The 288358-nt window shown below is 35.3% G+C and overlaps 1 protein-coding gene across 1 annotated transcript; it reads left to right on the forward strand.

The window, feature by feature from the left end:
• The first annotated feature begins 78584 nt into the window (after positions 1-78584).
• On the forward strand, positions 78585-240026 carry LOC149569565 (GTP-binding family protein). The gene is made up of 8 exons (XM_089822237.1): positions 78585-80290; positions 105307-105396; positions 136344-136489; positions 172728-172886; positions 173011-173077; positions 189096-189203; positions 189322-189461; positions 239458-240026. The coding sequence occupies exons 1-8, from the start codon at positions 78722-78724 to the stop codon at positions 239543-239545; spliced, it is 2367 nt and encodes a 788-aa protein (XP_089678363.1). The 5' UTR covers positions 78585-78721; the 3' UTR covers positions 239546-240026.
• The last annotated feature ends 48332 nt before the right edge of the window (positions 240027-288358 follow it).

The following is a 288358-nucleotide window of genomic DNA, read 5'->3' on the forward strand; positions in this document are numbered from 1 at the left end:
ACACACACACACATATAAAAATAACATTTTATAAAACAAAATATAATAATCAAATTACAAATTGCTTCATAACTTTTGAAGTCGATTACATATATTTGTATGACAAAACGTCACCGCACAAAGGAGGTACCATGCGGGCCTGCTGTCGCAGGCCTGTGACAGTGTCGCAGAGCCCGCCGGCCTCTGCCATTTATACATAGTGGGGTGGGGGTACGGGCTCGTCCCTCCCTGCCCACCTTAATTTGCATTCAATTTTTAAAAAAAAACAAAACAATCGTATCATATACGATTCGGTTTTTGATTCGGTTTTAATTAAAACATTTTGCGAAAAACGCAAATCGCAAAGCGATATGACATTCGATTCTTCAATAAGATATATTTATATATATATATATATACATACATATGTATGTATGTATATATACATACATATGTATGTATGTATATATACATACATATGTATGTATGTATATATACATACATACATATGTATGTATATATATATATATGTATGTATGTATGTATACACATATATGTATATATATATAATTACATATATATATGTATGTATGTATGTATATATACATATATGTATGTAGATATACATACATACATACATATATATATACATATATACATATATATATATACATACATATATGTATGTATGTATGTATATCTACATACATATATGTATATATACATACATACATACATACATATATATATATATATATATGCAGATCTGAATTAACATGTCCATAGCAACACAATTCTCAATAAATTTTCTAATGGATTTGGCTATAATTTAAACCCTAGTCCCGTGTTCTCTTCAAATCTATGCATATAAAATTTTCTCAATTAAATATTAACTACCCGTATTGAGAAAGCATACAACCAAAATAGGGAAAACTCTCAGAAAACATATGGAAGACACGATGAAGAAAGGAAGTGCAAGATGCAGAAATAGCATAAGCAAAATCACAAGAGTCTACCTGAATTCTGATGTTAATTCGCTTTTCCTTAGAAGACCCGCAGAGCAAGCTCCTCCCTTCTCCAAAGTTCTCAAGTCCTCCAATGCTCCAAAACACTCTCCAACTGCTGTGTCTAAGCTTCTAGGAATGCCTGAATATAAAGAACTCTCAGGAAGCACCTAGAATATCTCTAGAAACAACTAGAAAGTGTAGACAACTAAGCATAAGTCTATTCCAACCTTCTAGATGAGTCATAAGGTTGTAGACACCATGTGCTTAATTGGTGCACTAACCCCCGTGTTGTTGACATATGAGAAATAAAAAGGTGTGTTTACCCCTAGGCAAGCTTATAACTCTAATTTAATTTTTATATAACTTTCATTATTATTTTTATAACTTTTATTATTATTATTTATTTATTACTTTATTATTATTTTATAATTATTATTAATTTTTAATTTCTAATTTTCTTTTATTTAATTCTTTTTCTCAATTAATTCTCATTTAATTAATTATAATCAAAATATCAAAGATCATGATATTATATTAATTTTCTCCAAATAATTAATTTATTAATTAAATCTATTTATTAGGACTTAATTAATAGAAAATTCACCATAGACCTCCAAGATAAAATATGAAAACCCATCATAGAACAATTTACACAAAATCAGTCTAAAGGGTTAAAAATCATGAAATATGTCATCTGACACATTCGGTGGGTAAAATATCTAGATACTTGTCCTACCTCACTAGGACAAATAGTTTAAGGGTTTGGGATTTGGACTTGAGAATTTATCTCCCTTCTCTTATTATTGAGATAGTATAATAGAGCACGCTCATCCTCGCAATTCAGGGAAGTCGATATCCAGTACCTGCAACCTACATAAAAATCATGCATGTACATACAATATATATAATGCTACACTAAACAAGCAATGGCAGGAAGTGGTGCATTGTGTAGATCCCGACTAGCAAGTGACTACGACTGCCTTCCTTAACCATATCAAAAATGACATACAATAAGAGCAAACACACACACCATACACATGCAAGTATGGGGTAAGTATCCATAATAAAACACATGAGATAATAAACCATCTAACTAATCATCATCAATAACTGAAAGCAATGTAATGATCATCATGCATACATGAAATGTAAAGTCTAAATGATCTCGTCATATATCCACTGAATCCATAACATAATGTTTGATAGTCTCAAAACAATACCACTAATCCATAAAACTAGTCTAACATAGTCTGATAATAATAACAACAATGTGTCCAGAAAGATGTGAATGAGGGTAGGCACTACACATAGTTTGAAATTGATCAACTGAGTTTGAATCCTTCATAAACAAATTTTCAAAATCACGCCTTAAAGTTTTCAATTTAGCAATCTTAACTTTTGATGTCCCTTCATATGTTGTTTCTAAAATATCCCATGCAATTTTAGACTTTTTAGCTATAGAAACCTTAGGGAAAATTGATTCATCTAAAGATTGTTGAATTAGAAACAGCACTTTAGCATCCTTTTTCCTATTATCTTATCTTGTAATTTATCTTTTTCATCTTGTGATAATGTAGACTCATCTTGTGGTTCAATAAAACCCTTTTCAATAGGATCCCATATACCTTAAGAACAAAATAATGTTTTCATTTTTATAGCCCAAAATTCATAATTTTTACCAGAAAATATTGGAATTTGTGGTTGAGCTATACTACTTCCTAAAGCCATATTAGTACACACAGTTACAACTGCACTTGACAGTTTTTAAACTTTGCTTTACAAAGAAAATGATCAAACAAGTCTAGGCCAATGATATATAACTTAAACAAACAACAACACAATACTTATTTTGCCATTTTAACAATTTTTTGTTCATTACACTTCACTCCATGAAATCAGCTCATACCTTCTCTCAAACATTAAACTGACATCTTTTCTTCTCTAGATCTTTGGAACCACTAATCTCCAAATTTAAAAGCTTATGATCTACAATAAAGAAAATGTTAGAAGCTTCATTCACTGCTATAGTAGCTATATATATCAACAAATATTTCTTCTTTTCCTAAGCCTGGCTCTTCATGCTATGATACAAATTTGAAGGCAAAGATAAACAAATACACAGAAATAAAACTTGTTATATTACCTTACTAACTTGCTGAAATACATTACATAAGCCTCTATTTATAGAGGTCTTAGAACACTCTAGAAGAGACAATACAATTATTACATATCTTTAGGTTGTAAATATTGAATATTGTTATTGACTGCCACAGTTGGATGGCTTTCGGTAGACGGTTGATGGATGGCTACTTGTCTGTTGTTTACGGCATTGGACGGCTAAGTTGGGCTGCCGATAGTGGGTTGTTGGATAGAAATTAATTCTTCAAACATATATGATATTTTTCTATATATTATTTTATTGGCTGCTTATCAATGTGACATGCTCATGAATTGTTGTACATTAAATTTTTGTACATTGTTTGGTCTATGCTCTAAGTTTTATTTCTCATTTCTTAGCAAAATTTTGCATGCCTATTCTCAATCTCAATTTTGGGTATGAGTATTCCAAGCTAGGTTTGTATATATTATTCATTTCTCTCTAATCTTACCTTCATATTGTTTGGCACAGACCTTTATATTTACCCTGTTGATTAATCTCCATCATACATTAGTGTATGATAGGAAGAGAATTAGATAATTACAAGGAGAATCAGATAATTACAGAGGCTATCCTCTTTAATTCTCCCTTATCTTCATTACCTCTTCCAGCTCTCAAATTGTTCTTTAGTGGAAACAACCCCATTACTTCGTGCCACACGATCCCAATTCATGGAGATGTAAGAATATAGGGTTCACAAAATTTTGGGTCTCCTTTATAGTTATTGTTAATTATTATAAGTCCCTGCAGTTAGGTTGGTGACTAATATTCTGTAAATTGTTCAAATGAATATTATTAGATAATCTTTGCAAACTTTCTTATTAAAATAAATTTTAGTTTTTAATTTTTTTCCTATTAATTTCTCATAGTCTATTTTCTTTCACATGCATTTCACTCTCTATAGATGACTCTTATCTTCATGAAAGTGTAATATTATTTCGTTCACCATATGCATTTTATACAACATATTAACTTTTTTTCTCAACTTATACCTATTTGTTTCCTCTTCTTGTGTTTCCTATTTTATTTTCTAATGTTCATGAACTTAATGAATTCTAATTCAATTTTGGAGAAACTATTGGTTTCCATAAATGATTTTATTCATAATCCAATTCTTTGTAGAATGTTTTAGCTTCTACTTCTATAAGTAATTACAAATCCCACTCAATGTTTTGGACTTCTATTTCAATAAATAAATAGACATAAACTTTTTTCCATTGATTTTGCCTTCCATTTAATGTACTTTAGAATTCATTGTTGTTTTATATAATCTCGAATATTGAATTTTAATTTTGTTGGCTTCAAGCCTATGACTAAATTTAATGTGCTGAATTATATAAAAAGCTTAAATTTAAGGGCATTAATGTGTGAATTATACTAAAAATTAAGCTTAATGACTAACCCAATGCTTTTATAAGCTTTTTAGTATTGTTTGTAACAAAAATTAAGTGGAAAACTCTGGAGTAATTTGAGGCACCACACAGATTAAGTTTGAGTTCATTACAACTTTAGAACTATCAAGAGTATTCTTAGATGATATATTGTTATATAAGAAATGGGTTCCTTTAATGAATGTGATGATTAAATGGCTGAAATATGATGTATATTTGGTATTCTAAATTTCATCAAAATTTGGTTTCATTAGTTCTCAATACGTCGAATTAAGTAACGTCTCTATAGGTAGCTACTTAGGGGATCCATGGTCTAATTTGATAAAAGAAACCTTTGACTATGATGAAATGACAGAGTATATAATGAAAAATATATATTTTTTTATATAAACAAGAAATTCTTATTCATATCAAATATTTATATTATAAAAAGACTACATAGATCTACATGTTTTTTTCCTCTATCTCATATTGTTTCCATTTCCATACAATTTTAGTACTGATAACTAAAAGGACACAATTGTGGTGACACATCTTACACTTTAGAGCTGGTAGTAACCAAGGTACTCTTTTCATTTTATTATCCTTTTAATAAATGTTGAAAATTTTAACTTTAACATACATGACATATAGAAATGGTAGTGATCAAGGTACTCTTTTCATTTCATTATCCCTTTTTAATAAATGTTTGAAAATTTAACCTAACCTACATGACATGTCATGATATGGCTCATTTATTATTTTGGAATTAATATTTCTCATTTTTTTGATTATGTAGCTCTGATATAATGATTAATTTTATTTATTTTGCATGAAATTTTTCATGTTTATTATTGACTTCATACTCTCTCTTTGATTTCAATTTTTACCAACATTATTTGGAACAAATGAATGCAGTCTAATGTAGTTTGCAATAGCAAAGTTCTTATTCAAATCCTCCAGACCTCTCACCTCTCATTGTTGGCTAAGTGATATTCAACTTCTATTCATAACTGAAATACAACATAGATATGCACAATTTGCATAAGCAATACAATATTATTTAAATGCTAATGTACTTAGTTGAATGCCAACTCTTATTCAACCCTTAAGCAAAAGGCAAGGACTCCAGTTGCAAGGTAGCTCTTGTTTATTAATATTTAGTCATTAAAAGGTAATTTTATTTATGAATTTTTCACATATTGTAGATTAAGGAAGACATTTAATTAGTTCAAAATTGTTCCACTCATAGAATTAGCCATTATATTTTTCATAAGATTGATGGTCAAAAAATTGGGAATATGATTTTAAATAGTTTTTCATTGATAATTTTTTCATATGCAATCCTATAATTATGTTTTGGACTTTTATTGTAATGGAGAAAGTGACATTTATCTAGACAAATTGTCATACGTGCTTTAGAAATCCAAATCTAAGAGAGCTCTACCTTTTTTTAAAGATTTTTTTGTGAAAAAATATACTTTCATACTTGGTTTAATGTTGGGGTTAACAACTAATAATGACAAATAAATAGGTAAATATTTTTTCATGAAATTGGAAAAATTAACGAGTAGACAACCACCACCAATCTTTTGAGAAATTGTATTTCAAAGGTGTACAAGTTTTCATGGTATGATCAGTAGGGATAAGACATTTCATAAATATTTTGAAACTATTATTTAAACAAACAAAAAATGTTTAGCTGCATGTGAACCAAGTTTCTCACCAAAGATAATTGAAGTCCTAAAAATCTCTATGCTGGCACACTCATTTCTTTAAGAGATAATGAACCTATCTTTGCAGAGAAGCAACAAAAGCCTAATCATGATATTGGATTAACTTGTTCGATCAAATTTAGGAATCACCAAAGCTAAAGCTACATGAAAAGACAATAATTCTCTAGATTAAATATTTACAAACATGTTGCTAGACCTTCAAAAGAGACCACAAGGGAAAAAATATCTTGATATGAAAATAAGGTTCCATTAAAATTTCATACACCTTTGCAACAATTTCTCAATTACTATATTTTTAGTCCTGGGTGATGACAAATCAAACCAAAAAATTTTGAGGCTCGTCTCCCATTATTTCTTTAGCTATCCATTTAGTTTTTACACCCACCCCTTCATTTGGAAACCCAAAATATCTAATCCATCTTTATATTTATGTTCGATACAATGAATGCATGATATATATTTGATCCTATTCATACCTAATCAATTAGACCATATAAAATTCCAAATAAGTTTGATATGGTTATGATAACTCTTCTTAGCCTTCAGTAACACATAAGAATGGTAGTAAATAATTAAAACTAGAAAATTATGATTCACCGTTTATATCTTATTAGTAGAAATAAATATTGCTTTTTCCAAGTGTATAATGTTATTTTGAATTTGACTAGAAACCACTCCCACATTTCAAAAATATAAATTTGCAAACTAGAGAAATTCATGTGGAAAGATATCTAACAAGGTTTGGTTTACTTTCATTCCTTACAAATCCAACAAGTAACAAGATGGGACCACTTAATGAGAGATTTAATTTTATAATGTGAAAGCTTTGATCCATAAATACAACAATATTAAATGTTGAGGTCATATATCCCATTATGGTCTCCTCTTAGTAAAAATTAAGAATGAACTTACTATCATGAACAAAATCATAACTTGTACGAATTGATATTTTAGAGGTGGAAATGGTGTAGGAGCACCTAGTGAGAAACTAGAGCAATGAGGTTAGGATTGTGAATGTTTGTAATAAGTCCCTTTGAGGCAACAAATCTTGTATAGGTGAGCCTAAGGAGGCACTAGAATAAGGTTGAAACATTAGGAGATTTCCCAAATAGTCTATTTTACCTTCAAGGGCTAGTTAGCTAGAAGGGTCAATGCTTGGTCAAAGGGTTGACCAAGGACTTGGAACACCATTTCTGATCAAAATTCACCCATTTTTTTATTTGGATTCATTAGGTGAAGATTTGAAGGAATTTGTGAAAAAGATGTAAAAGTTGCACAAAATGCAAGAAAAGTTGCAACTTTTACACAAAAGTTGTCAACTTTGTAAGACGAGAATGTAATTGGTTATGGAGGAGCCAACTTATCAAAGAGGGCCTATAAAACATGTAATCAACCATTTTTGGCAGGTTCACTCAGTTTTAGCAAGATTTGGCACTTTATGGATTGGGCAATTTTGTTGTTCTATACAGCCACATCTAGCAATTTGAGTAGACTAGAGTGGCATGGAGTATATTTGTCCTCTCAAGGAATTTTACATGATTACTTGATTGTTGTTATCATTGTAGAATAGTGGTAGATCATTTTGTATATTGTTAAAGAGTTTTTGGGGCCTTCTTTACAACTAGGGTTGTGAAGTAATAATGAACGAGTCCTATCAAACCACAACCTAAAACACTCATGTCTCGGTGGGATGATTAGGACTTGTATATTGGAAGAGGGTTTTGTGCAATTTAGTGACCTTGTGGGCATGGATACAAGGTAGGATTGCTTAAATGACTAGACGGGGTGTAGTTGAAGGTGATGTGGCAATTTGGAGTCACCATTTAAATTTTTCACCATTGGACTAAGTGCATTTTCCCTAAAACCTAAGAAACCCTAGTTTACTTGAGGGTTATTAGGTGTCAGCCTTTAGAGGAAGAACCCACTTGAGAAAATTTGATATTGTGTGATACATCCAAATGGGTATCTAAAAGTGTAATGACATTGGGGCTTGTTCAAACCAAATTCAAATGAGGGACCAAAAACTAGTTAAGGAGGCCTAATTCTACTAGGCCTAGTTGCCTAGTTCACCAATCTAGAAGCCAAGGATCATAGAATGGTTGAAAACCATTGAAGGGGTGAAGAGATGTTGTGATGAAAGACTCCTCGTTTAAAAAATATCATGTAGTAATGGAAGTAAGGATGCCTAAAGTGAGAAGGTTTCTTGGAGGAAACCTAAGGGATTAAGAGAGTTGTTAAGGAATTAAGTTGTCCTAGACCTAGGAGGGAAGGAACTCATTCTTAGGAGCCTTGGGAAGGCCCTACTAACTTTACACTTTGGAAAGTTAAGACAACCCCTAAAGAGTCCATTTGGGACTACATAGATCAAGGTACAAACCCCACTTGCATCAAAAAATATCCTTGATATTGTTTAATTGATTATATTTATGTAATAGACAACTAAAAATATTTGAGCATTCAGTTCAACTTCTTATTTGACCCAATTATTTCATATCTATATGTACTCATCCTTTTCAGTTTAATGCATATCAACTTTGGGCTCCACTTTGTGTTATTGTGCTTTATTTATCTTTTTCTCTTATAGACCTTGGTTGCACAATTCCAAAAAAATAGATATCTTTTAATAATTCACATAAATCATAACCCTTAATCCTTCCCCCTCAACTAAAAAAATCAATAACATCAAAAATCAAGCAAAATTATATTAACATGGTCTCTTGTTTCTAATATCATTAAAACTCCCCAAAAAAATTAAATAATTGATTAATATTTAACTCTCAAAAATGACCTTGAATTATAAAACAGAAAGATCAAAAGATCACTGACTAACTTTAAAAGAAATTTTTCAAAAAAAACAAATTCCCATACATTTTCCAACGTGAGAAGCACGATGCGATGAACCTGAAAGTGGATCTTACGAACGTGGAAGAAAGACAATTGCCTTGATTCTGAGAACAATTCCTCTTTGGAAATCTAGTTGGAACACTTATCTTAGAGTGCATGATAATTAAAAAATGAATTCCTTTTCATTTCATGGAAACCAGCGCGAAGACTGTGAGAGATGTCTAATTGCTCTGTAAAAGAAAGCCATGTCCTTTTCTTTTCATTTCAACCTAGTAATAAGTTTTCTGGTTATTTTTAGCAGGTATGTGTACTGCAATTACATTTGTTTCAGTCACTTAGTCTATCTACAGAAAATAAAAATTCAGAGTACGTTAATCTAGATATAAATATTTTAGGTATAGGGTATTGGACAAATTTGATACATGTACCTTTATTGACGAGAAACATTTGAAGTGGCATAAGAAATGGAAGGCATCTGAAACATCAGCCACATTGTAAAAGAGTAGAGAGCATAACTTTTTCAACCATATGGGTAAAGCATATGTGTAGGTAAAGCTTTCAACTAAAATAGGTAAAGAGAATGTTGCATCAATGGTAACCATAGCCACTCGACCGCATGATTGAAGAAGAGTAACGGATTAAAAAAGATGTAGCTTTAATTCAAATTTTACAGTTGACCAATTTTTAAAAAATTGAAAACACAATTTCAGATGTTTTTAGTGAATCTGAAAAAAAAAAAAATGATTTTGTTTTGTCGTTAATGCATTTTGAATGGAGATTAGCCTGTCCTTTTAAAAAAGACCTAATAATCAATTACAAATAAGTGTGACTCACAATTAGATAAATACATAAAAATATTTTTTTTAAATGTACTTATAATAAGCAATGAAATTGTTAAGTTGTATCAATTTATTAACCATCTTTATATATGTTTTAATATGGATTTTTTAAATGAATTAATTATATCATTTATAAAGTTAAAATACATATTTTAATCTACAATTTTATATGGCAAATCAAAATATTAAATAAATTTTAATAATACAAATATGAAATCACAAATAGTAAGTAGAAAAAAATGTCTATATACTACAAGTTGTATATCACCTTATTTGTGTTCTATGAATAAGTATGTATATTAAAATATAAAAAGCTTGTTAGAAAGCTCGGTAGGGAAAGAACTAGCAAGAAAACCATACATCATTGCATAATTACATTAGCAAGAAAACCCAATCTCGGAGATGCTATGGGTCATAGCTAAGTCTAATCATCTTCTCCATGGTCCCCTCTGATCATCAACCCCTATTTCCTAATAACAACGACTGATTCCAAGAACCCTTCCTCAACTTCTTTCTACTAACAACCGAAGAAGCTAGATTGAACACCACTTCTACATGCATACCCATCAACAAGTCCATCAAATTTATGACTCGGGATTAACCAACGTACGATAATTTTTATATCACCTTGTTAAATGTCAATTATTTTATCATTTTTGATGATTGAGTTAGAGACTTCCTTAATTGTGAAATGTCAGTATAGCTCTTAAAAAAAAGAACCGACCTAGAAACAAATCTAAGAGATATAGATAGCATATTTGTCATGTTGATATAATCCTTATGAACATATTCCCCTTGGAGATAAGGAAATGAATAATGATGTTTGTTTAGGAGTTGATGAAGGTAGTAGAAAAATAACATAAAAATTCATGTATACTGACTCTAGAGATGGTACATCGTGATGGGAGAGAGAGAAAATTTAAGTTCTAGAGGAGAAAGAAATAGAGTCACTATTGTTATAGAGGAATTTGGATGTTCTATAGATGGATAGAAGGAATCTTCTAGGGATTCTGATTGTAGTCTAGATTCTACTTAGTTAGATTTAGTAGAAAGTAACTCCAAGATTATTGATGTGGGGGTTGGTGGTGTGGGGTTGGATCTTTCTACTATGTTTACTATAGATCCCCATTCGGGTTGGTCTATTTCATTGGCAAGCAAATCCAAAATTATTGATGTGGGGATAATTGGTATGGGGTCGGTTCATTCTATTATGTCTTGTAGGGAACCTATCATGAAAATAGACCCTACCAGACCTTTTAGCTCCAAATCAAAAATAAAACTTGGAAGGCCATTTCCCTCAAGTGTTGCATTCAATGGATTCTTTTGTGGCCTATCCAGTGATAATTTCATACCTAATGTTGATTAAGTTCATCTATGGAATTCTTGAAAATGGAAGGGTATAGGAAGTTGACATATTTGATTTTATTAAAGGTTTATTTTCTTTTGTATTCACTTGCAAAAAAAATCTATTGGAAGTCTTAGCTGGAGGACCCTATACATTTGGCAAGGTTTCCTTGGCTCTTAGACATTAGGAGCCTAGTATTTCTCCTTTATCTTGGGCTTCTAATGTCATGTATTTGGGTTTGATAGCCTAGGTGACCTCTAGAATTTTGATTGAAGGTATTTGTAAAGGCATTGTAACTTGTTTTGGAAAACTAGTAATAATGAATTCCTTATCTCATATAGAGAAGAATGGTATATGGTGTTAGGATTAGAGAGACAAAAATAACAATTGCATGCATATATAACTAGTATCAAAAAGGAATAGAGTGGACATAAGAAAATAGAGGACACAATGTTTAACATGATTCACCCAATCCTTGGGCTACATCTACCAAACAATGAGTCCAATATCAATATCTAGTGGTTTTTAACTCAATTACAATCTACAATCACTTTCAAATCAATATAGCCGCAAGAAGCTACTAAATCATGCCATACATTATAAAATCCTTAACCCTAGCCATTTTATATAAGACTTATGTTGCTTACAAAATTAGGGCTATAATATGTTGTTTGATAGAAAAATAACTCCTAATATCATTTATAATAATAAAGTTATTTTTGGCTTTGCGGGGAGTTACCCCTTGACCCCACCCTATATTGTGAAAGGAAGCATGCCTGGGGCTCTGCCCCAAGACATTGCAAGGGGCAGTGCCCTTGACCTTGTAAGGGGCATTGCCCCTTGACCCCATCAAGGGGGTGAAACCCCCAAACCCTTGTAGAAATATCTGGGGAGGAAACTACACTGAAGGAGGTGGGAAAAATCAACCTCATATTCCTTATTAGGTTCCACATAACATCATATGGTAGGTTGTGCATTAATATAATATATCTCAATCTTTCAATCTCATAGATGATGTTACTCTCAAATCCAAGTTAGGAGATTGGCTACAAGTTATGGAGTTTAAATATAATCCTTTTGCCTATTTTGATTTTTTTTTAGTTGGTCTAAATCTTTCCTTGCAATGGCTAATCCCAAAGCAAAGAAACCTATGAAAAATGTGTGGAGACCTAAGACTAGGTTGAGGCAAGGAATAATGGGTAAGATGCTAATAAAATTATTTATGTCCCTTGGGATGTCTAGGTGGATGAGATGGAGTAGGTTGTGGCTCCTTCTCCAAGTTCACCTCAACCTTTGATTATTGATCATTGGGTATTGATGGACAAGCCTTGTGATAGGTAGGTTAAAGCATTGATACGTGATGGAGCTTTCTCTCACATTGTTCCTCTTCCTTAGTAGGTGTTTTAAATATTCTAGTGGATGGGTGATCTCTCGGTGATGATGATATCTTGACCCTAAGATGGTTGTTTTTTATTCTCCAACAGATATGTTTAGGGGTATACACAATGATGTGCACCAAAAATATAAATGTAGGTACCACTTTTTTTAAAATCAACAAACTCTAAACTTTGACAAGAAATTGACGATAGTCTCAAAATTTAGAGATACAACAAGAAGAAGAGTTGTATTTCTTTGAATTTAGTTTCTAAAGAACTATTTTTTTTAATGGTTAAAATTAATGTGCGAGCAAAAAGGGGAAGCACAAAAAATGGTCTTGTTTTTATGTGGAAAAAATAACATAGTATTTGTTATGCTCCCCTAAACTGTTAAATTTTCAAATCACTTCACTGAGAATTGATCTAACACCACATAGTTTATCATGTGTTTTTCTGATAATTTGTTTATGTATCTATGACTTTTTATGAAGTTTCTAAGTGGAAACATCTTAAAAATATGAAATTTATGTGTGCTACCCCTAGAAATAATTGTAATCTGATTTAAAAAAACCAATGTGTATGGAATACTCAAAAGCCTAACATAATCACAATTCAAAATAAAATATATTGTTATAGATATAATATAGTGATCTAGGTCTAATTATTTGAATGTCATCAATTCGTCAATAAAGTGTAATTAGCTATTACCAAGATAAATTTAGAAACTTTTCAACCATATTCTTTTTTAATGTTAGACTAAATAGAATTGTAAGGATGTTGTCATTCTCTCATATCTGTGTGTGTGTGTGTGTGTGTGTGTGTGTGTGTGTGTGTGTGTGTGTGTGTGTGTGTGTGTGTGTGTGTGTGTACATACATACATATATATACATACATATAGATATAGATATATATATGTATGTATGTATGTATGTATGTATGTATGTATGTATGTATGTATGTATATTTAATATTCTTATTATTTAAAAAAAATCTTGATTAAAATTAGTTTTCATTGGCGAAAATAATCTATCATTTATTTATTTAAATTATATTCAATATTTATATCATATATGGTTATAGAAATTAAATTAAGATTTGAAATTAAAACACTACATAGTTTATCATGCATTTTTCTGATATTTTGTTTATGTATATAGGACTTTTTATGAAGCTTCTAAGTGGAAACATCTTAAAAACATGAAATTTATGTGTGCTACCCCTAGAAACAATTGTAATCTAATTTAGAAAAACTAATGTGTATAGAATACTTGAAAGCCTAACATAATCACAATTCAAAATAAAATATATTGTTATAGAGATAATAGAGTGATCTAGATCTAATTATTTGAATGCCATCAATTCGTCAATAAAGTGTAATTAGCTATTACCAATATGCTTCATGCTATTCTAATTAATATTAACAAGTAGAAACTTTAATTTAAAAAATCAAACAATATCATAAAAAGACATTCTTCTAGTGTGAAAAAACTATATCATCATTAATTTAATATTTTTTATTAACCAAATTTATTTAAGTGACAATATTATAGTGATATTTATTTGAGCTTTTCTAATATAATATAGAATAGATACTTTTAAAGTGATAAAATATTATATCATTATAAAATTTCTTATCAATGGGTAAAAAGAATCTACAAATTTATTTCACATCAGTATGTACATGATCACGAGGGGCCAAAAAGTGGTGATATGAAAAAAAAAAAAAAACATTTTTCATCCAAATTTGATGAAATAATAAGGGTTTATTAAGTATGTACTCATCTTGCCATTAATATAATTGCTATCGCATTATGAGTTCAGTATGTATTTATTACTTATTTTCTAACAAATTTATTTATAAAGTGTTGATTGACATACTAATTGGGAAAAAAATTATATCTTTCAAAAGGTATAATCATTTTGAGATATGAACGATGCATCACATTCTATGATTTTCCTACTATGAGGAAAGAATAAATAAATTTTAATTTTTTAAAGTTTTGAATGAGTTAAGGTGGTCATACATGGGAGTTTTTTTATTCAAAAATTATTGTAGTAGAAAATTCATAATTAATTATTTATTTTGAATAAAATTACAAAAAAATATGCATCATATCTTGGCATCTTGGCATGGGTCTACTTCTTATATCTAGAATCTTATACAAAAATATTATCATTTGATTATGATTAAGATGGTCAAACACAAACCTACTTTTTATTTTTCTAAATTTTAGTACTACTTCAAATTCAATCCAAAATTGTGAGGAATCAAATTAATTTATTTCAGAAAAGGTCTAGTAGTTTAGAAACAACATTCAGTTTTCTATAGATTATATTCTAACAACTTTGATATAATCTTTATAACTAGTTCAAAATTTCACGTCAATTTCACTGACACTAATGTGCTAATATTTTTATTGTCACTTAAGGCCATAGTTTTCCCTTATGATCCTACACATACCCTAAAATTATTAAAAATGAAACTAAATACACGATTACAATGAAAAAGCTTGACTTTTAAATGAAAAATTTTAATTATAGGTTTAATCATAGTGTTTCTTGTTATTTGAGAGATAAATAATTGAATATAAAAAATATACCATTTGAATGTAAGAAAACTAAAATTGAATTTATTTAATAGAAATGTTTTAGAAGAAAAATATCACACAACTTTTAAAATTTACCATATTTTGCCTATATCCTTTTACTACACCATTCTAATAGATTGTACAAAAAGATTTTTTGGCAATGTAAAGGGCACATATGTTTGTGCATCGAGAAAAAGTATAATACAATATCTATCAAGTAATAGAAGGCAACAAATTGAAATGGAATTTTAAGTATAGCCTTCATATGAAAGCACACACTAATTTAAATCTTAAATTGTATTGTTTAAGCTTTGCTTATGTTTTAATACATTATAAGAAACCTTGATATATATATAGATAGAGAGAGAGAGAGAGAGAGAGAGAGAGAGAGAGAGAGAGAGAGAGAGAGAGAGAGAGATTTAATTATTTTAGCATATAACATATTATGATTATATATATAATAATAAATATATTTGTACAATAATTTTATATTTTATTAATTTATATTTAATTAGTTTTTAATAATTTTATGTTATATTATATAGATATTAACAAGATAGTATAAATACATTTCCATCTTCTATACACTTACATGTTATTTAAGCATCTTATGAAAAAATAATGTTTAGTTAGCATAATAGGCTTTCTCACCAGGTGACGAGCTACCAAAATCATCTCACATACTCTGGAAATTTGTGGGATCATCAGTATTGGAAATTGGTTGCTCATTCATGGCAAATAATGTGTGCATTGGATGGTTGCATAACCTTGCACCTAATGAATGAGACTAACAAAGGCGACCCAAAGTCTCCATGAAGTATTAATGTCTTCATTCTATTCTAATGTTGCAAGCCAAAAACAAAGAAGGAAGTTAAAGCTTTGGATGGATGGATCCTTCATTTTGTAGATCAAAAGAAGGAACCATTTATGCTAGCTTACCTTCTCCTTACCAAGGCTGCTTCACAACATATATTAGGTGAGATGGATTTCTTAAAATCTTTATAGCAATTCTTGATTGGTTGGTGTTTAGCTTATTGTGACAGAGCATCAGTCGGAGGGCATCCACTCCTTTTTTGGTCATATCTATCTCTGTCATTGCTTATTTTACTAGTAATAGGATTACAAATGGTCTTCTATCACCTTTACATTATGTACTTCACTTTCTCCACACATCCTTTCATGCAATGTTTTTCCTCTTCAATGCCCATGTATCTTATAGAATTCCAAACAACAATAATGCACAAAAAACATAATAACAAAGTAATATACAAAACTAGATAAATTTGAACATTGAATAGAGGATACTATGTTATGAAGCTAGCAAAAATATTATTACTTTAGAACTTCTAAATTACTAATTCAAAAATACATAAGGTAGTGAATGTAAGGAAAAATACAAGTAAAAATTTTCATTGTTGAGAAAAATTTCCACTATTAAGAACTACTCAACATTCATTTGAATGCATAAAGAAACAAGTGTTGCGCGCAGCTGTCATGACTCATTATTTTGACATGTTTTTATTAGGACTTAGTATGTTGTTTGACTTTTTGACTAAGACTATGATTGACTATGTATGACTCGACTTGAGTCGAATACTTTATAGACTCTGATTAGACTTTACTGTCAATGTTATTAGATGGGTAATTTAACTCTTTTTTTTTATTATGATAAGTCATTATATGTTGATATTATGAGCTTTTGACATGATGGTTAAAATTATGGTTGTTTTTACATGTTTATATTTGATGATGTATGAATAATGTTTAAAAATTCATATTTAAGATGTTATTTATTTGTCATGATGATGGCATTATTGACTCAATGGATGATGTCGAGTTTGTGAGTGTGTAGGTATTGAAGGTGGAAGAGTGGTTGAGGTAGAGGAGTTTAGCTCCTCAGCAGGGTTGGCCCAAAATTTTCATGGTGTAAGCACACAGACACAGTTTTATTTGATTTCAAATCAAGTGCTTTGACTTTTAATCATCTAGATGGATTAAAACATTTTTTTTATATGTAGAATAAATGATTAAATGAAAAGATTTAAATATTATTCTTTTTTTTGAAATGTTATAAATTAATCTTATTAGTTTATTGAAGAGTTAAATAGATAATAAATAGTTTGTTTTATTTTCAAATTATGGAAAAAGGTTGAAGTGGTCATGTTTTAGATAGAGATGAGTTGATAGTCTTATATATTTTCTTCATGCCAAGTGGTAGTTGTAATCCAAAATGAGTGGAAAATAAAACAATTTGTAACAGTTAAAATTGATGATCACAATGGCTTTTTGAAAAAAAAAAACAAAGAGGGACTGTGTAAAGAAAGGTGATAACTCTGAGTATGATCCGGAAGGGAAAACGTTAAATTAAGAAGAAAGGCAGCAAGTGAGGGAAAAACATATTTTTTGAAAAGAGGTATTGATCTAGAGGGGAAAGACATTTTTCTTGGCAAGGAAACCTCTGATTTTCCAGTGGAAGAGAGGTGTTAAAGTTTTGGAACGAATGGGGGGGAGAAGACAGTAGGAAGGCAGCGGCTAGTGTGTGGGAATTAATTCTGGAAGAGAAGCTGAAGAGACCCAGTGTTCTAGGTTTCTTTATTTATTTATTGTTTATGTTTAAAAAGAAAGAGTTTATTTGATAGAACATACAGAGCATAAATGGATTAGCTGTTTGTTATGTTTACTATTTGATTTTTCTTGAAATATTTCATTCTAACAATAGATCTGAGATATAAGTTAACTCCAAGATGATTTCACTATTTTCTTTTCTTTCATCTCGATTTGCCATCTTCCATTACAAAGTTTTATTCTTCTATTCTTGGAAATCGATACCTATTTAGTTAAGATTTTTCTAGAGCTAAGAAAACTACACTCTTCTCAAATCAAAATCTAAGCCGTCACCAAGTCACCGTCTTAGATAGATAAACTGACATCGATTAGTAAAGGTCATATATTTGCAAAGTTTATTGCTCACCAACTGCACTTAGGATGGATAGAACACCAAATAGGAAATACTCCAACTTTTATTTTTATATCAGCGTTGAAGTATATAGCAATAGAAATCAAGTTAGAATCCATATTAGATTGTAGCGATTTGGGCAGTTGGATAAATTTGGAATATGGTTTTAAATGAAAAGAATTGTATTCCAATTAATATTTTTCTTTTCATATGATCTTCTTGTAAGAATTGTATTCCAGATAATGTTTTTATTTTTATATGATCTTTTTATAGAAGTCAAGTTAGAATCCATATTAGATTGTGGCAATTTGGGCAATCGGATAAATTTGGAATATGGTTTTGAATGAAAAGAATTGTATTCCAGTTAATGCTTTTCTTTTCATGTGATCTTCTTGAATATTTATTAGAACTGTTGAAAATTTAGAGGATATTTCAGATCGAGAGTTAGAAAATTTAGAGTTTTAATTTGAATTAAACGAACCAAAGTGACGTTGCAGGAGTCGTGTATGTTGTGGAATCAATACAATATATCCCAACAAACAAGTGAGAATTGTTGTGTGATAAATACAGTAAAAACAAACTTTAGATTTTATAAATCAAACCTTCACAATGTTTGAAAACGATATGATTCGAGTTTTATACAATAAGAATTATTCCATTAATGTAAGGATTTTGTTTTATAATTGATAATTCTATTTTGAATAAACTGTTTAGATCTACGAAATAGACTCAAATCTAAATTTCTTATCTAATGAACAACAAATGTCATTGTGTTTTTTTTAATGAATAAGAAAAGTAAAATTTCCCTTTAGAAGGTTGTGTAATTATATTTGGAAGTTTGATTGAAAATAGTGTAGTCGAAAAAAGGGAAAAACTATGAAAATGATTTAAACTTTTATAAAATTAGTTAACATCTAAGATACAAGATTATAGTCCAATTGAGACTATAATGAGAAAGAAATCTTGATGAATTGTGGTTAAATATCTTTTGAATGAAATCATAACTCTCTGAATGTAAAGAAGCATGGAAGTAGTGATGTTTTGTTCTTTACATCTTTTTTTTTTTAGATCATATTGATTAGGAGGGGTGTTGAATGTGGAAACCAAAGAGGAGGTTAATTATTTAGAAAACTTGTGTTTATTGTTCCTTAGATATTACTTGCTAGTCTTTTACATTATGTTGGTTCATAATGCTTGGCCAAACTCGATAAAATATTTATGCATATGATTGAGATTCATTGGTTATTTATATTTTCCCTCTTCCACATTGTTGTGTATGTTTCTACTAGACATATGTGTAAGTAGATTAGGCACAAGTGTTGCACTAGATCTTTTTGATATAATTGTACCAAGTTGTTAGCCTTATCATACCAGGGTCAGGTAGTTCTTATTAACCAGAGAACCTCAAGGAGCTAACCACTCCATGGTTGGGTGGTAAGAGCACCTAGACCACTCTTTTGTCTCATGATAGAGGATGGACATTATTCTGATGGCTTGAAGATGAGATTACATGCAAATGGACATTAAAGTTCAATGGCATGTTATTTTTATATGATTATGTTATATATGTTTTATATCATATAATGTGTTGATGTTATAATCATGTTTGATGTACAGGATTTACATAGTTTTGACAAAAGATGTCATGTTTGCCTAATTCATTTCTAGCATTTATGCTTTGATTTGTTTATGGTATCGGCATGTGGTCGACCTTGTATTATCAAGTGTATTTAGAGAATTTGGTGTTATGTAATAACAATTGTGATTCTAGTTTCTTCTCGACTAATTGTCGATGTGTATAGTTTTTCATCTAGAAATGAACAATGAATTAAATGGTTATGTGAATTAAATTGACATTTTACTTTTCAAATTATATATTTCCGCATCTTGAGGTTGTTTGCATATGTGGCATGTCTTGTGAATTTTTGGTTCTTACATGTGGTATCAAAGCTATGTTAAACATTAAGACCTAAGGTCCTACTGATGCTAATGTTGTGCAATTTGCTTTTGGAATAGGAATAATTTATCATCATGTATTCTCGTAGAGGCAATAGGGCTGGAAGTAACAATGGTTCTCAAGATAAGCCTAGAAACCAAAGGCTTGACCAAATTTTTTCACTCCTCACTCAGTAGGGACAGCACTTGGATGACATGGAAAATACCATAAAAGGAGGATAGGCTGAGGAGGATGAGTGTAGAGAAACTTTACGTCAACAAGAAGAAGCACGGAAGAAAAGAGAGGAGGACCAATTGCTTGAGGCTCAGAGGAAACAAGAGGAAGATCAAAGAGTTGAAGAGCAACATAAGGAAGAAGCTTACCAAAGAATGGCTAGATTAGTTCATATAATAGGGTCCAAATTGCAGAAGATTTCAGAAAGCACCTCAAAAAGATCACACCTCCTACCTTTAATAGTAATACTATAGGTGAAGAGGCAAAAGCTTGGATAGCCACCATGGAAAAGTATTTTCATGTTCATAATTTCACCAGGAAGTCTAGAGTAGTATGGGCTACCTTTCAATTGGTTGGTAAAGTGGCAACATGGTGGGAAAATGTTATGGCTAAGAAGAAGCTACAACACAATGAGATATCATGGGAAGACTTCCTACAGTGTTTCTAAAAATGATGGTTGCCTTAGTTGTTTTATGACAAGAAAGCATCAAAATTCTATAAGCCAATCTAGGGAGTCATGTCAATCATGCAGTATCATGAACAATTTTGCCATCTAGATAAATATGTTCCTCAATACTAGAATGATGACTTGTTTAGGACTCACATGTTTGTCATGGGGCTACACCTAGAAATGTATAATGAGGTGGAAATGCATGAGCCAGAGTCAATGGACTATGCACTAAGAAAGGCACTGAAATAGGAACAACGATTGAAAGATACAACTCTAGTAACAGCCTACAATAACTGATCTTTCAAGAGAAAAATTCAACATAATTATAAGCAACAGGGTGGTTGACAGCAAATGAATAACATAAAAGGGAAGGGACAAGAAGAATCACAAAAGGGAAATAACAAGAATTTCTAAGGTCAGAATAGGGGTAGAGGAGGTAACAACAACAGGATTAACAATGGTGACAATAATGGGAATTGGAACAGGAATGATAAATCAGCAACTCAAATAGGACCTCGTGATGGTTACTTTGTATGTGGAGGTAATCAGTATGCGGCTAGATGCCCTCAGAGGAGTGCACCTAGAAATGGACTAAATTTTCAGCACCAAATTCATGCAGCTATAGATTATAGGCAAGCAGAGTTTTAGGCAGCACTTTTGCAGTTGATGGGTAAGCTTTATGGTTGTGAAATTTCTATTTTGATTGATACTGGTGCTACAAAGTCTTTTGTAGATCCTAGCATAGTAGCTAAACTTCCAATTAAAGCTAGTTATATGGAGAAACACTGGATAGTTGAATATAGAAATTAGACAGAGCATTGAGTAGAGCAATGTCTATCCTACAGTGAGTTAGAACTTCCAACTTTTCACATGCAAGTAAATTTATATGTAGCTCCACTTGGGTCATACAATGTCATACTTGGTATAAATTGGCTTACTAAGCATAAGGCAATAGTAAATTTCAAAGATAAGCTAGTTGAATGCTTGGATGACTTTGGAAATCTAGTAATAGTGAACAGGATTAAGAGGCCAATAGTGCTTAGGCTTATTTCAGCTATGTAGATGAAGATGGCTAAGAGGAAGGTTGTCAACTTTTTTTTTCACATGTGAAAGATCTTGAAGATCCTATACCTTCCATAGATGATTACCCAATATTGTAGGAGTTTCAGGATGTTTTTCCTGAAGACTTACCCAAGTTACCTCCTAGGAGAGAGTTTGATTTCTCCATCGATATTAAGCCAAGAGCTAAGCGACAATCCAAGATGCCTTCTAGGATGACCACCACTAAGATGTATGAGCTAAAGGTTTAGTTGCAAGAATTGTTGGACAAAGGGTTTATTCATCCAAGCATGTCACCATGGGGAGCAGCAGTGATTTTTGTAAAGAAAAAGGATGAAACCTTGTGCCTATGCATTGATTGCAAGATGTTAAAAAAAGTTACCATAAAGAATAGATATCCACTTTCATGGATAGATGAGCTTTTTGATCAGATGAAGGGAGCTAAGGTATTTTCAAAGATAGATCTACGATCTGGGTATCATCAACTATGAATCAAGGATGAAGACATAGCTAAGATAGCTTTCAGAACATGGTATGGGCACTATGAATTTGTAGTTTTGCCTTTTGGTCTTACGAATGCACCTACAGCATTCATGAATCTAATGAACAGTGTGTTCTGAGATTGTTTGGATAAGTTTTTTGAAATCTTCATTGATGACATTCTAATTTATTCAAAGACTATGGCAGAGCATGAGGAACACTTGCGTATTGTCTTGCAGCACCTTCGTGATAGGAAGTTGTATGCAAAGCTTACCAAGTGCACATTTTATTAGAAACAAATTCACTACCTTGGGCATATCATCACTATTGATGGAGTTTCAATGGATCCTTCCAAGATTAGGGCTATTCTTGAGTGGTCAGATCCTTAGAATGTGAGTGAAATTTGGAGCTTCATGGGTTTGGCAGGCTATTATTAGAAATTCCTAGAGGGATTTTTGAAAATTGCAGCACCTATTACCTCACTACAATAGAAAGGGAAGAGATATATGTGGACTGATGAGTGTGAGAGGGTTTTTCAATTGTTGAAATAGAAGCTCACCTCTGCACCTATTCTTGTTTCTAATCCCAACAGGCATTTCACCATGATAACCGATGCTTTAGGCGATGGTTTAGGTGGAGTGTTGATGCAAGAAGGTAGAGTTGTAGCTTATGAGTCCCATAAGCTAAAGCAACATGAGGTTAACTATGTGCCTCATGATCTTGAGTTGGCTCTCATTGTCCATGCATTGTAGATGTGGAGACATTATCTTATTGGTAAATCGTTTGAGCTAAAAATGGACCACATGGGTTTCAGATACATCTTTACTCAACCAAATTTGAATGCCAGACAGAGGCATTGGCTCAAATTCCTCAGTGAGCATGATTTTGGTATTGAGTACATTAAGGGTAAAGAGAATAGGGTGTTTGATGCTCTCAATAGAAGAAGGCATATATCTACTATATCTACTACTAGAACATGACTAAAAGAGCATGTTATTGAAAACATCATAGGTGATGACCATTATGAGATGGTTAAAACTGCATTTCACACTGATCCATTTGATCATCATTTTGACAGATATAGTTTTGACATAGAGGGTCTTCTGAGATATCAGGGTCATATGTATATTCCCAACTGTGTAGGGTTGACGAAAATTGTGATGGAGGAAATGCATAGTACTCCTTATTTGGGTCACCCTGGAGTGACTAAGATGGTTGCAGATATGAGGCCACTTTATTTTTGGCCAGGGTTAAAGTGTGATGTGACCACTTTTGTTGCCTAGTGTTTAGAATGCCAGCAAGTTAAGGTTGAGCATATTCATCTAGCTAGATTGTTGTATCCTCATGACATCCCGAAATACAAATGGCGAGTGATTTCTATGGATTTTATACAAGGTTTGTTGATGACTAAGTGGAGGGATGATGTCATATTAGTTGTGGTCGATAAGTTGACCAAGGTTGCACATTTTTACCAGGAAGTTTGAAGAATGGATCATTGGTGTTGGCCAAGAATTTTGTGCAAGAGGTATTTAGGTTGCATGGTGTACCTGAGACTATCATCTCTGATAGGGACACAAGAATGACATCAAGGTTCTAGACAACCTTGAATGCTTCATTAGGGACTCAGTTAAATTTTAACATTTCTTATCATCCACAGATTGATGGTCAAACAAAGAGGGTAAATCAGGTTGTAGAGGATTTACTTCATATTTATTGCATGGATCGTTAGTATAAGTGGGAAGAATACCTACCTTTGGTTGAGTTTGCATATAATAATTCTTATCATGCATCTCTAGGAGTGGCTCCTTTTGAGGCATAATGTTGCACACCTATTAGTTGGGATAGAGTGGAGGATCGAATTGTGATTGTTCTTGAGATGCTCAAGGAGATGGAAGAATAGATGGTTATGATTCGTGCTTGCTTGAAGGAAGTTGTTGATAGGAAAAAGAGCTATGCAGATAGGAAGTGTACTTTTAGATAGTTTCAAGTTGGGGACAAGGTTTTCCTGTGTGTGTGTCCACATAAGAGTACAATCTCTTTTGGCAATTCTTCTAAGCTTGCGCCAAGATATGTTGGACCTTTTGATGTTTTGGAGGTCATAAATCATGTCGCTTATTGACTTGATCTACCGCTAGTTCTGGCCCATATCAATAATGTTTCTCATGTTTCATTGTTGAAGCCATATCATCCTAATGCATCTCATATTCTTCATTGGCGTGCCTTGCAGGTTCAAGATCCAAGGGTGGTGCAAGTGTTACCTACCCACCTCATGGATGAGCACACAATCTGAGTGCATGATAGAGACATCTTGTAGTTTAAGGTCCAATGGGACCAGTTCTCTATTGACAATGCTATGTGGGAGGATGTTGATGTTATGCATCAGTCCTTTCCACATCTTTTTACTTAGATTAGTGCTTTTATTCCTATTGTAGTTCCTTTATGTTATACTAATCTTTGGATATTGATGGACATCAGGTCAATGTCTCTTCCTAGTGGGGAGGGATGTCATGACTCATTATTTTGACATGTTTTTATTAGGACTTAGTATGTTGTTTGACTTTTTGACTAAGACTATGATTGACTATGTATGACTTGAGTTGAATACTTTATAGACTCTGATTAGACTTTTAATGTCAATGTTATTAGATGGGTAATTTAACTTATTTTTTTATTATGATAATTCATTATATGTTGATCTTATGAGTTTTCGACATGATGGTTAAAATTATGATTATTTTTACATATTTATATTTGATGATGTATGAATAATGTTTTAAAATTTGTATTTAAGATGTTATTTATTTGTCATGATGATGACATTACTGACTCAATGGATGATGCTGAGTTTGTGAGTGTGCAGGTATTGAAGGCGGAAGAGTGGTTGAGGTAGAGGAGTTTAGCTCCTCGGTAGGGTTGGCCTAGAGTTTTCATGGTGTAAGCACACACACACACACACACACACATAGTTTTGTTTGATTTTAAATCAAGTGTTTTGACTTTTAATTATCTAGATGGATTAAAACTTTGTTTTATATGTAGCATAAATGATTAAATGAAAAGATTTAAATATTATTCTTTTTTTTTAAAATGTTATAAGTTGATCTTAATAGTTCACTGAAAAGTTAAATAGATAATAAATAGTTTGTTTTATTTTCAAATTATGGAAAAAGGTTGAAGTGGTCATGTTTTAGATAGAGATGAATTTGCTTAGCTAATAGTCTTATATATTTTCTTCACGCCAAGTGGTAGTTGTAATCCAAAATGAGTGGAAAATAAACAATTTGTAACAGTTAAAATTGATGATCACGATGGCTTTTCGAAGAAAAAAAACAAAGAGGGACTGTATAAAGAAAGGTGATAACTCTGAGTATGATTCGAAAGGGAAAACATTAAACTAAGAAGAAAGGTGGTAGGTGAGGGGAAAAAATATTTTCTGAGAAGAGGTATTTAGAGAGTTTGGTGTTATGTAATAGCTATTGTGATTCTAGTTTCTTCTTGGCTAATTGTCGATATGTATAGTTTTTCATCTGGAAATGGACAATGAATCAAATGGTTATGTGAATTAAATTGGCATTTGACTTTTCAAATTATATATTTCTACATCTTGAGGTTGTTTGCATATGTGGCATGTCTTGTGAATTTTTGGTTCTTACAGCAGCACAAGTCTCTACTTAAAGTAGTCTAGGAGGAAGAAATGTGTGCAGCTGTGTAATTGCATTGTTGTAGCAGAGTTGGGATCTCTTACTAGCTAAAATTATGTGTTTATCAATTAGATTTGATATTTTACTATGTGGAGTATTGTAACAGTAAATTTAAGATAGACATACATTGAAACCAAATGTGGGGAGCTCGTGCTAAAGAAAGATGCAAAGTGAAGGGGCATTACTATAACAGAGCAATAAACCTGTAATCTTTAGCACACTCATCCTCTTTGAATTGAGATATATGGTGGAATTTAAATCATATCTTTCTCTACATCAACTATCAAATTCATTTTGATCAAAACTTAAGATGTGAATATCAAATTCAAAGTAAGGGAACAAAACACCCAACCATTAGTCACAAGGATGAAGTAAGGCCATTATTGGTGTTGGCTTAGACAGTATAAAGATTCTAGAAAAACATATAAAGGAAAAGTTGAAAAATTAAGGAAATTCCATGATTCTCTGAAAAACCAAATTTTTAAAGAGAGCTTATTAGAGCCCATCAGACGAAGTTACAAGAAGATTCCAGACATATATTTATTTGTATGTAGTGTCTTACTATCGATGGTCCCATAAAAATAATAAGAATACTTACAATTCATTTCCATTTCCTAATCATCCATTGTGTTATTGGGTTGAAAAGAGTGTCTTGAAGAAATATTAAAAATGTTTCTTAATTTACCACAGAAAACTACAAAACTACACATCAACAATACAAGGTAACCAAAATTGATTGAAAATGAAATAAGAGAGTAGAGAATTTTATTTAATTAGGTACATATATCTTAAAACCAAACCAAATTTAGCTAAAACTATGCCAAGCAGCTTGCCTCTAGATTTTGCATAGACTATCTTACAAAAAATATTATAGATAATTAAAAATGGCAATAAAAATGAAAATAATAAGTGGGAAGAAAAATCTAAATTTAACCAAAATGAAAAAGGAAAAAATCTCTATCTCTGCATCAATCTGGCATGATGTGGTCCCAACTCTAGAGAATTTTCTTATAACTAGTAATAGAGTCTACAGCAATGACTATTTGTTTCAAGCGTATAACTCAATGACAATTACCTCCAAATGAAGCGCATAAATGTTCATAAATATTGAGTTTCGAATTACTCTTAGATATACAATTGTGTTAAATCCATTAAAAAGAAAGCACAAAGTAGATACCATCTCCATTTAAAAGTTTAATATAAAAACTACAGTCAACCATTACGTACAACTTGGGATGCAATGTACAAAACTAATTAGTTCTTGAAACAATCAAAAGACAAAAATGTCTAATATAAATCCAATAATTTTTTATCAATGATGTAAAATTCCTTGAGTATTAATCAAATGTCAGCAAAATTGATTTCCTTACAAACTTAGACATGCACAAAGAATAAGCCCTTAGGTCAAAAATAAAATTTGATGAGTACTATTGGAGAAGAGTTGTCCATGAAAATACTTGCCAGAAGTCATTTTGTAATCCAGAGCTAAATTTCAAAAAGTCATTTTGTAATCCAGATACAAAATGTTTATGAAAAGCCCGCTTGACTTTAACCCCAATTTTTGGCAACAATAGATTTTTGTAATGAACAGAATGCAGGAAAAGAGAGAAATAAAATGGTCACATAAATAAGGATATGTTTAAATCAAAGCAAATAAGTCGATGCCCTTGATGTGAAGGAAACATGCAAAAGCCATGTCAAATAGCCTGCAGAGGAAACTTGGCTACATCATGTCCCTCCCTTGCCACTAGATGCCATGACCCGAGGTTCATATTTTCTTTGAAATTATCTCTGTGGAAAAGAAAAGAACACCCAGAATTAAGCCTCCCACCAATGAAAAAATGGGAATATTGAGTATGAAATTGATGGTAAATGAAAAATATTGTTTGGAAGGCTAATTTATGGGAAATTTTTTGAGTTCTCACAGTTTTTCAGACAAGATTTAATGTGAAAGTGAAGTGAAAACATAAGTCTCCACCTACAGGTGGCAGGAACTAATAAAAGAAGACTATGCTAAACAAATGGATAACTAGAGATTAATCTGACAATAAAAAATAGATAACAAATGACTGTAGGGTAGTATGGCTTATTAAATGAAAATAATACAAAAAAAATATTACATGAAATATGCAACTTATTAATTCTTAATTAATTGAGGGGTCTGATATATTATGGTGTACTTTAGCATGTAACAGTTGTTGGCTTCTAACACAACAAACTTTTAACTACCCAAAAATTTCAAAAAAAAATACATCTAAGGACTAGCTAAATCCTATTATCAACACATCTTATTAAACATGGAGAAAGTAACAAAGAAACACTTTCCTTCTACTCTTCACGCTCTCCAAAAACTAGGCAGGTGAACCCTGCATTCACACAAAATAACTAGTGTTGAACACATTCATGAATCCAATAAATATATATTACCGAGATAATATTTTGCACTTGTGCAAAAAAGTAGGGATGCAATAGCTACTTACACAACCTAACAACCCACAAGAAAAGTGAAGGTCTACATTCAGCTCTCAACACATGATAGGAAACATGATTGAAATTGAAATTGTAGCAAGATTAATACATGAGACAACAAAGAATGCACATCATCTATCTAAGATCAGTGCCTTATCAATTGGGTATTTGAGTTGCAAGACATAGAATAAAGTAACACAGACTTATGAAATAGCTTTAAATCTATGAAATATTGCCTTATAATATCTCACAACAACAATTTCAATCCAACCTACTTATCAGATTCACATATAATATCAAAAAAATTGTATTCTCTCACAAGCAACTTAGTTAATCCCTTGGATTGAAGTATGCAAGAAGAAATAGACATCCCACAACAAGAAGATGGAAGAACATTAAGCCTTATTTCATTTATATAAAAACTTTATTGATTTACACAATGGAAAGATATAGATGAAACCCTCATTCTCATTAATATTTCATACTATTTCTAATTTATATTAAAAAATGACTCAACAACTCAAATAGACTATAATATTTTTAAACCATATTCATTTATTTTCTCATAGGAACTATGCAATGTTTCTCAAACACAAGAAAAGGATAGAAATGTGGGATCACAAGCTAAGAACTTTCTCAAGCAACTAGAACCAACCTTATAAAATGAAAGAAGAGAAGAAGATATAAAAGAGGAAAGAGATTCGGGTCTGATCCTTATGTGTCATCTATCATCTGACATATCATAATCTCATAAATCAACCATAAGCATAATCAAAGCAATTGATATGGTAACATAAATCAAATCACCTCAAGGGTGTAGACCACTCATGGTCCCAATCATGATCACTCACAAAGCAAGATCATCAAGGTTGCATCCATTAGGAAGACTTATGTAAATCAAATGGGAGAGGCACTACACATTCTTTAAGGTTTTTTATGATCGTTTGACTTGAGAGAAAGTTAATCTCTCTTAGTTGGATTCTCTTATAGGCTTACAGACTTATGCATTGGTACCTCGGCCATCTTTTGGGATGAAGGAGAAGAAATAGAAATCTCATCCTATAGAGTTTCAAAATGATTCTAGCCCTCATAGTTCATCAAGGCCACCTCCTCCTAAGGGGGGTAAAAAACTAGAAATACCAAAGTGTGCTAATTGTAATAAGCCTAATCATGAGGAGTGACATTGCTATGAGATTAAGCTAGATGGCTATTGCAAACAGGTTTTAGATTTGATAGTTTTCCTTCAGAAGAGCAACATTGATATTCCTTCTACTTCTCATAGATCTTCTTCATCATCATCATTTTAGTAATATGGTAAGGTATAGGAAAGGGTCATGCACTATGTGCAACTACTTCTCCACCCTCTTCTATATGATTATTGGATTCAAGTGCTTTACACCATATGGCATCTTCTTAGGATTTGTTCTCTCCTTTTGAGGCTTCTCCTACTCCACACATTTTGATGGGGAACAACATTGTTATGATTGTATGTGGGAAAGATTCTACTAACATTGATTATAGTACATTTCATGATATGCTTTGTGTTCCATCTTTTTCCTCTAACCTTCTCTCTATCTATCAAATTACATACAATGGGACAAGAAAGATAGTTGATTTTGCACAAGATTTAATGCACATTAGAGATAGTGAGATAGAAAATATTATTGATATAGGGATTGTTGATCATTCTTTCCACCTACGCTCCTTCTCTCATTTTGGTCAACCATCTCTACTATCAAAGACTCACTCTCCTTCATGAGAGTCTACTAAGGTGAAGTCAAGTCACTTGAACTTATGTGTTATTCTTGAGACCAGTGTTGTGACTTCTACACCTCCACCTCTTATTCATATTCCATCTATCGCACAAGATTACTCTTTAGCATTTCCTACCATTTTAGCTCCATTCATAGAGCCACCTACTATAGTTGTTGAGGGTATATCAGAGGACACACATCTCCTCTCATATGATAGATTTATCACACCTATTATTCCACCTCTATTGGAGATTCCATTTCAAGATTCTCATGCTTTCTCCTTTGAACATTAGCTAGGACTTCTAGCTGCACATTATATACATGGGTTTTATCATCATGTCCATTGCCTTTGTTTTCTTTAGATTGGATCCACATTGGTATTTTTGTCAATATAGGAGTTCTACCATTTTGGGGGGCTATGGAATCTCAAGCTTGTATCATGGGGGATTTAATTGTACTTATGATCTTGAGAGATTCTCTTGAGATGTTTTATTTGTGCATCCTTTTCTATCTCTTTTTGGAGTAGGGTTTTTCCCACTAGGTTTTCTCTATTTCATAGATATTTGATTGTGATTGGGTACCTCATCAGGCCTTGTTGTCAGGACCCAAGTTTTCTTTCAACATTGCATTGTAGTTTTCTTGCTCTTTATGCATTGTTTGTAGTTGCATTGTTGCTCATCTTAAGAGGGGTGTTAGAGTAAAGTGTAAATTTAATTTCATTTATTAAATTAATTTTACTCCCTTCTTAAGATTTCACTTTATGCACCTTGAATTTCCATTTAATAATTAATTAGTAATTATTAAATGTCATTTACCTTTTAGAGTTTCAATCTTGTTCATAAGGATTGATCAGTTGTAAATTCATTTATTCTATTTTGCACAAGCAAATACAATTTTCTTGTTTGTTGAGAAAACCCTTCTCTCTCTCTACTTTTCTTTCTTCCTTGTAATAGGTTATTTACATGTAGGATATCCACGGTCTGTGGATTTGTTCGTCATCAAATCCTATAATAGAGACCAAAGAAAATGGTGCAAAACTTAATTAATAGGTAGCATTAGCTTATGTTCTTGTTGTCACTTAGGTTTGCACCCTTGTCCAAGGCCTATGCGCGAGGACAACCTAGTGAAACATGGAAACAACCTCCAAGCTATGGGACTTGAACTGCGAGGTTGAGTCTCCAGAGAAGGTCGGCTTCCTCTTACTGTCAGGGCGCACCTATCTATTCTCAGAAGGGAAAGGGAGAAAGAGAGCATTAAAGTAAATCTACCTAGTCTAATCTAAGGCGGTGATACACCAAAACAGAGTGTTCAGACTCATTCTTTACCCAAATATGCACTACGGAACTAGGGTAACATTCAAGGTCATACATTCATTCAGACTTATATCAACTAACAGCCACATACAGATCAGGAGACCAACTGAATAACACCAGGAACAGAAGATTTCACTTGTATATTATTCAATAGGCCAAAGATAGATACAGTATGCAGACCACTGATCTCAACAATGCATCAACGAGAGGCAAAACGATACACATACACGTTGATGGCTGAAAGAGATGATACAGGATGTTCATCTAGCTCAGAGACAAAGGGATTTTTACACTGCAAATCTGCAAGCAGCAGCAGAGAAATCAGGAAGAGTCGACCCTTACAAAATGTACAAAATCTGCCTTTATAGCTCCAGCGTAACTGAGATCCTTTACTGCTGAAATGACCCTACAACTACTTGCCATTAAGTCCTGTGGAAGACAATCATGGAAAAAATCTCAAGAAAATCTGATCTCTTTCGCCAATAATGTCCTGAGAAGACTGAAAATAGCACCATAACTGCGCTCTGACCTGGTAGATGGATCAATGGATGGATAGAGTGTCATTCTGTGTTTTACATTTACTCTGGTAGGTCGAGATTGATCATGGAGATCAGATCGCATGACAAAATCGATTATCTTCGCTTCCTGGTTCATGAATCCGTTGAAGTCAAAAAGGTCAACCAGGCTCCTTATGCATCAACTAGGCCGCACGGGCCAATTGCATTTCTTTATTTGCCACCTGGAGGTCCTCCCGTGGTTGACCACCCTTTATTGGACTAACCGCGCCACCTTGAATACTATCATGACTGTGACGGTTACACTAACCGCCAACCGCCATCCTCAACTGCGCCGATAGGACATGTGTCGACAAGGTGTTGTGTCGCCAACATAACCCTCGCACATCTTTGTCATAGTGCGATGGCGCCTACTGTCGATCGACTTCGATCCAACGATCGTGGAGACTCGTCATTCTGCAACCCCTTTCCCTTGTGAATCACTGGGCCTGCGGCACATGTGGCATTTCCCTATTGGCCCGACGATCGCTTAATCCTTACTGCGCCAGCTATATGAAACATGGTTCCACCAGGGCACGTGGTGCACGGGCGCTAACTCGCTATCATAAAATTCATGCAGTTCCTCCATGGCGAGATAGTGCCCGCCGCTAATCCCTGTAGATCTGACGGTGTAGAACCCACCTCTGCAACGTGCTAGTTGCGTCAAGAAACTGGTCCCACGACATGTCTGTGCCCTGACCTGGCATATGTGGCAATTCCTGATTCATCGTGGACCCTCCAATCTGCGACTGGGCCCATCCTGTTTGGCACCACCTCAGCGACGCATCCTAGCGAGACTTGACCCCATCGACACGTGGCGAAAGGGCACCAAGTCGCTATGCTAAAAAACCCGCAGCTTCGCCATGGCGAGATGGCACCTGCCGTCGATCCTTTCCAATCCGACAGTCACGAAACTCTCCCTCCTGTGACCCTCCTTTTCTCGTGATTCGCTGGGCCCGTTGATACGTGGCGTCTCCTCATTGGTCTGTTGGTCACTTAAATCTAACTGCACCGGCAGCATGGAATGTTGCCCCGCCAGGACACGTGGTGCACAAGCACTATGTCGCCATCGAGAATTTCCAACTAGAATGCAATAGCGACATAGCGGACAAGGCACCGTGGAACTTTTCCGACCTGCCAAACGCTGGACCCACCTCTGCAACGTGTCCTCAGGGTGTCATCGCGCTATCATAAATATCGTGCATTTTCTTTACAGCGTGATGGCGCCAACCATCAATACCGCTTAGATCTGACGGCCAAAAAACTCGCGGGTCGTAGCATTAAAATACCAACTCTGAGACTAACCGTTGAATAAGCCATGCGTTTGAATCTAAATCCTTGGCGGTAAAACTAGAGGTAACAGTTCTCTTGGAGGAAGGATCCAAAATAGGTCCTTAATAGGATAGTGACTACACACAATCTAAAAACAATAGTAGCAACAACTGCTTCATGAACAATAGACTAGTACACAAAATAAGCAATATTTTTGGTTGATGCAAAATATTTTAATGACCAAAGATGCGCATGCATCCAAAACCTGGGTTAAGTAAAGAACTAACACACTCATCAGGAAGCCCTAATGTTCTTACCTTAATCATAAAGATCCAACTTAGCTTGTGTTACTCATGAACTATCTATTGGAAACTTACAATTGGAACAATTATTGTTTTGTCATTGATGTCAAATCTAAGGATGAAACATATTGCTACCTAATCTAAATTTCATATCTATTTGATGATGAAGAAGATTTGAGAAGTTGCTCATAACTATAGCACCTAGAGGAAATTTTGAAGTTATGAAAAGTGAGTATAATGGACATTTGATTAGATAGACTTTGATAAAGCAAAGTAATTATTTATGTCAAGAATACTAAGACAAGCTGAGAAAAAGAGTAAAATACTAAGGAGTGTCGAGTAATTCTAGTGTCAACTGAGCTACTATTAGTGTCAAGAAAATCTAGTGTTGACCGAGCACTAGCATCGACTAAGCAAGTTAGTTGATGTCAAGCTAGAAATCTTTACAATGACTGAGTATTTTAGTGTTGATTGAGTATCATAATTTAGAGATTGTTGAGTGATAGTAAGAGAATAAATTCAAAGAAATTGTAAGATCAAGCCAAAGCAATTGATTCCTTGGGAGATTAAAATTTTTTGAAGATTAGATTGATGAGTTGTATCATTAAATTCAAGGAGAAGATTAGGCAAAGATCTAATAGACAGATTCTAGAGAAGTTTCTAGAGGATGATCAAGAAGATGGATAGATACATTGAATTGAGTTGAATCCGATCATAAACCCTAAGATCTATGGTGGATGTAGAAAATGGTAAAGCATGAATTGCCTATTTAAAGAGATATAGAGTCAAACAATTGTTGTCATGTTTGTGTATGTGCAAGCTTGTATGTGAAGAGATACATATAGAGTAAGGTTGATCAGAAACACACAAGTGAGTGAATGCAAAATTAAAGGAGAAAGATTGTAGATGTGATTTTGTTAATGATAAGTGAATTACAACAAAAGGCTTAAGGGTTGATGAGAAGACTGGACTAATTTCTTAAAGGGTGTTCAAGTAGATCAAGATCAGAGATGTCAAATGGAAGGCTTATCAGTAAACCAAAATAAGGACTGAATAGAGATCTGAACCTACAAAAGTGATTTGTAATCAAATAGATCAAACCCTATTGTTTTCTTTCTTATCATTGTAAATAGTGTGCATTGAAATCCTTTTAACAAAGGTTGACCTAACAGTCATTTAAAGACCTAATAGTCTATGTAAATCCTTTAACTGGGTGACATTGTAAATGGAATAATCAAAGTCCTCTTACAAGGTCACTCCTAATAGGGTGATGAAATCCTCTAACTAGGTTACATTTAGCAATGTATTTTGTAACCTTTAACATGGTTGGCTCCTAACAGAGCTCACTTTGAAAGAGTGAAAAAGAGTGACATGTTGCTGGTGGTTTTTCCCAAATTGGGTTTCCACATTATATCCTAGTGTCAAAACTGTGATGAATATTTTATGGATGTTTATATTTTATAATATTTTCATTATTCAATGCAAGTTAAAGTTTATGATAGTTTTATAGTAGATACTGGGAAACAACAAGATAAGAAGAATAGTTAAGTGTTTATTGTTTAATTGTTCAAGTGGTACATTATCTCTACCTTCTTTTTCCCAATCATCATGCACATCTTATGGTGAAAATTCAAGATTGAGACATTTTAAGTCAAAACCCTAATTAAGGAGAGGGTTTTGAACCCATTTTGAGAAATTTGTTTCTAAAACTCTTTAAATTCCACCAAAATTGATGCAAACAAATGTATTATGATCTAAATCACGCCCCTGTTCAATCATCTCAAGTTTGGACCAAAAAAATCAACTTAATTCAATGGCCATGCATGGAAAGTGAAAGTTAGCAGAAAAACTAGAAAAATATTTATTGCTTTCAACTCTAAATTGATCCAAAACATACATCTCTGTTGGGACTTCATCCAAAGGATTTTATGTAGATGTGTACCAACTACTTCAACCAAAATTTGAATTTTGTAGCCATTGGAGATAGGTAGTTGGTCACATTTTTAAAATTTGCATTTATTGAAAAAATGTTGTCAAGTAATATTTTGTCAAAAAAAAATTGTTCTTTCCTCTAGGAGCTATTTTGAACCAGTTATTATTAATATAAATATAATGTTTCACAAAAAAAAAATTGTCAATTTTTGCAACTTTTGGTATATTGCATCTAAATCATTTCTAAACACATCAAATAGGTGAATTGTGACTTCAAAAGACTCAAAACCTCTAAAAGCATCAAATCTTACTCTACCATAGACCCTCCGACTAGATTGACCATAAGGGCTTATATATGTTGCTCAAGTCAATGGTCTTCCATATTAGGCCATTATTACATTCCACTTAGTCCATTAGACCATAAACATCCTATTAACACCTAGTTACACCATTTAGATTCATGGAATCTCTTGAGTATTACCTTGTCTTCAAGTTTATGGTGTACCACAGTAATTGCATCTAGGTGATACTCATAGAGGTGGAGTATTGGGTCTTATTGGGAGATTACCTATCTTAGTATGGCTTCAACTCAACTACACTTGATCATGAAGGTTCATTCAAGGTTAATCCCACTTAGCTTTCTATTCAATTTTTATATAGCTAATTTTTGTAAGTGGATACATAATTGATTTCAAGCTACCACACCTTCATTGAACCTGACAAAAACAACATTTTTTGCTAAAAGTGCTAGCAAAGGACCTCAAATAACATATAAATATACACAAAATAAAAGATCTAAATTTTACCTAATGAACATTATAAAATAAAATAAACATTACACACAAAATATAATTCCTAGTTTAGTTTACAAACCTCCTACAGCAAAATAAGAAATTTATAGTTTAGGGTTTAATTGATTTAAATTAATCTAGTTAGTGTCAAATACATCTTCTAGCTCACATCTCCCTAATAATGGTTAAAGGGAAAAAAAATCTTGAAATAAATCTATAGTCCACTTAGGGTGGGGTCCCATGGAGGGGCATGCTAAAACTTTTCATTGCATGCTATAGAGAATTTTTCAAGAATATTTTAAACTAAGTGGTCACATGAATTTCTAGTGCAAATAAACTTAAAAATTTAAGCTCCAAATATTAAGGAACCTAGTGGTGAAAATGAACTATATAAATTGATTTTTGCTCTAAAATTTCATTTTGGTGGGAGTTTTCTCTTGCTAAGCAAAGAATTTTCCTCAATTGCTAAGGAAAATTTTAACCCCACCATTTTTTAATTCTTAACTATGCGACCTTAAAATGTATGGTTCATATTTTCTTGGACAAGATTGTAAATTAGGTGTCCCATAGAGGGGACTTGGGCTCTATTCTTGAGAGTGGAAAGTCCCATGATAAATTTTTTGAGGGGGCTAAAGGTTTATTTAGAATGTTATCCTACAAAATAGGAGCTCCTATTTTTTAGCCCTCTCAATTTGAGCAAGTGAAAATTGAGTACGACTAGAAATAGCCCCACTAGCTTAGGAGAAATTTGTGGAGAGTTGTTCCATATGTCAGCAATTAATGTGTTTCAAAATGAGCCACACCATAAATTATAACATTTTCTACAACACTCTATGTTGGTAAAGAAGTCAAAATTAGATCAAAGAATGAACAAGATGCCTAAGGAGAAGGAGAAGTGGGAGGAGGTGGAGGAAGAAAAGAAGAAGAACATAAGGAGGCATAGGAGGAGAAATAGAAATAAATACAGAAGAAGAAGAAGAAGAAGAAAGGGAAAAATTGGAGGAGGAGGAGAAGAAGGAGAAGAAGTAGGAGAAAGAGAAAAAGGGAGAGAAAAAAAAGGAGAAGAAGGACAAAGAGAAGGAGAAGATGCAAGAGGAGGAGAAGGAGGAAGAGGAGGAGGAGGAGGATAAGAAGGAGAAGGAGAATAGAATGAGGAGAAGGAAAGAGAAAACAAAAGGAGGAGTAGGAGTAGAAGGAGAAAGAGAAGTGAATAAGGACAAGAATGAGGAGGACATAGAGCTACATGAGGAGGAGGAGAAGAAGCAAAAGAAACATAACCAAAAATAAAAAGGAGATAATAGAAGAGGTGGAGGAGAAGATGGGGAGGAAGCGATAAAGGAGGAGAAGACCAAGAATGAAATAGGAAGGAGAGACAAAAGAATAAGGAGAAGAAGAAGATGATGTAAAATACAAAGAACAAGGTATACCTTCTATCAGTTCAAAACCATTACACTTGTATAGTAGAGGTACAAAAATGATTATACATGGGAAACAACTTGACGGTCAAGTATTAATTTTTCAAATTCAAAAGATCATGCTTAAAACAAACATCTGGACACAAGTAGGTCTTGTAAATAGAGCAAGAGTTAGGTAATAGACATTGTTTACAATATTGGATCAAAGCTACTATATGTACCACTATATATTGTAACACAAATAGATAATTACATGGCACAACCATGGAATGATGAAGCCTTAAAAATGGTACCAATAATACCAATATCCTTTGGCACCAGAAGATAAATGCCAATCATAATGGCATGAGCAATCATCATATACAAATATTAGGGGGTGACTCTTAAGCAATCAATGGTTGATTTTGACAACACTCAAAGGTGGGGGTTAAAATTCTCAACTTTGTCCATAGTGAAGACCAAGATTAGGTTGATTATGTCTCTAACCAACAGTCCCCTTTGAAAGATTCTCAAAAATGTGAAGCCACTCATATTTGAGCCTATGAAAAAATGAGGAAACAAGATTTAAAAATATGTCTTAAGGAAACGCATGAGGATGATGTGGAACTCTTATATTATTTTCATGAGTTCAAACTAATTTTTTTAGTTATAAATATATGAAAAAATAAAATATTTGTCTACTTCATTCTAATAAGTTTGCATCATATTAAAGACTATATTCAATGTGACTTTTTGATCAAATAAAATAATTTATAATTTAAATCGGCTAAAAACTTATACTAATTCATATAAGTGCTAGTTATTTCATTCACAACATGTAGTATTAGGCTCTTCAATCTATGAGGAAACATAACACCTATTATTTAAAAAAGGTGTTTAATATGCCAAAAGGTTTGCAGTCTTGAAAACATTTTTAAACCCATCTAAAACCCTATTGTTTATCTTCCATTTTAGAAATCACTAAATATCTAGTCAATTGTAACCTATTTATTTCTAGAAGAAGTTGCTAAATAAATACATGCCACAAATAGGATAGCAAGCATTACTCATCACTATAAAAGAACACTCACTTAAATGTCAATGTTTGTTGTTTGAAAATGCCATTCAATCATAGACATTTTCAAAGTGTGTTGAAAATTACTTACTATTGTTTGTGATTGGTATAACCCTTAACACTGTTAGCAGAGGCAAGAAACAACACTTCATTTGTGGGCTTTTCAATTCATCCATCACTAGTCCTCGAAATGATGATGACTACAATGCATACAGCTTAGTTAGAAGTTTGATTCATAGTGAGGAAGAGGGAATTGCATCAATCGTTGACCCTATTTGGAATGTTTCCTATAGAGATAAGGTTGATGAAGCTATCTTTGGAATCAAACAGAATGGACATGAAAATAATTCTTTAGGGAGTTTTTCAAGAGGCAGTTTGAAAAAGGTTGAAGGAGGTCAGGGGTTCCATGTCACTAAAGAAAAGCTCAAGAATGCTAAGGAGTTTCTAATAAAGAAATTCACAAAGGAGAAAAATAAATTGTTTCAATGAAGGTTGAAGGAGGTCCATGGATAGAGTAAGAGGAGACCGGGGTTGAACTTGCTGAGGAACAAGATAAAAATTTTAACGGAATGGGTCAATTTTCTAATGCAAGTGAAAAAAATGTTTCTAAGAAGGTTTATAATGGTCTATGGCTACACATAAGAAGATAAACCAATGATTTGTAAAGGAAAATGATAACTTTGCCAAGGAAGAGGGGAGTTTTGTTCTGAGAAAGCTCAAAATAGATCCACAAATAAAGCAAGAGAAGAGGATGGGGAGAACTACAAAGGGTGATGGAAAATTTTCCAACAAAAGTGAGATGATTGAATTGAAGAAGGTTAAGGGAGGTTTATATATTAAAGATGAGGAAGAGGGTAAATCTCTTAAGGAAAAGGATGAATTTGCAAGGATAAAGAAGACAAATTTGCAAAGAAAAAGGAGAACATTTGGAGGACAACAAATGAATTAGAGGAGGGTGAGGACGAATATGAAATAAAAGGTGGAATGTTATAGATCAATGAGGACATTGATGATTTGTTTCCTTAGCATTATTATGAAGAAAAATAATGGATGGCTTCAAAGTTGACCAATTCTATAAACTCATTCAAACTATCATATGAAAATAATGTTACAAACTATCCCACCAAAAAAGAGGTTCCATGAAGCTTGAAGAAGGATTGGCAAAGGAGTCTACTCTTGTGACAAGCAAGTAGAAAGAGAACATAAATGTTAGTATAGGAACTGATATATTTGTAAAGAGAGAGGAAAAAATTTCAAATGAATTAGAGGAGAAGGAAGATGACAATGACAAACAAGTTGGAGTATAGCAGACTAGAAACTCTTTTGAAGATTGGTCCCCACACCTGAATCCCATAGAAAAGGAGTGGAGATTTTCAAAGTTTCCAAGAGCTTTGTTTGAAGCTTCTTTGGCACAACCTGATGATGAATCAGATAAGGAAAAGGAAGGACAAGTTAGGGAAGAGAATCATAATTCATTTGTTATGTAGATTATTGGGTCATCCAATGCTAGAAAATTGACCTTGACAAATTTTGTGGTTTATCATTAACTTTTCCTTCCAAGTTTTGATTCACAAATGATAGTCTAAAGCATGATTGGCACAAATTTAGGTTGATAGCATTGATTGCATTTTTCAATTCATGTATGCTTGCATAATATTGTTGATATGAATCAAATCTATTCATGCATTTGTGACATTTTTTCTATTATTTTTGACAAGTACATTGATCACCACAATGCACCATCGATTTATATATTTCTAACCATACTTAAACATCTTGGGTGTGTTCATGTGTATATCAACATTTCTAAGTTGTGTTTCTCTCAAAGAGCATTATAATATATTTGGTGTATTTATCAACCAAATATTTTTCATTCAAATAAAAGTGGAAAAATATTCTCTAAGACCTCTTTCCCATGCGAGTACATCGTCAACTAGGTTAGGTCGAAGTGAAAATCATTGAAAATAGATTGACACAAATATGAGTATGTATTTTAATCATTATTTTGTCACTGATGTCAAACCCGCTAATTGTTGGTAAGACAATTGCTTATATGATTTAAGTACTATCATTTTTTTGATTGATGAAGAGGATTTGATCAAATGAGGTAACAATAACACCTAGAGGAAAGGTTGAGTTATGATATGAAAAAGAGTACAAGGATCAGTTAAGATAGTGATATTATAGTGCATTGATAATCTACTTAAGGTTGTAAAGGATGGTTACATTGATTAAGTACAAAAGAACAAGTTAAATGAAATTTCTCTACCAAGATTAACATTCTAGTAGGTGTCGAGAAAAGATAGTGTAAACCAAGTAGAAAATTAGTTGGAGCCAAGAAAAGTCAATTTCAATGTAAGCCAAGTGAAACAATGTAAGCCGAGTAAAGTTTAGTTGATGTCGAGAATCAGTAAACTTTAGTTCATGCTAAGTGTTTTGATAGTGGATGTTGAGAAACACAATTTGTACTGAGCTTCAGAAGCCAACTAATGTCTAGTGTCAACATTATGAGAAAGATCATGAATTCGATTAATCTGAGAGCTGACAAGTTTGATTTCTTGGATTGTGTGAACTATGTGGAAGATAAGCTTGATGAGCTTGTGACACAGAATTCAAGACGAACTGTTTTGAGGAAAATTCGAAGAGGATTGAAAGGAGAAGTTTCTAGAAGGGAAAGTAATGGAATGAGGGGTAGATTCATTGAATCCTACCTAATCCAACCTAACCCTAAAATGGACAATGGAGAATGAACAATAAAATCTCTTAATTCTCTATTTATATAGATGGTTGGTTAGAAGAAAGGGTTTTCATGTGTGAGAACCTAAGGAAGACAAGGAGTCTAGGGTATTTTCTTCATTTAGTGACCTAAGAGAAGAGACTGCATTGACAAGTAAAGCAAGAAGGCTTAAGGGTATGGATGCTTGAAGGGTGAACAAGCTATCCAAGCTAAAGAGTGTGAAAGCCAAGTATAATGGAGGAATGAAATGAAGATTTGTAATCTACAAATGAAGTTGTAAGTTGTTATTAGATCAAGCCTTATTGTTACCTTCTAATCATTGTATCAGTCTGGGGTAAATCCTTTGGAATAAGGTTGGCCTAACAGTCATTTGTAAATCCTTTAACTAGGTGACATTCCAAGTGAATGATCTAAATGTTAAATTTTATGGATCTCTAATAGATAAAATTGTTACAATAAATATGGAAGCAATATTAACTCTTACTTGTATCAATATAGTGCAGAGTTTCCCTTCAAATACTAATGATCTTTGAATTTGTATGTAGAATCTACTTCTTTGAATATTACTAATAATGTGAGAAGTATATTGTATGTGACAATGACCCTACAGATTTAGATCACAAAGAAAAGTATTGAAGGTTATTAGTAATGCAGATCATTGGGTCCAAGATGTTGTAGATTGATGTATTTCCCATCGATCTAAATTTGGTATATATACATGTGCAATAGCACCTTTATGGAGGCATAATTAAGGATTAGTCAACAGTAAATTAATATTGCTTAATGTAGTCAGTCGGTAATGACATTACAATGTTAATACAAGGTAGTCTCTGATTATCTAATATATCGACAATGATATCAATCACAAGTTCATAGTAATCATTAACAACTCACATATAAATATGCATGTGTGTGTGTGATAGAACTACAGTAATGATTATCAGATATGATACAAGTTTGCTCATGACAGATTACTTCTATAGATGCTATACATCAGCACTCCCTCTTAGCAAGGGAGAAGTAATATACCTTAGATTTCAAAATAGAATATCTAATTACTTTATCTGATATTAACATGAAAAACAGTGACTAGTCAGATAATAAAAATCACCAAGCTATGAACATTGTCATACATCATAATCTATAATGGTTCGAAACAATATCTAGAGTAATAATGAAAAATGTTATCTATGATCTCTAATTTCTCGAGGCAATCCTAGAGATGTCCATAGTAATAACATGAAAATTCGTTACTCATGATCTTTAATTGCCTAAAGCAATGTCTAGAGCTATCCATGATAATAACATGAGTTCATTATCTATGATCTCTAATTGCCTGAAGTAATGTCTAGAGATGTCCATGATAACAAGCCTATCATTTACAAGATCGTCACCTTGCAAACAATTACCTTTTGAATAAATATGTACATGAAAGTTCATCACCTTTCATTACAAATCTGATGCAACTAAACAACCAATAGAAGCATAAACTCACATGAATTTTTTTTTTTAAAAAGTAATATTCAATATTACAAATTAATCATACCAAGTTTTTATTTGAAGTATTTCAACTTCACTTTAGCAAGAGGCTTGGTAAAGATATCAATTGTTTGCTTATTAGTACAAATGTACTCCAGTTGAATGATTCGTCGATTCACCATATCTCAAATGTAGTGGTAAGGAATTTCAATATGTTTGGAGTGATTGTGGAAAACTGGATTGGTTGAAAGCTTGATGCAACTTTGATTATCAAAATGAATCATAGTGGGATTCAAAGGTCTTTTGAACAAATATGCTAACAACTTTTGTAGCCATACCGCTTCTCTAGCACCCAAAGATGATGCAATGTATTCTACTTCTATGGAACTTAATGCAACTAAAGTCTGTTTTCTACTGGACCAAGAAACCATATCAGATCCTAGACTGAAGCAATATCCAGAAGTACTCTTATGTTCAATGGGACTGCCTACCCAATCAAAATCTAAATATCCATGAAGTTCGATGTTGACTTTATCATAGTTGATTCACATTCCAATAGTACCCTTTAGATATCTCCAAATATATTTAGCTACATGTAGATGTATCTTCTTTGGTGCACACATAAACTGACTCAAGGTGTTAGTAGCATAGCATATGTCAGGACAAGTATTCACCAAATATATTAAAGATCCAATAATCTGCCTATAGTAAGTAGAAATTGTATGTTCTGATTTGATCATATCATCCTTCAACTTGTGTAGGTTTACTTCCATAGGAGTAGCCACTGGTTTACATTCCATCATTCCAAATTTTGTTAAAATGTCAACTATATATTTTCCTTGATTCATATGGCTATAGTTATCTAGTACCTAGACTTCTAATATAAGAAAGTAGTGAAGTAGGCTTAAGTCTTTCATTTCAAACTCTGTTGTGAGTTCTTGTTTACATTTCTTTATTAAATGTTCCTCACTTGTTATCAAAAAATCATCAACATATAACACAAGAATAATCATATCATCACCATCTATTTTTAAGTATAAGTTGGGATCAACTTCATTAGATAGTTGTCTATCCTTTCATACCACACTCTGGGAGCCTGTTTGAGACCATAAAGTGTTTTCTTTAATTTGCAAACATGAGACTTTTTGTCATGAGACTGAATCCTTCTAGTTGCTCGATATAGACTTCTTCTTCAATCTTGCCATTAAGGAATGTTGTTTTGACATCCATTTGATGAACCTTCCATCCCTTGGATGCTACAATAGCCAAGATGGTTTTGACTAAAGTATATCTAGCAACTGGAGTAGATGCTTTTTCATAATCAATGCCTTATTTTTGTGAAAAACCTCATGCTACAAATATGGCTTTGTACTTTTCAATGATGCCATCAGATGCATGCTTAATTTTAAAAAGCCATTTGGAAGAAACAACTGATTTGTTTTTAGGTCTTGGTACAACACCATACATCATTTTTTAGTATAGAGTTATATTCTTCAATAATTGCTTCTTTCCAAGACTGATTTGAAAGTGCTTCCTTAACGTTAGAAGGTTCAATTTTTATAAGTTCAGTTAATAATGCAACATAACATGTTTGATTTCTAGTTCTTTTGCTCTCTCGAATCACTTCATTAGGTTTAACCTGATTTTATTCTATCATTTTCCTAGCCCAAAGTGGTCTCTTTTTATTATTGACATTTTCAAAATCTTCATGATTGGACATAGTGGAAGAAGATGGTTCAATATCATTCTCCCTCTCAATTTTTGTTTGTTGACTTTCCTCTACTTCAGGAATAGATTTAGTAATAGATTCATTACTATTTCTAGAAATATTAAAGGCAATATCTTCTTCAAATTTCACATCTCTACTAATCTCAATTATTCTTTGACCTAGAATGAAGACCCTAAATCCTTTCGTTGTTTCACTATATCCAATAAATATCCCCTTCTTCCCAGAAGGTTCTAGTTTTTTTCTTTTCTCTTTAGGAATGTGGATATAAACTGGACATCCAAATATTCTTAGATGGCTTAGATTAGTTTTAATGCCTATGAATACTTCTTTTGGACTGGTGTTTTCTAATACTGAGTGTGGACATCTGTTTTGAATGTAAACTATAGTGTTAGATGCTTCAGCCCAAAAAAACATGTATTCACCTCCATTGTCTGACTTTAGTGTTTTAATTTTCTGTCTTGACTAATTTTCAACCAAGGCTTTGAAATCTTTTAATTTTGATAAAAATTTAGTTGATTCTTTCTATTTCAAAAAATAGATCCAAGTTCTTCTAGAGTAATCATCAATAAAAATTACATAGAAGAAGCACCCATTAAGAGAAGGTACAGATACAGGACAACAAAGATCAGTGTGGATCAATTCAAGAATGGATTTAGATTTGTGAACACTTTTAGGAAATGGTTGTTTAGTATTTTTATCTAAAGCACGTCCTTTGAAAATACTTAAATGATTAGTTTTGAGACTAGATAAACCTTTTACAATTTTTCCTATGGATGACAATGCATGATAGTGAAGATGACCTAGCCTCCTATGCCAAATTTTAGTGGAATTTAAAGTTTCATGACTAAGAGCTAAGTTTTGATTATTACAAAGTTTATAAAGACTACCATCTCTAAATCTGATGGAAATGGCTTTCTTGATATTAGAGTTCTTAGGCCAAGACAGAACTTTGTCCTCTTGAAATGTGATTCTGAAACCTTGATCAACAAGACCAAAAATAGAGACTAGGTTTCTCTTTATTCCTGGTACATATAAAACATTTTTGAGTTGTAGTGTAATTCTTGAATTTAGGTGAATTGAACAAGAACCAATTCCTTTAATAGGATGAGTAGAGTTATCTCCAATGGTAAATTCTTCTGAGGCTTGTTCAAAGAAGGTTGTTAGTTTGTGGCGATTGATCAGGGAAGTACTAGACATACTTCATAAATTCTTTGGGGTTTGGGTCAGTGCTTCAAAAAATTTTTTTGGGTCGTGGCTAACATATGGTTGACATATGGCTGACATGTTGTAACCCTAAAGTGGTATAAAATTACTTGTATAAAAGGGCTTAGGGTTAGGGATTGTTTCATAGTGGTGATGCGAAATTGGTTCTTGTGGCGTTATTAAGCTATAAGGGATTACAGATTGTAATCAGGTTGTAATCACTAGATCATAATAATATTGGACTTGTTGTTTGGTGGATGTAGCCTAGGGATTGGGTGAACCACATTAAATCTTGGTGTTTTGTGTTCTTTTCTGTGTGATCTATTATTTTCTGTTATTGGTTATCTTTGCATGTAATTGTTATTTCTACCTGTAGTTTAATCCTAACAAAGGTTTCAAATTTGTCTTTAAAACCGGTGATGTACCAAGATGCTCCACTGCCTATGATCCAAGTGTTGTGGTTAGAATTTAATTCACTCGAAAGGGATAAGTGAAAAAACATAGTTTTCTCATTCTTCTTTCTATACACCCTCTCCTTTGATTTCTACTAAGGTTGCTTGAATTTTCTTCTTTTTGGGGAAGAAGCTATGGGAGTGTCCAATTTTATCACATTTAAAACATCTAACTTTGGACCAATCATGTCTCTTATATGATTTGTTAGATTCCCTTTTGTTGTGTTTGAATTTTCTTTTCTTGTTTGATTTCACATGAAGTGCTTGAATTTCTCCCTCTTGATTTGTACTTAGTTCTCTTGAGACTAATCTAGATTCTTCTTGTGTGCATTCATTCTTTGATAAATCAAATTTAGGGAGTTCAGGTCGAGAGCTTAAACCTTGAATAAATGTTTCCCATGATAGAGGAAGACCTCTCAGAGCTATGATGCTGAGTTCTTTGTCATCAACTCAATTTTCCAAAGTTGCAAGTTGATCTTTTAGTTCAAAAATCCTTAGAAAGTATGAAGTTATAAATTCTCCATATTTCATCTTTATATATAGTAGATCTTGCTTTAGGGTTAATAATCTACTAGTATTGTTGATTTCAAATGTATCTCAAATAGCAGAGAACATCTCAAATGCAATATTGAGACTAGATATGGATAAAAGAATATGATCTTTTATAGAATCTATTATGATTTTCATTGCTTTATTATTATGTCTTTTCCATGTTACTTTCTCTGGTTCATTTTCAGGCATGGATATGTTTATTTGAATATATTCCTCTAATTCCATTTCCCTTAATATTATCATTACTCTAATTTTCCATGATGAGAAATTAGATGCACCCTCAAGCCTATCTTCTAGTCTCACATGATTCAACATTTTAATATAATTTTGCTTTTGAAAGAAAATCTAACATTTTAGATTTTAATTTTGTAATAGATTTTCTTATCAGAATGGCTCTAATACCATGTTAGGTTTTATGGATCTCTAATAGATAAAATTGTTACAATAAATATGGGAACAATAGTAACTCTTAGTTGTATCATAGTAGTGCAGAATTGCCCTTCAAATACTGATAATCTCTAAATCTGTATGCAGAATCTACTTCTTTGAATATTGCTGACAATGTGAGATGTAGATTGTATGTGACAATGACCCTACAGATTTAGATCACAAAGAAAATTATTGAAGGTTATTTTTAATGTAGATCATTAGATCCAAGATGTCATAGATTGATGTATTTCCCATCGATCTGCATTTGGTATATATAAATGTGCAACAATTATGACCCGTAGAATCATGACTCTATGCAGCCTTTGGCCATGTAGGGTCATGCCTCTATAGAGGCATAAACAAGGATTAGTTAATAGTAAATTAATACTACTTAATGCAATCACTCAGTAATGACATCACATTATTAATACAAGGCAGTCTCTAATTATCTAATCTGTCAACAATGATATCAATCGCAAGTTCATAGTAATCATTAACAACTCACATATACATATACATATATGTGTGTGTGTGATAGAAATACATTAATGATTATCAAATATGATATAGGTTTGCTCATGATAGATTACTTCTACACACATTATACATCAACACTAAAGTCCCCTAACAAGGCTCACTCCAAACAGGGTGATTGAAATCCTTTAATCAGGTCACATTTAATAGAGTGTATTGTGCCCTTTAACAGGGTTGGCCTTCACAAGGCATCGCTTTAGAAGAGTGATAATGAGTGGCATGTTACTTGTGGTTTTTCCCAAATTGGGTTTCCACGTTAAATCATTATGTCAAATGTTTTATTGAATATATTATATTTCATATTTACATTTTTGCAAATTGATTTGACAGTAACCTACAAGTTTAAGTGATTGCATAATCTAATGAATGCATGCATGATGAAAATGTTTTATGGATATAGGCTCACTAAGTTGTGAAAAAATTTAATTGTACATCTAGACCTTGGATAACTTATTCACCCTCCCCCCCCCAGTTATTCTAAAGAATTCCAACAATTGGTATTAGAGCCATCTACTTAAGAGGACTAGTTTGAAGGTACTAGAAGCACAAAGATCAAGATGTCGAAAAGAGAGGTACCCAAGCTTAATAGAGATAACTTTCCTATATGGAAAATTCTAATGAAGATAGACCTAGGAGTTCATGGAGATCATGCAAAAACTACCATTGATGTTGAGCATGTCAATCCTGTTGGACCTTAACTACTGAAGATTTGAAAAAGAAGAAAGAACACAACTAGGCGATGTTGGAGATTGCCTCTACCCTGATTTATGCCAAGTTTGATGATATAAGTTATTCTGATAGTGCAAAGAAAATGTGGGATGCTCTACACAACATCTATGGAGGTGACAAAAATGTTCTAAGAGCCAAAGCTGAAAGTCTCAAAGATAAGTTCGATGATATGAGAATGCAAGAAGGTGAGAATATTACTTAATATTGCTCTAGGATAAAAGATGTCGTTAATGTAATAAGAGGATCTACAGGTACAATAGATGATGACACTATACTAAGAAATTTTTTAAGAACATTATTGTCTATATATGCTATTAGAGTTTCTGTAATACAAGAACTAAGATGTATACTAGGGAATAATCTAAGTCTTGAAGGTCTAGTAGGTAGGCTCATTACTTTTGAGCTATCTAACTTTGATAATTACAAACCTGAAAATATTGAATCCACTTTCAAAGCTAAGTTGTCATTAAAGGAACCTCATGAGAAGAAGAAGAAAAAGGCAAAATATGTGTCCAGTGATGGTGATACAGATGAGGAAGATGTAGATCAACTTGAAGCACTATTAGCAAGGAGATTTCATAGAGGTAAAGGAAAATTTAAAGGTAAGTTACCTATCATGTGTTTCAATTGCAATGAGGTTGGTCATATTGTTATTAGATGTCCAAAGAAGAAGAATTATAGAGGTGGTGACAAGTACAAAAGTAGAAGAGATGAAGACGACAAAGACTACAAAGACAAAGGCAAGAAGTCTTGCTACATGGCTAAAGAGGAAACAAAAGGTGGATCTAATGATCATGATGATGAAGTGGTGTATATTGCAATGAAGGATGAATCTAACGAGGATGAGGCAATTGCACTAATGTCTTGTGTGAACAAGAATGATAGATGGATCATTAACAGTGGGTGTTCACATCACATGACTGGAGACAAAAGTAAGTTCACTATGTTAGGATTAACCTCAGATAGAAATAACAGTTACATGCAAATATAACCAATATCAAGAAATAATACATCGCATAAAAGAGAACACAAGACACCAAGATTTAACGTGGTTCACCCAATCCCTAGGCTATATCCACTAAAAAAAAGTCCAATATTATTATGATCCAGTGATTACAACCTGATTACAATCCATAATCCATTAAAACTCAATACCACCACAAGAACCAATTTTTTGCATCACACATTATGAAAATCCCTAACCTTAAGCCTTTTTATACAATATTTTTGCCGCTTACAAAATTAGGGCTAGAATAATAGAGAAATAGTAGTCAACACCTGTTACAATATAAGGTCATTTTTGGCTTTAGAGATGCTACCCCTAAAAACCCCATGGGGGCATTGCTCATCGACCCCACCTTGTATTGTGATAGGAAGTGCACTTGGGGCACTTCCCTAGAACCCTTTCTTCCCCCATAGAAATAATATTGGGAAAAAATCGCACTGAATAAACCTCTAAGTCTGATTAGACTCCACATCACAATAATCTCCCACTTGGAGACTAATCAAACTCCACAACAATAACCTCCCACTTTGAGACTAGTCATAGCACTGTTAAATCTGTAGCTCCCACTAGAATATCAAACCACCCTGGACTCTGTTATTCTTTTATTTTGTGTAGTCTAGAAGACAAATTGAAGCTAAAGAGGAGTTTAGTTTCTCCCTTATCACTACCTTGGTAAATATATCTATTAGATTATCATCTGTATGTATCTTCTCTAGCTTTAACTGTCCATCATCCAAAACTAATCGGATGAAACGATGCCACCACCAAATGTGTTTTGCCTTTGAATGTAGAGTTGAATTCTTTGCAAGATGAATGAAACTCTAGCTATCTATGAACAAATAGTTATCCCTCTGTAGATGTCCCAATTCTTCCAAGAAGACCTAAAGCCATATCATCTCCTTGGCTACCTCTGTAGCAGCAACATACTCTGCCTCTGTAGTGGATACAGTATTAACCTTCTGCAACCTAGAAACCTAGCTCACAGCTACCCCACCAACAGTAAATACATAACTTGTAGTACGCATAGTATCAATATCCCCTACCAAATCTGAGTCAACATAGCCCTGTAAATCAGTAGTAGAGCTCTCAAAGTGTAAACACTTACTGGATGTACCTCTCAAATATCTAAGAATCCATTTTATTGCATTCCAATGCTCAATTCCTGGATGACTCATATACCTGCTAACAACTCCCATAGCATACATCAAGCTTCCTACAGCTAAAGCATAAGGTACCTTGGACATATTTTTCTCCTCTTCTTGTGTCTTAGGACACATCTCCTTAGTCAACTTCAAATAACTAGGTAAAGGTGTGCTGACAACTTTAGCATTCTCCATAGAGAAACGTTGCAACACCTTCTCAACATAATTAGCTTGATTTTAAGTCAATTTTTTGTTTTTCCTATCTCTACAAATCTTCATAACTAGGATTTGTTTTGCTGCCCCCAAATGCATGTGCTAACTAATGTTTCAGCCCCTTAATATGATCCATGTTAGACCCAGCTACAAGTATATCATCAACATATAAACATAAAATAATGTAGCTATCATAATCCAACCTCTTAAAGTAAAAACAATGATCTAAATGACACCTATTATTTCCATGCTTATGCATATACCTATCAAATTTCAAATACCATTGTCGAGGTGCCTATTTCAAGCCATACACACTAAGTTCTCCTTACCTTTGACCTCAAATCCCTGTGGTTGAGCCATATATATCTCTTCATTTAAATCACCATGAAGGAAGGTTGTTTTAACATTAGGCTGCTCCAAATGCAAATTTTCAATAGCCACAATACTTAAAACAATGTGAATAGAAGTCATTTTAACAACAGGAGAAAATATCTCATCAAAATCAATGCCCTTTTTCTATGCAAATCTTTTTACCACTAACCTGGCTTTAAATATTTTCTTACCTCCATCCTCTTCTTTTGACCTATAAACCCATTTATTTTGTAAAGGCTTTTTACCTACAAGCAACTTGCATAAATTCCAAGTCTTATTTTTCAGCAAAGAGTCCATTTATTCTTTCATTGAAAACTCCCACTAAATCTTAGTATCCACCTACACAGCTTCACCATAACATTCAGGTGCACCAGCATCCATAAGAAAAATAGAATACAAAGAGGGAGAAAATATTTGTTGAGGTCTACTTAGCCTTGTTGATCGTCTAACATTCACTGGGGTGTGTGGTATTTTTTGTTGCAATTATTGCAGATCATGAGGAATTGTTGGAACATCAACTTTCAGAGTATCATCTAACACTACATAATCATTTTGTTTCTTCTCATGTTGTTGCAACAGATCTTTGTACAACACTTTCTCATTGAACACGACATCCCTACTTCTTACAATTTTAAGATTTTCAAAATCCCAAAGCTTATAACCAAATTCATTCATGCCATATCCAACAAATTCACATTTCTTTGACTTAACTTCCAACTTGGTTCTATTTTCAGAATCAATATGAGCAAATGCTTCACGACTGAAGGTCTTGAGAGAAGAATAACTCACCTTCTTACCAGTCCATGCTTCCTATGGAATACCACAACCCAAAGGAGTAGAGGGACCTCTATTAATTAAATATACAATAGTATTCATAGCCTCCATCCACATATTCAAGGGCAACCCTACATGCAACCTCATGCTTCTTGCATGCTCCATTATAGTCTTGTTCATGTGTTCAACCACTCTATTTTTATGTGGAGTCCTTGGAACAATTTTCTCTCTATGAATACCATTATCGGAGCAATTATCTTCAAATTCATGACTACAATACTCACCACCATTATTAGATCTAAGACATTCTAATTTATTTCTAGTATCATTTTCAACCAAGCATTTTCATTTCTTTAAAGTTTGAAATACATAAGATTTATGTCTAAGGAAATAAACCCACACTTTTCTATTTGCATCATCAATAAATGCAACATAATAATGAGAGCTACCAAGGGAAAATACCTAAGCTAGTCCACATACATCTATATCCACAAGCTCTAATTTCACACTTTTATTTTCCTTCCCAGTCTTCACGAAACTTACTCTCTTTTGTTTTCCATACACATAACTTTCACAAAAATCCATATTGACACATTTTACACCTGGTAAAACTTGCTTTGAATGAAGTAATTTCATACCTTTCTCACTCATGTGCCCAAGCATGTTGTGCCACAATATTGTATCAAAATCTACATCAACTATTTGTTCTCCCTGCTCAACTGCAACAACTATTTTTGAATATTCATTTTTCTTTGAAACAATCAAAGTTGAAGGAACAATATAACCTATAAAATGATATAAGGTGCCTACTTTCATACCTTTTTCTACTACAAGGGGACCTTTTGAACCCTTCCAATTTTTATCATTAAAAGTAACTACACAACCCTCATCACCAACTTACCCTACTGAAATTAAATTCCTACTTAGCCTTGGAACATGTCTTACCTCATGTGGTAGCTAATGATTCCCATTCTACAACTTAATCTTAACTTTTCCCTTTCCAACAATCTGACAAGGTTCATTATCCCCCAAATAAATAAGCTCAAAATCCCTTTGGACATAATCAATAAAATAAACTCTATGAGGTGTAGCATGAAATGAAGCACCAAAATTTAAAACCCATGAATCATCAACACTTTATAAAGATAGAAGCAAAGCATCCTCTTTGGATTTGTTACTTAGCACATTTGCCTCTTTTTTCCCTTCTGTTTTATCTCCTTCATTGTTCTTTTGAGTCCAATAATCTTTCTTCTTATGCCTTGTTTTACCATAGTACTAGCAATCTCCTAGTCCTCTAGATTGAGACCTCTTCCCCTTTGACTTTCTTCTTGATTTCCCATGATTTCCAAAATTGTTTCCTCTTTTAATTGTTCTACCTTTGCTTTGTGCATTCAAAGCACTTCCTAATGTAGATACACCTGAGGTTTTCTTACAAGTTTCCTTACTCAAAATAACACCAATCACATCATCATATTTTAGGGTATTAGATTTCGAAATAGAATTACTCACAACCATTACCAAGCCATTACATCTTTCAGACAAAGAACACAAAATCAAGAGAGCCTAATTTCCTCATCAAATTTAATACCCATAGAAGATAACTGACTAGTAACAATATTAAACTCACTTAAATGATCTATAATAGATCCATCTTCTTCCACTTTCATATTAAATAAATGCTTCATGAGAAATACCTTATTCAAAGTAGAGGGCTTTTCATAGAATTTTGCTAGGGTTTCTATCAACTCTTCCATCGTCTTCACTTTTGTAATGTTAAATGCCATCGATGGTGCCAAGAATAATCGAATGCTTCCAAGTGCATTTTTGTCTAAAATATCCTAGTCCTCATTTGTCATAGTTCCTTGATTTTTAGTTTTTCCTATCAATGGTTTCCATAAATCCTTCTGATAGAGATAGTCCTCCATTTGCATCTTCCATAACTAAATTTTTTTCCCATTAAACTTGTCAACCTTGAGCTTACCCTCGTCTGCCATCACTCTCACTCAACCATGAGATCTTCCTATAGAGAATTTCTATAAAAAAAAATGACGATAGTTTGGCTAAAAATAAAAATAAAATGATGACTATCTGGCTGACACCACTTGTTAGGATTAACCTTAGACAAAAATAATAGTTACATGCAAATATAACCAATATCAAAAAATAATAGATCGCATAAAAAAGAACACAAGACACCAATATTTAACATGGTTCACCTAATCCTTGGGCTATGTTCACCAACAACAAGTCCAATATTATTATGATCTAGTGATTACAACCTGATTACAATCTGTAATCCCTTACAACTCAATACCACTGCAAGAACCAATTTTTTACATCACGCATTATGAAAATCCCTAACCCTAAGCCTTTTTTTACAAGTGTTTTGTCACTTACAAAATTAGGGCTAGAATAATAGAAAAATAGTAGCTGACACCTTTTACAATATAAGGTCTTTTTTTGCTTCAAGGGCACTGCCCTTGAAAACCACCACAAGGGCGTTGCCCCTTGACCCCACCCTGTACTGCAACAAGGAGTGCACCGACCCCACAAGGGTGCTTCCCCTTAACCCCAGCTTGCCCCCAAACCCTTGTAGAAATAATATGGGGAAAAAATCACACTGAATAAACCTTTGGTCCTAATTAGACAACACATTACCTTGAATTATTATGATGGAAATAGTGTAAGGTTTGGTAATCATGCACCATGTCTAATAAGAGGAAAAGGTTCTATCAAACTCACAGAAAATACTTTATATGACAATTCTTATTATGTTGAAGGACTTAACTATAACTTGTTGAGTGTGTCACAACTAAATAATTTGGGTTGTAAGCTTGAGTTTGAGAACAAAATTACTAAGATATATGATACTGATGGAAAACTGATTGGAAAAGGTGATCAAACTAGAGGTAATCTATTCTACCTTGATATAGAAGATGCTACTTATTTAGTTGTGAAATTTGATGATGTGTGGCTATGGCACAAGAGGTTATGTCATGTTAATTTTGATAACTTGGTTAGTATCAGTAACATGAGAAGAGTTAGAGATTTGCCTAAGTTGAAGAAGCCTAACAATATAATTTACAAACAATGTCAGTTAGGCAAAATGAGAAAGCCAAGTTTTAAGAGTAAGAATCATACCTCTCAAGGAATATTAGAGATTGTTCATGCTGGCATGTGTGGACCAATTGAAGTGCAAAGCTACAAAGGAGATAACTACATTATGTTGCTTGTTGATTATTATTCTAGAATGATGATAGTTATATTTCTAAAATAGAAATCTAATGCTTTCCAAATGTTTAAGTGGTACTTAGCAAGAGCTGAGAAAGAAATAGGTAAAAGCTTGGAATGTTTGAGATCTAACAGAAGAGGAGAATTTACATCAAATGAGTTTGAGATGTTTTGTAATGATAGAGGAATCAAAAGACAAACATCTACTCCTAGAACCCCTCCACAAAATGGAATTAATGAAAGTAGGAACATGTATGTAATAGACTATGCTAGGACACTCATAATGGAGAAGAATGTTACTTTGAAATATTAGAGAGAGGCTATAAGTACAATTGTTTATACCTTGAACCATGTACAAGTCAAGAAAGGTACTCATTCAACACCTTTTGAACTATGGTATGGCTACTCACCCAATGTAAAATATTTTAAGGTATTTGGAAGCAAGTGTTATATCCTCAAAAATTTTAGGAATGGTAAGCTAGATGCAAAAAGTGAAGAAGGTGTATTTCTTGGTTATTCCACAAGAAGTAAAGCTTATAAGTGTTTAAATACTAACACTAACAAAGTTGTGGAAAGTGCAAATGTGAAATTTGATGAATATACAGAAGTATATAAGGTTGAACCTATGAAGGAACCAAAGGAATACAAATCATTCATATACTTTTATGAAGGTATGCCTATTGAAGAAGATGTTGTAAACCAAATTGCAACCCAACATCAAGTTTCAATGATTGTCGAGTCACATACTATGAATGTCGAGTTGCATTCAAGAACTGAGCTATATTCAGATGTCGAGTTATAGAATGAAGTTGAGGCACATTCTGATTCTAAGATTAGTTTACATGAAAGAGATGTTGAACTACTCAATGGAGATGTACATAGTGATTCAAAAGTTGAGAGACTAAATGAATAAAACATAGCAAATCATTGGTGATAAAGATGTTAGACCAATGGCAAGGAACAAGTTGAGAAATGATACATATTTGCTAAGCATACAAGAACCTAAAACAATGAAAGATGCCTTAAAAGATGTGGACTAGAGTAAAGCCATGAAAGAAGAGATTTAAAAAATTAAGAAAAATAAGGCATGGACTCTAGTTCCCAGACCAAAAGATAAAAATGTGATTGACACCAAGTGGGTATACAGAAACAAGTTAGATGAAAATGGTGAAGTCACAAGGCACAAGGCAAGATTATTTTGTAAAAGATATGCACAAGAAGAAGGGATAGACTATGGAGAGACATTCGCTGCTATTGCAAGGTCGAAAGGAGTAAGAATTGTGCTTGCTTACTCTGCATACAAAGGTTTCAAAGTTTATCAAATTGATGTTAAGTTTGCATTTTTGAATGGTATATTGGAGGAAGAGGTTTATATAGAACAATCAGAAGGATTTGTTGATGCGAACAATAAAAACATGGTATGTAGACTACACAAAGTGCTATATGGTTTGAAGCAAGCACAAGAGCATGGTATGAGAGGCTTCATAATTATCTTGTGAAGATTGGATTTGAGAGGACTAATGATAACATCAATCTGTACTTGAAGACAGAGGCAAAAGCATTTTTTTTATCTAATTTTTTTTTTTATGATATCATATTTGGAGGTCAAGATACTTTGTGTAAGGCTTTTGCAAATGAAATGAAGTAAGAATTTGAGATGTCTATGTTTGGAGAGATCAAGTTCTTTGTGGGTTCACAAGTACATCAAATAAAATATGGTATATACATCACTTGGTCAAAGTATGTTAAGGAAACATTGATTTTTTTAAGATTGGAAGATTCCAAGCCAGTAAGCACACCCATGATGACAAGACATAAATTGTCAAAGAATGACGATTCAGCTGAGGTGAATCAAACATTATACAGGTCTATGATTGACAAATTACAATATGTAGTACATAGCAGACCTAATATTGCATTATCTGTAGGGATAGTTGCAAGATTCTCTGCTAATCCCAGGGAGAATCAATTGATGGTAGTAAAGAGAATTGAGATATCTAAAAGGAACATAGGAGTACGGTCTATACTACAAGAAAAATGAGAAATTTGTATTGAAAGCCTACATTGATGTTGATTGGGCTAGAAATATTGATGACAAAAAGAGCACCAGTGGAGGAGCATTTTTCTTAGTCAAAAAAGGTTGGTTACTTGGACTAGCAAGAAACAAAACTTTATATCTCAATCTACTGATGAAGCTAAATATGTTGTTGTTGCAGTAAATTGTACAAACATTGTATGGATCAAACATCTACCCAAAGGTATGAAGGAAGAAATCACTGAACATGTGATACTTTATTATGATAATACAAGTGCTAAAAATATATCAAAGAATCTTGTGATGCATACAAATACTAAGCACATTGCAATCAAGTATCATTACTTGAGAGAATTAGTTCAAGATAAAGAGGCAAAGATGGAATATGTCAACACTAAAGAGAAAATTGTTGATATCTTTACAAAAGCATTACCTAAGGATGCTAATGAGTATCTAAGAGGTGAACTAGGGGTGATACCCCTATCAAAGGCTATTTGAGAAGCATGAAGAGTGCCCTACATCAAACAAGTTGATTAACATATGGTATATGTTGATGCAGTGGATCTTACTTTAGGAGCTACCTAAAGTAATCAAAGAGTTGGAACTATAAATTAGTCACAAGGTAGGTGATCGAAGGAGAAACTAAAAATGCTCATATCTGCATATTAAGATGACAAGTCTTTGGCATTGTTGTCAAAGAGGGAGATAAATGAATTGAACTAAGAGAATAAGAGGGAGATAAAGACATTAAAAATACAGAGAAATCTAGAGAAATCCTGATCTGCCTGATTCTACAGAGGGAGATGAAAGAAAACATAGAAGAAACATCTATCTAGTAAGAGGGAGATAATGTAGAGGGAGATATAAGAAGTGATCAAGAGGGATTCATGAGGATGAGTTGATTGTCTATTAATCAGAACATAATTTTGTAACTTATTCAGAATATGAAAGTTGCTGATAGAGGGAGAGATTTCAATACAAAAGAATTATTTTCTTTTTGGTATTCTGATTGATCATACTGATTAAGTTTGTTTTGCCATCAATTCCAAAGAGGAATATTGTTGAAAAGAGATTGACACAAGTATGAATATGTGTTTTAATCATTGTTTTTTCACTGATGTCAAACCCGCTACTTGCTGGTAAGACACTTGCTTATATGATTTAAGTACTATCATTTGTTTGATTGATGAAGAGGATTTGATCAAATGAGGTAACAATAGCACCTAGAGGAAAGGTTGAGTTATGATATGAAAAAGAGTACAAGGATTAGTAAAGACAGTGATATTATAGTGCATTAATAATCTACTTAAAGTTGTAAAGGATGGTTACACTAGTTAAGTTTAGAGAAATAGGTTAAATGATGTTTGTTTGCCAAGCTTAAGATTCTGCATAGTAGGTGCCAAGAAAATATAGTGTAAGCCAAGTAGAAAATTAGTTGGAGCCAAGCAAAGTCAATTTCAGTGTAACCCAAGTAAAGTTTAGTTGATGCTGAGCACTAATAAACTTTAGTTTAGGCTGAGTGTTTTGACAGTGGATGCCAAGCAACACAATTTGTGTCAAGCATCAGAAGATAGTTAATGTTGAGTGTCAACATTTTGGGAAAGATTGTGAATTTGATGATTTTGAGTTGACAAGTTTGATTTCTTGGATTGTGTGAACCATGTGGAATATAAGCTTGATGAGCTAGTGGCACAAAATTCAAGATGAACTATATTGAGGTGAATTCAAAGAGGATTGAAAGGAGAAGTTTCTAGAAGGGAATGTAATGAAATGAGGGGTAGATTCATTGAATCCTACCTAATCCAACCTAACCCTAAAATGGATGATGGAGAATGAATGATAAAATATCTTAATTCTCTATTTAAACAGATGGTTGGTCAAAAGTAAGGTTTGTCATGTGCAAGAACCTAAGGAAGACAAGGAGTCTATATAGGGTGTTTGCTTCATTCAGTGACCTAAGAGAAGAGACTGCATTGGCAAGTGAAGCAATAAGGCTTAAGGGTATGGATGCTTGAAGGGTGAATAAGCTATCAGAGTTGAAGAGTGTGAAAGCCAAGCATAATGAAGGATTGAAACAAAGATTTGTAATCTGCAAATGGAGTTGTAATTTGTTATCAAATCAAGCCTTACTATTACCTTCTAATCATTGTATTAGTTTAGGGTAAATCCTTTGGATTAAGGTTGACCTAACAGTCATTTGTAAATCCTTTAATCGAGTGACATTCTAAGTGAATGATTTAAAGTCCTCTAACAAGGCTCACTCCTAATAGGGTGATTGAAATCCTTTAACCAGGTCACATTTAACAATGTGTATTATAACCTTTAACAGGGTTGGCCTTTCACAAGGCATTACTTCAAAAGAGTGAGAATAAGTAGCATGGTATTGGTGTTTTTTTCCCAAATTGGCTAATAGGGTGATTGAAATCCTTTAACCAGGTCACATTTAACAATGTGTATTATAACCTTTAACAGGGTTGGCCTTTCACAAGGCATTACTTCAAAAGAGTGAGAATAAGTAGCATGGTATTGGTGTTTTTTTCCCAAATTGGGTTTCCATGTTAAATCATTGTGTCAAATGTGTTATTGAATTGGTTATGTTCCATGTTTCTATTTTTGCAAATTGATTTGATAGTAACCTACAAGTTTAAGTGATTGCATAATCTAATGGATGCATGCATGATGAAAATGTTTTATGGATATGGGTTCACTAAGTCGTGAAAAGTTTTAATTGTACATCTAGACCTTGGATAACTAATTCACCCACACCCTCTTAGTTATTCTTAAGAATTCCAACAAAAACTATACTTCTTTAATTAAATACATGCCAAATTTATATGATCCGAAATAGAAAAGGGGTCTACCTTTCAGTGATAAGTGACATTAACTTTAGAAAACTCATGACATTGTTAGTTAAATGCTACTTATGATATTGATTTCTTGTTGTGTTGTAGATGGTTATTTTTCAATGCTTCTTTTATTAACGCATATTTTTTATTGAATGGATACATACTTCATTTTCTTTCTCAAAGTTTCTTGTAAATATGGATCAACATTATGTAGTGATTAAACATTTTTCATTAACTATGATTATTAGTTGTTATCATAAAAAAGTTTTTATTTCTTCTTGAACCATTCCTTTAGAAGTAATACAAAATGTTACATTCTTTAATTACAACTTGTGTTGTACTTTAATTTTCAAATAAATTCTTCTAATATGATTTGAAGACATACAACTTTAGTCATACATTCTTTAAAATATGCTTGATAACATCCACCCATATAATAATGACAATAAGATAATGCAAAAGCTAAATCAAACCCAATACCGTTATTATTTGGAGGCCTCAATGCCCTAATATCCAATATATGTAGAAATAAAATACACTTTTGAGGTAGGGTAGCACCATTTAATAATCTTGTGGAAGCAACTTCCCATTCTATATCTCTAATAGATCCCTAACAAAATGTCACACTCTTCACATGTCTTACATATATCATTCATCTCCTCTATATAGACCTCCTCTTATTAACACAATAGAGAATCAAATCACTGAACCCACATAGGCCCTACTGATTACTAAATATAATTAATTACATAAGTTGTCCTAATGGCCTAGTGTAATTAAGCAAAGCATTTGTGCCACATGTTGGCATTTCCATTAACCTACATATGCTATAATATCATATTCCTAGACATATAATGTGCAATTCCACCTTTAATATTTTTATTTGTGAAAAATAAGAAGAAACCAGATGGTAATACTTCTAATTTTTTTACAAGAATGATACCATATATATCATCCAATCACTCATAAGTGATCTTCATTACCATTTTATCTTGATGTTACTTGGATCCCACACATGACACACATCTCATTCTGTTCAATTGTTCCCATTCTTAGCCATAGTACTAGCACCAAAGTTAGTACCTCTTAAAAAAATTCATTAGTATTCTAGTAAGTTATTATAGGGCTCCCTTTTGTCAAATTGCCAAATTGTCAAATGTCTACCTACTTATGTCATAACTTACAATGTGTGTAGGTTATTTGATGAATTAGAAATGATGAATAAAGTGCTCAAGAATTGCCAAGCATCATATAAGGATGGAAGAAATATGAAGATTTGGACCTAAATGCAAGATTAGTGACCATTAAAAAGATCCTTCTACTACTTATCCAACTGACATGTTAGAGGATGGTGAGGCAAGGAAGGATTAGCATAGAAACATCCAAAAAGAAGGATTGATTACTAAATCCAAATAATCAAATTAACTTGGAAAGCTATTATGCAAGAGTAATCATCAAGTCTAATTTGGTATGTCATGTATTTTAAATGGTTGAATGGAGGAAAAGTTGCACTCTAAATGACAATGGTAGCAAGAAGATAAATAGGGATAAATAGCAATTCGAGTGGCCATTGTAGTTAAAACATGCGATAACTAATAAGTATCAAAGAGTTCAAAATGTTAAGTCATTTCACACAAATTAGGTGCCTATGAAAAAAGAAAGAGTGACAAAAGTGGTTTTTAATAACCCTAGACTGGCTCTTAGCTGATATCTAATGGTTTTTCCTTTGTGTTGTTTCAATTTTGAATTGAAACATGCAATATGCAATTTTTTTGAATTTTTCCCCAAGGGATATGCAATTCCCAAAAGATAGAATATAACTAGCATACAAATTTGTTTATTAGCCGATAGGCTTTTACATTGGGTGAAGCCCACTGGAAAAGTCTCACACTGGTACTTGGGATGGCTTGTTGGATTTTTCCCACGCTCCTACTTAGGACAAAAATATTATATCAGAAAATTTAGACCGATCCCCAATAATAACACTGTTGTGTATTGTGTGAAAGGACCTCATGTGTGCCTCCTCACTTCCTTAATGGCACATATGATCATTAAAAAATATAGACCATTACCAATAAATATTAACAACATTAGGGATTTTTTTCCTCACCATCAACAAAGATGCAACAGCCTACATAGCTACTAAAACTGGCACAAATTTCTTGTCAAAACACATTGTAAGTGATGATTTACACACACTCCAAGCTCCCCATCATGTCAATCACATATTCTATCTACATCTTCTTCCTCCACAGGCTTCCCATCTCTAGACAAATTCTTCACCTCTGATATGATCTACATGCCTCTTTCAAGGCCTCATTTCATGAATTCTATTGGAGAAGGTTGTGAGAGATCATTGGAGTCGTCCTATCTAAAGAGGCCTAAATGATGGCCATGAAACTCTGCTCCATAAATATTTTGTCATGTTGAAGTCTTGGATCCATTCAATAGATCAAAGTAGCTCCCAAATGAGTCTACCCAAACTATGATAAAATATCTAATTTTTCCTAAAATGCCTGCTTTGGTTATTTGAAAAGATCAAATTGCACAACATGTTTCTTCACTGAAAATATACATCACATGAACCAAAGACTGAAGAGTTGCCTGAAATTAACCAATTAAAAAATACATTGGAAGGGTTGACTAATTAATATATCAAGCTTAATATATCATAACTAAAGCGATTAAGCAAAGTGTATTTATGATTTATTTTTAAAAATAAAATTAACTTTTCTTCTAGACATGTATTTTTTTTCAAGTTAATAAAATTGGTGATGATTATAGAAAAATAGGAATTTTTTTTTTTTAAACTTTTCTATTAGACATGTACTTGATCTTTTAAGTTAATAAAATTGGTGAGGTATTCTAATCACAAAAAATATTAAAATATTATTTTTACTAATGTACTACAATCTTTATATTGTCATAAAATAAGAAAAAGCAACATTGTATGTTGGATTTGGTACTCATTTTGACAATACAGTAATGGTGTTATTCAAGCATTCAATATTGTTGAGATTCAATTGAATAAATGTATGAACAGTAATATAAAATTCAAGATTTTGAAGACAAAATTAGTAACCATTAAATCATATATCATTCTAAATTTACTTTAATCATTTTATATTTATTAGAAAATATAGCTATATATTTCAATTTGGTTCCGACATTATATATGTTCTTAGTCATTTTATATTTACTAGAAAATATAGCAATATGTTTCAAATTGGTCACTTTTTATTAGAGATACAATAAGCTCAAAATATATATGTGTTATCGTTATTGTTACTTCAAAAAAATGTGTTATTGTACTTGTCATAGGCTAGTACTATTGCATTCAGTTTGCACAATTATGGAATTAGTTTGAAATCTATATGTATGCATGGAATGCGGCCTCTGTTAACACACACACTTCAACATGGTCCTTATTTGTAGGTTCATCCTAGAATGAACATGAGATTGTTCACCCAAGAATAGTCTGGCAAGGTGACCTATTGCCTTCTATCTAAAGGGATTTTTCTTATTAGATATCCTCAAATTCGAGGTGTAAGCAACCAAACCCTCTAGGAATGAAGGATTTAAATGCACTTAAGTCTATACGAGTATGCAAGTAATCTAAATGATATATGCAATTAATCTAAGAACATATAAAATAAACTAGATTATACGCATGCATATTAAATCTAAGTGATATTTAATCTAAGGAATGAAAGCTTATGAAATAATGAATTCAAAGTGAGGGCACGATTCAATAGAGATTCGATAGCAATTCAATTCAACCTCTGTAATGAGGAATTATGAGTGCCTTAAATAGAATTCCTGGAATCCATCAATGGGTGAGATCAACTTGGATCGACGGTCAGGATTGAAGCAAAGATTTAGTTAAGATGAAAACTTCCTTGTGTAGGTGAAGTGAATTGTTTCTAATCTGAGTGTGATGAGCAATCAACTGAACTTGCCATGAGTGAGAGAGTAAGTTAATTGGATTGATTCTAATTTTGAGAAGTAGTTCACTCGAAGTTTCCATTTAGAACTGAAGAGGAGATTTTAGGAAGAATATTTAATTTAATAAAATGAGATATGCTCTCATAAATACCTTTTCTATTTAATTAAATAATTTCATTTAATTAATTAAAATAAGCATATTTATTAAATTAAATAAATTTAACCTCGTAGTACATTAGCCTTAGGATATAATTTAATTTAATAAAGTATGAATACTTTTGATTAAATTAAATTTAAATCAAATAGGTTTAATTTGGCTAATATGAGTGAGTACTATAGGGATTAAATAGGAAATATGATGAACGCAGATTAGAGTTTTCTGCATCTGACAATTAAGTCAAGGAGCGACAATCATAATGAGAATTGCCTATTAGAATAGGTCTTAGGATTGATCAGAATAGACCAGAATTGGTATAATGGCAATGAGCCAATTTTGGGGTATTACATTTTGCCCCTCTTTGAATGAATTTGTGAGCAACACGTTCAATTCAAAGAAAAATTAGAAAGCATGATGCGAAGATGAGATTGGTTCCGAAGTTGATGATACGGAGACAAATTGATAAGCTTTTAAGAACCATCTCCAGAATGGAGCTTGATCCTAAGGAATCCAAGCAGAACACCTAGATACCTAAATTGATAAGCATTTTAAAGGTTTCCTTTAGAACAAAGTTTAACCTTTAAGGATCTAAACAAAATGTCTAGATACCCGAGATTGATAGCATTTAAAAGATCATCTCTAGAATAGAATTTAATCTTTAAGGATCCAGATAGAACACCTAGATACCTGAAATTGATAGCATTTAAAAGATTATCTCCAGAACGGAGCCTAACCTTTAAGGATCTAGATAGAACACCTAGATACCTGAAATTGATAGCATTTAAAAGATTATCTCCAGAACAGAGCTTAACCTTTAAGGATCCAGATAGAACGTCTAGATACTTGAAATTGATAGCATTTAAAAGATTATCTCTAGAATAGAGCCTAACCTTTAAGGATCCAGATAGAACACCTAAATACCTGAAATTGATAGCATTTAAAAGATTATCTCCATAACGGAGCTTAACCTTTAAGGATCTAGATAGAACACCTAGATACCTAAAATTGATAGCATTTAAAAGATCATCTCCAGAACGGACCCTAACCTTTAAGGATCCAGATAGAACACCTAGATACCTGAAATTGATAGCATTTAAAAGATTATCTCCAAAATGGAATTTAACCTTTAAGGATCCATATAGAACATCTAGATACCTGAAATTGATAGCATTTAAAAGATTATCTCCAGAATAGAGCCTAACCTTTAAGGATCCAAATAGAACACCTAGATACCTAAGATTGATAAAAGATAGCAAGATCGAATTATGAGACATAGAATCATCTCCAGAATGAGGCTTGATCCTTAGGAGTCGAGGTTTAGATTGTCCCAATACCTGTAATCAAATGATGACAAGATGAAAAAGATGCCAGAAAGAGGGAAACAAGATGCCCCTAGTGGTGAGATGCCCTGAATGATGAGGACATAAGATGAGAACGAGATGCCCCGAGCAATAAGTATTCAATGATGTAATCATCCTGGCCCCTTGGGAGCGAAATCGAAAGATGACACACCATAAATGTGACATAAAGTAGTAGAAGAAATATGAGATTCAATAGAATGTAGAAGAAATTAGAAGAAGATTTAGAGTTAATTTGCAATGATTTTGAGGTTTCGAAGACCAAGTTTTACCATAGTTGACTTTTTCGAAAATAAATTTTGAAAACATGAAGAATTTTGAGTTGAAAAGATTCCAAGAATAAAAAAGTATCAAAAAATTTGGACTGCACAAGCGTTCGATCGCATCGGTCCCAACATTAAAAAATGCATTTTTTAGGCATTAAGGTGTGTTAGATTTTGAATTCGATCCCGAAAATGGATTCAGAATGGTCAAATTAGCCATAGGGGTGATTTTTGCACAAATCAGAGCACTTTGAAAAATTAGGTCAACAGCTATATAAGGGCCCAAGAGGTCATTTTCAAATCATTTGTGCATTTTATCTTTTGTGAATAGTAGCTCTGAGAGGAAGATGGCAATGAATGTGAGAGATCATCGTTTCGAGCGCTCTCGACGACACAGTCAGCCAGCAGACTACGGACCTCTAGTAAGTCATCAATTTCCCACCTTTGTACTTTCATTTGCATGCATTATGATGTCATTTATTGCATTTTTAGCATGTTTTAGGACTTGGTCAATCGGTCTTAGCGCGAGACTATCCTTTTTCGCATGAAGACAATCTCTTCTCGCACGAAGAAACATGACTTGTTGTTTCTTTGCACACGGTGGTGGGTGTTCTCGTGTGGGAGATACCCACTTCTCGTGCAAAGAGCAAGAAGTCTCATTCAATCTTCGCGCGGGAGACTTTCATTCTTTGCATGACAAAGAGATTGCTCATGCAAAGAAATGAAACTTCGTGCGAGATCTTGAGATCTTCGCGCAAGATCTTGAGGTCTATGCGTGAAAATCTATGATAGCGAAGGTGAAATTTTCATTTTTGGGCATGAAATTTGCATTTTTGTCTACATTGTTCTGTCGTTTCGACCCGATATTGATCATTTGCTTGTCATTGTTCTTTGTGTGTGTGCAGGAGGTTTTCGATGATGTGTCATTTAGATCACACTATCCACCATATGGAGATTTGTTGCAGAGCCTCGATGATGCTAATAGGGCACATATCGCTCGATTGGGCTTATCTTCTCTATGCCGGATCTCAACAGTGCTAGTGAATCACGGCCTGCTCACAGCCTTGATGGAGCGTTTCCATTCGAAGACGAACACCTTTCACCTACCAGTGAGGGAGATGACCATCACCCCAGAGGACATATGAAGGATACTTAGGATCCCATTCCATGGAGCATGTGTGATTTACGATATGGTTCCTCGATCAAGTACAGAGGCATTGTCTATTGTGTTCGAGAGGGAGCTACCGAGGGGTCGAGCCATCAGTTGGGATGAGCTTGTGCACACCTATGGGCAGACACACAGATTGGCATCATTGCTGGCAATATTTCTGAGCTGCTTTTTAGTGCCAGACAAGGGGCAACATGGCTTAGAGTGTGGTTGGGGGGTCATGCTTCGACGGATGGTAGAGGCCCCTGAGATATTTGGGTGGGGTCAGTGCATGTTGACCCATATGTTCCAAGAGATGCATGAAATAGTCTTCCATGGGAAGAAGACTATGGCATCAGGAGCCTATGTTTTGCAGATCTAGGCATGGGAGCATCTTCCTATATGTAGGGCCATTCATGAGGATGCTCAAGAGCCTATGGATCTGTATATTTGTAGGTATCGGGGGCATATTACCCAAGTCTTCTTGGGTAAGACAGAGCACTAGTGGGCACGTCTCGATGACCTGGTCTCTGTCGTATGGTGACCCTGGCGAGAGACAGAGGATTGGGATGACACCTTGAGGGAGCTAGGCTAGATGTTTTGTTTGCGGCCATTGTTGGGTTGGACATCTCAAATCATTGAGAGGTTTGTGATTTCACGAGTGTGGCAGCAGTATGGCCCACCACAGGACAAATTATAGGAGTACTGCACCTACGCTAGACTGGCAAAGGATGTGGAGTGACGGTGGCCCCCACGACTAGACCCAAGCTAATCCATGATAGATGTGCGCAACTTGGTTGTGACATAGTGGGACTATCTCCCTGAGATTGCTGATGCAGGGATGATGCCTACATACAAGGTGTATTTGATCAATCATCCTTTCCCACGATTCACAGACCTAGTGGGGAGAGCAGGGCAAGGTCAGAGACAAGCACCTCCGTAGTAGGAGGTACCTCAGCAGTAGGAGCAGCCACATATAGAGGTCCGACATTGAGTACAGTAGGTAAAGATTCCCCCACGTCAGATGAGGTCAGAAATAGGTGCAGGCACATTGCAGGGTCGACGACGGAGGCCGAGGATAGAGGAGCAGGCACCATTACAAGAGGTACCACAGCAACAGTAGGCACCACCACAGTAGCAGGCACCGCCATAGCAGTAGGCACCTAAGATACTAGATGAGGATATGCCTGATCAACCTACTGCTGGGACATAGGACCTAGTGCAATGCTACCGAGAGCGGATTCGTCAGGCCTCTCGACAGTTGGGAGAGTTGTAGATACAGGTAGTTGTCCATGACGCAGAGCTGGTGGAGCGACAGCGAGAGATCGATCGATGGAGAGAGCATGTTGAGACTGCTAAGTGGAGAGTAGAGACATTGCAGGATGAGGTCCGCTTACAGTCAGCCTGGGCAGCGTACTATTTTGCTACATATTCGACAGTGGTGCTTGATGAGGCTCTACAAGTACATCAATTTTCTCAATATGCACGAGAGTCGAGAGGCGCACAACCTCCTACGAGACCTGACATGCCACCACCTCCTCTGCTTACTGCTCTTACTCCTGCTTCTCCTGGAGACGAGAGTACAGGATAGAGTTAGGTGTTGTGTGCCTAGCTCTTAATTTTTGATCTCTGGCTATGTATTGATTGGTGTGCCAACACCATTTTGTATCATTTTGATCGATAGCACTCGATTAGTGCCCATTTTTGTACTGACCCATTTTTTTGATATATATATATATATACACGAGATTTTGAGTCGAGTATCATCGTGTGCACGTCGTTGTCTGTGTCTGCTTCACTTTGATGTACATGAGATGTCAATATGATGATTATGAGATGTATGTTTTACTTTGATATGAATGCATATGTATTTTGATGTGATGTGATGTGATTATGAGCATGTAGAGTAGATATAATGAGTATATGGATGCAATGCATATGGAAATGGATTGACATCTCATGTGGTGTTGCGTGTTTTGCTTGACAGTGACAGGTATTCCATTGAGGAGCACAAATCGACGAACCAAATGCTCGTGTAGTCTTGGAGGATCAAGATATATTTGAAGAAACCCCTAATCCCTCATCATGAAGAATAGAGACAAAATCACAATTGAATCGCATACTTATGCAAGTGAATTATGTAATGCAAGACTATATTAAATGCAACCCTAGGTCTGGTTACCAAGCCTTCACAATTTATCATCACTGGATATAGAACAAAGCTCGTATGTTATACAATTTCCATTGACATTGCAATCATGGGAATATGAATAGACCATATGCTATAGGTTTTTTAGGATTAAATGTAAGCATTCGAGGCACAAGAAGCCAGAATGACCAGAACATTTGTCCCTTTTAATATAGCAACTTAACATAAGCATCAAAGCATAAATGCTAGGATGACCAGGATGTTGCTTGCATGATAGACACACCAAACACATGAGAGATCCATCTTATGCTAAGTATTCAGTATTTATTCTGTCCGCAATGACCCTTGCGTTCGTAACCTGAGATAGAAGTGTGCTAGATATACTCACAGTGACCCATACGTTCACTTAGCAGGATGAGTATCAATATTTACTGTAGCATGAAGAGTTCACTCCAACAAGCAATGAGAAGAACCAACATTATTGACATATTCGTATAAAAGGAGTCGAGGTACACACGACCATCCAATACGAGATGGAGGCTCTTATAGTGCACACCCCTTTTATAGGAATATATCAACTTATTGGAACTAAACCACAGACAGAAAGCAAAGAAAAGATCATGCCACTAGTGATTACTTCTCTAGTCAAAGATGACATCATCGAGTTGCTCGAGGAGATATGATAAAGCAAAACAAAGCAAACAAAGAAAATGCTCAGCATATCCAAACAAGTATATCATTTTTTAGTTCAATGTTTTTGGGATTGATGTCAAGTGTCAGTGTCCAGAACATGTTTGAAAGAAATATCTTCAGTAGGGTGACAACAGTAGGCAGACGCAGTCAGAATGACTGGTGACTGAGGTAAAGGGAAATCTTCACGATGAAGAACCTAAGAAGGACTGAGCGATAATAGACAGACATAGCTAGGACGACTAGTGACTGACGTAAGAGAGATCTTCCATAAAGGAATCTGGAGACGTGACCCAAGCAACAATAGGCAGAAACAGCTGAAACAACTGGTGACTATTGCGAGAGAGATTCTATGAAGAGAATCTTGAAAACGGTGACACTGGCAATAGTAGGTAGACCTAGTGAGGACTATTGGTGACTGTCACGAAGGAGATTCTATGAGGAAAATCTAAAAAAGAGTGACACTAAAGGGGAATGCCCCCGAGCTGTGAGAAGACTCAATCCATGGATACATGAGCAGAAAGCAGGAAAAGTAGTAAAACAACTATACAGAGAGCCAGAAGATGCGCTGCTAGATGGAGCATTGGGAACAAGAGGCACCTGTTTACTAGGTTTTCACCTTCTTGGCAGAAATTTCCTTTTTTTGCTACCATGATGCCTGCTTCCAGGTTTTCACTAATGACACTTTTTTTTGTTTGTTTTATTTTTTTTGTATTTTTGGATTTTTCAATTTTTTTTGTTATCACCAAGGTGCCTATTGCTAGGTTTTCACTAGGGTAACAATTTTTTCAGGACTTTTTCTGATTTTTAGATTTTTTTAGACATTACTAGCTCTTAAGAAGGATTACCTTGATTTTGTTCCAATGTCTAGCAAGGTGTAGGATGAGAAGTAGTAGCAAGTTGGTGGATAAGTGGAGATGGATAGGCAAGGAGTATGAAGCGGTGAATGTTACTCTCAAGGAAAGCCTTCACAAGATTACCCAAGCTAGGGAAAATTATAACAATATAAGCTCATGGTGTAATGAAGGGTGTCACGTAAGTAATCTAAGAAAGTGACCATGTCACTTGAGAGATTGCCAAGAACTGAGTTTTCTTCTTTCTTTTGTTGATCAAGACCAAACGGCTAACTGAATAGGATAGAAAAGTTTGTTATGGAGGTTATGAATGAATGACTTCAGGAATGAGGACATCTGAAGGATAAGCAAGATCATGATAGGATGTCATGGATGGAAGAATTACGCATGATGCCTGTTTACCAGGTTTTCATCATGGTACTTATCCAAGGTGCCACAAGAAGTGTTTTTCACCATAGGATGGATTTATTTATCTTTACTTTTGCTACCAAGGCACCTGTTTCCAAGCTTTCACTGAGGCACTTCTTTTTTTTGGATTTTTAGAGTTTTTGGAAAGAATTCAAGCCTTTCTCAAGTTATATAGCATTCCTATAAGAAAGATAAGTTATGATAAGCCAAAGCCATAGCAAGGTACACTCAAAGATGCTGATAAGGCAATGGAAGGGAGATAGTAGAAAATATATATGGAGGATAAGTTTTTAGGCTATGGATGAGATAAATGGGATGGAAGGATAAAAGGTGGAGAATAGAAGGTGGAGTGGATAGGGTAATGAAAGGGATGCGCAAGGGGAGAAGAAAAAGTGGGCAAGATCAACATTGACACACACCTTGAAGGGTAGTGGAAAAATGGGGAAATCATGGATGAAATAGATTGAGGCTTAGATATGTGAGGTAGCAGAGCCATTTTGGAGAGGGGTGGAGTAGAAGGTTTTGAAATCTTTTTAGGACGATGTTGGGAAAGAAATGGAGTGGAAACCTTTGGAAGATTGAATGTCAACTTTGATTTGTTTTCAATATTCAAGTCCTTCAAAAGAGACTTGAGAATCCATATAGCTTTTGATTTTTCATTAGATGCTTTGGAACACATTTCTTCAATAACAGATTTAAGAACCCGCACTTTCCTTGGTTAAGCTCTTTGAATAGTGAACCTTTGCAGTCTCTTTTGTGTATTTTCCTTCTTGACATTCACATGTCGATTAGAGGAGACATAGTGAACTTTTGAGGATGGATTCATGCACTTGTGTTTGAGTTGATCATCCAAATTGCTTCCAAAGGACTTGGGATTTGTGGATGAATGAGGCCAATATGACTGGTTCAGATGGAAAGGTGGATGTGAAGAGTTCAAGTGTGTGTATCTTTGTTGATCTTGGGGTAGGGTAGGAGGAACGTATAATGAACTAAGAGTGGAAGTAGGAGATAGAGGAACATAAGGTCCCAATATGGATGGAAGACTTGAAGGTTTTAGCTTAGATGGGTAGGGACCAAGGATAGATTTGGAAGATGTGAATGGACCATGAGTAGGGATATTAGCATCTTTAGAGTCAGCAACATGACCAATGCCATCAATAGTTTTATGAGTAACTGTTATAGGAGCAATACCTTTGACAAGAGTATTTAAAGCTTGAGCATAGTTTGGAAGTGAATGTAGCGAGGTAGAACAAGAGGGTGAGGGAACACTTTTATCTTCAAAATGAATTTTAGGTAGTATAGGAAAAGTATCCTTCTCTTGGTCTTTAATAGTCTTCTTAAGGATGGTGGAAGGAATATCTTGACCTTGCTTAGTAGAGGTGCATGATATAGGAGATGGAGGACTATGTGACTCTTGAGATGGAGGCACGAGATCTTGGATGATTTTAAAGGGGATGAATGAATCTTGGTCTTGATCAACACTTGTTTCTTCGTCATGTAAGTAGGCCTCTTGACATGAAACCAATTCCAAGGATGAGGGAGTATTTGAATCTATATTCGGATCTATTTCTAGAGTCTGCATAATAGGCTCTTGAAGTTTAGAAGGAAAATTACTTGGAGTGGACTTCATAGGCATAGCAGGGTATGAAGAAGTATGATCTGTAAAGGTGGTGGAAAGACTTGCAGCCCAGTATCTATTGGCTTGAGTTTCTTTCAAAGGCAGTCCTTGAGGGTACACATAGTCAACAAGGGGAGTAGCAAGTTCTTCTTTTGACAAATATGTATTGGAAAGATTGAACAATTTAAAAGGTGGTTGTATGTTGGAAGAAGTAGAATTTGCATTTGAACCATTACTAGACAGGGTTTCATGAGGTTGATCCTTCTTGAGAGTAGAATCTTTAGTAGCTAAGAGCTTAGATTTTTGAATTATGCCATTATCAAAGAGATCTTGGATCTTGTTTTTCTGCTCCTTACAATGTGAAGTTTTATGTAAATTATGTCTATGATAGGCACAATAGTTACTTATTAAGGAAACTCTCACAAAAGTGACCTTAGGTAAAATAATGAGTTTTTCTTCAAGAATTTCTTCCAAGGTTAATTCGTAAGATTTTCCCAAACATGTGAAATCACGCTTTAGTTTAGGTTCCCAAGGTTTTTCTTCAAAGATATTTCCAGATCTCTCGGGTGTTTGTGAAGTGTTCTTAGATATCTTAGATTCAAGATCATAAGAATTTGATTTTTGGTTGTCATAGGAGGAAGGGAAATTTTCTCTCAAGGAGAATTTTTTCAATGATGTTTCGTCTTCCTCCTTCAATCTTTGAAGTTGAGCGCTCATTGATTGGATTTGTTGCTTCATGTTTGTAATAAGTAGCTCTTCTTGCTCACTAGGAATATTGGATTTAGCACATTTATTGTTAATCATTTTGATGTACTATGTTTCAAGTAGTGACAACCAAGTTTTAGAACATAATTCAAGTTGCCACACTAGACAATGACAAAAAGAAAAAGCTTAGACAAGGACCACACTAGAATGTAGTCTCAGAAAAGCAAGATAAGAGTGTAGTATACTAAGGTACACATAATCTGATTTGAAGGCTAGAACAACCAAAGATTATGACTATCGTGACACGGAGTACAACAAGCACTAAAGGACAAGAGAAAAATTTACTAAGAGACAAGACTAGTTAAAGTATGGATTGCAAGTCATTAGCTAAGCGGGATGCCACTTTTTTGAGACTGTCTGCAAATAGAACAGAGCTAACTGAATGCAAGAAACAGACTAGAAACATAGCACAGATAGCTTGAACAAGTCAATTTGACCGTTTTGATAATTTTGAGGCAAAGATCTCATGCGAAAATTCTCAAAGAGTTGTGCGAGAAAGTGCTAAACTGACAAGATAGTAGGATTTTGACAGAAAAGGACAAGTTTTTGTGCGAAGTCTTGCGGGATCGCGTGAAGACTTGCGGTTTCACGTGAGGACTTTGACAGAGTCATGCAAGAAAGTGTGAGGTAAAAAGGATTTCGTACAAAATCTTGAAAATTGGGTGCGAAATCAGAGAGTAGACTGACAACTGAACTAGATTTTGAAGAGATTTTGAGAATTTCATATTGTTTTGGACAGATTGTTGGTTGTTTTAACAGATTTTAGACAAGTTGCAAGGTTGGTTTTCAAGTTGTAAAATAACATTTGGACAACATCATTGGTTTCAAAAGATAGTTTGTTTTCAGATAGACATGAGAATCAAGTAGTAATCGAATACAATCCAACCAAGGACAAAGCAACTCAGAGTGATGGGGAAGTCTTGACTTTTAGTTTGTTTAGACAGGTTTGGACATGTTTAAGACTCAATAACAAACACACTTTATCCCTAGAAACAAAAAATGGTAGAGAAGGCAAAACCTTTGTCCCACATCTTATGCGCATGCGTGTACCTCACACAACCGTGTCACCCCCTAGAGGGCACCCATGTTTTTGGTATATTCAAATAACTTAATAGTATACGCTGAATGAGCACCCTTGCGGCAAGGGACAAGCATGTATACCACCTTCAAATGTCTAGTAGCATGCCTATGGTGAGTTCTATAGGAGAGATTCTTCCCCCTCCTTGCACAAAGATTAAGCCTCCTTTCAGAGGTGAACCGGGTAGCTTCTAACTAAGAGGTTTTTACTTGGCTTATGTTCGAATTAATCCTCGGTGGCTTCGCAAGCGAAGTTGAGGCCAGCAGCCCACACCGGCATCTGAAAATGCACACTACTTGCTTAGCAAGCTAGGGGCTGGCGTCGACCAATGCACAGATAGAGCCTCTCCTTGATATGCGATATCAGGAATAAAGGAGAGGAAATTAATTCGGCTTTGGAGTCTTTCGCTCTACAAAGCTTCTTTATTATAGTGAGTTGGAATCTCTGGCAAAAGGAGTGTGCTCACTTGGGTCATTCTCGGAGGTTGGATCACTCTAGCAAGCCCTCTAAAGGATTAACTCGGACTAGTGGTTCGATCGCAAGGGTCAAAGTTTTTGATTTCCCTCAAGGGGAAAGAGCATACTCCTCTACCTTACTTTCTCACCCAAACACACAAAATAGGTTAATTACTGACTTAGTTTAATCAATCTAGACTCATTCTTCCTAAAGATTTTGATTCCCTCGAAAGGAAACCATCATCTCATCATAGAAAAGAATTAGCACTAGAGAACCACTAAGCTGCTTGCCTTCTTCAGAATGTCATCTTTTAGAAGCGTCTAGGTTTCTGATTCACCCTTGGTCATGACCTCCAAGTGGTGAAGATCATAATCCCCTATTCTTCTGTCATGCACCCTAGGAAGTTCACAAGCCCTAATTAGACTATGTTTTGAAAATAGGAAAGAAGACACATTATCTAGTGGGTTTTAATGTTGATCTTCGACAAACATATCTTTGATAATGTCCTACAAACACACAGTCAATTCATGTTTGGAGAGTTTTTATAAATGAGTCTTCGTCAAACGTCCTGCAGACAACTGTTAGGCTATAAAAAATCAAAAAAATTGAAATGAAGATGCTTCAGAGAAAGCACATTAGTGAAAACGGAAGCTTAACTATGGGAAAAAAAAATTTAACTTTTTTTATACTTTTTTATACCCATAAATTAGCTTAGAAAATGTTAAAACCTATGAAAACAGCAAAAGTCAAAATTTGTTTTATACTTTAAATTAAAAATAAAAATAAAAATAAAAATAAAAATTCAAAAAAGCTAAAATAAAGATGCTCCAGAGACCATAAGTTAATGAAATGAAATGATAAACAACATTAAAAATCTACATCCTAAAGTGTGTTGTTGAAAGATCTCGTGCGGAATCTTGTGCAGGGCCGCGCGAAATCTTTCATAGACCGGCACGAAATCTTGCATAGACTCGCGCAAAATCTTTTACTGTCTAGCGCGAAATCTTGCACTGTCTCGCGTGAAATCTTGCGCAGTGTCGCAGAAAATCTTTCTCCAAGTTGCACGAGAAAATAATGTGTTGTGCGAAGACTTGCACAATTAGGCACTTTTTTGCGCAATACGGTATAAAACTTCGCGCAAGAACTTAAAATCCTCTTGCGAAAATGGAAGATCTCGCGCGAAGATTCAAGTAATGGTACAGAACAGTACGGACAGAACACTAAAATAACATTAAAAAATGCAAATGAGGCTAGAGAAATTGATTTTCTCGGCCCCACAGTGGGCGCCAAAAATGTATGTGTGGAATGCGGCCTCTGTTAACACACACACTTCAACATGGTCCTTATTTGCGGGTTCATCTTGGAATGAACATGAGATTATTCACCCAAGAATAGTCCAGCAAGGCAACCTGTTGCCTTCTATCTAAAGGGATTTTGCTTATTAGATATCCTTAGATTCGAGATGTAAGCAACCAGACCCTTTAAGAACGAAGGATTTAAATGCACTTAAGTCTATACGAGTATGCAAGTAATCTAAATGATATATGCAATTAATCTAAGAACATATAAAATAAACTAGATTATATGCATGCATATTAAATCTAAATGATATTTAATCTAAGGAATGAAAGCTTATGAAATAATGAATTCAAAGTGAGAGCACGATTCAGCAGAGATTCGATAGCAATTCAATTCAACCTCTGTAATGAGGAATTATGAGTCCCTTAAATAGAATTCTTGGAATCCATCAATGGGTGAGATCAACTTGGATCGATGGTCAAGATTGAAGCAAAGATTCAGTTAAGATGGAAACTTCCTTGTGCAGGTGAAGTGAACTGTTTCTGATCTGAGTGTGATGAGCAGTCAACTAAACTTGCCATGAGTGAGAGAGTACGTTAACTGGATTGATTCTAATTTTGAGAAGTAGTTCACTCAAAGTTCCTATTTAGAACTGAAGAGGAGATTTTAGGAAGAATATTTAATTTAATAAAATGAGATATGCTCTCATAAATACCTTTTCTATTTAATTAAATAATTTTATTTAATTAATTAAAATAAGCATATTTATTAAATTAAATAAATTTAACCCTATAGTACATTAGCCTTAGGATATAATTTAATTTAATAAAGTATGAATACTTTTGATTAAATTAAATTTAAATCAAATAGGTTTAATGTGGCTAATACGAGTAAGTACTATATGGATTAAATAGGAAATATGATGAATGCAGATTAGAATTTTCTGCATCTAACAATTAAGTCAAGTAGCAACAATCAGAATGAGAATTGCCTATTAGAATAGGTCTTAGGATTGATCAAAATAGACCAGAATTAGTATAATGTCAATGAGCCAATTTTGGGGTATTACACTATCCACCAATCACAAGTAATGATTTGTGAATAATTAAAATATTTCTAAAGTTTTTTTTATTCTTTTATAAATTTTATATTTCGTACAAATTATATGATTGGCTCAACTCATTTTGTGTTATAGGAGCCCCTTTTCGGTAGTTCTCCATAATGCAATATTTTCGGCTAGATTGAAGGTAAAATAAGGTGTTATAGGAGCCCTTTTTTGGTAGTTCTCCATAATGCAATATTTTTGGCTAGATTGAAGGTAAAATAAGAGTCGCATGTTAATAGTTATGTTATGTTTCTCTGTATAAGTTTTGGTTAATCGAATTTACAAAAAATCAAATAAATCTTAATAAATATAATAATGACATGGTCAATTTTTTGTACTTTGTAAAGATTATTTTCATCAAAAGAATATGTAAGTGAAATTTTATTTATGAGAATCTATTTACAAGATGTATAAGCATTAAAGTAAAATTTATTTACAACTACCAATGAGGTAATAAGAATACAATAAGTTTTTATACTATCCTATTTATTCATTTTTAATTATGCTTAGAGAACTTATTAATTATATAATTTTTTTTGCATTTTTCACAATAATTATTTTTTGATTTTTTAATATTTGAATTGCATTAAATGTATTATAAATTTATTAAAAAATTACAATTTGTATTCAATAATTACAAATAAAATTACTAACAACAATACAAATACATATTACTATGTGACACTTGTTGTTATTGTTACATCATTATTGCTAGTAATATTGAATTGTCAATTCATTTCTATTCTTGATACACCACATTGTTATTCAAACCATGAAAACTAAAGCAAATTACAACATTCTCACTCGTTAATCATATCAACATGTTTAGAATGTCACTATCGGCTATTGCATGGCACGGTATCTGGTGCAAGCGCTAGTACTAAATTGATATTGAACTTCGAAAATATAATGATTTCTATTTAACCAGGGGTTTAATGTGATAAAACTGTCGCAGTTTGGATGTTTCTCTTAAACCCACCTAAACCCTAACGTCCATCTTTCATTTTTGAAATTGCTACCTTATTCGTTTTTAGCAGAAGCTGCGGATGAAATGCATGCCAGAAACACGATAGCGGGCGCTGCTCTTTGCTGTAGAAAACTCTCACTGAAACGTCAATGCACGTTGTTTGAAAACGCCCTTCAATCTGAGGCCTTTTCAAAGTGTGCTGAAAATTGCTTATCGTCGGCCATAATTGGTGTGACCCTTAACACCGTCGGCACAGGCGAGAAACAACACTTCATTCGCGGGTTCTCCAGCTCATCCAGCGCTAGTCCTCAAAACGATGATGACTACGATTCATACAGCTCGGCCACAAGTTCCATTCACAGGGAGGAAGAGGGCAAGGCCTCAACCGTTGAGCCTATTTGGAACGCTGCCTACAGGGCCAAGGTTGAGGAAGTGGTCTTTGGTATCAAACAGAATGGACATAAAAATAACGCTTCAGGGAGTTCTGCAAGATCCAGTCCGGAAAAGGCTGAAGGAGGTCGGGGGATCCATGCCGCTGAAGAAAAGCTCAAGAAGGCTAAGGAGATGATTATGAAGGAATTCGCAAAGGCGAAAGAGAAATTTGTTTCAAAGAAGGCTGAAGGAGGTCCATGGATAGAGCAGGAGACTATGGTTAAACTTTCTGAGGAACAAGATAAATTTATGAAGGGAAAGGGTCAATTTGCTAACGCAAGTGGAAAAAATGATTCTAAGAATGTTAAGAGAGGTCCAGTGGCTAAGCAGAAGGAGAGCAAACAGCGATTTGCGAAGGAAAAGGATAACTTTGCCAAGGAAGAGGGAAGTTTTGTTCTGAGAAAGCTCAAAAGAGGCCCGTGGACCGAGCAGGAGAACGGGATGGGGAAAATCGCAAAGGGTGATGTAAAATTTGCCCGGGAAAGTGAGACGGTTGAATTGAAGAAGGTCAAGGGAGAAGATGAGGCGAAGGGTACATTTGCGAGAGAGAAGGAAAGAGTTATTAAGGAAAAGGATGAATTTGCAAAGAGGAAAAAGGACAAATCTGCAAAGGAAAAGGAGAACATTGGGAAGACAGCAAATGAATTGGAGGAGGGTGAGGACGAAGATGAAATGCTACAGATCGATGAGGATATTGAAGATCTGTTTCCTCAGCATAGTTCCGAAGAAAAGGAACGGATGGCTTCGGAGTTGACTAAGGCTATAAACTCATTCAAACTATCATATGAAAATATTGTTACGAACTGTCCTTCCGAAAGAGGTTCCACGAAGCTTGAAGAAGGATTGCTGGAGGAGTCTACTCTCGTGACAGGCAAGCATAAAGAGAACATAACTGTTGGTAAGGGAACTGATATATTTGCAAAGCGAGAGACAACAATTGCAAATGCATTAGAGGAGGAGGAAGACGACAATAATAGACTAGTTGGAGTAGAGCAGACAGAAAACTCTACAGAAGATTGTTCCCCCCAATTGAATCCCGTAGAAAAGGAGGGGAGGTTTTCAAAGATGGCCAGAGCTTTATTCGAAGCTTCCTTGGCACAGCCTGATGATGAAATAGAGAAGGAAAATGAAGGGCAAGTTAGGGAGGAGGATCAGAAATCGCTGTCTGTTGGGATTATTGGGCCGCCCAATGCTGGAAAATCGACCTTGACAAATTTCGTGGTTTGTCATTGACTTTTCCTTCCAAGTTTTGATTCACGAATGACTGTCCTAAGCATATATGGCACAAATTTAGATTGATAACATTGATTGCATTTTTCAATTTATATATGCTTCCATAATCTTGTTGATGTGGATGCAATCTGTCAATGCACGTTTGCCTTTCTGTCTGATTTTTTAGCAAGTACATTGATCACCACAATGCACCGTTGATTTATTTATTTCTAATCATACTTAAAGATCCTGGCTGTGTTAATGTGTATTTGCATTCTGTCACCCATCGGGGTTCTCAAAGAGTATCATAATTCTTTCAGACTACGGTGTATTTATTAGCCAAATATTTATCGTTCAAATACAAGTGGCAGAATCTACTCTAAATCCTCTGTCGCATATGAGTCCATCGTCAATTGGGTCAGATCAGAGTTAAATGTACACTTCTTTAATTAAATACATGCCAAACTTATATGATACGAATCAGAAAAGGGGTCTACCTTTCAGTGATTAGTGACATTAACTTCAGCAAACTCATGACATTGCTTGCTAAATGCTACTAACATATTGATTTCTAGCGAGGTTGTAGATAGTTATTTTTCAATGCACTGCTTTTCTTACCATGTATTTTTGATTGAATGGATGAATACTTAAATTACTTTCTCAAAGTCTCTTGTAAATTTGGATCGACATTATGTAGTGATTAAACCTTTTTCATTAACTATAATAACTATAATTATCAGGTGCTCTCATAAAAAGCTTTCAGTATCTTCTTGAACCGTTCCTTTAGAAGCAATACAAAATGTTACATTCTTTAATTATAACTTGTGTTGTACTTCAATTTTCAAATAGGTTTGTCTAACATGATCTGAAGGCCTAAAACTTTAGTCATACATTCTTTAAAATAAGCTTGACAACATCCACACATATCTTAATGGCAATAAGATAAAGTAGAAGCTAAATCAAACCCAATATTGCTGTTGTTTGTAGGCCTCAATGCCCTAATATCCTATATATGTAGAAATAGAATAAACTTTTGAGGTAGGGTAGCACCATTTAATATTCCTCACGGAAACAGCGTCCCATTTTATATCTCCAACAGATCCCAAACACAATGTCACACTCTTCACATGTCTTCAATATAATGTTCATCTCCTTGATATAGACCTCCTCTTATTAACATAATGGAGAGGCAATTCATAACATAATTGACATCTCCATCAACCTACTTATGTTACAATATCATATCCCTAGGTATATAATGTGCAATTCCACCTTGATATTTTTATTTGTGAAACATGAGAAGAAACCAGATGGTAATACTTCTAAGGTCATTACAAGAATGACGCCATATACTCTAATTTAATCATCCACAAGTGATCTTCATGTCCATTTTATCTTGATGTTACTTGGATTGCATACATGACGCACATTTTATCATGTACAATTGTTCCCATTCGTAGCCATAGTACTAGTACCAAAGTTAGTATCTCTTTGAAAATTTCATTAGTATTGTAGTCAGTTATTATAGAGTTCCCTCATGTCAAATCGCTAAGTTGTCAAATGTCTGCCTATTTTTGTCATAACTTACAATGTGTGTAGGTTATTTGATGAATTGGAGATGATGAATAAATTGCCAGACATCAAATAAAGATGGAAGGAATCTGAAGATGTGGACCTGAATGCAAGATTTGTAAAGTTTCTGCAAAATTCTGTTATGAATCAGACTTAGATTGTACCTTTTCTATGCTTGCTGTAGATAATCTTCAATATACAGTCTTGAATGAATGGAAAAATATAATTCTAGAAATGCTTTTAACTTCTGCAAGTCATCTTAGGGCAGTATTGATTAAGGAGCAGACTTCTATTAATTGTGCATCCTTAACCTTCAACCACACCCTACATAAATAAGGTAACCAAAGGGCATGCCCCTCTAAGGGACATGACCCTATCTAGGTTGGCCTTTGCTTGACTTCTCATAATCGGCGCCAAAGGAAGATAATTATGTTTGTTACCAAACTAACTAACGTTTAGTTTAGTTTCATTCTTAAACATCATTACCCAAGGGAGACACCAATCATGCCTTTATACAAGGAGCAAGTATTAATAGGTCTTTCATGCAAGAACAGATCTGAATGATCTTGTGCAATCAGATCAGTATAATATCGAAGATACAGATCTAACACTTCCTCTTAACTTGATAATACTGAGAGATAACATATCCAGCATCATCAATTATGATGAATAAGCATAGAATGACACTCTATATCTATCTGAATCTTCTTAGCATGTGTTATCATCAAACACATGATACTATGTCATATAACTATACTTGTGATATGACATATTATTGACCCTAGTGATAACAGTATTGGAAATAATACAGTATAGAGGATAATCATCCATAGAATAATTCAATTCTTCATTTATCCAAGTTGTGATTCATAGGTACTGGCATTCCTATATCACAACATGATCCTAAGTTAAGATGTGCCAGAACACAGAATAAACTCCGGAGAATAATAAAATTCTTCCTTTATCCAAATTGTGACTCATAGGCATAACAATGTCTACACCACAATGTGATCTTGAACTCATCTAGATCTAACAGTAGATCTCTACTGTCTAGCACATTATCTAAGACATCATCATGTCTCATAATGTCTTTCATACAAGTGTTTATTATCTCAGAGATCGTCACCTCTAAAATAATGTATACAAATGGTGGAGCCCATAATAGTCAATAGCCCGACAATAAAATTATTTTATTAATAATTTAAAGAATACAAATGAATTACAATTCAACCATACCAAGTCTTTTTCTGAAGTGATCTTTCTTTACTCGAGAGAGAGGTTTGGTGAGAATATTTGGTGTCTGATCTGCAGTGCAAATGTATTCTAATTTTACAGTATTCTTGTCTACCATATCTCTTACATAATGGTAAGGAATTTCAATATGTTTAGGCCTGTCATGAAAAACTAGATTCACAGAAAGCTTGATTGAACTCTGATTATCACAATGAATAATCGAAGGATTCATGGCTTGACCAAATAATCCCACAAGTAACTTTCTAAGCCAAACCGCTTCCTGAGAGGCATTGTTGCTGCAATGTATTCGGCTTCTGTGGAACTTTGTGCTATTGAAGACTGCTTTCTGCATATCCATGATATCATTGCTAAGCCTAAATTGAAACAACATCCTGAAGCGCTTTTCCTATCAGTAACACTTCCAGTCCAATCTGAGTGTTTATCCATTTAGGTCTAATTCAACTTTCTCATACTTGAGCCCAAGGTTAAGAGTGCCTTGTAAGTATCTCATGATGTGTTTGATTGCAACTAGGTGAATCTCCTTTGGTTCGCACATAAATTGACTTAATGCATTGACAGCATAGCAAATGTCAGGTCTTGTATTTACCAAGTACATAAGGGACCTAATCATCTATTTGTAAAGAGTAGAATCTATGAAAGGTGATTTTGTTGTTGCTTTCTTAAGTTTATGTAAATTAGTCTCCATGGGAGAAGACATAGGTCTGCAGTTCCACATTCCAAATCTCTTCAAGATGTCTATTGTATACTTTCCTTGATTGAGTATGATGCTGTTAAAATTTTGCCATACTTCCAGTCCTAAGAAATAATGAAGTAGTCCTAAATCTTTCATCTCAAATTCTCTGATTAGATTTTTCTTGCATTGATCTATGATGATCATCACCTGTTATTAGTAAATCATCAACATACAATATCAAAATTACCATATCATCTTTATCCCTTTTATAATATAGATTTGGATCAGCTTCATTCTTAGTTAATCCTAAGTCGGTGAGATACTTATCAATTCTTTCATACCATGCCCGTGGAGCCTGTTTAAGCCCATAGAGAGCTTTTTTGAGCCTGCAAACAATTTTTTTAGGATTATGAGATACAAATCCTTCAGGTTGCTCCAAATATACCTCTTCTGTAATCTTTCCATGCAGAAATGTTGTTTTACATCCATCTGATGTACTTTCCATCCCTTCGATGCTGCAATAGCTAGGACTATTCTTACGGAGGTGTATCTGGCAACAAGAGCAAGGGTTTCTTCATAATCAATCCCTTCTTTCTGAGAGAATCCCTTGGCTACGAATTTGGCTTTATATTTTTCAATGCTACCATCAGCAACAGGCTTGATTTTAAATATCCACTTGGAAGAAACAACAGATTTTCCTTCAGGTCTTGGAACAATTTCCCAAACATCATTCTTCATAATGTATTGGTATTCTTCTATCATGGCATTCTTCCAAGCTACATTTTTAATAGCATCTGAAATATTAGTTGGTTTTGATTTAGATAAATCATTCATGTTTGTTGCATAACTAGAAAATCTTTTGGGTGTTTTGCTTTCTTTGAATGTTCCAGATGGTGTAGCGAAGTCTTGTGCTTCCTCTATTGTCTTAATGGGCTAAAGTGGTCTTTTCTTAGAATTTTTGGTTTAGTCAAGATTGAGGTTTTGAATTTCATCTTCAATTTCTTCAATGTTCTCCCTCTGAGACTCAGATTCAATATTTCCTTCAAAACTAGGTAAGGGAGTGGGTTCTTCAGAACTTAGAGCTCTTTTGAATGCTAAATCTTCTTCAAAAATTACATCCCTACTAAGTTCAATATTTTTTTGACTAGGTATGAAAATCATATATGCTTTAGAATGTTTCACTATACCCAACAAAAATACCTTTCCTCTTCTAACTTAGTTCTCTTTTCTTTTGGAACACACACACACACACACACACACACACACACACACACACACACATATATGTATTGGACACCCAAAAATCCTAAGATGACTTATATTAGGTTTAACCTTAGTAAAGACTTCTTCATGAGTTTTATCTCTAAGGTAGGAGTGAGTACTTCTATTTTGAATATAGACAACAATATAAGAGGCCTCTGCCCAAAGATAATATTCTAGATTTTGATCAAATATCATAGCTCTTGCAGCTTATATAATTGTCCTATTCTTCTTTTCTGCTATCTCGTTTTGTTGTGGGTTATAAGGAACGGTATACTCCTCTTAATTCCTGTTTGTTTACAAAACTCTTTAAAAAAATATGAGGTGTATTCCTCTCCATTATCAGTCCTAAGAGTTTTAATTTTATGTCCTGATAAGTTTTCAGTTAAGGTTTTAAACTCTTTAAATCTCTTAAGGATTTTTTTTGATTCTTTACATTTTAAGAAGTAAATCCAAGTTTTTCTAGAGAAGTCATCTATAAAAAGTATATAGTACTAGAATCTTCCAAAAGAAGGAACAAATGTAGGTCCACATAAATTTGAGTGGATTAATTCCAAAACATTTTTAGTTTTTCTAGTGCTATCATGAAATGGACTTTTAGTGTTCTTATCCAGAGCGCATCCTTTGCATATGTTTGAATGATCTTTATTTAACTTAGGTAAATCAGTAACCATCTTCTCCATAGTAGATAAGGTTTTGAAATTTAGATGTCCTAATTTTCTGTGCCATATTTCGTTTATATCAACACCTTCATGAATTAAGGCTTGAATGGGTCGACTAGGTTCTAAATTTAATTCATACAAGTACCGTTTTCTTTGACCAATCAATTCTACTTTCTTAAATGAGGAGTTCTTAGCCCAGGTTATTACTTTACCGTTCATAAATACAACATTATGTCCATCATCTTCAAGTGTTGTAACTGAGATTAGATTCCTTTTTATTCCTGGTACATAGAGTACTCCTTTGAGAAGAAGAGAACTACCGAACTTTAGTTTTAAGGTGCAATTTCCAATTCTTTTGACTGAATGTGCTGAATTATCACCGATGGTGACGTCGCCATTAATTTTTTCTGATATAGAGTTTAGTGTTTCTCTGTATCCTATGATATGTCTAGATGATCCACTATCAATCACCCATGCCTTACTTGAGACTTCATTTGATAGTGTTGAATACAATACACGTTTCTTAGGATCATAGTTATCTTCTTCCCTTATAATGTTTGTATAGTTCACTTGCTGTTTAGAATTCATAGGGCAATTAGATCTGTAGTGTCCAAACTTTTCGCATCTGAAGCATTTTATTTTGGATAGATCTTTCTTAAGTTTGTCATTCTTTTGATTACCCTTTTCTTCTTGAAGTGCTTCTTCTTGCCTTTATAGGAATTTGTGTTAAGAACATGAAGTTCATCTCTAGTTTTCAACTTCCCCCTTTCTTAAGTTTTCTGGATACTTCTTGAAGACAATCTCCCTTAAGTCTATTGAAGTCAAGAAGATTGTCTCTGGGACTAACTCCTTGTGCGAATGTTTCCCATGAACTTGGTAATCCATCTATGGTCATCAGTGTTAGTTCCGTGTCATTAATGATGGTTCCTATACTTGCAAGTTCATCTCTTAGACTAGCAACCCTTAGGAAGTAAAAATTCATTGATTCTCCCTTCTTTATTTGTATATGATTTAGTTGCCTTTTTAGTGCGAGAACTCTAGTTGCATTGTTAACCTTATATGCATTTAATAATACATTCATCATATCAAATGCTGTTTAATGTTTCGTTAGCATGGGTACTATTTCATTTTGAAGTCCATCTAATATGATCTATATGGCTTTTCTATTTCCTTTACTCTAGATAGTTTTATGAGATTCAACAACAGGTTGTTTGGATGCTGAATCAACAAATTGTTTTACATCATTTTCTTCAAGAATCATCATGATCCTGAATTTCCAAGCATCAAAGTGTTCTTTCCCATCAAACCTATCCTTGGGTCTGATTGTGTATGCCATTGAAGATAGGAGATTGATGCTAGATATACATCAAGTTTGATTATTTAATTTGCAGAGCCTAGGTTTGACTACCAGAGCTCTGATACCATGAAAAGTTTCTACAAAATTCTGTTATGAATTAGACTTAGATTGTACCTTTTCTGTGCTTACTGGAGACAATCTTCAATATACAGTCTTGAATGAATGGAGAAATATAATTCTAGAAATGCTTTTAACTTCTACAAGTCGTTTGAGGGCAGTATTGATTAAGGAGCAGACTTATATTAATTGTGTGGCCTTAACCTTCAACCACACCCTACATAAATAAGGTAACCAAAGGGCATGTCCCTCCAAGGGACATGACCCTATCTAGGTCGGCCTTTGTTTGACTTCTCATAATCGGTGCTAAAGGAAGATAATTATGTTTGTTATCAAACTAACTAATGTTTAGTTTAGTTTCATTCTTAAACATCATTACCCAAGGGAGATGCCGATCATGCCTTTATACAAGGAGCAAGTATTAATAGGCCTTTCATGCAAGAACAGATCTGAATGATCTTGTGCAGTCAGATCTGTATAGTATCGAAGTTACAGATTTAACAAGTTTAGTGAGCATTGAAAAGATCCTTCTACCACTTTATCCAAGTGACATTGTGATGTCTCCTCTTCTAGTTTGAGGAGTGAGTGCTGAAATCTGCAACCAATTGTTAGTAGAACATAGGAAATGTATATCAAAATCCAAAAACATGTTAAAGTGTTGAACTAATTACATACTTATCTTAATACTGGCCCGCTAACCCCTCCTAATCCTTCATAAAGAACTCTTCTCAAATCACCTAACCCTCTAATGAGAATTACTTCTCGATTAGGTGATCATCATATGAAGAGCTCCCTTCCTAAGGTCTCTTGGGATCTCTGAGTATGCTCTTATTAACACTACTTGGTAGAGATCCCACCTCTAACCAAGTCTCTTATATCTGATGTATGCATATGACTGACCACTACAATATATATATTGTCTCTAAGGGATTTTCTCTAAATCTCTCTCTAGGATCCTACTTGGAATCTTGACATTCCAATAAGAATACCCTCTAATCTCTGAGTTCTCTATACAATAGAAGCTTGACCCTCAAGTGAATGTCCTTTACGAAGTTCTTACTTGGTCTCCATAATTGTTTCAACTATGATTCTATTAGTTTAATATATCCATCTCTTATGGTGATAATTCTCATTCTCCATGGATCAAGTTAATCTTATCTTTGGTACCTCTATTATTTTCTGTAAGGTTATATACAGTAACTATGTTACAATATATTCTTGTAGTTGTTTGAAGTTGCACCAAATTAATAATGTAGGATTGCTGAAGTAATAATTCTTTGAGGCTAGACCCAATTATGTTGAGACTACTGTAGTTTCTTCATTATTTCCTCCAACCAGTCACGATGCTATTTTTGTTGACTAAATTGCTAGACTGGATACATCTAATTTATCTCTCCTAAATTTCCTTGGTGCCAACATGGAGTCTCTTATGTGGTTATTTCTGGTGTTGATGAGTGATTTCACATATCTTATTGCCAAGTTATGATTGTTTCCCCCCTACTCTCAATATCAATCCTGTTGCTCACTGCCAGAGATGATCGTATTTATTTGTCTAATCTATTGTAATATTATTTGTTTTATACAGCTCTCAATACTTGGTCTGCATACAAATGCCTCCTTATATTGTCGACGTCTTATGGATGTTACTTACTTTGCTTCTGCGCTGGTCAATTTCATTTCTGCTCCTGTTACATTGTGTATATGTCTTTACTTATTTCCTTTGTCTGAATCTGACATCTAACTCTGTATAATGTTATCTGATGTCTTTAAGGAAATATGTTTTCTATTTATTGTTCAGAATTATATCTACTCATACTTCGTTCTCTATCCACGCTGCCAGTATTTGTCAGATTATATTGTTTATTATCCTTCTATCATATTGTTCTTTTTTTGATCTCTTCTAACATGTTCTTCCCTTCGATGCCTATTGTCTTGGTGGTCTCATTTGCTGTTGGTATCTTGGTGTATTTTATTTGAATCCTTTACTTATATTCTGATTGAAAAATGAATTTTACTCCTTCGTTTGCAATTCTGCCTGTAGGTTCTCCTCTGCTAATGGTATTCTTTGCTTCTTTGTTTATTTCCCTGATTCTGAATACTCCTGTCTTTTTTTCTATTTACTTTTTTGTATTTCTGTCCGATGATTCTTCCCGACTCTTGCGATGGTTTTGCCTTGTCCCCTGATTATTGTTGTTGCCATTCTCACCATCATTGCTAGCAGGAGTTTTGCATTATTGTTATTTTGTGTTTCATCTATAGGCTTGCTATTTTCGTATTATTATCTTCCTTTCCCCCCCTCCCAATTAATATATTTTCTCCTTTCTTATATATTGTTGATTCTATAGATTCAACAGTCACGACCTTTAGTGACTAATTAATCAGGTTTGTATTTTCATTTTTAATATAATTCAATTTGTTATTAATATATATTCTAAATGTTAAGATTTATATAATTCCTTATACATACATACATACATACATACATACACACATACACACATACATACATACATACATACACACATACACACATACATACATACATACATACATACATACAATTTCAAAAAATATCAGGTATTATTAATACATAATTATCTTATAATTATCACAATCTCTTAATCAATCAATTTGTCATAAATATTGTTTCTTCTGATTTCAAAGTGTTTATAGATTTATATTCTGGTTATTAAATTTCATTATTAGGGGGATATTACAGACATGTTAGAGGACGGTGAGGCAAGGAAGGAGCAGCATAGAAACATCGAAAAAGAAGGATTGATCACTGAATCCAAAGAAGCAAATGATCTTGGAAAGCTATTACACGAGAGTAATCATCAAGTCTAATTTAGTATGTCATGTATTTTAAATAATTAAACGAAGGAAATGTTGCACTCTAAATGGCAATGATAGCAAGAAGATAAATAGGGATAAATAGCAATTTGAGTGGCCATTATAGTTAAAATATGTGACAAGTATCAAAGCATGCAAAGTGTTAAGTCATTTCACACAAATTGGGTGGGTTATGCAAGGGAGAAAGGGTAACGAAGGTGGTTGGAGTGGTTTCACAAGTCAGAGCAAATTTTATAACAGTAATAGCTAATAACGGTAACCAGCTGAAGAATTGATTCTATTAGTTAAATTTGCTTATTTTAAGTGGTATTACTCCTTAAGGGTGGTGATTCAAGTGGCAATAATGGTTAAAATGTGTGACTAGGCTCTTAGATCTCAATGACAAGTCATGTTGCTCCTTGCTTATGATTTTAATCATTGAGGCAGAAATAGGAATAATACCACATTAATTGCAAAATGGGAAAAATCTTGACTTTTTCTTTGAAAAGAACATTATGCAGAAAAATCATTGGCTGTCAAGTTTAACAACTATTCTCTATTTTTTGTGATTTTGTTTTGACTTAAGTTGTGGACAACATGTTGGTTTATGAATTTAAATGTATTTACACCTACCCATGTAATTTTATTGCCAATAGGGTTTATGCCCCTGCAGTTTTGATTGTTTTATGACTTTGCATGGCAATAGACGAGTTTTTTTGGCCCACACATTTGACATTAATATTTTCTAGTTTTTTGCGAGTCTGTGATAACTTTGTGTGATGAGACTAGGGCCTTTTTCAGTTCACAAGGAGTAGCGGCCAATGCATCGAAATTTCTGTAGCATGAAGGTTTAAGTGTTAACTGGTCAGCCAAGTTTAGACATAAACACCTAAAAAGATGCTTAGCACATTTTATGGGTGGTAAATTGATTTGCAGTGTTGTTGAATCTTCCAGACACGGACATATTCTCTACTTAATTTAGGTTTGTTTCGAAAGTTCTCATTCATTGAAATGCTGTTAATATCTCGAAAATTCTTCAATCTTCTTTGATTGTAATAGAACACAATTTGTTCAAATGCTCCATAATTGTTTGGCTATAATGCAGAATGTGTGCAGAAATAATCCCATTCTTTTATGCATATTGTTGATAAGCATTATTATATCACATCAATTATGTCAAAAATGATTGAATTTGATATTCAGTCTCATGATATTTGGTGATAAGAATTATTATATTTCATCAATGATGTGCTTAATGATTTAAGTTATGGGGCTACCTAGCTGTGAATCATGATAGGATTGGGAATTGGAATAGCTTTCTATGGGATTGTGTTCTTTGTGTTTGTGATCCATTAATGTCAAGTAAGAACAGTCCTTGTCCTGCTTATTGATTGAAAGTCTAAATGATATACACAAGTGTGATCGACTCTGAATTTTAAATTATAATATGTATATTAATGCTTGACTTTATAAATGCCAAATATACCATTGCAAAATCCTCCACAATTGCCTTGATTGTAATAACCTCCCATGCTTTCTTCCTAATTATTAAATGGAAGGAACAAGTTTCTATGCAATAATTTTCATTGCTATTTTCAATTGTATCTAGCAGTGCTTTAATCTTGATATGATCTTGTAAACCATATATGAAGTGTGATGGGTTTATAATTTCATGACCATTCTATATTTATCATGCTCTTTATCAAGCATTACAATGACTAGCTAATTGACCTTGACATTATTGATCCCGGTTCTGGGTGAATTGCAAATGATGATTTCTTTGATGATAAGGATATTGATATCCTATCAGAAACCAGCCTTCAGATTGATTGGTTGAATGATTTAGGAGAGGCTTTGATCTAGGAACTTTGTCATCAAGACCTGCAACCTTCTACTTTAGCTCTCTGTAGCAGCACGAGTCATTGGTTATGGTTGTTCTTTTAGAACTTTTTACGTAGTTCATAGGTTGACTTCATACAAAGTAGGTTGTAATTGAAAATTTGAAAACTATAAGCACCGAGTTATTATTTATTCACGATTGTAACTTATGCAATGTAATCAGCAATATGGACATTAATGACAAAAAATGTATATTCTAAATTGATGGACACACTGCTAATTTTATCTGCTGTCTATAGTAATGCTATTGAAGTTCCTTTAACTTGTAAACATAACAGATTTTTCCCCCTATTAAGTTTTTAACGCTTTTTCTTAAATACAATTTTTTCCCTTCTAAATTTTTGTATCTAGAAAAAAATCTTATATTTTGGTTTGATTTCTTTTCCAAAAGATTTTTGCTGCTATGGTACTTAAAAATGTGCAACAAGGGTGGTCATGACATGCAAAAATCATGGAAAGATAAAGTGAATGTGAAACATCTGCAAAAATGAACTTGCAACCCAATATACACAACCTAGCCACTAATGATGGATAGAAAGTGGTATAAGATAACTAAGTTGCCTAAGGCTATTATGGGTATCAAAATTGAGGACATGAAAGTAAAAAGTGACTAGTCATGAATAACCCTTGGCTTAGATGACATGCTCAATGGGAAAGTGTTTTGGAACAACAAAGCAGCACTTCCTGGTCATTCATTGATTTAGACACCCACATTGAAGAATGAAAGCAAAGTCTATAAAGGAGAAGCCTTGTATAGGTTATTACTAGTTTCTATCATCATGTTTCAGAAGGATAGGCATAAGGATGTTTTAAAAACTGTTTTTAAAGTATTGTATCATTATTGTTTTTCCTTGAAAGCATCTCTTAGAATGCTTATAAATAATTGCTTTTAGCACAATAAATATAACAAGTGTTCGTGTTATGCTTATGTCACTGAAAATTTTCATTCAAAATTTAGAGTTTTAGAATTTTGTGTTATAATTATGCAAGTTTGGCAAGTCAAGCAACATACAGTTCTTGTTTATCATTGTGTAGCACTGCTTTTCTATCTTGCATAGTAGCTTTGCATGCTTTGGAGTTGTTGCTTGCTATAAGTCTTGTTCTTTGTTAAATGTTGTTATTGTTTAGGGGGAAAATGACATCAATGATAATAATCCAAACATGAATAGGCAAGTTAGACACTTTCACCCTAAGAAATTCAATACAAGAGAAAGAGGGACTTCCAAGCATAACTCTCGATAAGTCCTAAATTTGATTAGCAAAACCCCAAAGAGGATAAAAGGATGCTAATGTGAAATCTAGAAACTCGTCAAGGAAGTACGCTAGCAAGTTCTCTTTCGTGCAATGTAAACAATAAATATGACAACTATAGATCTGAAATATACACAAATAGCCTAATAAAGGTCTGAAGGTAAATGTATGCTAAGAGGGAAAATAAAGGATGTAGAACTTATCTGGAAATGCATAGTGAAAGATATGATTTGGCTTTAGAACTCACAGATCTGAATTGTTTCTGAACTTCCAATTGTGGATCTCGGAATAAAATGACAAAAGGAACAAAACCTAGAAATCTCTCCAAAATCTGATATGGAAGGACTAGGTCGACTTGGAAGGACATCCTTCAACCAAGTTGACGTAGCCCACGACTCCGAAAGTGACGACTCCAAAAAATTTGCGAGCTGTAGGTTCTAGATTTGTAATTCTTTTTGCTCCCACTTGCAAATCTGTAACAATTTTGTGTGTGTGGGTGGCTATAAAGGGATTTGCCTTAGTCAACCCCCCGTTTTCGTGATTTCCACCTCCACGAATAGCCATTAGGAAAAATGTTGTGTGTATGTGCGTAACCCTAGATTTGTAGATCTAGAATGTAAAAATGCTAAGAATCTACATTATGAGTGAAACCCTAGCATGAAAGTGTGCATGTATGTAAATGTATGAAGGTGTAAAGGATCGGATCTGAAGAATGATGCAAAAATCATACCAAGCCCCCAAGGCTAAAGCGCTCTAACCATCTTCGAGATCCCTTTGCAACTCCATGATTGATATATTCGCCTTGAATGCTTGAATGAAGAATAAAAGCCTTGCTTAGAAATGAATAAGAAACTAGCCTTTGTTTCCATCTTGCAATTGCTCAAAATCAGATTGGGGTGTCCACGCTTGCTTGCTCCATGCTCCTCAAATCCTCTTGTTATCATGCTATGTGAAAATGAGGGATTGGATCCCTTTTTATGGTGAATTTTTGGAATAATCGCGAAATTACACCGCTAGAGCTGACTGCACAAGTGGGATTTTAACGGGAGTGTTAAACAACTACAAGCCCAAAATCACTGGAAGCACCAAGACTAGGTCGGCCTGGGTCAACCTAGTCTGGACCAGGTCGGCTTGGGTCGACCTAGTTTGGACCTAGTCCAGAAGGTTGACCTTTAGGGTCTCCCTGTCCAGATTTCAGACCAGCAGAGATTTAGTGATGAAATGTGTGTCCTGGACAGTCATCCAGAGATCCAATATAGGATTTTGGGGTCCTAGAGAGGGAGGATGCTTGCAGATTAGGTGATTCAGTGATTGTGTAAAGGATGAAGGGAAATCAAGGAGGATTGGTTAGGTTCTACCTCAGTTTCTCCTAAGAGAAAGAAAGAAAAGATGTGAGGTGTGTGCTAAAGGTGAGAACATGCAATACAAAGACACTAAAGAGGAGCTAAATTTGTTGTGCTTGTCAAATTGTTGATGCATATCCACTGATCTTTGTTCTAACTGTTGGAAAGCATTAGTGTTGAAATTAATGTCATAGTTTAGATGCAAAAAACCAAAAGCCTCATGATGAGATAAGTGTGTGTAGTCTTGTGATCCTACCTTTGTGATCAAAAGATAGCTCTGCATTGTTTCTCTCTACCATTTTGTCTTCATGCAAAACTCCTCAAAAAGTCATTTCGATGGTGCATATAATTTTGTTGTCTTTTTGTGTACTTGTTTGAGATTTTTTATGAATAAATTAAATTAGGGAGCTCCCATTGCCAACATGGAGAGTATATCCTCACATATTGTTCCATTTTGTGTAGTTATTGTTGAAGATTGTAGCTGTGATAGAGATTTTTATCTTGGCTTTGCTATACGTATTGAAATTGAGATAATATCTATGGATTGTGTTTACAACTTGAGAAGATATTTATTATAACGTTTGAGATAACATTATATGAAGAGACATGTGTCATGTGTTTGGGAACATGTAGTCTTGTATTTGGAAATTGAAGAAACCTTTGGGTGTAATATGACAAGTCTCTCATTTCAATTTTATATGTGATTACTTAGTGTAATGACACACGACATCAAGTGGAAAGCATTGTACTTGAACATTTTATTATCAATAAAAGATATATTTTTCTGGTGTAGCTGGGTTTTTCCCTTCAAGTTAAAGGGTTTTCCTTTGACAATTTCTTGTGTATCCTTTGTGCCTATTCTTTTTACTTTTACCTTATTGCTATTTATCATTATTTCTAGGCTAAACATTAACATGGTATCAGAGCCAAGTTAGATAACAATGAATATGAGAGGGTTGAATTTTGATGATGCAATGATTATTTGGTTCATTCTTTGTGTTGATTCTTTTTTAGCTTCGGTTACCTTTCTAGGAATAAACATGACCCGCGAACCCGCAGGAGTCAACTTGCGATCCTGCAAAGCGGGAATTCAATCAAACTTGCAAGATCGTTACCCAAAATCTGGTGAAGAAAAAGGAAAGTAAAAAAAATGTGGGCCGCGGACGAAATACTTACAGAGTAGCTTAAGAGCGATCTTGTGGCTGTGGTAATCATTCCCGTCGACAAGTTTAATTGCGGGTTTGAGGGTAGAAGTTCAGCAAGGTTTTCTGGTGACTAGACTTTTTGCAAAGCCATCCCGCATGTATTACAAGCGAACCCGCTAGCATGTACAAGCTTTCTCACAGAGAGGAAGGCGGGAATGAAGGGACTCAAATGACCACGTGGCAGGTAGGGTAGATGATTATATCGATCCCGCATTTGTGGGTTCGCGAAAAAAGGATGTTTTGCAGTTTAGCTGTGTGAAAACATATGAGGTGGTTGGGAATGCATTTCCTGTATTGACATTGATAAACCTGCAAATAGGGTTAAAAACCTAATACACAACAACAATAAGCACAATACACCAATTTTGTAGGTTAGCCAACGTAAGTGCAAATGATTTTGAATGACCGGAATGCAGGGTCCCACCAGGAGTGGCAAAATGTATGTAGTAAAATCCTAGAGTGTAAAGAACATTAAAATTAACTTAACATTCACAAACTGAAATAATATGACAATACGTATGAGAGGACAAAGGAGACACAGAAGAGGAATGCAAACCAAGTATGGTAAGCTCCCCAAGTTTGACCTTGACGCTTAGATATGTTCACAATGATGGTTGGATGTGTGCTCAAATATGCTTCAAGCTTCAAGATGGATAGGGACCTTCAAAAGGGTAAAAACATGGTGTGTAGGGTGAGTGAGAATTCCCATGGTAATGGTGTGAATTCAATGATGTGTTCTTCAAAGGGGCATTATGAGTTTGCATGAAAGTTATTATTTTGCGAGAGGGGAAGGGTCCAATTTATAGGCCAAGGATGTGAGGAGGGAGGGTTGGGATGTAAGGATAGATGAAGAGTGAGGAAAGGGTAGGATTGAAGGAGAGGGAAACACATGGATTGTGCTTCTTCAAATCCATAGCCTTGTGACAAGTGTCACAAGGGGATTGGATGAGAGAGGAGGGTCAAAATGGGTGGTCAAAGGGAGTTACGAGGGGGAAGGAGTGTGGAAGAGGGATGTAAGAGGCCTTTAAGAGCCATTTATGCTTTGGATAGGGATGTAAGAAGGATGGGATGGGAGTTTGACTTTGGTTTGGGTTAGGAAGTCTTAACCTTTGGTTAAAGTTGTGCACATGTTTAGGAAGGGGATTGGGCTTAGCTTAGGAGGGGATTAGGATGTAAACGAGTTAGCATTAATGAGATAGGTTAGTTAGTTGGATAAGTGAGGTTAGCATGGGTGAATGGGTTGGATTTGGATAATGATAGGGTTTAGAAATGGTTAAGGGTTGGGAATTGATTTATTAAATGATTTATTTAATAAAATGGGGTGTGAGATTAAATTAAATAGGTATAGTGCAATTATTTAATTTAATAGAAGAATAGGGATTTAATTGATAATTAGACTTTGGGTTTGTCACTTGATTTTATCAATTGGGCTATAGTTAATTAAATGAATTAATTAACTAGGGGATGGCGATTAATTAATTAAATATTAAATACTTAATCAATGATGCCTTAGGAGATGACTAAATAGGATTACTTGAATGTAATCAAATTTAGCTGTCTACACTATTAGGATTCAATGGTGTAGTTTCTAAGTCCTTGAGCCATGTGTCACAAGCAGTGTTTCGCAATAACACATCTCTCATGAGAATGAGTGAAACACTTATCACTCATTGCATCCAGGTGACACTCATAGGGGTGAAACATTGGGTCTTCTTGGGAGGTCACCTACCCTACTATGACTCCAACTCAAGTACACTTAATCATGAAGTTTCCTTCAAGGTTAAACCCACTTAGCTTACTACCCCACTTGCATATAGTTGATTTCTGTAAGTGGATATATAATCAATTTCAAGCTACCATTGCTTTGTTGGGACTTGACACAAACAACATGGTTTGCTAAAAGATCTATTGATCGACCGCATGTACCATATAAATATATGAAAAAAAGGACCCAAATTTTACCCAAATACCACACCAAAATACAATTACTAATTTAGTTTACAAACATCTTATCATAAAAATAAATAATTGATTTAAATCAATCTAACTGGGGTAAAATGCATCTTCTAACTCACATCCCACTAAAAATGATTGGAAGGGAAAAAAATCCTGAAAAAAAATCTATAGTTCACTTAGTAACAAATGTTAATTATTTCATTCACAACCTGTTGCATATAAATGGCGTTTGCAGTATTAGGCTCTTCAATCTACGGGGCAAGCAAAATGGTTTGTGTAGAACACCTTCTATTTAAATAGGGGTTTAATGTGATAAAACAATTGCAGTTTGGAAATCTCTTTTAAACCCACCTAAACCCTAACATCCATCTTGCATTTTTGAAATTGCTAAATGTCCAGTCAATCGCTACCTATTCATTTTTAGCAAACGTTGCTGATGAAATGCCTGTCAGAAACACGATAGCGGGTGCTGCTCATTGCTGTTAAAAACTCTCACTGAAATGTCAATGCACGTTGTTTGAAAACGCCCTTCAATCAGAGGCCTTTTCAAAGTGTGCTGAAAATTGCTTATTGTTGGCCATAATTGGTGTGACCCTTAACACCGTCTGCACAAGTGAGAAACAACACTTCATTTGCGGGTTCTCCAGCTCATCTAGTGCTAGTGTCCTCAAAACGATGATGATTACGAGGCATACAACTTAGCCACAAGTTCCATTCCCAGGGAGGAAGAGGGCAAGGCCTCAATCGTTGAGCCTATTTGGAACACTGCCTACGGAGCTAAGGTTGAGGAAGATGTCTTTGGTATCAAACATAATGGACATAAAAATAACGCTTCAGGGAGTGCTTCGAGAGCTAGTCTGGAAAAGGCTAAAGGAGGTCGAGGGTTCCATGCCATTGAAGAAAAGGCTAGGAAGGCTAAGGAAATGATTATGAAGGAATTCGCAAAGGTGAAAGAGAAATTTGTTTCAAAGAAGGCTGAAGGAGGTCCATGGATAGAGCAGGAGGAGACCATGGTTGAACTTTGTGAGGAACAAGATAAATTTATGAAGGGAAAGGGTCAATTTGCTAACGCAAGTGAAAAAAATGATTCTAAGAAGGTTGAGAGAGGTTCGGTGGCTAAGCAGAAGGAGGGCAAACGACGATTTGCAAAGGAAAAGGATAACTTTGCCAAGGAAGAGGGAAGTTTGTTCTGAGAAAGCTCAAAAGAGGCCTACAGACCGAGCAGGAGAAGGGGATGGGGAAAATTGCAAAGGTTGATGTAAAATTTGCCTAGGAAAGTGAGACGGTTGAATTGAAGAAGGTAAAGGGAGGTTTATATATTGAAGATGAGGCGAAGGGTACAATTGCGAGAGAGAAGGAAAGAGTTATTAAGGAAAAGGATGAATTTGCAAAGAAAAAAAGGATAAATCTGCAAAGGAAAAGGAGAACATTGGGAAGACAACAAATGAATTGGAGGAGGGTGAGGACGAAGATGAAATGCTACAGATCGACGAGGATATTGATGATTTGTTTCCTCAGCATAGTTTTGAAGAAAAGGAATGGAAGGCTTCGGAGTTGACTAAGGCTATAAACTCATTCAAACTATCATATGAAAATAATGTTAAGAAATGTCATTCCAACTATGCTGCAGAGTTGACTAAGGCTCCTTAGTTCGATTTCTTGTTTTCTTCTCTTTTTCAATTCCTACATGGCACTATATTTGTTGACGATGAACATGTTATTTGATTATCAATGATGTTTGGTGGTTTATTATTTTTACTTTGGTTCGTCTTCTGGTTGAATAGATGCCATCAACCCTTCATTTGGACTGCTTGCTATGTAGATGTGAACTGCAGGATATCTTGTTTCTCAGCGTCTCAGGTACATTGAATTATTGAAATATTTTGAAAGGATGGAAAAATCGAATAGTGTGGTAGCATTGTCCTTCGTGCAAGTATTATTGGTTGTTGTCAAGTCTTTGACAACGGTAAGGAAGAGGGTTCATCAATGTTTTGTAACACTTCCATTAGTTGCATGCTTTAATTTGAACAACCACTAAGAAACAACAAATTTTCCTTTAGGCCTAGGAATGACGTTCTTGATATTCTTCCATCATGTCATTTTTCCATGCTTGCTGTTTTGAAGCCTCCACAATACTTGAAGGCTTGGATTCAATAATATGATTCATGAAAGCAACATAATGTACAAGCTTATGAGGTCTCTTACTTGCTCTAAAATTGCCATGAGGGGCTGCATGTTTTTTTTAGCCTCTTGCATAGTATATCTGGTCCAAAAATGTTTCTTCTTGTCAAATGGAACATTACTTGGTCCAATAGTGGAATCTATAGGATTAACTGGATCAGTAGGATCTTCTAATTCAAGAGTCTCTCTCGGAGTCTTAGAAGGGGAATAAGGGGCAGCAATATCCATATCTTGAGAAGTTTCCTTATCTTCTCTATCGATTTCCATTATAGTCCCTTTAGATCTTTTGAAAGTTACATCTTCTTCAAATGAAACATCTCTGCTGATTTCAATCTGTTTTTGTCTTGGATGTAGACCTTGTAAGCTTTTGAGGATCATTGTAACCAACAAAAATTCCCTTCTTGCCTGAAGGTTGTAAGTTAGACCTTTTATCTTTAGGTACACGAATGTAAGTTGGACACCCAAGTTTTTCGAAATGACTTAAGTATGATACCCGTGAATGCTTCTTCAGGATTCATACTGTCTACAATTCGATGTGGAATACGATTCTGAACCTGAACAGTTGTATTGCAAGCTTCTACCCAAAGAAAGGTTTGCAGATCTTTATCATGGATCATAGCTTTTGTTGCCTGAACAATAGATCTGTTCTTTCTTTCTACAACTCCATTTTGTTGTGGATTATAAGGAACACAAAACTACCCCTTAATCCCTTCTTTAATACAATTTTTGAAAGACACTAGAATTATAATCCCCCAATTGGAAGACCTTAAAACTTTGGTCCTCTTGTCAAACAAATTCTCGACTTGAGCTTTGACCTCTTTAAGTCTAGACGGTTGTTCATTAGACTCTTAAGACTTCAAAAAATAAATCTAGGTCCTACGAGAAAAATCATCAATAAAAGTCACATAGTACCAGAAACCACTTAATGAAGAGCAAACATAAGTCCACATTAGTTAGAATGAATCAACTCTAAAATTTATTTTGCTCTACTTTCTCTAATGTGAAAAGGACTTTTAATGTTCTAATCTTGAGCACAACCTTTGTAGATACCATCATGTTCTTGATTAAGCTTTGAAAGACTAACAATCATTTCTCCACGGAGAAAAGAACTCTAAAATTTAGATGAGCGTATCTTTTATGCCATAGCTCACTAGTGCTCTTGCAATCATGTGCTCAGGACTCTTGGAATCATGTGCTAAGGCTTGAATAGGACGAGCAAAAAGTCTATATAGACTCTCATGACGAACACCAATTTCACGAGTTGTCTTAATGCTACTGTTTTTCTTCCATGGAAGAACTACAACAAATGCAACTTGGTATCATTTATCTTGCAACGCTGAAATAGAAATCAGATTTCTCTTGATTCCAGGAACGAATAGTACATCACTCAGATGAACAGGATTTCCTGAATCTTAATGAAGAGAGGTAGTTCCATCACCTTTCATAAAATAACAAGCATCATCACCTATAATAACTTGCAAATGAGTATCCTTTTCTATTAGGTTAGAAAGATGCTCTTGGTATCCAATAATATAATCAGGAGATCCATTGTCAATTAGCCAAGTATTACTATCAGTAAGAACGTTACTTGAAAGAGTTGATATATATAAGAAACACTCTGAATTCTCACTTGATTCTCTACAAGGTGAAGGATTCTCAAGATTTGTAACAACTGCTTGATGCTTAGGTCTAGTTGAACATTATGTAGCAAAGTGACCATACTTGTCACATCTGAAATACTGAATCCTAGAGGGATCCTTCTTCTTAGGTTCAGTGGCTGAATCAAAATTCCTATCTCTATATCTCTTGAAGTTTCCTTTGCTGCCTTTCTTTTTAGAGGTATGGGCAGCAAGGACATGATTTTCTTCATGGTGAGATTTTTTGCTCATTTCCTTTTGCCTCCAATTTGTATTCTTCTTGAATACAATAAACTCTCAAATGATCAAACTTGGGTAATTCATGTCTTCCACTAATCCCTTGAATGAAAGATTCCTAAGAATGAGGAAGGCCATTCATAGCCAACAAACATGATCTTTGTCCTCATTTGAATCTCCCATAGCATTTGGCCGATCCTTCAATTCTTTAATCTCGATGAAGAAAGAAACAACAAATTCTTCTCTATCCATTTTAATATGAAGGAGTTGACGTCTCAAGGTTAGAGCTCTATTAGTGTTGTTGAATTCATATAAGCTTTGAAGACTCTCAAACATCTCTTTAGCTGAATGCAACTTGGATATAATAGATACAAGATGATTCTTAACAAAATCAATTAATATCTTCATTGCCATGATATTGTTCTTCCTCTATTGAGCTTTCTTAGTGCCATCAAAAGGCTCAACTACATCAAACTGCACGTAATTAAGAAGATCATTTTCGTCGAGAGCAATGAGAACTGAATTTTCATGAAGTTGGATGCACCATCCAGTCTGTCTTCAAGTTTGAGCCCATTCACCATTGCTGAAAGCTGAAATAAATAAGCTAGGAGAGAAGCAAAAAATATTTCAAAGCTTAAAGAGTTTTGGTTCTAGATCTTTTCTTTAGGCCTGCTTTGATACAATGTTAAATTTAGAACCAGAAAAGCAGAGAAAGAACATTTTGAAACTCAAAAACACTCGAGAACAAATTGGACAATTATTTATTTTGAGAATACCCTCCTCTTAAGTTTGAAAAACCTAGCCACACCAAAATTGATCCTGTATTGAATACACAAAATCTGGATACAATGTTCTCAAGCTTAATCAAAAGATAATCTAATCGGTGACTGTTTACTCTTAACAATAAACTATAGTATGCCTTTAACAGTTCAAGCAAAACTTACTAAGCATGTACAATTCATATGATAGTTTATGTATCTCATAGATACTAAAAACAAAAATGATTGACGCACCAAGATAATCTCTAACAGATCATTCATAAACTGCTCTTAAGAAGAGACAGCTCACTGATGAAGATATGATAATTTCTCACAATCCACAGAATCACTGTTGCTCACATACATTGAAATCTCACTCTAGTACACTTGAATGAGCAACACACTAAAGAATCTCCCAATACTAGACACCGTGCTCATAGTCTATGTTGAGGATAACTCAAAAGGAAACACCTGTTGCATAAGGAAGCTGATGATGATTACGCATATGCTGTTACATATTCCAACAATGGCACAAACTTTATTATCATAAGCCTTCAATAATCAAGAACAAAAAATCAATAAATTCCATCGAACCTTCACAACAAACATGAGAGACCTGACCAATCATATTCCCAATCGATGCTTGCAATTGAGCTTCAATAGAATAGATGGCGATAGTTACAAATGAGAGACTATACATCTTCAACACAATCAATGCAATATACATAGTGACTGCCACAAAGAAAAGAAGAACACAAGGGCATATGGGTTGGCAACAATACTACTGGTTGAGTCATAAACACAAATTGATAAGCCGTTGCAGTATTAATGAAGGAATTTGAGAAAGATTGAATGACTAGCAACAATGACAAATGAAACAAGGAAAGATAACACTGTCCAGCTCAACGTATTCGTTCTGAGAGCTTGAGAACAACAGAATCATTAACAAAGGTGATACAATGCCCATCACAAGTACAATGCTACCAAAACATTAACATTTTTAACCCTAAATTGCTAGTAATTTTGTTTAGTAACTATATAAGTTATTGCTCCTTTGATTCCATGTTGATCAATAGTGTTTGGCTTGTTTATTACATGTATTATGCCTCCACGATTCTTGACTTTGCCAATGATCCATAACCATTAAATTTGAATGCAAAACATATTTTTCCATAGAAAAAGCTTTAAATCTTGAAGAAATTGAATATCCTTACCCTTTATTTGATTGTCGTTGATTTGCTTAATTTCTACCTATAGTGTCTTGACTAAGTGCATGCTAATGTTGCTAGAATTAACAGAAACAATACCTTCGGCTTTTGAATGCATCTAGGTTTTTTAAGGATTGAATCTTTTTTCTTTGGAGTGAAACTGCATATACTTTTATCCTACATTTTTCTCTTTCTCCTCATTTTCTTTCCACCTCTTCTTCACCTTCTTCCTCATTTTTCCTAGGTGCCAAATGAATGTTACAATTCATGTGAATTACATGGATCCTGAGATACTCTTTGTTTTGAGTATTTTGTCAATATCTTCTTCACCTTCTTCAACTTCTTCCTCATTTTTCCAAGGTGCCAAATGAATGTTACAATTCATGTGAACTACATGGCTCTGAAATACTCTTTGTTTGAGTATTTCATCAATATCTTCTTTCTTAAGCCACAACATGAAATTTGGTTTCAAAAAACAAACAAACTAAATCTATCATACATTTGCAAAAAAAAGAAAATGTAGAAAGGTAGATTTAAATATTTTTATCCACTTGCAAAAGAAATAAGAAGACAACTTCTTGAGCGGATCGGAAGACATTTTTTTCCGTAAAAATCTTGAGTAATTAAGGGGTAAGCGTTAGATCACCATATTTCCTTTGATATTAATCCAAATCTTCAATGACCACTTTCTTGAAAGTTCTCAAAGTCTTCTTTAAGAAGGTCTAGATTCACTTTTTGGAATGCTTGTGTGAAGCACAATCTTCTGTAAGCATTTTGTCTATTATAGAGGAAAAATATCAATAAAAGCTCCATGCTTTGCCTTGGCAAGAGCTCTAATAACATTCAATAAAATCTACACCTATGATGATGGCAATAAATAATGTAGAAGTTAGATCAATCACAATACAATAGAAGTTTGTGGGCCTAGATGCTTTAGTATCCAATATATGTATAAATAGATAAACCCTTGAGGTTGGATAACAACATATGACACTTCTTAAATTTAGAAGCCTTGCATGCTATATTTCGAAGAGGTCCCAAACACAATATCATGCACAACATATCTTTGCAATGATGGTCATATTATTTTATACAGACCTACTAAACCTCCTAGTAACATAATAGAGGTAAATTAATAAACCCATGTAGGCCCATTTACCCAATATAATTAATTATTCAAGCTGTCCACATGACTCAGTGTAATTAATAAAGGGATGTATGTTATATGCCATCATCCCCATCAAACTATATACATTATAGCATCATATACCTAGATACAAAAGAGAGAATCTTAGTCATCATATCACTGGGTTTCCCCTTTTAGAAAAAAATCAACCATTTCTGTTATCCTAAAGAGTTTTGCTAATATAAATTTGGAAAACATAGCTGATGGTATCAAAAACTACAAAAATGGTATGTCAAAAAGTTAAAACATTTGTTCTCAATTCCAGGTATTCAAGAACAAGATAAACATTTTATGGATTTGAAACATATTTGCAAGGTAAAGCCCTATAAATCTGTGTGTAAGAACTCCAAGCATAAGCAATGTATGAGATAAATTTCTTATATGTTTCTGTAGTGTTGCTAGTCAATACCCAACTGACAGGGTTTACTTATTCATGAATTGTTTGTGTAATTACAACTGTTCAGTAATATTAATTATCTAAATCATTTATGGTTCAGGTTGGAGGAAAGGTTGCTGCAGTTTCTCGAAAGACAAACACGACAACTCATGAGGTCCTTGGAGTGTTGACAAAAGGCGAAACCCAAATTGTATGCTAATTATAGTTCTTTTCTTGTTGATATTGAAAGTCTGAGGTTATGAGATTTTGAATCATCACATGTTGTGATGGGGAACAATACACAGTCTATGTCAAACATGTTGCATTTGATTTTTTTGGCTGTACTTGAAAAAACTTAGGACTATTCAATGGGACATAGAAAAATGATTTATGCAGCATTTATTTGGACTTCAACTTCCTATTTTGCGTACACACACAAGCAGGAATGGATGCCTACAGATTCTGTTAAGCAACATTGATTTTTACATTGCATTATCTACTTTTTATGTATTGATGTGCCTAGAGTGAACATAATTGCTAATCTAAATTTTTCTATTGTAAAGGCTAGAATAATGATGCCAGATCACTTGTAGGTTTTATACTAGCCAAAGCTTGGCATGGATTTTATTCTGGCTAGATCATTGAAGTCATTCATAGATTGTTTGTAATGGGACTGAAATCTGCTTATATCGACCAAACTACCGGTGAGCAGGTTGACAGTCATCTCAACTAGAGGCTTGTTTGACAACAAACATACCGATTGGTGAAAACCATCCAGGCACTTTTTTATTAGAGACCGGCCAAGGAATCATTGACAAAATAACATTCAACATTGATGTTGGCACACAGTTATAATCAGTATAATGTCAAACTTTTACTTCTTCAACTTTATTAATCACAATTACAACAATCATTAAAAAAGAATACGAGAGCACAATATTTATGTGGAAACTCTTACGGGAGAAATCCATGGAAAATTAATTTCTTTTACAAATCTAGAGGTACCAAGCCCTTATTCAATGTGTGAACACTTGCATACTTAGAGGTGCCAAACCCTCATTCGCTTTGTGAACACTTGCCTACTTAGAGGCACCAACCCTTCATTCACTTTAGAGGCACCAACTCCTCATCCACTTCAGCAGCTCGAACCCCTCATTCACTTTAGAGGCACCGACTCCATATTCATTTAAAGGCACAAACCCCTTATTTGAATTTCCATCTTTTAATGGAGGATGGACAATCCCATTCTTCAACTTGTTCTTCAAATCTGCTATGGAATTCTCACAAAATTCTCTTTACAATGGAGTTCTTAACACCACCTTTGAAACTGTTTAATGTCTGGCCACAAGTCTGCTACAAGAGTGCAGAATCTCTACTTCAAATCTGTGATTGAATTCTTCTTCAAATCTGCTATAGGTCTGCCACGATATCTTCTATGATGTCCTTATATCACCTTCAAATCTGCCAGTAGTTTGTTCACAATTTAATGATGAAACTTACACAAATTGTTCACTATGTGCTCTATCAAATCCTTATATATATATTCTTGATTTGTGGGTTGATCTTTCTTGTATACTATTCCGTCTTTATGTATGCTTCTTATTTATTTTCTTTGTTCACGCACCACACACACACACACACACACACACAATCCATCACTCAACTCTTGAAACATCTTTTATATCCTCATGAAAGACGCCAACTTCCGAAAAAACATTGTTGTTCACAAAGGTGGCAACTCTATCTATGTGCACACCCTTCGGAACCTAAATTCTTTGCACAAAATAGATCACATTTCTTGGAAAATAATCACTAACCAAACCGCTGCATATTAATCTCTGGTAGATGACATCTTCGTTAAGTTTGCTGTCTACAAAACATGCTAACTTCTTGTTCTTTATAATACAATCGTTACTCAATAGAATTGGTCATCATAAAGATCACATCGTTTCACTTAGTAGTTATAACTCTTGATCACTCTTTCAGCAAGGAAAACACACCAAGGTTACTAGGAGACAAGGATACTTAAAGACTGTAAAGATTGGTACTAGTACTGGTACCACTATTTTTCAAAAATAGGAGACGAGTGTACTTGGAGATGCCAGTTTTGTTTAATATACTAGAAAATATCATGATAGAGAGCTTTCAATTCAAGAATAGTGCAAAAGTTTTAATGTTAACTTTAAAGTTAATAGACAAAAGTGTCAAATATCATTGTGTTGGAGTCAAATAGTTCAAAACTCACCATACATTTATCATATTAGAGTATCATTACATATTGAAATTAAAAAATATTGATAGTTTGATGCTGATACACCTGCCAAAGAATATGAGATGTGTAGTTATGAGAAATTTTATACTGTTCTTCTTAGAGTGGGGAAGGTTTGCATAGATATGTGACTATAAGATATTTGGGAAGGCTGGAGGTACTCGGTGGCTTACAGTTCTGCGTACCTCTTTAAAAGAACAGCGGTTAGTAAATCACGACACTAGAAGAAAAGTGAATAATTCATTGATGAGTCTTTTGTGAGAGGTGCTTAAGTAGATTAATCAGAATACTATTATGGCTATTAATTATGCTTTTGCAGGTGATATAGAGGATAAGAATTATAGTTTTTTTATAACACCTTATGTCATGTTTTTTGGAGGGAAATGTCAATTTCTGGTCAGCGAGTTTGGAGAAACTACTAGAACAACCTTCTATGTTGGGATGTTTCCAACAAGAGCTTTGGTACCGAAGGTCTCCGAAACTCATCCCAGGGATAGGGGGCGACTCTCTTGGTAACTATGAATCGCATCGTTCCATTTCTTGGTTTTGACTCGTAATTAAGACAAACTAAAAAAAATCTTTGTAAATCACATGTTAACTTGCACTTTCTCTTTATTGATCTTTATCAAGCTATTAATGTCTGCATTATTTATGAGATGCACTTTAGTTGCTGAATTGTCTATTGACTAGACAAACCAATCGTTATTAAATAAGAAAGTTTCGAATCAAAGAAATCATTGGTGCTTCTTATAGTTGCTACCATTATAATATGGTCACTATTGTATTTGACTAAGCGTTGTCTTTCAATACATTGGAAATCTTGTCCATGGAATGCTTTATTGCTTTGCATATTATGGTGTTCGTTTAAGAGATTGTGGCATCACATAGATTACTGGTTTCGTTGAAAGTTCAACCTTTATTTCTTTACTCTCCACTAATAGTCTTGATGACATCCACTTCTTCTCTTTGGGAAGTAAGTGACCTCAATAGAAATGCTTATATGGTATACAATTCCTGCAAATAAATTAAAATTTTATATGAACCTTTGAATGTTAAGTTCGTTGTTAGCAAAATCATGTTTTGTCTAAATGTTGTTAATGTTACTTGTCGTTGGTAGTTTGCGTGGCCGAGGGGTAGGTAGCTGTGGTCGCGACGGTTCATGTTGCACCCCCTCGGACGTTATATGTACACTCCCTCAGACGGAAGAGGGCATCAATATTATTATCATTTATCATTTTGGCTAGTAACCTTGTTGATGTAATCTGTGGTTGATAGTGATGGTATACATTGTGGTTCTTTGATGTTGCTTTTGCATTTACTTGCATTTGTAATAACTTTCATATAGTAGCATGCATTAAACTACTTTTATTGTAGGTGATAAACATTTGGCATCGTTGCCTTTAAGATTCCGTGAAGCAACAATGTGTGGATTGCAAATGGAAAACGCTGGGGCAACAATTAGACTACTGGGAGAGTAGTTGTCAAGAGCACAAAGACGAGAACCCAAAATTATTCGTAGGTGTATGAGAGTTGATGACTGACTTCATCTCACTACTTTAGGCATTCATTGAGACACACGTGCGAAGGGAAGTTGCACAGGAAGAAATACTAGAGCATGTTGTGTGGAGTGTCCTCTATTACAAGGTAATTGGTAAATACTTGCTTATTAATAACAGAGACCGAAAGGTCAATTTATACAAAAGGAAGAGACGATGTTTCCTTAGGAAACGATCGTAAAGAATAGAAACATTCTATTCCAGAGAAAGCAAAAAACGAAAGCAAACTAAAGCTAAAGATATTTACAAGATAACCATTAACTAATAATAGACGTCTTATCTATTATTGTAATACCCTCCCTTAATGGTTAATCTATCTAACACACCAAGCTGTCCTCTAAATTTGACAAACTTATCAAGACCAAGAGGCTTGGTGAGAATGTCTGCAGTCTGATCTGAGGTAGGAACATACTGCAGATCTATAGTCCCGTCTTCAACCAGCTGTCGTATGTAATGACAATGAACATCCACATGCTTGGTTCGTTCATGGAAGACTGGATTCCGTGCTAACTTGATAACGCCTTCATTATCAACAAACAGAGTAGTCGGTCCTGCTGGTGACATCTGCATATCCCCAAGCATCTGACGAAGCCAGACAGCTTCACATCCTGCCTTAACAGTCCCTCTATATTCAGCCTTTGTAGAAGAGAGAGAAACTGCCTGCTGCTTCTTGCTGGTCCATGTGACTGCACCGGATCCCAAACTGAACACATATCCAGATGTTGACTTTTTATCATCAACAAAGCCTGCCCAATTTGAATCTGTGAACCCACTGAGTTTAGGATTAGAACTCCGAGAATACAGAAGTCCATAATCAGAAGTGCCCTTCACATAACGAAGCACACGCTTTGCTGCCATCCAATGATCAGCCTTAGGAGCTGTCATAAAGCGTGAAATATAGCTGACTGCGAAGCTGATATCAGGCCTAGTAGCAGATAGGTAGATGAGGCTGCCTACTAGTTGCCTATACGTAGTATCATCAACGGAAGGAGAATCAGACTTGGCTGATAACTTGAGACCTTTCTCCATAGGTGTAGATGCAGGTTTGCAATCCTGCATTCGGAATTTGTCTAACAAGGCTCTGGCATATTTGGACTGAGAGATGAATATACCAGAAGACTGTTGCCAAACTTCAACACCTAAGCAATAATGCATGAGCCCAAGGTCAGTCATATCAAAAGACTGGCATAAGTGTTGTTTGATTCCCTGAATCAAAGATGCCGAACTGCCAGTGATGATCAGATCATCCACATAGATAACCAGAAAGATGATGTCACTGTCAGTAGTCTTGATGTACAGATTTGAGTCTGAAGAACTCCTCTTGAAGCCTTGATCACTGAGGTACGTATCAATCTTGATGTACCATGCCCGAGGGGCCTGCTTCAAACCATAGAGAGCTTTTACCAATCTGAGAACCTGATGGTCTTTACCAGCAACCTTGAAACCAGGAGGCTGCGTCATGTAGACCTCTTCATGGAGATCACCATTCAGGAAAGCACTCTTTACGTCCATCTGATGGACCTTCCAGCCAAACTGTGCTGCCATAGCTAGGACTAATCTGATGGTGCTCATCTTTGCAGTAGGAGCAAAGGTCTCCTCATAATCAATGCCCTGAAGCTGAGAAAAGCCCTTTGCCACTAAACGAGCTTTGTACTTATCCAAAGTACCATCTGATTTGTATTTGATTTTGTAGACCCATTTGCAGCTAATGGGTTTCTTCCCTGGGGGAAGATCAAAAAGGACCCAAGTGTTGTTCTTCAGCAGGCTCTGGTGTTCAGATTGCATGGCCTGTTCCCACTCTGGAATTCCTTTAGCCTCGGAATATGTTTGAGGTTCAAACACACACTGTGAATGTTGGCCATAAGAGCAAAGTTGACAGAATCTATAGTTTTGCTCTTTTTTCGAGTAGTTCTCCCATCAATGAGTTCATCATCATGAAGATCAGCAAGTGTCTTAGCCCACCACTTAGGCCGGAGAGGAGAATGACCAACAGTAGTACTAGGAGATGCTTGATCAGCAGGATCCTGATCAGAAGAATTTGGATCAAACTCAGGTGAAGCATCTTCAAAACGAGGTGATCCTGCAGGAGAAGCCGGAGGTGGCTGTACAGGTATCACTGGCAGGACTGGAGCTGTAGGAGCTACTGGAGCCCTCCCATCAGGTGGACCTAATGGAAGCCGAACTCCCAAATCATGAACCTGCATAGGCTGGTCTGCTGGATCAGGAACAGGAGAAACAGGCATGAATGGTCCTCGCTGCTCATCAAAGACTACATCGCGGCTGTATATGAGACGAGATGTCTCAACATCAATAAGGCGGTAGGCTTTGTGAAGACTGCTATATCCAACAAGCATCAGTTTCTGACTCTTGGCATCCAACTTGGTGTGTGAAGCATCAGGGATCCAAACAAAAGCAAGAGAGCCAAAAACCTTCAGGTGACTGATTCTGGGCTTGCGACCTGACCAGGCCTCTTCCGGAGTTTTACCTTTGACCGCCACTGTGGGTGACCGGTTCAACAGATAAACTGCAGTGTTAACTGCTTCTGCCCAAAAATGCTTCGGAACATGTCTGTGTTCGAGCATGGAACGAGCCATCTCGGTGATTGTCCTGTTCCGACGTTCAACTACACTGTTCTGTTGTGGCGTGTGGGGTGTGGTGAACTGGCGTTGGATGCCATGTGTATCCAAGAAGCTGGAGAAAACATTAGAACAAAATTCCCCCCCATTGTCTGATCTAAGAGTAATAATAGATTTCCCAGACTCTTTTTCAACTAAGGGTTTAAACTTCTGAAATACAATAAATGCATCGGATTTCTTTTTAAGGAAATACACCCACATTTTTCTACTGAAATCATCTACAAACAACAGAAAATACCTGTATCCAAGAACAGAAGGAGTGGCCATAGGGCCGTAGATATCAGCATGAACAAGCTGAAGTACTTGAGAAGCTCGCCAAGAATCGCCACTGGGGAAAGGTGTGCGATGTTGCTTCCCAGCCTGACATGCGTCACAAACTCCAAGGTGTTGGGTTTGAATCTCTGGCAAACCAAGAACAAGCTCATCCCGAGCAAGTTGTGAGAGATAATGCACATTTAAGTGCCCATATCGCTGATGCCAAAGTGTGCTGATGGAAGATCGCCGAGCAGCCATAGCTAAGTCCTGAGAATCACCAGAATCAGTAAGTCTGAAAAGACCATGATCCTCAAGACCAACTGCAACAGTAGACTTAGTCGCCCGATCAGTGATGGTGCACTGATGTGAACTGAAGGTGACTGCCAAGTGTGGAGAATGTCGCAGCAACTGACTGACCGAGAGTAGATTTAGTTCCATCCCTGGAACGTAGTACACATCAAGGAATATGAGCTTCCTCCCAACAGACTGAATTTGAATGTTGCCTTTACCAACAATCGTGTACTCTTCTCCACCACCAAAGATAACAGAATCTGAATAAGGCTGGTAGTCAGTAAACCAGTCTCTGCGGTGAGTGAAATGTCGAGAGGCACCTGAATCAATGTACCAGGCAGATGACTGTACATGATCTGCGGGTCTTTTAGCCATGAAGGCATAAAAGGCAGATTCCACCTGCTCAGTGTGCTCTGCACTGTTCGCTTTGAGTTGCGAACCTGATTGCTTAGACTGGGCAGCTAAGCGTTTCCGACATGCAACCTTCATGTGACCATACTTGTGGCAATAGTTGTATTGAATGTTCTTCTTTTTGGTACCATCGGATGCTGGAGCAGAAGACTTCTGCTGAAACTTGCCCTTATCCTTCTGAAAGGATTTTGCAGCAAAGGCTTGCTCAGTGGAGGTGGAACTGGAGCTGCTACCAAACTGTTGTTTCCACCGATCTTGCTGAAGTAGCAGGGTGTAGAGATCAGTGAACTTTAGATCAACACCAGTAGATGTGATGTTGAGAGTCTCGATAAAATGCTCATAGGAATTTGGTAAACTTCGAAGAGTGATTACCACAATATCCTCTTCCTCCATCTTGCGACCGATGGCAAGTAACTGATCACGGATTTCCTGAATCCGATTCAGGTGTGCCTGGAGCGAGGTGCGCTCATCCATGACAATAGAAAACAGAGTATTTTTCAGAAAGAAGGCTTTGCTCTTGTCGGAAGTCTCATGAAGACCTTTTAGATGTGTCCAGATTTCGGCCGCTGTCTTGCCGGATGGAATCTGAGAAAGCTGGTCATCAGCTACGGAGAGTTTGAGAAGCATTACTGCCTCTCGATTGTTCAGATCCCATGTATCTTGATCAGGACCCGGAGAAGTCGGACGTTGCTTAACACCCAGAACAAGTTGATTGGTGTTTCGATATTCGAAGATTGCGATGATGCGTTGCTTCCAGGTTCCATAATTGTGACCATTGAATTTGGAATTATGCTCGAGCAGAATATTTGTCAGAGATGCCATGGCACGTTTTTCAATGAAAAACTGTGAAAATCTGTGAAGGCACGTTCTTCGAGGCAAAAATACGGAAGACCCAAAAAAATCAGAGAATGACCCAAAAGAGAGCTCGAAAAACCCAGAAGGAATCTGTTGTCGTTTTTTGAATCCGCTGGCTCGAAAATCGAGGCACAAAAATTGAGGCACCCAGAAAAAACGGACGACAACCCAGTTGAGCTCTCGAAAAACCCACCAAGAATCTGCAAACAAAAAATTTTTTTGACCCCAAAAATTAGGGTTTCGAAAAAAACGGCCCTAGCTGAAAAAAGCTTGAAAAAACTTAAGATTTCTTGATGAAAAAATGGTCGAATCTGCTTCCCAGAGCACGATAACAGACTGAGACGGCTAAGAGCATGAAGATTTGATACAGAAACATGCAGATTTTCACCCCAAAAACGCGAGTCTTCAAAAAATGACCACGATTTCCATGCGATTTGCAGACCCGTAATTCGAAAATTTCTCCAAGCAGAAAAACCCTAGGTGGGTTTTGGAGAAATTAGCTGAAATAATTTTGGAAAAATTTAAACAAATAATTTCAAGAAGAAATTATAAATTTTTCCGAAAAAATTTAAGTATTTAGCTCTGATACCATATTACAAGGGAATTGGTAAATACTTGCTTATTAATAACAGAGACCGAAAGGTCAATTTATACAAAAGGAAGAGACGATGTTTCCTTAGGAAACGATCGTAAAGAATAGAAACATTCTATTCCAGAGAAAGCAAAAAACGAAAGCAAACTAAAGCTAAAGATATTTACAAGATAACCATTAACTAATAATAGACGTCTTATCTATTATTGTAATATCCTCGGGGTAAGTCCAATAGTCGACCATTTGATGTGTCACCTTCCCCATTGTTGGCGTAGACATTCCTTGCACTTTAGAATTGATGGGAGGAAATAAATCGGGAGAACTGACAAGTTCTTCATGAGTACTACCACCAAAGGGAGGAATGCCAGAGGGAGGAAGAAGAGTGATGAAACCCGTTGGAAGGGAAATATGAAGTGAACCCTGAGAGGGAAATATGAATAAAGGAGAACACAATGTTATTATTATGTTCATAAAGTGACATATTGTATACAAACAATAAATGAATAAAAGTGTTCTTGTTAAGTCGCGTTGTTTCAATTCCATAAATGAGAAGTATACATGCCAAACTTATTAAATAAAGATAGAAGTAGAAAATAATGTGTAGACAAGAGTGAGGCTATTTAGAGGGCTTTATCACTACAACAACCTGTGGAAAGGAGATAGTTAAAGGCACCAACCAACCAAGGTGGTATTGCCGAAGGTGAAGAAGCCCAAGGAGAACCGTAAGATAGAGAAGACTACCGTGAGTATGATAGACAGTGCATGGTAGGTGACGATGACTTAATAAAGGATACAAGGAGCCAATTAGGGAGTTTAACCCTTACATCGCATAGTGAGGCAAGGGAATTCCAAAGGAAGGGGGATGAAGAGGTTGACAACAGGGCAGTGAGGAGTGTCAGAGAGACACCACATGGTGGTTAACAAGACCTGTCAAGATCCAACTCGACCAACTCGGGAGTACAACCCATTGGAGGTAGCAAAACCAAAAACATGTCATAAAAGCAAAAACTATCAAAATTTAATGGTGATGGGAATGAAGATTCCATAATGCACTACCGAACTTGCGAAACCATTTGGATGACAAACAAAGTCACAAAGAAAGATGAATGGGTCCAACAATTTCCAGTGATCCTACAAGGAGTTGTAATGACATGTACTTAGATATGGATAAAGCCAAAATAAACACATGGGGACCTCAGAAAGAAATTTCAAGTTGAGTTCCAATTGTTTCGGGGTGACAACAAAATAGTGGTTGAATGCCAAACAATGAAAGAAGGAAACAGTACAAGCATACAATTGAAGGTAGTAGAACCAAAACATATAAACTACCAAAACTTAATTGCGATGGGAAAGAAGATGCCGTAAGGCATTGCCAAACATGTAAAACCTTTTGGAAAATGAATGGAGTCAAACAACGATGAATGGGTCCAACAGTTTCCAATGACCCTACAAGGAGTTGCCATTGACTGGTACTTAGATATAGATAAAGCCAAAATAAACACATGGAAACCTCATAAAGGAATTGGAATTTCAAGTTGAGTTTCGATTGTGTCAAGACGACAACAGAATAGTGGCTGAAATATATAGTGCCAAACAAGGAAAGAATGAAATAGTACGAGCATACAATCGAAGGCTTAAAGAACTACTTGGGAAGATGGAGACCCAACCAATCGATGAATTGAAAAGAGATGGTCACACATCCATTAAGCGTACTCAATTGATATCTCTCTTTTTTTATTGACTGTATTGTTTAGTGCGATGGTCTTGGTGTATCACAAAACCTTCTACTTGAAGTACAATTTTAATATTTTCAAGAGATTTTTGTTATTGAGTCGACAAACTTTGATCTCACAACATATTTAGTGCCAAAGACTTACATATTTTTTTGTTGAAGTTGCATTTGTAAGAAAGTCTATTGTACTGATTCTGAGAATCATATATTATATGTTTTTGTGTCGTGTGTATGCTAACTGGGCATTGTTCAAGAGTCTGTGGTTAAACTGGTAGTTTATTCTGGCGTTTATTATTTTGGAAGATACTCATTTTAGTTATTAAAGTTGTCGGTTCTCATTTTTTTTATTGTTGCGGCATAGATGAGTAACATTCTTCATTTGCTCTTCTTGGCTCATTATATTTGTCCATTGAGGTCTGTTATTTGGAAGTGTATTCAGATGGCTACAATGACCATGCCAAAGATTGGACTTGAAGATTTAGTTGTTATGGCCACATTTAGTTTAGAAAGTTTTATGAATGCTAGTCTACGTTTATTGTTCAATTTTGTTAAAAGAAAGTATTGTGTATTGATGCATATTTATGTGTGCTGAGATTAGACTACTATGTAATGTCCCCATTTTTAGCAGGTTCTTGCAGTGGTCTTGGTAAGTTCATCATGGTGATCCTTGTGAGTTGACAATGCGTTTTGAGGGTCTTTGAGGAGGATTTTCTATTTATAGTAAGTCTATTTTGTGTAGTTACTATATTTGGCAGTAGTGGTGACATTGGTAGTTGCTTGTCATCTGCATATGTTTGAACTTATTATTTGATGGAGTGCATATTTATTAAATTAATAATGAGGCTTCATTAATATAAAAGCACTTTATGCTATTTCATGTTATAATTTGGTGTTGTGAAGTTGAAGCCCCTTAAGTGAAAAGCGTCTTCATGAAGCCATGTGCTAGAAAAGTTATTTATTTAAAAGAATTAAATATAAGCTTCTAAGTAATGGTGTGTTGGTGAAGCCAAGTAGCATTATAAAAAGATGGCTTCATGAAGCAAATAGATCATCCAATTGTCTATTGCTTTCGATTATATCTTGTGAGGGTTTGTCTTGAGTTTGTGAATTTCTATCCATTGCTGAAGTTTGATGGATTTGGACTGAGATTTTGGTGCTTTCTCTTACTGTGGCTGCTGTAACTGAGAAGCAATTGATTTTTGAGGAATTTGCTGTGAGAGTTTTAGAATTGAGAATTCTCTTGGTTGTGGTTCAGTTTGTTGCTGAGGTAAAACAAATTGGATTTATTCATCTTAGCTTGGAGTTGTCTTCAATTCAATGCTGTTGCAAATTGAACTGTTGTTGCCAAGGATGCATTTTATTGGAGGGAATTGGGAATTAAATCTTTGCTTTTCTTTATTGCAAGACATCTGCCATTGGACGCCTTGTATCTAATATTTAGGCATTTATTTTCCTGAGTTATTTCAAATGCCATTTCCTGCCTCTGGCCTGTTTCTTTTGGGATTTCTGGGCAGTATTTACACCCCTATTGTGGGTCTGATATATCACCAGGCTGGGCATTATGCTCTGTATTTGCAAATGCCATTATTTGGTGGCCATACTTTGCAATCTACGTGGACTTGTAGCAATCACATGGGAAATTCAGAGAGCAGATCGGGTGAACGAAAGATCATGTTCTTGCTGCAAATCGAGCACGAGGGTGTTCAGGTTTTTTAATGCCTCATTGTAGTTTCTTGTCTTAGTTGCCAAAGCAGTAAATAGTAATTGCAATAAATCACAGAATTCAGGGAGTTGGAATTGTAATGGACATTCTAGATTCACTCCATATTTAGTGTAATGTCCCCTTTCTAGCATTCATAGCATGATGTTGTTGTTAGCCTATTTCCCCACAGTCCCGTAGGCTAACTAGGACATTAAAGGGGCTTAGAGGCCATTTGGTCTAGACAGTTTCAGTTGCAGGTCTTTCTGAGGGGTTCTGAGGCAACTTTGGGCATACTTACTATTTATAGTAAGTCATCTTGGACATGGCCGGACATTCAGTCACAGTGGTATGTCGATGGTAATTGTTTAAAATCGACGGGAAAACTTATTTATCATTGATAAGATTTGTTATGCATTGATGAAGCCATTTTATAAAGTTAAATTTAAATATTTAACTTTATTAATGCATAGACTATAGTTTGTGGGAAATATTTAAATTAAAAGAGTTCCCTTTATTTTTATAACACATTGGAGACATAAGGTACATAAAGGGAGTTATGTTTTATCCCACATTGAGAAAACGAAGGATTGAGCTCTTGTGAGAACACTATAAAAGAAATGGAAGAGTTTTTTTTTTTGTATGCTTGGATGAAGATTAATGTTATGTTGTTGGATATCTGATTATCGGGCTTGGAGGACGGAATCCCTCTTTGCTAGCATTCTCTTCGCTGTTGGAAGACACAGTCAGGAGGATCAATGGTGTTTTCACTTCAGGAAACACACTGGGTTTCATTTGGGGCGTTCGCATAAAGAAATTTACAAGGGTTTGAGGTGCAGATCTGAAGTTAGTTATTGCTATAGTGCTGCATGAACAGTATTTTTGCTACAGTCGGCATGAACAGTATTTTGCTACAGTATGGCGTGAACAGTGTTGGTATCAAGTTTACTTGTTTTTCCGGCTGATTAGAAGTTTGGAAGGCTGCCGACTACATCTGCAAAATACTACGGCAACTAATTCCAGGTTTCTTCTGTCAAATTTTGATACTTTGCATAATAATTGTTGAATACAAGTCTGAATAGTTGTTGCAGCCTTTAAGGCAGCTGTAAGTGCACATCTACATTTAAAAATCACCCTTTATCAGCAGATTGAAAGAGTTTCCAGATTTTTCATATATTGTTGAATGTGTGCCAAGTGTTTGTGAAAATGTTATGATCGGTATTATGCATTTTAATGTCACTTCATAGTTGTTCGTAAATCTACTCATTGGAAAGCAATTTATTGAGGAAATCAGCTTTATGAGTTTACATACAAAGTGTTTGACAATATTCCTTAAGTTAAATTTCTACAAGTCAAATTTTCAAATCAGGGGAGGATATTACATTTAGTTGTAAATATCTCTTTGCAAGCAAATAATTTGCAAATCATTAACTACAAGTTAGATCATATAGTGATTGTTGGCATTATTGATGGTAGAAATTGTTCATTGTGATTTATCATTATACTGGTATTAGTGGAATGAATTGGGAAGAAATTTATTTGCAAGATTCTAATTGCCAGATTAATCTGAAATTCAGTAGTTGACATAGCTACTAGTTGTGAAAAGTTTATTTGTATATTTGGGTATTGTGTTCTAAATTTTTGAATTGGGCTCATTACATACAAAGAAATAAGTATTCTATGATTATATGTTTGAATATTGATCAAGAACTTTTGTTATATCACTGGGAATAGTGTATACTTTTACCATTGATCTCTGTATTTCTCTTCATGATAGGTTGATTTTGTGAATTATTTTTAATTTCTCTTGGTTGCTGGACGGATCAAGAAGCTATGGAATGATGAGAGATTATTTAGACTGTAGAAATGAGTATGGGGACACTACTTGCGGTCATGGGACTGAATTGATCATACATATCTTCATAAAAGAGGAAGATTAAATACAAGTTGTTATTATGATTAGTTTCCTTGAAGAGGAAGAAATGTTATTTAGAGGGAGACTATGCAGCTTTAGAGGGAGTTTGCGTGACAGAGGGAGAATGCTTAAGTTTTTGCTAGCTTGTGTGGCAGTGTGACTGCTAAAGCTCTTTGTTTGGTCAGCTTGTAATCAACGCTCTTATTGTGATAGTCAAAGTAGTGAGAATGCTGCCCTTAGTGAGAGGGAATCTCTATTGAGAGAAAATCTCAACCATTCTTATACATGTTGTTATGGAGTCCTTTGCTAGAGAAGTTAAAGGTGAAATCCCTTGTTCCAATCTCTGCAAGTAGGTATGGTAGATCCACCCTCCATGGGTAGGCATAGTGGAGATGCATTCTTCTCTGTGAGAAGTCGAAGGTGTAAGCCCTTGTTCCACCCTTTGTGAGTAGGTATGGTCAATCCACCACTTTGCAAGTAGGTGTGGTGGAAAAGTATTCTTCTTTGGGAGAAGTTTGAGGTGAAAGCCCTCGTTCCACCTTTTGCGAGTAGATGGTAGATCCACCCTCTGCAAATAGGCATGGTGGAAGCCATGTGTGTGACTCCATGACTTTATTCCTATGCTTTTATGGTTAGCCCTCTAGAAGTAGATATGGTGAATAGTGCTATATTAAGGTAACAATGTCTTATTGAGATGAGAATTTGTTATTGACATTTTTGGTTGCAACTACGTGTGCCTACCCTATAAAGATGTCTCTCTTACTAAGAGGGAGTGTTGGAGATTATAGCAGCGAAATAGATGTTCCATATGATCTGTTGAAATTGAGATAATACCTCTGTATTGCGTCAACAACTAGAGAGGAGTTTTTTGATGATATTTCCATCATATTCATTTGTATCTTTCTTATAACCAAGTGATCACGACATGGTATCCAAGGTGTGCTACGTATCGCAGCCTAAAATTTGAATTTTTATTATATGGAGACATGCGACTTGCATTTGGAAATATGAAGAGATTTGCATTTGGAAAATAAAGAGACTTTTGGTTATGATATGAAGATCTCTCAATTCAATATGTGTGTGTGTGTGTGTGTGTGTGTGTGTGTGTGTGTGTGTGTTACTTTGTGTGATAAGGATCGTATTCAGTTGCAAAGCATTGTACTTGAACCTCTATTATATAATAAAAGAGATTTTTTTGGTTCGGCTGTTTTTCCCCCTCAAGTTCAAGGGTTTTCCCAAGATAAATTGTTGTGTCTTTATGTGTCTTATTGTTCTTCTTTTGTTTATTGGTCTTTATTAAATAAATCCATTACAATCTAATTAGGGTAACCACAAATAGCCAATGGTACTGAAGCACCAAAAAATTAGCCAATGGGAAAATTCAATGGCTTGAACACCAATAAGAAATAAGGAAGCTACTCAATCATCGCACAACTCATCATCCAAAATATGGACTCCCTTTTCCTTCTCTCTCTTATTGAAATCAATAAACTTGGCCAAAATTACTCTTAAGTTGTTCCATGTCAATGCTAAGAAGGCTTCTATGTTGTAACTCATGATTCTAACTTCTCCATGCAAGTATCGAATGTGTAATCCAAATCTGAAATATGCCTCTGCAAATTATTAATGGAAAACATAGGTTAGAGTAATCCATTTATTTGAATCTTCTCAAGGGAGTCCATGTCTCTCAAATAGAGTGATTCCATCCTTTCTTTCAACCCTTCCAAATTTAACTCACTAGATGCATCAATGTCAAGACCAAGCAATTCTTTGATGGCAACAAGGACTCTCAAATGTATTTCCAGGATGGAACCCTCAATATTCATAATCATATGTAGTACTCCTCGTGACCAATGAAAGGTACCAGTGACTAAAGTCATATGCACTTCCCTTATCAATTACTTCTTGAGTTAGAACTGATGTAAGGACACCACTCAATATCTTAAGACAAGGAAGCATATCATTTTTAATGGGATGAAATTCCTTCCACGTCTCCTCTTATCCTTGTCCCTTATTTATAAATACTGTGGTCCTCTGATATGCTTGAACTATCCTTGTAAGAAAAATCTTTTGCTTGTTTCTGAATATCACTTGTCCATTTTTGTACCATGCCACAAGTACAATGTGTATCCTGACAAGTAGGAGCATATAAATGCTATTATCTCATGCCCTGATAGATTCAAATGTTCATTTACGAAATCCTTCATTATTATCTTTTCCAATTCTAGCTCATCTTTCTCCTTTTGTGTTCTAAGTGTTTTGAGTCTAGGTTCTAGAGTTGAATCTAGGTGCAGATAAGCATAATTTGTAAGACATTTGATAGAGCAAGAATATCAAAGTATTTTGTGTCTATTTCTTGCAGGTTTATAGTTCATGAATTGTTATTGTCATATGATAGAGCTTTTTATTGATGAATAAGCCTTCTCTATTAATGTATAATATAAAACTACATATTATACATTAATGATTCTTAACTTATCCATCCTTTCTTTAATGACATCTGTAATAGTCGTCAACTATTAAATTCTCGCTCCTTAGTTTTTGCCTCGATGTCAAATGAGGAGTTATGGTAATCATTAGGAGTTATTCCATGCCTAGTCTTGTCACAACTAGGAGAGTCAAATGCAAAGTACAAGATCTTGACTCATGTCTAGTAATCTTATGAATTTTCTTCACTGTTTTAGGTTCTTTGCTTTGCTAACCTTGCTTAAAAATGTATCAATGCCATCCATAGGGAGTATCTCCTTTACTCTTCATTTCTTTATACTCTCTCTCAATCACTTAGGAACCGTGGATAAATCCACACCATCTTCCATTTGTTCATCTTCATTAAGTCCCTTTAATGCTGAAATGACTTCATCATCCATTTCCTAAGTGTGGGGACTAGGTTTCCTCATATCATGTCCCAAATCAACAATCAACTGCACAATAGGGAATGATGACAATATCTTTATTTCTTGCTGCATTGATTGTGTGGATGAAGCTTCGTTTTGACTATCCTAAGGTAAAATATTTGTATCTCATTCGTTTGCTGAATTATGATCCATACTCTGTGCCTCTATTTCCTTAGTTGATGAAGAGCTAGCAATAGGAGTAGGTGTGGTGGACATTTGCCTTCTGCTTCCATGTTCTTAACTAATAGTCCTATCACTGATTGGTTTTGATGTTTTTGCCATATTAGCCCCTTTCCTTGAAGTTTTTCCTTCAGCCTCAATATGCAATCCTAAAGTGCCAATGGTCCTATCATCTCCTTTCAAAGAAGAGTCCTCTCTCTGCATTCTTGTGTGACCTAAGGTAGCACCTTGTTTCCTTATCTTGTTAATGCACTTATCAATCCATGCTTGTGACCTATTTGTTAGTACTCTCAACAAAATGCCCAAAACTACAAGCTCTTGCGTTTGTGACAAATTGGTTGGCTTGATTTTCTTGTTCTTTTCATATTCATAAGCAAGATGAATACAATTTCCATTATCCTTAACTTGATCAGGAATATGGAAAACACTACATTTTCTCATGAAATCAACTGACATCTTGGTCCAGATATATCTCTTTATAACTTGTTCATCTATTAGATGTGTACATTCGTCTTCAAAGTCAATCTTATGTCTATATCTTTTTCCTCTATGAGTGTGGATTCTGTGGAATGGATCAAATTTCTTTCTTGCCTTGTGCGTTCCAATTTGGTAAAATTGTAATTTTATACTTGCTATTTCTACCGCCTGCAATGAAAGACATCACTCAAACATCCTCCCCAATGTGATAGAGGAAGGCATTTCTTGTCAGTGGTTCTCCTTTTGCATAAAATCAGATTTTGATAGTTGCCTTACCGCTTTTAATGAAACCATCCTATTTGTAGGATAGTTAGGAAGTTTGTGAGGTTCTAAATACAATCCTTGGATCTTGATGTAAGTAAAAGTGGGGAATCAGATGTACCAATATCCATACTGCTCAGTCAATGCTATGGCCTCCTTGGATAATCTCTTATATAGTCCTGACTGAAGTGTGTGTGTGTGTGTGATATTCATGGTGAAGATGTCATTCATCCTTCTATAACTTGCCCTCTCATATAGTTGTTACTCAGGATAACAATCATATACCTTCAATTGCTCTTTGTCATTTCCAAACACGCACGTATGTATGAGACTTGGATACTTGATATTTCTTGCCATTGAATAAATCACATAGGAACTCATATAAAATTGCATCGTTTTTCCCAAGTTTCTTAGTTGAGTATCCAAGTTATCACAAATCATCTTGGCCTAGTTCATCCCTACATTCCTTGCCGTGATCTCTTCAATTAAGTAATACATCAAAGTCTTGAAGAAATCACCTTGGGATGCTCCCATGATCCTGTTCAGCATAAAGATCAAATCACTATACTCATCCTTGAAGTCTACACTTACAAGCTTAGTCGGCAACTTAGAGTGTTGTTTCCTTGTTTCACTAATCCATTTCTTATTGACGAAATCCATACATGTGTCAGATTTCTTTTCATACAATGCCTTGGCTTCTTTCTTAGTTCTGATTTACATCTTTGATTAATATGGAATCCCAAAAGTCTTTCTTATGATGACCTCATTTTCTGATTCCGAGCACCCTTCTCCTCAATCTCTTCATATGTATATGCTCCTTATTTGTATTTGCAACTTTTCTCCATTTAGAAGCCATTTAAGACTTAGGATAGAATCCTTGGATATTTTCCTCATCAGTGCTGTCCGTGTTGCCACCCTTCCGCCATTGTCATTGCTTGAAGCTCAAAGCTAGTATAACTTTTAAGAGTCTTAAAATGATAAATCAGATTTGATCCTTGAATTAATCCTTGAATTCATTGCGTAATGCTTTAGAAATTTTATACCTTAAAACTCTTTTCGACCTTTGCCTCTGCCCCCGATGCTGTTGCTTTGGATGCTAGGTCTCCATAGATGATTATAATAGAATAGACGTTCGGATCAGAATCTTAGGACCAACAAGATGATCAATTCTAGCCATTATAATTATAAAATCAGGCCTCTCTCAATAAGGGAAGAATTCTGATTTTTTGAGGACAACGCATGGTAGGTCTGAAAATGATCTAAAATCAGTCCTAATACCTTTTTAACTTCATTGCAAATCATGATGCATGGTTTAATTACAAATTATGAGTTAAAATACAAACCAACCATGGTCATAAAATCCATTTTTCCATAATGACAAACTCAGACTTTCTGAGGACAAGTCTGATAAACTACCTTCTCCGGATGAATTTAGTATGTAAACTTGTTGATCCTTGCACAAAAATACCTCCCAAAGACCTAGCAACAACCCCCTTGAAGTTTGGGAGAGCTAGTGAGTTATGAAAATTTGCCCAAAGTCACGCCTGTTTCAGACATTTTCAGATTTTAGTCCGAGGATAAATGCTATATCTAGCTTTGGTCTCAAAATGGGTGTAAAATCTGTCTAAAAGGCTTTTCGTAGGGATCCTTTGAATTTGAGGACAAAGAAAAACTTAGAAATTTTTTCAAAAATTTTGAACTTCAAATGAATTTTTAGACTTTGGTCCAAAACTTACCAATTCGAGCCACTTGGTGCTTCAAAATAATCCAAGAAGTTGTGTTTTAACCTTGCAGATGATATCCAATCAAGTTTTTGAACGTTTCGAAGCTTAGGCACTTTAATGATTTTCCAAGAAAATCGGCCCATATAGAGGAATGTTTCAGACCTTCGTCTGAAGATGCTCATCTCTCAGCCCTTTAATGTCTCTACTTGGTCCTCAACTTAGAGTTTTTGCCTCCCAAATCACCTATAAACAATCTTGGACAAGTTTAGATGCTTATGATTTTCCAGTGATTTTGCCAAAATAAGATTTCTGCAGATGTCTTACTTGCAGCTCTTCCTTGCCATCAAATTGATCATCAAAAACTCATAATTTGTCCTCACAATGATCCACAGTCAGCCTCGAACAGATTTGATGGTTGCAAAAATATCTAAAATACTTGCCAAAATCATTCCCTTGGCCTTTTCTTCTGTCAACTTGATCACTTAGCCATCTCTTTGTTCTTTCTCATGGCTGTATCTTGTCTTTTAAAGTAGATTTTACGTGCCCTTTCACCTATGCAAGCAATGTGGGATAAAACTTTGGCACCTAGAAGTTTGTGCAACTTTATATTTAATTTATTTCCCCTTTATTGAATTGTTTCCAAGGGAAAATCAACCCACATAAGGAACTGCAATTTTTTACTAAGTCCCCTTTCATCACCCTAAAAGGGGGAATTCACACATCCATCAAGGTTATCCATCCAAGTGGGTAAACTCAATCCATGCAAGGATAAATTCCTGTGTTCTATACTTGAAATTTTTACTTTTACTTGCTCACAAATGGGAAAACCGACCTCAAGTAGGGCTGGATTGAATCCCACACTTAGAAATTTTCGCTCATCCTCAATTTACTTCTAAGGGGAAAATTAACCCATGTCTAGATAAATTCATACTTTTGTTGGGAGAATCCTTACTTTCGGACAGCAAAATTTGTCTAAGTGTAAGCCCAAGGGTAAAGCCACTCTGTATGTGGACTCTTCATCACATTCCATATGCTTTTTATCCAAGTAGAGAAAATCGACATATGTTCAAATAATTGGTCCAACACTTAGAATATTTTATTGAAAATGTCTCATCAAGTCGGGAAATTCATGGCATGTTTGGATTTTCACCATTTTAAGTAGGGAAGTAATGCCATATCCGAGTTTTGATTATTTTAAGTGGGGAAATTCATGTCATGTCCATATTTTATGTATTGTCATATATTAAAAATCTGAAAAATTGATTTTTCTTAGTATTTTGATCATTTAAAGCCTGAAAAATCAATTTTTATAAGGATACTAACGCTCTTATGCATAAAATATGCCTTTATAATGTATTTTGGACTATTTGGCTGGCTAAAATATTAATGCTCTTAAGATTTTTCGCTCAACCCATTACAACTCAACCTTGAAGAACCTTAATTTTCAAACTCCCATTTTAAATCACAACTGTACAACTTGATTTCTCAATTAACTAACAATCTTTAAAAGCCTTGAGCTTCCACCTTTATTGCCAAAACTTAATGACTCCAAGCAAAAAGAGGGGGTCCTCATTTGCAATGGGGCAATGGTGTGAAAAGGTCACAATAGGGAGGGAAGTCAAAGATTCAAAATTGATAAAAGATCTCTTTTATAGAGATGTACCACAAGAATCTCACAAGTTCCCGAAGGAGGGGAGATTTATTTGAAAGTTTATTTTACAATATAATAGCTCTTATTACCAAGTGAAACTTCATTTTATGGGTCTTGCTGGTAAAGGAATTAATATGTGTGAGGGCCCAAAGAAGGTGTTGTCTCCTATACAAATAGTGGGATTCATAAAAGAAGAAGAAGAAGAATTGGTTGCTAAAGGAAGACAAAGTGGTTATAGTTTCAGAAAAAAATAAACAATGAAATTACCCTCTCAAAAGTTGTGTCCTCTGAACATCACTTCTTACTTATACCCTCTACGAAAGATGAAGTTGAAGAAGAAACACCCACCCGCAAGAGAGGTCTATTGGAGAAGGCTTTTGAAATGGAAGCAAGAGATATTGTTGAAGAAAAAAATGCACGTTGCCTATATGCCAGTGGTCTTCTATTAAACTTGGTGAGATTACCATATTGGCAGGACATAGTGTCAGCTATAAATAGTGCACCTCATTGTTTCACAATTCCTAGGTATAAAAAGGTGTGTACCACCTTATTGAAAAAAGGGAAGAAATTTGTAGAGGGTCAACTAAAAGCAATCAAAGATTCTTGGATTGAAATAGGTGTATCTATTGTTTTTGATGGATGGAGAGAGTGCAAAACCACCCACTAATAAATGTTATGGCGGTATCCCCAAGGGGGCAATGTTTTCGAGGGCGACTAATTGTGAAGGGGTCGTCAAAGATGTAGATTTCATTTCTAGGATTCTAATTGATTCCATAGAGATCGTGGGTAATGAAAATGTGGTTGTATGTAATTATGGACAATACATAAATTTGCACGACTACAACTGCTTTGGTTGAGGCAAGATATGAGCAACTTTTTTGGAATTGTACACTCCCTCAATTTGGCAATGCAAGCAATTGACACCTAAATCGATTGGATGAAAGAAATATACCAAGAGGTTGTGGAGATCGAAATGTTTGTGATAAATCACTATCTGCGACAAGTGATTTACACAACTTTCTTGAGATTGGAATCGTTGAAGGTAAATGTAATAAATTAATATTTTAATTTGTTATTTATGTCATGTTTTACATAATTGAATAATTTTTTTTTTGTGTTATTTACATAATTTAAATGTGTTATTAACTTATTATTAACATGTTATTAAGTTGTTGAGACATGGTTTGCATATCATACAATTGTTTTGAGACAACTTGTAAATATGTGAGAGGCATTGGTCAAATGGTTATTAGGAATCAATGGGGTATATGGAAGTAGCCAAAGTCAAAAGGGCACAAAAGGTCAAGTCATTGATCTTGGATGAAAAATGGTGGGTTTGTGTGGAATATGCATTGAAATTCATTGAATCTATCATGTCTATGTTGTGGTTTGCTGATCCAGATGCACCATGCTTGGGGGATGTCTATGATAGGATGGATACAATGTTGGAGAAAATAGAAGTGCCAATAAAAAAGAGAGTGCAGTGGAAGCAATTGTTTTTCATTGTTGGAACAAGATGACTGCATCATTGCCCCTCCTTGCATATGCATTATCTCCGAGGTACCATCACACTTATGTACTTTCTATCCCATGGAGAGTACCACCATATAGAGATTCTGAAGTTGCTAATGAGTACAATCAGACATTTAGTAGAGTCTTCAAAGATCTAGAAGTGGAGTCAAGTTTTAGGCAACAATTTAGATTGTTTGTCTAAGGAAGAAATCATATCCCTTGTGTTGTGAAAGATTAATTCAAATAGATGATGCTATATGGTGATATGTCTGTAGTAAAAAAAATATGTACCTCCAATCTCTTGCAATCAATATCGTCTCACATGTAAGTTTTTCTTTTGCCACTTGTATTGTAGAATTTAAAACTTAACATTTTTGAATTTGTCTTGCAATTTATTTTTGTTGGTTCTCTCTAGGTTGCAAACTCTTTTACCACTGAATGTAATTGGTGTGCATACTCCTTTATTCACTTTGTGAAGTATAAACGGTTGGCTGCAAAAAGAACTGAAGACTTGGTGTATATTCATTCCAATTTGTGTCCTCTATCACGTAAGGATCCCCAAAACACGCAGGGAGAAACAAAGTTTTGGGATGTAGCACCCAGGTCTGCTGACTTGGATGCAACTATTCAAGATCTTGCTACAGCCACTATGGATATGGATGATGGTGCATCTAGTGTGTGTGTGGAACTGCTTTGGTTTCAATAAATGATGATGATATTGATGAATTCTTTGATTATCCTTTTCATGAACGACATTCTCTTATTTGATCTTTTCTCAACTATCAGTTGATATTTAATATTTATCTTTGCCATTCAGTATTGATCCATGAACAAGTATCAAATAATGAAATGATTTAGTATCACAATTTGGTACATTTCACGTATTTTTTTATATAACACACACACACACGCGTACCCAAGCACATCCAAACCCTCAATTCCTTTTTTCATGCATCTACCTGCCGGATTCACACACTTGCATCCATCCATGCACCCAAACCAGTAACAGTATTTCATGATGCCTTTAGATTTGAGATTTCTTTCATTGCCTGTATTCCAAGTGATTTTGACACCGGTTCTAACATCACTTTTGGTGGTTGACATTTTGTCAAACACTTAGCATCCAAGGTCTGAAACCACTGTAAGAGCCTCATTGAGTTCTAAAACTCAACCTTGTGCTTTTGACATTTCATCAAACGGTTGCCATGCAATGACTAAATTCTGATTTCTGTATATTTATATGTTTTGGTTTGTTTGTATCTAAATAATTTTTGCAATTACAAAACATATACAAATGCATGACATTTGAAAAGTTAAAAAACTTTTAATTGAACCTTCATATTTTATTGTCACAATGCAAATCTTCCTGTCAACTTAGTTCATTCTCTACCAAACAAGAGTTACAAATGTATGTGCATTGCTGATATAATTATCTGAAACTAATTATAAAGAACCTGTGATAATTTGCATGCCGACAGCATAATCTAGATAAGATCGCAGCCTTATGGGATGAATCTCAGATAGTCTCTAAACTCTCGACATTTAATGAAGGCACCAAGCATCCCAAAAACATGTCTCATATAAATCTGTGCTGCCCCAAATAATCAACACAGCCTTTAAGAACTTAGCTGCTTCCTGTAGCTGCAATTGGTGGCTCTCATCAACCCTAATGTTCAACTCTAGTAGATTGTCGCCACTCATTATGACTTCTGCCAACAATAATATCAAATTGTAGGCCCTTGCAATGCAGCGATCAGCAATAAAAATCATTTCCCATCTCTACAACAATCTCTGAGATAAAATGCTAAATTCTTCTCTCAATTGAATCACAATTTAAAGCACGATTGGTGGCACTGAATGATGCCACCTCCAAGCACAATTTCACTAGATAGTTTGACTAGCTCAAAGTGTAAAAAAACTTAGAAGAATTTACAATTCTTCAAGCTCAGAGCTTGAAACCCTTATTCCAAATTCTCTTCACACGACAAAAGCAAATACCAAGTCATGAACGAATCCATTTTCTCTTGCCTTGGCTTTTTAATAATTGTCCAACATATGTCTTCACAAAAACTCTTCTCATAACTTAAAAAATTACTTAGCTTTTGAAACCATTTGCTTTTGTTGCAATTTAATTATAAACCCTCCTTTTAGTGCATAATATGAAGTATACTTTATTAAACACTTATTTTCTTTTGAATAAAGTGCACTCAATTTAGAAATGATATGCACTTAAAAATCAATAATACTTATAACATTATAACTCCATTATTATTCGTTTTATCTCAGTTCCGACTGAACCTGGAAGTTAATGATTATATCCATTGTGCATCCAACTGCCATAATAATTATAGTAAGGGTCCCCCTCTTAACACACACCTACTACAAATAGTGTGTCCCTGAAAGTGAGCCAGTTGATGAATGAGTTAATCGTTTTGCATACAATTAGGTCGGGCACCCCTGCCAAAAATAGCTCATACCATAATTTGACTTACTATAAATAGTAAGTCCAAAATTGGAAGCTCTGTCAATGTCACCACAACTCCATATTGCTAGCAAACCGTTCAGGTGCCTTGCTAAAGAAAGAAACTAATGACTTACCCAATATAGACACTTACTATAACTGTCTGTCAGTGTCACCACAACTCCATATTGCTAGCAAACCGTTCGGGTGCCTTGCTAAAGAAAGAAACTAATGACTTACCCAAAGTCCAAAATTGGAAGCTCTGTCAATGTCACCACAACTCCATATTGCTAGCAAACCGTTCAGGTGCCTTGCTAAAGAAAGAAACTAATGACTTACCCAAAATAGACGCTTACTATAACTGTCTGTCAATGTCACCACAACTCCATATTGCTAGCAAACCATTCAGGTGCCTTGCTAAAGAAAGAAACTAATGACTTACCCAAATAGACACTTACTATAACTGGTAAGTGTGCTGATCTGACTCAAACAAAGAGTAATCCTAAAAATCCACAATCACTGGAGTGGGAAAGCCAATGGCTCAACCAAATGACACCTCCTATCTATAACATTAGCCCACGAGGGTTGCAATGATGGGCTAACAACTTGCCTTTAGACACTGGCTAAAACGGGGACATTATGCACTGAGGTTTGGAGGATTCAAAAACAAAATATTCATCTTCTTTTGCATGGAGTTTGTAGATATTGACAGCTAGGGTTTGGGAGCCTTCCTTGATCCTTTGGAAGCATTGAGGGCATACAAACAGAAAGCTTATCTTCTGTGGCCATTGGAGGAGTCTTTGAGAAGTGGCATCGAAATCTGGAATTGAGGGTTTGCTGATTTTATTTAATACTGAGTATTGCAAAAAATGTATATGCTGGCCCTTTGATATGAATGTGTTTTGATTATTTGGGTACCAAAAACATTGTTGATATATTGCATTTTCAGTTCTGAAGATAATTAACTGAAAAATATCGCAGAATATCTATTCATCTGAAAATGGTGATTTGAAGAGTTATTTCTGTTATTTTATTTTTGCAGATGAGATTATTATAAAACCTATTTTCGTATCTCCATCTTCTCTAAAGTTCTAAACACATTGAAACAGAAAATGTAAACGAAAAAAACCAAGAGTGCATCTTACAAAGGGTAAACCCTAAGATAATCCTAGAAAATAGGAACACTCAAATAGGTCCATTAAAGTTATCTGCGATTAGATATAATTGATAGGCAAAAATGAGACGGAGGCAAGAAAAGGTAGGGACAGGGACCAATCTTGTGAACTTTAAGGCTTGCAAATCTTGGCACCCCCATTTGGTATGGTTGGGGATGTTTGCCTTTTGTAGGCATAGTGAGATATTGCTATTTATGGAGAAGGTAAAACTAGGGGATGACTATGACAATTATAGTCTATTATGACAAATGAAGGTCATAGCTGCACAAACAAAACAAAACGATAGCAAGATATATAGGAGGCGAATCACGAGCAAGGAATAATGTACAAAGAAATCTATAACCGATGACTTGAGTGCACATTAAAATAGGCATGGCTTTTGACACAACTTACAAAGAGTTTTACGTCAGACCTTACAAATAAGATCCATAGCACAAAGTCATGGACAAGGTACTGCAATTACTTGCCTTTGTTATAAAAAAGCCTATTGAAGGAGTTGATCTCCCTCAAATAGAAATTATGTCCATGACCCAGCGACATCAACTGATGATTATTTCTTGCATGTTTTAGTTTGTGAACTCTACCCAATAAGTGGAGATCATCTTCTTCATCAATTTTGCTACTATAGGGTAACCACAAAAAATATTTATGGGACCCATTTTACAATGCATCATGCATGCACATAGCAGCAGCGAGTGAAACTTGAAAAACTAAGCATCAAAAGAAATGAAACTAATAGAAGAAATTAAATCTTCTTCACACAAGTGCATCATTGTCATACTTGCTGACCTTTATTGAAGTAATAAGAAAATGCCTCAATTCACATGGCAAAGAAAAGTGTGCTTGACTGTTAGAATTAGAATAGAAGAATACAATTTCTACATATGCAAAGGGGTCACATCACAAAAGATTGGCGATTTAATCATAAAAATATAAAGGAAAACTTTTATGAACTTGGAAGACTAAAAAATCACCTTAGAAAACAGGAACACTACGACAGGCCCATTGAAGATCTCTCAAATCAGGTATCATTGATGGGCAAACATAGTTTAAGGCCAAAAAAAGGGAAGGATAGGGAAAATTCTCACAAATTGGAAGGCTTGCTAATCTGGGCACCAACAAGGTTGATAACTAAAGCTGTGGTTTATATTGATAACCCTAGCTATTTGTTTATATTAAGTATTGAAGTTATTATTTCTTTGGGAGAAAGCATTGTTATCGTGTTGGTTATGTAGTATCTAATGTTTTATAATGATACCCTGTGGGATAGTATAGGTTTTGAGAATCAATGGAACAATGGTTTATACCTTTGATTCTTTTAGCGAGGATAATTAGAGAGGCAAGTCAATTGGTGTTCCAAATTAGCTATTCATATTGACAAATAATATCAAGGAATACCTATTTGCAAATGTGGATTGATAATGGCTAGTTTATTTTTATCCCTTTTCTTTAGTTTTACTTTTTTATCGGCAAGCTTCATATTTTTTAACTTGGCTCAAGTCCATGGGAGGTCTTAAGGAAGGACCTCCTCCCCAATCAACACATTCAATTATGAAGCCACTTATTCAACTCAAATCAACTTAGAAGCCACAATAGAAGTCCAAGAGCCATCACTTGGAATCCCAATGCTAGATGTCACTTTGGGGATTCAAACATGGATCTCCATCTTCAGAACGATAAGGCCTTGCCAGCACAGCCCCATTGACATAATGACCATTCTTATAATTCAATATCTACGAGTTGTCTTGACTCTTAAACTTCATTAAATTTTTGCAAATGATATTTTTATTTTTTTAATAATCAGATAGTCAAGATTGGGATGAAAAGGAAAACTATGTCAAACTATAGAATTGTCAAGCACTGACTTATGCACGTGGAGAAAATTTAAATTGAGAGGGTTTTGAACTATTGGTCTTTATTGCATGATTTTCGTGAAGAAATATGTCATTATTGAACTATTGGTCTTTATTGCATGATTTTCGTGAAGAAATATGTCATTAATGCATTGTTCCAGCTAATTTGAATGCTCATTCCCATCATCTGAAGAATGTATCCAACACCATTTTCCATTTTCACAGGCTAAGGTGTCCAGGGGTTTCAACCTCATGCCATGGGAAATTAGTCATGGGGTTAGATACTGTGATATATGAGGAGGAAAAGCGCTATAAATTTAATATCACTTTTTTGGGATATGTTGAAGATGAATGCATTGAACAATAATGCTTTAAAGTGTGATATGTTGAAAATGTATGGTTTTGCAGTACATTGTCCTAACTGAGTTCGCTACCCAATCCTTTTGTCTCAAGAATGTTCAGTTTCACTCTCTATCTTCATAATTCACAGGTTTAGACATTTCACAATCACTATCTAAAGTAATTATGATGGGTCAGAGAGTGATATACGAGGAGCAATATCATAATGAATTATCATCACTAGTTTAGGGTATGCTTTGTGTGTTGAGAGGTTTTCAAAAATATTATGTTTGATCCTTTGATCTATGGCAATTAAGCAGATTCTAAGTGCATTGCTCTACTCAATTTGTTGCTTCTTAAGAATGTCTTTCAGCTCATCTTCTGTCTTCATAATTTTTTGTGTTGGGTTGTTTAAACCACTCCTGTTTCTCTAGAGATGGTTGCCTAGTGAAACACTAACTAGGTTTTGATGCAGGAGGCATTTCATGACAAGTTTGCTTCTTAATTATATTGACTTCTCCAATGATTTGTTTCCTCCACTCCAAGACTCCTTGTATGCTCTTCTTTTGCCTTTATAGACTTGTTATGCAAGGTGTCTATCTATCTACAGGGAACATTTGTTTACCGTATGGATTAATTAAGCAACACTCACAGGGAATAGACACAAACACTGAACAGCAAATAGCAGAGCTCTTACTATTATTCGCATATACCAACAGTACATTATGCTCCCATGATAAGATATGATGATATCTCTTCATTACAATGCTTCCTGAAGGGGTTATAAATACTTTCCGAAGAACCTTCCCGAAGGTATCCGTCGGCCAGATACATCATGTCCGCTACAAACTATTTACCGTCGGCTACATAACAAGAACTTTCCCGAAGGGACCCGTCGGCTGATACACAATTTCCTTTCCGAAGGGACCCGTCGGCCGATACACAATTTCTTTTCCGAAGGGACCTGTCGGTCGATACACAATTTCTACCGACGACAACAGTTTTGGTCACATTGAACTCCTTTCTATAACCTCTTTGCCTCAAGATTGGTTTCTACAACAAGCATTTCTTACATCATTCTGATTGCAAAGCTGAGATTTTGTTATCCTAGGTTACAAGTCTAGACATTCCACTATCATTGATGAGCACTTTATATAACTTGTAAGGAGGGAGAAATAATTTTAGGTTAGTAATAACTACAAGCATTTTATTGCAGTTCTCGTTGTCTACAGAAATGTGTTATCAATCTTCTCTCTGACACTAGGGCTGTCCCTTCCAATCCTCTTGGTCCCAAGCAGTCTCTTAGTAGGCATTAACAAATGCTGTATTGGCTTTTTCATGGTCTTGGATGATGGTTTTAGCTTTCTTATTTTGAGCTTTTATCGAGAAGCATAAGAATGCTGATTCTCACTTCAATCCCCATCTTTGATCTGTATTAGCAGCTTGTTTCCTTTCAGAGGTCCTCCCTAGAAGGCCCCCTTTTCACTTGCATAATACTTAGGGTTTACTTCCTTTTGGATTGATCAATGATCCTCTAGTTATGCTAATTTTGTTTTGGTGTTTTAGTTTCTAGTGACTTTTCCAGCTCCAAGTTTACCTGTATTCAATTACATTTCTTTTGTATTTGGATGTGCTTTCAAGCTCCACTGACCTACTTTAGCCGCTAGTGGATATTTGTATTGTTTTTCTTTCTTCTTCTTAATAAAAAATCACTCTCTTTTTCTTGTTAGTATTCTATTGTAAATCTCTTCAAAACATGTAATGCAAAAGATTCATATTTGTGGTTGTGATTTTAGTTGGGTCATGGATTTCTTAAAATATTAGCAGCTTGTTTACTTTCAGAGGTTCTCCCTAGAAAGTCCCCTTTTCACTTGCATAATATTTAGGGTTTAATTCCTTTTGGGTTGATTCCTGACCTTCTAGTTATGCTAATTTTGATTTGGTGTTCTGGTTTCTAGTAACTTTTCCAGCGCTAAGTTTACGTTTATTCAATTACATTTCTTTTGTATTTGGTATGTGCTTTCAAGCTCTACTGACCTACTTTAGCTGCTAGTGATATTTGTATTGTTTTTCTTTCTTCTTCTTAATAGAAAATCACTCTCTTTTTTCTGTTAGTATTCTCTTGTAAATCTCTTCGAAACATGTAATGCAAAAGATTCATATTTGTGGTTGTGATTTTAGTTGGATCATGGATTTCTTAAAATAAGTTGCATCGGATGATTCTAAGAAAAAAGGATGTCTGCACAAACCTCTGCCCCTTGCACTCTTAGTGGTTCTTAGTTAAAATTTATTTGCCTCATTTCATATTGTGTAATGATAAAATGATGGCTGTTTTGTTTAGAGGACTGAGAGTACGTTGCGCATTCATTGGGCCTTACCAAAACTTTGGCTAGATGGGTTTGCTAATTATGTGTTTACAGTTGTTTTATGATACACCAGGTCTCATGCTGAATTATGCTGGAAATCGTTATAAGGATGTTAGACAGCGTGTTGAAAGTGCATGGAGTTCAGTTGAACTCTATGATTTACTCATAGTTGTCATTGATGCTCATCGACATCTTATAAGGTGAGTCCTTACTCTATAGTTTTCCTTCCATTCCTCTACAGATAAGCTAATAGTGTCAAGTCATTGAATATTCCAGGGCAATATGTAGTCCCATGTGGTAGTGTATAGAATATAAATTATAGTCTATCAACTATATGGCTTCTCTTAATCTGGAGGTGGCTCTTTTAGTGCCTCCATCGAGAATGCATGTCAATTTGATTTTGATAATATGGCTTCCTTCTGTGCAAGGGCATAAGTGAATTTTTAGTTTTAAAAGTTCTCATTTGTCTACTGCAATCTCAAGGTCTTTTAAGATTTCTTCATTTAAGTCGTTTACTAGAACATTGTTTGTAATTTGTTCCGGACCACAACATACAATTAAAAGAAATTTTAATTTCTTAATTTGGAGGAGTGCTTTCTGCTCCATATAATAGATGTATAGACTTTTAGAACAAGTGCATTAATATTATTGGAAAATTGAGGGTGTGCAATGCATGTGAAGAGACAACTGGTACTATAATTCATAGCAGAAATAATGTTGTGGGGGAAAATCCGGCAAACCAAATGTACAGATTTTCATGAAAATTTGGTTTTAAGGAAAGCTAAAAAAATGTGGAAAAAGGACAAGAACTTGTTTTTCAAACTTAGGGATGTTATCCTAGCAAGGAGACAGCAATAAAATTGAGAATTTTAACCCATAATAGAATATAGATTTTTGTTACGTGTATTCATATTGCAGATTTAATTGCACTGCACAATAAATACATCATAGTGCATAAATTATAACTAGATGTTGACATCTTACAAATTTTCAATTTTCATCTAACTTGTATAAAATTAACCAACAAACTAAGAACATAGTTCTGAAATTAGATCTACCCACTGAAATCAGATGTACCCAATGAATCTTACTACTACAAAGAGGCAGCACCTCTCATTGGGGTCAAGGGGCAGCTTGTAGCTGGAGGGTAACACTGCACTTCACCTGTTTTTAGATCTCACACCACCATATTATTGAGAAGTGTTAACGTTTTCGAATTAGAATATAATAATGCAATAATCAGAAATACAATAACAGATGACACAGTTTTATCCTGGGAAAACCCTCCTACTTGAGGGAAAAACCCAGCCACAGCACACAAACTGCCTCCTTTATTGTGATCTCAAAAGTTGATTACAAAGCTTTCAAGCTTATTCAGAATAATAATCTTTCTCAGAGATTGTTGACTCTGAACAATCATCAGAAATATATTGATATCAAGAACAATAATCACGCTGCAATCTGTAGCTTAGCAATGTGACATCAAAATGATCATCCTCACACATTATCATTCATCCAGCTAAAAATCGAACTGATGTAGACATGGATCATATGAATATTAAATACTGATACATAACTTTTTCACAGTCACAGAATACAAAGACCTTTTTCCGCTAAAGTCACACTTCAGTTTTCGCATACAAAACAATCATGCATTTGCCAAGCCATAGGCAAACTAGACATAGAGAGCAAGATAAGGAGCTGGCTAAATAGACATTACTGTTACCAAATGAATTCAGCTAAAGCACAGATATTGAACAGTCACAATAATGATATAAGCAAGGATGAATGCCGTCTTTATCCTAACCGATGACTTCAATACAAAACGACCATTGAGTGATGACAGACTGCCATCAGGGATTAGATACCATGTCATGCTTACTTGGATGCCAAGTTGGAATAAAACACAAACCATAAACGGAATACTCATTTAATTGTTGTTTTTCCTGAGGATTGCTGCAAATGTAGTAGCACTGCCATTATGTTTGGTATGTGTTTTTTAAATGTAACATCCTCTTATATTTATATAAGGAAGTGAGTAAAGAATAGACATGTCCCTTAGTGGGATATGTCTGTTCATTAACATAATCACAATCTCATAGTTATTTGTATATAATATCTCTATTACACACACACACACACACACACACACACACACACACACACAATCTCATGTATACTAAATATATATGTATCTTTGCTACAGTTTATCCGAGAGAAGCTACAAAACATCATCACTCCCTCTTAGCTAGGGAGGATAAACACAAGACACATATTACACCATTGGTAATATTGGAAATGACAAATTTTAAGGATATCTTTGATCATCAGATATCAAAGTAACGAGAATTGGAATCGTATCGGAATCGGCACGGCCGAATCGAATCGGGAATCGGGGGTGAATCGTCGGTGAATCGGCGATGAATCGGCAAATTTGAAAAACCCTTTAAATGTAGAGATTTTAACAATTTAAGACTTATTTCATGCACCCTTTATTGAATAACACTTAAACACACTATAACATCATCAAATAGAAGTTAAAACTTAACATACATAAACACGAAACATAAAATCCATCACATACGTAACTATGTTATCATTATGTACTAAAATGTAAATTGTAGGCTAGCTGAAATAAATAAAAATCAAATGATCATAATGATTCAAATCATAGAATGTATGTAAGATGAAATCATGAAGATCTATAAGACATCAAATCATAAATGTATGTATAAATCTAAGATGAAGATCCATGAAAGTTTGAAACGTATGTCTATCAGTGATTCAGTATCACTATCAATATCTATACAGTGTAAACAAAATATAAAAACAAGGCTCCAGCTCAAGCCTCTTCTTCTCTCTCACTTTTCCTCTCTTCTACTCATGCTTAACAAATAGAAGGCCCTTTAGGGTTATAACAAAGAGAATAGGTCAAAAAGAAAGTAAAAAAACAAGTTATTTTTTTTAAATTTACAACTCCATACTTTTCTGGCCACAGGCGATTTCTTGCCGATTTTTTCATCCAATTCATGTGATTTTTTTGATGAATCGCCGATACTGGGGATTCATGCGATTCATCCAAAAAAATCGGGTGTGGCGATTCCCGACTCCAAAAAAATCGCCCACCTTGAATCTTATTGCCGATTCATGCGATTTTCGAGCGATTCTCATTACTATGTCAGATATCCACCATTTTGATATCACATTTGATATCATGAGTATTGGTCTTCCAGAATATCAACACATGATATTTACCAAGTACTCAAATAAGGTTTGATATCACATTTGATAGCATGAGTATTGGTCTTCCAGAATATCAATGATATTCACCAAATACTCTTTGGGTAATGGCCTTCCAAAATGTTGAGATGCAAGATATTCACCAAGTACTGTGAGTAATGGCCTCCAAAACATCAAGTCGCTTGATATTCACCAAGTACTCTGCGTGATGGCCCTTTAGAACATCAATTTGCATAACATTCACCATTTACTCAAAAAATGTTTATAAGGTATTTGCACATGCATTCTCATAATGCTTACCATATAAACATCCACCATGCAAAGTATTATCCATCATGATTTACATAGACATCGTAAGATATCCATCATAATAGAAGATTAAGTTATTGTAAGATCATCACCTTTCAATAACTTTTGCAAATACAAGTAACATCTTTTGGAAGTCGTCACTTCCTCATGATGTGTACAATGGGTATGCCCATTAAAATCATATAGTTGCGAGGTATATTCATGAACCACAGTCCTTTTGACGACTACAATTTATTTATCAATGGAGAATCAATCTCAATATGGTTTACTCTCTCTAAATCAATGTGACCAAGATCACTAAAGGTTGACTGAATTATATCTTCTATTTGCTCCCTCTCTTTCAAGGTTGCCTCTAATGAAATGTTAGGCTCCCTTTGAATCTCAATCTCCCTTTTCTTGCAAGAGCATTCTCAGAAAAGATGAAAGCAAATAGGTCTTATAGAAATACAAGGATGTTATCATTAATTTGTATGTTAGTAATTTTAACTCATGCCTAACAACAACTTAATATATTTCTCATTATTATCGTGGTTCACATTATAATTCTTAATTATATAAATTCATATATATATATATACTTTATATAGATGTTTCAAACATATTATATATATTCCACACACACACACACACACACACACATGTTCATTCATTCATTCATATATATATCATATATTTAAGGGACACACCACGTACCTCTTAATAAGGGAGTTTTGTTTCTACGTGGGTACTCCTTTTTACATGTTTGCACCCTTCCCTTCATGGTTATCGGCTTGGTCTAACAAGATGAGTCACTTTTACTTTCCTTTAATAGGTTAATGACTATTTTCTCATCCTTATATTATGCTACTAATAAGTTCCACATTTTCCATTTTCTGTGTCGATTTGTCAATCACTTTGCACATATCCAATAGTCTGCAATACATGACCTTTGATGGAGCTTGAGTTTCTGTGATTTTAATGTGTACTGTCCTGCTGACTGGGAATGTCGTTTTTGTTGGAGTATTCAATCTTCACGTCAAAGCAATTAAATTGTACTTCCAACATCCACACCACCATCTGCAACCTTTGGCAACCATGTCTAGGAAGGCATTCTTAACAAAACTTTTCTAACACATGCACTTTGATTGAAGTCTCAGGCATGTTACAAACTTTCCATACCAATTTAGAATGCCAAGAACATCCATCACATAATTTCAGTAACATGTGCATGCTGTATTCTAGAGATATCCTACAGAGTGGTGACCATACTTCACGATGCCACTATTGTCTTATTAAAGGAACGATGACTTGAAAGTCTTGCAAGCTGCTTTATGATAATATCTTCATTTAATTGGTAAATAACAATCATGATATCTTTGATATAAGCTGCTATTTTTTTTTTGGATTGTTCGAGAGGTATATTTTTGTTGTTTTATGGCTACTCTGGTTACTAAGTAGTGCCATTTTTTCACAGTGCTATATATTCTGGCTTTAACTAATTCTTAGATCTAGTAGCGTGCTTCCCTCAAAATCAATGAATATAAGTCTCGATAGCCCTTTGGCATGGAAATTTATTGGATATAAATTTGTAGTCACACCCTTCAGTTGTCTCGACTCTCAATGCATTAAATCACACTATACAGTTATATCTCAGCATCTTCTTGTGTTGAATCACTTGCAAGGTCCATATTCCGCCTTTGTTAAAAAAATGCAATCCCCAGTCATATATCTATGCTGCAATCACATGGGATTCCAAAAATGTCAGTGGTCTCCCTTATAAATTTCTGGCGAACCTCCGCTTCAATCTTTGCCTGAATAGTGGTATTTCTCAGGGAAATGTTTAGCAAGCAACCCCTGCAATAGTAGTATAGATTCTTCTCATTTGCAAAATTACTGGTCTTCATTCCTCCTATTACATATGCAGTGTGGCTCTGATACCGTGTTGTTTTTCCTAATGATCGCTGCAAATGTAGTAGCACTGCCATTATGTTTGGTATGTGTTTTTCAAATGCAGTATCCTCTCATATTTGTTTAAGAAAGTGAGTAAAGAATAGACATGTCCCTTCGTTAACATAATCACAATCTTATAGTTATTTGTATATAATATCTCTATTATATATTTATACACACACACACACCCACACACACACACACTCATCTTATGTGTGTGTGTCTATATATATATATATATAGTTAATCCAAGAGAAGATGCAAAACATCAACAATAATTTGATTGGTGCCAAGTGTTGAAGATTATAGCTGTGATAGAGATATATTTCTCTGATTTTTCCAAATGCTGAAATAGAGATAATATTGTGTAAACAGCTGGAGAATTTATTTATGATAATATTATTTTGAGAGACGTGTCATGCGAAGAGTCATTTGTTTGGAAATTAAAGATACCTTCGGGTTTAATACGAAGAGTCTCTCATTTCAATTTATATATGTGATTGCTTAGTGTAATGACATAAATGTATCAAGTTGAAAGCTGTTTACTTAAACATTTTTATATCAATAAAAGAAACATCTTTCTGCTGTGGCTGGGTTTTTCCTTTCAAGTTGAAGGGTTTTCCCAAGATAAGTGTTTTGTGTCGTTTGTACCTATTTTCCATCTATTGCTGTTTATCATTATTTTTGGGCATTTCATTCCATTAACATGGTACCTGAGAAGGTTTGATAACAGCAATGAAGGAAGCCTGTATGTGTTGAATTTAGTAGCTGTGATTTAGATTATTCCTCAAGTTTTCCTTCTGCTAGTCTTGTTCATGTTCATGGATTCATTGAGGCATTCTCAGAATGAGTTTATTGCTCTTATAATTCTTTATGTATTATTGTTTTCTAACTCTTGTTCGATTACTTATCTCATGTGCTATCGTGTGATTATGTCTCTTGGCCATTTATGTTATCTTTGAATCGTCGTGTATTTCCTTTATGCTAGGTCGGTGTTAGTTTTGGTTGTATTTTATATTTACTTCTTTTGTTGTTGGACATGGCTTCCATGCATGTCAACAATGTCTCCATCTGCCATCGAGCTGTTTCTTGAAAAAGACGTTTTTGTAATACTTATTCAATTTTCAAATCTCATCTTACTTATTCATGTGTTTCCTATTGAAGCTGGCTACTTTTTCACGTCAAACGGTTCTTGTTTTTGTTTAAGTATTCATTGTGCATATCTCTATCGTTAGGTAGTGTCTATAGAGTGCTTCTCATAATTAGTTTTGTTCACTCTCGAACAATTCCTCTATTGGGCGATGGCTTATGTAATTTGTTTCGCATTACAAGTCTACCGTTTTTGAGGAAGACAATCAGAATTTTTTCTTTTTGGTTTTAGTTTATCATAAATATTGGGTCTAATCAAATATATCCCAAATCATCATTCTATGAAGACCAGTGTTTGAAGTTTGATTTAGGAACAAGAGGATTCCTTCTTTTTCTCGCTTTTGATCTTTGGTAGAGTCATGATGAGTGGGTGAGATGACTCGACATCCTACGTGTTTAGTTGTTTGAGTCCCGATGGTGGCATTGAAGGGGATGGGGGATCTTCATTGTTGGATTCAACTCCTCTAACAGGCATTGTTGTAGGTAGCCTACAAAATGAGGGGTTGCTCGGTGATACGGTGAGCATGTACAACAACAATGCAAAGCATGGCTTTATACAACTTGAGATGTACATGAAGCCTCTAGTGGGATCTATGCAGGCCTATGATTGCTATGTGGTTCTTTGTTGTAAAAACTCCAAGAGTTGGCTGAGTTAGGTGGAGGTTGCTGAATTTGATGGGCTCCCTAGTCTCCTTGCCACTACGCTTAAAGCTCAGAAGAATGAGATGATTGTTTACTGTACTAGGTAAATGAATAAACACATACAGGCAATAGATAGAAACAACATAACTCCTATTATTCGCATATGCCAAAGGATTACATATAGATGATTAGATGCTTTACAATGACCCAAGAGGGTGTATTAATACTCTTCGAAGAACCTTCCCGAAGGGGTCTGTCGGCTACATAAAAAGAACCTTCCCGAAGGGACCCGTCAGTCGATACACACCACAAGAACCTTCCTGAAGTGACCCGTCGGCTACATAACAAGAACCTTCCCGAAGGGACCCATTGGCTACACAATATCTACTGATGACATACATCCTATCGGCTACACAATATTAACCTACGACATCATCCCCCCCAAAAGAAAAAAGTCATCTCCGGACGACAATTACAAAATATCTGAGACAATTAACAAACAAAATACATTAACTGACTAACTACAACAAGATAAATCTGCTTTTGTCACATCACTTTCACATTTGTCTCGTGCCTGCACCAAACTGGTCTCTAAACCACGTTGCATCTGTAGCCTCTGCTAACACAATACTGTCTCCTTAGCTGACCTTGATAGCCACCCGTGCCGCTTTCTCTGTTTTCATCTCTTGTGTACCCTGAGCCAAGTGTCACTGTACTACCACCAACTGGATGATCAGCTTCTCCTGAGCTCTCTATGCATCCACCAAGATAGCCTCACGTCCAACACCTACTCCGAGTGCCTTTGGTACATAGACACTTCGTGCCTGCAACAGCTCTAGGTCTCATCAACTAGTCATACTTCCCGCGACTGATAATCTGCAACGACTGGGGGTCTAAGGGGCATCGCCCTAAGCGGGGTCCAGGGGCAGCGCCCCGGGTGTGCTCCTTGTCGCAATACAGGGTGGCAACAAGACCAAATTAGCACTCCAAAACCCACACAAAATTTCATGGATGTCATGTCCCCTATTTTACCCTTAGAATTTAATAATAAGAATAAATTAAGAAGTCGATTTAATAAACTAAGAGGACTTGATAATATAATAATTATATTATATTATTATATTATATAATAAATAAGAAACAAATCTATAATAATAATATTATAATTAATAATTATAATTACATTAATACAATACTTAAAAATATTATTAATTGACATAATGTTATTAAATATAATATGATATTATATTTTCAATAAATCAAGAAAAAGGGACTGTAATAATCCCTTAATGAAATCAATAACAATTATCATTTAATTATCATTATAATTATTAATTAAATGCAATAGAAATTAAATGTAATAAAATATTAAAATAAACTATAAGTCTTTTATTTGACTCTCTAATAAAAAATATAATAATAATTAATTAAATAACTTACCATTTGACTCCTTAACAAAATATAATAACGAATCAATCATTTACCATTATAAATAAATCCAATTAAAACAATTTGATCGATGATGAGAAAAGATGTGACCCTTCACAGGAGGCTCACAATGCGTATAAACACATATAAGCTGATGGAGATGGGGGACACGGAAAGAGGACCAAGTGAAGCATAAGAAGAATTCCAACATCGAGCATAGAGGAAGAATACCAACACTAGGCGTCACAAACAAAAGACCATGACACAATTTCCAGTAAGATTGATCACGTTCAGACAAAGGGTTCTCATAACTCTGGTCCTACATCAAGCTACAAGAAAATCACACAACCACGAGTCTCATAAAATACTAGACAGAAACATATTGCTGACTCGATTGTATTATCCATACTAGAATCAATTTCTTATTTTTGTCGTGCGTGGAGATTTAGGTCGACATAAGAGAGCTATCACCAGTTGCTGTGGAAATCAGAGAACAAGCAATCACTCCCATACATCTTCCCCACATGAACTGAGGACAACACCATTGACAGGGATCAGGGTAGATGGAAGTAAACATCAAAAGAGGAAAGATCGTCTGAGGCTAGGAAGCCAAATAACATCAGATCTACAGACACCCAAGCGGATTCAATAATTAGTTAAAACCATCGCAGACAATGTGGGCAGAATAGCATCTCTTTGAAATATAATAAAACCATTTCTTAGTAAACTCGTATTAGTGGCAATAATTGTCAAGATGGTGATTTTTGTCTTCTCCATTTATTGGTCTTATCATCCTTTAAAGAAATTGCAAGCAGTTAGTTGCCCTCCTTCGAAGTCACTATCATTACATATCTGATACAATAGTAGCATTATCTAAGATTATTTGAATCTTCGTGGCTAATCACCAGAGTTGAGTCATAATTGTAAGGAGAATACCAAATTGACCTATAGCATCAAGTCAAACTGAACATAACAAAGGTCATAGTAGCCATCATACCAAGTACTAGTTAATTGATAAGTCTAACCTAGTAAAAGACAGGAGCTTTGTGGTAAGAGAACAATAATTGCAAAGTATTATTTCTTAATTTTAAGTCTCTACAAATTGGGGACATCACAATGGAACACACTATTTCTGTCATTTTCTTCCGATTCTACACTCTTTCTGGCAACTGCTTATGTCTACCCTTCCCTTTGGCATCATGCGTTACTCATTCCGAACTGTTTCAATCTATCGTCATCTTTTTTTTTTGTTGCTCTCTTTTGATTGCTTCGAACATACAGTGCCCAAGAAATTGCAATTGCCGTACTGCTGGTATATATTTTAAACCCTTTTGAAAGCTCTCCATAATCTGTACGGTATCAACTAGAAGACTTAACAGTCTGAAAATGCCATACAGTGTTTTGACTCAAACCTGCAAATCCTCCAGATCCGTATGGAAGCCGTACAACAGACCAAGAGTAGCAACCACTGATAGCTGGAGTGTGCATAAAGATATAATCACCAGCTAGCAAATAATTAGCTTCCATCTCATGAATACTTGGTGATATGTCTCTGGATAATCGGTAGAAACTATCAACATCATCATAAGTACCAACACTCAAATTGCCATCTCCATCAATGAAATGATCACCATGAAGTGAAAAATCTGAATTATTTTTGTTTGGTTCATAACTATCCACATGACATTGGGAAGATATACCACTGCTGTCATAAAAATCTGAATTCTCATGGTTTACTTTTGGCCAGTCCTTAAAGCTTTCTTCACCATAACAAGCCACATCTAGATGCCATGAAGTAGAGAAACTAAGTTCACCTTCATTCTCATCAAGGGTCTTGATCCCTTCTATAATGTGTATGATATTCCTTGGTTCTATGATCATGTCCTTCATCTGTGCGAGTGACTGTTACAGAATTCTGATTTTCAACTTGATATAAGGAGTAGTATGTCATACTCAGTTGGAGACAAAGCTTATCTACTTCTAAGCGTAGTTTGTCCCATCAAACATTGGTGTTTTGTTTTGAAAGATTTCACCCATTTGTGCTCTTTTAGATCTACCTTCAAGTGGTTAGGCTTTATAGAAGGAACTGGCTCTGATACCAATTAAAGAGCACCCAATTACACTAGGGTGGGGGCGGGCGGGGGGTGTGGGCAGTGAATCGGTATAATAACAAATTTTCCAATTAAAAATATTTATCCAAACAATTTACTTCAAATGCTGAAATAAACAATTATGTACATGAACATAATAACACAATGATTTACGCGGAAACCCAATGCAGGAGAGAACCACGACAAATAAATGCTTTCTTAGATAAATTGTTCTTTTACAATGTTTTGTAGGCTACAACCTATTAGAGGTTCCAACCCCTATGTTTATGAGCACCGACTCACTAGAAGCTCCAACTCCCACACTTCACAGGCAACAACCTATTGGAAGCACCAACCCCCATTGCTTGTCTTTGTTAGCACCAACCCACTGCACACAAACTTCTTTTCCACCTTATTAACGTTGCTTATTCATTTGATGATGGATACTTCCATTGCATAAATTCTCTTCTTCAATCCGATCATCATATCTGCATGATTTTTATTCTCTACCTGTACACACCTTTCTTCCTTTTTACTCTTCACTCTCTTTGCATATGAATATATATATATATATATATATATATATATATATATATATATATATCAGATTAAAAATCTGAATATATGTTTGTTTTAGTATATTCTTATCACTTCTCCAACGTCTGTCTTTTCAAATGACTTTATTGCTTATTTATATCTAACACATTAAAGAGTGTGACTTTTTAAAATGTGCTTTAGATAATAAAAGAATGAGCCAACATCTCCTTTTATCTCCCTCTCAAAGCTAATCGAACCCGAAAGGGAGACTATAAAATGATATCTTTCAATTAAAAGGTCTTTATGAATAGGAAAAACACCACTTTCATCAAATAACATAACTCTAGGTGTCCAAAGGTCTGTGGATGATGAAAATAAGTTATAATAATTCAAGACCTTTCCAACAAGCTATAACACATAGGTCTGTCTAAGCAGATGAAGTCAAAATCCCCTTATTACTCCAATTAGCTATATAAATAGCTTTATTTTAATTTATTTAAACACAAACTTAGGAAATATTAATATTTCCTTTTATTCAATTGGAAAGCCAAACCAACCAAATAATCAGCGAACGGGTCTTGTCACTTGCTTCTGACTAATGCCGGGCAATGTGGGCCAACTGGCGGTCCCATCCCTAAAAACTAGGGATGCTCCTAGAAACTAGGGAATATAACTTGTCACCTTGAAATTGAAACCGTATACTAGTCCCGAGGAGCCTCAAATGTGATCACTGCCACAACCTCCTAAATTTTAGGAAATTTCCTAAAATTAAGGAACTGCCCCAACTGGCTCTCAAACTAACTATAGAACCAACTCTAGTCATTGAGTATCGAGTGTGAGTCTGTATCCACCACTGCTAGCTTACAAGACTCCAATAATAGGCCAACTCTCATGACTCTGCTAGTCAAACTAGAGAGGGGACATGGCAGAAAACATATATAGGACACACACAGTTCCAGTCACCAGTAAAGCACAGTCATACATCAGAGGAAAACATATGACAGAGTGAATACTAACCTGGAGATCAAACGTGGAACCAGATGGAAGGATAAATATAATGGATACTTATTCAGCAATCAAATACAGATTGGAGAGGCTGAAGCGGCAAGTCTGCAGGGCAAAATCAATAACCAGAGTGAAAACTAATATATATAAATCAAGGGCACCATAATGAATTAAGGAGGGTATTACACAGTCAACATGTTCTCAGAGAGAGATATGAAGAAGAACAGACGGTCCACATCATCCTTTAATCAGAATGCACGGATATGATATAGAAGACATAAAGTAATTTATACGAGTTTGCCATACAGCTGGGAAAGAAGAACTAAACATGGAACCACATAAAAATACGATGGCATCCATTGGAGAATATATAGCCGGCAGAGAACATAGGACAAATAATGGAGAATAGATATATTATAGAGGAAGGAGAAGGATCACTACCCACTCTGCCCAGTCAACACTAACCAGCACTCCATCAGTATTATAACCTACAGATATAGAGATCGTTACGTAGAAAGAGACTATAAGGCAGTGAGGAATTTATTCCACCTTTCACAGATCATATCAGCAAGTAGACTCCAGTAAAGTTAACGCTACAGCAGGCATATATAGACGACTTGGATTTGTTTCTGATCATTCCCAATACAAGGACAATAAACTTCATATTTTGCAAGCAGGCAACAAAGGATAATTCTCTCTGATTATTATTGAACGTTTAATTGTTATTGCTTTGTTCAGGAAAATACCCACAACATCACTATACTCTTCTAAAAGAATCAGTGGGATCCATAATCATTATTACATCATTTGAAACTGCAGAAATATTAAACTGACAATACACAAATATTGCACATTTAATAGACTTTGCTCTATCATAAATTTCAAAGAGTACAAGACATAAGATTCCTAGAGCTAGTGTCATTTAGACAGTTCATTTATAGCAGAGATTGCATAAACAAGTCAAAATGTGCCCTCCTCCACACTTAAGTGGTGACAGTCATCTGTATGGTAGCAATAACTTCGGTGAGTCTGTCAGTTACAGCCCTACCTCCACACCTCTCGCTTGGTGCCCAGATCTTTATGTGCAAGAACTTTTGAGGGCCAAGAGGAGGTTGGAGCTCCTAGAGGCTAAGGAGCAAGAAAGTTACCGCAATATACAGGTGCTAATTGCAGCAAATAAAACTCTTGCAGACAATAACAACACTTTAAAAGCTCAAATCTCAACCTTGCAAGAAACACTTTTAGCCGGGAAGCTTGAATGGCAGAATATGAAGGATGAATGGAAAAACCTGAATGTGACATTGGAAACAAACAAGGTCACAGCAAATACCGAGTCATCTCATAATAAGGAGAAAACGATTCTTCACACTAGTTCGCCAGGAAAGGCAGATGGTGAAGAGAAGAGAAGAAGTTTTGCAGAAGTCACCAAAACTTGGGACAAAAACAGCAAACACCCTAATATGGCAAGAGAAGAGGCAAAGATTCGTGTGAACACGCAAGACAAAGAGGTCAAGGAAAGGCAGCTTAGGGCATCCAATATAATTATCAAGGGGATAAAAGACTATGGGGAAGGCGAACATACCCTTGACCTAACGAGGGATTTCCTACAAGATGTGCTGTTGTGGCAAGGACAAATCTGCCAAGCTTGGAGGGTTGGCAAATCACACGCTGAGAGAAATAGGCCAATCAAGGTAGTCATGCTCAGCATTAGTGACAAACAAAATCTACTTAACAAAAAACAGCTCTTGAGGGGTTCTCGCTTCGTTTTAGAGGAGGATTTAACTATGAGACAGCAAGTAGAAAGAAGGATGGAAATGGAAAAAATCAGAACAGCTAGAAATCAAGGCAAAAGAGCTTGGATGTTCAAGGGAAAAGCAATTATTGCTCATTTTGGCCACCGCTACAATGAAGGGCAGCAAGAAGGCAACAAAGGTGCAACAACAAACACCTTAACAGGCAGCGATACAACAAGATCCATAATCACACCTAGCGATAATAACTCAACTTCGAGTCTTTCACATCAAAATAAATAGCAATCAAGCTTAACCCAGTCGTCCTTAAGTTTAGTTTGTTGGAATTGCAGAGGTTATCCGTGGAGACGTGGGCCTGGGTTAGGGCCTATTGCAGAAGGCAAAGACATTATTTGTCTCATAGAGACACATGAGCATCAGGGATGTAAGACCCCATTGTTTGAAGGCTACTGGAAGATGGCAGTGTGGAATGAGGCAGCGGGAAATGGTAAAGGTCATGGAGGTATAATGGTTCTAGTAAAAGAAAGAGAAGGTCGCGTCATTCAGCTGGAAAAGACTGATTCTAATAAACAATTTATATGGCTCAAAATCGTGGAAAATAACACTCTTCTTAGGATTGCAGCTTGTTACTTTGCTCCACAAGTATCTAAAATTTATAAAAAGTGTGGTTTAGATCACAATGACCCTTATGCTACGTTAAAGAAAGATGTTGCTGTTTTTTCACAACGTGGGGATGTCCTTCTTGTTGGAGATTTCAATGCTAGGACAGCAAATTGGCAAGCAAGTATTTTCAGCTCCGAAGTAAATGATAACCCTATTTGGCTCACAGAAGAGAGAAATCATCAATGGGATAGAATATCCGAAGATGCTAAAGGCTGCAATCATTTTGGGGAAGAATTGATCACTTTGTGTGGCACATTTGATCTAATAATCTGTAATGGTTTGGCTAGATGGGCTAAGTCGGGCAATTTCACTTGCAACACATACAACGGGGCAAGTGTGGTAGATTATGTAATTTGTTCGCAGCATTTGTATAACAATATTGAAGAAGTTGAAATTGGAGAGCACATTTGGAATCTCAAATCAGATCATAGACCGTTTTACGTAAATTTGTATTGGGCAAAGGATAGGCGGATTGGGGCAAAAATCCAAGGCCCTCAACACCCACCTTCTCAGGGCAGAATTTTGTTAACTTCAGAAAATAGTAACACTTTCAGGGCTACTCTTGAGGAACTTTGTATGGGACACCCTATGTATAAGTATGGTGTTAACAGTCATGATTTATCAAATCTGATTCACGAGGCTCTTTCAAAATGCAAGAGAGCAAAAAATAGAAAATCTGAAACTAATTGTTTTCCAGCCAATGCATGGTTTGATAAGGAATGAAAGAGGGCTAGGAGAAATCTAAGGGAGTCAAATAAAACTAACCTTGACATTAAGACCTACAAACAGATCCTAAAGAAGAAAAAAATCGATTTTATGTCCACAAGGAGAGAGGAGCTAATTTTCTTGGGCAAAAATAACCCCAAACGTTTTTGGAAAGAACTCCAACCAAGGAGGAAGCAAACTGAAAATAATATTACTGCCACCCAATGGTTTGATTATGCTAAGAAACTTTATGAACAAGAGGGTGGAGTGGGACAGCCACCTTTGGTCAATGATACCACAAATATTTTTACTGTGCAAGAGATAGAGACAGGGATTAAGAAGTGGGGTGGAGGCAAAGCAAAAGACCTTGTTGCGCTTCAAGCTGAATATTTGAAGTGGGGTATGAAAACTCTTGCACCGCACATCACTGAAATCTTCAACAAAATCTGCCAGGAAGGGTTTCCGAAAGATTGGACAATCAGCCTTGCAATACCACTTTTTAAGAGTGGTGATGTTAACAATCCCTCCAACTACAGGACTATAATGATCAATCTCCTCTTTGCTAAACTTTTTGGCAGTATGATAGAAACTAGGATCAGCAAATGGGCAGAAGAAAATCATAAACGTGCTAAAGGGCAAGCTGGTTTTAGGCCAAAGCACTCGACAATGGATCACTGTGTCACTCTGAGACACATTATTGAAAAAGAGTGGTAGAAAAAGGAAGAGGTTTTTGTCGCTTTGTTGACTTCAAAAAGGCTTTTGATACCGTTCCGAGATACAAGCTTTGGTTGAGGATGGAAGAATTGGGGATTCCTAGGCATCTCAGAGCTGCTGCTCATAGGATGTACGAAGAAGTAAAAGTCAAAATCAGAACTTCAGATGGCACTTCAGAATGTTTTAGGAGCGATATCGGGGTCAAACAGGGCTGCCCTTTATCCCCTACTTTATTTGGTTTATATATTGACAAACTGGAAGAGTGGTTAAACACACAAGAGCGTGAAGGCATTCAGCTAGGGGAATTTGTTATAAAGCTACTCCTATATGCGGACGACCTCATTTTAATTGCCAAATCTGCTTGTGGTTTGCAGGACCATCTATCTTCTCTTGAGCGCTTTTGTAGAATGGTGGGGATGCAAGTCAATATCAGCAAAACCAAGGTTATGATTTTCTCTAATAATAAAAAACAGCATCAACATGAATTTTATTACAATGGAAGTGTTCTCGAAGAAGTTGCGAAATATAAATACCTTGTCATCGATTTCAACAAAAAACTAAACTGGTCTAGCTGCAGGTATAAAAGGACATTAGGTGGATGGAAGGCTTTCTACGCTCTTCAGAATAGGTGCCGTGAAGCGGAGTTGTGCGATTGGAAAACTATTCAAACCTTGTTCGGTCTTCTTGTGCTGCCAGTTGTTCTTTATGGGTGTGAATTATGGGCCAGCAGCACTACTATAGCACAATAGAAACAAATCGAAGGAATCCAAAAGCGCTTGATTACAAGCAAGTTTAAAATTAAAAGCACTGTTCCATATGACATCATGCTAAGTGAAATGGGGGCTGCGCCTATCGAGGCACTTGCTATGGTTCGCCTTTTAAGCTATCTAAAAAGAATCGAAAAAATGGAAGAGGATAGATGGCCGAAAGTTGTCTTTAGGGACACACTATGTAAGAGAAAAAGGACATGGATGCAACAAAACATCAAGTGGATGAGTAAATGGAATATTCATTTCAATATGTGCCCCACAAATAATAAAGAAATAAAGGTCTTTGTTATGGAGAAATTCTACAAGAGAAATTGGGGAAGCGAGATTGGGAGGAAGAAACTATATTATATAAATGAGTTCAACCCCATTTGTGATCAACTCGAAAAAGCGTACATAGGAGCCAACATTTCTTGGAGAGCTAAAATTCTTATTGCTCAGCTGAGAACCAACTCTCACCAACTTCGTTGTGAGACCGGGCGTTGGAAGAGGCCAAAGGAGGCTTGGGAAGAGAGAATTTGTAGATTTTACAATTCTGGGAAAGTGGAAATTGAACAGCACTTTATTCTAGAATGCGAGGCCTACAAAGATAGCAGGGATAAGTTTGTGGATACTATATGTGACAGTTCTTGGCATAACCTGTTAAACGAAGAGTACATTGAGCAATTGGGGGGGCTCATCATTAGTCTACACAAGAGGCGAACAACGCTACTTAAGTCTGCTTGAGTTGTCTTGCTGTCCCATAGGCTATTTTTAGCCTCGTGGACGTTAAAATTTTATCTATCTATCTATCTATCTACAAGACTAGTAATTGGTTCAAAGACTGCCACTTCTTATACCAAGACTGTCAAATTGCAAATTTTAAGATATTGTGCCGGATAAACTAGAATGAAATTCTTACTACCTAAATCTAAGTATAAAGGCATATAGTTTAAAAAAGATCCCATTAGGGGACATCACAATATCATTAATATTTTGGGAGACCAATATTCAAGATATCAGATGTGATATCAAATCTTATTTGAGTAATTGGTGAATATTGAACGTGGATATTCTAGAAGACTAATACTTGTGATAGCAAAATGTTGAACATCTTTTGATCAAAGATATTCTTATATTAGATTGAGGGAGAGGGAGTGTTGACATTTGGTAGCTTTAGTAGGATAAACCTATAAGATTAATTAATGTAATAGTAATGATTCATATATATATATATATATATATATATATATAATTATAATTATAATTATAATTAAGATTATTATTATATTAATTATATTAATGAACCTACTCTTAGTTTGTTCCTCATATAAATATAAGAGGATGTTGCATTTGGAACACACATACCAATACATCTGCCAGTGCTTAGTACACTTGCAGTGATCCTACCTCTGAAAATCAACAAAGATGATTATAAAGGATGAATCAACTGCAGTTTAAATCTCCATGCCTTTTTTAAATAAATATAAAGCAAAAGGGACTTTTATTTACCATTAAAATATAATATATGATTTTATATTACAAAGCCATATTTTAAGCTCCTTATTCCTCCATACAATTATTCTTTTTCTTATAAATACTTATCCTTCTAATGTGTTTTTCGAATATGTCTTGTTATTATTTATATCTTAATGTTTAATAGGATGCAACTTTTCATCTCTCACTTATAATTATATTTATACTATTCCTTATAATCGCAGCCTTTTAAATATAACTTTAATTAACTTTCTTGGACTGATGGCACATAAGTATAATTAATACTTTTGTTTTTATCTCTCTCAATATGCAAAGCAAATAAATATTATTTCTTCCACTAATTCACACCATACTCTTCATCCTTTCGATCATTGCCTGGAGGTTGAAGTTGAATGCCCATGATTATGAGATGGAAATATAAATCAAGAACAGACTTTCGCTGGCATAATAAACATCACATCTTCCTTTATGAATATATATTTTTTCATCCACACATCTATACTTGATGGTTCTCTCCAGAACTTATGCACATAGCAGGCTTCTTGTCATTATATCCGGACTTAATATCAACTTCTCACTATATACCTGTAGGAGTATATTTCGTTATATCGCTGCTTTCAGTTTATTTGACGTACTCAAATTGGATTTTGACTTCTGACAGCTCGCTTACATGTTCCATGGTTCCCTCTGGTTTGGAATCGCATATGCTTGAATTAAATGTGCCGTCTTCAGATTTGGCTTGCCCACATTTCTTCAATTAATGAATTCACTATCCACTTACAATCTATAGACATCATGTGTCAATCTTCATCTCATCATCGCACATCACCGCTGATAGGCACTTGGGGTTTTACTCCATCGTGTATTATATCACCATCTTTCCCATGGCTTGGCCTGGTCGAATTTCATCGCTGCTATATTTGTTTTTCTTCAAGCACTATTCAAAATGATATCGTTGTTGTCTCAGAAATCTTCACTGATGATATTCACTGTTGCTGATTTTTGGAAACACTTTTTCTTCAGATTGACCATCTATTTCCAGATAATGCTTGGCTGCAGCACCTTAGTCTTCGTTGTTGGCATTTGCTGCCCAGATTACATATTTGCTTAATTTGTAATCACTGTGGCCACATCAAGGCAACTGAATTTTCTTGTTATATATTATTTCCAAAGAAAGAATTTCATATTGTACAAATGAATACTACAGGTGTTTATAGATTTCCACGGGCTTCCAAATCTATGTTGAATGTCACTTTCCATTGTATTTGGTTTTCATGAAGTATCAGGTAAGCATTATAGACTGCTGGTTGTAACAATGAACCTCAGACCCTATAGTTTCATGAAAGCTTAACATTGGACTGCACATGCATATTAAGCACCACTAAATAATGCAACATTTTACCAAAATCCTTTTAATTTTCCGAAAGTAGTTTAGTGCTTTCATGAGGAATGACTACTTAGAAATCTTCTAGTGATGCTCAGACAATGCCATGAATCTCAGCCTTTCCATGAGAGCACCAAGGCAATGAAATCATCGCTGCAGACTTTGCCATCCTAACATATCAGGTTTTGTCAATTGTCAATACACATTTAACCATCTCCATTGCTTGCAACATAAACACCATTATAGTGACACAAAAATTTGATTCATGAGGAACATATCAGTTTCAGAATGGATAAAACAACTTTATTAACTTCCAGACTGTTGATATAAGAGGTTCCTTCTTAAATCCTTTATTTCCTGAAGCAAATCCCTTCAAAAAGTTCTCCCATATTTGATTCTCTCCCAAAGATGGATTACGTGTTCTTCAGCACAAGTATCTACAAGGTTTTGATGAGAAATATAAATAAAGAAAAATAAGTGAAAAGAGGATGTACAAATGGAGACCCCAAAAATTTGGGCTCCATCAGGGATTCAGGGTCCTTGAACATCTGGCATGAGAACCACACTGTTCTGTTGTTCCAGAATATATGACTTATGTATTCATTCAAAACAACACCAATTTAACATGATGAATTGCTGCTGGGACCAGCATCGATATATTTTCTAAGTTTGCATAGAATACATTATGATTTATTCGCTTTGCTAACATGATTTTATAACTTTTAATAATCTTAGAAACATGCTCCTCTTGATGTAAACTGGAAACCTACGATGAGATGGCATATGATTTGTTCAAGTATTTTTGTTTTCCATAGACTAACGATACCAATATTCACAATCTCTCTCCTTTTTATTTCTCATACGCTGACTTTTCAACTAAAACATTTTATTGCCATCAAATGCCATTCATCACTAGACTTCAGCTATAATCGTAGCCACAAATATATAACGTGTATATGCATATCTCCGTCTTCATTGCTGCTATCCAAGAAATATATGTCACTGTTCTCTTTCAGAATTTATCATTTTGTCTGGTTTCAATGTTAAAAATATCCATTTCGGGATAGTATGAACTCAATCGAACAAACTGGAAACACTAATTGTCTTTATCGATAACTTGTCTTGAATGGAGTATTACAAAATCATTTCTTATTTTCAGAACTGAAAACTCTTTTAACATGTATGATAGGTTTGAATTGTGTTTGGCTTATTCTACTATATTTTGGATTATCAGGCTTTGCATTGTTTTCAAGTATTATTGCAGTCAAAATCATGAAGAATGTCTTTGAAACGACACTCTATCGGGACCAATTCTCCTCTTTGCAATGATGGTGTCTTCTCACAATGAATTTTAAATTTTGTGTTTCTTTTGTGACAATTCAGAAACTCACTTCACATTTGTGAGTCTCATTGTCCTTATTATTCCTTATATACTATTGGCTGCCCTGTGTATTTGAAACTTGTTCACACATCATAACTTTGACTCCCTCACACTCATCCCTTGTGATTCCATATTCATACCTTTGACATTGATGAGGTAAAACTTAGTTTGTCCATCCTTGACATTAATGACAATATTCCATAAATTTCCATCTTTATCATTAATGACAATACCAAATCTTCTGAATCTACCCCTTTCAATCTCTCTCCCCCTTTGACATCAATTGCAAAGGGATGACAATCAAATTTATATCCTACAAATTAGTCATCAAACGCTCCCCCTGTGAAATTTTTTCTCATACTTCCCCAAGAAGGATTCCTCGACGCACCGACAAGGTTTAGTGCTACCATCACTAAATTTTCTCTTTTGAAGGTTTCTCTTTCAAACTTTTTCATTAATGCAATCATCTTGTCAATCTCCTTCTATACAATGTTTTTATAAAAGCATCAACCATATCTCTTTTATGCGGAGCACTTTTTGGAGATCTCTGATGGGATCATTGTTCGTCCTAACTACCTTTCTCGGCAGTAGTCTCACACCCTGCATTTCTTCCTGGGGTCCTTCAGAGTTGGTTCTCACCGTCTTTGGGTTCAGACTAACCATTGTAATTCATAGCGGAGAGCGGATCTGTAAGCTGTGTACTTTGGATGAGTCTGAGACAGAGACTCACTTTCTTTTCCGTTGCCCTATCTACTATGAGATCAGAGGGAGATTTTTTTGTCTGTTATGGGAGTATTTCTCTCTTTGTGTTTTCTTCAGTTACTATGATCAGCGGTGTCTTGCACTTTATCTTCAGGAGGCCACTATGCTCCATGATAGCACTCTACAGTCACTATTTCCTCACCGGCATACTTCTACTCAGCTCATTATACCTTTTTCACACCATTATCTCCTTTGCGTGGTGTGAAAAGGTTGTCTAGCTCTACCAGCTCCTCCGGTCACTCGAGATTTCCCAGATTTGTCAGATCTCGTACCGGCTATTTGCAACAGCAACACTCCTCTACGAGTTGTCTAAGACAAAGAAAAGCTTCTACCCATCGGCAGGGTTATCCTTCTGTGACTGATTTCTTTCTGCCTAGAAAGGACTTCTAGTCTTTTGTCTTGGCTTCTCTCTGTTTCTTTTCTTCCTGCTGTTGCCAGCCTCATTGTTGTAACCCTCCAGTCCCATAGACCTTTTGGTGGTCTTTTGTTGGACATTAATATCATTATCTTATTTTATCTTATCTCATTCATCTGACTCTTTGACCTCAAGGGACTAATAGGTATTTCATATGAATCTCCCTTGAGTTTATGCTTCTCCTTACAACTAGGAGGTGTATGAATTGCAAGTTGCACTTGTACTAGTTTCTCTTTCTTCTCTAGTTATCTTCCTTCACCAAACTTTTATAGTTTTTCCTTTGTCATTATCTTTGGCATCCCATCTTTTATCATCTTGATGAGTTTCTCCAACATCAAGTCTGCAATGTTTTGCTCTATGCCCATAATTATTGCACTTACAATATATAACATAAGTCCCATCTTTTATCATCTTGATAAGTTTCTCCAACATCAAGTTTGCAATGTTTTTCTATATGCCCATAATTATTGCACTTATAACATATAGCACAAGTCAAATATTGATTAGAAATTCTACTTCTCCATTCATGAGGATTTGTTATTTGCATTCTGCATTCTCTCGCCTTGTGTCCAAAATAGTTGCATGAGTAACAATATCCATAAAAGCTAGGTTTGTACCCTTGCTTTGAATAATCGTTTTTAAGTTCAAATCCTTTATTGACAAAGCCTTTGAATGTATGCTCTTGATCATTTGACTTCCCTTCGTAGCCTACTCTTGTTTTGCTTGTGGATGGTCTTTGACTATCAATAATTTCTGTTAGAATTTCTGAGGTCTATTCAAACTTGAGACTGTTATTTAGTGTGGTGTTACTCTCCTCTAGGTCCTTTCTCATTTTCTCAATTTCTTGGCTTAATTTGGTATACTCCTCATCATCATTCTCAACTTGTTTGGATTCTCCTAGTTGAGTCATTAATTCTTTAATTTGCATCTTGTACTTAAAGACTTTCCCTTTTTGAGTTTCTTATTCTATTTATATGCATAATGTAACTCTTCCATTACATAAACATCTTCTTTCTCGCTAGATGACTCATCATTTTTTTCTTCTTCACTACATGTCTCATCAACATCTTCATCCTCGCTGCATACCTCATTGACTTCTTCTTCTTGATGATTACTAGTTGTGGCTAAGAAGAGTATCTTATCTTTTGTATCATCACTCTCTTTTGATGAGCTACTTTCTTTCTTCGAGTAAAAACTCTTTTTGTGCTTGTGAGATTTCTTCTTCTTATGATTGTGCTCAACATGCTTCTTTCCCTTTTTCTTTGTGTATTTTTCCTCTTCATCATCGTTGGAGTCATTGCTATTTGATGCATAATGTCCTAGTTTTCCGCAATTGAAACACTTTAATTTTTCTTTGTTCTTTCCATTACTCCTTTTTCAGCCTTCTTTTGAAGTAAGCATTTGATTCACTATTCGAGCTTTCACTTGAAAATTTCTTTTTGCTTTTACCCTTTTTAGACACTTTGAGTTTCAGGTAGGCCATGTACTAAATCTTTCCAAACAAGTTGAGCAAGATAGTGAATGTTTTGGCGACCATATTGTTGATGCCAAAGACTGCTGTAGAAGATGATTTTGCTGCGAAGGTATGCTCAAGAGAATCACTTGTATCTTCAAGCCTGTATAGACAATGATTCTCACTACCAACAGCTACAGTAGTGCGTGTTACATGATCAACAATCAAACACTTGTGTGCATTGGATACGACATCAAGCTGAGGAGAATGTTGCATGATCTAACTCACTTAAAGTAGGTTTAGTTCCCTGCTAGGAACACAATGTACATTGAGGAATATGAGATTCCTCCCACCAGACTGTATTTGAACATTGCCCTTGCTGACAATGGTATACTCTTCACCTCCTCCAAATATGATTCAATCAATGTAGGGATAAAATTCTATAAATGAATCGTGCATGTGAGTGAGATGTTGAGAAATACTAGAAAAAAATAAAAAAATAATACACACACACACACACACACGACAAAAGATTTAACATGGTATGCAAGTATTTTAGCCATGAAGGCATAAAAGGTAGACTCTTTCTACTCTGTGTCTTAGCGAGATGGGTTTAGGCTGAGACCCTACTTGCTTCTCGTGCTTGGTAGCCAAACAATAGCGACAATCCTTGATCACATGGCCATCTTTATGAAAATAGCTATATTGAACTCTCTTCAAGCTATCCTGAGACTAACTGGAGCCTTTTTGCTGAAATGATTGAGATTTGCCTTTATCCTTGTGAAAGGGTTTCGCTGTGTAGGTTCATTTTGAGGAGAATGAAGTGGCACTACTACCAAATTGTTGTTTCCAACGATTCCACTAGAGAAGTTTGGTATGCAACTCTAGAAATTTCAGATCGACACTATTTGAAGTAATGCTGAGAGTTTCAATAAAGTGCTCATAAGATTTAGGTAGATTCCTCAAGATGATGACTACCATATCTTCTTCCTCCATTTTCCGACTTCGAGTTGATCTTAAATGTCGTTAATCTTCATGAGATGCTTCTATAAAGACATATGTTCATCCATCATGATAGAGACAACTGATTCTTCAAGGAAGAATGCTCTGCTCTTGTCAGATGTCTCACACAATTCCTTCAGATGCTTCTTGGTTTTTGATGCTGACTTGCTAGAAGGAATTTTAGGCAATCGATCATCTTTGACAAAGAGCTTGAGAATCATGATAACTTCTCGATTTTGGTTATCAAACTTGTCTTGGTCTGATCTGGCTGTGGTGGAAGAGTCTATGTTCCCAAAATGATATCATCAAGGCAATGATATTTGAAGATTGTCAGCACGTGCAACTTCTAAGTGTTATAATCTTTGTTGTTGAATCTTTGATTTCCTTCCAAGATTAAGTTGGTCAATGGCACAATCTTGAGCGTAGTCCAATGGATGAAAAGCGGAAAACATAGAAGAGGCTACAACACACAATCGAAAACCTGAATCTCAATGCAAAAAAGAGAGGTTGACCGAGGTACACACTTCAAAAATTGAAGTACAATTGACAAAGATTTTGAGAATTTTTTTCTAGTAGATCCATAAAAATTTGACAAAGACTTGGAAGAGGATGAAGAAAACCTACAAAGAATTTGCAATCAGAATAAAACTTTATTTGACATAGAATTCGAGGCACAGAAAATGAGGTATCTAGAAAAATTTGAAAGTAACCCAGTTGAAATCTCGAAAAACCCATCAAGAATTTGAAATCAGATTTGGAATCCGACATTCAATTTGAGGATTTTGTAAAAATCCTAGTTGACTTGGCTAGAGGTTGTTGAGAGAATGCAAAACTGGTGAATAAAAAAGTTCCAACCGTAGAGCAAATACAAAGTGTTTAAAAAACCCTAGGCAATTGAAGGTCTACAATAAAGAGACCATGAGTTTGGTAAAAGTTTCCCAGACAAGCCAAAAATGTTGTTTTTGCCCCGAACAAGAAGAAAATACTAGAAATTAGATGCTTGTCAATGGAGGTTGATGTTCGAGCATAAGAAAATTGGGCCAAAAATGGCGTCGAATGCAGAGAATGGATGTCTTGTCGACCAGTTCAATAGAGGAAAATCGTGAGGCTGAAACAATCTCCGTTTATATTTTTCTTCATAAACAATCTCATCGATTAAAAAAATAGAGCACAAACTAAGAAAAATTTAGAACAATGGCCCATAAAATTCCTACATGGGTTTTAGCTGAGCTAGGTATTTTTCTTGAAAAAATAAGCACTGAAAAAGTTTAAAATTTTTTTACTTAGAGGATTAGAAAATTTTCAATTTTTTTTACCGGCAGCTCTGATACTATATTACTAAGAAGTATTTGGTAAAAACTTTGTTTTATTAACAAAATATCGATAAAATCATTATAAAGAATTTACAAGAATACTGAAATAGAAAGTTTCTAACAAGAAACTAAAGAAAATCGAAGAGACCTTCTTATCTACATAGTTGCAATTATACAAAAGATAACCATTAAAATATTAATAAAATAATATTTTCAGATAACCATTTTCACATTTTATCACTCATTGGTTTAATTAGTCATTTGGGTCATTTTTGTCTTTTAAATATTAAAAAAAAGCATTTTTATTTGTTATCTCATAGACAAAAGTAAGATCATGCAACTACTTCGTGACACTAAGATAGCATAATATATATTTTTCTTTATTGGTGAAATGCAATTTTTTTTTGCCTAGCCTTTGCTCCAGGTGAGACCAACAATTGGGGGCCTCATCCCTAACATGAACACACACCGTAACCTTGACCACAGTGTTCACCACCTCCATAACCACCACACCATAGTTGTTGTAACCTCATTGCCATAGCCCACCATAACCTTTGCCACCTTATTCATGTTCTTTATAACCAGCACTACTGTAGCTGTCCCTCATAACCATAATTTCTATGACCAATTTTACAACCTCCATAACCACCATCACTGTAGCTGCCATCACCACCATAGCCACTGCCACTGCTATTGCTGTTGCCTCTTCAATCTCCTTTTTGTCCCTCTTCTTCCTCCTCTACTTTGTCTCCTTTATGTTTGCCTTCTCCTTCCTTCTCTCTTTTCCCTTGTGGGGTTTGAGCCTTCATAGCACCATTGAAATTGCCACCATTTCATGATTACACCATGGGGTCAACCTTCATGTTATAATGTCTTTTTGTTAATATTTAAAGTACCAAAATCAAATCAAACAAGTGATCCCTTATAAATATAAGACTCTTAGAATTCAATCTAGATAATGAGAATTGATTACCCAAAACTGATGTATTGGTTAAAGATTTAGATAGTAGATGTTGGTTGAAGGCTTGATGAGTATTTGAAATAGTTTTAGTAATTGTTTGATGTTTACATAGTTGATTCATTTTAATATAACATAATTTCAAATTGGTCAAGCATGCACAAACTAATGCTTGAAATTATTGATCCAAGCAACCAAATTAAAATAACAATGGGTAGGTAGTGCGGTCGATTTGACGAGGCTTCCTATCAAATTGATCTTGTTGTCCAAGTATATGGATATAAGTATTAAGATAATATCTTATACTTTCTATAATAGTTAACTACTTGTCTGTAGTCCGTCTTTCAGTCTAGATAGGAATGTTTCCTATCCCGTCTCTTTTTTCTTCAGTCCAGATAGGAATGTTTCCTATCTTGTCTCTAGTTTTGTTTCTAATTTCGTCTTCAGTCTACGTTGTTTCTTTTAGAAACAACGTCCTTGTAATTCTTTATAAGGAACACATTTGTTCCTCTGTTAATCAATGAATCATCCGGAAATCCGTTAATCTGCCAACTCTTCTTGAATCTTGTAACAATAAGGATTGCACACCTTAGATTGTCCTCATAATTTATTAGATTCTAGTTAGTAACAAGGAACTAAAGATTTGCAAATAGCATATTGTTACTATCCAAATTCATTTAGAATACAAGTTTAGCAGATGCATGTCTCTTGCAATCAGAAATTAGAACCAAATCATGAAATATTACATTGGGAACATGACAATTGTGTACAAACTGGATCTGGATTTGGGCATTGGAGTGTGCAAACCGGTGACCTACGTTTAAAGTTAAGGATAATCTCAAATAAATGAAAGTAAAAGATATTATATTAATGCTCATAAATGGCTAAAGTAAGGTAGCATGACTTAAAAGCATAAAAGCAATTTTAGAGACATGAAATATGTATTGAGAATAGTTGGTTTAATGGAAGGTCTATTGCTTGTATTTGAAGACCACTAGAGTTGAGCAAGTAGTAATAGATGAGGCAAGCATAAAAAAGTTTGAAACGCATGCAATCAGCAAACATGTTAGATGCTAGGGATGGTAAAGCTGTTGAAGAGTCAGAAATCTGCCATTAATGCTTGTTTGATTGTTTTGGTCAAACATTGTTTGATATGAGCTACAAGTCTACTAGGTATATATGTTCCTAGGCCATGCTAGAATCACAAGTTAAGCACCATAAAAAGGAAATACAAATTAAGTATGAAGACACGAGACAAAGCTTGCAAGAATATCCAAAGTTTGGTAAATAGAATACTCATGCATGTATGAGCACTGCTGAAGTCGATATGTGGCATGTATAGGAGTTTGAAACTTTTGTGTAAACTCACTATGCAATCACCATCTTAAGAATCAAACAAATAGATGGACACACAAAAACCATCCCGTGGTTTTTGGGGAACAATGTCCAAACATGAAAGAAGTATAGCATTCAAAATCTCTTGGGAGAAATCCCTATGCCATGGTCCAAGATGGGCCTTGACCTAAGTTTAGAAGATTCATTTATAATAGTCAGTGTCGTGACCCCAGACTAAAAATAAATGAGAAACCATATTCATCAAGTAATGCTTAGGTAATTATCTTTTGAGAGGCTGACCCAGGGGCAAAAAGTGAACTATAAATAGAATAAGCATTGATTACTTGTTGAAGGCCGACCAAGAATCAAGAAGATTAATTTTCAGTGATTTATTTAAAGGGACAAATATGATCAGTTAAACATTTTCCAGGTGGTGCCTTAGAAGAATGACATCCCTTGCAAAGTGAAGATCTGTGACTCCTTCTCATTCGTAGGTATAAGGACTGCAATTTATTTGACGAGATCATAAAAACAGCAATGGTGAATATAAACTATCAAATTTAGAAACAAACTCAGCAATGCATCAATTGAGAAAACCAATGAACAACTAATTCAGAATATAAACCAATTTGACCATCAATTCATATAACAATTTAAATTATTTTTTCAGAGAAACAATTAAAGGTGATTCTAACACAGCAGTGACTAATAGAAGGCATGAATGTGAGACAATGACAACAAATGTATAACAGTTATATGAGACCAACCCAGGGGCAAAAAGTGGATTATAAATTAAGCGACGATTACTTGTTGAAGGTCTACAAAGAGTAAAGAAGTTTAATTTTCAGCAATTTATTTAAAGGGATCCCACTCTTCAGAAGTTTGACTCTCTCTCATTCATAGGTATGAGGAGTGCAACTCATTTGCGGAAATTGTATAAAGAAGCAAATGGGAATATATTATTAAATTCAGAAACACACTCAGCAATTCATTGGTTCAGGATATCAATAGACAATTAATTGAGAATATAAACCAATTTGATCATCAATTCATATATCAATTCGAAATATCATTTCAGAGCAACACGTAAAGGTGATTCTAACAAAACAGTGATTAGTAGAAGACATGAATGTGAGACGAAGGCAACAAATAAATAACAGTTATATGTTAAGGCAGTGATTACTAAGTACAAAGTGGTCATTAATAGAGGATAGCAATTATTTAATCTCGAAGGGCAGTGATGAGACATGATGATTTAAATGGGTACCTATTTTGAAAGTGGTGTATCTTCAAATTAGACATTAAGATATAACTGGAATAAGAAATTGGTTTCTGAGACATTGGGAAGGGGAAACATCAAGCCCGAGTCTAGATACAATACGAAAGAAATCAATGATCAATGGAGGAAGACAGAGCAATCAACATGGAACCGTTAAGGCAATCAATCTAGTCAGCATCAAAAGACAGAAGATCATTGTATAAAGTCATCAGTGATCAAGCATACATATTGATCAGATGAGGAATTGTTATTTATTGCAGGCAATAACTATCTTGTTCATTTGTGATATGCATGAAATGGATGTTTTGTGTATGCATAATGTAGATATTGTCCAACATATAATTATTATGTGTTTGGTATGGTTAATGTTGTGAAATGCTAATCAATCAAGGAAACAATCATATATGTTTGAGGAATGGGATACATAAAGGCGAACTTGGTTGCCTCTAAGTAACCCACCCCAAGTTAAATGGAATTGTCTTGGCTAGGTCAAACTACCTTAGTTGGACGCTTTTGTGTTATCCTTTTCAATCCCCATGATGGTTGGTTGTGGGAAGTGAAATAAACAATCATGTAAGGAATAAAAGGAAATATGTTAGGGAGAGGTTGTAGACATAAGCTCCCTCGAATGTCGCAGTACACCCCAAGGGATGGAATCGCCATGTGATGTTCCCGCTGCTTGTTGGCTATGGAATTTCGTTGGTCAAGCATTGCATACTTTTGGGCTAAAAAATCCTTCTATATGACCCGACTTATCTCGAATCAAGCCCCACTCCAAGGGATGGTATCATCATGCAATTTTCCTACTACTTGTGGGCCAAGTGGTGAGTTGTCTCGATTAGGCATTGGGCACTCTTAGGCTTAATTGAGCTGAATAATAATCGGGCACCCTTTTTGAATTTCTTCTCCAAACCCTTAATAGGATTAGTTATCGGTAGTGGAACCATGGATGGTTATTGCATAATTTATTTAAATAAGATCAAGATGATTTTTGTTGATTACATCCTTAACCCCAAAAGAAACAATCAAACTTATGCATTATATTTCAAATGTTGTCTATAATTATTGTGCTAAACCAAAATTTATGTTGGAAAGCAAAATATAAAATGGTATTTTGAATCTTAATGATCTATATTTGTTACTTTTATTGAATATGCGATTTTAGGGAAAAATTGAAGGCAATACCAAAAAGGGGACATTACTCATAGTTTGTCATAACTGGTTATAACTCACCACCCAACCTTGACATATATTGGCTATCTAGTCAAAGATGCTTTGTTACTCATTTCATAGGTTTTATTATCTAGTCGAAGATGCTTCGTTACTCATTTCATAGGTTATCATGATAGTGGTTGCGATTTCAATGTAACTAGTTTCTTTTTACATTTTCTTACATGTGTCATGGAACACAAATGTATCATAAATAACTTCAACATCTTACAATCTCATGAGATGCTCCAAAACACATCCCAAGCTATCCATCATATGGCCAGTAAGGCCACCTTATGGTGGGCTGCCTTTTTTCGCATGCGGGGACAAAATAATAAATAAATACAAATAATCAATGAATGAGTGTAAGATTTTAATAACATCCGCGAGGCCAAAGCAGCCTATGGGACCCTATAAGTAGCATAGACTAGAGTTTGGCTATATGACCTGGAGAACTTTGAAACTTCTTTAAATCTGTTCTTTTACAATGAATTTTGATCATTAAGTTTGCTTTACTATCTAGTAGTGTTTGTTCAAATAGAGTAGTTAAGTTCACTTCTAAAATATCCACATACTTGGAACATATGTCATTATATGTTGAGCATTCCATAATGAAATGCCACTTTGTCTCTACCACTCCCCTTTTGCATAATAAGCATATCCTTTTTCCCATTATTTTTAAGGTAACATCCATCTACTTTTTTCTCACCACAAATGGCGAGAACTAGTCCTAAGGTAAGCTATAAGCAATTTTCTCTCTCCATTTAATATATGATCTTATGTATGCTTTTTCTTCATGGTCTTCAGTGGGGTTAGATTCTTTGATATATTAGGTGTTTTTACTGTTAATGATTGTAGCTTCGATCGGATGATTCCAATTGATGAAATCAAATATTTGAATGGCCTATCAGCCTTAAACATTTGATATCTATCCTTTACTGTTATTATCATGGAGCATTATTATTTAATAATTATTATAATATATTATAATCATGATAATACATTGAGCAAATGTCATCTATGATAGCAATTGATATGTCGATTAGTAAAATAAACTTATAAACATAAGTATTGACTGTCATCGACAGTTAGTTAACATAGAAAAGGATAAAAAATGGTTATAATAGTCGATAATAATATCGACTGTGATAACCATAGTCAATACCATTATTAGTTGTAGTTATCACAGCCAATACCATATCGACTGTGCTCTCATGTATTGAGTACATAATGTTATCGATGTTAATGAGTGATGAGCCGATCATGGTTATCTGCTAGTTTCATCATAGTCAATGATATATTTTAAAGCAATAACTAATGTGAGTTAAGATATTAGCAAGGGACTGATGAGCCGATCATGGTTATCTGCTAGTTTCATCATAGTCAATGATATATTTTAAAGCAATAACTAATGTGAGTTAAGATATTAGCAAGGGACATGTCTCACGTAGAGACATGTCCCTACATGAACTCTTTTTTATGTGGAGACATGTCTCCATAGGAGACATTTTTTTTTATATCATATACATGTTCATTGAAAGAGTAACTTGAAATATAATGAAATCAATAAGTGTTATTACAAGTTACAATAGAGATATATCATATCATCTTAGGTGGAAAGCATTACATTATGCATCGAGGAAACAAAAATAAAAATAAAAATATGCTAAATACTTTAACACATTGTTTTTAGACTTAGACTCAGAGGGTCTTGGCAAGCCCAAAATTTTCAACTCGACAAAAACTCGAAGAGAACTTGACAATTTAGAAAGAACAATAAATTAAAATCTCTTAAAGAAACATATGTTTTTTGTAAAATTCAATAACAAAAGTCTTGAAAGAGAAAATGCATGGTTTTATAGGAAAAATAGTATGTGAAAAACACATTTCAACCATCATTTTACCTACGTCGACATTTCTACCCAGGATTTTTTGTGTCTATAAAAATGCAAGAGTTTAACTTGAGAGTACTCGCCCAACAAAAAATAGAGAGTACTTGGGGAGTATTTGAAGAGTTTGCAAACTGTGCTTTAACATTTATGCCCCTTTTTTTGTTTATTTTTGCCAAGTAATCGGGCAAGGCCTTTTTAATATTTTATTAATATAATAAATATTTGCACTTTCATTCAATGTGGGTACTAGAGGAAAACAACAAAGGAAAGAAAAGCCTTCGGTATAGCTCGGAACATAAAGTCCTGTTCAAAGTATTTACAACCCATATTGCAAGGATCCCACTAATTTTATCAAAGTTTTTATGACCAAATGGCACTCGTGAGTTTTTCCCTCACAAACTTTACTACTTTCTCATTTTTATTGGAACATTCTTGTATGTTAACATTCCATTTTTTCAACCATTTGTCGTATTGATACTATTGGATATGTACTATGTTACTATGTTGAATTTTCAATGGTTTTGGTTCGTGTTGCACTTTTGCTATGTTGAAGTCCTTTAGGTTTTTATGTTATATTGAAACATCATTTGATAACTAGCATTTCAAGTACTATATGTATAGTAAACAAGTTCTATAGCATTTCAAGTCCGAAATTGAGGCCCTTTGTCCCCGCATCACGAAGATTCGTCCCGATGTACCCCAATGCCTATGTTACACTGCTCATAATCAACTTAGACCAATTGTATTTTTCCATTCTTTGAGTTTTCTATAAGTAGCTTAACAATTGGACCATGGCTGAAGCTTCTAACAGGAAGAAATTTATTTCTACCAGTAAGATATCATAAGGGACAACAATTTTAATTTTGAGATTGCTAATGATTAGATGTTCTTGTATTCTTTCTACTTGCCTCCATTTTTGATCGGGCATGTCGCTGCCCCAAATATCACATCCATAAAGGATCATTGAGGTGACTAACAAACTAGAAAGCATTTTTTTCGCTTTCCAATCCCTTAACTTTGCATTCCTACATCTATTTTGTAAGGAATAGAACACTTGCCAATCTCCTTGAGTTCTTTTTGCTCTGCATGTTTCCCAACTGAGTTAGTTGTGAAAATCAATCTCTAGGTGTAATGTCCCCATCTTTTTAGCCTCTTGATGGAGTTCTTAGCCTTTACAGTGAAGTCTAAGTGAAGGAATAAGGAGAAATTGATTAAATTAATTTCTTATAAAGTCATTAAATAAATTAAACTTAAAAGGTGACTTATATTTGATTAATTTAATTAAAAGTGACTAAAGTTAATTAAATAAATTAAAAGAATCTTCTAGAAGGAGGAATTAAATATTATTATTTTTTCTTCTAGAAGGAGGTCCATCTATTGGAGGAATAAAATAAATAGGGAGGGCAGCCTCATTGTTGATCATTGAATGTGTTGCCATCTACTCCATCGGACAACTTGTGTGGAGCCAAGGGTTTCTGCAATTGCTACACTGATCGTTGGGAACGAACACTCCCGTTGATTTGCATAACTGAGGTGGTGAAATATCTTCTGAAAGGTTGTAGCTGTTGGAGAAGACAAATCAGTCTTTTCATTGTGCCAAATTTGTGGAGTAAGATCGAAGGAATAAGTTGGATATTGCTACAGTACTGATTTGCTACAGTAACATTGCTACAGTGATTCTGCTACAGTAACATTGCTACAGTGATTCTGCTACAGTAACATTGCTACAGTGATTCTGCTACAGTAACATTGCTACAGTTTTGTCGCTACAAGCTACAGTTTTGTCGCTATAGTGATTTGTTACAATAAAATTCAGATTTTTGGAGCAATTCCAGGTTTTTATCTACTACATTTTGCATTGTTTGAGAGTAGATATTTAGGGCATTGGTAGGATTTTTATATCAGAATTTCATTTCAGGAGTTGTCAAAGGGAATTAGAATATCATTTAAATCATAGCATGCATTGCCTTAAGTCTCATTGTTGAAAATGCATGTTTTCTTATTTGTAACCAATGTTTATATGTTCCAATAAAATACAAAAAATATTTGCATCGCCATTGTTAGTCATTTGGAGTTTGCAAGCATATCTCTTTTAATTTGGCATTTAGGAACAATCGGCATTCGGATCAGCATTATATCCCTTGTGTCCAAAGTGTTTGACGAAATGTCAAACAATTGAATTATTAAAGAATTTGGTATTTGTTGGAGTTATAACCGGTTGGGGTTATTACATGCTTCCCAATCACCTTGAGTTCTTTTTGCTTTGCATGTTTCCCAAGTGAGTTTGTTGTGAAAATCAATCTCTATGTATTTTTACCCATTCACTATCTCTAAAGTGCTGTTTTGGAAAAGAAAAGTGTTTTTTGTCTTCTTATTTCTTTTCAAAGAGAAGATCTTCACTTTGGTTTTCCCAGTCTTCACTTGCATCCCAAACTCATGACAAAAGGTTTTAATTGCCTTCAAGTGTTCCCTTAATCCATCAGCCATTTGAGCAGTTAAATTGAGATCATCTGCATAAGGAAGTAATATTATCACATATTTAGCTTGCTGAACTCCCTCTCTATTAGTCTTGTTTAGCCATTCTTCCAATGTATCAATATATAGCCCAAATATTGTTGGGTAGAGTGGGCACCCTTGTTTGACTCCAATCGATGCCAAAGCATTTGGACATCTTCCATTGATGGTTCTTATTTTTGCCTTGACCTGCTCATAAAGTCGCAGCTCTAAACCTGTTAGTAATTTCCAATTCTTCCATTCTATCCCAATATTAGCCATGTGGAACTATGTCAAAGACTTTTTTGAAGTCTTCAAAATGGCAAAATGCCTCAATATCTTGGGTATTAATATGAATATTAGGATGTAGGTTTAGGGTGGGGCACCCTTGGATTGTAGACTTGAAAAGTTGAGCTTTTTTCGTTCCCAGTCACAGTGCTGAATTGCTAGATAAACTATAAAGAACTTGTTCAAGAACTGCAATAATCCAGAACTGAGATGAAAATGTGCTTATTCAAGTCAGAGTCAAGGAAGAGAACATTGATTAATTGAGAAATGACATTCAATTGAGAGCTGGCAGGTGGGAATAGTTTTTGAATGAGAACTACAGCAAGTGCCTTTATATTGTACGGCAAGAAGCCAGATATGAGTGAAATGTGCTTAAATAAGATTATTGCACATTTCAGCAAATTCTAGAGGGATTTCTGTCACTAAATTTTGTTAAGTTTTATTTGTTGGGAATTTGAGCTATGTTCTTTTCATATTGTGAATTGTGAGGTATAATGTGAAGGAATTTGAAGGCTGAACAGAAAAAGTGAAGGATGCTGCATACTTGCATTTTTCTTAGAAACTTGTCCTTAGCTCAGAGTTGAATTTATAAGGTTGTTATGATGTTGGTCTGGATGACTGCTGTGCATTGTTGTTTTCTGCTTCATCCTTGTGACAGTGGGAACCTGTGATGCCCATAAGCTTGCATCTGGATGTTGGAAGAGAACATTCAAAATTGCTTGTATTTCATTTATTTCTTGAACATTGGAAAATTGTTTTCTATTCTATTATTTTGAACAGATAGCTATACAAGTGAGCAGTTTATCCAAAGTTGAAGAAAGTATTTTCATTAACTATATTGATGTTGGTCTTCAACCTATCTATGGCAGGCCTGACTCAAGAGTTATTAAGCTTGTAAACAAAATGGGGGAAAAAGTTAATCCTAATCAAAAGAGAATTTTATGCATGAATAAAGTTGACTTAGTTGAAGTGAAGAAAGACCTGTTAAAAGTTGCTAGCGATTTTGGACACCTGCCTGGATATGACAAGTAACGTTTTCTTATTCTCTGCTAGTATTTGTTGAGCTACGCATTCCTATGGATGATTAAAGTTAATTCTGTTTCTTTTTTCAGATTACCTAATTATTGTATTATGTGCCCATCTCTCATGCAGATTTTACATGTTATCAGGAATGAAAGGCTCCGGTGTCAAAGATCTTGTAAAATATTTAATGGAACAGGTAGGAAGGGTTTTCTAGTATTTTTCTGTTTATCAAAGATTGTAATTGGGGGTTTCCCTGAGAATACTTCTTGTTGTCAGAGGCTCAGAGCCAACTGTTTGAAGACTAGATATTATGTTTTCAATAGAGATGTGGCATTGGGATTGCTAATTGTGATTTAACTTTCCCTAGTGAAGGCCTAACATCCTCATATATTTAGTGTTCTAGAGGTAACATTTTTGGTTGCATTATCATGTTCCATTGTTTTCTGTCCTTGATAGTGATTTTTATAATTGATTTCCGTAGTGGGAATTTATGAATTTACATAGAAGTGTCACATTGTGTTTTAATGTCTCCGTGATTATGGGATCAAGTGATATTATCCTTGTTTGTTTAGAGATGCACATCACTCCTTGAGGACTTGTCTTTAATCTGAGGACCAAAGTGTCTTGTTTTGCCTTTTGCAAATATGCTATTTATATCAATAAACCATATTAATAGACTCTTCCACTATATGTGATGAAGGGCCACACCACCCTACCAACTCATAACAAAAAATGCAACAATATGGAGACAAAGAGAGGCAAAATGCTTCCCAAGTAATTTTATTATACTTGAAAATCCAATAGTAATTACAATAACATTTCTACAAGATCTCTCAAGATCCAATCCAAACCCAAGCTAGTCTAGATCCACACTCTAGTAGAAACCTCCAAGATCTCAACTTGTGCTCGCAAGCCACCAAGCAACCTCCTTGTTTCTAAACCGCAGCCACTAGCTCTTTTCACAAACTCGCAATTCCACCACAATCCTGCTGTAAACTGCCTCACATTCGGCGCTCTGTCCACAAACTCAGGGAAACTCACTCCTTACTTCCTCCTTCTCTCCAAGCTTCTACTAAGAAGAGATCACACGTTGAAGCTTTCACTCCTTGAAGCCTTCACACCTTGAAGGCTTGAAGCTTGACCTTCCAAAGCTTGATTAGAAATGCTCATATGCCTTGCTTAAATAGGCACTTACCACCCAATGGATGATTTATCCACAACTTTCTAGAATTTCACCTACACAATATCCACAACCTTCTAGGATTCCACCTGTACACAATATCCACAACCTTCTAGAATTCCACCTACACACCTCGATAAATGGAATGACAACCATTTTCTTATTTTTTCTATTTATGCCACTTATACACCTCAAAAATAAAAATTCCTCTTTTCCTTTTTTTTCTATTTTCTATTTTTAATTATTTTTCTTTCTATTTTCGTCACTTTCTCTCTCCTCCACAATTTTTTATTTTTATTTATTTTTATAAATTTTCCCATGCAAGATGCTCCTGCATCAATATGTATGGCATGGTGTAAGATATCTTGAATATCCCTTTGAGGTCACACATTATAGACCTTTCCAGCTTTAATCAGTGCTGAGCAGAAATGTCATCAAACTTATTTTCCCCTTTCTCGGATGTCAAGTGAGCTGCTAGTTGACACTATATTTGGTAAATCTTTGTTGGATGTAACATTTCAGTGCTCCTTTTTTGGTTCCCTCTGTTTAGTCTTCAACTCTTTTTTTCCCCCTGGATTTCTTGTTGTTTCAAAATGCTTGTTCTACATGATTCTTGTTTTGCCAATACTACTCTTCTAATGCATTGGGCACTCCCATTTTTGTGTTTATTGTAATTTTTATAGTCTCATTAACCATTTTTGGCTGCTTCTAGATGCCAATATGTAAATTACAATAAAAGCAAACAAACTGGTTGTCTTTTAAGTAGAGTGAATATCAAAGGCAGCCAGAAAACTTGTCATTCTAATGACAGACCATTGTATTTTGCACCTTTTCTTTCTACATACTGTTTTCTGTTCCAACAGACATACCGAAGGATTCTCTACTTGCATGTTGGATGAAATGACTCAGTTATTTGTTCATTTTGCTTTCATTAACACTTAAAAAACCATCTGCATTAATAATTCCATTTGCATGGACAATACTTCCTTGATGAGGATGTTTGTAAGTTGCAGATTACTTGATGTTTATGTTGATTTATGCCTTGTTAATATTGAGGTTGGACTTGTGAGATGTTAAGAGACTGGCCCGAATTAAGAAAAAATCTGTGTTTGTGTTTGAGTCTTAGACAATTATACTTGAACATTCCAACTGACCCCAATGTGATGGTAGGCTGCCAATCAATTAGAAACCATGGGCAAAAGAATAAATGTCAAAACTCTTGTTATAATTAGACGGTGATGATACCAGTTGATTGGAAGCCATGGAGAGAGGACATATACCACCCTTTTTTTCAGATAACCGCCGTAAATAAACTTGTGATCTGCATAGCTATCCATTACTGAAGAAAGAGCTGCCCACATTTTAAATTTATCATAAAGAAAGGTCAAAATTCTGAATGTGCAAAAATTACCAGTAGGTATTCTGTTGGACTAGCTGAGCTTTGATTGTTTTGGGATTCAACAAAACTTTTAGGCCTGCTGAGGCTCCAAGAGTCGGAGAGTACACTGATTTCCATTCTGACAACTTAGAGATTGACTTGTGAAAAGATTCTATTGATAATTTGGTTTCTTGAAGGAGAATTAAATCTGCTTTGGAAGAATAAAGCAACTGCTTGATTCTAAGTCTGTTGTCAGAGGCATTAATGCCTTTGACATTCCATGAAAGAATCTTCATTGTGGCGAAGGAGAACATACAGTTCTCCTCGTCATTTGCCTAGGTGTAGAAAATTTCTCCTCTATAGTGGACTGCAAGCCAGCCTTTATTTCTTCCTTAACAGGTCTTGGTTTTCTACCTCTCTTTTTTGGCATCTTCTTTTCCATTATTTCAACAGCAGGAAACTGGGATATGGATAATGATGGAAAAAATCTAATTTCCCATATGTAGTTGGGGATTGATCTGACATGCTTAACTGATTTTCTTCAGATGGCAATATTTGGTCTTCTAGCTTTTGTTCACTTTTATCAAGACTTTGAGTATAATTGTCATAACACTTATCTTGCTCCTGCCCTAGGATTTTATAACACATGTTAATATATCCTCCTGGAGAGGCTTATCAGTTAACAAAATTGCTAATCCATTATTCCCTATGCATGTCTCCAATCTTGTGTTGTGCGTCTTAAAGCATTCCTGATTATGATTCTGAAGGTGTATACAGTCTTCTGTTCCCATTGATGGATAGCCTAACTCTTCCTCTGCTATTTCATCAATCAGTTGTACAGCAATTTCAACTGCCATATCATCAGCCATTTGCTTTAATTCAGTTTCCGATTTAGTTCCATACAAAGTGTTAGTGGTGATATTATTCGTAATCTTGATTTGCTGTTGCTGATATATTAGATCATGAACCAATTTCTGAAGATGATTATACTGAAGTTCACCATTAAATTGATCAGAATGAAATGTTAACTTGTCATATGTAGTTCCTGGAACAAAAATTCTATTATCCTTTTCAGCTGTTACCCTGTTCCCATGCTGAAAATCTGATGGCAGAACATATCTTTTCTGTGAATATTGTGTAGTGTGATGAACTATCGCCTGTGATTTCGAAAATTTGAGCAGCTCATGCATAAAATGGCTTAAAAGAATGTAAGCTTTAGGCTTTAGAGAAGCGCCCAAAGTTAGTGTCAACTCCTCATTGACATGAGAAGCATCAAGCTGGTCCATGTAAGAGCTGTTTTGAAAAAAGCAACATTTTCGAGGATCAGAAGAGGAAGCCTTACAAACAAGCATTTGTGGGCATGGACCCTGGCAATGCGTGGTGAAATGTCCTAGGTGAGATTTGTGTTGATCAACTGCGACTGTATTATCAATAACTAAATCTTTCTTAAGAGAGCTCCATTTGGATGATATAGAGATCTGTGTTGGAAATGGTTTGCACATATTTAGTGACAGACATACCCTGACCTGGAGCTGAGGATTTTCAAATGGTAACAAATCATGTCTAACAAATATTCCAATTCTGTTTGCCAGAATTTCAATAATTCTGGGTCTCTGTACTCCAGTGGCAACAAGTGAAAACTGAACCAGAAAGGCAAAAATAAAGAAAGTATAAGATCTGCTTTAAACGTAGGCACCCAAAGAGAAGTGAAAAGCCCAGATCCTTTGCAAAACCAGCCCATATATCTATGAACGTCATCCCTTTTTTTTCTTTGAATCAAACAATGCAATAAGGAAGTTGGATTCTGGGTGAATGAAAAATACCTCCTTAAGCCCATTCCATTATGATTTCCCCCATTGCAAAATCTCGTCAGTATGGATTGAAGAATCCCAAAATTTTCCTATAAGGGCTGATTCCCGCAGCAGAGAAATGTTTGTAAAGTTTCTTAAAATTCTGTAACCTTTTATTCAGACTTTTATTTCAGTCCTTGATTGCTGAGAATGGTCTTCTAATTTCTAAATATTGAGGAAGTTGACACCTATCTTTAATGCTGATATAATAATGAATATTCGACCTTTGATTGAATGGGAGTATCTCTGAATTAATCGTAGGATATAGATGCTTAGAGGAGCAGACTTAATTGTAACTGTGTGTCCTCAAACTGCACCGATAACCTTCCTATATATCCTTGCTAAAGGGTATGTCCCTCAAAGGGACGTAAGTTAACATAATCAATCTTTCCTATAAGTCGGTGATCAGAAAGATAAACATAATAACATCTAACTAACACAATGTGTTAGATTAGTTAAGGATTATCAATCTACTTCTTGAGAAGTCACGGGCTTCTAAGGAAAATAATCTAATGCCAACTTAATGATATATAAGGGTAAGAAGAAGAAGTACGGTCTGCATTTTCAGACCTGTAGGTTATCTGGTTAGATATACTTAACAATGTTAGATTGAAGTATATGGTCAGGGAAAGCAATCGAAATGCCATCTGGAGGGTGCATGAACTTTTGTGAAAAACCTTTGTTTATCTCCTCGCATCTGGCTGCTCCTAATATATTTTCTGCTGAAAACTTGGGGTCTGATTGCGCCATTGTTTTTGGATTAATAGAAACTTCGTCCTGGAGATTTTGCTGTGAAGCATTAATACCGTGTTCCCTCTGAAGTTGCATGGAGAAAACACTATTCGACTGGGACTGACCTCTTATCAGTTCTGTCTTCGTATCTGGAGAATGAAAGGAGCTTGCGTTTAATGGGGTATGTGGGGGGGGGGGGGTGGGGGTGGGGTGCCTTTGCATATATTGAACTCTGGTTTAGGGCCACAAATCAATCTCTGTTGTCGGCTATTCACTTTACATCTATCAGGCATATCCTTTGTCTTTTTCCTCTGATAAGTCCGCTTGTTACCCGGATCGCTAAAACCCCTACTTTATCGATCTTGAAAAACTTGTCTCTTTGAGGATTCCCCCTTCTGAAACGACTGATTGACTAGAGATTTCATAGATACCGTATCAGCCCTGCAATTTGCATTCTAGGACTCCTCCGATCTAACTTTGATAAACGATTTGTCAAATTTGTCCGGATTGAGGGTTTCATGCTGGATCGAATTTTGAAACTTGTATATAGGGTTTACAGCAAGTGACTTCCCTGGCTGCATAACTGGTTTCCCAAGAAAAATTCTCCGAAATTCCTGATACCCATTTTTTGCAATTTTCTCACACCTTATAGACCTGAATGATCCGACCTTGATATATCATTTGTCAAGCCTGTTCGGATTGACTCTTTCATGTTGGATTGAATTTTGAACCTTAAATGTATGGTTTACTGTGGGTGGCTTAGCTGGCTGCACAACTTGTTTCCCATAAAAAATCTTTCTAAGATCTTGATACCCATTCTGAGCAGCTTCTTCATGCTCTGCAGATCTGGACAATCCAACCTTGATATACGATTTATCAAGTTGGTCGAGATTGAATCTTTCATGCTGCATCAAATTTTGAAATTTATTATCTATATGTAGGATTTACTGTAAATGACCTAGCTGGCTGCACAACCGGTTTCTCACGAAAAACCTTTTGAAATTTTTCTGCAACTATCTTATGCATTACAGATCTGAAGCGGAAAATCTTTTCCTTCTGTGCAACATGTTGAAAAACTCCCTTGCATCTTTTGCCCATCGTGTTCTTTCAAAATCATTCAATATTAGATTGAAGTAGAGATTTGTAATTAAATATGAAGATAAAATATTACAACCTTTTTGTTTAAGTAAATATTAAATACCTCTAAAAAGTTTGGTTTTAGATGAAAATTTCACAAATTTGCCCAGCTGTAAACTCCATTGCGAATCCACAAAGAAATGAATTGGGTTTCCATTCTATCCATCTAGAAATCCTGAAGGTTTTCACCCTCAAGTTTCACAATTGAAAGCTAGAAGCTCCCAAAATTTCCAAGAGAAAACAATAAACTGAGGATGTCGAGAATGAGCCTTTCAATGTTCTTTATTAGCAATTCTTTTGACTCTTCGTTTTCCCTCTGCATGTTTCTTGGTAATCCTTTCTTTGTCCCTTTATTGTCCCCCTCTTTGAAATTGAAATTAGGGAAGTACTAATAAAACGACTATTTATTATTCACTAAGCTCCAGTAAAGTCACTAAGTTAAAGGCATTTTCATACTTTATTAAATAATTAAATTAAGTTGTCATTAAGCTTGATATAGTCTGACAACTTAATTATTTAATTGACTTCTGATGTCTTAAAAAGGGGACATTTTATTCCTCTCTTCCTGGAGAATGCTTGCCCTTAAGAAATCTACACTTGCATGTTGAAACCAAATGCTTGGATCTGTAAAGTTTTACTTAGTTTATATCAGACTTATAGTATGTATTTTGTTTTTCAGAATCTTACTGATTCAATATTGATGTATTGCAGATTTAATCTTCAATGTTGATCAATGCAATATATGGCAGAACTTTTACATTTGCATGTACAAGACTTCAAAAATGATGGAATGCTTCTAATTGCTGAACTGTAGTAATATTCAGATCTCGTATTGATATTAATTGATTTATATATCAACAAGAATGAGTGAGTTCAATATATATAACATATGAGTAGGTACATTGGTGAATGGGCATGTCTCTAATTAGAGACATGACCATTCATCATCGTATCTAATCATGTGTAAGTTAGCATATAACAAATGTTAGTTAGAGACATGACCATTCATCATCATATCTAATCATGTGTGTGTTAGCATATAACAAATGCTAACAGTGATCGATATGTATAATCATGAACTCAATAATGTGCATTGCCCGCACATGGAACGCGTAAGATTGATAATGCTAAATCAGGATTGGCATTTACACAAACAAGCCGATAATCATCCAGGGATTGGCATCTGCAATCATGCTGATAATGTCATCGAATATAAGTGAACTTGTATCAAATGAAACATATAAATGTCTCAGACATATTCAGATTTCAATTTCAGAACATCATCGAACATATGAATGGACAGATACGTATATATACATATCAATATGTAAATCATATATATATATACTGTTATTCAAAGTATTTGTTGGAATGAAGCTATATGTTTTAACAGGATCCCATATCAATCTCAGAAATGTTGCTTTGCCAATCCATTGTGCTACTCTAATAAACATCACCATGCTCGAAACTATGAAACCACTCTTCAAAATCCCACTGAAGTAAAGCACCAAGCATGCTAATGTCTGGATCTCTAATCATCACAAAAACACAACTGTCAAATATAAGGAGATATTTAGGTATCTGAATGAGCTGTCAACACCCAACAATTCTTCAATCCCAAATAACCTCCCATGGATGTGCATGACACTCATCATAGGTACATGAAAAGACATAATAACCCACCTTAAGTTGCTGATGTAGTCCATAACAACTTCCCTAGGTTTGAAAACTTTAACATGGCTGAAATTAATGCCATGTAATATATCTTGCCAAGGTAACTCAAGAAAAACCACATCAACAATCTCCCTGCCAATCACTACCCTATCTAACAGAAAAAATAATCCGTTCAACCAAAAAGTAAGAATCCCAATCTCTCCCCTTGTGAAATCCCAAACAAGAATCTAATTCATCACTGTCAAGTGACTGTTATAGAAGTGAGGATAACAAACCTTGACATCAACTTATTAAGTATTACGTTTGTGGTGAACCACTGGAAATATGACACTAGCAATTAACCTCTGAAAGGGAGTATCCCAACAATCCCAACTCACTATAATCAACCTATCATCATCTGAAAGCATGCATAATAATGTTGTGAAATGACGTATTAACTCAAATTCCCCTAAGTGGAAGTGAAGAATAATGTAGTTGTGCCCAAAGGATGTCTCACAACTAACTGCATTGTAGTCTGCAAGTGCACAAAATCAAACTCCTCTAGGACTAAGGTAAACACCAATGCTGCGAAGGAGCTAGTACAATAGTAAAAAATGTAAAAATACCATTGAATACATAGGATTCATGAGTATAGAAGTAACTAAAGATCCATCACTTATGATCAGATCATATCTACCGTCAGTCCTCAACCAAGAACTACTGAACTGCTGAACCACATAATCCAGCCAACTCATTAGTAGAGTAGAATTTGAACCCATGAGTAAGTTGATCGAAAAGTGGGCAGCAGTACTAACTCTAGTAATCAATCCGCTACTCCAATCTTGTGACCAAAATTTAGCACTAGAAACTGCACTTGGGTCCCAAATCTTGCAAGCAATTTCTTTCTCATCGCTGGAGTTAGAAAGAACTCCCTCATGCAACTCAAAGAGTAGATCATCAAATGTCCAATCAGCATCCATGTCAAACAAAGAGTTGTCAGCCAACTGAATATTATCCAACTCATATTGAAGTTTTGGCTGGTCCAAAAATTTATTACTTGATCTTTTGGGACCATCATCCGAATCATAAGTCTATTGTATGCTGTCAAGTTCCTTAATCACTTCCTTAATAAACTCAGCCACTCCTATTCCTTGAAATGATCTGCAACAATAATCAGAGTTTTTCCTTTTTCAAGAGTCATCTGTGTATTCTCCAATATCTCCTGTGTATTGTTAAGCTTCAGGATAAGCCTTTTGACTTCATCCTCTTTTTCCTTCAATTTATCAGCATATATTTAAGTAATCTTCAAGATATGATCCTTGTTGGAAAGTAAACACATAATTAGATTTTGTTGCTTCTAGAGCCACTTTGATCACTTGCAAGTATGCAAAATAAAAATCACATGCCATGCCCTTTTGTCTTCTTTTAATTTGGAACTTCCTATAGAGATCTTCAATGATCCTTAGTGTCATCATAATGTATCAAAGTTGTAACAATCATATCATTGGTGATCTTTAGCCAATCCTTCAAAGTATGTGTATGAGCACCATCATCTTGAAATGCCTTCTTTGATTGGTGGTCCAAGTCACTATCATGCATAAGTAAACTACTGCTATAAAGGAAACTTGATTCATCACACCTTTTAGGGGTGTCATTGATGTCATCATAGGCCTCAAACTTCTTGTTTGATTGATCAGCATACAAAGTCAAGGTTGCTGCTATGTCATCATTCCTAAGCGATTACCACCAAATGAAGATTCATGCCTTTTATTGGAAATATATTAAGACTCCAACATGATCTCTCCTTGAATAAAACCATCCTCATTGAAATGTTTGCCAATCACAACTTCCAAATCAGCAATATAGAGATTTACATATCCCCTACCTATAACAATGGTCAAATCCATCTCATCACAAGCATTTGTGTTATTTTATTGGAATAAAGCTGTGAAGTTCCCTGTCTTCTTTTAGCTGGTCCGAACCTGTGCTTGGTTGTCTTATCTTCCTTGCCACCCCTCAAATTGTGATCAGGTGTCCAAGCCTAACGTGTGAATTAAATCTGCACCCTTCTCATTTGGTTCTTACTTTTTTTGGGAGACTACACCCTCTAAGACCACAAAGATAAGTTCATTTTAAGTCATTTGTTTCTTGAACCTTTCGATCTTCTGCTCAACCAAATCATTTCAGAACTCATAAAGCCATAGATGAGATATTATACTCTTTTCTCCAAATTGCCAACAAGTCTGATCACAACCACTTGCAGATATCATCATCCTCATCCAAGATTAAGACATAATAGTTTGCTTTCAAGCCCTTGCATTGTCTGGATGGTGTTTCATAGTTCAGGTTAGAAAGAATTGAAACATTTGAAGAATCAATTTATCACACTTGAGATCCAGCATAGTTATAAATGATTTGACTCTTACCATAATTCCCAAAATGACAGCCCTCTTACCAAAAGTAGGGGCTTTGACATCATGTAACCCATGTAGGCTTTCCACAATCAGCTGTACAACCTTCTCCAATATATTATCATTATAGGGTGCTATTGGAGCTATTTATTTTATGATCTTATTGTGACAAGAAGCAACCGCAAGTCTCACATCTTCATGTTCTATTAAATTGTGCTGGATCAAAATGGGCATTGAGAGTTGAAAAGGCCAATTTAGAAGCCTCCAGTCTGATTGATCTACTTTGGACAAATATGTGTTTAATTTCTTCAACTTAGAGAGAACACTATTAGGAAACTTAAAAGATTCTAAATTTAAACCAATAATATAGAGCCAATTTCTTACTTCATTTCCTCTCTAGAAGTCCCTTAGCTGATCAGCATCAATGTATCATTGAATTCTTTCGAGAAAAAAACACTTTTCTAATCTGCCCTTTCCTTCATTTTTTTCTTTCTTTCAAACTAACTTCCACCAAATCTGATGCACAGTTTCACAGGTTGTAAGATGCTACCTCTGATGGGCACTGAAATTTTCCTTCCCTGTTGGGCCATCCTAAATGCATCTCCATTTTTATTCTTCCCTTAGGGCCCATTTGGTTGCTCGAATAGAAATAGGAAATTAGGAATATGTTTTCTATTTTCCGTTTGGTGTGCCAATTGGAATAGGGAATAGGAATGCATATTCTCATTTTGCCCCTAAAATGAGCTTATGTCCATTCCAAAAAATAGCTGTTATTGGAATAGCCATTCCTATTCTCAATTCCAATGCCTGCAAGGCTGCAACCAAACGGGAGGTTACTATTTGAAATAACGGGTATACGATTTAAGTTTCCTGAATTTATGCATGGTAATTAAATCTTTTGGAATGATTATACAGTGAAATCATAGGGCTAAGAGAGCTATCTACAGAAGTCACCACCACAGGAGTGCCTGCAAATTGTGTCTCCATATTTGTCTGAATAGATCATTTTAACCTCCAGCAACCTAAGTTATGAATCTAACAACCCCCAGTCTTGATTCTGTTATTCAATATGCCCAGTCCTGCATTCAACCTTCTCTATCACACCTGTTGAGACTCATAAAACTTTGAAATAAAAAATCAGATGTTTCTTGCACAATTTCTGATTGCAAAAGTTCCACCACGCAGTGATTTAAGTCCATCTCCCTATGAATGTCCAACAACTATATCAGATGTTGAGTGGCTTATGAAGGCCAACTTCCCTCAGATGTCCATTGATTCCATTTGTTGCTGGGAATGAACTTTAGATTTTGAAAATCTTCTGAAATTGTGAACAGATACATAAAATTATGAGATAATGGAATAGCTACTAACAGTATTAAATTCCTCAGCATCTCCAAGCTGTGAACCTATGGCAATACAGACAAGGTGAGGGCTAGATTCTTTTGACAAGTCCATGAATTAGTGGAAGCTTGTCGACTGTGTCTGCATACCAATCTCCCAAGTCACAGGATATGCCGAATTTTAGCGAATGTTTATCCTTTGCGAGTTTCATTCGAATTTTATGATATTTAATATAATATTGTTATTTATAATAATATTATTTTATTTTAAAATGGTAGAGTTATTTAGTTTAATTATTTAGCAATGACAAACTAATTTGACAATTTTGTGGATATATTACTTATATTTAAAAATAAATAAATTAATGTAAGTTACATTTAATGTCGATTTTTTTCCCGAATTTTTACCCTCGTCAAATTTCATCTGTATTTTATGATTGACAAAGTCAAATTCAAATTCAAACCTTGTGACTTAGCCAATCTCTACTTCACAATATGATTAAGAGATACCAACCTTAATTGTTAATTTCTTTCCTTTTTTTAATCACCACTTTCAGAATGTCACAGGGCTCACAAGTATAGACAGTTTTACTATCTACGCACACATTCAACACAACTCTGAGCCAATCAAAAAACTCATGTGATAGCCATCAATCGAGTGGCCTGACAACTGCAATCAGTACATCCAGAAATTGACGAATCTCCTCTCCAGAATGACACAATGTTTCATTAAGAGAGGTTTGAATTATCTTCCCTTCTAGAACACATTACATCTCGATGCAGAAGGCATGAACAATGATTCTCAACAAATATGGCTTTCGTGAAGGTAATAGTTTAGTCTAAATACACATCTTCAGACAACTATCTAAATCATAAAAGTGATGAATACCCATCTTACCAATTGCTTCTTGTGATTATGTTTGGGACGGGTAAATGGGTTTTTCAGGATTTTTCTTTGGCTGGAGCAAAGGACGGCCATATATATATATATGTATTTATGTATGTATATATATTTTCAAATTTACTCATGAATAATAGACTTTCATAACATTGTAACATTCATCAGAGCAACATAATTTGAAATTATCAAGACCATTCATCAAATCATCATAGACCATAGCATCGAATTCAATCATCGTAGCACATAGCATCAAATCAAATTCATCATCTTGATTTGAATGGTTGTTGAGACAATGATTCAGAATTTTGGACTGATTTCATTAATTCTCATCAAGTGCTTATCTTCTGTCCAAAGTTTTTCCTCACCATTGGAAAAATTTAAATTCAGATTCAAACTCTGTTTTTTTATATTTGTTAATTTGTCTAATAAACATTTCTGAGAGGAATGACACAAAGCAGAAGTGATGGAAGCAAAAAAAGATAATAGCTGTTCAATTCATTGTGTGTGGGAAGTACAAAGCCTTAGGGAATTTGAACAAGTACTAAGCGATGCTCAGGAACACAATAAAGTGGTGTGCTGTTACTTCTATAACATCTTTTCCATTTTAGCACGCCTGTAAGCCCATACAATATTTTTCTCAAATATCCATCCCTTAGCACCCAACATTAACCTCCTTCCATTGTGTGTGGGGCCTGCAAACGGGCAGAAAAAATTACCATTTATTAGCTTTTTTATTTAATACTATTTTGCCACCGGAAACATTTACCAATCCCTGGGAGGATTGAGGGACAGCTTGGCCGTCCCCAACCGACCCTCAGATGACCGACACCAAGTGGAAAGGCATTGACCGTTTCCTAGGTTTTGCGGATGCATCCATGATTTTCTTGCCTGGACAGGGATGGCTTGGAAATGTCCCTCGTATTCCCCCAGTGCCTGAAGTCGACACAATTTCCGAAACCCGGGGTTTAGGGGTGGAAACTTGCCCCCGAGTAACTTAGGATTATGTTCACAAAATAACTTACAGTAATGGTCTCTTACTCAAACTCCAGAAGATGCTTCTCGGAATTACCTGAAATCAACTAGGTGAAGCTATGACTAGTCATGAGCCAATAAGGGGCATTCAGAATCCACCAAAACTTTGCAAGGTATATATTACTGGCTAGAATGTAACCTCCCACAAGTCATGCGGTTCTGAACCCTGCTACTCTCAGCTCCAGTCCAGACTGTAAAAGATTTATGCTGGCCTCTGTTCCAATATTTCTCAGAAGGAAAACAGATGTTCTTGAACTTTTGGCAATGGTTACAATTGCAATTTTCAGATTATCTTGCGGCTGCCAAGAACAGAACTCCAGAGAAAACTTATACATATTTCCTATGCTTTGGATGCTCAGAAATGATACAAACCATTGCCATCATTTGGTAAGGGATGCTTAAGCATGGCCAAAAAACATATCGCCAAGCTAGAGCCTTAATGAATCAAACCAAGAAAGAGGATTAAAGATTGCTCTTCCACATATAAACCATGGATATAACTTTAATATACCACATAATTAATGTGGCAACTCCTCAATCATATGAGTGCCCGATAATTCCTGTATTGTCTGAAACTATAATGCTTGAATACTTTAGTTGACCTGGTCCCATGCCAGTTGTTTAGCCATTAAAATATTCAGAATAAACCTTGGCAAATTAATTCAACAACATTGGTCAACGGGAGACATTCCTTAATATGCCCAATAATGAAGAAATCAAACAAGGAATATCTCCATTGGCCAATGTTGTTGAATTAATTTGTGAATGTTTATTCTAAATGTTTAATTGGCTAAACAATTGGTGTGGGACTGGTTCAGTTTTAATATTCAAGCATTATAGTTTCACAGGAATAGACTCATATTTGTCCAAATAAATAAATTCATATTTGTTAAAATTAGACCAGTCAGATTGGAGGCTTCTGATTTGGGATTTGCAGCCCTCAATGCTCATGTTTGTCCAAATATTTGAGAATTATAAAGAAAATTACTTGTATAATAAACTTACTTGTAGTCCTGATATAGTTTCAGATTACATGCACAAAAAATCACAGCATTCTGAACATGATCAACAAAAATAGCTATGGGCTGACTGTTACAAATCCATCAGCAATAATTTACTCAGATCTACAAAAAAGAAGTCAATGCCCCAACCTTCATAAGAAATGAAGTAGGTTGCTGTTTATTACTATGATAGACTAGGGGCGCTACATAGACAAATTTTGACTTGAACAACATTTCTATGCTGTTGCAAGACACTACCTAAAGCTGATACAAAGAGTATGCTGATGAACAAATGAAAAATACATACATAAACTAACCTACCACCATTGGGTGCATCTTGAGTTTCTAGGTTTGCTTTGGGTTGTTCACGGTGAGCCTAGGAAGAATGAGTATCTGAACCCTTCATCATTGCAGCCCCTTTGAAAGAGTTGCTACCTTATGTTCTTCCCATTCCTAACTTCTTCCATTAATGCTTCTTTGATTTCTTTTGCTCCCTTACTTTCTTCCTTCATGTATCGCCTCCCAAATGAAGTTCTCTTCTCTCGCTTTTATAGCTCATGTTTGAGGGAGACACAACTTTTCATTCATGCCTTTTGACCATTTATTAAACTTAACTAATTTTTAATATATTGAGTTTTTTTTTTCTTAAATTTTAATTGATTATTATTATTTATTAATGAATCCTATTTCAACAAGGGGGCACTACATTTTCCCTTCTAACTTTCATTTGAGATATCATCTTCATTTTTACTAGGAATTTTTAATTGTCAAAGCTTGAATTATTGTGCTCTGCATTCATTATTTGCAAACATGTGAGTCATGGTTAGCAAACAAGCTAGTATGGAACATAAAAACATGACAAACTAGTAAGAAGGATCATCTTGACTAAAACTGACTATCATCTTCAGGGTAATTGACTGTAAATCATTCATGAAATGCAAAGTTCTGTAGGGCTACTGATTTTTGTATGAACATTTGAGTCCTCTAATTTGATTTGATTTTATATTTATATCAAGATAAGAAGAATAGTTTGATAGATATGGCTAAGAGAAATCATATTTGTGTGGATATTGGTTGCTATAATTTTTTTTTATTATAAAAATCACCTCTATTTTTTGGATGTCCTACTAGCAGGCCAGGGTTATGAGGCTCTGTATACTTTTATTGTGCAGAAATAATAATTGATACAGTAACTTTTGATTTTCATAGCTTTCCATTTATGTTACCAGTTGCTATCTACTTGCACAGTTCAATATTAAACACAGTGTGTGCAGATAGATCGTATGTATATAGAGGTCACATTCATTTGAGTCCCATGGGCATTTGCTTTTTGGTTTATGTGTGTATCATAAAATGGTTCATTGTGTTTTATATTCAATATTGTGGGTTTATACACTTCTGGCTAAATTGAGTTAAATTCTGGACAAGAGTAACCATGTTTGTGATGCATCAGATGATGTTTGTTTCTGCTCTCTAGAAATTAGAAATTTAATCTGATAGAAACATTTCTTAATAGGGAAATGTAGTGTACTGGTTTAGAAAATTCTGAGAGTGCACATGATATTTCTTGGTATTCATTAATTTGTGATATTCTTTTAGGCGGTCAGGAGACCTTGGGATGAAGACCCCATTGCTTTGGATGAAGATTCTCTAAAAAACACATCACTTGAAGTTGTACGAGAAAAGTTTTTGCATTACATACATCAGGTGAAGATTTATGATAGTCCACTTGTCTTTAATCTAAATTTATAATTTTTTTTCACCTGCAATTGCTATTTGTGTATATATTCAAGCTCAGCTAAATTAATCGTTAATTCACACATAGGAAATACCCTATGAAGTTGATCAACGCTTGATTGATTGGAAGGAAATGGAAGACGGGTCTCTACGAATTGAGCAACATTTTATTGTACATAAACATACACATCGCAGGATTATTATTGGGACAAGGGGATCCAAAATAAGGTAGGATCAATCTTCTAACCTCGTAATAGATAATTTGCTTCTTTCTTACAAATACTTTCAGTGCTTGTCCTTTCTTGAGGGTGAGTGTGTGACTGATAGAATGACTTTATTTTTTAGAAACAAGAACAAAATTTTATTACTTTAAAGTTTTAAGGGTAGTTAATAAGAGACCAATGGTGAAGCTGAAATTTATTGGTATGTAAGTACTTGCTGCATTCAGAAATCAAGACGAGCCATAGTATTGTTGAACCTACTAGGTGAATAACCAGTGTAACACGGGGACGCGTTCCCCCCCCCAAAATTGGGCCGTTTCGGAGACGGGGACGTCCCCGGGACGGGGGGATGGCGTCTCGGCATTTTGGGCGGTGTCCCTTAGAGCGCCACCGCTGCCGGAGATGGTGAGACATCTCCGAGACGGCTAGAGGTCTCCGAGACGGCTAGAGGTCTCCGAGTGTGGGGGTGCGGGGGGATGCCAAGGAGTCTCCTTCATTGAGGGGGGACGCCAAGAAGTCTCCTCCATTGTGGGGGGACGCCAAGGAGTCTCCATTGATTTGACATTTTGATTTGGACTCTAGGAGACTTGTAGTTTTTGTTTGCATTATATACTTATTTTGATATCATGATTCATGGCACATGATACTTATTGTAATCATCTTTATGTCATGACTCATATGATCATTGATTACTATTAGATAGTAGAATCTAGATACTCATACTATTGATTTGAAAGTTGATATATAGAGTTTAGACTGATATTTATTATTTGCTGATGTTCAATGTTTAATGGTCATTGTTTGTTTGTCATTTGATCATGAATCATGATATTCCAATTGATATGGTATATGCTATACCATATGTATAGTATATACACCCCTACTCCTTCCGCCACCCCCCCATCCCCCGCTGCCGTCCCCCTGCCGTCCCCCTGCAGTCCCCAAATCAAGGCCCCTCTGTCCCCCCGTCTCGGAAACTTGTCCCCCCGTCCCCCCGTCTCCCAGGGTGGTGTAACTATGTGAATAACTGATGCCAAAGAAAGCTCATATAATATTTGAAGTTAAAAGAAGTTTCTGAATTTGTATCTTATTCACAAGTAAACTAATATACGTGCCACAACATGGAAAATGTTATTGCTGGCATAAGTTCTTACTGCTGTGTGGGCATTAAAATTTCAGTCATTCTAAGGGCATATAGTTCTTGAAAGTATTGCAAAAATCATCTTCATGAATGCTTAGTGTATATTTAAACATTGCATGCTTAAGCTGTTCTTAGTCAAATAACAGGTTAGTACTTCCTACAAATTCTCTACTTCAGGGCTTGAACTCTGGTGCATTGCCTTTGTTGCTATCTTGCTTTGAGTTTTAGTAGAAATTTTAGTTGTAGGTTCTCATAAAATTTTAGAGCCACTTTATTGTCAATAGAATACAAAAGAAACTTTTTCCGTTTTTTTCTTCTGCTTCTCTTTTTATGACTGTAATGTTCCTTTTCCGAACCTTACTGTTTGTCCAAGTCTGAAGGGGAAAATGTTTAATCCATATGTGGAGCAGGATGTCATAGGGTGGAATGGATATGCCTGTACAGAGGAATGGAATGTTGTATGGGAATTTGGGAGGATGGAAGATGGTGTTGGAAGATGGCAAATGGAAGTTTGTAGATGGAAGATGGAAGTTTGGGAGATGGAAGTTGGCAGGTGGAAGATGGAAGTTGGAAGATGGAAGTTGCTAGAAGGAGTACAAGGAGTACGGAGGGATGGAGGAAGAAGTGCGGAGGGGTGGAGGGAGGAGTACAGAGAGAGGCGGATGGAGGGGGAGGTACGGATGGAAGGAGGTAGTATGATAGATGTTGGGGGAAGAATGGATGGATAGAGGAGTACGGATGGAGGGAGGTAGTATGGTAGATGGAGGGAGGAGTATGAATGGAGGGAGGAGTACAAATGGAGGGGTTAGTATGATGGATGGAGGGGGAGGTACGAATGGAGGGAGGAGTACGGATGGAGGAGTACGATTGGAGGGAGGAGTATGGATGGAGGGAGGTAGTGCGAAAGATGGAGGGAGAAGTACGGATGGAGGGAGTACAGATGGAGGGAGTAGTAGGGATACAGGAGTACGTCAGGTATTTTATAGAAATTGGAAAGAACATACAAACTCATATGCAAATAATATAAGAACACAACTCCATCAAATAAATGCCAAGCAGGGATAGATATTGAACCGATATTCTCCAATTAATACTCACAGACAAAGATGGTGCTTCGATTTGCCAGATCCGAGCAAAGTATTACAGGTGACAGAATAGGGTGAGGGTTGAATCGAACCGAAATCGGAAAGCCAAGTAGGGATGATCTTTCACTTCCGAAATGGCGAATAATAGAGAACTCCGACAGGAATTCGTAGTAAAAAGAAAATAATCCAAATAGCATACCTACAACTACCTACAAGTCGTGCTTAAATACCCGTCGGGAAAAACTTTTTCGAGGGTGTACAAAGGTAGTCGACACTTACCAATGGAAACTAAAATAAAAATAGGTCCGAGATATATTAAATCAATCGGAATCAAAAATACAAATATTAACTTGGGCTCCATAGTAATTAAATTAAAGTAACTAATTAAAGGTCCTATTATTATATTATATAAATTCTGGGACCAATTAATTAATTAATTAAATTCAATTATTACATTAAAATTTGGGGACGTGACAATGACGGTTTAATCGAAGAGTCTCATCGTTTTCCTTTCATGGTTGTCAGCCTCCTTGAGGTTGTCTATGCATGTGTTTCACTTGCTCCAGAAGAAAAATATCTCATATCAATGCAGTTGGGCCTAACAAGGCCTATCCCATGAGAGCATTATTCATTGCATCATCCTGTTTATCTATTTGTATGTGGAACACTTTTTGGACAATATTATTATTTATTGCATTATCTTGCTATATCTATTTGTATGTAGCACCTGCTTGATATCATATACATTAAATATGGTTGAATACGGCTCATTGAAACCAATCTAAATTTGTGTTGGAAAACTACTTAAGACATACCTTATATTTCATATAGGTACTCATGACCTAAAGGGAGATCACATTTTGTTATGATGTCTACAACTTTGCTAAACTTACAAAAGTGAACTTGTGTCTAAATTATAGTTCCTAGAGTCGGACCTGGCTTTGATTCAACAAGGGTAACTCAACCCGTGAAATGGCTTAGGCTCAGCGGTGACTCGGAAAAGTGACAAAACCCTTGAAATTTAGAGGTTTTTAAGGATTTAAAGAACACTCCATGCACCCATTATTGAATAAAGCTTAAAGACACAATAACATCATGAAATAGAAAGTAATTTGATCACATACATAAACATACATTGATTATGTAAGTACAAAGGTAAATTTTAGATGTTTTAAGAAAATTTTAAAAACTAAAATTAAAAATCAGGCGAGTCAGATGAGTCAGCCGAGTCAGCCATCGTGACTTGGAGGGTCAGGATCACAGATTGTTTTGACCTAGCAGGGGTGACCGGACTCCCTGACTTGAGTGACTCGCGGCGAGTCTCGATTCACTGGTCTAAATACAACTTTGGCTTGCCTAGGATCTTGAGATAATATCAATCAATCTGGAAGATCACACAATTAAGAGAATATTTAATTTTATTTTCCTCAACAGATATTGGATGCTGATGATAAATGAGTGTTGATAATCAGATAGTCAAATAGTATAGATATTAGTGAACTGAAATAGGAAAGTTTATCAATCTGTTTATTTTGTATATGGTATACTCTTCATGGAGATGTATGGCTGTCCATCTTCCACTAGCCACATCTATGCTTCAGTTATGCCATAAAATCATATAATACAGATCTATACAGAATGAAATTACCATGGTTTCTAAAGAACTATATGGGAGTTGAAATGGTATGCTTCCTTTTGACTCTCCATGTTGTAATGGTTGAGTTATAAACTTATACGACATCAAATTTGATGACTGAATCTTCCATTCATATGGTTTGGTTCCACCTAATCAAGGATGAAAGCAAAAACATGTTGTAATTTAAGAGTCAATGCTCTCTGAAGTCTGAACCTTGAAAAATCTGGTAATTGAGATTAAGGTTTGGTGTGTGATTACATGGTTCCATGCTCTGACTGTCCATATTGCTTAGTGACATTTGAAATTCTATGGCATCTGGAGTATATGATTTGGTGATCTTGGAGATATGGAAAACCTAGATAGAGGGTTTAAATTGCAGGCCATGAACATGAGTCAGAGTATTAGCTCAAGCCATGCGAATTGTCTTGACAATATCACTGGAATTGTATACGGTGAATCCACTTTGATGAGTGACAACAACTTAAGAAGCAAGGTTTGGATTGTGTTAAACTTGGGAAGAAAGACTAGGATTTTTTACTGAACCATTTCTCGTGTTAAATGAGTTATCTGCTCCAGTCCCTCTTTGTGATGACATATAACAGTCAGATATGTGCATGGTTTCTAGAACTTAATTTGATTTTGTCATGGGATTTTTTTGTTGGAGAAAGGGGGATTTTGAATACAGAATATGCAGAGCCATATGTCACAATCTGTTTAGGATGTCACATAGCATGACTAGAGGAATGAATCTCTTCAAGAATTCTTTATCTCTTGATGTCTACTGATTTAGTGATCTCCCATGGATAGGCTACATATTCGTAACTATGCATGTATGAGTGTTCAAAGATTATATCATGAACACTCATTGGTGCGATATCAAATATTATTTCATATTTGAAAGGATGATAGAATATTATAAGCAGTATTGCAGATTCACACAGGACTTTGGTAATGTAGGAATTGAATATTCTCAATTTGTAAGGCTGGGACTGAGGCATGATTGGCAAATTTTATTGCTTGGTGCTCCAAAGGCTACCCTTGCCTTTACATCTGCAAATGGATGGATATTTTTCTTCTTTTTTGCATGTTGCTCGAATTGTGTAACTTGTGCATTAACAATCTGAAGGCATGGATGATTTCATTAGAAAGCTGGACTTGAGAATCTTTTTTCTTGTTTATGTAACTAACATTTTCAATTAATGGCTGTTTTGCCCTTGAGCAAGTGCCTGTTTTATGCTTATGGCACGATTACAATGTCTTATTTGTTACGGTTTATTGTTTGAAGTTGTTTTTTTGATGCCTATATACTATTTTACATTTGTTTAATACCCTTCATCAATGATGTAGGAGCATTGTAGGGGTCGAGAAATCTTGGATTACCTTAAATGCTTGTTTTTTAGTGTTTGTGTTTGTGTTTCTGTGTGCGCACTTAGTACTTGATGTGTTTAGATTTTGGTACCTAAGGAATCTACCATGGTAGGTGTTCAGCATAAGCTTATAAGCTTAGGGAACTTTGTACCTTCCACAAAACTGTGGAGTGCAGCTCATGTCAATTTAGTTTCAATAATTGTTTCATTATCTTGGTGAAATCAATTGGGATCTTGTTCACTCCTTGAAAAGTGAAAACCTATACAAGTCATTTTGTGTTTGATAGGTAAATAATGAAAATGCTTCTTGGTGGTGATGTTAGATGTGCAGAATTGTTGGAGGAGCTGATAAAACAATTGGGGAAACATCAAGCATGCAAAGGAACTTAAAGCATCACAAGATCTTGTATTCCAATTATTGATCAAAGTCTTAAGAGACTTTTTAGTTATTGCATCCTAATTTTTCATCATCTCAGAAACAACATAAAAGAATAGGTCTCCTTTGAAAATGGGTTGCTGAAGTGAATGCAGATGATAGAGCTAAGGCATGCACTGAAGGCTATAGATATTTAATGTCCCCTCCTTAGGTAGTTCAAATTTCAGTGGAGTTTAGCCTATTATACAGTTCCTTGTAGGTCTGTAAGGTGGATAGTGGATCCTTCCAGGGTTGTGGAGCCACACAAGGGCTTAATTTTGCAGAGTTTGGGAGTCTCCTAGATTTTAGAAGGTATTCTCACTTTTTAGGCATGAACTGGGAGTTGATCAGAACACATCGAAGGGTCTTCCAAGATCAGTCTAGAGACTTTGGATGTAGTTCCTAATTTTACGGGGGATCCCAAAATTTTAGGGAGAGACTATCAGCCTGCCAGTCAGACATCATTCATGGACTGGTGCCAGCAATCAACATCTAGTTCAAAGTCTAGATAGTGAATTTATAAATAAATTTGGAAATAGTAAAGTGATTTGTTTACTTTTGTTATTAATAAATTAAAGGGGTGACTTAAGAAAAGTTTATAAAGTAATATTAAAATAATCCCTTGGTTCCATTCTAGGTAAATAAGTTGTAAGTTGCAACTTAAAAAGTGTTTTCCTATTTTTCATGTGGAATTGCCTCTCAAGTTTCAATTTCTAGAGGAAATGGATTAATCTTAATAAAGTTTAATTAAATCCATATGAAAATCATAGAAGAAGTTCGATTTTCTTGGAGAGCAGAGGTTAAAAATAAAAGAAACTTTTGGGAGCCTTTTGTCGCTATCCAGGATATTGTTTCTCGTATCAGCATTCGTGGTTTGAGCTCTATGAAGCTTTGAACAACAATCAAGCTTCCAGGAATGAAATCTCTCGGAAAATTTCAAGAGTTGGATGTAGCCCCAATTCTCTAGGCAACATGATAGAACACATGAGTATTGGATTCATCTTGGCATCAGAAATAAGGTGGGTTTTATCAAATCAGATGTGGAAAAGGAAAATTTTTATCATTAAAGTTATAGATTGGTGCTTTTGGAGGGCAGACTTAGCAATTTATAGGCACACAAGCCTGGCCGTACAACTCCAGGTTGCCTACAAAACCCTACCAGCTTGGACATTGAGCAAAGAGACAATAAAATAGTTTATGAAATCTCTCCAGTTTGCAATGGCACTTAAGTTTTTAATTAGCAAGGATCAGATTAGGAGTTTCTGGGAAAAAATTCAATCAGGTACTGGCCTTATAGTCATTAAATTGGATTCCACATTCTCTCTAATGGGACAGCTGTCTACACCAGCAGTAATTTAATTGGAGTTTGTAGATCTGCATCAGCACTTGGACAGTTGGTGGAGGAGACATCAGTAAATCAGATCACTATAAATCCATCTTGTGCAATCCTAAAGTGTCCAGATCTGAACAACAGCCTGGTAGGGTCAGTGTTGTAGTTCTAATTAAAGTTTGTAATGCCCCCATTTTCCCGACCTTCTGAATTTGGGGGATTAGCCTATTATTTGGCCCTCGCAGGCTAGTATGGTGGATTAGAGGGACCAGTTTGGGCATCACAAAGCATTTCAGGTAGCAATTTTCAAGCCTTGCTCAGGATTGCTCCTTGTTTGGGTCAGACAGGCAGACTTACTATTTATAGAAAGTGATCATTGTTAATTTCGTAGATCAGATTTATTGACTTGCTTCATTAATTTGTACACAAGTATCATTAAAGTATTTATAGATTGATATGTATGGGAGACTTTAGATAATTCTTCCAATTTATCCTTTATACCAATTCTCTGCTATAGCAGACAGAGCGAACTATATAAGTGCAGATTGCACGTGCTATATAAGTGCAGACTGACCAAACTATATAAGTGCATGTAAAGTTTCTGCTAAATCCTTATTTCTTAATCAGACTTTTAATCCAGTCTTATATGCTGAGAATAATCTTCTAAGTAGTATGAATATTGATGAAATTAGTGCTTATTATAATGCAGATACAATACTGAATATTTAACCTTTTATTGTGATAGAGAATCTCAGATATAAATTGCAGGATATAAAATGCTTACAGGAGCAGACTGCTGTAACTGTGTGTCCTATAATCTGCATTTACAACCTATTTATATATCCTTTCTAAAGGGTATGTGCCTCAAAGGACATAACTCTTCCTAACTTGGCACCTATAGGAGATATATATATATATATAAATGCCAACATTAGAGATATATTACTATTAAAAGGAAGTACGGTCTGTACTGTCAGACCTGTAGGTTTATCTGTACTGTCAGACCTGTAGGTTTATCTTGGTTAATATTCTTAACACTCCCTCTTAACCTGATAATCCTACAGAGAGATATTATATTTAGCAACACCAATACAGATGAATAAACAAGAATTAATACTCTATATCTATTTGTCTCTTCTTAGCATGTGGTATCATAGAACACATGATACAAAGTCATATTACTAAACCTATGATATGACAAATCACTGCCACTAGTGATATTATATAGGATAAATTTGAAGAGTAATCTCTTCATTTATTCAAGTTATGATTTCATAGAAACTGTTATTTCCATATCACAACATGATCCTGAGTTTTAAGATCTACCAGAATATAGGATAAACCTGGAGAATACTAAGTCTTCCTTTATCCAATTTGTGACCCATGAACATAGCAATGTCAACATCACAATATGATCTTGAACTCATTTAGATCTTATAGTAGAACTCTATTGTTTAGCACATTATCTAAGAGATCGTCACCTCTCATAATGTTTTATACAAGTGTTCATTATTTTCAGAGATCGCCACCTCTTAAAATAATGAATACAAATGAATACAAATGGTGGAGCCCATAACAGTCAATAGCCTGACAAAATAAAATAATTTTATTAATAATCAAGAGAGGTCAAATGGATTACAACTCAACCATACCAAGTCTCCCCCTGAAGTGTTCTATCTTCACTCTAGATAGAGGTTTGGTGAGTATGTCTGCTGTCTGATCTGCAGTGCAAATGTATTCCAATTTTACAGAATTCTTGTCTACCATATCTCTTACATAATGTTAAGGAATTTCAATATGCTTGGACTTGTCATGGAAAACTGGATTCGCTGAGAGCTTGATGGAACTCTGATTATCAGAATGAATAATTGTGGGATTCATAGCTTGCCCAAATAATCCCACAAGTAACTTCGTTAGCCATCCTGCTTCTCGGGAGGCCATCGCTGCTGCAATGTATTGGCTTCTGTGGAACTCTGTGCTACTAAAGACTACTTTCTACCTATCCAAGATATCATCATTGATCCCAAACTGAAACAACATCCTGAAGTACTTTTCCTGTCTTTAACACTGGCACCCCAATCTGCATTAGTGAATCCACGTAAGTCTAAAGCAACTTTCTCATATTTGAGTCCCGAGATTAAGAGTGCCTTGTAAGTATCTCATAATGTGTTTAATTGTGACTAGGTGAATCTCCTTCGGTTCACACATAAACTGACTTAAGGCATTAACTGCATAGCAAATATCTGGTCTTGTATTTACTAAGTACATAAGAGACCCAATCATTTGTCTATAGAGAGTAGAATTCATGGATGGTGATTCTGCAAGTGCTTCCTTAAGTTTATGTAGATTAGTCTCCATTGGAGAAGACATAGGTTTACAATTCCACGTTCCTAATTTCTTTAAAATATCTAATGTATACTTCCCTTGATTTGGTATGATATTGTCAGAATTCTGCCGTACTTCCAGTCCTAGGAAGTAATGAAGGAGTCCCAAATCTTTCATCTCAAATTCTCTAGTTAGATCTTTCTTGCACTAATCTATGAGATGATCATCGCTTGTTATTAGTAGATCATCAACATACAGTATCAGAATTATCATATCATCTTTATCTCTTTTATAATATTAATTTGGATTAGCTTCATTCCTGGAGAATCCTAACCTGATGAGATACTTATCAACTCTTTCGTACTAGGCCCTGGGAGCCTGTTTAAGCCCACAGGGAGCTTTCTTGAGCCTGCAAACAAAAGCGTTAGGATCATGAGTTTCAAATCCTTTAGGTTGCTCCGGATATACTTCTTCTGAAATCTTTCCATTTAGGAATGTTGTTTTCACATCCATCTGATGTACCTTCCATCCCTTTGATGCTGCAATTGCTAAGACTGCTCTTATAGAGGTTTATCTGGCAACAGAAGCAAAGGTTTCTTCATAATCAATCCCTTTTTCTGAGAAAATCCTCTGGCTACAAATCTATCTTTATACTTCTCAATACTACTGTTAGTAGCATGCTTTATTTTAAATATCCACTTGGAAGAAACAACAGATTTTCCTTTAGGTCTTGGAACAATTTCCCAATCATCATTTTTCATGATAGATTGGTATTCTTCTGTCATAGCTTCTTTCCAAGTTGTATGTTTAATAGTATCAGAGGGATTGGTTGGCTCTGTTTTGGATAAATCACTTATGTTAGCTATATAACCAGAGAATCTTTTAGGTCTTTTACTTTTTTTCATTGTTCCGGAAGGTGCAACAAAGTCTTGAGCTGCTTCAACTGTTTTAATGGCCCAAAGTGGTATTTTCTTTGAATTTTCTTCAAGGTTCATATTTTGAATTTCATCTTCGATTTCTTCTAGGTTCTTCCTCTGGGACCTAGATTCACTATTTCTTTCAGAACTAGATAAAGGAGAAGGTTCATCAGAACTTATGGCTCTTTTGAATGCAAGATCTTCTTCGAAGATTATATCTCTGCTAAGTTCAATAGTTTTCTATCCAGGTATGAAAATCCTATATGCTTTAGAAGTTTCACTATACCCTACAAAAATACCTTTCCTCTCAAAGGGTTCTAACTTGGTTCTCTTTTCTTTTGGAACATGGATATATACAGGACATCTAAAAATTCTAAGATGACTTATATTGGGTTTTACTTTAGTAAATACTTCTTCAGGTGTTTTATCTTTTAAGATAGGAGTGAGGACTTTTGTTTTGAATATATACAACAGTACAAGAGGCTTCTGCCCAAAGATAATATTTTAGGTTTTGGTCAAAAATCATAGCCCTAGTAGATTCTATAATTGTCCTATTCTCTCTTTCTGCTACCCTGTTTTGCTCTGGGTTATAAGGAATAGTGTACTCCCTCTTAATCCCTGATTCTTTACAAAACCTTTTAAACAAGTCTGAGGTATATTCTTCTCCGTTATCAGTTCTAAGGGCTTTAATTTTATGTCTTGAAAAATTTTCAGTTAATGCTTTGAATTCTTTAAATCTTTGTAAGATTTCTTCTGATTCTTTGCATTTTAAAAAGTAAATCCATGTTTTCCTAGAGAAGTCATCTATGAACAAGATATAACACCAGAATCCTCTAAGAGAAGGAATAGACATAGATCCATATAAATCTGAATGAATTAATTCTAGTACATTATTTGTTTTCCTATTATCATGAAAGGGACTTCTGGTGCTTTTACCTAGAGCACACCCTTTGAAAATGCTAGGGTGGTCTTTATTTAATTTGGGTAATCCAATAACCATCTTTGCCATAGTTGATAAAGTTGTAAAATTTAGATGCCCTAATCTTGTGTGCCACATTTTATTTGAATTTTCAGCTTCGTGGACTAGGGCTTGAATGGATCAACTAGATTCTGTATTCAATTCATACAAATATCCCTTTTCTTGACCAATCAACTTTGCTTTCTTGATGGAAGAGTTCTTAGCCCAAGTTAATACTTTGCCATCCACAAATGCAACATTGTGTCCATCATCTTCAAGTGTTGTAATTGAGATTAGGTTTCTTTTAATCCCTGGTACATAGAGTACACCTTTAAGAAGAAGAGTATTTCTTGATTTTAGTTTCAAAGTACAATTTCCAATTCCTTCAACGGAGTGTGCTGAGTTATCACCAATGGTAACTTCACCGTTTATCTTCTCTGATAACGAATCTAGAGTTCCTTTGTATCCTGTTATATGTCTAGAAGATCCATTATCAATTACCCACACTTTATTTGAAATTTCATTTGATAGAGAGGAATACAAAACACGGTTCTCAGGATCATAAGTATCTTCTTCTCTAATGATATTTGTACAATTTACCTGTTGTTTGGAATTTTCAGGACAGTTAGATTTATAGTGTCCAAATTTTTCACATTTGAAACACTTTATTTTAGATAGATCTTTCTTGGGCTTTCCGTTCTTTTGATTTCTCTTTTTCTTCTTGAAATGCTTCTTCTTGCCTTTATAGGAGTTTGTATTAAGAATGTGAAGTTCTTCATCTTTTACTTTTGGTTTCCCTTTTTTCCTTAGTTTTCTGAATTCCTCTTGAAGACAATCATTCTTGAGTCTGTTAAAGTCTGGGAGCTGATCTCTGGCACTTATTCCTTGTGCAAATGTCCCCCATGAATCTGGCAATCCATCTATAGCCATAAGTGTTATTTCTGTGTCACTAATGATGGTTCCTATGCTTGATAGTTCATCTCTAATGTTAGCAACTCTTAAGAAGTAAGAACTTATTGATTCTCCTTTCTTTATTTGAATGTGATTCAGTTGCCTTTTTAGTGCAAGAACCTTAGTTGCATTGTTTATTTCATAGGCATTTCGTAATGCATTCATCATATCAAAGGCTGTTTGATGTTTTGTAAGCATAGGTACAATATCATTTTTAACTCCATCGAAGATGATTTGAATAGCTTTTCTATTTCCTCTGCTCTAGATAGATTTGTGAGGTTCAGCTGGGGATTGTTAACCTCATAATGATTTTTGACACTTGAGTGACAATAACACTTACCTACTCTATATTGGAGCCGAGTACACCATGCATGCCGAGTTAGGAAAGACTTCAGGTGCCGAGTAGTTTTCAGATACCGAGTGAAGATCAGATACCAAGTGAAGTGTAAGTGCCGAGTAACATAAGGTGCCGAGTGTTAACAAGTGCCGAGCAACATAAGGTGCTGAGTGTTAACAAGTGCCGAGTAACATAAGGTGCCGAGTGATACAGTTTTGTTTAGGTGTCGAGCTATCAAGGAAACAGCATGTGCCGAGTATCAGCAATACTTCAGGAGCCGAGTAACTCAGAATATCAGCATAAGAGTTTGTAATTGCACAAACTATGATGCAAACAGTTTTTACAGCCTACATAAGGTAAATCTCGAAGGATTTAATGATGAGATTGAATCTTTTACTTTTCCTATGCAATCTACATGCAGCCAATAAGAAAAATGAGGAAGGCATGCAACCAATAGAAGAAGTGCAAATAATAAGCGAAAAATGAAGATTGAATATGGATCGTAGATCCATACCTAACCCTAAATCCTCAAATGTCTTTATAAGCAAGACGAAATTTCATTGTAAATATATGAGTGGAAAAACAAGGGTGCACAAGGAATTCTATTTTCAGAAGCGAGGGTTATCAGATCACAAAGGATCAAGATCAAAGAAAGCGAAAAGGTGCCTACATTCAGCAATCAAGGATTGTAATCTATCAGGAATACTTTCTAGCGATTGTATTAGAATGAAAATCCTATGGTGATAGGTTAGCTTAACAGCTATTTTGTAGATTCTTTAAATAAGTGATTAAATCCTTTAACAGGGTGACACTTCATGTTAAGTGTTTGAAAAGCCTCTAACCAGGTCACTATTAATACAGTGTAAAGCCTTTAACAGGGCAAACCATCAGAAGTGGTTGAACAATATTGCTGCAGTAATTTTTGTGGGTATCATCCCCACCCCAGTTTTACCTTCTTATTCCTGAAGGGTTTCTGGGTTACCAAATTCCAGTGTTATGAGTTGTTGATGCATGTGTTTAGTTTCATGTTTACTTGATGTATTTACATGCATGCAATTTACTTTCAGTTAAAAGTTTTATTGGCTAAAGTGTGATACTTATGATTCACCCCCCCTCTCATAAGTACTCTTTCCATATTTGAATATTCCAACAATTGGTATCAGAGCATCCAGATTCTCACAAGGAAAAGCCTAACAGCTTGGAGGAAAAAGATCTAAAGATGGAAGCTTTCAAACTTGGAAAGATCATTGAAAATCAGGTGATAGATGTGCAACTTGCTCTGCATAGCTTTGAGGAATTTAGAAACAAGTTGAGAAACTCATTAAAAAAAAGGAAGGATCTAGCCATAACTGAAAATGATATACACTACAAGGAGATTGATACCACCAACATATTTTCCAATGAAGATACTAAAGAGTTTGATGCAGCAATAGCAGAATTGATGGAGAAAAATAAAGTTCAAGCAGATGAGATAAAATCTCTCAAGATGGAACATGAATCACAGGCCATAATGATATGTGAAATTACTGAACACAAGAAAAGAGCAGTTGAAGATAAAGTGATGATGGAAAATGACAAAAGAAATCTTGCAAATAGACTTGAAGAAAAATGTACTGAATTGACAAGGATCTCAAACATGCAAATGGATACACTTGCCCAAATGATGAACCTTCATCATGAACTCAATGTAAAAGATATTGAGATCTCTACTTTGAAGATGCAGAATGAACCAATGCAGAATGAATTGAACAGAGAAAAAGAGGTAGTAGAGAATCTCAACAAGTCAAGTGAAGCCATCAAGTACTGTGAACAATTGCTGAAATCTCCAAAATCTGCCCATGATACCTGGACTAGGATACAATAGCACTGAAGTTGGGGAATCATCAAAGAGTGCTGAACAAAGAAGTGACAAAGGTAAGAATTCAAAACCCACTTGTCATTACTGTAATAAGAAGGGGCATACAGCTAATGTGTGCAGGAGTAGAAGATTCAATCAATCAAACACACTCAAAAATAAGAGTTTCTGTCACAAATGCAACATGCAAGGACATAGGACACAAGATTGCAGATCCAATGTCACAAGGACTCAGAGATTTCATGGACATTGTTATAATTGCAAAATATATGGACATAGAGCTTTTGAATGTAGATCAAAACCTATGTGGACATCAAATCAACCAGCAAAAACAGAAGGGAATGAAAATCATTATCATTGGGATTACAATACCAGATATAGCTGTCATTATTGTCAAGAATATGGACATATACCACAGAACTGCATAAGAACACATTTCAAAGAGAACTACAAAAGATGGTTGAATCAAACTACATGTTTCAGTTGTTTGAAAATTGGTCATATCAGTAGAAACTGTCCTACAAGATCAAAGGCACCCAAGACTGAAGAAAACAAAGGAAAACAAAAGATTGATGTCGAAAAGATAAGGGGGCAAATGAACAAGACGTGGAAAAAGAAAGATGAGTGCAACACATCAAGTGGAGGGATTACTTCACCCAATGGGTCAAGTGATCACACTTCATCAAACTAAGCATGAGAAGTACACAGGACTGATATACAAAGCTATATCACACATCAGCCCCAAGACAAAGAAGCTAAGCAAAGTATAAACTTACATGAAACAAGATGTCAAGACAAAAACTAAATGTTGTTGCCGAGCTGTCTTTGGATACCGAGTTAAACTCCAACAGATGCCGAGCTCCCAACAGTGACCGAGCTGATAACTGATGCCGAGTTGGATAACTCCAATGGAAGCCGAGTAAAGTGGAATTTAGTGCAAGCCGAGTTGACAGTTGAGCATTTAATGCGACGGAAATAGGGTATATTATCGCGATTTCAATCAGTTTTACTCATCGCGATCAAGAAGCAAAAAAGAAGAAAGAGAGCTGAGCGACTTCATAGCAAGAATCCAGCGTATCAAGCAGATTGCAACCACATTCAACACGTTTTTCATCGATCTTGAGGTATTTTCATTCGTACCGAGCTACGTAGTTTCGTATCCTTTTGTTGTGTAAACCCTAGTTTGCATAAATGGCGTCAAGCTCGAAGAAAACCGAGGTAAAAGAGTCTTTTGAAGTACAGTTAGTTTCAAATGAGGTCAAGCAACCTGATTTCCGTCCTATACCCAAAGTTGCCTACAAAAATGACCCAGCCGGAGCTCTCTCCCATATTCCCCCAAAAGTTGTAATGGTCCAAGACGTGAGAAAGTGTTACAATTGTAAGATAGGAGCCCTAGGAGACATGGAAATAAGACAAGCCTATGAGAAACTGTGTGTAGATGGAGTCTTGAAAGAAGAATTCAAAATCGTTGAAAGAAAGGGTTTAACCCGAGTTTTAAGCTTTCCCACCGTATTCAAAATAGAATGGATTAGATTTGTGCTGAGCAAAATTCATGGTGGAAATTTGTGGTTAGAAGATATTCCCATCAAATTGACCAAAGAAATCATACATAGAGTAACAGGGTACCCAACCCTAGATCGGTACAAAACCCTGAGAAGTGAATCAAAGTAGGTTATTGAAAAGAACACTGGTGCCTAGTGGAACAAAAGAGGAATGACAATTCACACCATACAGGATCCTCTAGTTGAGTTTGCTGTTAGAGTCATTGCCCATAAATTCTACCAATCTAGTAGACTCAATAGTGTACCATGTATTGCAGTAGATGTAGGCTACAAATTGGTAAAAAAGGATCATACTTATGATCTTGTAGAACTGCAACTACAACAGATCAACGAAAACCTAGCTGCCATAAGAAGAACAAAGGGCACTCAATGCAAATTTGGAGCAATTCTAGTTTGCATATTCTTTTATGTTCAAAATGAGTTTCCTTCTTTTGGCAAAGTGGCATGGAGAAATGACAGAACCATCCTTGCCCAAATCAATGAATATATAGAGCAAATGAGAGAAAATTTTGATACCTTGATGACAAGCTATTTTGAGAATTTCAAGAAATCCATGAAGCAAAAATCAAGGATACCGGTTTCCTTAGTAGAAAAACATACTAATGATATATGTTTCTTAGTTGACATTGATTTTACCTATATTCAAGCAGTAATACCAAGAGTGAGATGGCTAAGGCCATTTGGATATGAAATTAATATTGATGAGGCATCTGCAGCAATAACTGCATTATTGGTAGAAGAAACAGATAAAAGTGCTCCACATTTTGGCACTTATGATGTGGTAAGATCAAAGATAAACATGGAATTAAAAACTGCTTCCACATTGAAGAAGAAAGACAAATTATTAAAGAAAATTAAGAAGAAATTTGGTAAAGAAATTGAGGCTGAAGCAGAAGAAGAAGAAGATGACAGTGATGATGAAGATGAGCAAGAACAAGGGCCAATGGAATTAACTCAAGGTCTTGGAGAAGACAAGGAGGAAGGTGCAGAGGAAGAAGAAGCCAAGGAAGCACCAACTGAAGCTGAGCCAAAGAAGAGAAAGGCAACAAAACAGCCTTCAGCTAAGTCCAGATCAAAGAAAGCTGCCACGCCATCACCTCAAAAGCCAACAACACGAGCATCAACAAGGGCCTCCACTCAAAAGGCCAAAGAGGAAGTTACAAAGAAGAAACAAATCAAGAAAACACAGGAAGAGCCGAGGAAAAGAAGAAGATATGTGGCTCAACCTGACACTGATGAAGAAGACCAATCTGAAAAGGTAAGCCACTCTTCAGTTAATACCTTATGTAAAAAGATTGGAAATGGTGACTTAAGTAATTTAAATAAAGTTGATTTCAGTAAATTTAATAAAGAAGAACATAATAGAATAGAAGAAACAGTTTATGGAATGATGGCACAGTTCAAGTACACTCCACTTGAATTAGATGGACAATTGCCAAAAGAACTGTCTAAAATTGTAGAAGACAGATGGCATTTCTGTTTGAAAATGGAGAAGGAGATGAGGGAATCAACCCTAGCAAGTGTATTGCCGGATTTGACTAGGGAACAAGTAAAGAATGCAGTCAAAAGGCATAATAATAGGTTTACACCTAAATACAGGGCATTCTTCATACTCCAAAACAGGATGGAAGAAATTGTTCAAAGAACAATGAAATCATGGAAAAACTTGTACAAAAAGATTGAAGATTTTCTTGAAGAAGAATACAAGGAAGAAGCTGCTGTACCAATAGAGGAGAGGAGAAAAAGGAAAGAAGATGAAGAAAAGAAAAGAGAAGAAGAGAGGAAAGAAGAAGAAAAAAAGAAAAGAGAAGAAGAGAAGAAGGAAGAAGAAAAGAAAGATGGAGAGGAGGAACAGACACAAAAACAGGATATAATGGGAACAACTGAGCAAGAGCAGTAACCAGATCAGAGTGTGCAAGACACACAATTGCCACCCCCTAGCCCTCCTTAAGCATCCATCTCACCAGCAGACACTGTAACTATTACTGATGTTCCTGATACTTCTGGTCAGAATATCAATCCATTAACTGCAGAAGATCTTAAAAGAATTCTTGACCAATCTACACAACAAGCAATATTATGTACAGATCCAATATTGGTTAGTATAGATGAATTGCAAAAACTAGTAGAAAGTATAGTCAAAGATAAGGTGAATCCACAAGAACCACCTTCTATTATCTCTACAACTACTAGTAGTCAATTTCAAATGCCAACAAGCATAGTTGATGCTGCAAGACAGAAGCCAAGTGCAGCTGTAGAAAAAGGAACAGAACAAACAAGACAGACTATTACATCTGATCCTACAGTACAAACACAAGGTGCACTTCCCAAGATTACAATAATTGATCATGGTAGATAGAAGGAGGAAACAATGAAAACCCCTAAAGAACAGGAGGCAATACAAACATTAATAGATTTGCCTACCTCGGGAACTCCCTCACATCAACTATTGCAAATATCTGTACCAACATCTAGTACTACCAGAGTTGCAAGGGTACTTCACTATGGAGACCCTGAATTAGATGAGGAGATAGTCATACCAGACTATGACTCAAAAACAATAACCATTGATCAAATCAATGAGGTGCAGGATGCACTGAATAGGAGGAAAAGACAGGAGATACTCAGGAAGGAGTATAAACAAAAGCAAACACTATATGAAATTAAGGACATCTTTATGGATGCCTTCAGTTTGCAATCACCAGATGAGTCAAAGCATATCACGGAGCAATTAACAGATATTGTTGACCAGGTGACAAATGAAGACCTAGAAACAAATGCAAAACTTATGGAATGGTCAGAAAGAAAATTTCAGGGGAAAGTGAATGAGAAAATATCAAGTCAAATTGCACTTTCACAAGTTGAATTGGCAAAGCTTATTGACAAAGTGAAAAAGGTACTTGAGAATATATTCTCATTGTACAAAAAGTTGTGTGATTTTTCATACTTCACACAAGAGACAAGCCAAAAGATACTGAGCCTGGAAATAAATTTAAACATTTCAAGTATGCAACTACCAGATGATCCAGCTCAAAGTGAGAAGCATTTTGCTCAATCGCTTCACACTCACAAAGAAATAGCTGTATTAACAGCAGATGAGGCTAATATCAAGGCCAAATTAATACAGGTCCAATCCTCCATTACCCCACATTTAGAGATACTCCATAAAGAGCAACTATATGCTGAAATTGTTCTCAAGAAAGACCCAAATCTTTCTACATCAGATGGACTTATTCATCTTGCTGCCGAGACTGCCATCCAGCATAAGTCACTGGAAATTGCTTTGAACAATTGGGATGTAGCTCTCAGAATGATTATGGAGGTAAACAACACATTTTTGGCTAAATATGGTCTTAACCCTTAAACATTCTTTGACATAAGTGTCAAAAAGGGGGAGAAAACAGACATTATGAGATGAATTAATGGGGGAGAAAAGATACAAAGGAGGAGCATGATATACAGACAAGGAACAATCAACTCAGGGGGAGTTACAAAATTTTTGAGGTATATATCGTAAGATTGTAAGTTACAAATTTTGATCAAGTTTTCTTTAAACTCTGTATATACCAGTCAGATTAGTAAATGTACTTATAAGGTCAGTTAAGTGTTTTTGTCACTCATGTCAAAGGGGGAGATTGTTAACCTGATAATGGTTTTTGACACTTGAGTGCCAATAACACTTACCTACTCTATATTGGAGCCGAGTACACCATGCATGCCGAGTTAGGAAAGACTTCAGGTGCCGATTAATCTTCATGTGCCGAGTAGTTTTCAGATACCGAGTGAAGATCAGATACCAAGTGAAGATCAGATACGGAGTGAAGTGTAAGTGCCAAGTAACATAAGGTGCCGAGTGATACAGTTTTGTTTAGGTGCCAAGCTATCAAGGAAACAACATGTGCCGAGTATCAGCAATACTTCAGGAGCCGAGTAACTCAGAATATCAGCATAAGAGTTTGTAATTGCGCAAACTATGATGCAAACAGTTTTTACAGCCGACATAAGGTAAATCTCGAAGGATTTAATGATGAGATCGAATCTTTTACTTTTCCAATGCAATCTACATGCAGCCAATAAGAAAAATGATGAAGGCATGCAACCAATAGAAGAAGTGCAAATAATAAGCGGAAAATGAAGATTGAATATGGATCGTAGATCCATACCTAACCCTAAATCCTCAAATGTCTTTATAAGGAAGATGAAATTTCATTGTAAATATATGAGTGGAAAAACAAGGGTGCACAAGGAATTCTATTTTCAGAAGCGAGGGTTATCAGATCACAAAGGATCAAGATCAGAGAAAGTGAAAAGGTGCCTGCATTCTGCAATCAAGGATTGTAATCTATCAGGAATACTTTCTAGCAATTGTATTAGAATGAAAATCCTATGGTGATAGGTTAGCTTAACAGCTATTTTGTAGATCCTTTAAATAAGTGATTAAATCTTTTAACAAGGTGACACTTCATGTTAAGTGTTTGAAAAGCCTCTAACCAGGTCACTATTAATACAGTGTAAAGCCTTTAACAGGGCAGACCATCAGAAGTGGTTGAACAATATTGTTGCAGTAATTTTTGTGGTTATCATCCCCAACCCAGTTTTACCTTCTTATTCCTGGAGGGTTTCTGGGTTACCAAATTCCAGTGTTATGAGTTGTCGATGCATGTGTTTAGTTTCATGCTTACTTGATGTATTTACATGCATGCAATTTACTTTCAGTTAAAAGTTTTATTGGCTAAAGTGTGATACTTATGATTCACCCCCCCCTCTCATAAGTACTCTTTCCATATTTGAATATTCCAACAGGGATTGTTTGGATGCTCCATCAATGAATTGTTTTACATTGTTCTCTTCAAGAATCATCATGATTCTGAACTTCCAGGCTTCAAAGTGCTCTTTCCCATCAAACCTGTCCTCGGGTTTGATTGTGTAAGCCATGGAAGATAGAAGATTGTTGCTTGATGCATACAAAGTCTGATTACTGAAATTTAATAGAGCCTAGGTTCGATTACCAGAGCTTTGATACCATGTAAAGTTTTTGCTAAATCCTTATTTCTTAATCAAACTTTTAATACAGTCTTATATGCTGAGAATGATCTTCTAAGTAGTATAAATATTGATGAAATTAGTGCTTATTATAATGCAGATACAATACTGAATATTTAACCTTTTATTGTGATAGAGAATCTCAGATGTAAATTGCAGGATATAAAATGCTTATAGGAGCAGATTGCTGTAACTGTGTGTCCTATAATCTGCATTTACAACCTACTTATATATCCTTTCTAAAGTGTATGTCCCTCAAGGGACATAACCCTTCCTAACTTGGCACCTATAGGAGAGATATATATCATTAAATGCCGACATTAGAGATATATTACTATTAAGAGGAAGTACAGTCTGTACTGTCAGACCGGTAGGTTTATCTTGGTTAATATTCTTAATAGTGTAGATTGACCCAATGATATGTTGTCACTGATGAGAGGAAACTATTGACCTGCGATTAGATAGCTTGAAGACTGAAATAATTGTGTGTTCATATTGCCATTTAATCTGTAGGTTGATCGAACGTAAGTATGCATAAGGAGGGGGAGCCATGTACGATGGGAGTGACTCCACTGTGGAGTCATGTCCCATTAGACATGGCTCCATGTCAGACAAAACTTACTTTGCCTTTAAAAATAAGATTAGACTTGGATTGTCGAATCAACAGTTGATCTCATAAGTTATTATTATATATTAGTTACGATTGTACATCACATGAAATTTAGAATATAACCAATTTGAAATTTATATTATTACTTACACAAACATGAATAACATTGTACTTGTACAATTATATATATATATATATATATAATTCAAAGCTCGAGAATTGGTTCGCAAGTTCATCAAAATTTTGGATAGGGGTTTGGGTTCGTTAGTACAAAAACATATAAATTATTTATATATATATATATTGATATATATACACACATTTGTATGAAGCATGAGTTAGAATTAGAATGTAGCATAGTAGCATAAACACATTTAAACAACAAAAACTTTAAAACACCATAAACAGTTAAACTTGTAATCATAGTGTTCTTACCATCATATAGTAACATAGTTCAATCAACTTCAACATCAAAGATTCAAAACATTTAAATATCAAGTTTAAGTATCATTGTTTCACATGCATTGTTTAACTAATGGAATGAAAATCTATTAATATTCTAAGTTCTTAAATCTTCATATTCATCCTCTTCTTCTTCATCTTCTTCTTCTCCGGTATTACTTGCGCTAAGGCCAATGGGATCAGCAGCAGAACACTTTCCTAAAAGAACATTTTTTTTTGCCTAAAACCATACTTTCCAGTCTGTAGGGCTTAGTTTGCTACGGAATCAAACTGGGTTTGAACCTTTAGGTGTTGGTTTGGCCAGGTTCAATCCCAATTCAAACCCGATTAAACCCGCAAGGCAAAAACAATACCCTAGTTGAACCAAGTTCGAATTAGACCAAAATTGCGAACCAGTTCGAACTTTTCCTGGTGCGGAGGGGGGGGGAGGGATATATATATATATATATATATATATGAAAATAATAAATTTATCTCTCTCTCTCTCTCTCTCTCTCTCTCTCACACACACACACACACACACACTCATATATCAATGTATTAATAATATCTTATTTTATCCGACTTAACTATACACTAACATTCCCTCTTAGCTTAGAAGGATAAACACATATGTTACAACTTGGTAATATTAGTAATGCCACAAAGATTAACGATATCTTTAGTCAGAAGATCTGCACCATTTGGATATCACATGTAATATCATGAGCAATGGGCTTTTAGAATATCAACATATAATATTCAGCAAATTCTTGGAGTATTGGTCTATCGGAATATCAACACATGATATTCACCAAGTACTCAAAATATATCTATACAAGCAACTCATAGACTGTCATGTGGCTGACATCTAACACTTGTTGATTTACAAGATATATTATCTATCATGATCTATTTTAACATTTATATAAAATGTATATCATGATTTAATTTATTGTAAGGTTGTCACCTTCTAATAGTTTAGTGATAATAGGTAGTAATTGTTTTTTCAGTCCATTCACCAATAATTCCATTACTTTGGTGTTATCCTATTCCCACTTACTCTTTTCATTGTCTTCCTTAGGTTTAGTTGAGTTTTCCATTGTAGTCGGAATAAAGTAACTATTGTACTTAGTTCTTGTTAAGGCTTAATTGGGCTAGGTAGTTAGGAGGTGAGGGAATGCATCAGTTGGTTTTCCCAACCAACCCTTCTATAAGTACTTGGAATGTAGTCAATGTACTCAAGATGTTTTTGGTATTAATAAAAAACCATTTCCTCGCCATTGGGTATTGTGGTATTAAGGTACATTCCATGGTTTTCTCTATGTATATATCAATTGCATTATTCCATATCATTTGCACTAATATGTAAACTTGAGTTGCTTTTCCATTCTACATATATTAGGTCATGCTTCTTTAGAATTAGCATCATTCGTAATTGCGAAGCTTCAAAATCTGAAGCTTCTTCAAACCTGTCTTCAATTCTCATTTTGTTTACCATTTTGATGAGTATGATTTCTCACAACAATATATATATATATATATAAAATTAATTTTGTCAAAATGTGATCTGATCACCTCTTAACTAGGCTCTGATACCATGTTAATTTTGTAGATCAGATCTATTGACTTGCTTCACTAATTTGTACACAAGTATTATTATAGTATTTATAGATTGATATGTATGAAAGACTTTAGATAATTCTTCCAATTTATCCTTTATGCCAATTCTCTGCTATAGCAGACAGACCAAACTATATAAGTGCAGATTGCACGTGCTATATAAGTGCAGACTGACCCAAGGATATGTTATTACTGATGAGAGGAAAGTGTTGACCTGCAATTAGATAGCTTGAAGACTGAAATAATTATGTGTTCGTATTGCCATTTAATCTGCAGGTTGACCAAACATAAGTATGCATACGGAGGGGGAGTCACGTCCCATCGTATGTGGCTCCCGGTCAAACAAAACTTAGCCTTTAAAAATAACATTCGACTTGGAATGATGATTAGACAGTCGATCTCATAAGTTATTATTATTATATATTATTTATTATTGTACATCACATGAAATTTATAATATAACCAATTCAAAATCTATATTATTAGTTACATATATATATATGTGTCTGTGTGTGTGTGTGAATAATATTTTACTTGTACAATAGTAAATAATAGTATATATATATTTATGAATGAAAATAATAATTTTATCACACACACATATCAATGTATTAATAATATCTTATTTTATCTGAGTGAACTAATGCTAACTATCATTTTATTTTTAGTGGGACACCTGGATAGTTTGGTAGCTGTGCAAAGATTGACTGGTGTTAGCATAGCTTGTTTTCAAGGATGTTACTGTTTATTGTAAGTTTATTCATGGTTAGATACTATTTGTGGTAGAACATTTAGCACAAGCTTTGTTACGAAGTTGTGGAGTTGACTTGGTCATTTGTTGCTCTGAATTTATTAATGATTTGGCGATGATTGATTAACTTAATTAATAACATGGTTGCTTCATATTGCCAAAGAGCCTATAAGTTATGCAATGTGTGCAGTTGAAGCCTCTGGTTCGATAAGGTTAGAAGAGATATATAATTGCTTTGATGAAGAGAATTGAATCATACTTAATTTGTGAGTTCTTGGTTTATCTGATTCAATTCCTAGGCCCCTACAACCTATTTTAACACAATGGGACCAATCACCTATCCCATGGAGACGAGCGCCCGAGCTACAGATTTCAATGGTAGAGGAGATCTGTTGCCATTTTATAGAATATATGACCCTACCACCAGAGGTCAAGGTGTTATTAATTCTTGAGCAGTTCATTGAACAAAAGAGACACAGGGCAAGTTTTGCAAGCAGGACAGATCACAAAGCTATACAGGGTAACATGGATTTCCAGCAAGTTGTGGGAAATTAGACCTTGCCAAGTTTTGATGGAGTAGATCGTTTACAACCTGTGCATGGGTGCAAAAGCTAGACAAATATCTCTCCTTGAGGCCAATGTCAAAGGAGGTGGTGATTATGTTCTCTACTTTTCACCTAGATGATGTAGCAAATAAGTGGTGGTGCAATGGGTTGACCAGTTTGGAACACTACTTTATTACTTTCTATGGTGAGTTCACTAACCAACTCATTCATTGCTTTGATAGGAAGGAACTAGAGATGTAGTTTAGAGAGCTTGCACAACTGAAGCAGTATGGATCTTTGGAGGCTTACTTTTTTGAGTTTCAAATGTTGTCAGTCAGTAATGCTGACAAATATCTCAAAGAGGAGATTGACAGTTCTATTTGTAGAAGGGCTCCCAAATCCTTTGCACAATTGGGTTTGATCAAGCAAGTTCTGGGTGGATCAAGCATTTGATCCACCAACACTATAACATGCCACAATGAAGGCTATAAATATGGAGCATGTTGATTCTATAGGCAGGTCTTCCTCCAAACCCTTCTTTAGTAATAAGGACAAGAAATTATTTCATAAAATTGCAATACAACAAAAACCAAATGATGAGTCTCTCAATGACTTGAGATGCAAAAATTTGCGCTTCAAATGCAAGGAACCATGTGATCTTAAGCATAAGTGCTCTTCTAAAGGGAAAACAAACAAGATAGAGTACCTTTTAGAGAATTCATATGATGTAGAGATTGATAATTTTTTTCTCTGAATATTTTTTCAGTTTGAGCCTTGTGTTTTAGACATATTGTATTTCAGACTTGTACTTATTCATCAATAAAATGATTTTGTTGTGTGTAAGGGTTTTTCTCCCTCAAGTTGGAGGGCTTTTCCAGGATAAATTGTTGTCTTGGTGTTCATTATTTGTTTTTGCTGTTTATTCTTCATTTCTGGGATGAACCATTAACATGGTATCAGAGCAGGTTAGATAACAGAAAATAGGATTATTCAAGGGTTTTGACAGGGGAGCTAGACTGAAACCTGGTTCTTATACTTGGGAGTGGATTCGAGAAGGAATTCATACTTGTGCTTAAATTGATCAAATAAGGTATTCACAGATTTTGGACTATTTCTGATCATGGCAAAGTAAATATTATTTTGTATCCTGTAGAATATTGTATTTCTGAATATCAATCACAATAATAAATCTAATATTTTGATGCTATAATATTGAATCTGAATAAAAGATTTTAATAATTGCTTGTAATTTTATATGCATCGATCAAAAAATTGTGAATATTAAATGGGCACTCAGTGATAAATATTAGGGAGTTTGTTTTATTGGTCGTTCATTACTTGTCTTGGCAAATAATATTCAAATGGGCTCTTAGTGAATATATTTTAAGTTGCCATCATTGAAGATTATGAGTAAATATTTCATTGGCATCAAACAAGTAGTTATTGAAATATTTGTTATCCAAATTGGAAATGAGGTTGGTGATAAATTAAAAAAAGCAAAATTATTAATGTTTAGGTTCATATTATCATATAGTGTTTGGAGTTTATTTGGAATTCTATCGTGGGATGTATATTCTGCATCGAGTAACCTGAACATTAGCCAAGACTGAAGTTTTGGGCAAATAGTTGGAGTGGAGCATTCTTATTTGGTGAGCCTTCAGTGTTGAAGTATGTTGTGGTAGTCGTGTTTGAAGAAGCCACATAGGAGGATGTTGCATAATGGATACACTCATGTCTGGATTCAACTCAAGGATTGGAGTAAAGACTGTTCATATTCCTTCTAGGAGGAAATAACAGTTCAGATTGATTGTATTCCACCTTAAACATGGTCAGCAAAGAGTGTTAGAATTGGGCACTTTTATAGTGAAATATATTGGTATTGTCATACCCAGAAGTCAAGGTTGAGTATGGGCACCATTAAAAACTTATGTTGGTGAGTCAATATTACATACTGCACAGTAAAGGCCTATATTTACCAGTATTGTAGAGTAGTATTCACGGAGCCTAGAGTTTGGGTGTGGGCATTTTAGCCTATACAGTTGGGGCTTGAACATCTACAAGATTGCATTTGCATCGTCTTGCACATATTTGTGTGCTACCCTCATCGAAGAGTCATCATTGACTATTGTTGAATGAGTTTCTAACATTTGCAAACTTGCCTGGTCTGGAGAATTGTAGCATCGATATACAAACCACACTATGGAGTTAACAAGTAGCATAGTAGCAATCCCATTCAAGGCGAATCAATAGAGGACACTATCAAAACCATTGCGAGCTATGTAGAGATAAGTATTTTAAGTTTATACCTTGAATAATGATCATGTATAATTCATGCAATAATATTGTGAATAGTGAATCATATATAACTCATGCAATAATATTGCAAATAGTGAATCATGCATAATTAGTGCAATAATATTGTGAATAGGGAATCATGTATAGTTAATGCAAATAATATTGCGAATAGTGAATCATGTATGCATTTAGCGTTGATTTGTATATTTCTTTTTAGGGTAGTTTGGTTTTATGTAATGTCCCCACTTTAGTAGTCGACGAAGTGTGTGTGCGTTAGCTTAGTTCTACATGTTCCCGAGGACTAACGAAGGGTTTAAAGGGATCTTAGAGTGTTTTGGCCTAGTGATCTCCAATTTGGGCCAAAACAGGATTGATTTACTTAGTGTCAGGCATACTTACTATTTTTAGTAAGTCGGCAGGACACAAGAGAGCCTAGTTTTGGTGATTGAATTTGTTACTCCTAGGCGAGAGCTTTCCGCTGAGCTATCACTCGTGCTATTTGGAGTCCGATAGCTAATATATTTTTATGCCCGAAGTATTATTAAAGTAACATTTAACTTAGTTGTAAAATATTGAAGTGTTACTTTAATATTAAATTTTATGGGAATGTGTGCAAATCAAAAAGGGGTGCCTAAGGGAGACAAGTGATTATTTTAATATGTTTTATATTGCACATCTTTCATCCCACATTGCTCATGTGAGTTGAATTGACTCTTGGAGAAAGAATAAAAAGGAGCGTTAGTAGTTTCATTCGATAGGTTGAATATGAGAAGAAAATTGATGTGTGAGTTGCAAATCAGTTCTTGGCATTGGAGAATGTCTATCCGCTCTTGTGACATTCTAGACATCATTCCCTTGGGGTTTGGCCTTTGGAATTCATTGCTATCAGCTTTCATTAATAGGCAAATTGGGCGCATTTCCAGCTACAGGTGGATTGGGTGTTTGCTCATATCATTCCCTCTTTTTGTCCGATGCTTATGCCATTCTGAAGGTATGATTTTATGAGAGTCTTGGACTGATTGAAGGCAGATTTTACTGTAGCAGCACTGTAGCACAACACTATTCATGTTACTGTAGCAGGACACTATTCACGTCACTGTAGCATGACACTATTCATGTTACTGTAGCATCAAGATGGGAAATCATTACTGAAACAATTTTTTATAATGCTAGAGTAATTAGTGAGTTGAAAAAGTCTGCTATGTATTTGATCTTATTAGTTTGAAAATTAATATTATTTTAGCAGTAGTTCAATCTTCAGCTTGCATATTATTATAAATTCCTTCTTATTCATGTTATTTGGTTTCAAATCTATGCAAAGACATAAAAACAAACAAACATTTTATTTCTGGAGCCATAAAAGGGTTTAAACATCTAATGGAGAAATTAAGAGTTGGATGCAAATAATTTGACTAAATTCCTATCAGCAATTGGTTTAGTTTTTTGGGCATATCTAGGATACCCATGACAGTGGTATCAGAGCTTTAAGTCTTGTCATCCTGTGGAAGCCTTATAGGGAATTTGGAATAGCCGGATAGAAAGTGTTTGAGGAAATGTCAAAACAATAAATTCAAAAATAAAATAGGTTAAGAATGTATGTTTGAGCATGTGACAAAGGCCATTAACTTCTGCCATACCAGAGCAAGAGAACAAAGATTCAGACACAAAGCGAGCACTCTAGTTCATCCGTGCAGGTGGACTTAGAATCCAGTCATACAGAGACAGAGGAGATATTCTTTGAACAAGACAACAGTATGGGTGACCGAGATGATAGGAATACAGGACTACGCGGAGGCAAGAATGCGGGTCCAGATCAGGAGGAGGTGATGTTCAGACGGTTATTGGGTACGTTAGAAGAGGGGTAGTGTATGCAACAAGAGTAGAATAGGCGAATGGATATGATGTTGTAGCTTATGGCTAGACAGATGGGCGTCAATATTAATCCAGGTGATGCAAACAATGGAGATGGGGGCAATGATAATGATGGAGGCCAAGGCAACAACAATGGTCCTCAGAATAACATTAATGGTAATAATAATGGACATGGCAACAATGGGAATGAGGCTGATAACTTTAGACGTGTTGCACGCCCAACTCGGATAGCGAGCTCAAGACATCCTCTACCCACCTTTCCACCCAGAGTTCCGGTTCAACTAGTAAATGAACCGTAGATTATCGAGTTATAGGATCAGTTTAGGAGGGATTAGGAGGCTAGTGGATCGGAGTTTTAGACGGATATTTCCCTCAGAGATTATATGGACTTGAGGATGAGACACATGCCTAGAATAAAAGGGAGGAATCAAAACTTTGAGTTGAGAAAGAAAGTTGGAAAACTTTCTTTACCTTATGATGATGCTTCAGGGAAGATGACTGCACGAGCTTGGGTGCAGAAGGTAGATACATACTTCCAACTGAATCCTATGCTTGAGGAGGAGGCTATCAAGTATGCGGCTATTCATTTGGATGGTCCAGCTCATGAGTGGTGGCACCACAGCATGGTAACCTTGGGGCATAATCAGATCACATCTTAGGAGGAGTTCATTGAGAGACTCATAGAGAGATTTGATACCAAAGATCCCGAGTTACAGTTTAAAGAGTTGGCACAACTCAAGCAGTGGGGATCAAATGAGACTTATACCAGTGAATTTCAGATATTAGTTGTGTTGGTTACAGATATTTCAAAGAGGAGATTAGTAGTGTTTTTTATGGACGGACTCTCAGATCCCTTGAGGGTTGGGCTAAGGGGCATGACCTAGCTACATTATAGGAGGCCACTAAGAAGGCTTGTGACTTAGCACCATCTTTTAAGAGCAGATTTTCAGCCTAGAGATTCACATAGAAAGAAGGATAAGGAAAAGGAGAAAAAACCTTTTTACTAGGATGCACAACCAAAAGGGAATAATAGGAAGTTGGATAATGACACCCTGAATGAGTTGAGGAGGAAGAAGCTGTGTTTTCATTGTAGAGAGCCTTGAAACTTATCTCATAAGTGCCCTCTCAAGGCTAAGGCAAATCAAATGGAGTATTTTTCGGCGGAGGAGTCATAGTCAGAGGGGGAGGACCAACACTCTAATTCGGATGAGAGTAGCACTGCGGAGGGGAACGACATTACTAAGGATGATAGTCATTGGCATGATTGACAGGGGCTCAAAAGGTGATGACATTTAGGGTCAGGGGTACTATCCAGAGGCAGAAAGTGATGTCTCTTATTGAAATTGGGGTTACACATAACTTCATAGATGTACGACTGGTAGCCACAAGAGGTTTATAGACTGAGGAGCATGTTGGGTTTAGAGTCATGGTAGCTAATGGAGACAAATTATTATGCACTCGGAAGATATCTAATCTTCACATCAGGTTTGGAGATGGCTATGAGTTGGAGGATGAGTTCTATGTAGTAGACATGAGAGACTATGATGTCATCCTCATCATGACATGGATGGCCTCGCTAGTTGAGTTCACACTCAAACTAGAAAAACTGGAGATGAGATTCTAGCATGAGGGAGGAACAATTGTACTTAGAGAACTTTTAGATGAGAGTTGCAGAGTAGTCTTCTTAAGGAGAATGTAGAGACTTTTTCGGCATAACGACATAGAGTGGGCAATAGAATGTTTCATTATGCTAGATCCACAAGAGCCATAGGTAAAGAGTCATCCACTAGATATCCAGGAAATACTTGATAGGCATGCCAAAGTATTTGGCGATATTCTACATTGGGTTCCTCCTAACAGGGGAATACAACATGTTATTGAGTTTGAGGAAGGTGCCAAATTGGTCATGATTACCCCCTATTGACATTCTAAGAAACACAAGGATGAGATAGAGAGGGCAATTAAGGAGCTATTGGAGATGGGGCACACTAGGTCTAGCAAAAGCCCTTTTGCTTCAACAATAGCTCTAATGAAGAAGAAGGATGGGACAATGCACATGTGCATCGATTACATGGCACTAAATAAGAAAACAATTTAAAATAGGTATCCCATTCCTAGGATTGATGAGTTGCATGATGCACGCTTCTTCACCAAAATCGATTTACGATCCGGATACCACTAGATCAAGATGAGAGCATAGGACATTGAGAAGACAGCCTTCTGATGCCACTATGGCCACTTCGAGTTTATGGTTATGCCATTTGGGCTAACCAATGCACCTACCATATTTCAGAGTTGTATGAACCAGGTGTTCAAAGGGCAATTGAGGAGATTCGTCTTGGTCTTCTTTGATGACATCTTGGTCTTCAGTAAGATCTAAGAGGAGCACTTGCAACATCTGGAGATGTTATCTATTCTGGATAGAGTCGTTAAATGCCAAGGAATCAAATGCGAGTTTGGCATGACCAAGCTCCTTTACCTTGGGCATATCATTAGTGCCGATGGTGTTTGGGTTGATCCTAAAAAAGATTAGAGCTATTGTGGATTGGCCTACTCCCACAAACCTCACATAGCTTAAGGGGTTCTTTGGTTTATGTGGTTTTTATAGGAGGTTCGTTAGGGGATTCTCACAGATTGCCACACCTTTGACAAATCTTACCAAGAAAGGAGCCTTCACATGGACAGAGGCAGCACAGAGATGTTTTGACCACTTCAAATAGGTGATGTAATCTTGTTTGGTTTTAGCTCTACCTGATTTCACGAAGCAATTTGAGCTTTAATGTGATGCTTTAGGAGATGAGGTGGGAGCAGTATTGATACAAGAGAGACACCTCATTGCATTCGAGAGTAGGAATCTCCGAGGAGTTAAGAGGAGTTATTCTATCTACGATAGGGAAATGTTGGCCATAATGCATGCATTGGCCAAATTCTGATCATATTTGGTAGTGGGCATTTTGTGATAAAAACTGATCACAATAGTATTAAATACTTCATGAGCCAATGTGATCTTAATGACCGGCAACAGAAATGGGTTACTAAATTGCAAGCTTATGACTTTGATATAGAGTTTGTCATAGGTAAGAAAAATGTGGTGGCTGATGCTTTATCTTGGAGACCTCACTTATGTGCTCTGGCGGAGGTTTCAGGAGATTGGAGAGATCAAATTGCAGCGGAGTATGCAAGAGATGATTAGGCTTCTAGGATAGTTGCGAGCACCATTCACGATGACAGGTATGTGGTGTTGGATAGGTTGATCAAATTTTAGGACAGGGTTTGTTTGACCCCTACATCATAGTTTACAGAGGAGATTCTAAGGGCATTTCATGATGCACCTACAGCTGGGCATCCAAGGGTCTTCAAGACTTATAGGCAGATCTGAGAGTGGTTCTCATGGAGAGGGCTCAAGGATGATGTTCAGAGGTATGTTAGGGAGTGTGCAGTTTGTCAGTTGAATAAAGGAGAGCACAAGTATCCCCTAGGTTTACTACAGCCCTTGCCCATTCCTCTATGGACTTCATCACTGGTTTACCATGAGTGCAGGGAAGATATTGTATTTATTTGGTGGTAGGCAGATTGACAAAGTTTGCTCACTTCTTTGCTATTCCTTGTACTTATACGGCAGCTCAGGTGGCTGATTTATTCTTCAGAGAGGTTTTTAGGTTGCATGGGATACCAAAATTTATTGTTAGTGACAGGGATAGCAAGTTCATGAGCACTTTTTGGCAGGAGTTGTTCAGGTTGTGCGGTACATATCTTACACCTAGTATGAGTTACCACCCTCAGACAGATGGGCAGATGGAGATAGTAAATAAATGGTTGGAAGGCTATTTGTGGAGCTATGTGATTGCACAACAGAGAGCGTGGGTCAAGTAGTTATACATGGGGGAGTATTGTTACAATACCACATATCACATGACCATCAGGATAACTCCATTTATGACATTGTATGGGTATGAAGCACCCAGCTTCATGGATTTAGTTTTATAGAATAGCCGAGTGCCCAAAGCCAAATACCTATTGCAGGATAGTTAGGATATCTTGAGAGCGCTTAAGGAGAACATACAATAGGCTCAAAATTAGCAGAAGTTGTATGCTGATTAGCATAGGGTAGAGTTTCGTTTCGAGGTAGGGGACATGGTGTATTTGAGGTTGCAGCAGTCATCGCTCAAGAGGAGCGGAGCAGAGAAGCTGAAGCCTAGATTTTATGGTCCCTACAAGGTGATTCGCAGAGTGGGTGAAGTCACCTATGAGCTAGAGCTTCTAGAGGGCTGTTGGGTGCACAATGTATTTCATGTGTCGAGGCTTAAGAAAGCCATTGGTCAGAGTGTAGTTCCTTCTACAAATTTACCCCCCTGGGATGAGGAGGGGAAGCTTGTGTTAGTACGTGAGGCTATTTTGAACACCCGAGAGAGGAAATTCAGAACCAGGATAGTGAAGGAGTATTTGGTCAGATGGAAAGACCTGCCGGAGGAGGATGCTACATGGGAGAGTGAGCAGGTTATTTAGCAGGCTGGACTGATGAGATTCCTTGAGGACAAGCAATTTCAAGGGAAGCCGACTATAATGTCCCCACTTTAGCAGTCGACCAAGTGTGTGTGCGTTAGCCTAGTTCTACATGGTCCCAAGGGCTAACAAAGGGTTTAAAGGGATCTTATATTGTTTTGGCCTAGTCATCTCCAATTTGGGCCAAAACAGAGTTGATTTACTTAGTCTCAGGCATACTTACTATTTTTAGTAAGTCAACAGGAGACAGGGGAGGCTAGTTTTGGTGATTAAATTTGATACTCCTCGGCGAGAGCTTTCCGACGAGCTATCACTCGTACTATTCGGAGTCCGATAGCTAATATATTTTTATGCCTGAAGTATTATTAAAATAACATTTAATTTAGTTGTAAAATATTAAAGTGTTACTTTAATATTAAATTTTATGGGAATGTGTGCAAATAAAAAAGGGGCGCATAAGGGAGATATAAGTGATTATTTTAATATGTTTTATATTGCACATCTTTTATCCCACATTGCTCATGTGAGTTGAATCGACTCTTGGAGAAAGAATTAAAGAGTGTTAGTGGCTTCATTTGGTAGGTTGAATATAAGAAGAAAATTGATGTGTGAGTTGCAAATCTGTTCTTGGCATTAGAGGACATCTATCCTCTCTTGTGACATTCTAGACGTCATTCCCTTGGGGTTTGGTGTTTGGAATTCATTGCTATCAGTTTCATTAATAGGGAGATTGGGTGTTTGCTTATATCATTCCTGCTTCTTGTCTGATGCTTATGCCATTCTGAAGGGATGATTTTATGAGTCTTGGACTAATTGAAGGCAAATTTTACTGTAGCAGCACTGTAGCGCAACACTATTCACGTTATTGTGGCATGACACTATTTGCGTCACTGTAGCACGACACTTCATATTTCTGTCGCAGCAAGATGGAAAGTCATTAGTGGAACATTATGTTATAATGCTGGAGTAAGTAGTGAGTTTAAAGTCTGCTATATATATATATTTTTTTTAGTTTGAAAATTAATATTATTTCAGCAGTAGTCCAATCTTCAGTTTGCATATTATTATAAATTCCTTCTTGTTTATGTTATGTGGTTTCAAATCTATGCAAAGACATAAAAACAAACAAACATTTTATTTTCGGAGCCATAAAAGGGTTTAAACATTTAATGGAGAAATTAAGAGTTGGATGCAAACTATTTGACTAAATTCCTATCAGTAGTTGGTTCAGTTTTTTGGGCATTTCTAGGGTGCCCATTACATTTTATCGAGTATAAACTATTAGTAATCTCTCTTAAATGCTTTCAAGATGGATCAAAGACCATAAGGATGATGAGATTTTGCATTCAAGGGAGGAAGAGCTTGATGTATCTTGCGAAGTAAGTCATGAAGGATGAAGATAACATGCTCTCATATGTCTTAGTTCATGGCACATAACTAAAGATATCTCCCTCGAAGAACCTATTCAGATCACCTAGTGATCAGTTTCTTCTAAGGAGTAAATGATATTAAGAGGGATTTAAATTCCAAGAGAACCTTTCAAAGGCATAATTTGTTGGAGATGAAGTCAAGACTAGACATATTTATTACATAAAGGGAAAGCTTTATGAGATGAAGAGGAAGGACTTCTTTAGGCTCATTAAGATTCAGAGAGAGCTTGTGTGGCAGATGAAGAGGGCCAAGTCCTTTGAAGATGATCAACAAGTTTGTATAGTAGTGACTACAAAAGATCCTGATTTGGTCAAATATTGGAGTCATCTATTATTTATTGTGAGAATTAAGCTATGAGAATGCAAACCTACTAAGAGTGAGTCCTTATTGAGAGGGAGTCTTGGTGTTTAGTTCTTATTATGTACTGTAATGCATTTTTCTCCAAGAGAGAAATTTGAGGTGAAAGCACTTGTAATGTATTTTTCTCTAAGATGAAGAAATTTGAGATGAAGCCCTTGTTAATGCATTCTTCTTTGTGAGAGAAGTTTGAAGTACAAGCCCTTGTTGATGCATTCTCGTTTGTGAGAGAAGTTTGAGGTGCAAGCCGTTATTAATGCATTCTTCCCTATGAGAGAAGTTTGAGGTGCAAGTCTTTGTTCCATCCTTTGGGAGTAGCCATTGTGGATATCTTGTGAGAGTCTCCATGACTTAGCGCTTGTGTTTATTTCACACATGGGAGTAGCTATGGTGAACATTGTGTTGAGTGACTTCATGATGCTATCATGTTAAGAGATTCCGTGATAAAGTTTTTGGTTCCTTCACAATGGATGTATCCATTGTGATTGTCATGTTGAGAGACCCCATGATATGAGAATGATATCTCCATTGCTAAGAGGGAGTGTTGAAGTTTGGTAGTTGCAGGTGACATCTATGCTCCTGTGATTGCAGCAACATTATATTTGAGATATTTGTTGCTGCGTTATCTAATCCTTTATTATGATCAGGCTATGAATAAGTCTTCATTTATGAAACGATCTTTCATATGAAGAGCCATGCCTATTTGAAGATCATGAAGTCTTAAGTGTTGGCTAATGAAGAATTTGTATGTGGATATTGAACAATCAAAACATTGAATAATAGATGAAAAATCAGCTATATATTGACAATCTTGCAATACATCGTGTATAAAACTTGCTGGGCAAATAAATTGCTGTGAACCTCTACAACAATTTTTTATTTGTCACGCAATGAGAGTTAAAAAACTCGTAGGAAATTTTTAGACATGCATATATATCAGTCAATAAGTCAAAAAGACAATAATACAAATTAGGCTTGCCTCCCGTGAGTTGTGCTGACTTTTTATTTATTCGACAGTGAGGGACTGTTTACCTGCATTTTCTTTATGCGATGGTGAGAGGCACATTGCAGGATTTGTTTAGCCCATTTGTAGAAGCGCATCTACAGAAGCCGCATTTTCTTCCACATCTACAGAACCTTCACAAAACACAAGCATTTTCTTCGACTTGCCAGAGTCATTTCCTTGGATTTAATTGAGAGCCAATGATCACATACCACGACAACACTTGGATCGATGACACTGGGTAGTGTTGAACATGTATGAAATCAGAGAAATCTTATTAATAAATTTAAATATTTATAAATTTATATACAGTCACAGGATCATGAAATATTGATATATTTATTCTGTGATTATGTATATTAATTTATATTCATAATTTCATACTATATATTGAATATTGTAGCAGTTAATAATGAATTTATATTCAGATTCATACTGTTACTTGTAATATATATAATAATTTATAATTTTATACAGCATTTTGTTTATAATTCATGATATATGTAAAAATTTATAATTATATACTTCAGTGTGAATATATTAAATTATTAATAAATTAGTATTTAATTATCAGATTCACTGTATAATTTTATAAATTTGTAGATACTATTTATTATTTCGGATTTGCAGTTTTTATTTACGATCAATTAATATGTATCAATAAATATATATTTGTTTCTTATATTTTTATTAATTTTACTATATGTTTTCTAATGATTAATCGTATTATTTTTGCTACGTTGTTTAAGTACCTATTTCTTTACAAGATGTTGGTGACATAAAGAGGGATTAGTTATGGAAACATGGGACACTAGGAGCAAGTGGAGATGTCAAAAAGTAACCATTGCCCTAAGGAGATAAGTGGGGGCATAAGCTGACTGAAATATCACCTTGCAAATATTCCATGTAATGATGTTACACCTTGTGATGGCCGTTCGAAAGAGGACACAAGGGAGGCTTTGGCAAGCCTTGAAAACTATGCACAAAATAAGGCAGCAAAAAAGAGGACATATGAGGCCATGCCAACTTCAATGGGGGATTTTATTTATACATGGTCACAAACAGTTACAAGGGCTTCATCTTCCATTGGGCCATAAATATGAGGATTTGGAAGGGTGGGTGTGTGTGTGTGTATATATCAGACTTTTGGGTTCCATGTAATATTCCTGGTTGCCAACTATAATGTTCCTATCCTGTGTGTGTGTGCGACAAACAAGAATATGGTTCCTGGTTTCTGTTGGGTGTGTAACACGAAGTATGAATACTAAAATTGGGGCCATTCGGTAATGCTGGAGGGGAGTAGAGACGATGTTGGAGGCTGTACGGTAATGCTGGAGGGGAGTAGGGACGATGCTAGAGGCCGTTCAATGCTGGAGGGGAGTAGGGATGATGCTGGAGGCCGTATGGTAATGTTGGAGGGGAGTAGGGATGATGCTGGAGGCTGTACAATAATGCTGGAGGGGAGTAGGGACGATGCTGGAGGCCGTTCGGTAATGCTAGAGGGGAGTAAGGACGATGTTGGAGGCCGTACGGTAATGCTAGAGTGGAGTAGGGACAATGCTGGAGGGGAGTAGGGTCAATGTTGGAGGCCGCACGGTAATGCTGGAGGGGAGTAGGGATGATGCTGGAGGCCGTATGGTGTAGATAGGATAGTCGTACGGTGTGGGGAGGAGGGAAGGCGTACAGATATTGAGGCCGTATGGTGGAGAACAGGCTATGTACTTGGGAATCACAAGTCGTACAGATGGTTAGGAGGAAGTTGGTAAGTGAGAAGTAAGATGTCAGAGGTGTGGAGGGGTGGTGGTACGGATGGATATAGGAGGTAGGTTGATGGAGAGAGGAATGGGGTTACTGAGGTGATAGAGAGGGATGAAACCAACACGGAACCAATACATAGATACTGCCAATTTGAAGTAACCAAAACATTGAGAGTATATATATATCAGATAGATATCTTGCAATAAAGATGGTGCTCTGACTTGCCACATCCGAGCGAAGTATTATATGCAACAACGAAAGAGGGTGAGGGTTGAATCCCACTGAAACCACAATAAGCCAAATAGGGAAGATCTTTCACTTCCGAAATGGCGAACAACAGAGAACCCTAAACAGGAGTTTGCAATACAAAGAGATAATCCAGAATGCATACTAACTACCACCTACATGCCGTGCTTAAATACCCTTCGGATGTTTACAAAAATAGCCGACGGCCAACACCTACGGAACAAATAAATAAAAATGGGTCCGAGATATACTAAATCAATCGAAACCCCTAAATACAAACATTAATAGCTTGGGCCCAAATTAATTAAAATTGGGAACATTACAAATCCTCGCCGCCCAAAATTTGCTTGTTCTTAAGCAATTCGCAACTCCAGTATCCCAAATCGTGCGTTGACGCGGTTAGCCATATTTGTTGGAAACTCCATGCTTCTTTAGGATCACACGAGCATGATTGAATTCAATCGAGGTTAGTAGACCACCATCAGGATTCCGATGCACCACTCTGATATAAACGTTGTCGTAGCCTTCACAAGGATCCCACTGACACAAATTGATGAAATCTTTCACGTCATTATGTTCAAAGATCTCTTTGGGTATGGTCATGCACACAGACGCTGATGCTGGTACAAACTTACTCACTGACACAACCACAACGATCACTATTATATTCCTGACGGATGAGACCTTGACAAAGAGAGCTTCAGTAGTGAGAATATTGATGAAGGGGACCTCGACTGTGAGAACCTTGGTGACAGGAGCTTCAGCGAAGGGTGCTGCAATGATAGAAGCCTCAGCAAAGAGTACCTCAGTAAAGGCAACCTTGGTAGAAAAAACCTCAACGGAGAGTACCTCAGTGGCAAACAAAGTTTGAGCTGCTGATAAAACCTCAATGACACGTAGAACCTTAGTTGAAGCCTCGATGATGGATAGAGCCTCGACAATGAAAAATGCCTCAATGGTGGCAAACGTAGCTATTGCAACCAATGTAGCCACAATGACAGACACACAATGACGGACATAGCCATGACGTTGTCGACAGATACAACTACAGTGACAGATACACCCTTGATGACGGATACAAACTTGACGTTGGTGATGGACACATCGACGTTGATAGACGCAATGATGGTGACGAACATGATGTTGGACATGGCAATGGACAAGGCGGTGGTGATGACAACGGACACAATGATGATGATGGATACGGTGACGGTGACAACAAAGGACACAATGACAGTGATAGACATGAACTTGACAACAAACACAAACTCGGTGTCGGTGATGGACACAATGGTGACAAATATGAACTCGACAAGGGACACGAACTCGGCATCGGTAATGGACACAACGGTAACAGGCACGAACTCGTTGGCGATGGATACGATGGTGATAGACATGACAACGGTGACGGACATGATGGTGACATACACGACAATGGTAACAGACACAAACTTGATGACGGACACAAACTTGGCATTGGTGATGGACATGGTGGTGATGGACACGATGGTGACAGACACAACAAAGATGACAGGCACCAACTTGATGACGGACATGGACACGAACTCGGCGTCGGTGATGGTGTTAGACACAAACTCGGCGTTGGTGATGGACACGACGATGACGAACATGAATTCGATGTCGGACACAGACTTGGTGTCAGTGATGGACATGATGTTGTTGGACACTAACTCGACGATGGACACGAACTTGGCATCAGTGACGGACATGATGGTGATGGCAACGACGATGACAGACAACGGTGACAAACACCAACTTGACGATGGACACTGACTCAGTGTCGGTGATGGACATGACAGTGACAGACACAACGACAGTGACAGATACCAATTTGACAATGGACGTGGACTCGATGTTGGTGACGGACACGACAGTGACGAACATGAATTCGATGTCAGACACAGACTCGGTGTCTGTGATGGACATGACGATGTCAAACATGAGCTCGACGATGGACATGGACCTCAGCAACAAACACTGCTTCTGTGATAGACACAACTTCGGCAACTGATAGAGCTTCCTCAACGCATAGTGCATTGGTGACAAGCACAACCTCGGGCACAACATGATCTGTCCATGTCTTCACAAGATCCATGCAAGCAACCTCTTCTTTTTTTTTGATGTTCTCCCCATGTTGGTGTAGTAGAAAGACTTAGCAAATCCTCCTGAAGCGACCCTGTAATCATGTCTTCATTCTCCTCGTGTAAAGCATCACCCTTATTGTTGTCAACCAATTTTTCCCACTTGTGCAAATGAGATATTAGCTTTTCTTCACAATGCTTGAGAACATTATTGACCAATCTATATGCTACTATAGAGGAGATACAATCTAGATCACGAACAACCCATAACATAGATGTGATGGGTTGGGATATCTCATCCATCTCTTTAATGCACGAAATCATAAGACTCTCCATAGCAATTGGAATCTTAGTATCATGATCTTCCTTGATGGTGACCAAGAAGTGATGAAACATATCATGGACCAAATTTTGCAATTCGAGATTTAAGAGAAGATTACTTACTTTGACATTTGCACAATTCTCCAATATTGTAGATCTCCTACCAAAAGGGTCACTATTGAAGCCATCAAGACTCTAAAAGTTGTCAACTATCAATTGTAATATCTCTATCATGGTGTTATCATCATATGGTGCTTTATGAGCCGAAATTCTCAAGGCCTCGTTGAGACATGCTGCAATTGCCAATCTTTTATCCTTGTCATGGTGTCCCAAAAGCTTGGGTTGACTTAAGGCATCCTTAATCAGCGAGAGGATTCTCTGTATAAATCTTGAAGGTAATTGGTCCATCTGACACAAACATACTTCCAATATATCTAATGGAAGATCAACACCCTCATTGAGCTCTTTGCCAATCCTTTGTAATGCTTTCAACCACCATTCTCCATTGCTATTTGGGGCCATAGTGTGATCCAAGTACCAAAATTTCTCAATCATCCCAACAGGTTGGCAAGATCACCAACTTTGATACCACTGTAATGTTCTTGACCTCTGTGTGTGTGCGACAAACAAGAATATGGTTCCTGATTTCTGTTGGGTATGTAACACGAAGTACAAATACTAAAATTGGGGCTGTACGATAATGCTGGAGGGGAGTAGGGACGATGTTGGAGGCCATTCGGTAATGCTGGAGGAGAGTAGTGACAATGTTGGAGGGGAGTAGGGACGATGCTGGAGGTCATTCGGTAATGCTGGAGGGGAGTAGGGATGATGCTTGAGGTCGTATGGTAATGCTGGAGGTTGTACAGTAATGTTGGAGGGGAGTAGGGACGATGCTGGAGGCTGTTCAGTAATGCTAGAGGGGAGTAGGGACGATGCTGGAGGCTGTACGGTAATGCTGGAGGGGAGTAGGGACAATGTTGGAGGTTGTACAGTAATGCTGGAGGGGAGTAGGGTCGATGCTAGAGGCTGCATGGTAATGCTGGAGGGGAGTAGGGATGATGTTGGAGGCCATACGGTGCATACAGGATAGTCATATGGTGTGGGGAGGAGGGAAGGTGTACGGATATTGAGGTTGTATGGTGAACAGGCTGTATACTTGGGAATCACAGGTTGTACGGATGGTTAGGAGGAAGTTGGTAAGTGAGAAGTAAGATGCCGGAGGTGTGGAGGGGTGGTGGTACGGATGGATACATGAGGTAGGTTGATGGAGAGAGGAATGGGGTTACTGAGGTGACAGAGAGGGATGAAAACAACACGGAACCAATACACAGATACTGCCAATTTGAAATAACCAAAACACAGAGTGTATATATATATATCAGATAGATATCTTGCAACAAAGATTGTGCTCTGACTTGCCACATCCAAGCGAAGTATTATATGCAACAACGGAATAGGGTGAGGGTTGAATCCCACTGAAACTGCAATAATCCAAATATGGAAGATCTTTCACTTTCGAAATGGCGAACAACAGAGAACCTTAAATAGGAGTTCGCAGTACAAAGAGATAATCCAGAATGCATACTAACTACCACCTACATGCTGTGCTTAAATACCCTTCGGATAAACATCCCGAGGGTTTACAAAAATAGCCGACGGCCAACACCTATGGAACAAATAAATAAAAATGGGTCCGAGATATACTAAATCAATTAGAACCCCTAAATACAAACATTAATAACTTGGGCCCAAATTAATTAAAATTGAGAACATTACACCAACTTGGATTACAAGGCACTGCACGGAACAAAGAGATGTATGAGAAGAGAACAGTTGTTGTTGCAAGATTTTGGTACTACAATGATATTCTCTTCAATGCTTTATGTAGTTCATATTGGGATCAACTAGTTGCTGCAATGACCATGTTTGGTAAGGGTTAAAGCCACCAACTTGTTATGAGGTGAGTGGGCTGTTGTTACGGGATGAGGTCCAAAGAATTCATCAACTTGTGAAAGAGCAAAGAAGAGTTTGGCAACAGAGAGGTTGTACTATTATATCCGATGGGTGGAAAGATAGTAAGATTAAGATGCTCATCAAATTTCTAGTTGCTTCAGGGGGATAGTATTTCTAAAATTAGTTGATGCTTCTGATCAAGTGAAAAATGCAGAGAATTTGTGCAACATGTTGGATGAGGTGGTTGTGGAAGTGCGAGTGAGTAATGTCATCCAGATTGTGACTAATAGTGTACTTGTATATGTGGCAACTGATAGACTTCTAACGGATAGGTATCCCACATTATTTGGAGCCCTTCTATTTCCCAATGTCTTGACTTGCTCCTTGAGGACTTATGGAAATTGAGTCAGGTGGAGAAGGTGGTTGGAGGCTGAAGGGGTATCACGAAGTACATCTACAATCACATGCGGGTCTCGAGTCTTATGAGAGACCATGCTGATGGTAAGGATCTCATGTGATTGGGGTCACATGCTTTGCTACTAATTATCTTACCTTGTAGAGCATATTACCCACACTGCCCAACTTGAGGATTTTTGTGATTGAGAAATGGTTGGAGAGTTCTTACGCCAAGAAGCCTGAAGCAACAAAGGTTGTGAAGGTTGTGCTTGATGTTAGAGTTGGCAAGCTAATCGAGGATGTTATCAACATAAGTTTTCAAGCCTTAATTGATGAATTTATTATTTAATTTTCAAATATTGCAATTCGCTGATTTTTGTATATTTTTTTATTTCCAAGTGTCACAACCATTGGTGAGGGTTCTACAAATGGTGGATAGGGATAAAAACCCCATGGGGTGTCTATATGAGCCCATAGATAGGGCCAAAGAGGCCATCCAACACTTTTGTAGGTCAATGAGACCAAATATAGATCCATGTGGAACATAATCGATAGTAGGTGGAACTGACAACTCCACCATCATAGTGATTTGGTTTTCAACTACTTGAACCCCAAGTTCTATTTCTCTAACACTTTTAAAGCATACGCAAAGGTTAAAGTTGGCCTGGACACATGTATTCAGATATTGGTTGCCGATTTGGACCTTCAAGACCTCATACTTGATGATTTACAGAACTGCAAGAGGGAAGAGGGATTATTGTTTTCTTCACCTGATTGCAAATATAACAGATGCACCCTATAACCATGTAAAAAACACATGTTTAGTTTTATTACACTATTCATGTTACTCATCAAATTTGTTGGAATCTTTACCACATTATAAATTGCCTTTTTTATCATTGCAGTTTTGGGGTGGGAAGATTATGGTGCCACAACACCTAATCTTCAAAAGCTTGCCATCCAAATATTATCGCAGCCCTGTAGAGCTTCTGGTTGCAAGCAAAATTGGAATACTTTAGAGAACATACATAGAGAAGTGCAATAGGTTGACTCAAAAATGCTTGATGACTTGGTTTATGTGTGGTACAACCTTTGGTTGCACGAAAAGGTTCAAGGGAAAGCTTCATAGCACTTGATTTGGATGAGATTGATCCATATTCAACATATTGGATTGCTCTCTTCTTGATAGTATGATGATGTAGATGTGCATGGGGATCCTTTATTGATTGATGAGTAGCTAGTTGAGTTCGAGATGCAAGCAATTGGCTATGATGCAGAAGTGGCAACACGTGAGGAGTAACGTAAGCATGGTCATCCATCAAAGGCTTCTCTTGAGCTAGGCACACCTATTTAGACACTTGTTGAGGATGTTGCAACTACTTCAGCACCACCACACACCAACAACGATCTCTCTTGAGGTATAGTCAGAGATGCAATTTATGATTTCTACTTTTTGTTTTTATTGATAATGAAACTTGAACTTAATATTATTCAAAAGTAATAGATTCATTGAGTTTGATTTCTATATTTATTGAATTTATTTTTATTCAATGTCGTACTTGTTTTTTTTGGTATATGATTTTATCACTATGTTAATCTACTAAGTTTTCATTGCTATGTATTAATTCAAGACTTTGATTAATATATGGTGGATATCCCAAATTAGTATATGTTTTAAAAATTTGGTGTCTATTTTTTTTCTTAGAATATTTGAAGAAATTATATATTTTCAAATGTTTGATAAAAGTGCCTAGTTTTTCACAGAGTTTTTGAAAATGTTTGGGTCGATTGAGATTTTGCCAAGTCCAAGTTTTTCAACTTTGCATTGAAGAGTCAACAATGAATGAATGAATTTTAATGATGTCTGTGAGACCAACGGTCTAAGTGACCTAGTATCAAATCTTAGGTCAGCTTTCATGCTTTAAGCAATCATCAATAGAAGTTTTAGCTTTTCCCTAATTGGACTTAAAGGGAGGTCTTAGAGTTAAAAAGTATTTTCCTGATTACATATTTGATTAATCTAGCCCTTTTTGACACTAGCTACTTAAGCTTGCTTGGGTCGTGCATGACTGTGTGAATTCATAGGATGAGGATACATGTCATGAGCTAAGTTTATCCTCACCTAGGATTTTATCTTGGGTTTTGTTCTTTGCTTTTTTCTTATTGAAGGATTCATTATTGTATTGTTCATTCATGCACAAAAAGCACATTCATAATGATTCATGTTTTCTTTGTCTTTCTTAGCAATTCCTATTGCTCTCTCTTTTTGTGACAAGTTTTGATTTCAAGTGATCCTTGGGCACTATAGGGTTAAGGAATCATCTCCAATTACAATAATATACATAAATAACATAAAAATCAAATATATTTATACTAGAGAAATACAACTTATCAAATTGCACATGTAAATTTAAAATCACTATTAAAGCAGGAAGCGCCAGAACCCATACAAAAAAGTAGTGTCTAGTCTAAAATAGACAAGGGATCATGAGCAATGACCCTATCAAAAACTGATCATAACCAGAACTAACAAGTACAGCTTAACAAACACAAAAACTTTGACCAAACCAAGCTAGGTAAAAACAAAAACATCAGCCACCGTAAAGAGTTTTTAAACAAGCTAAGCCGCGACCAACATAAAGCATGAAAATAAAAAAAATTCTAAACAGTAAGGCCAAGGCAGACCAAACCAGCAACTACACCGCACCAACCAGCAAGCACCACCCAGCAGCATTAGGAACCAGCACCAAAAAAAGAAGGAACCAAAAACCATCACGAGGTAGCAGAGCATAAACCAGCCCCTTACATGTTGACAATAGCACTTCTTGGAGATAAATGGAAAGAAAAACATATGTTAATAAGTTACTATTTAAAAGTCTTTCCGCTTCTCTGAATGCAATTGTTACCTCTTCACCCTCCACCTCTGACGACTTCTCTCCCCGAACCTCTTTTCGGATTCCTTTCAGGCTTCGTCTTTGTTTGATCTTTTGGCTGCTACCATTTGGGAGTCCACCCTCCTCCCCATCCTCCACCACACTTCTCCCTCCCCCCTCAGCCCCACTAGCTGAAAATCCTGTCCCATGAACCAGTGGTATGATGATGACTATAAGTCTTTCCACTGCTCCCTACTTGCTTCCTTTGCTACTCGTTCCCCCTCCTATACTTAGTTGAGTTTCTGGTTGTTCATTGCTTTGCAGTGCAAATCTCTATGTGACACACTCGCTCGTGACCTGAAAGCTTTTTGGTGTACCTTGTTCCCTTGCCACCCTCCCCTGCCCTCCACCCTCGACTGACACTCCTGGTGTCCCATGTCTCCACTTTTTATGATATACCTGGCCGACTACCCATTCATCCTACCCGCTCCCTCCCCTCTCATTGCAATCTTATCACTCCCTCCACCGTTAGTGAGGCTGTCAGATTCATGAGATCCAGCAAAGCTGTTGATCAAGAAGGAATTCATGTAGAGTGTTTTAAGCTCGATATTTTGATCTTAGCTCCATTCTTCTGATGCTCTTCATGGTCGAGTCATGTGATTTATCCGATCTACAACTCTGTGTTAGTTTCGAACCTCGGCATCTATAGGACCATCATGATTAGGCATACCTTTGCCAAGCTTTACACTACAATCCTAAACACTATTCTTTCTAGACAACTTGATAGGAGATAGTGTCGTGCTAGAAGGTAGAGGAAGGCTTGGTTCTGTACCGACTTTTGGACTATAGATCACATATTGATACTGTGGACTATCATTGAGGAGGCTCGGCATTGTGCTGCAAAAGTCTATTGCTGTTTCGTAGATTTTCGTTCCATTCCTCGGGCAGCCCTTTTCCAGAGGCCTGGAGACATTGGTATCTTAGATATTCTCTTGACAACGATTATGAGACTCTATGAGATAGTATTTGGCAGATTTAGGACTCCTTAGGGTTTCTATGATCTGATTCAAAGCTCCATTGTGGTGAACCAGGGCTGCCCTCTCTCCCCCACTTATTCGGTATCTATATTGATGAAAATTTGCTTTTCGCACACGACACCCAATGCAAGATAATCAGATACAATATTTGTGCATTCATCCTTTGTCAACTTTCTTCATGAATATCGGGTTATTTCAGGTTCATGACTTGAAAGCTCCATTTTTTGATAGGTTGACATGGAATTGATCTTGATATTAATTTATTGGATGAGTGGTGTGTATTTTCTGTTTATATTTGATATCATTTGGATTTTCTTGATAAAGTTGTGTATGCATTTTGTTTTTTCATTTAATGTTTTATACAAAGTAATACTCTTACTCTTTCTAGAGTCAGTCAAAATAAAAACTCACCTTGACACTTTGGCGTGCCACATAAATGCTTAGTCATCACGATTGACTACTTAGACACATCATTCGAGCCAATCAACACAGTCGAATTTGTTCGACCAAGATTTCATCATCTCAGACTATATTGTTGGACTTTTTGCATTATGATGAGTCCTTGTTTGTTGTCTGCTAGGTAAGTGTACTCTACATCCACCTTGGCTGATCTCTTCTTTGCTGCTGTTTTATTGTGAGGATGAAGCTTAGGTTGCAGCTTCTAGAGTTTTTTCATCACATTCTCATTGATTTCAGTGACTGCTGTGATTCTTTTTGGAGCTGTTATACTGATGAAAAATCTAGTACTCTCTTCTCCTTTAACTTCTTTGAACATTCTTCTTAGTATGTTGAGGTGGTACTGCAGCTTTCGGACGGCTTCTTTATTATTTATCTTATATTTCAATGTATAATGCTTTTTCTCAAACTATCAATGCTCTTCAGATTAAAATGAGCAATCTAAGAATATGTTTGAATGAGCACTTGTGTATTTTATTGGTGGATATACAATGAAATTTCAGCTTTCAGAAGTTGTGTTATCTAATTCTTGAGTGGTTGCTCTTCCTTGCAGTGGTGTAGAACTTGGAGTCCTTGCTTGCCTGCCAGGACCACGTAAAGCTTCATCACAAAACTAAATCATGTTAATCATTGTCAATTGAGCAAATTAGATTTTTATTTTCTACGTATTCGGGCATGCCTGGTTTTTAATGAACTCTTGAAGCCATGACAAGCAGTTTTGAAGCTTTACTGTGTCCACTTGTCCCTTCCAAGTTTGGACTTCACCTTTACTTGAAAGATGGATTCAAGCTTAAGGACTGGCTAGACCATGTATGTAACTTTTCTTTGATTTCTCTGCCTCACTTTTTCTGATTGAAGCTTTACTGTGTCCACTTATCCCTTCCAAGGTTGGACTTCACCTTTACTTGAAAGGTGGATTCAAGCTTAAGGACTGGCTAGACCATGTATGTAACTTTTCTTTGATTTCTCTGCCTCGTCTTTAACCTTTTTCTGAGACCTGGCCTCACAACATCTTTCCTGCTTGGAGCACTCTCTTTCTTCTTCTCTGCCATCAGTTTGATGTGCATCCCAGTTTAAACAGAAATATTGGCCTGCATCTTAGCAATTTGGGCCTTGGAATCAACTTCTCAAACTTTTTCTACCATTGAAGTTGGGTGGTGTTGCCCTTGTTTTTCTCAAGCTATTGGTTTTTAACTTGTATGTAAATTGGTCTCCGTTATCCCAGTTCTATTTTCCCTCAGCTGACATACAAATGTGATAGACACCTTAATAGGTTCAACATATTCTTCTGATACCAAAATAAGCAAACCTGGTATAAAATGAGCAAACATTTTTTTTGAACAAATAATGAAACTGCATAGTTTGAATGAGATTGAAATGAATAGAATCATATCTAATTCAACATTAATGCATGAAGAGAGATATAACTTGTAGTAAACCTCCACGGATAAATAAATCCATCATAATCGGAAGTTTTTTGTTCTTAAAAAAACATTTAATTATAGAGATACAAAGGTGTGCAGTCAACATGAAACAGCCCTCCTTGTGACTTTATATTTCAAAGTGATTTCGCTGGCTTTCTTTATCTCAGACTACATGCCTTGGGTTCTCAGAAGTGCTTCCAAGGATCTTTAAAAGTTGTTTCTCAAGTTCTTTAGAAGGTGAATCATTTTTTGTAAATTACATAGCATTCTCATCTTTCTCGCTCAGTGTTGTTGTGCATAAAGGATGCCCTGGTCGTGCTTAGTTATTTTCCTATCCAAATTTGGTTTACATCCCATCTGGTTTGTTTCCTCCAATGAATATGTATAGGACATGCAAGTCCACAATGCCATGATGACAGATTTGTATGGGCTTAAAAGTGATCGGAACCATATCATATAAAATATAAAAAATGGGTCCAAAAAATTCTGATTTGAGCCACTTTTACAATTCTGTGTTGAGACTGAATTTCTCTTCTATGCCTCCGAAAAACAGAAAAAATGTTTGCATCAATCATGTTTTTCTCCTTCGGTCTTCTTTTACTCTTAAATTGGTTTTGGATGTTTTGGTATGCTGATTTAAGAATTTCACAGGATTGGCTTCTGTGAGAATTCTACAATGAGCTGTGAACTCAGTTGGAATTTGACTTGTCTTGTCTTGGTGTTGCAATTTGTTAAATATATATTGGATGTGATATGGAACTGGTTTCACAGGCGTATTTCTCATATATGGAACAATGGTTTTTGTTGAAAATTGAATTGTTCTCTGCATTTAACTTATCTGATTTTCTATAGCAATAATGTTGATGCTTCTGGATTCTATTTTGTGCGAATTTTGTAGTACCTACATTCTCACACAATCAAATCCAGAAACAATCTACATTAATGTTGTCTCCAGTTCATTTTCATATTAATTATTGATGCTTTCATTTTCAGCTTGTGTTTCAGATTTGAACGAATTTTGGTTTCATTCCATTGAATAATATGTGAAATGGAAATGTAAATATTTTTTTTTTCATATGATCAGGGAAATTGGAATGGCAGCAAACGAAGAATTGCGAGCATTGTTTAAGAGGACAGTACACCTTATCATCCAAGTGAGGCTGAAAAGCTGAGATATTATAGAGGTGACGTGAGAAGTAATATCAAAAGTCACATCTTTGGCAATACAGTTCCCAGTTCCATTTATCTAAGAAGTCTGTTTTATTTCTTTGCTGCTCGAAGGCTTTGAGAATATCATACGTATGAGTCAATATTTCTGTAAAATATAAGCATTAGGATTGTACTTAGGAGCTTGTTTTCTTCTAATCAAGAATTAGTTGCTGCATTATGTACAAATGTTAGTTATTTAATTATTGTATTATATATAAATTTATAATTCGATTAATCTCAACACAGCTCTCAATATCTACTGTATAGAGATACAGTAATTGATCAGAAGGTGTTGGATTTCTATTGATAATTTTCTTGAGAGGTTTAGCATCTTGTTGAACTGCGAGCTAGACCTGATGCCAGCCATTCTATTTTTGAACTCATTCATTTGCTTAAATGAAATTGGTGCTGCCTTAAATAGAGAGGAAAATGCATTTTTAAATATTTAAGTTGTAGCAATCTTCAAGCAGATGCCACAAAAACATGCAAAACTACTATTTCCGTAGTTGATTTTAAATGAGTTCTCTATGCTCTTTTAGAAACTTTCTGTTTTGTTTTTATTTCTGTATGGTTTTCTTTGTGCAAGTTTCATGCTTTTATATGCAAAAGCATATTCTATCTTATTCTTGGTCATATTTGACAAGTTTCATGAGTATACCCTTCAACCTGTTGGCTCTTGATTTAACAATGTTTGAATAATCAAATAACTGAAACAAAATGCATCTAAGGGTTGCTAATTCTTATGATGGATGCACATGAAGAAAACTTTGGCCAACTATACTCCTCTTTAGGCTCTGCAAAACCTAGGCAAGTAGACCTTAGATTCATCCATATCACCAATTGCTAAACTACATATCTGAATCTAAAAAATGTAGATTAAAATCCCAATTCTTTTGTACTTATGCAACAAAAAGATATGTAATAGCAAGTTACAAAACTTATGCATTCACAAGCTAAGTGAGGGTTATCTTTTCATCTCTACAACATAAAAAGGAAAATGAATATGATATATAAATGATTTCAATTTAACTCAGATAAGAAACAACAAAAGTATATAATTTACTAGCTGAGATTACTGCCCTATCCATTGGATGCCACACAAAGTTGACATACATCAAGATACTTAAGATCTATTCATTTACTTTGTAAATTCCACATCAGCGTTCATTATGCATCTTCTACTTATCAAAATTCTTCCATAAGATCTTCAACCTTGTCACAATATATCAGACATTTACTTAACTCTTTGAGTTAATGACAAATCACTAAGACATACAACCCTATACAAGTTGTAATTGATATCTAGGTTCTTTGTCCACAATTCACAAAATATTGCAAAACTCAGAGATATGAGGCAAGGATCAGAATAATACTATTTCCATTGATTCTTTCTATTTATTTCTTTGAAGTAAATACATCAATATAAGTGCATTAACTCATGAAACACACAAAATAGACCAAAATTATGACTTTAACTTCATTATTTAGTATTCATACAGAGAGAAAATGTTGAGAATGGTGGAAACACATCATAGAGAACTTGCTCAAAGTGTTGGAACCAATCCCGTAGAATGATAGAATGAAGAAAGATATAGAAGAGGAAGAAATCTTGGATCTGATGTGATCATGCCATTTGTCCATTTGAAGTTTCTCCACGTGTTGTTGTAAAGCTTCTCTCATCTCTTCTCGTCCAACTGAAAATCAAATCTCCATCATTGTTGTTGAAAACCAAGCCTGAACTACGCAATGATGAAGAAAAACATGATGCCAAAAGGTGCAAGATCTACTACTAAAACTTGTGCCAACACTTAGCTAAATGGTTTTAATAGCAAGATAACAGTGCTAAGAACATTTGCGCGAAATTTGAAGAGCCCATTTCATAGTTTTCTCTAAAACTGAAAAATGATCCTCTAAAAACAAGAGACTATTAGAGAAGGCCCCTATTTCATGAATCTGCAAATATCTTTTTACCATAAAGACTTGCACACAATCTGACTGCAATAAATTGAAAGTTCATCTCTTTGCCTTTCCAAATGTATAACTAGTGCTAGGGTTGGGCGAAAATTAGGCCCTGAGCATCCATTTGAAATTGTAGGTCCTTGACAATGAACAATCTCAGAAATATCAATTTTTTTGTACTTTATTATAATTTCAAAACTTTATGATATAAATGGATTATATTTTAAAAATGTAGATGCCATTCAATGTTGAATTTTTTTCCATGATACATACTTGAGCGCTCACATCATGGAGGAATTTCATGCCGTTTGTCCACTTGAAGTTCCTCGACCTTTTGTCGCAAAGCTTCTCTCATCTCTCCTCTTCCAACTGAAAATCAAATTTCCATCATTGTTGTTGAAAACCAAGCCTGAACTGCGCAATGATGAAGAAAAACATGTTGCCAAAAGGTGCAAGATCTACTACTAAAACTTGTGCCAAAACTTCACTAAATGGTTTTAATAGCAAGATAACAGTGATAAGAACATTTGCGCAAAATTTAAAGAACCCACTTCATAGTTTTCTCTAAAATTGAAAAATGATCCTCTAAGGTGAAAACAAGAGACTATTAGAGAAGGCCCCTATTTCACGAATCTGCAAATATCTTTTTACCATAAAGACTTGCACACAATCTGATTGTAATAAATGGAAAGTTCATCTCTCCGCCTTTCGAATGGTATAACTAGTGCTAGGGTTGGGCGATTAGGCCTCGAGCATCCATTTGAAATTGTAGGTCCTTGACAATGAACAATCTTGGAAATATCACAAATTTTTTACTTTATTATAATTTCAAAACTTTATAATATAAACGGATTAAATTTTAAAAATGTAGATTGAATTTTTTTCCATAATATATACTTGAGCGCTCACATCATGGAGGAATTTATAATTAATTAATTAAAACATTTATCCTTTTCCTCCAATTTTTATGTGGCAACAAATAGTCAAACTTGACATAGGACACGTGGCACTCACTGATTGGACTGTTCATCCTTGTCATTGCCAACTTAACAAGCCCAATCATCATTTTGACACATCATTGCCATGTGGTGTCACTTGATTTTCCCTTGGTTTTGACTCAACATCTTTGCCATATGTCAGCATTTTGCAACTTCACAACTTTGAAGGTGGGACCCACTTGGAGAGTGGAGAAGTCATGCTTAAGAAGGAATCACAACATTGCAACCCTTCAACTCGATCGCTCATTCATTGCAAAGAAGTCGCGACTAATTGCTAGCAAGGAGCTTCTCCTTATAACCCGCATGCTATACCTTGCGAAAGGTTCAATGCGAACATGACAACTAGACATGGTTACCATGGAATTTGGAGAACACTCAAAATCAAAAACTTGGGTTTTAAATTCACCTTCAACTGGTTTGATCACATCTTCATATTTCAATTTAGCTCTGAGCATTTCCAATATGCACCCTGTCATCATCAAAGCTCCACTTCGATACTCAAGGTGCAAGCATACTTTCAAAGCAAAACACAATTTCCTCCAATTATAGTGATTGACTTGGAGTTACATCGTCATCTTTGCAAGCATTAGTTTCCTAGCCTAGGATGCACATTTTTCCTTTACCAGCAATTTGTTACACATTTCATATTGAAACATGTCATGGGGATGAAAAAACCAAATGGAATAACGATATCATCAATAATTCCTTCAATGCACACATGCATCAAATTCCTAGCTCCATACTTAGGACCTCAACACATCAAAATATGATGACACATGTGGGCAATGAAATTTCAGAACAATGTCAGAGCGCTCTATAAGTACTACTACCTTCTTCTCGCCCTTAGCTTCAGCTCGAGGTGTGAAGCGACTGTACAATTTTCCTAACATGAGCCATTCTAGATTTGTGAGAACTCGTAGGGGATCTCCTCACTAGTGACACTCTTCTCATAGCACTCAGCGCCATCACAAGGCCTTTGGTAGCCGCACAAATCAATCGTTGTTGGACTTTTTCCCTTTGAGGACAAATATCGTTTGTCTACTTTCTTCTTGGTGTAAGTTTCTAGTCCCATAGACCCATGTTGTGTTTTTTTGTTGGACATTAATAATATCTTATCTATCTTATTACTTTCAAAAACTTGAATACTCCTTCAATAAAGAAAGCTATTGCTTTAAGAACTCATGAGCAATATGAACCACATATGGAATTAGGTAACACTTTGCAATGTTGTTTTAGTTTTCCTAGTATCATTGGATGAAACCCTTTCCATTCTCACTTAAATTTGTAATCTACCTTTGACTTGTTAGACATTTCATACAAAAACTGTTTATAACCCCTCTATTGAAGATGCAATCATTTGTTTACTTGTGCTTTTGTGAGCATATTGGCGAATAACTTCAATAATAAGAGCCCCTTACTTTAGTCATAGCCATTGACTCTTTGGGTTGCCTTATCCTATAAAATTTTTCTCCAAATATCAAAACTCCTACCCCTCTGGTGAAGTCAGTTGATCCTCTAAAGTGGGTCAGGCTAATTTTTTTTTAAAGTCAAACGCCTGACCCCTTGAACGGTTCTACTGAGCTTTTCATACTTATTGTATTCAAAATTGATCATTGTCTAAACTTTTGAAACTCATTTTTCACCTCTTTTACAAACTGCCATTTTTGTATGGAGAGGTCATTAGACTAGCCTTAAAAACTGACAAAAACACTTGACCAAGCCTTGACACCTAACACTCTTGCTCTCTAGTTCACAAATTCCAACTTCACAAATTTTCATCGCATGACGATAACTAGGTCAAAAGATATTGACTATCAAAGTTGCTCATTGGGAACTAATCCTACAAACATGTTAGAAATAGGAAAATGCACATGAATTTGGCCTTGAAAACCAATCAAATAAACACTTGGGGAAATGAAATCTAGGATATTGATTTACTTTCATGTGGAGAGTATGAATGTGCGATTTCAGCTTAGGATGAATAATTGAACGCGTTGGGTAATTTGTGAAAGTCGGCTACTTGGATTTGCAGAACTGGACAACATGACAAAACAAAGATTTAAGTATATGGAATGGCTTTAAGAAACTGTGCAATTTTTTGTGTGAAAACTAGTAATCTAGAATGGGGCAAGTATTTTTCAGTATAGAACACAATGGTGAAATCCATTTGGCTTCATGTATCATGGTTTCAAAGCTATAACCTCTTGAATAGGCCTCCTAACCAACTTGCACATTTGGTTATGCGTACAAAATTAGAAATTGCATTTGAAAACTAGTCAAACAGATTCTTTATAAGTTCAAAACTGAAACATTACATGTCCTTGATCTTAAAATGCAAGGGAAAAATAATTATTTCACTAGGGTCAACTGGGTCAATTTTATGATCAGTAAAAGTAGGCTACTGGTAAATTGTCATAAAATAGAACTGGGCAATTTAAAGTTTTAAAGAATGGAATTAGCTTGGAAAACTCATCAAATGAAATCATCACGACCTCAAATTGCAAACATAGGATGCCATTTATGACTAAAATATAGAGGTATGATCATTCCTTCAAAATACTCAACATGGCATGAAATATTCACTATCAAATAGGGCTTCCCAGATTAATGTGCAAACTACAAAATCATGTTAGAGTTAAACACTCAACTTTGAGGACCTCAAAACCCTATCAAAACATATTGAAACACTTTAAAAATTGAAATATAGGTTCTCTAATATGCACACTAATCACTTCCAAAGTGGCGAGTCATAACACTTAATTGGGTACTAAATATTTAATTACACGCCAACCCTTTAAACATTGTTTGAGACTTCGAAGCAAAATGTAGATTTGACAAATGCTCAAAATGATGCTCCACGAAATGATTTGAAACTTCAAGTTAATGACCTAAGATGTATAATCATGCTAAATGAAAGGTAATAAATATTTGAAACATGTCATATGACTCAAAATAGAAACTCGAGACATAGGTATTAAGATAATATCTTACACTTTCTATAATAGTCAACTACTTGTCTGTAGTCCGTCTTTCAGTCTAGATAGGAATGTTTCCTATCCCGTCTCTTTTTTCTTCAGTCCAGATAGGAATGTTTCCTATCCTGTCTCTAGTTTTGTTTCTAATTCCGTCTTCAGTCTACGTTGTTTCTTTTAGAAACAACGTCCTTGTAATTCTTTATAAGGAACACATTTGTTACGTCCTTGTAATTCTTTATAAGGAACACATTTGTTCCTCTGTTTATCAATGAATCATCCGAAAATTCGTTAATCTGCCAACTCTTCTTGAATCTTGTAACATGGTATCAGAGCCAATACTTCAATTTTTTTCGAGAATTTTATAATTTCTTTGGAAATTATTTGCTCTAAAATTTTTGAAACTATCTCTCTCTTTTTTTTTTTTTTGAAGTTCATTGCTGCCTATTCTTGACTAGGGTTTCAATAGACTGAAAAATCAAAATTCTGGAAGTTTTTTGGAGGCCGTTTTTTCTGCCAATCTGAAAAATGCGATTTCGTTTGGGTGTCTAAAGCTGCATTTTTTTACTGCTAAAAATCGGTGATTACTTGCTGAATACTGAGTTTTGCTTGCGTTTTCCACATGATTTGCAAAGGAAATCGAGTCTACAACCTACGATTTTCATCAAATTTGCGTCGGGAATTCTCCTTCATGTTTGGAGCCGCAAACATCTACCAAAGCTTCCTATTTCCGCCTCAATCTTGCTATGACCTCCACCCAACAGCTGTAGCCCTAAATCTGACTAGTTCTTGGTCTGGTTCTACAATGTTTTTTCTCAAATCCGCCATTTTTTCTACAACTATTGACCTCCATAGCCGCCGCCTGATATTTTGTTCGAAACCCTAATTTTTGGGGTCGAAAAAATATTTTGTTTGTAGATTCTTGGTGGGTTTTTCGAGAGCTCAACTGGGTTGTCCGTTTTTTCTGGGTGCCTAGATTTTTGAGCCAGCAGATCCAAAAAATGACAGTAGATTCCTTTTGGGTTTTTTGAGCTCTCTTTTGGGTCATTCTTTGATTCTTTTGGGTCTTTCGTATTTTTGCCTCGAAGAATGTGCCTTTACAGATTTTCACAATTTTCCATTGAAAAACGTGCCATGGCATCTCTCACAAATATTTTGCTCGAGCATAATTCCAAATTCAATGGTCGCAATTATGGAACCTGGAAACAGCGTATCATCGCAATCTTCGAATATCGAAACACCGATCAACTTGTTCTGGGTGTTACGCAGCATTCGACTTCTCCGGGTCCTGATTAAGATACATGGGATCTGAATAATTGAGAGGCAGTAATGCTTCTCAAACTATCCCTAGCTGATGACTAGCTTTCTCAGATTCCATCCGGCAAGACAGCTGCCGAAATCTGGACACATCTAAAAGGTCTTCATGAGACTTCCGACAAGAGCAGAGCCTTCTTTTTGAAAAACACTCTGTTTTCTATTGTCATGGATGAGCGCATCTCGCTCCAAGCACACCTGAATTGGATTCAGGAATTCCGTGATCAGTTACTTGCCATCGATCGCAAGATGGAGGAAGAGGATATTGTGGTAATCACTCTTCGAAGTTTACCAAAATCCTATGAGCATTTTATCGAGACTCTCAACATCACATCTACTGGTGTTGATCTAAAGTTCACTGATCTTTGCACCCTGCTGCTTCAACAAGATCGGTGGAAACAACAGTTTGGTAGCAGCTCCAGTTCCACCTCCACTGAGCAAGCCTTTGCTGCAAAATCCTTTCAACTGAACATTGGCAACCATCAGTCTTCTCAGCCTTCCCAGCATCAACCTTCTGCTCAATCCTTGGATGACTCTACGAAGCAAAATGTACAGTGTAATTACTGTCACAAGTTCGGCCATATGAAATTCGAGTGCTAGAAACGTTTCGCTGCCCAAGCAAGGCAAAATGCTTCCCAGCCAACAGCACAAGTTGTCGAGCTTCCTGATCAAGGTGAAGCTGCATTTTTTGCCTTTTGAATCTGTTTCTATTTTTTTTTATGGGTTTGTTGATTTTCTCCTCAAAAATCATTTCAAGTTGTCTGTAATACGCAAGGTTGTGTGAGATTCTAGGTTTTACCGTTTTTTCCACAAAAATGAAGTTTTGTAATTGCAACTTAATTTGAGTCATAGCACTCTTTTGGCAAAGCTTCTTGGTTTCAGCATTCTGTAGATCCAGGGAGGGTCTCAGTTATCACAGAATGTTCCGACATCCGTATGTTGACCATTAAGGGAGGGTATTAAGATAATATCTTATACTTTCTATAATAGTCAACTGGTTGTTTGTAGTCCATCTTTCAGTCGAGATAGGAATGTTTCCTATCTCGTCTCTTTTTTCTTCAGTCCAGATAGGAATGTTTCCTATCCTGTCTCTAGTTTTGTTTCTAATTCCATCTTCAGTCTACATTGTTTCTTTTAGAAACAACGTCCTTGTAATTCTTTATAAGGAACACATTTGTTCCTCTGTTTATCAATGAATCATCCGGAAATCCGTTAATCTGCCAACTCTTCTTGAATCTTGTAACAATAGGCACAACAAACATTTAACAAAGTTTTCAAAATGGTACTCAAAATCTTCTCTCAATTTTATCTCCCAATAGTGGCTCTGTCCGGGGATGCATGTCCCTTGTGGGCATGACAAGAGTTTAGACCTTTAGAAGAAGCAAACCACCTCAAGAAAATCTCTTATTGAACAACTTTTATTGAAAGAAAGAAAACAACTCCTAACTGTACAAATGATGGCCCTAGGCCACCGAAACTCGAACTAAACTTCTTACCTCTATCAAACACATGGTTTTTATTTCCACTTTCATGTGGTAAGCTAGAAATATTGTCCTCATTAGTTTCACCAATCATATCCATAACTTTAGTTAGGTCATTGGGCAAAACAAATTCAGTCTCTTTATTTTCATAGTGCATGGAAAAACTAGAATCATTCTCTATAACTTGCTTACCATGAAATTATGGATTAGCATGCTTTTGGATTTCAAAATCCAATTGAAATTCTTCCTTAATATTTGACTTATGAATGCTATCAATTGGAAACACAATGGACTCATATTCTACTTGGTGCATAGCATCATACATACCATGAACTTTAAACTCCCTTTGTGTAACTAGACATGAAGAGTACAATATATCTGATTTCATTTAATTTGCAACACTGCCACATATTCAATCATATTTGTCACATGTTGAAACCTCTTCACATTCAAACAACATATTATTTACCAAGTGTAAATAGTTTCCATGAAAGCACACATAATAGGCTGATTACTATCTTTGTCTTTATCAAATAACTCATTAGAAATACACATGAATGCGTCAAAATTTTTGTTATGAAGATTATCAACAAGAGGAGAAAACTTAGACTAAAACTCATACACACTTTCATCCCTGCTCCTTTCATTGCATAACTCCTTAAGGCTTACCATATACGGATATATCTTACTGTCAAATACTTCCTCCCAGTCTGATAAAGAACAACTTTCTTCACCATTTTCAGCATCATAAACCATATAAGCAACTTCATTATGAGGACACTTAGAAAAAATGAGATGTAAGGACATTCTCGATGCTATTTGAAACAAGTAAATATTATGGTGCAATGTTAACTACGACAGTATTTTTTTCTTCATCAAACACATGAGCATCATGCCATACTTCATATTCACATAAAGTTTCTACATCATAATGTATATGCTGAAATGAAGACTTAGGAGAATCAAAATATGTATCATACGTTGCACTTGTGTTTGCACCTTGATTCTCATAGAAACTTACATGTGTTAGTGACAAAGAAACCAAATTATCCTTGGATTCATATATTTTAAAATCATAAGCTAATAGTGTTGATATCTCTTCACTTATTAGCAAGGTTTCATTTCCAGTCACTTCCTTTTCTCTCTCATGGTTGCAAGCATGATTGGGCTGGGATAAACCATTTATAACAATAGGTCTATTAGTATCGTGATTCAACAAATCCAAAATACCATTATAACATGTTTCTTCTTCTCGATACGAGTCTTGAAGTCTTAATATATCATTACACTCATTCTCATCAAAAGAAAAGTAACCCCTACTGTTGTTATACTTTTCTTCATTTATATACACACTAAAAAGAATAGTTACCCTTACTGTTATTGTACTTTTCTTCATTTATATACACACTGTCATAAGAGGAAAATTGAGTCACATACTTATCCTCTATATGTTGATTATATGCATTTATCTCTTCAAATTGAGAGTCATTTTCTTCACCAATGCAAGACAAGTTATCACTAAGAGATTCACTTCATTCGATATGATTTTCATCTTCACTATAAGCATCTAAGGAAGATATGTAATAGCCATTCTCAAGAAAATAACCATCCATTCTTTTCATTACTTTATCAATGTGTTCAGCCCTTTCTAACCTTACGCATGTTGACCAATTAACTGAATCCAATATGAAAGCATCTAGACAAACAATAGGCCATGATGACTTTTTAGATCTTAAAGAAAAAGGAAGTTCCATGATTGCCAACCTGAATCTCATATAAACTTGAATACCATCTTGACCTTGCACAGTTCCTACTTCATTTCTTATGAAAATAGAAATCTAACCACAAAGTTCTTTTCTCAACATGTTAATATCTTCACATACACTTTCATGGCTTGGTAAAGTATTTTCAGATCTAAACTCAAAATCCATTTTAAAACTTACACCTCTTACTCCTAGTGAATAAAGCCAACCGGTTTTACCATTTAATTCTCATGGAAAGAAAACACATGAAAATCAAATTACCTTATGTGTTGATGCTGGAACTTAATCTATTGACCAGACACTGTTGTAGATATGAACTCCTTCACACCATACATGGAAACTCATGTAGAGCCTCCATCTCGTTGAATGAGTACAATGAAATCACAATTGCGATTTACTTTTTAACATTTCAACTTCAATAAACAAATAGATGCATACAACACTTTAACTTATCAATCAAAAATTTACAACTTCTCTTTTCTTGCTAGGATAAGATAAGATAAGATAAAATTATTAATGTCCATGAAAAACCAAAATGGTTTATGGGACTGAGCATACAAACAGAAGAGCCAGCTAAGCAGAGGCACCAAACAGTGATTGAAAATGAAACAAAACAAGAAGAAGAAAGAAAGACAAGGTAAGGAACTACTCACAAAAGTTTTAGATCTACCCAACAAAATACTAAAAATGTTTTAAAACTTTTACATAGAGCAATTGCAACTTGTGCATAAATTTTAGAGTAGTCACTCAGACTTGTGAGAAAGAATTTATAACATAATTCACTACTTGACAAATCTTAACTAGAATTTCAACTTGCGGAGAATTTATAGATCATCAAACCAACTTTCAAGAGTTATACACTTGGAAAAGAGAGATAATAAGATAAGACAAGATAATGATATTAATGTCCAACAAGAGACCAACAAGGGTATATGGGACTGAAAGGTACATCAGTAGAAGACTACAACAGTGGGAGTGCCAAAAGGCATTCGTGAAAGTAAAAGAAAACACCAAACAAGAAGCAAGAGAAGGGGGAAAACAACAAGAAGAGAGATAGAAGGATCAACAATCCTTCCCTAGTGCAAAGAAATCCCACACAGAAGGATAAGGCCTAAGATGAGCAAGGGTTATGGCCCAACTCCATCGCTGATTTTGTCTCTGTGGAGTAGTGGGGATAGGGTGCTACCGACTGAGGAACCCACGTTAAGGTCTAGCCAGTCTGGTGTGTCAATACACTTGATCATTCTCGAGTTTAAATTTTGCAACACTTTGCACATGGCTGAACTGATTGATGATGAATTCAATTTTATAATACAATTTACATCCAACTCTTAAAGCTACTAATATAAATGAATAAAATAATATTGAGAGACATGACTTTGAACAAGGAAATATAAAACATATCAGAACCTTACTATTGTAGAAAATTTCTTCATGCCCTTTTTCTTGTTGTATCGAATCTCTTTTTAGATTCTAAAGGATTGTCTACTAGAAGAATTCAATGCATTCGCCAACAGAGTCACCATTTTGTTGACTTATGATTTAATAATGTTTGAATAACCAAATAGTTGAAACAAAATGCATCTAAGGGTTGCTACTTCCTTTGATGGATGCACATGCATATAACTTGGGCCAACTATAAGGCTATACTCCTCTTTAGACTTTGCAAAACCTAGTTGGGTAGAACTTAGATTCATCCATATTACAACTGCTATAATACATTTATGATTCTAAATAAAATAGATTAAAATCCCAATTCTTCTATACTTATGCAACAACATAGGTATGTAACAACAAGTTACAAAACCTATGCATTCACAAGCTAAGCGAGGGTTATCCTTTCAACTCTACAACATAAAAGAGAAAATGAATTTGATATTTAAATGATTTCAGCATAACCTAGATATGAAACAAAAAAAAGTATTTAATCTCTCAACTGAGATCAGTGCCCTATCCATTGGGTGTTACACAAACTACAACATATATTAGGATCATCCAGATCTATCCATTTACTTTGTAAATTAGACATAAGCCTTCATTATGAATCTTCTACTTATCAAAGTCCTATAAGATTTGCAACCCTATCACAATAGATCAAGCATTTACTTAACTCTTTGAGTTAACAACAAAACATACTAAGACATACAACCCTAAACAACTTGTAACTAAGATCTGATGTCTTTTCCCACAAATCAGAAAAGATTGCAAAACTTAGAGATATGAGATGACAATCAGAATAAAACTATTTCCATTGATCTTTGTATTCATTTCTTTGAAGTAAATACATTATGATGAGTGCATTAACTCATTAAACACACAAAAGAGGCCATAACTATGACTTTAACTTCATTATTGTTGTTCGTAAAGAGAGAAAATGCTAAGAATGGTGGAAGCACAACAAAAAGAACTTGCTCAAAGTGCTGGAACCAATGTCGTATAATGATAGAAAGAAGAAAGATATAGAAGATGAAGAAATCTTGGATTTGATGCTATTACATCCCAATTTTTGACCTAGCTTGAAATATAGCCATTGAGGTTTGCATGAAGTCAATCGGCAGTTTAATTTAATATAATCTAGCAAAATGGTAAGATAGTCGTTATAATTTCAAGTGAAGATGACATGTTAGTTGATCGAATTCATGAAATTGAGACGAAGGTTAATCGTTAATTATGATTAAATAATTTATAATTTAATTACAAAGAAATTCCTTGCAGGGAGCATGTCGAAGGGGTGGAAACATTGTTAGAAAAGAATTAGGCAAGGCATCACCATCGCTGGGCAGACGAGTAAAGGACTTGGCCAGAATACATCTGCGGGATTGCATGAGTTATTTAAATAAATAATAAAAATAGAAATAGTTGAGTTAAATACAAAAGGAATCTTAAAGGATTTTAATTTATATTATTTTTAATAATTATTTATGAACATACATTTAAATATAAAAATGATTCGGCACCATTATAATTTAATTTAATAAAATGACGCTTATAAGATTATAATTTAATAATGTTTGAATTATAACCCTGTTCTTTTCAATTTAATAATATTAACTATTTGAAAAACTCTTCACTCTCTTTTCCTTTTAAACTTTTCCCTCCTTTCTCTTTTTCATTCTAATCGTTTTGATTAAAGAATCCGAGTATGATCTTGTAATTGTTGGAAACCGTAAGGACTAGCTCACGTCTATAATATGAGAAATTTAAACATAAGTCGGCATCCTTATTACCAAGCTTTGGAATTTCCTTTTTAAATCCTGAATGGGTTGATAGACCCTTGAAGATCACATAAGTAATTTGTGTATATCGAGCTATCAGAACTCTGTTCTAATTTTCCATTGTGACATTTTCATATACCTTGAAATCGTTTCCTTCCATGCATGATTTTTTATTGAATTTATCAATCAAAATATTGTGCCATTAACACCCAGAGCTTGATCTTTCTTACACCTCATATTACCATTAACAATCATCGCAAAATACAGAGCAAAGAGGCAAATCAGAGCCAAGCGGAAGCCTTCTTCGACTACAGTGATAGTGTGTCACGTAAGGAGTGGTTTTATTTCCTTTCTTTAATTACCTTTTCTTTTCTATTGCTGAGTCGATCTTAAATATGATCAATATAAAATTCCTTGTTTCCAGTAAGATTGCTAGAATTTTGTTTCCTTATATAAAGAGAATTCAAACTGTAATTAGAGCCATATGTATTTCATTCAGCCTGCCTTTATATTTATAAATGATACATGATATTGGATGAAGGTGACTGCAGACTTTCAAGTTTATCTTAATCTTTCAAGCTTAACTTAATCTTTCAAGCTTATCTTAATCTTTCAAGATTAATTGACTGCCATAATATTGTCTAGATATAAGATCGATTATTGTCATAATAACAGAATATGTATTAATCAGTAAATCTCTTGAATGACCTTCTTTTTCCATGATAAAGTTATAGTACAAATTGGAATATTGATTATATCCGAGATGAATAACAACCAAAGTACCAAGAAATTCACCAGGCTGAAAGCCAGAACATGGTGAAGAAGGTACAAGGTATATCTGAAAAAATTAATGGGTGGCACCAAGGAATCACCGACAATATGGCCTGATTACGGTGAGGAGGTGTACATGAACCTGTAAAGACAAAAATGATATCATTAATCAATACATACATAAATAAATTAATACATTAACTCATGTATGCTCCATTCATGTAGAATGTTGTTAATTTTTGAGATCTTAAAAGATTAAATCACAGTATGTGAAATGATGGTTGTAGGTAATCTTCTTGAAATAAAATTGAAAGAGCCATTTGCTCTGAGAAAATTCTGAATGCCTAGGACTCACCCGACTGTGTGGCCATGAAATAGGGCGACGAGGTGAAAAAGAGGAATATGTAATAATTGAATCCATATCAGTTATGACATTTCAATATTTATCATCTAATAAGAATTAATTAATAGCTCATGCACATTCCTTCTATTGTGATCCCCTACTGTCAAGTCGTATGGCGTGTTGTATACCATGATGCCCGATGGATGGTAAGATGTTCCCTGTCAATTCTGGGTAGGGATGGCCTTTCTCATTAGAGATTGTGTGGGGATATGTTGTGGTCCGAGGTTGGGTGGTTAGGTCTCTGACAATGTTTCACCTCTCTCAAGATGCCGGAGATGCGTCAGACAGAGATAAGCCATCCTTTCAATTGTTTATCGGAACATGTAATATCACTTTTATTTATGAGGAGGTAAGATTAAATTGAGATATTTCATTATTACTGTTATTTTACACCTAGATATAAGAGATAGAATCATGGTTTGCTTTTCATTTATATGAATATCAAATATAAGCATATTTCTAATCTTTAGATACTATCACAGTTAAGTAATCAGAGGAAAAGGAATCTGAAGCCCTAATTGATTTGAGAGATGACTGGAACCCTAAATGATACAGTGGTATCACAACTCTAATTGAATCCATGGTATTGGAAGCCCTGTTTGAATCAGTGGTATCAGAAGCCCTAATTGAATCTGTGGTATCAAAAGCCCTAGACAAATCTGTGGTAGCGGAAGCCCTAAGTGAGATAGCAATATCAGAAGCCCTAAATGAACCGAAGGTAAATGATACCCTAATTGATACAATGGTATGTGATGCCCTAATTTAAAATACAGTGGTATTTATTTAAAATTATCATTTGATTTTAAAATAACAGTTTGTAGATGATAGTCATCATATGAAATTGTTATAGTGTACTTGTGGACTAACCCAAGTGGTTGCAGAAGCATCTCTAGTTTGATTCGAACTTATTTTTTCGAGGTATGTGTAGTAATTTCATTTGATGGTAATTCAAGTTTTTAGTTAAGAAATTTTGTATAACTATTTTTAATGGTAAATCATATTCACATGAACATGAAATGATATAATTGTCTTCCTATGAAATGAAGTAGTAATTATATTCCTTGAGTATGTTGAATGATAAATTAGACCTAGGAAAACCGGATGTTACAGATGTGATCATGCCATTTGTCCACTTGAAATTCCTCCAATTGTTGTTGCAAAGCTTCTCTTATCTCTCCTCTTCCAACTGAAAATCAAGTCTCCATCATTGTTGTGAAAAACAAACCTAAACTCCCCAATGATGAAGAAAAATAAGCTTCCAAAAGGTGCCAAATCTACTACTAAAACTTGTGCCAAAACTTCACCAAATGGTTTTAATAACAAGATAACACTGCTAAGAACATCCATGCCAAATTTGGAGATAACCCACTTCATAGTTTTCTCTAAAAATGAAAATTGAACCTCTAAGGTAAAAACAAGAGACTTTGAGAAGCCCCTTGTTTCACGAATCTGAAAATATCTTTTGACCATGAAGACATATATACAATCTAACTACAAAAATAAAAAGTTCATCTCTTCTCCTATTCCAACGGTATATAATCGTGCTAGGTTTGATAAACAGTTAGGCCTTGTGCATCCATTGGAAATTGCAGGTCCATGACAATGAACAGGCTTAGACATGTCACAAAAAATTTAGTTTATTATAAAGTCAAAACTTAATAATATAAGTCAATTAAATTTAAAATATGTAGATGCCATTCTATTTTGAATATTTTTGTTTTAATATTTACTTGAGTGCTCACATCATGGATGAACATATAATTATTTAACTAAAACATTTATCCTTTTCCTTCCAATTTTTATGTGGTAAAATATAATCAAACCTAACATAGGACATGTGGCGCTCACTGATTGGATGATTCATCCTTGTCATTTCCAACTCTACAGGCCTTATCATCATCCTGACACATAATTTCCATGTGGCATCGCTTGATTTTTCATTGGTTCTGACTCAACATCTCTGCCACATGTTGACATTTCACCGCTTCACAATTTTTAAGGTGGGACCTTGGTGCAAGAGCACATAGCCATCACATAATTAAAAGAGATCATAATTGATTCTTTAATGATTAATGTTCATTAATATAGGTTTCAATGTCATTCTATGTAATAGAATTCAATTGAAAAGAAAAGTTGTAACAAAAATGTAATGTTGTTCACATTGTCATTGTTAAGGTCCCAATTGAGTTAATATATCAAAAAGTTGTAAAATGAACCTTGAAAGGATAATAACCATGTAAAAGGTTATTAAATGGTCATTTCAATGTGTCTTTTATGTTTATGCAAAGTCATGGCATTACATTTTTCAACAGTCTCAAAAGCTTTCAAGAAGGTGAAGAGTTGCAAAAAATGCAACAATGTAAACTTGCATTAAAGTTTTAAAAGGAAGTCCAATGGTCATGGATGATATTTGTAAGGTCTAAAATGGATAAGAAACTATTAAATTCATTGTAAGGTCAAACCAAATCAGAACGGAATGAATTAGTAACATTTGAAACAAATTTGGAGCGATTCTAACTTGTTATTTTGATTGGCTTTTTAGTTATCTTGTTGTTTTTAGGCTTTGTACATCTATGTACAACCAAAAAATGATGTATTATTGATATGGTAGATTATAATAATGAATAATTCTTTCATTTCTTTTGGTTTGAGTTTATTTCATGCATATTTGAGAAAGTTATGTGCATTTTATGGATGGTAGTTTTTTTTTCTTCATATTTTCAAGTTATAGTCATATTGAAGCGATGTGTACAAATATTTAATTATTGTTTCAAGGGATAAAACTTATATTTTTAGAAAGAAAAATGAGTCAAATTTTTAATGAAATTGGATTGGTACATGTTTGATATGTTTTGTATAAGTTATGACCGTTTTAGTGAAAACTGATTTTTAACCATCTTCAACGGAGTCATAGAAAATGAGTCTCAGTGTAGAGACCATAACTTTGGATTCTACTGTTGGATTTTTTTGAGTTTTGAATATGTTGTTGAAAATCTAGTTGTGCCAAATGTGGATGGTGGGATTGAAGAAATAAGATTTGGGTAAAAAGTTATGAATCTCTGTATGCAGGCCTATCTCGAATGACAAAATTGAAGTCTATGTTTTCATGATTGATTTGTTATTTGATAATGGTGATGTCATGGATGATTGTATTGGGAAATATGTATTTATGCCTCTATAATGTTGAATAAATTGTATTTATGATGGAAATACATGACTTATTTCAGGATTCTTGAAATTTTATAATGATACTTGCATCAAATTGATATTAGAGCTAGAAGCTCTTGAGAGTGTTGAGGATTCACACCAGGACCTTGTTTGAAAGAAGATGGATATTTGATTCTTGTTGTTGAGTTTTGGTTGCAAGTGTATGTTCACTCACTGAAAAGAGGTGGACATGGAGGTCTACCTAAGGGGCCATAGGAGATGGTCCAAGGGCCCGAGGAGGTCCATTTGGTTGCCAAAAGACTTGGGGAGAGAGGCAAGATAAGATAGATAAGATAAGATAAATTTATTAATGTCCAACAAAAGACCACAACGTAGGTCTATGAGACTGGAAGCTTACAACAAGGAAAAAGAAGACAAACAGAGCACCAAATGGTGTCCAAAAAAGAACAAGCACAAGAGAGGACTCTTAGGTGAGACAAGTTGTTTGTGTGTGGTTCAACATGGAGGAGTGAAATTTTGATATTTTTAGCACCTTGGAGGTAGCCACTTAAATTCCGTTTATGAGAATCATAATTCTTGGATAGAAAGAACAACAAAGACATCAAAGTCAGAAGGAGACATTTTCTTTTGCAGGTTATCACTTTTGCAAGATAGAAATTTTTCAAGCTTGAGAGTATGGTGTAGGAGCACCTAGCCATCATATAATTAAAAGAGATGATTTCTTCAATGATTAATGTTCATTCATATAGACAATGCCATAGTTAAGGTCCCAATTGGATTAATATGTCAAAAGTTGTAAAATGAACCTTGAAAGGATAATAACCCTATACAAGGTTGTTAAATGGTAATTTCAACATGTCTTTAATTTTTATGCAAAGTCATGGCATCACATTTGTCAAAAGTCTCAAAAGCTTTCAAGAAGGTGAAGAGTTTCAAAAAATGCAACAATGTAAAATTACATTAAAGTTGTAAAAAGAAGTCCAAAGGCCATGGATGGTATTTGTACGGTCTAAAATGGTCAAGAAAATATGAAATTAATTGCAAGGTCGAACCAAATGAAAATGGAAGGAATTAGTAACATTTGAAGCAAATTTAGAGTGATTCTAACTTATTATTTTGATTGGCTTTTTAGTTCTCTTGTTGTTTTCAAGCTTTTTACATCCATGTACAACCTAAAAATGATGTATTATTCATATGGTAGAGTATAAAAATGAATAATCCTTCAATTTTTTTTTTTTTGAGTTTAGTTCATGTCAATTTGAGAAAGTTAGGAGCATTTTATGGATTTTTCTTCTTTAGATTTTCAAGTTACAGTCATATTGAAGCAACGACTATGCATATTTAATTTTTGTTTCAAGGGATGAAACTTATATTTTTTGAAAGAGGAAGGAATCAAATTTCTAATGAAATTGGTTTGGTACATTTTTGATAAGTTTTGTATAAGTTATGACCGTTTTAGTGAAAAATGGGTTTTAATCATCTTCAATGGAGTCACAGAAAATGGGTCTCAATGGAGAGACCATAACTTTGGATTTTACTATTGGATTTTTTAAAGTTTTGGATATGTTATTGAAAAAATAATTACATATAATGTGGATGGTGTGATTAAAGAAATAAGTTTTCGTTAAAAAGTTATGAATATCTATCTGCATGCCTATCTCGAATGGAAGAATTGAAGTCTATGTTTTCAAGATTGATTTGTTCTTTGTTAATGGTTATTTGATGGATGATTGTATTGGGAAATATGTATTCATGCCTTTAGAATGTTGAATAAATTGTATTTATGATGGAAATACATGACTTATTTGAGGATTCTTGAAGGATTATAATGATACTTGCATCAAATTAGTATCAGAGCTAGAAGCTCTTGAGAGTGTTGAAAATTCACTCCAGGATCTTATTTGAAAGAAGATGGATACTTTATTCTTGTTGTTGAGTTTTGGTTGTAGGTGCATGTTCACTCGATGCAAAGATTTGGACATGGAGGTCTACCTAAGGGGGTCATAGGAGATGGTCCAATGGCCTGAGAAAGAGGTCCATTTGGTTGCCCAAAGACTTGGGGAGAGAGGCAAGAGAGGACTCTTAGTCGAGGCAAGTTATTTGTGTGTGATGCAGCATGGAGGAGTGAAATTTTGATAGTTATAGAACCTTGGAGACAACCACTTAAATTCCATTTATGAGAATCATAGTTCTTGGATAGAAAGAACAACAAGGCATCAAAATTAGATGGAGGCAAAGAGGGAAAATTTCTTTTGCAGGTTATCAACACCACATTTCCACATGACATGAAATTTTTTCAAACTTGAGAGTATGGTGCGAGAGCACCTACCCATTATATAATTAAAAGAGATTATAATAGATTATTTAATGATTAATGTTCATTTATATAGGTTTCAATGTCATTCTGTGTAATATAATTCAATTGAAAATAAAAGTTGTAACAAAAATGTAATGTTGTCCACATTGTTATAGATAAGGTCCCAATTGGATTAATATGTCAAAAGTTGTAAAATGAACCTTGAAAGGATAATAAAAATGTAAAAGGTTATTAAATGGTCATTTAAATATGTCTTTAATGTTTATGCAAAGTCATGGCATCACATTTGTCAAAACTCTCAAAAGCTTTCAAGAATGTGAAGAGTTGCAAAAAATGCAACAATGTAAAATTGCATTAAATTTGTAAAAGGAAGTCCAAAGGTCATGGATGATATTTGAAAGGTCTAAAACAACCAAGAAACTATAAAATTCATTAGAAGGTTGAACCAAATCAAAATAGAATGAATTAGTAACATTTGAAGCAAATTTGAAAATTTAATTGCTTTGGAGGGAAAGCCAATTGGAAAAGAAACTAGAAATTCTGAGTTCTTCATAAATCGCTTGATGATTGGACAAACATGTGAGAAAAATAACTCTCCATCACAAGTAACATTGTTGCAAGAACTGAAGAAAAAATGGCCCTGTGCGACGCTGATTTGATGAGTCTTTGTGCCTTTGCACTTCTTGCTGCGTTTGTCTCTGCTATGTCCAAGCCGTCACTTAGGTTAGGCACTCTCGTGGGTGTGTAGGCTGTTGGGTTGGCCCCTGTTGCAGCGTCGACTCCTACAATGACCTTTTGTGATGCCCTAGCTTGGGCTCATTACCCGTTCGTAGCCTTTGGGCCTAGTTTTGGTGGCTTTGATCTTAAGGGGCTGACCCCTCTGTTGCATTGTGAAGGGGGTAGGTCAGCTATTTCATATGCTGATGTTGCATCGTATGAGGCTGAGAGTGCCTCGGTTAAACCTTTGGGGGTGCGGGAGGCTGTTCCTATTGCTTTTGGCACCCCAATTTGCTTGGATCTTGAGGATGAAATTTTTGATGAGATAGCCTCGTTTGTGGATGATTACTCATCCATGGCTGCTATCTTTCGGTTTAAGGGCTTTTGGCTCTCTTTGTCAGCCCTGCATGCCTGGATCTCCCATGAATGGGAACCCCTCATTACGGATGAGGCCCAAATTTTCCTTATGGCTTAGGGTTATTTCATTGTGAAGTTTGCATCTACTGATGACCGAAATGCCATTTTGTGCCGGGGTTTCTCATGGGGGGAGAAGTTCCCCTTGATGGCTAAACCTTGGTTTCAGGATTTTGACCCATTGACTGAATCCTTCAATAAAATCCCATTGTGGGTTAGGCTACCAAATCCCCCCCTTTACCTTTGGTTGGATTCTATCCTGGAGGCCATGGGGATGGCCCTTGGGGAATTCTTACTGGTTAATACGGTGTTGTCCAATGTGTTTTGGATGACGTATGCTTATATTCTTGAGGAGATTAATGTTTCCAAGGGACTCACTGAAAAGATTAAGCTGGTTTCCTCTTTTGGATCTTGGATTCAAATGCTTGACTACAAGGGCATCCCCTTTCAATGTTAGAAATGCCACAAACCTAGACACCTTGCTGCTCACTGTTGTTCTGATATTTCTAGATTGAAGAAGTCTCCCTTTTGGTGGAAAGGGGTTTTAGATGATCACTACACAGTTTAGAAGGCCTCACCTATTGGGGTTGTTAGCTCACCTTTGGTTTCTTTGGTGGCTGACTCGACTAGTGATGTTGTTCCCCCGGTTGTGTTCTCGTCTAGTATTGCTGATGCCTCTTTGGTGGTGCCATCTTTTATTCCCCATCCTCCAGTGGTGGAGTACCCTCCTTTGGTTCCTGCCTCAGTTAGGGCTCCTCTCTTGTGGTTCCTTTTGCTATGGATGTTCTTGCCTCATTCTAGTGTCCTCGAGTTTCAAGGGTTATGGGGGATGGCTGCGTAGATGATGACTTTTCTTGGCAGAAGGCTACCAATTTGGTGGAGGACAGATGGACAACTGTCAAGAAGAAAAAGGTCAAGTTCTCCAACCTAGCTTTTGACATGGCATTACGTTCTCAAAAGGTGGGACCGAAAGGGAATTCTTGAGTCCTTGCCTCACTTTGGCTCTCCTGGTTTTTTTGGCCTGTTGTCTATTATTGTGGTTCATGGTTAGGGACTTAATGCTAATCTTTTTTATCCATGGGGTTCCAAGTGCCTGGTCAAAACCTGGTGTAGTGGTTGAGCTGTATTGAGTTATCTTTGTGGACACCTCGATCATCTTTTTGGTTGGTGACCAGTTTCTCCTTTGGTTTGTTGTTACTATGTAATGGGGTTTCAGGGCCCTTTCAAATCATATTTTCCTTAATAAAAAACATTTAAAGCAAATTTAGAGTGATTCTAACTTGTTATTTTGATTGGCTTTTTAGTTCTCTTGTTGTTTTTAGGATTTATACATCCATGTACAACCTGAAAATGATGTATTATTGATATGGTAGAGTATAAAAATGAATAATCCTTTAATTTCTTTTGGTTTGAATTTATTCCATGCAAATGTAAGAAAGTTATGAGCATTTGATGGATGACAATTTTTTTCTTCATATTTTCAAGTTATAGTCATATTGAAGCAACACACACAAATATTTATTTATTTTTTCAAGGGATGAAACTTATATTTTTGGAAAAAGGAATGGATCATCTTTCTAATGAAATTGGTTTGGTACATATTTGATATGTTTTGTATTAACTATGACCGTTTTACTAAAAATTGGTTTTTAACCATCTTCAACAAAGTCACAAAAAATTGGTTTCAGTGTAGAGATCATAACTTTGGATTCTCTTGTTGGATTTTTCTAAGTTTTGGATATGTTGTTGAAAACCTATTTTTTCCTAGTTTGGATGGTGTGATTTAAGAAATAAGATTTGGTTAAAAAGTTATGAATCTTTGTATGAAGGCCTATCTCGAATGATGGATTTGAAGTCTATGTTTTCACGATTGATTTGTTATTTGATAATGATGACTTGATGGATAATTGTATTGGGAAATATGTATTGATGCCTCTAGAATGTTGAATAAATTGTATTTATGATGGAAATACGAGACTTATTTGAGGATTCTTGAAGGATTGTAATGATACTTGCAATTGGTATTAGAGCTAGAAGCCCTTGATAGTGTTGAAGATTCACTCTAGGACCTAGTTTGAAAGAAGATGGATATTTGATTCTTGTTGTTGAGTTTTGGTTGCAGGTGCATGTTCACTCATTGCAAAGAGGTGGACATGGAGGTCCACCTAAGGGGCCATAGTATATGGTCCAAGGGACTGAGAAGGAGGTCCATTTGGTTGCCAAAAATTTTGGGGAGAGAGTCAAGAGAGGACTCCTAAATGAGGCAAGTTGTTTGTGTGTGATGCAACATGGAGTGAAATTTTGATAGTTATAGCACGTTGGAGACAACCAATTAAATTCAATTTATTAGAATCATAGTTCTTGGATAGAAAAAATAAAAAAGACATCAAAGTTAGATGGAGGGAAAGAGGCAAAGCATCTTTTGTATGTTATCACCACCACATTTCCATGGGAGATGAAAGTTTTTCAAGCACGAGAGTATGGTGCAGGAGCACCTAGCCATCATATAATTGAAAGAGATCATAATTGATTCTTTAATGATTAATTTTCATTTATATAGGTTTCAATGTCATTCTATGTAATATAATTCAATTGAAAAGAAAAGTTGTAACAAAAAATGTAATGTTGTCCACATTATTATAGTTATGGTCCCAATAGGATTAATATATTAAAAGTTGTAAAATGAATCTTAAAAAGATAATAAACATGAAAAAGGTTATTAAATGGTCATTTTAATGTATTTAAAGTTTATGCAAATTCATGACATCACATTTGTCAAAAGTCTCAAAAGGTTTCAAGAAGGTGAAGAGTTGCAAAAAATGCAACAATGTAAAATTGCATTAAAGTTGTAAAAGGAAGTCCAAAGGTCATGGATGGTATTTGTAAGATTTGAAATGGCCAAGAAGCTATAAAATTCATTGTGAGATCGAAACAAATCAGGATGGAAGGAATTAGTAACATTTGAAGCAAATTTAGAGTGATTGTAACCTGTTATTTTGATTGGCTTTTTAGTTCTCTTGTTGGTTTCAAGCTTTGTGCATGCATGTACGACTTGAAAATGATGTATTATTGATATGGTAGAGTATAAAAATAAATAATCCTTTCATTTCTTATGGTTGGATTTTATTTCATGTAGATTTGAGAAAGTTGTGAGGATTTTATGGATGGCAGTTTTTTAAAAAGATTTTCAAGTTACAGTAGTCATATTGAAACAATGCGTACAAATATTTAATTTTTGTTTCAAGGGATGAAACTTTACATATTTGGAAAGAGGAATGAATCAAATTTCTAATGAAATTGTTTTGTTGCATTTTTGATAGGTTTTGTATAAGTTATGACCATTTTAGTGAAAATTGGTTTTTAACTATCTTTAATGGAGTCACAAAAAATGGGTTTCAGTGTAGAGACAATAACTTTGGATTCTATAATTGGATTTTTTTTAGTTTTGGATATGTTGTTGAAAACCTAATCATGCCTAATGTGGATGGTAGGATTGAAGAAATAAGATTTGGTTAAGAAGTTATGAATCTCTATATGGAGGCCTATCTCAAATGGCAGAATTGAAGTCTATGTTTTCAAGATTGATATGTTATTTGATAATGGTGACTTGATATATGATTGTATTGGGAAATATGTATTGATGCCTCTAGAATGTTGAGTAAATTGTATATATGATGGAAATACATGACTTATTTGAGGATTCTTGAATGATTATAATGATACTTGCATTAGAACTGCTTGGAGAGTGGAGAAGTTGGACTCAAGAAGGAATCACAACCTTGTACCCTTTCAACTCAACTACTCATTGTAGAGATGTCATGAATAACCGCTAGCAGATAGTCTTGACCTCTAGGCCATTAAACTCTAACTGTCACTTTGGGTGGAAACTACGCATAACTTTGCTACCTTATTTTTTCTTAACAACCATGATGACCTGCGAAACCAAACACAACTATGATTGTGACCTCACATCATGTTTTCTCTCACTGCAAACTTAACTATGAAGTTGTGCTCATTCGATCCCACCTCAATTTTTGTGCAATATGTCAATCCTCTATTCGTTGCCAAAATTTGGACACCTCATCTAAAATTAGCCTTTCATCGACATCCACTTAGCTCGGGCCCATGTGGAAAATTGGTGCCTTTTCTTTAAGCCCAAGCACTCAAGACATCACAATGCAAGTGCATTGGTAAATAGACACTCATAAATAACATATTCCCATCAATGCGGGACAATAAAACCAAGCATTTCCCAATGCACTCATGGGTCCATTTCAGATTTTGCAACCAGATCCCTCTTTGAGTATAACCATGTGATAGAAAGAAAAACAAAAAATGGCCCATTCTAATTTTAATAAGACAACACCTCCTCTTGATTTTCACTTCATTGTGTGATGAAGCATGAGAACTATTTTTGGAGGATAGTTTTGGTGGATGGGTCATTGGTGATGTAGACCTCCATTAGCATGAGCTTCGAGAGTTCCATGGATGTTCAAATCACTCTTATATAATGTCACCAAAGACATTTTTTCTTAATTAGGCAAGTTGATCCACACTTTTCTCCATAAGATAAGATAAGATAAGATAAATTTATCAATATCCAACAAGAGACCACAAGGGTCTATGGGACTGAAAAGTTCACAAGATAAAAGACCGTTAGCTGCAAGAGCACCAAACAATGCCAAGGAAAGAAACAAACATAAAAAAAGAGAGAAAAAAAAGGAAGCAAGGAGCACAAGAATGAGGCAAGGACTAAAGGTCCTTCCTCGATAAAAAGAAGCCAAGCATTGAAGGGTACAAACTAGGACAATCAGGTGCCCTAAACTACTGTTAAGAAAAGTTGGGAGGGTGTCGCTGATGAGTATAACAATGTAAAATGCCACCTTATTCTAGAATCTCTCTCAACACCATATTCAAAGTCAACACATTGTATCTCAGCTATTTGTGATAAGAAATGACACTATGCCTTCCATGAGTTGCATATCAAACTTTGAAAAGGTTCCTAGGCATCGATCAATGAACTTATCTTCAAAATTGTACCTCTATACATATTCAATGCCTTCCACATCTCAATGTTTCCTTCATTGACTCTTTTAATGTCTAACATGACTACGCTCACATGCTCATCTTGAGACACCATCGCTCAATTAGGGGCTCCTTTGTGGTCACAGTATAACTCCATGACATTAATTATAAACATAGAGCCTCTTTGCTAATAGAGAAGTGTCTAAGAATAGGCAATTTTATAAAACATCAGCATGCATAACATCTTCAAAATCAAGTGCTAGTAATTAGAAATACTGGTCCCATATTCCATATAGGTCTTGCAAGCAAAACCAGATGGGCATTAGTGAAAATCACAGGTTGTCTTGGCAGAAGTCAATCCATATGATTCAATTGCATGCATCATACCACTTTCAACATTTTTCCTCCAAAATTGTCAATATATTTTGCAAGGGTCAAGTGGATAATTGATATACTATATTGGGATTCTGTTCCAAACTATTTGTCATGCCCCATTCAAAATACCACTTGCAGCTTTGAGTTTTAGTGTGGTAGATGGGGAAGAGATTTGAATAGTAGTGGAGGCACAATTTTGTATATAATCATCAACATTTTCAAAGTCACCCCATATTTATTTGTAGCTCTCCATGCATACCACAAAAGGAAATAAATGTAACATTTATCCTTGACAACTGATTCAGCCAAAGGTGTAAAAAGGAAATTAAAACAATTCACTTGTATTGCTGAGTAGTTGTGAGCAGATTGACAAGACTTGGTTGATCTTTAGTAGCAAGGAACTTCTCCTTATAACACGCATCTTATACCTTGCAAAAGGTTCAATGTGCACATGGCAAATGGAATTTGGAGGAGAACACTCAAAATGAAAAACTTGGTTTTTAAATTCACCTTCGACTTGTTTGATGACATCTTCATATTTAAGTTTAGCTCTATGCATCTTCAATATGCACCCTGCCATCGTAAAAGCTCCACTTTGATACACAAGGTGTAGTAATCATTTCAAAGAAAAACACAATGTCCTCCAATTATAGCGTAATACTTAAAGTTACATCATTGACTTTGCAAGCATCAGTTTTCTCAACCTGGGATGCAGATTTCCCCTTTGCCAATGATTTGTTACATATTTCATTTTGAAACATGTCATGGGGATGAAAAAATCCTAATGGAATAACTATATCATCAATATTTCCTTCAATCCACACATCCATCAAATTCCTAACTCCATATTTAGGACCTTAGAGTGCCAGAGCATGTTAGAATATGATGCACCATGTGGGCAATGAAATTTGTGAACATTATCAGTAGGGATTTTTTTAGTGGCGATTAGTCGCCAAATGGCGAATATGTCTCGATCGGGCTATAGAAATTGGCGAAAAAAAACACCATATACTAGTTGACCAGTTCACCCAGATTTTATAAAATACTCATATAGTGGTTAGAATGTTTGCCACTATTATTACGTAATTTCAGTTTGGTAGTCAAGTTCTTCGCCCATATTTCACTTTAATGTTTACTCTTATTTGCCATAGAATTAATTGAGTGTCTCTTTCGATGATCATCATTCGCCAAATTCCCATTTCCTATGTGAAATTTTTATTTGTCCTAGGACCCAATTCGCCATGCATCACACACAATGGGGTCCCAAATTCCTGCCATATTCGCCCACTCGATTACTTGAAATTACGCAGGCTTCACCAAATATTAGTTCTTATCATATGTAACGGTTGGCCCATTCACCAAAATGAAAACAGTTTATTTGTAGTTGTCTATTTAAGACATGAGTTTCATTATTGAAACATGCCGAAAGGAGCCTTCTTCATAGTATTACGATCAGTAGAGAACTGGAACGACTACGACTACGAGCCCATAGTATTTTATTGCAGCCTTAATTTGATGGAGATGTCATAGTCAAATTTAAATAGGAAGAGGAGTAGGACTAATGAAGGTGGAGATGTCCAAGAGAGGCCAACGAAATACAAAAATATATCTACATACTTTGGTAGGAGTAGATGCAACAGTGTTGGTCAAAGTAAGGAAGGTACATCATCAGAGGAACCTGTACAATCTCAACCTACACAGGAGTCTATTCAACAAATTGGGGAGTCTAATAAATTTGGTGATAGAGTTGCAGAACCTGATATCTCTAATGAAGATGACCTTGAAGAAGAATATCTAGTAAATAACCAGTACCAAGACGAATCAATCGACTTTGGTGATGATGGTGGTGCAATTAACAGTAACAGTGACACTAAAGGGAGAGGAAAATTGAAAGAAAAAACTGATCGTCAGTGGGAGATGGCCAGGAGATTTAAATTTGATTGGGTAGCAAAGTATCCATTCATTGAGCCCGTGGACAATCCAATTGTAGGTGAGCCACCAGTAGAATGAAGATGTGCAATTTGTAGTTGGAAGTATAAAAATTAAAAGCGGTTACAACTTAAACTAGACACCATAGAGAAACATGTTGGTAAGATTTACGAAACCTCAACTATAGATGGTAAGGAAATAAAAGTGGTAAGATATAAAACAAAGGAGCAATCTCAACATAAAAGGAATGCTGAAGAATATTATATGTTTCAAAAATTTCAGACGAAGCTCGGTGAAGTTCAAGGTTCTATTAATGCTATTTTTGAAAAAGCAAGTGAAGTAGAAGAACGTGGAAAAGCTGTTCAATTAAGTAATGTTTTCTATATTTTGAGTAGAGGGCATCCAATGATAGACTATCCAGAAATGAGTGGTTTTTTACACTTTCTGAAAGTTCCTAACTATCTTGTCAGTCATTGGTCAATAAACAGTGGATGGGAATGGGCAAGTTGTATTGCGTAGGTTGAAATAGAGGATGTACAAAGAAAAATAAAAGAGTCAAGCTTTATTGCATTGTCCTTAGATGAAGTTACAACAATAGATAATACGTAATGGGTATGCATGCATGTTTATACTGTACAGAATAATGTCTGCCAACCACATCTACTATCTGTTGCTAAATTGAGAGACAATGTGACAATAGAAACTTTATTTCAGTTAGTAAAGAGCAATTTAATTGAGTATGGAGCTATGGATGAATTGACAATAGCGAAGAAGTTGGTCTGTGTTGGAGCATATGGAGCTTCAGTAATGCAAGGTCAAAGGAATGGTCTTTGCACAAAGATGCAGGCTTCTTGTTCACCATATGTTGTTGCCATTCACTGTATGGCCCATAGGATGAATCTTGCTTTTAGAGTTGTGAAGAAGTTTCCTTCAGTAAACAAGGTTGAAGATTTAGTAAGAGAGTTGTATGCATATTTTTGTCGAAGTCCCAGGCATTTTAGGGAATTTCAACACTTTGCTGATGGAATTACTGATGGAAACAAGCTTCTAAAAGATGTTGATACCAGATGGATCTCTTTGGATGGACCATCACATTGAGTATTTTTCGAATATCAATCTTTGATTGGACTGATGTATGAAAATCGAGACAATGCAAAAAATTAGAGATGTGGTGACCTGCTTCGGAGGTTAAGAAATATAGAGACACTTTTGAATTTGGCATCTCTTCTTCCCATGCTAGAAGAAATGAGGTTAATTATGAAAAAATCCCAGCAAAGAGCCATGTATATTGCAGAATATGCTCAGTTGCGTAAAATGTCATGCTGAGCCCTCGATAGTCTCTATCATACTGACCTAAATTTATCCGATGATAGATTTAATCACTGGCAAAAACTAACAGATTTGGACGATCCTAATAATTATTTAAAGATTGTTGAAAATGGATATTTATGTGTTTGTGTAAGGGGATTTCAGATACCAATGTACTACAATGCCCCAAAGAAGCGAGCTACAAGAGTTACAAGGGAAGAGTTTACCAAGATCGTTGAGTCTATAGCATCTACTACAAGGGACATAGCCTATAGAGTTTCCTCTGAAATAATATCACGATTCCCATATGATCAACTGCATGAGGCCATGGCAATTGTGTTTCCTCAATATTGGTCTTTCAATAATAAGGAAGATTATCGTAGAAGGTTGTTGATTTTGATAAAGGAATTTCGCAAATCTATAGAATTCAATGGAGTGACTATCAACGGAATATTAGATGAGGGTCTTCTTAGATAGCAATTAGGCACCTTTGCAAGGACCATGAAGCATCAATATCAATTAATGCGTAACCCACATGAAGAGGGCTCGGAAACAAAGCTTTGGACAGAACTAAAATAGAGCACATTGTTGCGTGAAGAAATTTTAGAGTACTTCAAGCTTACTGATCTATGTCAAACCATTATATTGGGTTTAGTGGAGGATGAGAGAGTTTTTAGTGCTTTGCGCTTCCTAAAATCAAAGCTAAGAAACAAACTAGACAAGAATTTGGAATCATGCTTGAGGGTATACACATCTAGGTATAATGTCAATACTTTTCCTTTTAAAAAAGAAATGGAAATCTAGAAGAAAAGATGCAAAAGAAGAAGGGTGGGACTGGGCAACACCATTAACCAATCTCCTACAGTGACTCCAAGAGGGACAAGTACAGTTGGCAGTGACACTGGCCATGGGATTAGGAGTCCGAGTCATAGAAGCGGAGGTCAGAGTGAACTTGAAGTTGAAGAAGACACAAACGAAAATGAAGAGAACAATGAAGCAACTAGACTACCAGAACTGGATGATGATGATGACATAGAGATGAATTGGAAAATTTAGGAAATTTTTGCTAAATTAGCAGTGGCAACCAATAGGTATTTTTTGAACTTATTAACTACTATATGATATCCTATCATTCAATGTTCATTTTAGAAAAGCAAGAAATTAGAATGTATTATGTTTCATCATTAAAATTTGAGAATAAAGAGTATTATTACTGTAGAGTGTAGTTTATATCATGTCATCAATGATCATTCATATTTGAATTTGAAATTCCTGAATGAAATTTTGTTTTCTATTTTATTCATTTATTCAACATACATTGAATTGGAAAACATGAAAATTAGTAGAATCATAGATTCAATTCCACAATTAATAATTATTAATGGTTTTCATTTGCAATATTCAGCTAATATGGTACAATTCTTGTAAGTCAATGATCCTGAATTCCCTTTTATAGAAAAAGGGAGCAACAATAGCTTCAGGTCGATTTGCCTAATGCGAAGTCTCAAAATCTAAATCAGTAAGACATCTACAAGTCTAAAACATCTCTACAACTTTAGTTGTACATTTTTGCATTTGACAGGCCAGTTTAGTAAATTAGCAATTTTAGCATAGGCAATAGCATCTGCAAGACTACAACATTGATCCTGTTTAAAAAACAAAGTTCAAACTTGTTACTTTAAACTCAATTCTAGAGTCTAGACTATAGTATGTAGGATAATATGAAAGATATTCATATATAGTAAAGATATAGAGATGATTGAAACTGAAAGTACTTTCACATACAGACTATAAGTTTCTGTAGTATGCTCCATTCTTCTTCAGTTGGAAGGGAAAATTTTTTGATGTTATGGTAAATGACCTGCATTCTTGTCAGTATTCCATACTTGGAAGAGCGAGTTTCAAGAAATGTTGGTTCCACTAGTGCATGAAAATTTGTGAATGTTTTGATGCACTTTGCAATGCATTCATGAGTTCTGTCCTGAGGAAGGTTGCCTAAATCAGAGGTTATTTGGTCCTCCAACTTTTGTTTGTAAACTTCTCTTCCAACAAAACCTGTTGTTGAGAAATCAGGTCCAGGACTCGGTAAACCAAGAGATATCAATTTTGCTATTTTATTGTTCATCTTGGTGAGCTTTGGCCCAAATAAAGCAAGAACTTCTTCTGCTTCTGTTAGTTTTTGACATTTATGAAATACAGAGGTCGCCTTTATTATTGAACCAATGCGGTCCTGAATTCCCTTGCTTGCCAAATGCCTATCAGCAGTGCTGTTGATTTCTTCCATAATCCTCTTTGCAATTTTCTATCTCTGACCAAAACTTTTGTTCTCCTCAAGTTGCTCTTTTAGCTTCCCAAAAACATCTATAAGAGCTTCATAGAGTTCGAACCAATCACACAACCTATCAAAAGTCTTTATGTGCCCCCAGAAGTAATTTTTTATTTGTTTTACTGTATTATTTACATGGTCATTCAAACTGTTTTCATATTTTTTAATAGTATCATTTGCCTTCTTTAGGTCTTCTTTCATTTCTGAGTACTGGTGTTCACTATGTTTTCTTATTTGCTCTACTTTATTTTCCCACCCTTTTGCTTTCTCTTCGCACTCTTTTGTTTTTACCCTCTCATTTTCCAATTCTTTATTTAACTTATTGTTTACATTTGCAACATTCTCCAAGTTTCTGTATAACTTTGTTGAAGATTCTTTTTCATCCTGGAGTCTTTTTCTCATTTTTTCCAAATTTTCCCTCAGAGTTTTCAGTTCTACGTCCATTTGTTCTTGATGTTCAATTGCTTCTTTAGAGCCAAAGGATGAATTTTTTATCCTTTTCTCTAATTCTTTGCATTTGTTTACTGCTGCTTTCTCACTTGCCTTTACATTTGCTAGGTCTGCCTTTAACTTATCTATTGTGCCCTGAAGCTTTCCTTTCTCTCTCTCCAACTTCATCACTGAACTATAGACCACTTGGTTGGTCATTTTGGACACATTTATCTTGTCCACATTTTTAATTTTGGATAAATCCATTTGGAGGGTCCTAACTTGAAATTTAGATGGATCTAACTAACTCTCTGGTGGATTGTTATCTCTAGCTGGGGGCATAACAACCATGAATTCCATCATATCTTTATCTGGGTCATATGTGGGAAATAGCTTGTTGGTTGCAGGTTCTACATCATGAGTTACAACAATTGCTTCCATCTTCATTGTCTTACTATTTTGTCTATTCTTGTTTTTTGATTTTTCATAGTTAGTTACAAATTCATTGTAACAAAAATCAGGATTTTGTGAGACAATTGAATGTTTGAATGGTGAAATAACAGTAGCACTTGCTCTGATGTATGAGCTTCCACCAATACCATGAGGATAACCATCACCTAGACCCATTAGTGGGGTTTGTGGACTGTTTTGAGGGTTTTGTCCTGAAGGATGGGCAATTGTTGGACTCACAGTCACCATTGGCATTGTTGTACTAGCAGTACTACTAATACTTGTCATAACCTTCTACTTCTTTACGCTTTCTTGATCTCTGGGACCAATTTTTTTTGCATCTATATACAATGTCCTTTTCGGACCACTAGTTGTAGTTGTACCCATGATATCTACAGCTGTGGGAGTGACAATTGATTCAGATTGAATCTGAGTGCTTGGAAGTGGAACTGTAAATGAAGCAGGAACAAATTTAATTAACTAAGATGAATCCAATGTGGATGGAATTGATTGAGTTGATGATTGATCTGCATGCCCAAGGCCTGGTTTCTGACCATGTTTTGGTGCTACAACTAGTGGTTGAGGTGGTAACCAAACCCCTTCTCCACTGGGACCCAGACCACCAAAACCTTGGTAGCCCATTTTTTCTACAATTTTTGCCCCTTTGCTATATAAAAGTTTGGTGGATGCATCAACTCCTCTCTGAATTTGTGTACTGGATGAGGGATCCAAAGAATCTTGGTCATCGTAATCATCATCAGTATCACTATGATGTGCTTCAGTTGGATGCTCCTTATTCCACAATTCGTCAAATATTCTATCCTCTTCAGCCTCATCATGATCTAAAGAGGTCTTTGGCTCAGCGAGATTCTTCCTCATTTCCCAAAATTGATAAATTTTGCTTCCACTCCATCTAGCATCTATACAATCATTCATTAGCTCTTTTGGAATAGGTTTTGTAGATGGTTTATCAGCTTTCTTGTAGAAATTGGATGATGTCATGCCCTGCACTTTTCCTTTCTGTTTGTGCAATGCCATTATTTGTGATGACAATTCCTGTATTTACATATTATTTTCAGTAGCATATTTCTCCATCTATTTTTTGACCTCCTCCCAGGAGTCCATGTTTTTAAAATTTTCAATCAAAGACATACTTTCATGTTGATATTTGCTTGCAAAAGTCCCAATTCCCTTAAGCCTTGCTCCAATTATGTTCAATGGATCATACTGCCAGTGACTATCAACATCAAATCAAAAAATTGAAAAAAAGGCTTTTGCCACTTTGAATCCTCTTCTCTCAAATGCGAACCCTCCAAAGGAGAATGGCAAGGAGGGAAATGTCATTTTCCTTTGCTGACCATGAAAGAGTACATCTATGCTCTCCATTTTTCGTACATATTCCAATGCAAATACCCTCTCTGTTACATGTATTGGAAGTTTGTAGGGTTCTACCCATGAATCGTAAAACCTTAACACAGTGTACTCTTCCATTAAGTACCAGTCAGCCAATTGTAGTTCACTTCCGAGTTGAATGCAATTTCTACAAGTAACAGGAAATCTAGGCATTGGAGTGCCTGTAATTTTATGGTACATTGGTGCCAAAAAGAATTCTACAAAATTGTTGTAGTTCCTTCTATTATCAATCATCCTTATATGAGGTGTCCACTCATATATTGGATTTTTTCCTTCAGTCTGACTGTAAAGCTTGTTTGCCTCAAATAATGCATGATGCTTTGCTAGGAGAAGATAGCACAAGTAGGTTATGAATCTAAATGTCTTCTCTGAACCTCTTTGAATCATTAGTAATTGATCTTGCATGCAACGAACAATGTGCTCAATAAAATGATATCTTACTGGATCTTTTTAAAAATGAATATGATAAAGCATTTCAAGAATGCTGGCATCCACTTGTTTGTTACTATCCAATCCTAAACAAAATGCTAGCAAAGAAATACTGTCCTGTGCCCATGGCACAAAAAATTCAAAATCATAAGGAGGCATGTGATTTGGACTCAGCCTACAACCGCTTGTTATTCCTCTGATATAAGAATCTCTCTGTTCTGCATCTAATTTTTCATAATCATCTGCCAGCTTTCCTAGGTCAATATGTACATTTGAATGTTGTTGTTGAAACCCTAGGTTCAACAAACTAGCAAATTCACTCTCAGTTATGGACAAAATTTCCTATTGAATAATTTTATTCAGAATTGCTTTTCTATTTTCATCATAATTTTTGGCGCAGAGCATAACAATTTCTAGGCAAGGGAATACTTGAGGTAACACCATGTGTGTCGACCCAGCTAGCCATGGTGCAATTTTGTTTGCAGTTGCATTTACAGTAGGGTTAAATGAACAAAATTTTGAAGCCTTATTTGGATCGTTCCACTTGTTTTCAAGTGCAAATCTTATCTCCATTATACCCTTATTTCCATGAATAACAGGATCATGTATATCATGGAATAAATCATTGAAACCTGGTGTTTTAAGCATATTGTGGAATTCTATTATTTTGCCCATGTTATTCTTGGTATTTGTTTTTCCCATCGTGGTAAATATTTAAACATAGCTACAAGCCTACAGGGGTGATTCAAAATTAAAACCTTATAGACTAAATTTTTTTATATAATATAAATAGTAAAGTTGTAAAATTTAAAATGCGGGACATAATTTTTTAGGATTTTAGTAGTTACACTTACCCGTTCACATTCACGTTGCCCTTAGTTTTGATTTTTGCAGAGAGCTGAGAGTCTAGAGACTGTAGTTTGTTGCTTTCCTCGGACCGCAATCCTCAACCCAGAAATTAAGAATCCTTTACTTTGTTGCGCTGTAACTTTGTAAATTGTAATTTGTAACCCCTTTCTAATTTCTAAATTTGTAGACAACATATAACTACAAAATTAAAGAAACTTAACGCGACAAAATTGTACAATCTGTACTCTATAGTCTATAGTCGATACACTTTTCACACAGTAGACTTTCAGTATAAATGTGAGTGGAATCGTGGACCACTAGTGTTACCTAACCTGTCATAATGTATTAATGTCATTCATAACGTCACTGTTAACTGCAAGTGGAATGTGATTATGTCAATGTGTTAACTGAGCAGTGACACGTGTCATGTTTTCGAGACACATTTGAAATCACAGGGTTTCTTTTTCCTTTTCATCCTGAAACTCAACTTCGGTCGTTGATCTATTAACATCCAATGGCACCGGTGAATGGTGTGGTGGCCCCGTGGGTCATGGTTCCCACTCCCATTAACTATGGTAGTTAGGTATCAAGATGACTCACATCACGAGTTAGACGTGTCAGTGTCACGTCATCACCAAATTGAAACTACATTGTTATTTGTTGGTTGACTGAGGAGTTTAGTGACATGTGTCATGTTTCCAGGACACGTTTGAAATGACAGGGTTTCTTTTTTCTTTCATCCCGACACTTAACTTCTGTCGTTGATCTATAAACATCCAACAGCACCAGTGAATGGTGTGGTGGCCCCGTGGGTCATGGGTCCCACTCCCATTAACTAAGGTAGTCAGGTATCATGATGACTCGCATCACGAGTCAGACGTGTTAGTCTCACATCATCACCAAATTGAAACTACATTGTTATTTGTTGGTCGATTGAGGAGTTTAGTGACACGTGTCATGTTTTCGGGATGTGTTTGAAATGACAGGGTTTCTTTTTCCTTTCATCCCGAAACTCAACTTTGGTCATTGATCTATAAACATCCAATGGTACCAGTGAATGGTGTGGTGGCCCCGTAGGTTGTGGGTCCCACTCCCATTAAATTATGAGTATAGTTAGTATATTATTGTACTTGCCAGTAGGCTAGTACCATTGCATTCAGTTTGCACAATAAGTGAATTAGTTTAGAATCAACCAACCAATGAAAATGAACTATTTTTCTTTTTATCAAATATTTCTAAAGTTTTTATATAAATTTATTATTCTCATATATTATCTATACTATTTATCTGAATGATAATTGGTTCTTTTTATTTAGTGTTATAAGACCTCTTTTCTCGGAGGCTATCTCCATGTTCATTTATTTTCGGCTAGATTCTCGCATACTTTTTGACATAAATTTTCTTTTACATAGATTTCAATATCACAATTTGTAAATTGAATAAGAAATAATTATATTATTAAAAAAATTAATAATTCAAGAAAAGAGAGTTTATTGGGTTAATCCTAAGCTAGGTGATTTTGATAACATTTTGATATGCAATAATCTATAAATTATACAATTTTAAATCTAGAGAAGGATTGGTTAGAACCTTCTTCACTAACTTGGTTATTAAAAATTAAAATTAAATAATTTAGTAAACTATTTTAAATGTATATTTGTATAATTATATATATTCTAATAAAATATTTAAATTATTTTGTACCTAATTAGAATTTATTTTAATTGAAATTAAAATTAGTAAATTTTTGTATTTATTTTAACCAATATTTGATATGCAAATTAATAAACCTTTTGCAAACATTGGTATATCAATGAAATTTTTAGATTATAGAACTAATATGGAACTAGGTGATTCCATTAGTTTACTAATAATATTTTATATTCACATAAGCTTTTATAAATAATTCAATAGAAAATTAAAAAATGTAAAATATTGCAATGTTGCATAAGTAAGCATAAGAAGTTAAAACAATGAAATAAAATTTTATATGGAACTGAAACTCTGAGAAATTTCATTGATATTTCTTGAAATTTATAAATTTACAAAATCGGGGGAAAACCCTAGACTCTAGAAGTACTATACTATTCATTGTAGAAACCACCAGAATTGACAATGGTTGCGAATTCTTGTAGCCAGTTGTTGCCATCTTCCACTTCATCTAGGAAAAACCATTTTCAAAGAAAATTCAACCCAATTCTTGCGTATTTCCTATTGTGCTGCAACTGCCCAGCAGTGAAGCCCAGTAAAAATGGTTGCAGGACCACATTCTGGCCAGGTTCCAGAAGCTTGTGGACTTCACCCGCCCAAGGGATCCCCACTCCTGAAACTGCATGAGCGACAATTTCAATGTCATTGCCCAAATATACTACTTTAAAAATCTTCCTTAGGAGCAGTAGAATTTCGACCCTTGCTTCTCCGAGGTCAAGCAGGGAGGCTAGAAATTGTGACGTAATATCACTATTGACACGATACCGATTCTCATTCTTCAAAAACTCACGCCCCAGAACCATTTTGACAACAGCAATAACAAACTTCACACCAGAGCATGGAACAACCTCATTGCAAATTGACAAGAGGTTTTCCTCAGGAACACGACCTAGAAAGGCCTTCTGCTCCTCTTCCAAAATGCATCTTAGGCGAATAGGGTTGTCCATCTTTACTGCAAAGTTCAAACTAACACCAAACAATTAACAAACAATTAACAAACTAGACCTATCGACTACCAAAACTGAGATGAGCAATGATGAAAGAATTAGCTCAAACGCCTATAAATAAGCTTGGTGGGCAGGGTGCCAGGGATTATTTGTTTGTTTCCATCCGACTGCCAATTCAATTACATTAAATTAGAAAATATTCTCAAATCTTGAACATAATTGCAAGTACGTGTTGAAAAGGCCAATTGTAATTAAACACTAATACCGTCCATTGTCCTGTAATGCGTGTGAAGCCACTTAACCGATGGAAAAGGCCAATTGTAATTAAGACTAATAGTAATAGTACTACTGCTAGTGGACTGTGACATGTCCTGTAATGCATGCGAAGCCACTTCGCCGATGGAAAAGGCCAATTGTAAATTGTAATTAATAGTGACAAGACATCAATATACTATCTCCTGCAACTTAAGTGATACACGCTGGATAGAAACGTGTCACCATTCTAGACACTTGAACAAGGTCGAGGCTTCACATACTAGCGAGAGAATGTCACTATCACTGACATGGCATTTAATTCTTTTCGGGTGCATTGTACTCCGCATACAACTTACCTTGATACGTGTCAACATTTTGGTGACTACCTCGACAATTCTTCTTCCTTCAAGAAATGTTGGCCGAAATTAAACCTCAACCATTGATCTTGGATCATCAGACGGTCTGAGTTCTCAAATAATACATTTAACATAATTACAGTGGTAGTGGCCAATAATTTATGTAAGTTGGTATGTTAGGTTAGGCTACTTATTTCCCATCTTTTGAAAATAGCCATACCAACTATAACTTTCTGAAAACCATTCGCCATAACAAATAAATTAATTCAATTATTTGGAAAATAATTTCGCCACCTTTTTATAAAAAAGGTATCGGTTATTAAAATATTCGCCAACCAATATCCATATTTCAAAACATAATTCGCCATCAATATTAATAATTTTATTAAAAACAAAAATTATAATCACCATTATTTTATAAAAATTGTCTAAACTATTAAAAAAATTGCCACCAAATATCCATCCATTGACGCATAATTCGCCAACACTATTAATTTTTTTTCACCCAAATGACATGTGATTCGCCACAATTTTATAAATTTTGGGAGGGGGGCGGTTCCTTAAAGTTATCCCTGATTATCAGAACACTCTATAGGTATTACTTTCAAAAACTTGGATACTCCCTTAATAAAGAAAGCTCTCGCTTTAAGAACTCATGAACAATATGAAACACATATAGAATCGGGTAACACTTTGTAATGTTTTTTAATTTTTTCCAATATCATTGGATGAAATGCTTTCCGTTCTCACTTAAATTTGTAATCTACCTTTGACTTGTATTGAGAGGTCATCATACTAGCCTTAAAAGCTAACAAAAACACCTGACCAAGCTTTGGCACATGGCACACTTTTTCTTTGGTCCACAAACTCCAACTTTGCAAATTTTCATCTAATGACAACATCTGGGTCAAAAGATATTGACCATTGAAGTTTCTCATTTGAAACTAATCCTGCAAACATGTTAGAAATAGAAAAATGCATGTGATTTTGACCTGGAAAACTAGTCAAATAATCACTTGGGGAAATGAAATCTAGGGCATTGATTGACTTTCATGTTAAGGGTATGAATGTGCGATTTCAACTTAGGATGAATAGTTGAATGAATTTGGCATTTTGTCAAAGTTGACTACGTGGATTTGTAGAATTGGACAACCTGACAAAACAAAGGTTTTAGCATATGGAATGGCCTTAAGAAATTGTGCAAACTGATTGATGGAAACTTGTAATCTGACATGGGGAAATCATTTTCAGTATAGAACAAAGTGGTGAAATTTGTTTGGTTTCATTTATCATAGATTCAAAGTTATAACATCTTGAAGAAGCCTGTTGACTAATCTACACAATTGGTTACCAATAAAACCTTAGAAATTACATTTGGAATCACATTTGAAAACTAGTCAAATAGATTTGTCATATGCTCAAATCTGAAACATTACATGTCTTTGACCCCTAAAATGCAAGGGAAAATGAATTATCTCACTAGGGTGAATTGGGTCAAAGTTATGATTAGTCAAAGCAGGCTATTGGTAAATTGTCATAAAAGACAACTAGACAATTTTAAGCTTTTTGTGAATATAATCAACTTTGAAAAAATATCAAATGAATTCATCAGGACCTTAAATTGCTAACATAAGATGTTATTTATGACTAGAATGCAGTGGTATGACCATTTCTTCAAAATAGTCAATGGGTCATGAAATATTCACTGTTAAACAAAGCTTCTGGGATTAATGTTCAAAGTGCAAAATCATGATAGAGATAAACATCCAACTTTGAGGAACTTAAAACCCTATCAAAACATATCAAAAAGACATGATTTTAAATAAATGGTCGAGTTTAACAAATTTTTTGAAATGAAATGAAATGAAATTTGTAATATCCCAGCTGGATGTCTTTCCAAAATTTTCTCTAATTTAAAACAATATTTGCATGCAATAGATTTGATATTTAAATCCAACAATCACTCATATAGATAGTCTCAAATTGTAATTTTATTTTATAACCAACTATATAGTAACCTTAATAATAATAAAAATAATAAAAATAATAAAAACAATAATAATATGGTAGGTCTAGAGCTGACACTAAAAATGGTCGTGGTGCTAGCACTAGCACAATTGTTGCTGCTTGGGTCTTGGCTTTTGCTACGATTATTGGTGGTATGGTTGGATCAGTTGTTTTTAGTGATGGAGATGGAAATGGGTTTGGTTTTAGTGTTGATGATGATGTTGTTTCTAACACTTTGGTTTTGGTGTTTTTTGGTGATTTTCTTGGCTCTAGTGTAGCTTGTTTAGGGGCTGGAGTAGGTTCAAGGGTTGGTGTTGGTGTGGGAGCTAGCACTAGTGCTTTGCTGACAATTGGTGCCATTGTTGGCTCTGGAGTTTCTAGTTTGAGCATTGACAAGAGTGTTGTAGTGGGTGTTGGTCTTGGTTTTGGTGCTGGCATTGGTATGGGTATTGGTGCTAGGCTCTAGTCTTTTGTCAGTTGCTCTAGTGTTTCTAGATTGAGTGTTGGTGCGGTTGATGGTGCTAGAGCTAGGTTTTTTGTTGTGAGTGTTGGGACTAGCACGTGTGATGGAGTTAGGATGCCTGGTGGTTTTTTGTCATATGCTTCTAGGGTTGTGAGTGAGTTGGTTGCTCATAGCGGTGGATTAGACTCTTTACCTAAGGAATCTTGTCCATTCTCCATTCTTTATCTATTTGGAGGAGGATTAGGTGAATGGTATTATGCTTGCTTCAAACAACCTTATAACTGATGCTATGATTTGTTGCTTCCAAGGCCTATGGCTGAATCTTTCAAACTTACATCGATGGATATTCGCAAGGTGGGGACCTATTTTATTAGGTACTATCCATATTTTCCCCATGGCCACGAGGTTTTTTTATTGCTAAGTTTGATGATATTGAGGATCAAAAGAACATCCTTTATGCCTCTTCTTTTTCTTGGTCGTCTTAGCACCACCCATTGATGGTGAAACCGTGGCATCCTAATTTTTCCCTTGCTACTAAATATTTTACCAAGTTTTTGATTTGGGTTAGGCTTATCTACCTTCATCTTCATCTTTGGGTTGATTCCCTATTGGAAGCTATGGGTGAATCGATTGGTCATTTCTTGATGGTTGATAAAGTATCATCAAATATTTTGCATTTGAGTTATTCAAGAACCCTTGTTGAGGTAGATATTTCTAAGGGTTTCCCTAAGAAATTTAAAGTTGTGCTTCCTAATGGGAGTTGTGTTCAAAATTTGGACAATGAAAGATCCACTTCAGATGTAGAAAAGGCTACAAAAGTAGGCATTTGGTGGCTAAAAGTGGTTTATAGAGGACTAAGTCTAGAAGGGCTTCTTCTTGGTGGAAGGGGTCTTCTTTTGAACACTATACTATTTCTAAGAAGGGCGCAAAGGTTTCCCCTGATGTTGAGATTTTTCTAACTGTTCCTACTTTGATTGATGCAACTTGTGTTGCTAGAGGTAGTGATGTCACAAGTTTGGTTGTTGTTGTTGTTGGCACTGGCACTGGTTCTATTCTTGTAGGGTGTGCCAATTATTCTCATGGATGCCTTGTAGTGATTGGTGGTCTTTAGTCTTTGGATGTGTATCTCGATTCCTTTGCTGCTATTATGGGTTCCCCTGTGTTGGAGGAGGTTTTTCGTACTAGGTTTTTTACCAGTGTCAGTTCTATAGCTATTATTTTGTCTTCTGTTGGTTTTGTAGCTATTGGATCTATCTTGGTTTGATGGTTAGGTTTGTGCTAACATTGGCTTGTTTTCTCAATTTTCTGTGAGCTTGGTGGTTATGTCTAGCTTTGATCCATTTTGGAGGTTTATTGCTATATATTTTGTAAACTTTATGGGGTTTTGGCTCCCCTTAAAAACTGTTTAAACCCTCAATGAAAAACTATACAATAACCTCATATAATTTTATTTTAAAAACAATAGTAGTTAGATTGATGAACACTAGAACAAAACCTGTAAGTTTATATGTGAGTTCACTACAACTGATGAATTGGGTTTGCATTAAGTTCATGAATTAGCTTGAAGGTTTCCATCCCTAGGTTCTAAAAATGAAAGCTAAACACTTCCAAGTTTCTCCAACAAAAACCAATATTAAATCATGAAGAGAATGAGCCTCTAAAAGTCCATTTTGTAACACATCCTTGTGACTTCACTTTCCTTGCCCCTTCTCTTCATATTTTTGACTTTTATTAACCCACTATAAATTAATATTATCCATGAAAAAAAGTGGGTTTTATAATAGCCTATAAAATCTTTTGGCATCAAAAAACTTGGAAAACCATGTGCATGCTCCAAGTCCAATACTAAAAAGGGCAAAAAATTGAATCTTGTTGACTTACTATGAACAATAAGTATTGGAAAACCCTATCAAAAAAACTCTAATTTTTGTGGAATTGAAATTTCCTAGGTCAAAAATCCCATACTGACCCTTATGTTGTCCTGGTTATTGTATAGAATCATGTTGAATAGGGCTAATGATTCATTTGAAAATAATGGTGTAATAGATAGTATTGCTCAAAGACTTTAAACTCCCTACATTGTTTTGTGCACCAAAAATATGGTGGTACATAGAGTGGTGAGTTGGGTGATACTTTTATTACATTGCAATAATGAGGATGTTTTGGAGGATTTTTGAGGCCACTAGTAGGATGATATGATGAGTGAAGCAGTGGTTACATGCAAAACCCTTGCATTGAAAAATAGGACAATATATTCCATCCTTCTCAAAGATTGTTTGCTTCAAGAAATTATCATTTTCCTATTGTGACTAATATACCTAGACCCCATATCGACCTCCATGGGATTTATCCACCTTGATATTGTGCTACTCTAATACAAACATGTCCTGAAAGGTAAAGCAAATCATCACTGCCCCACATCAATAATGCATCATCATACTAGTACTAGGACCCTAAATGATTAGGCTATCACATCGATCAAATATGAGTGGCTAGAAATATATCAAGGTGCTATCAATCTAGATAACCCTCCATTTGTAAGAGACTCCCATGGAAATTCATACCACCCTTCGTACAATAAATCATAACCATCAATCCTAAATAACCAATTGGGAATCAAACTATGAAAGAGCTAAACTCAATGCCAAGGGCGTGGGAAGGCTAGTACTACCATAATGAATATGAAATGCCCCTAAGTATATAGGTGTCATGTGTAAGGAAGGACTAAAGACCCATTCCCTATGATCAAGCTATAACTCTCATCAACCCTTAATCGTTGAAGCATAAAATCTATCCAAGTTTTGTATAAGCTAGAATTTGAAACCATTTATAAGTTGATTGAAGATTGAACAATAATACTAGCTTAGGAAATCATCCCATCACTCCAGTCCTACAATCAATACTCATAACTAGTAATTGTACCTGGGTCCCAAATTTTGCAATCAATCGCATCCTCATCATGTCAATCAGAATGATATTCCTCATCTAATTAAAAAAATGGGTTCTCAAATGTCAAATCAACATCTACCTCAAAGAATCAATTGTTAAATAATTAAATATTTTCCCCTTAATTGTTTAATACTTATTTCAACAACCTTTAAGATGCAATCTCTGTCTAAAACTATACATAAATATTTTTATTTTTAAGTGTCAAAAGTTGTTTTGACCCCCTATAAAGAAGCAACATAAGATTCACATCTTATACCACTATTCTCTTCCTTGGGATCTTATGATCCCTCCCAAGATGGAGGAAGTTAGATGTTGGATTTGATTTCAAGGAAGGATGTTGCCGCTAGGGTGGAAGAGGGTTTAATTTCAATAAAAAATAAGAGATCTAAATCTCCTAAGTCTCTTTTGATATTAGCCTTCATTTCCATAAGTATAAATGGAAGGTTGAATCTTAGTTTTGTTTGGTGGGTTTGGGTTGCATGTTGGTTATTCTTGGGAATTTTTTCTTCTCACACAATATCATGTCTTGGTGGGGGGAGCTCATTGATTTGCCCGCTTTTCTTAGTTTTTTCCTATCTCATATAGTGAGTAGTCTTGAATATATTTAGTTGTGAGGTTTCATGTCTCTCTAAAATTTGTTTTTTTCTTTGTTTTGGGGTTCCTTCAAAACTTGTTTTCTACTTAATAAAAAATACACCACTCTTTAATTTCCATGGCCTCTCTCTTTGTATTTATCTTTGTGACTTTTATGAACCACCTTAAATTAGTATATGCTTTTTAAGAATAAAGTGGCATAATAATAGATGGTTAAATCTCCTGGCATGAAAATAAATGATCAAAGAAACTCATAAAACCATTTGCGATAGCTTGAAGGAAAGCTCTTGATGATACACTTCAAGTCCAATACCAAAAAATTCAAAAGATTGAACCTTGTTGACTTACTATAAATAATAAGTATCTGAAAACCCTATTAAAATAACTCCAATTGGCCTAGAAGTGGAAGTGCCTAGACCAAATCCCAGACTAACCCTTGTATTGTCCTGGTCAGCCTGTGGAATCATGATGTATAGGGTTGATGATGTATGCACCCTGAAATGGTCACCTAGACTATGGGACCCCATTCTTCAATTTATCATTTCCTAAATCAATGCATAGCAATATTTTATTGAATCAATTCAAATCATTTTCCTTGAACAAATTGAAATTAATTTAATTATTTTAATATTGCCTAAGGTTTGATCATCTTATTCTAAGTCTTATTTAATTAAAATAAAAATTCTCTTTTAATTAAATAAAATAACTCCTATTTAATTAAAAGAACTTGCTCCCTTTTAATTAAATGAAATCCCCACTTAAATATCTCTTTGTGATGAAAAAAGGAAATAAATTAAATAAAAATAAATAAACTTTTTTTCTCTACACTTGAATGCACATATTACTAAGTGGGATTCCTTAATTTCCTCTTTCCACTTTCTTGTCAAACACTCCTCTTTTCTTATTGGTGGAATTAGGTCTCACATGGATCAAGCCTTATTATACCGTATTAGTTGTGAGAAGCCTCCCACCTCCACAATTGACTATATAGGGAGCCCTCTCCTTCTCATTTCATTTCATTTCATTTCATTTCATTTCATTTCATTTCATTTCATTTCATTTCATTTCATAAATAAATAAATAAATATAAAAAAGAAGAATAGGAAGAAGGATAATAGATGTTAATTGCTATAGTATTGTTATGCTTCATGTTTGGAGATCAATTTTGGAGGAGTTTGAGCATTAGGGTTTGGAAATTAGAGCTTCATTGCAACTTCTCTCTTCTTGTCTTCTTCTCTCATGCATCCATGGATTCCATCATCATGCTTCATCCTTGCATTTTCATATTAGCTTAGAGTCATATTTTCTTTCATACATTTATTTTGCATTGTTATTTCCTTTCAAAGATTAGATTTCCTTTCTTGCATTACTTTGCATTGTTATCATTTAGATTATCTTGCATCTTCATTTGTATGCATATTTGATGATCATGAAGACTAGCATTCTTTCTTTTTCTCTTTGAATCTCTCATTTATGGTGTACTTGCATGGGCACAAATTAGGTCAAACTAAAGGCCTCCATTACAAACCTTTGCACTCCATGAATAGAGAGCTTGGAGTTGGCATTTGAGATCTCAGTCTTGAGTAATCTTGGATATAATGACTCGTAGAAGTGTGTCAACATTTTAGCACACAGATGACACATTTGAAAAGAATGGTAGAAAAGGGGACATTACAAAATTACATATGAATAACAAGTTATGTTTCACATGTAAATGTGCTAGATCTAGGAACAAGAAAATATATACAAGTACATAGTACATCTTGGCTCTAATGCCATGAATTATATTTAACCAATAATAAAATTAAATTATTCTTGTTAAATATGAAGTTAAATGCAATACATAAAATCATTGATCACCATTAACCATCAATGTCCTTTATTGATTCAAGAGCACAAATATAGTTGAGGCACTTTTCAAATTGACCATGAAGGAGGAAATCACTAAACCTACGATACTTTATTGTGATAATAAGTTCTATAAATATATCAAATAATCTTGTGATGCATACAAAGACTAAGCACATTGTAATCAAGTATCATTACTTGAGAGAGTTAGTTCAAGATAACGAGGCAAAGATGGAATATGTGAATACAAAAGAGAAAATAGCTGTTATCTTCACAAAAACATTACTTAAGGATGCTCATGAGTATCTAAGAGGTAAAATAGGGGTGATACCCCTATCCAAGGCTATTTAAGAAGCATGAGAAGTGACTTGCATCAATTGAGATGATTAACATATGTTACACATTAATGTGGTGGATCTTATTTTAGGAGTTGACTAAAGTAATCAAAGAGATGGAGCTTTAGATCAGTTACAAGCTAGGTGACAGAGGGAGAAACTAAAAATTTTCATATCTGCATATTAAGATGAAATGTCTTTGGCATTGTTGTCAAAGAGGGAGATATAACAGAATAGAGAAAGGAAGAAGGAAGAAAATATCTACTTAGAGGGAGATTGTGTACCTATTGATTACTACAGAGACAGAGAGAGAAATGATTAAATCTACCTAGTAAGAGGGAAATAGTGCTAAGGAAGATATAAGAAGTGATCAAGAGGGGGTCATAAGGATGAGTTGATTGTCTATTGATCAGAACAGAATTTTGTTACCTATACAGAAGATGAAAGTTGCTGATAGAGGGAGAGATTTCAATACACAAAATTATTTTCTTTTTGGTATTATTGTTGGTTTTACTGGTTTTCCTAAGAAAAGGTTGCTTTCTTGCTAATCCACTTAACCAGCCTTTTTCCTAAGAAAAATGCTCCTCCACTAGTGCTCTTTCTATCATAAATATTTCCAGCTTAATCAACATTAGTGTAGGCTCTCAACTCAAACTTCTCATTTTTCTTTTAGTATAGACCATAATCTTCTGTTCCTTTTAGATGTCTCTTTATCAATCTATTAACAACCATCAAATGATTCTCCCTAGGAATACCAGAGAATCTTGTAACTATCCCAATAGATAATGCAATATCAAATCTGCTATGTACGACATTTTGTAATTTGCCAATCATATACTTGAACAATGTTTGATTCACCTTAGCTAAATCATCATTCTTTGACAATTTGTGTCCTATCACCATAGGTGTGCTTACTAGCTTGGAATCTTGCAATCCAAAAGTTTTCAGTATCTCCTTTATATATTTTGACTAAGTGATGTATGTACCTTATTTCATTTGATGTACTTGCAAACCCACAAATAACTTGATCTATCCAAACACAGGCATCTCAAATTCTTTCTTCATTTCATTTGTTAAAGCTTTACATAAAGTATGTTGACCTTCAAATATGATATCATCAACAAAAATTTCAGATAGTAAAATACCTTTGCCTTTCTCTATCTTGAAGTATAGATTTCTATTATCATTAGTCCTCTCAAATCCAATCTTCACAAGATACTTGTGAAGCCTTTCATAACATGCTCTTGGTTCTTGCTTCAAACCATATAAAGCTTTATGTAGTCTACA

This window comes from Cupressus sempervirens, chromosome 3 (assembly GCF_028749045.1).
Source record: "Cupressus sempervirens isolate cs-2001-9-10 chromosome 3, ASM2874904v1, whole genome shotgun sequence".
Lineage (NCBI taxonomy): Eukaryota > Viridiplantae > Streptophyta > Pinopsida > Cupressales > Cupressaceae > Cupressus > Cupressus sempervirens.

What these genes read in the sequence shown, in the direction of transcription:
- LOC149569565 (XM_089822237.1), top strand. Translation starts at nt 78,722, where the DNA reads ATGCATGCCAGAAACACGATAGCGGGCGCTGCTCTTTGCTGTAGAAAA. An exon ending in CGACCTTGACAAATTTCGTG is followed by an intron (nt 80,291 to 105,306) that starts GTTTGTCATTGA and finishes TTTATGGTTCAG; the next exon opens with GTTGGAGGAAAGGTTGCTGC. An exon ending in TAAAATATTTAATGGAACAG is followed by an intron (nt 173,078 to 189,095) that starts GTAGGAAGGGTT and finishes ATATTCTTTTAG; the next exon opens with GCGGTCAGGAGACCTTGGGA.